General features: G+C 39.4%; 15 protein-coding genes and 1 pseudogene across 30 annotated transcripts in view; 7 read left to right on the top strand and 9 right to left on the bottom strand.

Annotated features, from left to right (window-relative positions):
• The window catches only part of RPE (D-ribulose-5-phosphate-3-epimerase), an 8,390-nt gene extending 5,690 nt beyond the window's left edge, over nucleotides 1–2,700 (top strand). The window contains exons 6-10 of one of the 2 annotated variants that reach the window (XM_077356661.1): nucleotides 442–551; nucleotides 646–702; nucleotides 1,634–1,703; nucleotides 1,861–1,983; nucleotides 2,358–2,700. In XM_077356661.1, coding sequence (XP_077212776.1) covers nucleotides 442–551; nucleotides 646–702; nucleotides 1,634–1,703; nucleotides 1,861–1,910 — 287 coding nt within the window. In that variant the 3' untranslated portion in view covers nucleotides 1,911–1,983; nucleotides 2,358–2,700. The remainder of the gene's footprint in view (nucleotides 1–441; nucleotides 552–645; nucleotides 703–1,633; nucleotides 1,704–1,860; nucleotides 1,984–2,357) is intronic. The other variant, XM_077356660.1, reaches the window with a different exon arrangement.
• A 1,189-nt stretch (nucleotides 2,701–3,889) lies between these two features.
• On the bottom strand, nucleotides 3,890–23,829 carry LOC143847798 (tRNA(His) guanylyltransferase 2-like). Of its 3 annotated transcripts, none has more exons than XM_077356571.1 (10): nucleotides 23,596–23,829; nucleotides 19,655–19,889; nucleotides 16,699–16,830; nucleotides 16,478–16,522; nucleotides 16,100–16,269; nucleotides 15,830–15,915; nucleotides 8,765–8,872; nucleotides 5,890–5,941; nucleotides 4,865–5,010; nucleotides 3,890–4,312 (listed from the first exon to the last, which is right to left on the bottom strand). In XM_077356571.1, exons 2-9 carry the CDS (start codon nucleotides 19,756–19,758, stop codon nucleotides 4,976–4,978), a joined length of 732 nt encoding a protein of 243 aa, XP_077212686.1. In that variant the 5' UTR covers nucleotides 19,759–19,889; nucleotides 23,596–23,829; the 3' UTR covers nucleotides 3,890–4,312; nucleotides 4,865–4,975. The 3 variants fall into 3 exon arrangements, with proteins under 3 accessions (XP_077212686.1, XP_077212685.1, XP_077212684.1); XM_077356570.1 differs by having other exon boundaries at nucleotides 5,890–5,944; XM_077356569.1 differs by lacking the exon at nucleotides 5,890–5,941 and having other exon boundaries at nucleotides 23,596–23,779.
• A 2,140-nt stretch (nucleotides 23,830–25,969) lies between these two features.
• On the bottom strand, nucleotides 25,970–39,670 carry LOC143848591 (phosphate transporter PHO1 homolog 3-like). 2 transcript variants are annotated; one of them, XM_077357556.1, is made up of 13 exons: nucleotides 38,976–39,670; nucleotides 36,368–36,692; nucleotides 36,180–36,228; nucleotides 34,181–34,252; nucleotides 33,421–33,550; nucleotides 32,248–32,368; nucleotides 31,503–31,761; nucleotides 30,097–30,201; nucleotides 29,961–30,005; nucleotides 29,289–29,438; nucleotides 26,884–27,162; nucleotides 26,669–26,805; nucleotides 25,970–26,389 (listed from the first exon to the last, which is right to left on the bottom strand). In XM_077357556.1, the coding sequence occupies exons 1-13, from the start codon at nucleotides 39,556–39,558 to the stop codon at nucleotides 26,290–26,292; spliced, it is 2,355 nt and encodes a 784-aa protein (XP_077213671.1). In that variant the 5' UTR covers nucleotides 39,559–39,670; the 3' UTR covers nucleotides 25,970–26,289. The 2 variants fall into 2 exon arrangements, with proteins under 2 accessions (XP_077213671.1, XP_077213672.1); XM_077357557.1 differs by lacking the exon at nucleotides 38,976–39,670 and adding an exon at nucleotides 37,367–37,448.
• A 1,828-nt stretch (nucleotides 39,671–41,498) lies between these two features.
• Nucleotides 41,499–65,777, bottom strand: LOC143848508 (NEP1-interacting protein-like 2). Of its 2 annotated transcripts, none has more exons than XM_077357463.1 (5): nucleotides 65,294–65,777; nucleotides 52,988–53,166; nucleotides 47,916–47,999; nucleotides 45,118–45,282; nucleotides 41,499–42,116 (listed from the first exon to the last, which is right to left on the bottom strand). In XM_077357463.1, exons 1-5 carry the CDS (start codon nucleotides 65,493–65,495, stop codon nucleotides 42,069–42,071), a joined length of 678 nt encoding a protein of 225 aa, XP_077213578.1. In that variant the 5' UTR covers nucleotides 65,496–65,777; the 3' UTR covers nucleotides 41,499–42,068. The 2 variants fall into 2 exon arrangements, with proteins under 2 accessions (XP_077213578.1, XP_077213577.1); XM_077357462.1 differs by having other exon boundaries at nucleotides 41,499–42,076; nucleotides 65,294–65,774.
• A 950-nt stretch (nucleotides 65,778–66,727) lies between these two features.
• LOC143848554 (Tetratricopeptide repeat (TPR)-like superfamily protein) lies at nucleotides 66,728–69,364 on the bottom strand. The gene has a single exon (XM_077357511.1). The coding sequence runs from the start codon at nucleotides 69,294–69,296 to the stop codon at nucleotides 67,662–67,664; it is 1,635 nt and encodes a 544-aa protein (XP_077213626.1). The 5' UTR covers nucleotides 69,297–69,364; the 3' UTR covers nucleotides 66,728–67,661.
• Nucleotides 69,365–71,355: 1,991 nt separating this feature from the next.
• LOC143847800 (Pentatricopeptide repeat (PPR) superfamily protein) lies at nucleotides 71,356–77,933 on the bottom strand. Its single transcript, XM_077356573.1, has 2 exons — nucleotides 77,804–77,933; nucleotides 71,356–77,707 (listed from the first exon to the last, which is right to left on the bottom strand). Exon 2 carries the CDS (start codon nucleotides 74,209–74,211, stop codon nucleotides 72,142–72,144), a length of 2,070 nt encoding a protein of 689 aa, XP_077212688.1. The 5' UTR covers nucleotides 74,212–77,707; nucleotides 77,804–77,933; the 3' UTR covers nucleotides 71,356–72,141.
• Nucleotides 71,486–72,124, bottom strand: LOC143847908 (uncharacterized). The gene has a single exon (XM_077356694.1). It carries the CDS (start codon nucleotides 72,122–72,124, stop codon nucleotides 71,486–71,488), a length of 639 nt encoding a protein of 212 aa, XP_077212809.1.
• LOC143847801 (pentatricopeptide repeat-containing protein At5g66520 pseudogene) lies at nucleotides 74,012–77,318 on the top strand (annotated as a pseudogene).
• Nucleotides 77,918–84,017, bottom strand: LOC143847802 (uncharacterized). Of its 2 annotated transcripts, XM_077356576.1 has the most exons (3): nucleotides 83,017–84,017; nucleotides 82,899–82,986; nucleotides 77,918–78,218 (listed from the first exon to the last, which is right to left on the bottom strand). In XM_077356576.1, the coding sequence occupies exons 1-3, from the start codon at nucleotides 84,006–84,008 to the stop codon at nucleotides 78,132–78,134; spliced, it is 1,167 nt and encodes a 388-aa protein (XP_077212691.1). In that variant the 5' UTR covers nucleotides 84,009–84,017; the 3' UTR covers nucleotides 77,918–78,131. The 2 variants fall into 2 exon arrangements, with proteins under 2 accessions (XP_077212691.1, XP_077212689.1); XM_077356574.1 differs by having other exon boundaries at nucleotides 82,899–84,017.
• Nucleotides 84,018–84,782: 765 nt separating this feature from the next.
• PME31 (pectin methylesterase 31) lies at nucleotides 84,783–95,505 on the top strand. 2 transcript variants are annotated; one of them, XM_077356577.1, is made up of 6 exons: nucleotides 84,783–85,241; nucleotides 86,918–87,022; nucleotides 89,855–89,932; nucleotides 91,506–91,693; nucleotides 93,936–94,109; nucleotides 95,140–95,505. In XM_077356577.1, exons 1-6 carry the CDS (start codon nucleotides 84,996–84,998, stop codon nucleotides 95,300–95,302), a joined length of 954 nt encoding a protein of 317 aa, XP_077212692.1. In that variant the 5' UTR covers nucleotides 84,783–84,995; the 3' UTR covers nucleotides 95,303–95,505. The 2 variants fall into 2 exon arrangements, with proteins under 2 accessions (XP_077212692.1, XP_077212693.1); XM_077356578.1 differs by having other exon boundaries at nucleotides 93,936–94,129; nucleotides 95,140–95,263.
• A 1,588-nt stretch (nucleotides 95,506–97,093) lies between these two features.
• On the top strand, nucleotides 97,094–102,962 carry LOC143849022 (uncharacterized). Of its 2 annotated transcripts, XM_077358073.1 has the most exons (6): nucleotides 97,094–97,228; nucleotides 97,413–97,567; nucleotides 100,561–100,647; nucleotides 101,820–101,969; nucleotides 102,151–102,348; nucleotides 102,518–102,962. In XM_077358073.1, the coding sequence occupies exons 1-6, from the start codon at nucleotides 97,165–97,167 to the stop codon at nucleotides 102,641–102,643; spliced, it is 780 nt and encodes a 259-aa protein (XP_077214188.1). In that variant the 5' UTR covers nucleotides 97,094–97,164; the 3' UTR covers nucleotides 102,644–102,962. The 2 variants fall into 2 exon arrangements, with proteins under 2 accessions (XP_077214188.1, XP_077214189.1); XM_077358074.1 differs by lacking the exon at nucleotides 100,561–100,647.
• A 2,054-nt stretch (nucleotides 102,963–105,016) lies between these two features.
• LOC143848025 (methionine aminopeptidase 2B-like) lies at nucleotides 105,017–155,093 on the bottom strand. 4 transcript variants are annotated; one of them, XM_077356795.1, is made up of 15 exons: nucleotides 154,988–155,080; nucleotides 154,622–154,672; nucleotides 152,734–152,774; nucleotides 148,389–148,530; nucleotides 142,453–142,585; nucleotides 135,271–135,310; nucleotides 135,047–135,154; nucleotides 121,898–121,997; nucleotides 120,945–121,090; nucleotides 120,767–120,858; nucleotides 120,416–120,510; nucleotides 115,378–115,474; nucleotides 114,484–114,627; nucleotides 114,146–114,363; nucleotides 105,017–105,371 (listed from the first exon to the last, which is right to left on the bottom strand). In XM_077356795.1, exons 4-15 carry the CDS (start codon nucleotides 148,482–148,484, stop codon nucleotides 105,261–105,263), a joined length of 1,380 nt encoding a protein of 459 aa, XP_077212910.1. In that variant the 5' UTR covers nucleotides 148,485–148,530; nucleotides 152,734–152,774; nucleotides 154,622–154,672; nucleotides 154,988–155,080; the 3' UTR covers nucleotides 105,017–105,260. The 4 variants fall into 4 exon arrangements, with proteins under 4 accessions (XP_077212910.1, XP_077212909.1, XP_077212911.1 ...); XM_077356794.1 differs by lacking the exon at nucleotides 152,734–152,774 and having other exon boundaries at nucleotides 154,988–155,093; XM_077356796.1 differs by lacking the exons at nucleotides 152,734–152,774; nucleotides 154,988–155,080 and adding an exon at nucleotides 150,106–150,152 and having other exon boundaries at nucleotides 154,621–154,672.
• Nucleotides 155,094–155,792: 699 nt separating this feature from the next.
• On the top strand, nucleotides 155,793–172,009 carry LOC143849116 (ARF guanine-nucleotide exchange factor GNOM-like). Of its 3 annotated transcripts, none has more exons than XM_077358161.1 (4): nucleotides 155,793–155,871; nucleotides 155,976–156,143; nucleotides 166,928–167,790; nucleotides 167,876–172,009. In XM_077358161.1, the coding sequence occupies exons 3-4, from the start codon at nucleotides 167,059–167,061 to the stop codon at nucleotides 171,563–171,565; spliced, it is 4,422 nt and encodes a 1,473-aa protein (XP_077214276.1). In that variant the 5' UTR covers nucleotides 155,793–155,871; nucleotides 155,976–156,143; nucleotides 166,928–167,058; the 3' UTR covers nucleotides 171,566–172,009. The 3 variants fall into 3 exon arrangements, with proteins under 3 accessions (XP_077214276.1, XP_077214277.1, XP_077214275.1); XM_077358162.1 differs by adding an exon at nucleotides 159,550–159,844 and having other exon boundaries at nucleotides 155,798–156,143; XM_077358160.1 differs by having other exon boundaries at nucleotides 155,798–156,143.
• Nucleotides 172,010–174,571: 2,562 nt separating this feature from the next.
• LOC143848055 (PHD finger transcription factor) lies at nucleotides 174,572–214,387 on the bottom strand. Of its 3 annotated transcripts, none has more exons than XM_077356842.1 (11): nucleotides 214,256–214,387; nucleotides 210,881–213,838; nucleotides 197,469–197,598; nucleotides 197,292–197,380; nucleotides 182,207–182,451; nucleotides 180,105–180,191; nucleotides 179,898–179,997; nucleotides 175,550–175,754; nucleotides 175,144–175,429; nucleotides 174,976–175,039; nucleotides 174,572–174,870 (listed from the first exon to the last, which is right to left on the bottom strand). In XM_077356842.1, exons 1-11 carry the CDS (start codon nucleotides 214,331–214,333, stop codon nucleotides 174,664–174,666), a joined length of 4,449 nt encoding a protein of 1,482 aa, XP_077212957.1. In that variant the 5' UTR covers nucleotides 214,334–214,387; the 3' UTR covers nucleotides 174,572–174,663. The 3 variants fall into 3 exon arrangements, 2 of the variants coding, with proteins under 2 accessions (XP_077212957.1, XP_077212955.1); XM_077356840.1 differs by having other exon boundaries at nucleotides 174,572–174,873; XR_013235296.1 differs by lacking the exons at nucleotides 174,572–174,870; nucleotides 174,976–175,039; nucleotides 175,144–175,429 and having other exon boundaries at nucleotides 175,549–175,754; nucleotides 180,110–180,191.
• A 17,854-nt stretch (nucleotides 214,388–232,241) lies between these two features.
• LOC143847909 (uncharacterized) lies at nucleotides 232,242–235,392 on the top strand. The gene is made up of 4 exons (XM_077356695.1): nucleotides 232,242–232,874; nucleotides 233,013–234,413; nucleotides 234,501–235,259; nucleotides 235,384–235,392. Exons 1-4 carry the CDS (start codon nucleotides 232,242–232,244, stop codon nucleotides 235,390–235,392), a joined length of 2,802 nt encoding a protein of 933 aa, XP_077212810.1.
• A 16,240-nt stretch (nucleotides 235,393–251,632) lies between these two features.
• On the top strand, nucleotides 251,633–254,783 carry LOC143847910 (uncharacterized). Its single transcript, XM_077356696.1, has 4 exons — nucleotides 251,633–252,265; nucleotides 252,404–253,804; nucleotides 253,892–254,650; nucleotides 254,775–254,783. Exons 1-4 carry the CDS (start codon nucleotides 251,633–251,635, stop codon nucleotides 254,781–254,783), a joined length of 2,802 nt encoding a protein of 933 aa, XP_077212811.1.
• The last annotated feature ends 17,652 nt before the right edge of the window (nucleotides 254,784–272,435 follow it).

Raw genomic sequence — 272,435 nt, forward strand, 5'->3', positions numbered from 1 at the left:
TTGCTATTGTTTATGTCATGGTTCGAAATATAGTATGTGGCTGGATATCTATTTCTTGTTTGTCCAGATAAAGAAAAGAATTTGTAAGGAAACAATATTTCATGCTCTTGTTTGTAAAGCATAGTTTTCTCATGAGGTTTGTTATGGTGACCATCTAAGCATGTGATGTCATTGTGGATATATTGTACGGAAATTCTTGAGTATTAGTGATTTTAGGAAAAAAATAAATAAATAGAAATTTGGTGCTGTTTTTGTGATCTTTCTCTTGTTACAAGGCCCAGCAATAAATACCATTTATTCATTTTCCTGCCGTTTTAGCTGTGCTATGCACAGTTATTACAGCTGAGTTGATGTTGTCAGAAGTCTAGATCATTTTGCACTAGATGATCATTTTGCACAGTAAAGGATGCTGACCAAATTTTCTGGTTTTATTGGCAACAGTTGTGGACTTGGTCTTAATTATGTCAGTAAATCCTGGTTTTGGTGGGCAGAGCTTTATCGAAAGTCAAGTCAAGAAAATCTCGGACTTGAGAAGATTATGTGCCGAGAAGGTAGTGTAAGATGGAAAGTTATCCACGTACCATTTCAGTTCTTTATGAGAATGAAGGGTTTTCAGATCTCACATTTGAACATTTTGATATGCAGGGGGTGAACCCATGGATCGAAGTGGATGGTGGAGTGGGTCCGGGAAATGCATATAAGGTGCCTTTTTTCAGTTAGTTTTTTTAATCACATTTCAAGAAAGATGCCTCAGCTCACCTTTTGGGAGAAATCTCAGTTTATCTTTGTAGCTTATTATTTGATATTGCTTAGAGTTTATTTACATAGATATAGCTCCGTTTGGATGCCAGAATTTTTTTGGTTCTTGGGACTTTTGTGGAATTTCCGCAGGAAACCCACGTTTGGTTGCTAGTTATATAGTGGGCAAAAAAGAATCCCACAAACCAAAATAACCCCGCACGAAACCCAAAGCTGGAAAAAAAAATCCCAGGAACCAAAATAATCCCGCACGAAATCCGAGGAACCAAAATAACCAAAAGAAGAACTTTTTTCTTCCCAACAGTTCAAGCAACCAAACAAAGCATGGGATTTTTATTTTACTGGGATTTTTTTTTCCCACCATAGTCCGGTCAACCAAACATGGGATTTTATTTTACCGGGATACTTCCAGGGAGTTTTTTTTTCCCATCAATCTCCCAGGAAGTTTTTTGTTCCACAAAAGTCTCAAGAACCAAAATAATTTTGGCATCCAAACGGAGCATCTTTTATGGAACACAAGAAAAATCCTTGCTATCATTATTTTTTATTTTTTGAGAAAAAAAATTACACAAGGACAGAGACAGAAGGACAGACATTGTTTTGGGTCAACAACTGAGTATCTGTTCATCCTTTTGTATAAATGCCCACACCATATGATACAGTACTTATATAATAAATGCATCTGTCTGTGTCATCGTATAATTGTATGTATACAGTGGTTTGGACCTTCCATGGTGGTTGTGTTTGACACCTCATGCCGGTCTCCAACAGTTACAGACAGTTACAGCTCCATGGTGGTGTGCATGTCTACGTTACACAGCTTTAAGAGCTTTTTGTAGTTTGAATCTAACGCATCCACAACGCATGCTGACAGGTTATTGAGGCAGGAGCAAATGCTTTGGTTGCGGGTTCTGCAGTCTTTGGATCTAAAGATTATGCTGAAGGCATGGATGTCATTTCTTTTCACTAAATAGATTTTTTTAATATAATTTTGTCTTGTAATGCTTTGATCTGATGCTGTTCATACATTACATGCATATACATAAAGATACCACAGCATACTTTGGACTCAGTGATAATGCTATGAGTTTGCTCCTGCAGCTATAAAAGGCATCAAGACTAGCAAAAGGCCTGTAGCAGTCGCAGTATGAAGTATGAACTACTCCAAGAGAACAGATTCTATCCAGTTGTCATGCTGGAGAGAGCATTCTCCACTCATAGTATGTATGTTTCCTTGTTACTGTATATTCCAATTCACTGAATGGATAAATGATTTGCATTATTCATTTCAAATTGGCTAATTCTCACAGTTATATACATGGAACGATTCCCAGGTAACTAACTCCATCAATTTGTAGCTATGTAATTGCTTGCTAAGAATATAGAAGCATGTATCTCGAGATAACACATGCATATTCAAGATATCGAGTCTTCTGTGGGGCTTATACCCTTTAATTTGGCCAGGTGTTGGACTCCTTTTTTGTTGGAAGAAAGCTCCCTTTTCCCTGTCCAAGTCCCAAGCATAAGCTTACTTTGAATGTTCTTTCAACTAAAATAATAAATTATAATACAAAGATTTTGCTCTTCTGTTTTTGCAGATAACAAATCTCGGAGATTGGAGAAGTATATTGAAGCATTGAGTTTTATGTAGCATGTTTTGTATAGGGAACAATTATTCATAATAATTTGATCGCTGCCGCAGGTGCAGACGGATTTGCGATCTCTTAAACAGTGTGTCATTGGCAGACTTGCAGAAATAACCTTTTTTGGGTTTTGCATTTCCTTGTATTGTAATTTGTTGTGATATGTAAGAATTCTGCATAGATATTTCAAGGTCAGACTGAAACTACCTTTGCTTCATATGTGAAGGTCATGCAAAAACTACCTTGCACAATATTTTTGCTCCATATTTCTGATATATCAAAGTTCTTTTCTGGATTAGTTTGGTACCCAAGGAGGAAAATTTAGTGCTATCCTCACTTGTGCTTGAAGGTTAAGAGTGGCTTAGGATGCAGGGTTTATAGCAAAAGTAGTGTTTCAGAAGCTTCGAGACAGAGAGAGTGAGTGTACATAATCCTTTCTGGCACCCCCATAGATGTATGTGCTTATGATCCATTGACTGATTGTATGATCGATTGTTTTACTATTTTTCTCTCCATTTGTATTATGGAGTGTTTTATTTTTGGGTTACAATACTACCTGTTCCCGTTTTTCATTAGAGGAAAGAGATCCAGAGGCCCCAACCATGATAGAAAAATACAAATAGTTGGGGTTAAAAAGGTAAGAAACAGAGCTAGTGAAAGAAACAGAGCTTTCATTGTAAATGATATGGGTCCCATGTCATTGGCCCGCAAATGGTGCCCCAGTGAAATAATGTGGGACCTCCCTTTGAGGGTACGTTTGTCTAATGTCTACCATGAATTGTGTTTCATGATAAATCGGTGTCTTCAAGTGGAGATGAGGGTGCAGTGGCTTAAAACAAGGAAACAAAAAATAGGAAACTAGTGTCTCTGGACTCCGGTGATGAGGAGTGGCAAAAAAAATCAGAAAACAGTCCATAGGATTTTGAGTAGAGGGTTTTGTTTCGGGATTTTTAGCCACTTCTACCGCCTGCAGACACTAGGGACCATAGTCACATTGGCAATCATGATTTTTTTCATAGAATATTAAAGTGAGAGAAGTCACTGGCCCATTGCAAGAAAAACATTTCTGATGGAGAAATGTTTTCTTTCTTCTATCTAGAGGGAAATAATTTGAATATCATCACAAATTGGAAACCCCTCTAGAAAAAATTGAATAGGGTTGATTCAAATTATCTTTTTTCTTGTGTTAAAAGGTAGGAAATTTATATATTTTTAGACCTACAAATGTATCATTCAAAGATACGGCGCCCCACTGTGAAGAAAAATTTGCAGATTTATGGTCTCATTAAGATTACTGGGTAGGCATGTTCCAGTGAATTTGGTGAATATATATCACTTCTCTAAAACTTTTGGAAAAGCTATTGTGATCCAAAGAACTCTGTCGACCTTCACAGCCATTGTTGTTTCTTTATTCCCTAAAACTTGGGTAGAGTCGCAGACAATGTCATGATTTTTATCATCACTGATAGCAAAAATACGCAATTAAATCGCCACCATATAAGCATAGCCCTGATAATATTAACCATGATAAATGATTTACAGCCTGCATTTTTGGCTTCAGCTTTCTTAGGATAGCATCCCTCTACATATCAATAGAAGGTAAAAGGAATTCCTGCCATTGTTTAACAATTAAAATCAGTATTTACATTGCCCTTTTAGCTAATTAATTCATAATTCTGGTATCAAAAAAGCTTATTCTGAGAGGACATTGTGATAACTCTCACAACTTAAAGCTAGGCATCAGCAAATCTTTTCAGGTTAATGATGACAATGCACAAAGGAAGCTCTTCAAAATTTGATTGTACTTCATTGACTGCTGTTCTGCATCCAATCTTATCTCGCCCTTCATTTTTTCCCAACTTGTACCATGCATTTGTACAGGAGTGGGCTTTGTATACCTTGCACGGCCACTGCGATCATTGGAATTGAATAAATAAGCATCGAGAAGTCTTAACCGTTTTCCTGTTTCTAGATTTCTTGGGTTTTAGACCACTACTGATTGTAATTAAGCTCATGACCTTCAAGAAAAAATGGAATCAGCCCAAAATGGAAGGAGCTATCAAAAAGCTTCAATCAATTATAGCTTTCGATTTCCTAATCTGTGATCCTAACCTAATATAACAAGTTTTAAGACCAAACTAAAAATAATAATTATGATAATAAGTACTTTCACAACCTTGTCCTATCGCACGATTATGTACAAACAGCAACCCAAAAAGTCCCAGAAGGCACTTTCCTATGAATAAATGAATATATATAAATCAAACCCTCCCTAGCTATATATATTCATACATATTCATCTCGGTTCCCTCTTATATATTCATATATTGATTTTTCTTGTCTTTCTTTCGCTGTTTGTAATCTTTAAGGACCATCTCGGTTCTCTCTTTAATATATATTTTATGATTGCCATTTCAAAAAAGAAAGAAAGAATATATATAAATAATTTGTTAGCTTAATACCTCAATTATATGAACTATTCAGCAAGGATGTTTGGGTGTTCAGTCCAAAAGCTTTTGCCGATTATATCACAATGGTCCACAATCACCTTCTTTCGATACCTCCTAACGGGATCACCATCCTCGTTGAACTTCACAATATCTTCTACCTGATGTTAATATGTGTTAGATTGCTGTGTGCAATAAGAAAAGCTGAAAGAACACCATAAGGCAAATGTATCCTCAATCCATGCTGGAAGGAGAGGAATTGAAACCAAGGTTTAGAATCACAACAAACTTGATCTACACTCAATTGAGGGCTTGGGTCTGAGTAACCTTGAAAGCTAATTGTTGGCGCAACTCGACTGCTTGGAATCCTCAGAAAGACAATCAAATTGCCAATGAAAGAACAAAACTACAAGCAAATAACAGGTACGATCCAAAATAGCTAGAAAGGGATCACAAACCACAGAAGTTTTTGATAAAATGGAGAAAACCATCATAAATTCAACAATAAAATGAGAGTCTGTAACTACGCCAAAAGTCTCATAAAATATTCTAACAGAAAGCTAACTACTTAATCGAACTTCTTTATGAAACCCTTTCGCGACAATCAAAACCAGCTAAAAGCAGCAATTGAAATCTCCAAAACCATATACAACTCAAAATACACGGAAATCCAACCCAAGAAGTCAACATGTTTTTGGAAACATGTGAGGTTTCTAAAACATATATAAATAGCCCCTAAAATTTTAAAAATGCAGTCTTGAAATAAAAAAAATATATAAAAAAACAATTCCTCTAGTTTAAGCCAAATTTTAAAATGGGAAGGCCCCAGCATTGACGTCACAGTGATGTCATCAACAGGGGTCAAATTGTCTCTTTCAAGATCTTGAGCAAGTTAGGCGTTGCTTCCTCAAAAGCTGAAGACCCCTCCTTGAGTTGTGGATGACGACAAATTGTTTTAACTTTCCTTGATCGATGTTTGAAAATTTTCTTCTGATACCTAAGTACAATTCATGAATCAAAATATCCATCAATATGTATACCTTTTCCAGTGGTCAGGGGGTCCAATACGAGGGAGACTTCCTGTACCGATGTCTGCTGAAAATTACACCCATATCAGATGTGTACAAGGCCCATATGGAGCCTTATTATAAGGACCAATATAGTGCCTTATCAACCTGCATCGGCCGATATGGTACTGATATGACAGTGACGCCATATTGATGTAAAAAATTGTGAATCTTTAACTTATTCGCCACGAATCAGTTATTTGATCCTTTTCAATTGACCTTTACTCGAATCGAGCATCAAAACACAAAATTGAAGAGTGAATAGACAGACATGGAAGATGAAATAGTGAAATTTACCCATTAGAAAAAGTATTTGAATAAACTTGTCAGCTAGTATTTTGTACCCATACGCCAAACCTTGCTATGGGAGTTGGCACCACTTGCACTAAGATTTTTGCATGTTTAGCTGAAATGATCAATGGTGAAACACTTTTCATATCCTATCAATGCTATGTACCTGTACCTCAAACCCTGGTATGGGAGCTGGAAACCACTTGCACTTAGATTTTTCTAGTTTTATTGAACATTAAATAGTGTGGTGATTGATAATTCGTGGGCAAGCAGTAATTTAACATCTCATTGCAATGAAACTGTTCATGTCAGTGCTGTTGAGAAAGCCTTGTTCGAATGAAATGCCTATTAATAATAAGATCATAACCATAGGAGTAAACAATATCTCTTTTAGATTTCTATTTCGACTGTGGTGATTGATAATTCGTGGGCAAGCAGTAATTTAACATCTCATTGCAATGAAACTGTTCATTTCAGTGCTGTTGAGAAAGCCTTGTTCGAATGAAATGCCTATTAATAATAAGATCATAACCATAGGAGTCAACAATATCTCTTTTAGATTTCTATTTCGACTGTGGTGCAATGATTCAAATCCCTCTCACTTATATCCATGACCATCTACTAGCGAGGCAATCATTCTGAGATCACCATAACAAATCAAGTGCCTTGACCCTATCACATGTTCACGCCCTTATTTAAACAACCACTACCATCACATCATACAGATCATTTGATATGATTCAGCTAAGCAACCTCCTTTCCTATGAAATATTTTACAGGATTTTCCATTCTTTGAACTACCGAAGATGATTTTAAGATTTAGATATGGCTGTGGACCATCAAAGTTGATGAATTTCTTATTTGGATCCACCAAAATATTCCTTCTCAAGTTCTTAAAGGTATGCAAACACTAAAACTTGAACCCCTATCTATTTGTGAATTTCATTTCGTTCACCATTTCATTTTAGCGACCGGAACAAAACGTTTTGGTATTTTGGTCATTTTGTTCGGTCGAAACTTTTCATTCCGCTACAACGACCGAATTTTTATTTTAATAGTTAAAATATGAAAAAGTTAAAAAAAAATATATTTAAAAATATAAAAAACAATTAAATGAACCAAATATGTAAAATATCCAACATTGACTAAAAGGAAAATAACTATCAACTGAAATGCCTGTTTTGACCTGTGTGTTGCATAGTGCCTTGAGTAGTGCCTGACAAGATGAAAAAAAATTTAGAGACCAAATTATGAGCTTTTTTACAGGAGTTTTGGGATTTAATAATGTTTGGACATGATGAAATTTAGGAATTTTTAAAATTGGAAAATTACCCCATTTGCAAGTTAAGATTTTGAGCGGTCTGATTTTTTTGAATTCTGTACTAGAACTGGAAAGTTGAGTTTTTATCCTTTTAGAATTGGGTCTTGAAAATATTTTTAATAAATCCAAATGGGGGGTATTCTCTTATTTACATGTAAATCTTAAGTAAATACTACGAAGAGAAGAGAAGAGAACTAAGAAGAGGCAAGAAGAACAGAAGAAAAACAAACTATTGACAAATTTTGGACGAATTGGGCATTTCAACTATTTCATTCAAAATTCGGAATTTCTTCTGGAATGGATGAAATGGACCGAAATCCAGAACAAATGGAATATATGGCCATTCCGTTCCGGATTTCAGTCCGAAACGAAATTTTTCGTCAATTGCGAACGAAACAAAACAAAAATGACAACTTAGACCCCTATATATGCCCCTCCAATTCATGTCAGATATGAAGCTCTTTAGCTAGTTGGGCCAAAGAAACACAATATGATAAGACCTGCTTTTGTGTTCTGAACAATTCTGGAAATAAAGTCAGTAGCACTTTGCTTGAATAGGAGGCATGCTAACGAGCTTTGTTTTGCCTCAGTCTCATGGATTGAGGATGTTTCCAAGCCCTGGGATATAGAATTACTGCACAGCTTCCTTTTTTTTAAAAAAATGAATTACTGCACAGCTGTGTAGTAGGGTTTGAAATGGGGTGGAGCTAAGAACAGTACCATTGCCATCGAATTGCACTAGGAAGTAAAGGAAGATGTTGTGAGGGAATGATTTGGGAATGTAGATGATAAGAAGCCTTAGGAAACATGACTTTGTCCAACATTTTTGCAGACTTCCATAATTTTTTTCCAAAAAAAAACCTAGAAAGATCTTTAAAAGAATAAAAAATGCATCTCATATATCACAAATATTCCACCAAGGGGGAAAGTAAATTCCATTGGAGTTTTCTAGTACAAACCAAAGACCAATGTGCGCAGGGAGAAATAAATTTGGGAGTACAAATGTTGCAGCAGTACAATGAATCTTCTAAAAAAATGTTATAAGGAAACAAAGACAACATACACCACCATGCATCATTCGCAAACTTCATTACAATGTCTAATGAGGTTTCTCATAAGAATTTCTAATTCAATCTCAAGTTTTCATTAGACGCTCTGAACATGAAACCAGTTTGAATCATTTCCACATGCAGTGTAAAAGATGCGAGCTTTCATTTGGTAAGACTAGAAACTAACCTTGTCCTTAAACACACAAGATCCTTTTCGGAACATGGCTGGAAGTGTATTGTAATTGATACTAAATTGTTGGAAAAGCAGTTCGTTTTTCTCCTGTGTTTGAGTACCCTGCAGATTAAAGGATATGGCAATAGGTTAAAGTCACCATAGAGTAAAAATATTAGACCTTGTTTAAGAATATCTGGAATAAATCAACTGCTAACACAATAGAAAAAACTTTCATTAAAAAAACGCAATCGGAAAACTAAGTACCAATAATCCATTATATGAGAATAATCAACAGAAATAGTTGCACCTTTTAATGCACTCGCCTGATAATCCAATTAATCATCAATTTGATGTTAAGAGAAGAGTTCCACTTTAAGGTATATATCTTGTACCATGAGAATAACTCCACATAAATGGTATTATAAAAGTAAATCCTTTGATTTGTGATGCACTACTCTAGTTTTTCTTTGTAGTAAAGGAATTGAATAAGATTAATATAGCCCAGTTTACGAACATTGTTCAAAATTTCAATCTTCAATTTTTCCTCAACTTATTTCTTTAGTAAATTGAAGATACAACATCTCTGGGGACAAATAAACTTACTAACACTGAAAATAGGGAATTGCATATCAATGGACCAAAGAAGGGTGAGTAAACACGCAAATGTGTAAACTACGAAAAACACCTTTAAGGCAATAAAGTTTCTAAACCATTGTGATGCAGCACCGTGAAGAGAAATTGAGGAAGAGGAGAGAAATAGATGAAAGGGGATAGAATTAGAAGAAGAGAAGAGAGAGAGAAGAATAGGAGAAGAAAAGAAGAGAAGAAGGAGAATAGAAGGAAAGACGAATAGGGGAAGAAGAGAATAGAAGAGAAGATGATAGGAAGAAGAGAATAGAAAAGAAGAGACGAAATTAGAGGGAGGAGAAGCCAATCAATCTTTATTAATCATCAAAGTTTTCAATAAAGCTGTAAATAGGCCTATATATAGGCAAATAAACAACCTAAAAGATAGAAACCTTCTAAAATAAGAAGTCCTAAAAATAACATGGGAAATAAAATCATAGAAACTAGTAACATGGAAATAAAAATACTAGAGACTAAATAATGCGGAAATAAATCCTAATATCTACATCATTCTCCCCCGGTTAAAAAGAACTCGCCCTCGAGTTCTAGTCCGCCTGGGTCAAATATGAAAATAATCCAATGAAGCAGAAGGAGGCGCAATCCGTCTGAAGAAATCCTGATGGCTAATGCTCGAGACAACAATAAAAGTGATCTGAAAGGCTGGCGGCGGAATATGGAAGAAAGCATCCATGCAAAATCATCAAAATACAAGCCTTTGGTGAGAATCAGGGAAGCTGGGAAGATGGCAACGCACTTGTCCTGGATCAGCGTGATCGGCAAAACAGCTATGGGTGGTACCAATTGGGGAACATCCTCCACATAATCAACATCAACTAGTAGCTCAGTAGGCGCAAGAGAATCAACATGAAAGTCATCTGCTGGTATCTCATCAGGCTCAGTAGAATCAATGATAAAATCAGCGTCTAGGAGTGAAGCTGGGGCAGTGATGTCAAGCTGATTGACCTCATGATCAATCTGCGGAACAAGATCATCTGTGTCGGCACAAGTCTTGGCAATCTGATCAATCGGCGCAAATATACGGCAATCCTCTATAATATGCTCGTGATCATCTATCTCAGGTAATGGCTCAATAGTCATATCACTCGGCTCTAACTCAGGATGATGCTCGATCAACTCTGTCAAGGGAAAAGCCTCACGTGGATTTGCCTTAGAAGTGTGAAGCTGGCTCTGCAAATCTAACTCACATATACGACGCACTGAATTTTCAGCTACAATTTTAGCTCCGCATACATAATGACGGTCTTCTTTTAGCTGTTCAAGGAGGGCTTCAACTTTACTTTCAACACTACACAACACTCTATATGCTCACTCACGATTCAATCTCTGTTGATTTAAATAGTCGAGCGCATAAATATTCATAAACGCATCACGAACATCCTCCCAACGACAGATTGGCTGCTCACGTCTTCTACGACGGTTCGTTTCAATGTGGCTCCATGAGCATCGGGCTTGTCGTCGCACAATTTCTTTAGCCCAGTAGATAGTCTGGCAGTAATCATGGCCATTGTACTCATGATATGCGTCTAGAGCATCAATCCAACGTAAACATGCATCCTCATAATAGCGAAAGTGAGTGCAGCCATTCCAATAGCTTTCGTCGTACCCATAAAAAAACGAAATAAATGGTGGAGTCATAGAGATTGATGACGAAAATTGAAATCAACCGTCCGATCTGTGTATGGCATGTCAAAAGAAACACACTGTCAGTCGCGGATCTGAAATCGGACTCCTGGATATCTTGGATCAACGGTCCGATCAAATCGGATGGGTGGCCAAAGTTGCACGAAGTAGTGCTTGCGCTCGCTACTTATTACTGAAAGTGTGCTAGATATGCACTAAAAGTTGTTACGAACAACTTTCATGTTAAGGTTGAGAGCCAATTTTGAGAAGAAATAGCCCAAACAAGGAGAGAGAGAAAAACTAACGGAGAGGGAGAGAGAAAATAGTTGCCGCACCGTGAAGGGAAATAGAGAGAGAAACTCTGATTTTTTTTCTTTTATTCTGAATTTTCTGGTTTTTTTTTTTTTTGGTGTCTAAAGGCAAAAAGGGGGGTCAAATTGGGTTAAAAGTAAAAGAGAGGGCGTGGTTAGGGAGAATGGGGGGCTACTATTCTTTCTTCTTTTTATTGACCAACTATTAAAAAAAGTATGAGGGAACTCCAACTTACCGGGCAAGTGGCAAATTACTTGAGATGGGTGAATGGGCAAGTGGCAAGTCTCTTGAAATGTTGAATTGGAAAGTGGCAGAAGGCATAATTTCTTTAAATATACCACAACAGTATGTTTTCTCTCTTGCAATCTGATAGGAAAGAATTGCCCGGGGAGAAATTTTTCTGTGACTTACGTTATTGCAATCCAAACAGGGTTACTCTATTTGAGTAAATTGTGGACACGTGACTGACTTTCCCTTTTTTTTATATCTCTACAACAGCTGGTGCATTAAAGAGGTGCCCACTTAACCTCCTGTACTAGTAAGTTACACTTGTCACCCTTTTGACGAAAAGTTGCTGTTCAAGGAACCTGTCAGCCTTGGCTTTTCATAAAGTAACTCTATGATTGCTGTAGGCAAAAAGTAACCTTTCTAAAAAATTACTTTATTCCTTTCTCATGTCTCTAAAAATTACCCAAGCAAATAAAGCAAATGACATACGGAACTTTGGCAGCCCAAGTTGGTAAGTTACACGAGAACAGTAGTGGTAATATCAAAACTTGCGAGTGTAGGTTACCAAAAAAAAAAAGGTTACTTGTTATACAAGACACCAAATCTCCTTGTATATCTTGGTTCCTTATCAGAGAAGGAACTTAGTGGCCTTGTCCTCCTTCACACGTACAGCTCACGTTTGGGTTGCCTTTTTAGATAATACCAAGGGAAGAAACTCTCGAAAGAAGAAACTTCCTAAGTTCCTTCTTGCTCACGAAACAGATGTAGATTGGTTGAGAGATGCACCTTTGGTGGGCTGTTAGGTTATAGAAGATGGATTAGGTTGATGGCCTCTCTGTCAAAGCTTTATGTCTGTTCCGGCCTTTCCGATCTGTTCCAGCCGTTCCTCGATCGGAAATTCAAGAAGAATTCAATCCCCTGTAACACACTTTTGGAAGTTCTGTGGAATTAGGGCAAGTTGAGTGATGCCCACGAACTGTTTGACCAAATGATTGATGCGTAGACCCTCCCCAATTTACTCTTGATGATTACCTATTCGTATAATTTGATGGGGAATGAGCACTGCCGGTTGGAGAAGTTGGGTGATTGTGGTGCAAAAATAAAAACTAAAAATCTGGGTGGTAGAAGCTATTGGTTGTATGTGGTCTTGGGCCAAAACAGGGGCTGGTCTGTGGACTGGTTTTGGGCCTAAATAAACTATGGAAGTTGGGGCTGAGGGGCTCAAGGTAGAAGAAGGAAAAGACAGCTAGGGTTAGGGTTTATGTGTTGGGAGATGAGAAGTTGAGAAATTGCATAGAAATTCTTGGATCTTTAGCTCTGATACCAAATTGATGCAGCACCGTGGAGAGAAATTGAGGAAAGAGGAGAGAAATAGACGAAACGGGATAGAATTAGTAGAAGAGAAGAGAGAGAAGAAAATGGGAAGAAAGGAAGAGAAGAAGGAGAATAGAAGAAAAGACGAATAGGAGAAGAAGAGAATAGAAGAGAGGACGAAGGGAAGAAGAGAATAGAAAAGGAGAGACGAAATTAGAGGGAGGAGAAGAAATTTTTAGGAGGAGAAGCCAATCAATCTTTATTAATCATCAAAGTTTTCAATAAAGTTGTAAATAGGCTTATATAGGCAAATAAACAACCCAAAAGATAGAAACCTTCTAAAATAAGAAGTCCTAAAAATAACATGGGAAATAAAATCCTAGAAACTAGTAACATGGAAATAAAAATACTAGAGACTAAATAATGCGGAAATAAATCCTAATATCTGCATCACATTGGCTAAAAGACAAAGATGCTAGTACAATGGTTCTAATTTATAAAAAGGTGTTCGGCACCTTTTCTCTTTCCTTTGGAGAGAGAGAGAGAGAGAGAGAGAGAGAGAGAGAGAGAGAGGAGTGGCATATCAATGATTCTATTTACCCCTTTTTTTATGTTTTCCATGACAAGACTAGCACCATATAGACTCACCTAGTTTCAAACCCTAGTGTATCAGATCCCCCATGCATCCCCCATGCTGTCTGCATCTTTCACCCAAAACTGATCTCTTTCCAAGGTCTTCTAGTGGAATACCACCACTATGGCGAATTCCCCATCGATGAACCTTCTTGAAGAATTTGGCCCAAAAGGGAAAGAATCCAAAAACGAATCCCGGCACAGCTGGATCGAACACGTCTAAGCTCCATGAGGAGAAATCCTCTCCCCAATAGGTGAAAGCTGATTTCAGGCAACAGCTTAAACAAAGGCAATGAAGTTCAATCAATCCACGCCTTCGAGATGCTGCGCCCTCAGTACTAGAAGTAGACAATGAAGAAGAATAGGCTTATGGAAGACGGGTGGTATGCAAAGCAAGTTTGTGATCTGAGGAGAGATTCTAAAGCCACTAAAGAAACCATGGAATGGCTTGCTTGCCCTCATTCATGTGCCATAGAGGATTGGCCATTGAGCTATTAGAAGATTAATGAGAAAGAGCTGGCATTTATCTAGTTTGACAAATATTCTCGACCAAGTTATGTTGTGTTGGACGACATACAAGGTAAAGGGGAAGTAGAGGTCCTTGAGAGCAAAGGCAGTTTGCAATGTTTCATTGACTAGTACCGACTAGGTTAGGGACCATTTTAGTATAAGTTTTTGGAGCCATGAGGTTATCACCTGATCAACAAAAATTCTATCCAGGAGAGACATACAGAAGAGGTGGCCTTGATTTCAAAAGAGTATTCATGGAGTAGCATAACACTGATTATAATTAAAAGAATGGAGCTAGTATTGGCACCGATTTTTTTTGTTTTCCTTGATATGACTACCACCAGTTAGATTCTCCTGGTTTCAAAACCCTATTAGAACAGATCCCCCATGGTGTCTGCATCCTGGTTTCAAAAAATCCAAAGATGAATCCTGCTAGTGCCGGACGAACAAGTCTTAAGCTCCATGAGAAGATATCCTCTCCCCAAAAGGCAAAAACTGATTTTCAGCTTAAAAAAGGCAATGGAGTTCCAATCAATCGACACTTTCAAGATGCCGGAAGACGAGTGGTATGTAAAAGTTTGTGAACCGATGAGAGATTCCAAGCCACTGAAGACAGCATGGGATGACTTGCTCGTCCCCATTCATGTCCCACCGAGGGATTGGCCATTGAGGTATTAGAAGATTGACGAGAAAGAGCTGACATTTATCTAGGTTGATGGATATCTTCAAGCAGTTTATATTGCGGTGGACAATATACAAGGTGATGAAAGTGTGGAAATACTTGAGAACAAAGGCAGCCTGCAATGTTTCATCGACTCGGATTTGCCAGTTTAAGGACCATTTTAGTGTATGCTTTTTTAGCCATGAAGTGATTACCTGATCAGCAAGAGTTCTCTCTGGGAAAAAATCATATAGAGGAGGAGGAAGCCTTGATTTCAAGATAGTATTCATGGACTTTAACAAGCTTTGTATATGGATGGAGGAAAAGACAACATCAATACAGGGAGTTTCTCCCAATCGAAACAGATGGTGTGTTGTCATCATATATATATATGGAGAGAGAGAGAGAGAGAGAGAGAGAGAGAGAGAGAGAGAGAGAGAGACCGTTACTCTCTTCCCCATTGTGTTTTTGGTCGGCAGACTAGAGAAGGTTCTCTAGTCGGCCGACTAGAAAAACTTTCCTCTATATATATATGGAGAGAGAGAGAGAGAGAGAGAGAGAGAGAGAGACCGTTACTCTCTTCCCCTTTCATTTCACTTTTTCTTTTTGTCACTTCTTTGTTTTATCGTCACCGACTAGGAGTCCATCCAGAGGTCGTCACAAGTCACATCACAACACAAGAAAATGGTGGATTGCCTAAGTTTTGGGTGCCAATACCAGGTCACTTCACAAAATTCTTCACAAAAGGTCGATACAAGACTGTATTGGAAACAAAGTGCAAATTGTAAGGGCAGATGATTTCGCTTGAATCAGATAGTTTGCTTAATGAAATATGAAATACTCAAATATGAACTATTAGTACATTTAAAATTTTAAAATTTGAGCAGTCATTACTTAAGAAACAGCTAACACCACGACCTTATTGCAATATGAAAAGGCTTAACTAAGGGCAGAGAGAGAAGTTCCCTGAAACTTTATGATGATATTTCCATGTAGACAATGCAACAAAAAAAACAGAAATGATGGAAAAACAAGTATGAAAACAATGCAAATAATCAAAAGGTTGAGACGTGGATTTGGCATAGAAAACATAGCAATCTACATAGAGGAAACAACTATCTGCAGATAAAAGGTAAATAGCATTGTGACACCTTTAAAAGATTGTGTGCTTCCATTTTGCTCTTCCCAGACTTAACCAACGCCCAGAAACAAGTGTTGTATTGATTGTTGATGTGACCTGCAAATTAGAAGACATAAATGGCAGGGATATTGGCCATATTTTGTAAAAGCTTGTGGATTTGAAAGAAAATACATCAACTTCATGATCCATTCACTAGAAGATGCCAATGCCGATTGGTTCTACTAGTTTTTTTTCTTTTTTTCTTCGAAAATGGTAAGCGATTGCAAATTGGAATACTCACAATCTACTTGCCTCCATGCGAGATAATCTTGAAGAATTTTGGCCGATGGATAGCATACTACTCGACCATCAAAATAAGGTGGATACTTCAATTTTTTATTTGGGAAGAACTCTTTCCACATAAAACCGTACACGGAAGAGAAGAATGATACAGTGAGTGATAGTATTTTGCTGCATGTTTAATACGAATGGGAGAAGGTCAATAATTGAATCAAGTATGTGAAGGATTGATAAACTAATCGCAGAAAATGTGAGTTTCGATGATCGTCACTCTTTTGTATCAAATAAATAACAATGGCCAAAATATAGTTCTGAGGATGGATCTTGCTTTGAAGAAATTGTACTAGGCTAAAAACAAAAAGTTAAGTATGGAGACAACCTGGCACGTCTTTCGTATAATTGAGATGTCTTCTTCAAAATAAAACTGAAATGTAAAAATAACTAGCGTGTAAGATGCTTCAAATTGTAAAAGAAAATTTCAACATTAGTTTAAAACATTTAATCATAAAGCAATTTCACATTTGCTCTACTTAATAAGAGAGATAACACTAGCAACTCCATCTGATAGGATATAACAAACAAATGTAGCAAATACAGTACCTATACTCATCACTAACACCGTATGCGAAAACTATGTCAGGGAACTCCTCTAGCATAGCCATTGCACATGAATTCATTAGATTCAAAGCACGCTCATCATTGGGCTTGTCGAATTCATGGTCTTCAGAAAACCTAGCAACAATCATAAAGAGGGTTTTTAAGCATTTAGTGCAGAAAAAATAAATCATAATTCACGCTGAACCGATTTAACATTTACTAAACGACGTGATCACAGCAAATGATAACAAAAGATCATTAGAACTTCAAACTAAAAAATCGTCACAAGGCTGATCATCATACGATAAATGGTGGCAAAGTACACACATAAAGAGCCTATTTCGTTGCAGGATAAGTCTGTCCTAGACAGATTTATTCCAGATAACCAGCAGTACCGAAATTCGGCTTATTCAAGAAGTTAGTGAACTATTCATGTTTTTTTTCCCTTTCCTTTTCTCCTTTTTTTTTTTTGTTGAAAACTTTTAACAGGGAAAATTCACATAACCATTGAAAATTTCACAAGGTCATCAAATAAGTTGGGATAATCAAAGCAATCACACTTAATCACTATATCATGCAAGATAGTAGCTATTTTAAAGAAATTATATAAGATATGTAAAATGTAAGTTATATTGTATTATTGAAAATGTATCAGATATGTAAATTGTAAGTGTTTCAAATAGAAAACAAATTAAACTCTTCTCTGATTTTTTGCCAAACATTTCCGTTACCGAAATGTATCAGATTATATATATAATATTATTTATACATATGTATGTATGTTCATATATAAATAACATGCGGGTATTTGTATATAGATATGAATTAGGAGAATGAGTCATTTGTGTGCAGACTCAAGGAAAGAAGAAGCAAGAGAATGGGAGACGATACGAAGGCCATTTAATTTTGTTAATATAAGTCATTTACATGATGTCTTCATGTGTTGTAGGCATTTTGGTCAGCGAGGGAGCTATTTAAGTGATAGGATTCTTTTAAGTCAGCTTTTATTTTAATATTCAATTTTATACTAGGAGTGGTTTAGAACTTTAGATATTATAAATGTTTAAGTTGTTACAGTGGGTTAAGTATCTTTAGATGAATGATTAGGACTAAATCAAGTAAGACCAAGGGATATAAATATTTCTCTTCTGATGTATTTTCCAAGATTTTTATATTGAATGAGAATTCTGTGTTTTGGGTGTGACACCCAACGAACTGAACCACTCTAATCACTGCCTCATTGGAGTCCGCAATCCCAATGGGTCCTGAGAAGGCCCGGCTCGTTGTGCCACCATGATCATGAAAGCGGCCACCTACTCCAGTCGGTCCAGGATTCCCCAAACTTCAGCCATCAAAGTTCAACTTAAATTATCCCCGCCTAGGAGGGTCCCATGCCTGTACAACAGTCAGCCTCTGCTCACTTCCGCTGCATACCACAAACCAACCCGAGACGAGTATGAAACTCAGCACAGCCCGAACCCATACAATGGTCGGTGCTAGCACCAAAATGAAGAGGTAATAAGGGTTTTTTTTTTCCACTAAACCTCTTAAACACCATGACGTGTATCTCTTTCCACAAAACCCAGATGGTAGTAAGAAATGTTACATTCCATAAAATTTTACCACTTTTCCGCAAAGGAGCAAATTACCAACTTTTTAAGAGCTCTGAAAGCTTGAACCGGAACAACCATGATATACCAAATCTGCTTAAAATTTTGCTCCACACATACCTGGTTGTTTTGCAACATAGGAAAATGTGATCTACTGTCTCTCCCGCCTCCACACACAGCATACAATGATCAATAATCCACGCGTGCCTGTTACATAGGTGATCCACTATGAGGATTTTATCAAGAACTGTGGGCCAATCAAAGGCACATACCCTAGGAGGGGGTGATATGTTCCACACTCTAGCCACGGGCGAAGCTGAAGGATTGGATGCAATCAGGCTGTAGAATGATTTGATGCTGAAAGACTCAGAAGCGCTTCGAATCCAAACCCTTTTGCCGACACGAAACTTCTTATGCAGCAGGACACTAGCATTTCTAATAGCCTTGCTACCCTCTCCAGCTCCCTGTCAAAGAAGCTCCTCCTAAATACCATCTTTCATGATATATTGTCCTCCCCTCCACTCCTAGCAATCCTTAACCCATGCCCCCTGCTGCAACACCACTGCAAACAAGTCTGGAAAGGCTTCTTTTAGAGGGCCCTCTCCACACCACTTATTCTCCCAAAACTTGATCCTCTTCCCTGAGTAGACTCTGAATCTAATGCCTTCGTTGAATTTGCTCTTTTGATTTAGAATGTCCCTCCATATTGTTACTCCTCCGTGCTTAAACCTGTAATCCGATATCTATTTCCCTGGAACTGGAAGCGTTCTGTACTTCTCTTCTATAATCTTCACCCATAGGTGATTGCCTTCTTCCCCAAACCTCCATAGCCACATCCCTATGAGTGTCTTGTTAATGTCTTTTAATCACTGACGCAATAGTTTCTAGGGTAGGGTAGGATTCTAGGACACCGACCAACCCGATGACCATGCAACAAATATATTGACTAAGTCGGTTGCAACGACTAAGTTCAAGCATTACTTGGACTTGGTCAATATGACCATATGTTGATGATTAGCGCCGGCGAGACGCCCCATGAAGTGGGGTGGGCACTTCATGTGCTGGATGTATAGAACTGGGTTCTTGAGAGTACAAAGGGTATAGCCATATGTAATAACATAGAATATGACTTACCCTTTGTAAAACTTCTATCCCATGGTAATGCAATCATGTAATAAATCATAGTAGTTCTTCTCTAACTATTCAATGCGGTTTAATAATAAAATATTGAAAATCAGTTCGCCACATGTTTAAAGCAATAGCAAACTAGTTATGTCTAGAAAAGTTCCAAAATATAAGACAGGTACTATCTCTTATTGGTGTGATCATACATGTATCTACATAGTTACCTGTGAAAATGGCAGCCATCAATTCTGACAACAATCCATGTGGAAGGCATCAATCTGTCCTCAACTTCGAAGGACTTTACATACTCGTAATTGCTATTCGCCATATCCAATCGAATATAGCAGAGAACCTCTAAAACACTTGTTTCCTTAGTATTTCATAAAACCTACAGGGACCGTTTGTTTGGATATGGCAAACATCAATGATGAGTATGTATGATCACTAACGTTGCCCCGCCTGTTATAAGTCATAATCAAATTGGAAGATCACAGCAGTTAAACATGAGACCAGTGTGAGGGCATTGCTTCTCATAATATAAGTTCCATATATGCATATGCGTAGAATTGTCTAACCAGCAAGATATGTGAGCATCAGATAATCAAAAGTGACCCAACTGTATGGACTGACCTGATGGTGACCCACCTTGCACATCAAATCTAAAAACCATAACAATTAAGCATGAAAAACATCGATTATTTGCGATAAAGTACAAGTTTTGTATATATTTATGCATACGATTGCTTCGATTAGAGAGAAGTTTGAGACATCGGCAATCCAAAGTTGGTTCATTATAGGGGAGAGTAAAGAGAGATATAAACCTATTATTGTGAAAAAATAAATTGCTTTGGAAGATACACCTAATCACTCTAGACACTATGTATCTGCTTCTATGCTATTCCACTAGGAGATCCGATGATCCAGGATAATGGCACTATGATGCCCAAGTCAAAGGCAAGAGACAATGAGTGATGGAATATGAACCAAATAATAGTTAGTAGTTGATGGATACGATGGATCATCACCCTAAGAAATTAAAATAAAAAGGAAAAAAAGAAAGATTTTTACTGATAAATATCCAGTGTGTAGAAGCCTTTCACAAAAAATCAAGTGTGTAGAACATATTCCTATTAGAATAAATATTTATCTAAGAGCTTCGTTTTTTTGAAAAATGTTTCTGATAATTCCCTAAATACTACTTATATTAACATACATTAGACACTAAAGTTCCTTTTATTTTTTGGAAAAAATGCCTTTATGTTTTTTGCCAGAAAAGTATTCTAAAAGCTGCTAGTAAGACACACCCATCGTAGGGAGGGCCCTAACAGCACTCCCATTTATGCCACGATTCCACCACTGCATTAATAAACTTTCTTCATAACAAAAGTACCCTTTTTTTTAATAAAATGACATACATACTCCAACATTGACACACCTGGCAACACTAGAGTGATTGCCAGAGACAATCCTAAAACACGTGTGATATCATTTTCCTTTTGTTTTTATATTCTTATGAAAAGTCCAATCGTTTTTAAAAGTGAACTTGAGAAACACTTCAGATTGGAAAATTTTGAGGCAAAAAAACAAGATTTCCAAATTACTTGAAGAGCATTTTCGTCAACAAAAGTATCAGTCACTTCTTGGGAAAATATAAATTTTTTAACTTTCTAGTTGTTTCATGATTTTCCCTAATTAATTGGGATGCAATATGCAAACTAGGAATTTATAGGCAAAAGGCGAAAAAAAAAAGACAACTGATGAACACATAACATCAAACAAAGAATTGGTGGTCAGTATGCATATCAGTGAAGAAAAGTGTGTTGACCTAACAGCCAAAAAGCACAAAATTGTTCATCTTTGAATGGAGCAGGGTTGGATTTTTGAGATGTACGGCCAATTGAGGCATTAATGTTCACTCGTCACACACAATGAGCAACATCATTCATATATGGGCCCGTGCAAAGCCTCCAATGCTCATCTCTCACATTGTTTTGCCTCATTAAATAACATTTCGCTTTTCTCTAATGATTAATCAAAACTAAAAAAAAAACTCGTGTTCTTTAACCATTCTCTTAATTCTCATTTTGGAAATCAGAATCAATTCTCATTCCTTGGGGTGCTTCTAGAATGAGAATCATGCTCTCCAACTCACATTCAAGACTCATTTTTTCTGTTTATTGGAACATAACTACGTTCTCCTCTATTGGTTTGATGATAGGGGTTATGCATTTTCATTGAGTGAAGTTTACAAATTTGCAATTTTGAACAATTTCTTGCCATTGTTGGAGATGCTCATGCTCTAGCATTTTTTGCTTCTACACTTATACATTATGGTCAACCTATGATTTATGGGCTAGCCCAAATTACCTTTAGCCAGCAACTTGATGGCTTATTTCATGTTGCCGGCGCCTTTCGAAGCATTTTCTAATGTGAACCGAAGTCATGTTGCGTCATGAGTCTACAAGCCCCACTGAGACCTTAGCCATTGTTTTTACTATATTTTGGGGTATAATGTCATTGTGACATATAATTCTAATTGCTTGGGGATGACAGTTATGTGACTCTAAATTTAACTCTATGACCTTTTCAAGCAGCCATATCATAAAATCAATTGCTCTTTCGCATCAATCAATGACTTCAAACTCCCTAATATAACAACCAGCTTTTTCAATTCAATGAGGAAGCATGAAAATACTGAAAATTTGACAAAAATTAAGAACAAGTAAATTCAAGTTACCGACCAACATAAGTAATTTGAATCCAACCATCATAAACGAAATATTAATCAAAATTGCATGCAACCAACATCACAGATATACTAACAAAAAATGAATCCAGGAGTAGTTAAGTGACATAAAGAGCCTTCAAACAACCTACTGGGCTTCAAAATATCCTCTTTCAAGAACAATGACATAGGAGCAAAGGGATTCTGGTATAATTTTTTTATAAGCATCCCCAGAATCTGAATTTGGCTGTGACAAGCAAATATTCAAGAGAAAAACCTCAAACCCGAATAAAAATCTTACCAAAACACGCCCCGAACACCCAGCAACAAGACCACGGTAATGGAATGTGGAAACAAATTGAAGTAAAACACAAAATATGAAGTAAACCCAAATTTTCAAGTAGCACTACTAAGTTCATCACTTCCGCAGTGGAGAAACAGAAAGACAACAGGGGCAGTGAAAGCCCTTTGTGCAAAGAAAACGTTAACCCAACTTAGAATATTTATATGATTGCTAGCGTTAACTCAACTTAGAAAATGTTAACCCTATTTGGGAATTGCTAGCGTCCATCGCAAAAGGGTTTTCGCGGCTGGTCTGTCGCACATCAGACCAGCCACCTCATTAATGAAGACAACATGTTTTGTCCCCATTCTCGTTATCTTCGAATGCATCTTCCTTCTCCTAATTTGTGAATGGAGACAAAAGCTGTTGTCTTCATTAACGAGGTGGCTGGTCCGATGTGCAACCCCACGTATATCAAATCTACTTTTAATCTTATCATAAAAATCAAATATTCACAAATTAGGAGAAGGAAGATGCGTTCAAAGATAAGTGGAAATACGAAAATAAGAAACCGGAACAGTAGAAAAAACCCATGAACTCCGATAATGATTTATGATCTAGAACTTCTTCACGCAAGGAAATACGGGATAAAAAAAATATGTTAAAATCAAACAGATATTTTTCCAGAGCATGAAAAAACAGATAAACCAGATATTTTCCAGAGGAATTCATATAATCTACACAAACTTGTAAGTAAATTACATAGAAATTGCAAGAACAATGAGTTAGAGGCAAAAATCACAAAGAAAACATGGAAATAGAACTACCTTACAAACCAGACACGAGTTCTTTAACAGATTTGCAGGAGAAACGCAAAATCACAGAGATCAGATACCAAAACCTTTTAAATACAAAAATTCAACATTTACTCTATCAAAATCACAAAAAAATCTATTAAAACACCAATCACAGAAGCCATTAGAACAGAAAAGGAAAAAGGAAGGGGAAACAAATAATACAAAGGTGTTTTTATCAGCAGAATAGTAGAAAAATCATTTTTCCCAAAATGCATCACCCTCATAAAAAACAAAAAATCCTAACTCAAACCCTAGAAAAGGAAAAAGAAAGGAGAAAAGATTGAAAACTATATAACTTACCTGGGGAGGAATCGCCGCCGATAGAAGCGTGTAGATCAGTCGGCGAAAAAGGAGAAGAGGGGGCTTCCGTTCGAAGCTTCTGTCTGAGAGTTTTTTTTTTCTTTCGAAGCTTCTGTAATGTGTAAAGTGGGTGAGTGGCCAAGATCACTTGCTATCGACGGTGTTTAACGTAAGGTACCATATCTACAAAATCTCCTTGATTTTCTCCGATTACCGTAATTACCTCTTATATGACTTCAAATCATGATAAAACTCTAACCAAAATCACTCCCTCTCTCCTCCTAAAATCTCTCCCATATCTCCATAAAACATTCTCTCTATATTTTAAGCTTTTCGCTTTTGGCAGGTCTCACGATTTCCATTAAATTCAATAAATACTCAAAACGAAACCATTTCCATTCCATTTCTCACCATTACATTTCCATTGTATGTAAATCCTTTTTTAAGAAATTTAATGAGTTCTATTCATTTCCTCCCCAAACGCATATCTATTCAAATCCCTCTCTCTCTCTATCATACGTATAAATCTCCATCTCAATCAATCATAGCTATGTTGTTATAATGCCTCCCAATGGTGCGCTTACGCGAGATCCAGCGGGACCCAAACATTTGAACGAATGAGAGGCGTTATAACAACTTTAGCGCACCAAAAAAATGGTGAGCTTAAGCGCACCAAACGTTCTCTCTCTCTAATATATATATATATATATATATATATATATATATATATATATATATATATATATATATATATATATAAAAAGAAAATCTCAGAAAATGAAATTGCATATGGGGTTTAATTCATTTTCTTCTCAACTTCATTGCCTAGGATATCTTTAACAAAAAAGAAAAAAAAAACTCTATCAAGTACCAACCACCTGACCATTTAATGTCAAAATTTTACATTGGAGATTGTTAGTGATCAAGAACATCATCAACCGTTATTGAGATTTTTTAAAAAAAATCCATGCTTATATTTGGGCAGTGATAAATCAACCCCCTATGGAGAATGTCTCCATAGGGGGTCGATTTAAGATATAAGGGGGTCGATTTATCACGCCCCTTATTTTTTTCTATCCCAAACTTGTATGGCCTCCTTGATTCCTTTTTTGAGTTGCAACTACAAATCGTTATTTGCTCCTTTTTTGAGTTGTAAGTTTGTAACTACAAATCACTATTTGCTCTTGGCTTACGCTCGTGGAAGGTTAGGTCGCGGTATAGTTACTAATGCTATCACCACAGTCAATACTTTAGGGTATGATTGATGTTCTCTTACTCAATTATGAATTAGCTTTTGGGTTGCTACAAATTTGTTTTGTTTTTGCATTGGATCTTTACTTCCATCCCTTGTTGAATTCTAATCACTACCATATTAAAGTAGCGTTCTATAAGTAGTCTCTTGTGGGTTGATCCCTTACACCACCAGTATGAGCTCTACTGTGTTGCAACTTTTATGTTGTGATTATGATCCCACCGTAAGTATCAACATGCAAGCGGTATAATTTCAATTCCTCTTGAAGAGCCATCATGATTTGTATGGAAACAGTGTGTAGTTGTGAGTCCTCGAAATGGATCACCATTCACTCCTTGACAAGGACCAAGTGAAAAGAGAACTGTTGAGAGTGACACATATTGGAGGTCTGTGTCACATGATCAGGGGCAAATGGAGACAATAATATTGCTAGAAGGCCTTTCTGAAATTTAATAGTTACTAAAAAAATCCCTTTAAATGACAATTAAGTGGCATGTCACGTTTGGGATATTTTTGTTTAATATTGAACTCCAAAAGTTGGTGTATTTAACGTGGTACCATTCACACACACACACACACACACTCTTGTCATTTGTAAATTTCCAGAGTAGCTTATCTTCAAGTTATCCTTGTTGATTCAACAAGTGTGTTAACTTTTATATCACTCCTACTAATCTTCATGTTTATATCACTACAAGTGATATCTCCATGTTCTTTCAAGCATCGACCTTAGTCCGTAGGAGAGAGCAAAGTTCGGTATAAAGTATAACATGGTACTGTTTAGCTTTGGAGTTGAAGATTTTGAAGACATGAAAGTGGACATTCTTCAGGCTGCTCTGGAGACTATCTTGTGTGTGCAGGCGTGTGTTACCTTTTTCTTGGTTGTTTTCCTTTGCACTCCGTTTTGGCAGTGACTGGATAAGTGAAATTTCTCGTTCCATTGATTGATATAAAAGGCTGCAACTATAAAGATTCTGAAATTATCCTAAATATCGAACTGGGATCCTCTATGGAAAGCTCCCAGCCAACCCGAAATCATCAAAATCTTGATTTGGCTTGCATCTCTGGGACCAGGGTATCAACAACAATTTCTTGGCCTCGAAGCTTTGCAGAGAAAATTGTAAGATTTCATGTTTATTTATTTTTTGAATGGCAATCATAATAATATTAATGGTAAGATTCATGTTTCGTTAACAATGTGGAAACTGAATACACTGGCTGGATACACTGTTTTTTTTTTTTTTGAATGGTTACACTGGATATGCTGTTGTATATATAAAAATAAATGAATACAGATCAAACCCAAATCAAATACTTGATTGGCAATGGATTTTAGCTACTGGAGTCACTCTCACCTTGTTAAAGTGTCAATGAATTAATGTACAAGGAAACTGCTTCCTTGTTCACCACTTCTCACCGCTTTGCAGACCCTTGTGTACTTACTATTCATCCTTGTCTTCATCCTCATCATAGTTGAAAGGGAGTGGTACTGACTTGAATGCTCTATACTTGCCCACATTGTTCAAGTGCTCATTCTCCAACCTGATTGATGAAATACTCCCACCATGTTATCATTAAGAATGAAATGGAAAAAAAAAAAAACAGTTAAACCATCAAAATTGAGCAGCAGGCCACACCAAACACAGTTTAAGAGCGAGATGAAATTGAAATCTATTTCCATAGACTTCACCCTGACAGTATTCCATGCCTAACAAGTCATCTATTCTCATATTCCCATGTCAACTGAGTGGCTAGGCTATGCAAAGTCCATCATTGAGTTTCTGAACATCTAAATGATCTGAAATTAAGAATATAACTGACCTGAAGAAATTCCAAATCCCACGCCGAAGAATCTCCAGACATGAGACAATTGCAATCGTGACATTTTTATGTAGGAAAGACAACTCAAAACCCAATACCGACTGCACCCAAGCAAATCTCAGCAGGACATCCAACACCTGCAATTTGAGTGAAAATGTCAAGACATCAACTTCTCAAAGGTCAATTAAGACAACATTATCGTATTTACTTCGTACCATGGCTGCAAAGTAGACACTTTTGTGTGGAACGAGGAGTTTATCTCTCAGCCATCGGTTTTTGGAACGTCGTTGTAGAAGTCCCCAGTCCAAAACAACGTCCCAATACGTACTGAAAATTGTGGCAATGGCTGAAGTGATTCCAGCCATAACCTTCCAAAACATTCCCTTATACTGACCAAAAGCTGTCCTCATCACAACAGCGACGATTGTCGAAAAGTATTTTAGCCCATTATATCCCTGCATTGCATCTTTCTCTTCCAACATTCGTCGGATGCACTACAACACCAACAGAACTATCACGACAGGGAAAGTCATGTAAACTTAATCCCAAGCAAATGGAAATGGAAGCACAAAACTATCACGATAGAGCATCCATATGCGTTATGCACACATTATGAAAAAAAAGAAGACAGGATATCTAACTGGAAAATGTACTTAGTGTATGTAAAGTTGCAAAATAATTTGAAATTTTGTCTGTTAACTTACCAACTTCTCTAAAAGCTTAAGCTGTTAGAGAAAGGCAGTATTTATCTTTTATACTTTAACACTCCCCCGCACGTGTGGCCCACTTGGCAAACACGTGGCACATGTGGTCCCACTTTGGGCCGACCATTGCATGTGGATTTTTGCTATCCGGGAGGTTTGAACTTGAGACCTTTGGCTCTGATACCATGTTAACTTACCAACTTCTCTAAAAGCTTAAGCTGTTAGAGAAAGGCAGTATTTATCTTTTATACTTTAACATTGTCTACATTTAAGGAAAACTTAAATAAAGACACTTGAAATTTTGAAGGATTTCTGGGTCAGGAAATGTTAAGGCCCTGTTTTTTTTTTTTTTTTTGGATTTTGAGAATTGATTTTGAGTCCATAACTAATTATTGGAATCCAAATTACATTGAATTTCAAGTGCAATTAACAGTTTTGGACTCCAGATCAATTCTCAAAATCCAAAATGAACAGGGCCTAAGTAGAATTTTGAAAAGATTAAAACAAGCTTTCCAAAGGCTATGAGACTCTTTTGCAGACAAATTAATAAACTCATAAGCCCAAAAGAAGTAGAGCTGATGATTGATAACTAATAAAAAGAGTTACAAACAGCCTACTGTAACAGAAAGAAACTTGTCAGCAGACAAATTAATAGGCTTCATACAAATCATATTAATGTGAAGACTTTAATGGAATTCCATATCCGATATGTAAGATTAAGATTGTGGGTCTCATATGGTTTTTTCTTTCAAATCTCAATCTTTTGTTTTCCAAACTCTACTTCTCCCTCGATTCCAAGAAGTTGTTGGGTGTTCGGTGTCAGCTTACTATTTAAGAAGGGTAAGGTGGGTAGAATGTTTATATATGGATCTTCTTGTTCAAATTCACAAACTTGGAAGACTGCTCTCACACTTTGGAAACAACAACCCACAACTATGGAGGTAGAGCATTGATACTACAAAGAAGGTCCCTAGAGATTTCCCTTGAGCGTCTAAGCCTTACAGCTATATCCATCTGGATTCGACTCCCGGCCGTCATCTCCAATTCTGGACTCCCCATAACCTCAGAAAATAGCCAGAAAATCAGGAAGCCCTTCTATATGGATACCCCTACAACAGAATCGTCAAGGCCGAGCTATGCAAGATATTGCATAAAAATTGGTGCCCAGAAAAACCTCCCATACACCATCAATCTCACAATTTCTATGGGGGTTCACGTGCAAAAAGTTGAGTATGATTGGTGCCCAGAAAAACCTCCCATACACCATCCCAGCCACAATGGAAAGGATACAAAAGGAGAAAGAAATTGCAACCGGAACAAAAAATCTTGAGAGAACGAGAAAAGATGAGCTCCATGCTTGCCAAAATACCCAACTAATCAAATTTCTAGCCCTCGAGACTCTAGAAGAAGCCCCGTCAGAGACGCCACAATCAAAGGTGCTGGAAGTATCGTCCCTTAAGATATTAAACTGAAAACTTGCTATTCGATATTAGAGGACAATGAAAGAGAGGGACTAGAACTGGAGGAATCCAATGTATCGCACATAGAATTATAGGAAAATGGCAAGGAAAGGAAAGGAGGAGCGGAGTCACCCTCCCAAACAAGTGAACCATGGTAGAAAGTCCCAAAGAAGAATTGACTAAGATGCTCCCAAAGAGCCCAACATGCTCCCATCAAGCTAGCCGATTATGTAACTCAAGAGTATTGCGTAGTTCGAACTCTTAGGTTTAGTGTTCTTTTTTGTCTATCCTGAGTTTTTGGATCTCCCTCTCACATGTGTTCAAAGTTAGGGAAGGTGTCTTGTACCCATGAATGTAACATCGTTCTCTTTATCTTGTAAACATGTAGGGGTCCCCTCCTAACCTTACCTATCAAAAAAAGTTATTATATGGAGTTTTTTTGTTGGGTAAAGTTACCTGCATGAAGCGGACCCAATATGGAATCACTGCAATGATGAAATAGAAGGTGTTATAAACATTGCTTTTATTGCAACGCTGCATTCTATGGTCGATATCTCCCCAACCATAGTAGCAGATGTAGAATTCGAGACACCGAATGGCTTGCACCTGAAACAATTCTCTTAAGAAATTAAAAGTATGTTTTCTATATGTGTTCATAATCATGGTTAGCATATAGACAAGACCAAATAAACAATTATTTTTTTAGTGAGGGCTTCCCACTAAGGCCATGCTCGTTTCAGATTGCGATAACCGACGGTGAGGGCCCCAACCGATTATTGGCAAAAAATTATGCATAATTCTGGCCCAATAATAAGTTGGCCCCCCCGCCATCGGTTGTCACAATCTGAAATGAACAGGGCCTAATACTATCAATGTACGGTGAAAATGCCTGTCTATTACAATTGTTTTAAAGATTGATGGAAGGGGGGTGTCATTAATCTACTTAAGTTCTCCCCAAAGTGGATGCTATTTGTTATGATTGTATTGCAACCGAAACACGTTTTCGTGATCCTCGATGATCTAATGATCAGTCTAGCCTCTCCATTTCTGTTTGTGCTTTGTAACCTATTTAATCTGAAGTAAATTTCAGGATGCACACACACACATACATTAAACATGCCACCATACCTGGCTAGTTAGCTGATCTGCCAAGAAAAAATCTGGGAGTGTAACCTGCAGAGAGAAAAAAAGAAGAAACATTTAATCATGGTTTTGTTTTTCTTTATTGAATGTGTTTTATGTAGCCGTTAATTTCAAACTGTACCTTGTAGAGAGGAGCGCAAATGCCGTGATATGCACATCGAAGTAGAAAGCGGCGACTAGAGCGATACATGATGTTGAAAGGGCAAAATGTTATGAGGAGTATAATCTGCATCGAAAGATCATAGAAATCAGTTTCCGAACCTAGGGGTGTTATCTTGTAAGTGCTGTGCACATCAAAAGAGAAAAGTTGCATGGTTATATGCTTTAGAAATAAACCAAGCATGTTAGCATAATGTTCCAGAATAATTATTCTCCGTGTAATTTAGATTTTAGACACCAATTTGTGTGTTGGCATCTGATGCAGTGACTGTTGAAATGGATGTTTAAAAAACTCCTACACAGTCAAGTACTCACCCAAGGCAAAACGGAATTGACTCTAGAGTCTCAATATGGACCCAGGAAGTTTTTGATGGACTTAGATGAGTGAATTGAGTTTTTTGTTGACTCAGTAGGGAGTTGAAACTGAGTCGACTCAGTCAAGTCAAAGGTAGGTCCATTGAGTTTTTTGTTGACTCAGTAGGCCGCCTTTTCTATAAGCACCCCTTTTCTGATTCTTTTTTCTTGAATAGTACCCCTTTTCTGATTTTACACTACTAACACTGACTCAAATATTGACTCACCTGTGTATCTAATTGGTATTGCCCTACACAGTCAATAAAAAACTCCTTTGACTTGCCCAAGTCAATAACCACACCCATCATTGAATTGCCCGAGTCAACTTGGTTTTACCTTGGTCAAGTTCTCAACCTAGTATGAGTTTCTAAGGACTGCTTTTAGCAGTGCTTCTATCCCTATTTATGCAAATAAGAAAATGAATGTGCCAATAACAGCTCCTTGTAAATATTAGCTCATAAAAGCATAAGGTGTGGAAAAGTTTTTTACTTGTAGATAAATAGAAACCTATGTTGCATCAGTACGGATATGAGTGTCGGAATCTGACACAAGTATCAAGTGTCGGATTCGGCAAACCTCAAAAAGAACGATTCGTGAATTCTCCAAAATATTTTAATCAATTCTCAAATTTTATTTTTACGTAATAATACGGTTATAACAAGTAATATATTGAATATTTTAATAGGTTAAGTAATATAATATTTTATTTCCATTTAAGAAACTTAATATTAGGATGGGTAAAACTCAAACAATAATGTGGGGCACTAGAATTCTGAAACAACGGATAAAAGAGATCTATAAAAGCGATTTAGAAGTGTCTCAGAGAATCTTGAAGTATTGGAATCCGAGACATGTCCGACAAAGATTCTTCGTCCATTTAGAAGAATCCATGTAACAGTTATAGAAACAAACCAAGTTGGACCATTGATATGGCAAAAAAGCTTTTAGAAAATGCAATTTCATTTGTTACATACACATCGTCACTTGGAGAAATTTTTGTTGAGAGATCCTTACTGTAAGTAAGAACAAAGGCAGCAATTGGGTGAATGTCTTGTATTTTTTCGTTTTTGGATCTATCTGCATGTCCATGTTGGAGAGGACAGCAGCCAGTGCCAGTATTGCAAGAGTTGAGCTGAAAACGCAGACCTCTCTGTAGCCCAATTCAGTCCCTTGCTTGAAGCCGAATATAAATGGATAATTAACCCGATAGCGCCTCCAGAAGTAGATATTTCCAGCATACATAAGCATATGTAGGATGATGAATAAAAATATGCTGCAACAAAAGCCACCCCACTTGTTAAATAAATAAACTAACTGAAGACGCAAGTGGAATGTGTTTGAGTAATAACACTCGTATAAAGTGACACTAGTGACTTGCCAAAGAGAGTAGTAATTGAGGAAGCAATTATCGACTAGTGACATGGAAAATTGTGCCATAAAATTGACAATGCAGGTGGTATTCCACCAAAAGCTTATGATCAATGCTCAGAAATTTGATACAGATTGTAAGCTTTTAATAGATCGTACAATCAAATCGAGTTGTTGGAGTACGAAATTTAATGTTTTGACCTTATTTTGGTTCTTCCTTTTGAGTTCACTTGTAATAATGTTAGAAGCCATAAATTATTGGTTCTATCGATTCACTTAACTAATTGTCACTTTCTCTAAAAAGAACAAGCTTTTATATGCTTTCATCTAAATTTGATGCTTTTGATCGTTCTACATATGGATGGAGTTTTATGCTAAGTTTCTTCGTTACCTGTAAAGTGGGAACATGTTGTCCATGTACTGAGTTACCCCTGCTTGTGAAAGGATTTTCTGGGTACGAATTATCAAAACAAGGGCCACCAGAAGTGCTATTGTGCAGCCGACATTAAAACCTGCAAATGAAGATAAAAGATTTCCTTCAACACCTACATGAATTTAGAGAGGAATGTCCACTTTAAGAAAAAAATGATTGAAATGGACAACTAAATTGTCCTTTACCTCCAGATAAGATTTATGGCACTTGTTGATGCAGTTCAAAACCATGTTTTGTAAAAATGAATGATAGAATCTTCTATTTTGAACAGCCGATGACTATTTTAATTTTAATTTTCTTTTTGGTAATTTGTTTTCATATTTAAACTATCAGATCTCGTTGTTAAGTACATGAGTAATAGTCTTTATGCTTACACAAATTCTTCATCTTATCACCACCCCACTATTTGTGCAGCATAATGCGCTGAATTTTTTAATCTAGAATACAAAATTCTTTCCTAGAAGATCAACTTGTTACCATAACATCTTTGAGAAGTTCACTGAATTGTGGTTTGCTACCGCTGGAGTTCAAAGCATTTATTTCAATTCCAAATCTCTGTGTCTAAGAACAATCATCAGGAGAGGGGCTATAGTTTATGAACTAATTTTTTTATTAAAAAAAGTCTGAATCTAGAACCTTCATTAAAAGAAAATTAGAAAAAGAAAATAAAAAGATATAACTATAAGCAGAGACATGCACATGAACAGGCCTGCACTCTTTGAATGCCTATGCATGAGTTGAATATATATGGGACTTTTATACATAATTATGATAACTTAACGTCCATAAAGAATTTAAATCAGTTCAAAATCTCATAATTCTTTTTTGGTAGGTAAGTTGGGATTGAACCTGAGGGCGAGCCTTGGTGCAACGGTAAGGTTGCTCCATTGTGACTTGGTGGTCACGGGTTCGAGCCACGGAAACAGCCTCTCTGCAAAGCAGGGGTAAGGCTGCGTACATCTAGCCCTCCCCAGACCCCGCAATGGCGGGAGCCTCGTGCACTGGGCCACTCTTTTAAGCTGGGATTGAACCTCTGACCTCAAGGTTGCAGAACAAAGCCTCAACCAATTGAGCTAGAGGCTCAACCCCAGTCTCATAAAATATGTATGATGCATACTACACCTATCTTACCTAAGTAAAATGTTACTCTATGCCTTTGTCTTCTTGCTGTTGGCCTTAAGAGTTTTATGCCTTGCCTGCGGTTTGAGTTTGAGAAATGCTTGATGAAGGTAGCTTCTACTCTCTCCAACAGCCTGCTAACCTGTGAAGGAAATGTGGACCAGATAGCCAAGTTATTGAATAACTGTGAGACAACTGTTGCATGGTAAAGTATAATCAATGAGCAGTATAACTAATTTTAACATTATAACATTATTATTATAAATATTACACCATAAAAGCATAAGAAATAGATAATTTATATAGACTTTATGATAGTAGTATATCAGATATATTTACATTATAGGCATCCATGAAAAATTATTCCATGGAATATTCATTGGCCCAATTATGAAAGATGGGGGACGGATGAGGGAGAGGCAGAGAGACCTGAGAGGACAGGATTGGAGAGAGCATGAAAAATCCTTAAAAATGGTGAAAAAAAATATGCTACTTTAAATTGGGACTTATTTTTTTTTCTGTTTTTAGGGGATTTTCATGCGCCCTTACACCCAACCTCTCAAGTATATCCGTCTCCAGCCCATCTCTCACAACTGGCCCCATAAATATTCCATGGAATATTTTTTTCATGGTTGCCAAACATGGCCTTAAATGAATAACGACTGTCTGAAACCCATGTTGCATGCTAATTTTCTTAAAAATGGAGTGCCTTGGTACATAGTGTTGATAGGATCATGTTGTTCATAAACAGTTGATAAATACGAAATCCAACCTCATCAGAGCTTCCAAGGTAAGAGTTGTCGACCATTTTTAAGTAAGATCTAGATGCATTCCTTGAAGTGATCTGCAGTTAGGGGAAAAAGAATTTTCAGAAATAAATATAAAGATCATCAGAAACCAAGGTCCTCTTTGCATTCCCCTAAACATTACTTGCATATAATCTTAAATACAATAAAGGTAAAACAACAATAAACATGATCAGAAACCAAGGTCCTCTTAGATTCCCCTAAACATTATTTGCTGATCATCTTAAATACAATAATGGTTATAGTAGTTTTATATCTATATAATGATTATAGTAGTTTTATATCTATCTTAGTTAATGCCTTCCACAGTGGCCTCCATATCTCATTTTCAAATAAGTTTAACTTATACCAATCTTATTTTTAAATAATTGCTGATGTTGGTGGTATCCAAAGAGGGCTAAGTTAACAGAGAAAGTTAAAAAAAAAAAAAACAAGTACCCAATTAGAGAGGATGATGTTTATATGCTTACTCATTCTAAAACAACATCTTGAATTTGGTATTGGCTTCATTTTAAGTTGAGTTGCTGGAAGTAAGTTAGCATCGACAAGAAGTGAGGGGTACTCCATATGTATGCAGGAAAAAGATTGTGATTCATGATACCCATGAAGTGCATTCTGCTAAAAACATGGTTTTTTTCTGACTCTGTCATGGGAAACCTTAGAACCATAGAAGCAGGAAACGCCTAGGGTAGGTGGGAAACGCGTTTCCGAAATGGGTACGAAACACTTTTTGGAAAATGGTGAAATACCTATGAAACGTTTGTGAAACGCGTTTCCCATTTCACTTCCATGGAAACACGTTTCTTGGAATTTTAATACTTTTAAAGGGTATATTTAAACCCCCTTTAGTTTCTGTGAACAACCCTATCTAGTTTAAAGATAAATACACTAAAGAGGGCTGTCCTTATCAATATGTGTGTTACCATCACATTTATGTGTTTCACTAGCGTTTCTTTTAGGTTTCCCAAACATTTCCCTTGCGTTTCCCAATGCGTTTCACATGTGTTTCTCTATCGTTTCCCGTTTCTCGTTTTCCCTTTGATTTTTTTCTAACGCGTTTCCCGTACCATTTCCCGTTTCCGTTTCCCGAAATGACAACTATGCTCAGAACTACACAATGTTTGAAGCATACCTCTCTAGTCTCCAGGGGCCAGCATGTAATTTTCTTCTTATTTCTTGCCCCTTTTTTTCTTATTTTGCTAAGGAAATTTAGGCACATTCACTTTTATTCTTTGGGAAATGAATATTCTATTGGAAAGAAACCCCCATTGCAAGTCAATGAAAGCTAAAGTTTCCACCTTCAGCTCTCAACAAACAAAACTACTACTACATGGTATAAATGTTCCAAAACTAGGATTCAACTCAAAAATTAGAATTTCAATTAAAACATGAGTCACTGATTGACTTGGCCGTAACACCAGATTTTAGACTCAGTTCTTGGAGCTCAACCGGATAGAGTGGACTCCTCAGATTTCCTTATTGACCAGTGAGTTTTTGAACATTGCTTGATATGGCTTCTCCATTCAGGTGTAGGAAAGAGGATTCAAAACATCCCCCATTTCGTAGTCCAAAAGCCCCTCCCTCTATAAGTTCCCTACTTATAATTGTATGTTTACATTCTATTATTTGGGTAAATAATGGTTATAATAAATTTATATCTTAGGTCGTTAATGGATTCCAAGTGGCCTTGTTTCATTTGGAAAAAAAAAAAAAACTTAAAATGAACCTATATTTGCAAATAAGGTCCGACTTTTCGTGGCATGCCGTGAAGTCTCATAATGTTAACACTATCACTTGGTACTTGTGAATGCATGAAAAAGAATTCGAACACATGAAATAAAGTAGAGTGAAAGAGAATTGAATACCAAAAGCATGTAATCTTTTTTCATTTACTCAAATCAAAACTTTGAAGCTTATGAAGCTCAACAGAATAAAAAACAAGTTGTTTAAGTAGAGAGGACTGACCTTGTCATATTTCTTCATGATCTTGGAGAAGCCCAAGAGATTTAGAAAGCTGTTGCACCCATCAGCAAAAAGTCTCAGGTATTTGAGTAAATAAAATCATCTGAAATCAAAGATACAGGCAGTGCAACTATCCAAAACTAGCGCTCAAGATCCATTTCTTCTCCTAATTATATGTTTTACAAACATACCTGTAGCTCTTTAGAAGACGAAGCTTTTGGTAGAATTCAATAAATGCGCGTTTCAACTGTTTTTCGACTTTCTTGAGCTCGGGGTTGCTGAAACTTAGACCTCTACTGTTAGAATCCGAAAGCATACCTTTCAATGTTGAGCGTGGAGTTTCGAGCTGGACATTGATCTTTACATGCTTAAGAATTTGTAGTGGAGATGGTTTAGATGCCATGCCGTTCAAATTCAGTCCAGTGCCAACTCTGACTCCATTAGCTTCATTTGAACAATCTTCATTGCTCATCTCAACTTCTTGTATTGCATCCAAATGAGTAGCTGCTATTCCCACTGCACAATCACAATTTTTTTTTATAATTCTTCAGTAGAAGATTGAAAAGGTTCTAAGATGTGATATCATACCACAAGATACAATCATGGTTTAAAATTTCGGTTTCGGTAACCGTTTCGGACAGTCCGAAATTTCATACTCCCGTTCGGAATTCCGGACCGAAATTTTGTAACGTTTTTTTTTTTTTTAAATAAAAAATGCATTTTCTCGAAATTTCGGACCGAAATTTGGTAAATGGCGAAATATTTAATTTTGCCAAATACCGGTTTCGGTCCCCACCGAAAACCGAAATTTCGGTCGAAATTTTAAACCATGGATACAATTACATTAAACTATTTTTAACTGTTTGTGTCACCTTCTAATCTTATGTTTGCAAGCCAAGGATCTGGAGTCTAAGACAGTTGAAAAAACCATGATTTTTAGATCACAACACTTCAATGTGGTTGGGCACCAGATCAACAATTACAAAATGAGCTGTTATGTGATACAGTGAGCAAGAAAAATATTTTCTACATTGGAAAATTGCTAGCATGCAGCTATGCAAGAGTGATTAGAGGTGAGGCCACCACATATTGGATGATCAAAACCATTCATCTGAGTGTTGCATTTTTATTTTTTAATTATGATTTATAAGCCACAAACCAAGAGGTAAGGATCTTCAAATATGACATACCTAGTGGTTCTTCCAAATAGAAAAGAAAATAGCAAAGGTTATCTAGCACTGGGGTGATTTTTTTGTGAGTTGGAATAGTCACTTGAATTTCTAAAGTTTGATGTGGGTTACTGGGACTTTGATTTTATGTACTTTGAGGATAAAGATAAAAAGAGATGATAAGAACTATAGGGCGTAATCTAGTTGTATAATCTAGCTTAGTTAAGCTACCTAATCTAGTAGCTAGATGATCCAACGGTTAGGTGAGGTGAGTTCTGATATATTCCAACAACCACCATAGATTAAGACAAGTCAACTTTATTGAAAGATATGAGAGTAAGTCGATCTCATATCCTTCTATTTTCCTTTTCTTTTTTTTATGGCTATTGGCTGAGATTTTATACGGTGTAAGCCCTTATAGTCACTTATTTTCCAAAGAGTACTGTACGGACCACATCACAGGATGATCCAAACCGTACATGTGATGGAGAACAACTTAAATAGGTTGTGCACCCAAAAAAACTTCCTTAGGATAATCCTATCCCTCCAATCTAATGAGGTTTGCATATTATGCAGTCCCTCTATAGATCGGAGGGTTGGGATCATCCTGTAGAAGTATTTTTGGGCACAATCTATTTATGTTGTGGGACATCATACGGACAGTTTGGATCATCCTACAGTGTGATCCGTACAGTACTTTTTGAAAAATATGGGACTATAAGGGCTTACGCCGTATAAAAACACGCTATTGGCTAAAGTAATTTATTTATGGCCCGACTCAGATGATACCTTCCCAAATGAATAAGACAAAATCTGATATAAAGTGAGCCCATGTGGCAGTTCTCCCCCTGCAAAAGTGATCCGCAAATTGCCTAGCAAAACCCTTTGAGGGCACGTTTGGATGGGCAGCATGGACAAGAGAGAATATTGGGAATAAGCAGTCAACAGGGATGAGTGATGTGGATTAAATAAGGTTGGTGGAGCAACCTATATCTCTGTCGCCTTCATTAATAGTAATAATAATAAAGAGTGATTTGATACGTTCACTGGGTCACATTTGCGTAAGAAAACAACCACCTCCCATGAATTAAATGAATAAGACAAAATCAGCTAAAATTGAGCCTACCTAGTGAAGTTCTGTCCATACAAAAGTGAGCCGAAAAAGATATGACTTTTTGCAAAATTGCCTACCTAGCAAATTCCTAATAATACTCAGCAGCTAAGCCTTTCTCCCAAACAGGATGGCCCCACATTTTTTAGGATCCAAAGCCTTCATTTGATGGGCTCTTATCATAGATAAGGTGTGTACCAAAAATCAGCTCTAGTGGATCATCTTAGGGTGTCAATTTCTGCTTGGAAAAATTGGACAGATACTGTTTGTGCACAAATTTGCTCATTTTTTCTCTAAACAAATGGAAGGGTTAGGATGATCCAATGTGGCTGATTTTTTTGTGGACACCCTATCTATGATATAGCCCACCAAATGAATGCTTTGGATTCCAAAAAATGGGCCAATCCTATTTCTGCACTAGTGCATATAACCATATCTTCGCTCGAGTGCAGGAATAGCAAGCCCAGAAATAATAAGAATAATGATAATGTAGTGTGGGGCCCGGCCCATTATACGTACCTGAGGGAGGTGACATTTGGGTGGCTTGGATAGTTGCCGGTGAAGAGTTGCAGTCAGAATAATTAATAAGTAGTGTTGGGGAGAAGTTGGGATCATCGACCTTGATTCTTAAGGCGATGAGAGCGTCCATCTGCTTATTGAGAGCATCAGCATCATTCATCATCTCTTTCATTTTGGCCATGTAAAACTTATTGGCCTTGTTGAATTCCTCATCCAGTCTCTTGAAGAAGACCATCTCCATTTCCCCACCCTCATCTGAAGAAAACAGGAACATGGTCCGATACTCTTCCCCTCCCACAGATGATGATGATGATCCCTCCTGTTTTTGAATCAGTATAACTTGTTCATCCTCAGAATCTGGTGATGATTTGGTCGGGCTCTTCAGATTGCTATAACGCCTGTTCAGCCCGCTAAATGCCCGATACAAAGTCATTTTCCTCTTCAAAGTGCGGGTTTGATTTGGATTCGTTCGTTGCTTGAAACGGAGTATGTCTTTCAATATGGTTTTGAGCTTGTTGTAGTCCATGTAAGCGTTTTGCCATTCAGGCACCATTTGGGAAGTGAATTCCTTCCCAAACTTCATGATGGAATATGGAAAGAAGGTGAAAATTAACACAAGGGGTGTGTGTCTTGTGTGAAGGATGAAAACTCATTCACAAGCTTCTTCTATTTATTCGGAATTATTATATATTAAAATAAGAGAGTGTCTATGTTGTTGTGGGCCCTTTTGATTTTTCATCATCTTGACTAGTGTCAGCACCAACAACTATTAAAAAAAGAGAAACAGAGAGAGGTTTTGGAGAAGAAAAAACACCATGAATTACTTTTCAACACGTCTTGGGCGCGAAGGAATAAACGACAGAAATCTTATTCTCACACACGCTATTTTGAAAATGACCGGACCAGGCTTGAGAATCCATCTTTGCGGGGTTTTATGATGCACACATTCCTTGGGTGATCTAAATCGTTTATTTCCATATTTTTTCTCCATAAGATGTTCCTAATCCTCCAATCCATGCAGGTTTATATCATAGGGTTAGGATCATCCTTTATATAGAGAGATCTTAAGAATAACCTAAGGGGAAAATTTTATATAGTGGAAAAGTCATGGAGATTTTATGTAGATATGTATTGTATGATAGGTAGGATGAAAAGTAGGAGTGGGTGATGGAGAATTTTTTGGAACTAAAGTCGTGAATGAAAATGATGAGAGGGAGAGAAAATTGCCAGAAAAAAGCCGTCAATGAAAATAGTGAGAGGGAGAGAATTTAGTGAGAAGGAGAAAATACTGCGGACAAAAGAGGAGAGGGCGCCACGTCAGATTGAAGGGGATGGGGAGGCTGTCCACGTCAGCATGAACAGTGAAACCCCATCCTGCTATATTATAATAGATAGATATTTTATTTGGATTGTAGAAAAAATCTCCACTATGTCTCATGATTTTAGCAAGCAAAATTTTGGCAAATTTTTTTTTTTTTTTTGCCCCCTGCATAACACGGGTTGTTCAGCTAATATGCTTTTCTTAGGGACTAATAAGCAATTATTTTGCCATGTAGGGACTAATCTATGCATGGAGCAGTTTAGGCTCTTCCTATCATCCACCATTCATTCAATCCGTCAAACGCCCCAGTTATTCAATCAATGGACCTTATCACATCCAAGTGGCAAACATGGGCCCACAAAAAAAATGAGATATTGTACATTAGCCATGCATGATATAACAATATTGCATTGTAAGAAGGCCGACCACATAGGGGGAGCGAACCAGGTAGAAGCCCAATCCTTGTCAACAATCAAAATGTTTTGCGCATATATTCAAAATGGCTAGTTGGGATAAGGGGAGTACGAGACGGAGAGTTGGGTTCGAGCCCCGTCAATCCCGAACTAGGATCCGATAAATCCATCAACTAATCTCTCCATTTTCTGTGAAGAGGGGGGACAAGGAGCAGGATCTATCCATTTGATAAAAGCAATGTTCAGATTTTATAGATCTAAACCATTCATTTTACCCCAAATATTTTTTTCCAAACATGTGGGTCATATTGTACTTATAGAGTAATTGGTCAATAGTCTATACTAGACCTACAAAATTGATGGAAATCAGATGGTTGCTACTTTTATACCATGGCCCTTCCACAATGGAAATATGGATGGTTTTGAGTAGATATGGTTAAGAAAAGAGAAAAATAAAGAAACACTGGTCCACATTTACTTAGCAAAACACCACTTTTGATGGTTCAGATCATTTGCTCAATGCCCTCCATTTGCATTGAGGCCCAATTGATTCCTATGTCATCCAACCTTTGGGATACTTATATGTGATAGGACCCATTCATTCAATGGGAGACCACATATCTTGCCAAGTTCCATTTAGAACATCTTGATCCAATGACTCTAAGCCATTGATCCATCACAAATTTATTTATGGTTCCGCCAAGAAAAACTAATTAAACAATAAGTATTATTATTTGCCCAGTACGCCTAAGAAACTTGATCTAACAACTAAAAACTCAAGCCCAAAAAAAATCTGAACATCAAACTAAAATCCAATTAGAAGACAGTCCCATTCAGAGTTGAAGTTCTCCAATCACGACACCATAACATAATTTCATATTTTCATGTACCGATAGTAGGCAAGAATTGCCTGAATTCAACAATGCATCAAAGGCAACCCTATCCAGTCAGCATCAACAATGCGCTCGCAACATGCCAGAACAGGAATAGGCTACTCTTGATAGATTTTATATACACAGACGAGATGAAAATAGATACTACTCATATTACATATTTTACAGAAACAGTGATCCCTCCACAGATTGGCCGAAGACAAACTTGGGGAAGGCTTATAAATAGTGAAGTGCTTACTGAAATGGTACCCTTCTTCAAGCAACAGCTGACTTCATATCCCCTAAACATCGCAGGAGAAAGAAATTCTTGGATCCTACTCATGGGTCCTTTTCTCGTACATAAAGAGCCTACTATACATCTCGTCTGCAAACAGGGCACGACCCATGTCCACCTAGCCATTTATCCACACAAGACAAGTGAAATGTGTGCCAGCATAGTGGCAATCTCCTCGCCGTTTCTCCAACTTCAATATCCTGCCAGTAAAATGGTGATCAGCAGCATGTACAGGGCCACCTGCAGATGTATTACCATAAGACTTTTACAGGCAACAAGTAGCCTAATGTTGAGACATTCAGATTCTAATTTTAAAAATGTAACACCAATAGCAGAAGAAGACAGATATTGTTTTGGAAGGTTTGAGAAGAGACCCAAAATAAAAAGGGTGTGGGAATAAGAGGAACACACAACTGAAAGTCACCTACAAATAATGGATTGCATTAAAGAACACAAGCAAGTGACCCAAATACACCAAAATCTCCTAGAATCAAGAAACGAACAGAGAAATAGCATCTCCGATTTTTTTTTGAAAGGTGTGATAGATATTATTAAAAATCAATTGCACCAGATTACAACAACAGGGACGAGTTATCCCACAAATGTAAACAGTTGCTAGAACAGACTGCAAAAGGGGAGCTGCTACTATGCATTGCAGCAGCCGCCTCCATCCTATTGCTGCCCAAACTCACTAGTCTCTAAGACCACTAGCTGAAAGAGGGCCAGCAGTCTCCACAGCTTTGTTCTCCACCCCTCCTTTAGCCATTAGGTGATCCACATCCCCATGTGCTGATAGCAACATATGAATGAAATCGGTTGGTTTAAATTGAATTTTGATGGCAGTTCGTTTGGGAACCCGGGAAGAGCAGGTATTGGAGGAATCATCAGAAACGCCTCTGGCAACAATGTCATGTCATATTCTGGTCCGTGTGGCATTTGCGATGCAAACGAAGCGGAGGCTAGGGCTCTGTTGTTTGGCCTTAAATGGCTTGTCCAAAATTTTGTGAGGCCTATTATCATTGAAGGTGACTCGAGCAATGCGATTGCGTGGGCTACTGGGCGCAAATCAGGACCTTAGCATCTGCTGAGTGTGCTCGATAAGAGTCGCGACCTCATCAAGGAGATCAAACCCCGTTTCAATCATAGGCGGAGATCGGCTAATGACTTGGCAGATTCTTTAGCCAAGGAGGGTGTTAATCTCCCTGAAGCTAGGATCCTTTCTTCTTTTCTGGAGATGTAATTTTTTTTTTTTTGGGGTGGGGGGTGGGGGGTGGGGGGGGGGGGACCCCTTGTCCCCTGTTTTTGTACATATCTTCTTATTAATAAAGTTTGGTTACCTTTCAAAAAAAAAAAACATATGAATGAAATCGGGGCGCATTATCAAACATATATCCAGAATTTCCGCTAATATGACAGCCAATTTCCATTGACCAAAGCACTGTTTCCAGCCCACGCCAATATATTAGCAAAATTTCCTTCAATGATTAATGGATCAGAAAATGGTCTCACATACCATTTCAAGTCCCAAATTTATAGAAGTGTTCTTCCCTCATTGTCGTGGAAAAGTCCCCCAATGCCTGCTCATTCTGTATTGCCTTTAGAGCTGCCATCAAACTTGAACTTCAACGACAATGGAGGGAAACACCTCAGATTTTAGCCGTTGCACCTTTTTCCAAATGACCACCCTCCACTTTCTTAGAATATCTCCCATGGTATATGAAGATAGTATTTTTTTCGTATCTTCCCCATGAAAAAAGGTCGGCTTTGACATTGGTAAGTAATCTTCCCACCCTCTGCCCTTTTTCTTCAAAGATGCAAGAATGCCTTTCTATAAATGCGATATAATTGAGAACGGTACCGACCTCCAAAGAATTCATCCCACCTTACCAAAGGGCCCACTGCCAATGTACAATTATCTGCTTGATCGAATGGTGGAACACCCATGATAGAACAAAGATTTTAAAATGACACTCCAACATGTGATAAGCGAACAGGCAATGCAATAGAACATGATCCAAGGACGACTCTTTCGTCTCGCAAAAGATGCACCAGCTAACGAGGTGGAACCTCATTTTAAGTCTCTCACATGTATTGATTTTCTTTTAGCCACCGTCCAAGCCAAAGCCGCCATCCTTTTGGGGGAGGCCGGGGTCGACCGCCAAACTTTATTGAAAGCGACATTTACTAACACTAAAACATGCACTAGCTTAGAGAGGAATGAGAGATGAGAAAAGGGGGAGGGATAAAGAGAAACAGTTTGTCTATCTAGGATCCACCACCATTCTTCACCTTTTACTCTTTGCATGCAACTGGACCCATCACACTCAAATCATGGCTGTAGCTCGACTCCCTTGCCTTCACACGTTCAAAAGCAAAAAGAGGATGGGTTTTGCCGAAAATCACTACTCCACAGATCAGGCCTCACTATATCTGCCACAGCCGCAATGATGCTTTCAATGCAGCTAATCAACAGTATCGCCACCATTGGCAGTCTCACCTCAATCCTCATCTCTCAGCAAACTCCCTCTATCATTCCCTCCATATCAACCCAATCATGTCCCCAAACAAACCCAAATTAGAGAGAGCGAGGGAGGAAGATCTAAATAAAAGTAGGGTTCATCCACTATGCGAGATGAGAGGAGAAAGAAGAGTGGAGACAAGAAAGTGAAATGTACGTAACCTTAGAAGGGTATTTCAACAAAAAAGGGTGGAACTGTGAGAGAGTAGAGGAAAAGGGAGAGGGGAGAGAGGAAAGTAATAAGAGTATTTTGTCATTTCAATAGAAAGGGTGGAAATCAACTAATTTTAGAGATGCAAAGACCAAGACCGAGCAGCCCCTCAACACCAACATAAAGGAGATAGATTTTCAAACAGGGAAAGAAGAAAAAGAAACATACCACAAGGATAAATAAAACTCAAAACATGTGACATCTGCAAATTTGTGGTCGTGTTTAGAAAAAAAATGGATTAAATAGATCCAGAAGAGTCATAGTGAATCCTAAAGTATTGGAATCCAACATGTGCCCAACAAGGGTGCTTTGGCGACTTAAAAGAATCCATGTAACAGAGTTAGAAAGTTAAAATGGATAGAGGAGTGCCATTATTAAACAACTAACCTAAAAACCATCACTTGTTGAATGAAACCTTACACAAAAACTCATATATTTGACTGTAGAAAAGAACACCAAGCAAGATGGGCAATCCAGATGCAGAGTAATGTATAATGAAGATAGAACAAAACCTGCAAACAAATTGCACAGCAGATATTTTCGCCATAACCATCCTTATTTTCTTTCGTGATCACATGCCAAGGAAGCTTCTTCAATGACTCCCTCGATAGACCTTTTGATGCAACTTCTCCAAAGATATCATAAATCTCATCATGACTTGTGTCCGCAATACTCACCTGTTCATTAATGCATTCAAATACTGTAAAAAGTTTGGGCTTGATAGTGATAGGGAGGTAGCATTCAGCAAAGTAATTGAAATCAATCCAAAGCTAGATCAAATGAACTTTAAATAACTTCAATTTTCTGGAGACTTTTTGTTTTCCATCTAGCTTCAAGTCTTGCAAATTGGGACAGCGTCGACCACAGATCCAGTCCCACAAATACAGGATTAACTTATGGAGGAAAATGATCCAAAAATGGGGAGCAACAGAAGAATTACACTGAGTTTGAACATGAAGGCAGTAGATAAGTCAACTCAGCAAGAAAAAAAAATTAGAAACAGTGTCTTGATATGATGCCCAGTATTTTAAAAATTGATGCAAACACAAGTCACTATGTTGAAAAAGTTGACAAAGCGACAAATAAAAAGGGAAAAGACTGGTCCTTCACCTGAACCATTGTTGAGACTGATGGAACTGGCCTGACATGATGTGAGACACCCTCCATGTATTGTCATAGGGCCTATCAATCCCACTAAGTAGTGGAACTAAATTTGAAAATGTAGATCTATGTTGTGGAACTCCAAGAAAAACATTCAACAAAGAAAGCTCTAAATATTGTTTCCAAACCTACCATTCAAAAAAAGTAAAAGATTAAAAAAAAAAAAAAATTTGTTTCCAAACCTGTGGAGCATAGGAATCTAATACATGTCTAACGCAAGTACTTCTGGAACAATCCATGCAACATATCTTTAAATGTATTACTCCTTTGTTTAACTTTAAGATCCCCCAATTTGAAGCAAAAAGATTGAAAAACATAAAAGAGACATCCTTTGGGAAATAAAAGAAAGTGGAAAGAAGATTAAGCAATGGATGGTAGATAAAATGTCAAATTCAAATAATAATAATGGGATTGGTCTTGCCAACATTATTCTAAGAAACTAAGTGCTTTTGCAGAGAGGTTTTTTTTTTTTTTGGCAATTGGGATTAAAAACAGATGTTTATTGATCAAAATTAATTTTCGAGAAATATGGGGCAAGGTGGGGTGGTGGGCATGTATGAAGGTCCCTAGACATGTGGGTTCAGTGGCATGGTGGTTTGTGTATTAATTTGTTGAAAAATTCAGTGTTAGACTTAGATTTATTGTGGGTGCCGGTATTTGGTTTAGGCCTCTAGGGAGTATCTTTGGGGAGGGGAGATTTCTCTCTCATGCCTACCCCAAACTATATAGGATAATAGTCCTAAAAGCAAAGAGTATTGCAGAGTGTTATTCTAGCATGAGGGCAAGAGTGGTGTGAGATTCTGGCTTTAATAGAAATATTCAGGGTGATGATTTCGAGTGTTATCAAACTTTGCTAAGAGATTTAAGATGTATCAATATTTCCTCCAACGTCATAGAAGTGTTGAGATTTGAGAGGCAAAAGAATCCCTCAAGTACTTTTCTTCTCATCCTATTAGCAAGTTGGGTTTGGTCCCGTCCTTTCTTAGTTTGGGCTTAGAATAAAAGCTTCTGTTGGATAGCATTTGAGAAATGATTAATAAGGACTGGCCAAACTAGAAAAAGAAATTTAGACTTGCTAAAGTCGTATTTTCGTGTTCGAGTCATGGAAACAGCCTCTGTAAAGCAGGGGTAAGGCTGCGTACATCTAGCCCTCCCCAGACCCCGCAATGGCGGGAGCCACGTGCACTGGGCTTCCTCTTTTTAATGTCTTATTTTCGGAGGAAAGCAGATGAATTGGGCTGGCCACCTATTCTTACATTGTAAGGTGATGACATGCTTAAATCTTTTGGAGTGTGATGGATCTTTCTAGCAATTATGGCCATGTTCTCAAAATGGAGAGGTGGTTTATTTGGTCTCAAAAGAAATACCTGGAAAATCACCTCCTTCTATAGTGAGGTAATGGAATAAGAGAAATTTGTTTTTAAGAGCTCCTCCCAATGGTGGGTAACACATAAAATCGTGCTTTCTATCATTATCCATTGGGTCATACCTAGAAAAGAATTTTAAACAACTTTGGTTGGTGATCTCTTGGGTAGATGAAAGCTGCTTGGCGCACTCCTAGCGTGGCTAAAATAAAGGCTAGATGATCCCCCTACCTTTCTAAATTGCCTGAAGTCAAGTTTTGATGGAAGCTCGAGAGGTTATGTTGACATCCCAATATTGGTGGAATTACTAAGAACAACATGGAAGTAGTCATTGAAGCTTACTTCAATCCCATTGGAGAATTACACTCCAATGAAGCCGAAGTTCATGCAATTATTGGAGTTCTTCATACTTTCAAGGAGGAGTTCTCCGAACAATAACGGTGCAAAGACGAATCTGCCTTACCACTAACTGTAGAGATTGGGGAATTTTACGCTGCAAACCCAACCCTATAAAAAAGTTTTATTCCCTACATAAATGCATATTCCGCAAAATACCAATAAAACATTGAACTTATTAGCTAGAGAAGGAGTTGATCAAGAAGCTTTGTGTATAAGGAATGAACTTCCCATGTGTAGAGGATTGTGGCTCTTTCATGTTTCATCGTTTTGGTTTTTTCTTGTTTTTTGGTGGGGCTATCTCAATGCCCCCTTTCTGTATGTATCATTCCCCTTCGTAAAATGAACTATTATCTTCCAAAAATAAACCAAAGAGTTAACAAAGCAACCTGCCAAGGATATGATGTGAACATCGCTGGTGCAAACTGTTCCTGTGCAAAGCGCCCATGAAGGAGTTCCTCAATGAAATCTGACTGGAAAACAACATAAGGCATATAAAGAGTTAGGAGCTTTAATGTAGATAGAGCCACTTTTCTCATGATCATTACACAGAACAATAAACCGATTTCAAATTACAAGCATAGGATCAATACCAAGATGCACAATTTTTATCTAACATTTGAAACCGCGAGAACTGAGAAAAAGCCAAACCAGATGCCAAAAATATATTTGATAATAAAGCATAATGAACATTAACATACATGATGTTTTGTTATGTGTGAGTCCATAAGAACTGAAAGAAGCCAAACCAGGTGCCAACAAGCCATCAGATTATAGATAATAAGCATTCTATAGAAACCAATGCAGGTGACACTTTTAGTAGCAAAATGTTTCTTCTTATAAATACATAAAGTATTAAAAGTGAAAGGGAAATACAAAAAACTGAAATGGATATCACAGAAGGTGTAAAGCTTCAAAAGAACCAAACCATCTAGCTAACCAACCATCCCATCGACTTCTCTGTGAATGTGGAAAATCAAAGCATTCAACAAACTAAGAATATCCAACGTCTCATCAATAATATTCACCAACCTCCAATCAGCAAGGCTTGTCTTGATGCCCACCTAACAGCATTGGAAGAATCACCTTTCAGCAAAAGGCAACTTGAAAGCTCTCTCATGAAAATGTTCCTAACCCCTTGTTTACATCTTTAGTGCGTCAAATCAAAGAAAACCTTTAATCTCTTACATTCCTAAAAGTCCGCCCAATGTTGGGACATAGAGAGCAAAGGGAGCACCTACTGAAGTAAAGTTCAATGGCATTTGGTGGTGGGGAATCCACCTAGCAACCAACCTCTCTACCCGACAGCCTCACTCCTTCCGGCTGAAAAAAAAAATTAAAACAGAAATGAAAGAAGAAAAAAAAATTGAAAATCACTGAATCCATAATAGAAATCTTAATATTAACTGGAAGCTTTCACCATTAAGCTTTCTTATCAAAGATCCTCCTACTGCCTTCCAACCAAATTCTTCACATGATTGCCAAAGGAGTAACAAGACATTTATTTCCAAACGAACCAATGGTCCACCCAGCAAATGTTCAACCTTCTTTGAAACACCAAAAACATGTACAGCTTTGCGAGAGACTACTCCAAACCCACTTCATCAAAAGGTGTTTGACTTTTATGCATCTCTAGACATACATTTTTGGCTAATCTTAAATTCTTCCTCCTACTGTGTTGCACAAATAGTTGTCATGTCGGGAAACAAATCCGGGAAGCAAAATGTGATACAAAAATGAGAAAGACATGAAAAACCAAAGGGAAACGAGAAAGGTAAAGCGACAGAAAATGCATGCGAAATGCACTGAGAAATGCCATGGAAAATTGCATTAAATGTTTGGGAAACACAAGAGAAACATGAGGAGACGAATATGAAAAGAGGAAGAAGAAAGATGGAGAAGAACATAATCACTGAATGCAGCCCCCCTAATGTTCGACAAGCAAACCTTCATTACACACTCTAAGTCTTTCCTCACCCTAGTTTTAACTCTACACGTTGCTTCCCCTCCAGGGGCAAATTCTGCTTGCAAACGAATCCAACCTTTTGAGTTCTATCAGGGTTTACTTCTATCCACCTCTCCAGCATGGAATCCCACCCCTCGAGCTTCCCTCATTTGAAACAAGTTTATTCCACCACCAACCTCCAGCCATTCTCATAATTCAAAGACAAACTGCAAGTGGATGATGACTCCGCATTAATAGGTACAGTTTGCACGTTCTGTCTTTCCGCTCGAAGACATTCCTCCCACTACAATTTCCAATGACTTTGTTAAGAGAATCAGCCTACTATCGTGCACAACCACTCCCATTGACGAATTTATCCACAAATTCACTCTTAAAACAGAAACTGCTACATAATAAGACCTTCCATGCTTTCATTTTACTCCACAATATCTCCAACATTCTTTTTTTTTTTTTTTGAATTATACACTATCTCCAAGTTGAATGTGTGAGATATAATATAGATGGAAACAAATTCCCCATCCCTAGTCCCATCATCAACCCCTTCTCTTGAGCTTTTACCAAGATCCTTGTAAATAGTTACCCACCAAATAAACAAAAAGGAGAGTAAAAATACCATGTCTTAAACCCCTTAGGCTTACAAAGAAGAAGCCAACCCCAGTCTCATTCAACAAAATGGAGAAATTCGTCAAAGAAATACAATCGCTTATCCATCTCCTACATTTCTCTCTAAAGCCTATCCTCATCAAATATTCCACAAAACCCTCAACCACAAGGTCATAGGCTTTTACATGTCTACTTTTTACAAAATGGCCAATCTCCCTTCCCTTCTCGAACTTAAACATCACTACCAATAAGTACATAGTCAAGAATTTGTAAATCTTTCAGACTCTTTTATTCTTTTTCTTCTTTTTTTGAACTATGTCCAAAAAGGTACCTTGAAATGAAACAATCACCTAATTTATGACCTTTCTCAATCTCAACTCTTAGAAAGGAAAAATCCGTAATATCTTTCTTGCGAATCAATGTAATGAAAGTGGAATTCAAATCTTTGATAAGATATTGAATGAAATCCATATTAACTCTCATAAGTACATCTTCCATAATCCAATTTCTCATGTAAAAAGGCAGGAAAACCATCCCTCCAACTTCACCTCCCTCAAGACCCTTTCTCTTGGCAGCAAATCAAACGATTAATACGAAATAGGAGCATTGGAACTTCCAATACTTTCATACTTCAGAACTGTTGGATGCTTATTCATTACAGCATAAACACATGCGACTCCTAATTCATGGACGTGGAATGCCATGCTGCAGGTGGCGGACTTATCTAGACTCACCTTCTCAGATTATTGTTGCATGGATTTGGATTCGCATGTCGGGATCCGACACGGATTCGAGGTCTTGGATTCGGCAAGCCCCCAAAAGTAGGATTCGGATTTGGTAATTTTTAAATAAAATAAAATTTTTAAAATTGAAAATTTAAACATGTATATATATGTGTGTGTATGCATATGTATATATATTCATGAAAATTTTGAGGGCAGAGGGTTGTTGCGACTTTTGTATTAAGAGAGTCAAAGGAAGAAGATGTTGTGCATTGGGGTTTTTATTAAAAGAGTACGAGTTGTGCTTTCATATAAAAAAAGTTAAGAAAACACATTTAAAGGGTAAATATACAAGATTCACATTTTAAAAGAGACAACGATGAATCGGATTCGTGCGGGACACGGCTACGACAAGAATCTGGGTGTGTCCCACGTGAATCCATGTCCGATTCGCAAGTGGAGACGTGTCAACACAGATTCGGCATAGGGGGGCAAAGAATCCATGCAACATACTGTGAACAACATTGATTGGTTGTAATGACCCGGTCCACCAAGGGCCGATAAAGATACAAAACCTAGTTAAATCTAGGTCGTAGATCTTTCGATCAAAGATTAACAACTAGATCTTCAATTTTGAGTTTTCGGACCGTAGGATATGTAAATTAGATATTGGATTGATCCCCGATCTTTAAAATTCTTGTGTATTTTCTATCCCGCATTAGATTAAACGATTTTAAAAATCAACGGTCATAGTATATTTTCGTCACTTTTACTATGACCTATTTTTGGGGCATCAAATCTTGTCCATTCGACATGATTTTGGTCCGGTAGATGGGTACTTCGAATACCTATCCAACGGACCCAAGATTTAGCGATTCATACGTGATTTGAATAAGTTATGATCTTTTTTCTGTTAGGGTTAAGCAAAGTTACAAGATTTGTCCTATTAGGCAACTTTTAGGTTGTTTTATTTAAAAAAGATAAAATCTAAAAGTAACCTAATATAACCTAAATACTAATAATATATTAGAGTAGGCTAGGAAATCCAATATTGTAAAGACTCGGCCCTAAACGGGCCTAGAAAGTTAATAGCCTTAATTAAATCTGGACTGTAGATTCCCAAACCAAAAATCATAGTGTATTTTCGTTTTTTTAGTATAACAAATTTTCGGGGCATCAAATCTAATCTGTTCGACATGATTTTGGTCCCGGTAGATGGGTATTGCGAATACCTATCCAACAGACCCAATATTTGGCGATTCGTATGTAAAGAGAGTCCTTTCAAGTGAAAGATCTTATTTTCTAACTTAAATCCTTTGAAAAATTAGCACTTAAGTTTATAAAAATTAAGTTTTGATAGATTTTTATAAGGATAAAATATAAATACTATATAGTTATGAAAAGGGGGACTTTTAGGGTGAAGGGTATTACGTATGTTTATACATAGGAATAATTTAGGATAAATCATAAAAAGGGAGAATGCATAGGATTGAGAAAAAATAAATTAAGTTGGCAAAGAAATTGTAACACTTGGAGTAATTAAATGACACCCTTTGACTTGCAATATTTACAAGTCACCTTCTTATTGATTCATAGCGCATCTCATCTCTTCCAGATTCCACACTCAAATCCAAGGCAAGTGATAGTGACTTGGAGGGGCCAGACTAATTCACACTGCATTTGGGGGGGGGGGGGGGGGGGGGGGGGGGGGCGCTCCACGCTATACGTGGCTCCGCCCCTGGGAAGAAGAATGAAAAGAATCTCCAACCTGAAATTTTCTGAAATCCAATTCCTGAGTAGTAAAATGCACTATATGGCTGTTTAGTTTTATACTGTTGTTTCCGCCCATTTCATTATATCAATTGTTCATCTACTCATTTCCTGATAAAAGAGTTTCATTACATGAAATAAATATAACATAGGAGCAATCAGCATAACAAGGCAGTACATGATGGAACAACAATATTTCCTACCTTTTTTTTTAATGGAACAATATTTCCTACCTTGTTCTGATAATTCCTAATCTTTACTTCATATAATTAAGGCCTCATAGTGCAGACTGATAGGGAAACAGACGTTGCTAAGCACAGAATTTCTTAACTCAGATAAAAACCACCCAAGTTCCAGTGAATGAAAAGGTCAACAGGTTTCTGTAAGTTACTCTACTCACCATGGAAGAAGAATTCTGAGAGCCAAATCTCTCCGAACACCAATAAGCCCGGGAAGCCTCTAAAACTTCAACGGAGAGAACAGCTCCAGCAACAGCTCCAAGACCAGCTCCACGAAGGACACCAGTATCGGAGGCCCGGCCTGCTAATGCACCTGTTAGAGCTCCAGTGAATGCTCCGGCTGTATGCAAGGCAAATAAGATGTTGTAAGATCATGATCACGGCACTACAGTAACAGAATTTATACAGAACAATCCCATAAAACATCTATATTTCCATATTCTCATGAATATATCAATGTTCGATGACCAAGTTAACACAATTTGGTACAGGCTCATATTCAAAGTTTTACAAATGGTGGTGGTAATCCTTTAAGTTGAGATCAGATATTGGTCCAAGAAGTAGCAACTGTCTAAATGGTAATCAGAAAGCTCCTTCAAGTCTGGTAAACTAAATGACGATGACATTGACCGCAAGTAAACTGATTACAAAGAACAAGCGAAAGCAAAACCTACTATGAGTGTACTACTGATTGGATGGGTGCCTTACCCCACTTACTAAGCAAATGAGCATAAGTACATAATTCTTTGTTATTTACCATATTCTGTACAGTCCAACTCAGGTAACATGGTGGCCTTTCTCACAAGATACATAAATTGTCAGATTGATTGAGGCCATTAAAGTGCATTGTTAAGTTGAAATGTCATAGAAAATAATGACAACTGGTAGTACAAGGATCAAGCAATCAGTGTAGAAACAATCACCACATCCATGATTGCATACAAAGATCATCATAGTACCATCCATATTCTAAAGCAAGCCATTATGTGGGTCCCAGTTATCTTTTTTCTTTTTTGAATGGCATGACTACCAAAAGTGGGTCCCAGTTATCTGGAACAAAAGATGTAGTCCCCACTCCATCTATGCATCCTACAGAAATAAATTTTGCTCCAAAAGGGGGAAGTCAAGACAGTGATGTCACAAGAAAAGGTGAAGAGAACAAAAGAGAATAATAGAGGCCGAGAGAACAAAAGCAATGAGAAGAATGTTGTCGGCGAAAGCACGAGTGGATAAAATTTATGTTCTCCTTTTCCATGCAAGGGAAAAAATTAGGGTTATCTGACAAAGGAAGATGGTTCTACGATATGGGCCATTTCAGACCTGTTAGAAGAGAGAATGGGAGAAGAAGAGAGTGAGTTAGAGCATGCTCCCCGTCACTTACGTATTTATATAAAAGAGAAGAGTACAAAGACTAAAGTGCCCTTAGGCACATATACACCTTCTAACACTCCCCTTCTGGATTCTTTGAAAAATGAAGTGGCAACCTACCTCAATGTGCTTAGTCCTCTCATGGAAGACTGAATTTATAGCAATATGAATCCCAACCTTATTATCAGAATACAACTGAGAAGGAGAGGAAGGGGGGAAGCCGATCTCTGACAAAAGGGAGCGCAACCATATGAGTTCTCCACTCGTGTGGGTCATGGCTCTGTATTCAACTTTTGCACTGCATTTAGCTATAACATCTTGTTTCTTGCTTCGCGCATGACACCAGATTACCTCCCATGAAGGTACAATATCCAGTGGTTGATTCCAGATTTCGATTGGAGGTAGGGAGGGGATTAATCGCAGGTTGCGATTGGGGGGTTGCGTGGGGTAATCGTAGGGGTGGGGTTGGGGTATGGCTAGGGTTTCTGGAGAATGAGGCTCGAAGGCATGGACGATGACGATGAGGTGAGGAGGCGTGGGAAGCAAGAAGAGCTCCCTTTGTATGCTTCAAGCTTGCAATCCGACGAAAGTTGGAGAAACAGAGCTAGTGAGAGCTGCTCTCTGGATTTTATTATTTTTTTTTTTGAAAAATAACCGCTCTTTGGATTTTGGCCAAAACAGAGAGAGGGAGAGAGTGGGAGACGACTCTGGTTTTTGCCCCAAAACACACACAAACACACACAGAGAACCGACTGTGGTTTTTGCCCCAGAAACAGAAAGAGATGGAGAGAGAGACAAGGTTTTGCAAGAAGAAGGGGAAAGCAGACGAGAAAGGTAAATTTGGGAGGAGAGATGGTCTTCAACTAGAATCGTTGTTTTTTTCTAGCGATTCCTTGAATCAGAATACCACCCCCTTGGGCGGGTAACAAAAAGCGCTAAATATTCCCACTTGGCAAATGAAACCAAACGTGGGAATTGCCAAAATCAATATCATATATAGATACTGATTCCCCATTCCCTGAATCCAAACGCACCTAAAAGGAAAATAACAGCAATGGGATAGCTTAACAGCGGGTATTAGCGAGAGGGTAGGGAAAGGAACTTTGTGTCGATGGATAGAGATGCGGGTATTAGCTAGAGGGTAGGGAAAGGAACTTCGTGTCGATGGATGGAGATGATCTTTCATTTTATAGGTTAGATACATGATTATAAAAGTTTCTACAACTAGCAGGAAATTAGCATGCTCTTGTTTAGGGGTGCAACTTGGGTCGGGCTCAACCCGAACCCGATAGGTTCGACCCGATTTTTTTCTCGGGTTGGGTTGACAACCCCTCGGGTCGGGTTGGGTTCAGGTTGAAAATTTGGAACCTGAGTAACTTTCGGGTCGGGTTAGGGTTGAGCTTACGGCATCCTGACCCGACCCAAAAACCCGAATTTCTTTTGCCTTCTATTATAAAAGTGAAGAGGAAAGCTTAATTTTTAATATTTAATCCGCATGCCTGCATTGTCAGGTAGTAATTCATTGCCCTGCATTGACTGCTCTTGGAAAGTTATATAATCGTCAGATTTTTTACTTGGGACAGCCACTTTACTGTTTTTATGACTAAACTTGTACACAAAAAAGGGTTGTCCACTTGCCCCAAGAAAAATAGGGTGAATGTATAATTTACGTTATTCTTTTCTTATCGTAAGATGAAATGAGCTGTCTTTTCCTTAGTCTTTTCTTCTTTACATTAATTAGTCCTCCCATCTTTTGGTTTGAGAGAGCCCCTCTACTTTATTTATCACTATTCCTTTATACAAGAAAGGGTGGTCCCAAGTAAAATAAGAAAGGGTGAATGTGTTATTTTCTTTGGTCTTTTCTTCTCGTAAGATGAACCTAGCAGTTCCATTAATTACTCTTCCCTTATTTTGTCAGAGATGCAATTATACATTTTTTTGTCTTTCACCATTGCCTTCTTTGTATAATGAAACCCTAGTTTCACTTATCACTTGTTCATTTTATCTTCTCCTATCTTCTCCTGGTTAGAAAATACAAGGTCATGACCTTAAAGAGTTCTAGCAATGGTTTCATGAAAGATTATAAAGGGTTTCATTTTATCACTTGCTCACTTGTGATTGCCTCATAGAATCATGCATGAACAGCTCTTTTTTTCCTATTCCTATTTGGTTTTTCTTTTCTCTGCAACTCGGGTTGGGTTCGGGTTGAGAAAACAATTATGCGGGTTGGGTCGGGTTGACCACCTCCGGGTTGAGAAAACAATTATGCGGGTTGGGTCGGGTTGACCACCTCCGGGTTGAGACTTGGGTTGGGTCGGGTTAGGGTTGGCCAAAAGGTCTCTCGGGTTGGGTTCGGGTTGGCCTCAACCCGACCCAAGTTGCACCCCTACTCTTGTTACGTGTGACTCCCTCTCCATATTTTAGCCGGGAATTTTACCACTTAAAACTTTCATGACCAAACGGATTGCAGGCTTGCAGCATACAAAGGGTGCAAATCAGGTCTTCTTGCTCTTCTTCTCTTGTTCTTCTCTTTCTCCGACGAAAATTGAAGCGCTCCCTGATCCACTAACGCTAGCATGTACCCGTCTCCTTAAAAACTCCCTCAAACTCTTTACGATTCAAAATATGGAGACCTTATTGTTTGGTCGACTTCGAGGACGAACTAGGCTTGGACCACTTGTCTTTGTGGTGGTCTATTTTGACGATATCTTGATTTTTAGTCGATCTAGAGGAGGACACTTGGATCACCTTAGGCAGGTTCTCGACTCCGCACTGCGAAATTTTATTCCAATCTCAAGAAGTGTTCATTTATACATATCTAGGTAATATTCCTAGGGTGTATTGTAGCGGAAAAAGGTCTTTTAGCATACCCTGAAAAAGTGAGAGCAATTACTGAGTGGCCTATCCCTAAGACACTTTCGGAGGTTCGCAGTCTTCATGAGTTGGTCACTTTCTATAGACGATTTTTTAAGGGTTCTAGTACAGTAATACCCTTATGGCTCTCATCACGGAGTGCATGAAGAAAGGAGAGGTCCGTTGGACCACTACTACCACCTGAGCTTTTCAGAGAGTAGGGTTAGGAGGCGTGTTGAGTAAGGAGAGTTACCTGATAGCTTATTTTAGTAAAAAACTTAACGAAGCTAAGCAATGATATTCTACTTATGACAAGGAATTATACGTTGTCATACATATGCTATTTCATTAGAGGTATTCCTTGTTACCATGGTTTTAAATTTCGACCGAAATCCGAAATTTCGGGTTTCGGTGGAGACCGAAACTGAAATGGCACATACCTGAAACGTGTCATTATTTCGTATGAAATTTCAAAATTTCGGTCGAAATTTCGTTATTTCCGAAATTTCATGCGAAATTTTAGGGATTTCGATCATTTTTTTTCGAATTTTTAATTATTTTATAATTATCCCGAAATTTGAACAGAAATTACTGAAATTTCAACCAAAATTTCAGGGATTTCGATAACGAATAAAATATTCTTTTATTAGTCCGTCGGATTTCGAGCGAAATTTTGAAGTTTTGGTTGAAATTTCGATTTCGCTAGGGTCCGAAACCGGTACCGAAACCGAAATTTAAAACCTTGCTTGTTACCTCAAGAGTTTGTGTTGTACTCTGACCGCGAGGCGTTTAAATACCTTCATTCACAAAAGAAGTTAAGTCAAAGGCACGCCAAGTGGATAGAATTTCTCCAGGAATACACGTTTGTCCTCAATCACCGTGCGGGGGTGGAGAATAATGTGGCTGATGCCTTAACTCGTGTGATGATGGTCTTACAATCTATGAGTATCTAAGTAATAAGATTTGACAGGATGAATGTGTCACTTGTCCCAACTTTGGCATCATCTTTCAAGGGGCTTATGATGGTGATGGTAACCGCCAGGATCACGTTGATTTCTCACTTTAAGAAATTTATCTATTTTGCAGATCTAGGCATTATATAAATTGGCTAATACAAATTGGCTAGAAAAGAAGCTAAGAAGGCAGTATGGGAAGCTAGAGGCAAGGCATATGAGGATTTGTACCACAGGTTAGAGACGAAAGAGGGTGAAAAAGATGTCTACAAGTTTGCTAAGAAGATAGAAAGGAAGAGCAGGAACTTGAATCATATAAAAATGCATCAAAGACGAGAATCAAAGATTGTTAGTGAAAGAAAATGAGGTTAAAGAGAGGTGGAGAAGTTACTTCGATAAATTGTTTAATGGAGAACCTGTAGCGAATTTGGGAGAACTTGATAATGCTTTTGATGATACAAACCGGAGGTTTGTTCGTAGAATCCGAACATCAGAGGTAAGAGTAGCTATGAAAAATATGAAATTAGGTAAGACGATATTCCTATTGAGACTTGGAGATGCTAGGGTGATGTGGGTTTGGTTTGGTTAACTAGATTATTTAATAATATTTTAAAGGCTAAGAAGACGCCTGATGAGTGGAGCAAGAGTACATTATCACCTATTTATAAGAATAAAGGGGATATTCAGAGCTGCACCAATTACCGGGGAATTAAGCTAATGAGTCATACCATGAAGCTTTGGGAGAGGGTAATTGAGCATAGACTAAGAAAAGAGACTAAGGTGTCAGAGAATCAGTTCGGCTTCATGCCCGGATGATAGACCATGGAAGCTATCTTCTTGATTAGGCGGTTGATGAAGAGATTTAGAGAATAAAAAGGACCTTCATAAGGTTTTCATTGATTTGGAGAAAGCATATGATAGGGTTCCCATGAGTGTTATGTGGTGGATCCTTGAAAAGAAAAAAGTGACTGCTAAATATGTTGATGTGATTAAGGATATGTACGATGGAGCAGTAACTAGTGTCAAAACCACGGATGGCGCGTCTAGTGAGTTTCCAATTATAATAGGACTGCACTAAGGATTAGCTCTAAGCCCTTATCTTTTTACGCTAGTTATGGATGAGCTTACGGAGGGTATCCAGGATGAGGTGCCGTCGTGTATGTTATTTGCAGATGACATAGTATTAATCGACGGAACCAAAGCAAGGAAGGAGGATTCGTGGACTGGGGAATCGCGATTCCCCGGAACGCGGATCCAATTCGGGAATCGGTTTGAATCCCCGAAAATTGGGAATCGGGGTTTGGATTCGTCGGAACCCCGATTCCCAATTTATGGGAACCGTGATTCCCAGGCAATTCCCCGGCGAATCCCAACCCCCAACGAATCCCCGGCGACTCTCCGGCAAACTCACGATTCTCACTCCCAACCATCCCCGGAGCCTTCGATTCCCGCTTTCGAATCTCGAATCGAATCCCGCTTTCGATTCTCGCACTGGCAACCTTGAACCAAAGCAGGAGTAAATGCTAAGTTAGAGTTATGGACAACTACTTTGGAATTCAAAGGTTTTAGACTGGGTAGGACTAAGACAGAGTATATGGAGTGCAACTTTAATAATGTAAGGAGGCTAGACGAGGATGCAGTAAATATGACTGGACAGGAGGTACCTAAGAGGGATATCTTTCGCTATCTAGGTTCAATTCTACATAAGGAGAGATTGAAGAGGATGTTAACCATAGAATAAGAGCAGGTTGGTTGAAGTGGAAGCTTGCCTCAGGAGTTCTGTGCGACCGTAAAATCCCTACCAAGTTGAAGGGAAAGTTTTATAAGATAGCTGTGAGGCCAGCCATTCTTAGAAATGTTGGGCCACCAAGAAGCAGCATGTGCATAAGATGAGTGTAGCGGAGATGTGAATGCTTAGATGGATGTGTGACCACACAAGGTTAGATAGAGTTAAAAATGAAAGACATTTGTAAAAAGGTGAGGGTGGCACCAATTGAGGAGAAGATGAGAGAGTGTCGCTTAAGATGGTTCGGACATATCCAACGTAGGCCTTTGGATGCTCTAGTGAGAAGAGGCGACTCGTGCCAAGTTGATGGAGTAAAAAGAGGTAGGGGCAGACCGAAAACAACTTGGGTAGAAACAGTGAGGAAAGACTTGATAGCTAGGAACATAACAGAGAACATGACCTTGGATAGGATAGAATGGAAGAAAATGATCCATGTAAAGGAACCCAACTAGAGCCAGGATTAAAGCCGGGTAGATTCCTTTCACCTTCTTCATGAATTTTTTCTAAAGGATTCATTTAGCCGAACCCAACTAGTTTGGACAAAGGCTTTGTTGAGTTGTTGAGTTGCAGATCTAGGCATTGCATTCCCCGTACATCACTTAGATTGCGGGTCACTTTGGAAGGGATAAGATAGTTGCGCTAGTGGAGGATCGATTTTACTGGCCATTATTAAAGAGGGATGTTGCAAGAATTGTGCCCTAGCGTCGCGCGTGCCAATTAGGTAAAGCTAAGAAGCGGAATATTGTGTTGTACATGCCATTGCCCATTCTGCACACCCCGTGGAGGATGTCAGCATGGATTTTGTCCTTGGGTTGCCTAGGACGACTAGAGGACATGACTATTCTGGTGGTAGCAGATCGATTCTCACGGATAGCTCATTTCATTCCTTGTAGCGTGATAGCTGACGCCTCACAAGTGGCTAAGCTATTCTTCGGGAGTTTGTTAGACTTCACGGGCTACCCACCTCCATTGTGTCAAACAGAGATGTCAAATTTGTTAGTGATTTTTGGAAGACATTGTGGAAACTCTTTGGGACCCAATTGGAGTTTTCCTCGGCATTTCATCCACAGACCGATAGAGGTTGTAAATCATAATCTAGGTGATTTGTTGAGATGTTTGGTAGGTGCTTGTCCAAGTACATGGGATTTGTTACCAAAACCGGAGTTCACGTACAATAATTTGGTTAATTGGAGTACTGGTAAGAGTCCCTTCGACAGTATTCATGGAGTCACACCAAGCCAACCCATTGACCTCATACTGCTACGCCATGATGCACATCCATCTGATTCTTTTGCCCAACACATCCGTGATTTACATATTGATATACGTCGTAAAATTGTCACGAGTAATGCAAACTATAATCTTGACGTTAATGTACATCATAGGAACTTTGAATTTTATGAAAGAGACTATGTCATAGTTCGTGTGTGTTCTGAATGCTCTCTCCATCATTCATTTAAAAAGTAGCACGATTGAGCCATTGGACCTTTCCGTATAATTTGTAAGTATGACCCTAATGCTTATTTAATTGACTTACCTGCTAATATGAAGAATAGTCACATCTTCAATGTGGAAGAACTTATTCCATATCGAGGTGCCTTTGAGCCTCGTACTATACCAACGGTTGGACTGCCAGCTCTTATATTCCAGCCCCAGTGCTTGTGGTTCCGCCAGTTCTACCGCATCATGCTGACCATATCGAGGCTATACTCGCTGATGAGATCGTTGCTTCACACCAGGGTGGATTTCAGCGGTATCTTGTCAAGTACTGTCAGCAACCAAATTCATACGTTACTTAGCTTATTGAGGAGGAGCTTCGTTGCATGGACCCGACCTTTTAGAGCAGTAACACACTCTTCACTCTCCAAAGGAGAGTTCTCTTTGTTAAAGTATAAAAGATTAAATAATGCCTTCTCCAACAGCTTAAACTTTTGGGATCAAGTTGGTGAGGCTCCACCAGCAGGGGGAGATGACGTGGATCATAAACGCCTACTTCAGACCTATTCTAGGCGGGTTCGCACCTGCGGGGCCTAGTAAGGGCATAATGGTATTTAGGGAGTTTATTTTTATTTATTTTATTTTATGTTTTTTGTTGCCTATATATAGGCCTGATGTATTAAACCTTGGCTAGTTTTTGGGAATAATATTGACACAATTTCTGCTCTTATTTCTCCTATAATTGTCTCTTTTTCTCATACTTCTCTTCTTCTCTTTCCCATTTTCTCTTTCCCCGTCTTGCTCCAGTTGCCTAAGAGAACATAAGGCTATTTGAAAACTTCCTAATCTGAACTGTGTCAAGCTTAACTTTAATGGTTGCTCGCTTAGCAAGGCCAACTGGGCCTTCATTGGCAGTCATTAGGGATGTGGAGACAATATCCGATTATCCTGTTGTGGTCCAATTGTCCAAGTGGCTTCATCAAGATTCGAGACAATGATAGGGACCTTCATTTTGGTTTATTCTCGTTCTTTAGTCATATGAGAGGGAGATTGGAGGTGGAAGGCGATTCGTCGAGTGTGATTTCGTCAGCCAAATGAGCCAACCTCAAGCCATGGAGATTGGCTAGATGTATTGAAGAGGCATGAGATCATGTTCACTCATATTCCAAGGATTGCCAATGACCTTGCCAGTAAGATAACAAAGTCAGGGGTTTGTAAGTAGCAAATGTACAGTTGGCCTCTTATGCCCAACGATATCGTGTTATAATTTCTTTTGTTGAAATTTCTTTTTTTAATAAAGCCTTATCTTTCTTCAAAAAATAGGTGACAGCCAGCCATCAATAATGCATTTAAGTAGCCCCACAAGAATGCTCTGACCTCCACAGAACCATACCAACCTATAAATAGTTGAATTATCCCGTAAAATCCTCTATCAAATTCACGGCACCGCGCATTTGATTGAAAAAAATAAGAGATAATAACAAAGAAAAAGGTGAGCATGCATACTTCTAAATGAACACTCCAATTGATAGTTTAAGAAGACCTCCCACTGTCTACTGCTCAAAGAATCTTCTTTCACGTTCTTTCTATTGTGTGTGGCCTCCCATTGTCTACTGCTCAAAGAATCTTCTTTCACGTTCTTTCTATTGTGAGTGGATGGGTCTCTTCTAATCATTTATTTGAGAAGCTCAATATCATATATGGATCTCGATATGGATCTCCTGGCTTCCATTGTGTGCAGACACCGAGCACGTCCCTTCCAGAGATGGCTTAAGCCCATTGACAGTGGGTTGAATTCACACACTAGTTTAGAGAGAAGATAAAAAGAGACTACCCTTATGCCCTAATACCTTTACTTGCCCCGATAATAGCAAAAAATCCTTAGAATTATTCCCCTCCCTCTCGATGAAAAACACATTCCTTCTCACCAGTTCTTGTGATTCTAAGCCTAAATTCTCAAAAAAATAAAAAAAATAAAAATCCTAAATCTCTCCCACTATATGCCATTTAACAACTAGACCGTGCATGATGATAACCCTTGTGATAGGCATTGTTAACTCCACATTCATCACCCCAAGAAGACGTGATAGGCAATACAGCCCCCCACCCCACCCCACCTCACCCACCCAAAAATAATAATAATAATAATAATAATAAATAAATAAATAAATAACTAGACACACACGGTTTTAAATTTCTTTAACATTTCTCCGAAATGTTTCTATTTCCATCCCCACCGAAATGAAATCTATATGAATTCCTTCCATGTCATTATTTCTGTTGAAATTTCCAAAATTTTGGCCAAAAAATCCGAAATTTGACCAAAATGGACGGGATGACAAAAAAAATGGAAAGATGTTTGATTTGCATTTCATTTCATTTCATTAATGTAGACAATGATATTTCGTATGCAACATCATTGAATTACACAGCAAAGTAGCTGTATGTTATGCCTGGCATGTCAGATCGGCATGGGACCAATGCATGTCATTAGGTGTTCGATGTGATTAAGCCATTATAGATGGCTTTCTTTCGTATGCGTTAATTTCTAAGTATGTATTCGTGCTTATTCTAGCCTTTCCCAAAGTTTCATCTTAAAATTTCACCATTTGCATACGTTTCCATACTTTTATGTGAGTTTACAAGATTTCCACCGAAATTTCTACTGAAACCGAAATGTTTCCGTTACCTTGCCGGCCGAAACCAAAATTTAAAATCACACACATAAAAGGAAAAAAAACTGAGCTTTCATTGCAAACCCAACCCTCTTCATGACATTAGGACTTAAAATTATAGCAAACTCTCTTTAAGTGGCCTCAAAGATGCTTTTTAAACAGTGCACTTGAATATGATCCAGCTTACCTCAAATGCATCATATGCCCAATAGTTTATTTCTAAACAGCAACCTAAGCCCACTATTCTTTTATATATTTCATGCAGCAAAGTTGCAATTTCATTTTTCCCGTAGAGGCAACAAATGGAACATCCTGTTTTCCTATTTTACATGGTGTATTTGTGAAGCTTCTCACTACATTGCATTAACTTAGAACGGCACTTAGTTAATCGTGCAGCTGAATTCCCTCGGACAGGGCTCTACAAATTACATACATTTCATGTAGGTCAACCAATGAAGATTGAAAGAGTCAATCTAAATAACATATGGTTCATCGGTACCTCTCCCGAGACCAGCCTTCCTTCAACATTGTGTAATCCATCTTGGGTAAAGTCTTGACAACAACAATTTCATCCTTTACAGCTTATGTCAACAAGCCTAGGACATGGCCTCCTATTAGGAGTAAGGTTCTTTAATCTTTATAATAGGACAAGAATGGATAAGAAGTATCAACCTAAGCATGAAAACCTATGATACTCAGATATTTCTGTCAGCCCAAGGTACCATGTCAGACATGACACGACATGATACATATTGATAGTCTTTTCGGTACTAAAGATATTTTCTTTGATCAAAATAACTAATGCTTGAAACAAACATCAGTCTCTTCAAATTAACCACAATGCCTTTTGCTTGTTAGAGTCACATATAATTTTGAACATGTAAGTTTATAGATGTTTTTTAAGTTAACTATTAGTTCCATCTTCTAAATTAAATATAGTTTTTATAAATTTTGTGTATTATATGTCTTGTGACACCTGTATCGTTGTCCACGTCCCAGTATTTGGGAAATGACTATTTGTATCTCAGTTACCGTGTCTATGGCTGTATTTGGGAATCATAGATCTATAATGGTTCAATGCATATGAAATTCAAAACCAAAATTTAATAGCAAATATAAAGATCGGTACTGGTTCAATGTATATGGAATTAAACCCAATTCCATTAAAAATGATCCAAAGCAACCCTTGAAGTGGAATAAAAACAAGAACATGTTACAGTCAAGCTAAGAACTTTAATGACAAAATAGAATTATAGAAGGCTCAACTCAATCCCTATAGAAAGCAATCCAAAGCTCTGGACAAATCCTAAGTCAAAAAAAGGACAATCAGTCCAGAAATCAGCCCAATTCTCTAGGTGACAATTGAATGGAAATTTTCAATGAAATGAAATTTACCTAGAGCGAAAAGCCCAGTGAGGGCTCCAGAAAGTGTTCCAACAATCAATCTAGGAATAAAGAAATAGGGTACCCCACCACCACCACCACCACCCCTTTGGAAACCTCCATCAACTGTACCAATGGAGGCACCACAAGAGCCACAGATGCCCACACCATTTTCATGGCTCCTCCTGCAGATGCAGTGACCAACCACCTCCATCTAGAAGCCAAAAACCCTAGTCCTCCTTCTAATCGAAATTCCTAAATCCTCACAACTATATGGAAATCGCACTCTGAGCACCAAAAGCAATTATTTGGTAATCGCACTCTTTGGCATGAATAAAATCGACCCAAAAGAGATGGTAGTTTTATACAAGTACAAGATCACAACCCACTCGCAACGAGGAAGTTCTTGCTCTCCCTTCGCGATGAAGATGAGAGAGCTAATGACCTCCGACTGGGTATTCGAAGAAAGGCATTAAGAATTAGAAACCCAACCCTATCATTTTACACGGCCACCCCATATTACTGGTTGGTGTGGTAGCACGTGATTCCCGATGTACTAAAAATGAAGGAAAAAAATTAAAAGGAGATTCCCCGGCTCTGTTCACTTGCCTTGAGAAAATAAAGGAGAAGAAAGTAAGCCAAATTTTTCCGTGATCGGACATGATTTGACATTTTCCGTTGTTCACTTGTTTTCTCGGGAAAGCATAATTACACAGGTGGAAAATATAAATAATGATGTGGAAAACGAACTTTCTTGCACTTTCCTTCTAAATTTTCTCACCAAAAGGGTGAGAAAGTCACTTTCCTGAGAAAACTACTTTGCCTGCATACTTTCTCTTTCTTTCTCGGCCAAGTGAACAACGGAATTTTCTCACAGTTTCTTTTCCTTTCTTTTCCAGTTTTCCATGTCAGATTCTTTTCCTTTCTTTTCTTTTAGAAAACAAGTGAACAGAGCCTTGAATGTACTCCGAGAGGCTCTGTTCACTTGTTTTCCAAGGAAAGGAAAAGAAAATGTTTCTCGGAAATCTGACGTGGCATTAGGAAAAGAAATCCAGGGAATCTGCGTAGGAAAAGGTTTCCCTGGACTGTTCACTTGAACAGGAAAAGGTTTCCAGGGAAACTGCTTGCCCTTCTTTTTGCACTAGTTTCCCAAGGAAAATAAATCCGAGCGTTTTTGGTCGGAAATGAAATCCATAAAGAGAGGGAAATGGACTTTTCCATGTCATTTTTTGACTTATTGCAGAAATTCCACATGTGTAGTTCTATTTTCCCTGGAAAGCAAGTGAATACCAGAATTTTGTCTTGTCAAGGAAAAAAGAGGTTGTTTTCCAGGGATTTGCTTTCCAGGGAACGCAAGTGAACAGAGCCAGAAGGATTGCTCATTTGACTCCAGTCAGTCAGTCACCCAAGGACGAATCTGGCATAAGCCGTCCCCAATTTGCTCCATAAAGAATGGCTAGCAAGAATTTTGATATTTAAGCAAAATTAATACATATCTCGTGTTTCTATGATAGGGTTGGTGTTTAGCATACTTGAATGCAATATCTTTCTTTTTATTTAATAAACTGGTAGGGGTCCCTGCGAAACCCAGCTAACGCATTAAACTTGGTCCCAGTCCGGGTCCTGGTAAATAAAAAATATCTTAGGATTTCTTACCGTTTGTGAACCATTTCATCTTCTCCAACAGTCACAACGGGAGAGAAATATTCTCTCTTTAATGGGTGTTTATCCTCCCAGCGGTCATATTTTCTCTCTATAAAAGAGAGAAGACAACATTATTCCTTGTACAAAAATTACAGATTTATAGAGATTCTGCACAACAGAAACATACATAAAATTACAGTTTCCTCTCCTTGCATTTTGTTCCTTCATTCTCCGTTCTATGTCTTTGTACAGTTTCAAAGTGATTCGAAGTGGATTGGTCAGCGAGTGCATGTGGACCGGAGCCTATTTGAGTATTTGGGATGTTTTACCTTGGATTGTTGAGTCGAAGATCCCGGCTGCACTGTAGGGGCGGATAGGATTCTTAAGGAGAGTGACCATGTGGTATGATTCAGCCTTCTTCCATCATCATCAAACTGATTTTTGCAAAGGGTTTTCATCTAAACGATAAATGCAATATGTTTTTACAAGTTTCATTTCAATTATGGAATTTGCAACAGCACACAAATTTTGGGTTCGAGTTGCACATATTTGGGGTCAAGTAATCAACTTGGGTTCAACTAACCAGCTTTGGCTTCGAGTAACTAATATGGGTTTGATTCAGGGAAGAATAAATGCGGGACCTAAACAAAATGACCAATTCTAGAATGGCTTGGTTGGGCTTACTTATCGCTCCATATGTTTATCGGTGGCAGGCTTGCAGCTACTACGTATACCACTAAATGGTATAATCTCTTTGCCTCACTCCATCCTCTATAACTTCATTATCAACCAAATCTGAAGCTTCTACAGCATACTCATCAGAAGTACTTGTCAAAATGTTAACCATGCCTTGAAGAAGGCTGTATATCTCCCTCCTCTGAGGGTGATGTTTGTCTGCAACTACAAACTCATGGATGGTGCTTTCCACCTCAATCAAACTGCAACCTGGAGCTCTGCGTTGCTGCTTTATCTGTTTCCTTACCGTTGATTTATCATTCCACATGCCAGCAGCTGCATACATGTTGGAGATGGAAACAGCATCACCAACATAGTTGGGCTCTAACTCAAGCACTCTGTGTCGAACGTGTAGGCCGAGTTCAAGGTTACCGTGAAGCATACATGCTGCGAGCAAAGTGCGCCACACCAGTGCATTCGGCTGGATTGGCATCTTTCTGATGAAGTCATATGCTTCCTTGAGAAGCCCAGCTCGGCAGAATAGATCCACAATGCACCCAAAATGTGAAATCTGAGGCTTGAGACCGTAATCCTCACTCATGCTCTCCAAATGATGCAGCCCTTGTTGTAGCAAACCTGCATGGCTACAGGCCATTAAAACTCCAATGAAGGTGACTTGGTTAGGGATGACAGAACCAAAACCAGCACCATCGTCGCCGTTATTATTATTATCTTTCAATTTGGCAAAGAGTGTTAAAGCTTCTTCTGCTTGGCCATGAAGAGCATGACCCACAATCATGGATGTCCAAGTGGTTATGTCCCTTCGGCTAAACTTATCAAACAATCGCCGGGAAGTGTCAATGTCTCCGCATTTAGAATACATGTTTATGAGGGCGTTGTGGAGAGACAGATCTGTTTCAAATCCTTTTTTGCGAGAGATGTAAGCATGGATCCATTCTCCCACGTCAAGTGCCCCAAGGTGAGCACAGGCAGAGAGTGCGACCGTTATTGTGACGCGGTCGGGTTCTACATTTTCCGTCTGCATCAATCTAAAGAGGTTGAGAGCTTTGGTAGACTTTCCGTTGTCAACGTAGGCAGAAATGAGAGCAGTCCAACAGACAACACTTCTCTTTCTGTGAGAGATTCCGTTGAACACGCGGTGTGCGTCTTCTAGATCCCCCATTACAGAATACATCTTTATGAGACTTGTTTGTAGAAAGACTAGAGATTCAAAGCCGAGTCTTATCACGACGCAATGAATCTGTTTCCCTTGAGCTAGGGACGATGTTTTGGCGCAGCAGGAAAGGAGTGTGAAGCTGTCAATAGAAGAAGCACCTCTCCTCTGCAGATGTAGGAGAGGTAAGAGAATCTCCTTGTTATTGAAAATGGTGGTGTTAGGTCTTTGTCTTTTTCTTCCTCTTGATCTGATGGTATGTGAATGGAGGTGGGTTTTGCTTGGAACCACCATTGCAAGTAGTTTGCCCACGACCATGACAAGAGAAGGGACAATGGGGTTTAATCCTAGTCTTTTCATAGTCTCCACTGGTGGGAAAAAATATTGGGTCTTCAAAAATTTGAAGTCGTAGCCGTTATTATGCTTAAATAAATGCAAAGAATCTACCCACAATAGCAAACAGGCATCCAAAAGCGTCCCCTCTCCCAGAAATATTATATTTACCTTCCAGTTCCCATTCATTTATACCTCCTCCTCAGTCATAATTACTCACTCTCAGGGGCTTGGTTGCCGGAATTTTGTTGGTTCTTGGGATTTTTTGTGGAACAAAAAACTTCCGGGGAGATTGGTGGGAAAAAAAACTCCCTGGAAGTATCCCAGTAAAATAAAAATCCCATGTTTGGTTGACCGTATTGGCTTTGTTTGGTTGCTTGAACCGTTGGGAAAAAAAATGCTTCTACAAGCTTATTTTTTGTTCCTGTTTTTTTCCTTCCTGGGGTTTCGTGCGGGGTTATTTTGGTTCCTGGATTATTTTTGGCCCACCAACCAAACGTGGGTTTCCTGCGGAAATTCCACAAAAGTCCCAAGAATCAAAAAAATTCCGGCAACCAAAAAAATTCCTTGAGTTGGTCTTTTCCAAAAAAAAAGAAGAAAGATTGCCCCATCTTTTATTGCCAAAAAACCAAAGTCAAATTTCAGAATTTAGGAAGAGAAGAAAAGTTAGGCTTGGAGGAGATGGGTTTGTGAGGCAAAGTTACTTTAAAAATGCCATTATTTTCTAACAATAACTACAAAATTACCCTCCAAAGTCCACTTTATAATTTTGTGATCAGCAGGAGAAAAAAAGAATTTTGGGGTTTATAGAGGGAAAACATGTATATGAAATCAAGACCATTGATCTTGTAAAAACATCATCAGGAGGCCCACATGGTCGTGGTACTATCCTAAATGGACACCCAACAAATTTTGAAATTTGATTTGAGTCTTAACGGATTATTGGCCTCAGTTTTGGAATTTTTCCTATTGTGGAATATTTTCCCACCTTATTGGATGGGGCCCATCATTTCATACTATGTTTTCATGGTGTGTGGCCCACCATCTCCAACCAAACCCATGTATATAGTGGGGCCCACTATTTAGTTACAATTTATTAATAAAAATAAGTACATTGTACTGAGAATATATACGTGTTAAATGGAAAAATACGCGCAATTTTCTCAATACTCTTCAAACAACTTCATAAATATGTTCTAGAAGCATTCATCTCACCTAATAATTCGCAAATCCAATCTTCATAACTATAATACATCAAAACATGAAAAATCCCCGAATAAAATTGAGCAAATTTTCCGTAGGCAAAAAAATATAAATGTTTTTTAAATTGGAAGTAATTTGAATTGAAATTTGTATGAATTTAATTTTTTACTTTATAATAATATTTTGATTATTTTATAATAACTATTTTTTGCCCCCTTGGAGAAAATTCCTGGCTCCGCCCCTGCTCACTCTTATCTCTCAGTGAGGATAGCAGGTCTTTCAATTAACCAAATTTTTTGAATGATTAGTATAGCTTCAAAATACAATGCCTAGCTTGGAATTTACTAAGAAGGGTACGTTTTTCTGAACTTACAATGGATTTAAACTAACACTTTTTCTTTTTTTTTGAAAATTCTTCTTAAACTAACATTCAGAAACTAATTATTTTAGATTTAGACTCTTTGGAGATTAAATGTGAATTTGGGACTGTTTCAGCAGTTCTAATTGAGTCTTCACGGGGATGCTCAAAATGGTTCAGGGTGTAATCTTTGGGTCGTTTAGACTGCACCCTTTGTGCATTGGGGGACGCCTTGTCCCCATAGTTGTATTCCAATTATAGTTTAACTAATGAAATCGTTAAACTTAAAAAAAAAAAATTACAATCTGGGAAGAGATTGTCCCTTCAATGAAAAACTCAACTCACAACTTTGGCCAAAGAATCGGCAGTTACATTGGTCTCTCTGACCCTGCCTAAAAGTTGTGTTTGCGTTCCCTTGTTATGTTAACTAGCTCGTTAATTACGAGCCTCAGCCACTGCGGCCTATTAATCTTTTCGGCTTACCACCAAACTGCATTTTCATGGGCGCCATCAACCAGGAGCGCCCTCAAACCTTTACCTGAATTTATGATATCTGACTCGATCTCATTTTCTCTGACATTCGAGTCGATATTGAATCTGAATCATAAAATGTAGGATTCCAATTTTTCAGTGATATTTAAGTCGATTGTTGAATTTGAATCATAAATTGTAGGATCCTTTTTTTTTTTTCCAAAAAGGTAATGAAATATATTGCATAAAATCAGAGCCATCCCCAAAAAACAACAATGACCATGCATAAGGCCCGAAAAGCTAAAAACAAAAAACACATGATGAATGCCCCTAAGAATTGGCATGATCAACAATAAGGATAGTCCCGGTCCACGCCCTCCTTAGCCAACTCATCAGCCATGCGGTTCGCAGATAGCCGCATGTGAGTAAGTGAAAAGTGAATGATAGCAATCAGATCCCAAATCTGATCAATCTTATATGATATACGCCACGGTCCACATTTCTTGTTCCGCCCATGCAATTGTATTTGCAGAATCTCCTTAGTGGACCGAGATTGTGTAAGTGCATACCATTTCAAGGCGACTAGGAGGACAGAAACCTCTGCCTCATTCGCATCGCATACACCTGCCGGGCTGGACATAATGATGGACCCATTATGATCCCGAATAACCCCACCTACACCGGCCATACCAGGACTTCCGCGAGAGCTCCCGTAAAAGTTGAGTTTGAACCATCCCTCAGGAGGTGGGGTCCACTTTGGTAAAAGTTTGCTGTGATATTTCTTCTCAGAGGCAACCTTGAAGCAGTTACGCAGGATTTCCCCAACAGAATAAGGGTTGCCGCCCTTAGCATGAGCCCATTTAATAATAGACAGTTTAGTGTCAAGAGTAATGTATGGTTGACCCCTCTCCTTACCACAAAATATCCGGTTATTGTGTTCATTCCATATGTGCCACACAACTGCATATGGAATCGATGTCAACATGGATTCCCCGTGGCATCCTAAATTAAATTGTATGATTCTAGCAACATGTAATTATACACTTGGCGTGATTCTAGATTGTCTGAGTCTTTATAACACATGTGAGTTGATTGGAGGTCTCCATACTCCCGGTAGCCGGTAGCTAACACACGATATGTAACCGCATTGGGCTCGATACCCATTTTCACCATGTCAGCTTGCAGCATCATAGCATTGAACATGTGCCCCCGTTTGCATTGCCCCATCATAAGAATAGTGTAAGTAAGAACATCAGGAACCAGACCCAAATCTCTCATATCCCCAAAAAACTTGCTGGCTTTCAGAATACGCCCATCTCTGCACAGACCTTGAATTAGAGCAGTAAACGTAATGCAGTTTGGAGAACACAGGCCTTTTTCAGTTGAAGTATCAGCCACGCATTCTTTTGTATTCCCACTTGCATAGAAATCAACCCCTGTTTTCTCTAAGAAAAATTTGACTGCAGCACCACTTCTCCCATCCTTGCACAATCCATCTATTAGGCAATTGAGGGTGAAAACATTCAACTTAAGACCAATCTCTTCCATTTCCTTCAGAAGACGAAATGCCTCTTTAAGGTTTCCATCTTTGGAATGCCCATCAATCAAAGCTGTATAAGCAACAACATCAGGCTTGAGAACTTTAACTATCATTTCTGAATATAATCCCATGGCAAATTCCATCTTCCCCTCCTTGCAATATCCATCTATCAATGAAGAAAAGGTGATGACATTGGGCTCTATTCCCCTTTCCATCATCAGAGAACAGACTTTCAAAGCTTCCTCTATATTTTTGTGTTTACAGTACCCATCAATCAGAGTATTGTATGTGACCAAATTGGCAAGAATTCCCTCTCGCTCCATTTTGTGGAATAAATCAGCTCCATCTACAACTCTACCCACACCGCAGAGACCCTTTATCAGAATGCTATATGTAAAAACATCAGGTGAGATATCCGCCTTGTTCATCTCCGAATAGAGACTAAGAGCCTCCGGCAAATTACCTGCCTTACATTGACCATCAATCAAACAGTTAAAAATAAACACATTCGGAACAACACCATGCTTGACCATCATATTGAGAAAAAGATCTTTGGCGGCTCCCAAATCACCTTCCTTACAAAGACCATTGATCAATGAACTAAATGTAACAACATTTGGCTGCAAACCATTTCCAAGCATCTCTCTATAAAACACAAACGCTTGGCGCACATCCGCCATTTTACAGTAACCGTCCATCATCACATTGTAAGTGTAGAGATTGGGAGTCACCTCCAATTGCTGCATCTTGTTGAACATGTCAACAGCTTCCAAATTCATATCTTGGTTCCAAAAACCATAGAGAAGAGTGGTATATGTCACGACTGTCGGATTGATTCCCTTATCGGTCATCTCGTTGGTGAATGCAAGAGCTTTCTGTATGTCCCCTTGGTGGCAACAAACATTGATCAGAACATTATAAGTGACAACATTGGGGGCAAGCCCGCGAAAGAGCATACCATGGTACAGTTTCCATACGTAATCGAATGAACCCATTTTAAGGAATCCATTCAGGAGTGCATTGCAAGCTTGAACAGCGGGCAAAGACGTTATCTTATAAAACACCCAGGAGGCTTCGTCGAAGAGACCCATTTGGGAAAAGGTGATGATTAGAACATCAAACACGGCAGGAGTGAATTTGGAGCTTTGTAAACGATTAAGGAGATTGAAAACGGAGGAAGCGAGGTGATGAGGGTCACTTTTAGTTTGAAGAGTTTGGATGAGTTCTTTCATCAAACAGTTGGCATTGGTGTAACATCTGGCCCTGGTTAAGACATGGATGATGGCTGAATAGAGTTGGGTATGTTTAGTCATGTCTAAATTTTTGAAAGATCGTATGAACAACTTAAATGCCTGAGAAGCATCTGGGAAATTGAGTATAGACGTTATGAGATGTGCATCAATATGAGATGATGATGATGGTGGTGGTGGTGATGATGTGTGGTTTGTTCTTGAGATATCGTTGATGGTGATGGGTTTGAGGACTCTTTTAGTCCATGCAAGCGTATTCTTTGGCACCAAGAATTTCAACATTGCCTAAGAAGGGGCTCTTATTCATCTAACATCTCTCGTCCCTCACTCCCTCTTTTGTATTTTACAGAGTATGTAAAAGTTAATGGGAGATGATTTTTTCGCTCCCCCTTTAGGATAATACACCCCACTGTTAACGGGATTTGGCATAAAAAAGGTTAAAGTCTGCCCACAATTCAGGTTGAAAGGGGGTGTATTATCCTACAGGGGATGTGGGTGCGAATTAACCATAGCATGTATTTTGAACAGTACTAATATTTACGTATCTATCTTTTGATCAATATTGTGCTCTCTCATATCTTATATCACTAGTTTTTTTTTTTTTTTTTTTTTTTTTTTTGTATTAAGTATTAGAAATAAAAGTACAAATTATCGGCACTAGGAGGTGTTTGGTTGGAATTGCCAATTGTCATTCCATCCAACATTTGTTCTAAGAAGAATTTTGTTAGTCTCTTTTTTCTGTAGAATAGCAGCCTCATTCCACTTCAGTATAGAATGGCACCCATTTTTGGTGGTTCTTTAGTAGTGAAGTGAGAAGCAGGACGTGGTGGTCTGTCCAGTCATACTAAAGGTAGATAGAGTACCCATTTCAAAATAACCCTTTTTGGAAAATCCTCCAACGAGTGGTCGCACACTCAGTGCTCGAAGAAATGCCCCAAAGAGATTTCTTTCGCTTGTTCTGACTTAGAAAACTAGTAAGACTACTACTTAGTCGTAACAACAGTGGACAGTTGCATAGAGGTTCAGAAGCTTCTGATATCAGCATTGAAGGATTGAAGTGGGCTTGGTCTTTTCCCAAGGCGGGCTCATACAGAGTAGAGAAGCAGAGACGAGATATCGATGCAAAAACCTCCAACATCAACATGCCTCATCACGACCCTTGTTTCTCTCTCTCAGAGCTGCACCACCATGCGACAACTGAAGTGCATCCATGCTCAACTACTCAGGAACATTACCAACCAACACAATCTCATCCTGGCAAAGATGTTGAGGTTCGCAGCCGTCTCGCCCGCGGGTGATTTGCGCTATGCCCACGTCCTATTCTCTCAAATGCACAAACCAAACACCTTCTTCTACAACACCATCATCCGAGGCTTTGCCAACACCCAACATCCTTCCTATTCCATTTCCTTGTTCAAACAAATGAGACACAATTCCGTCCCACCCGATGAATTCACCTTTACCTTTGCCCTTAAGGCGCTATCCCGGATGATAACTCCATCTAGTAAAAATTTGTCATCGTCATCAGAGATGCACGCACAAGTCTTGAAATTTGGCTTCTCTTCACATCTCTTCGTGCAGAATGCATTGATCCATTTCTATGCTACCAATGGAATTCCATCCTCAGCCCATCGGGTTTTTGATGAGATGATCACCCCAGATGTCGTGTCATGGTCAGGCTTGGTCGTAGCACATGTAAAGACACGTGAATTGGACGATGCAAGGCACATCTTTGAGGGGATGCCGGAGAAGGATGTGGTCTCTTGGACTGCAATGATTTCAGGTTACGCCCAGGCAGGGCGCTCAAAAGAAGCACTAGAATTGTTTCATGAGATGCGGAGGATAAGTGGGGTGAGACCGGACGAGGTTACAATGGTGGGTGTCATCTCGGCCTGCACAAGGTTAGGAGACTTGGAGGCAGGGTCGAGCGTGCACCGTTACATTGATGAGAATGGCTTCTCGTGGATGGTTTCTCTTGGCAATGCATTGATAGACATGTATTCCAAGTGCGGGTGCATGGAGATGGCATGGCAGGTGTTTGAGAGGATGGAGAGGAAGAGCTTAATCTCTTGGAATTCAATGATTTCGGCCTGTGCCATGCATGGGATGGCAGAAGAAGCTGTTGGGCTGTTTGAGAATATGAGGGAGAGGCCAGACAGTGTGACATTTCTAGCAGTATTGAGTGCTTGCGTGCACAAGGGGGGATGGGTCGACCAAGGGCGTAGATTGTTCGAGAGAATGCAGAGGGAATATAAAATAAAGCCCGGAATTGAGCATTACGGGTGCATGGTGGACATGCTGGGGAGAGCAGGACTATTGGAGGAGGCATACAGACTGATCATGGACATGCCAATACCCAGCAATGATGTTGTTTGGGGAGCATTGCTTGGTGCCTGTAGGATTTATGGCGATGTCAGAATGGGGGAACGGATTGTGAAGAAGCTGCTGGAACTGAAACCTGATGAAGGAGGTTACTATGTCCTACTCTGCAATATCTATGCAGCCGCTGGTCGAAGAGTAGATGCGATTGAGACGAGGCAAACCATGAAAGACAGAGGAGCAAACAAGACTCCCGGCTACAGTTGGGTGGGGGGAGCCTAATACATTAATTCTGCATTTCGTTTTTGGTCTTTTTCTTGCTATGACCAAAAACATCCAACTTAAAATCCATGGATGATATTCTGCTCAGTTACTAGAAAACGTAGCAAGAAATGGGAGTGAAGAGAAAACAAAGAAAGGGTCAATACACATCACAACTAGGTAGAAGGAAGTGCCGGTGCAGGGATGGCCAAGTAGAGAATTATCCATCTGAAATCCATGGCTTGGAAGGAAACACCTTAGATGCTTAACAAACATGCCATGATGGTCCACCAGATCAGTGTTAATCATATTAGGATTCAAACCCAAAGGCATGCAGTGATATAAAGTGACTATCGAGCACTCCTATGGGCTACTTCCAAAGTGGTGGGACCTTGGACTAGAGGATATTATCACAGAAATCCGAAATCTAGTGGCGTCGGCACAATCAGCATACGGGGATGCGGATAAGCTATTGAAAGGAGGTGCAAGCAGGGAAGGAATGACAACCGTCTCAGGTGACGCTTTATCCTTCGAGTAAGGGCCCCTGTTAAGGATTTTCTTGGCATGTAAGAAGGGCAACACTTATCTAATGCTTGGGTGATCAGATGTAGGGTAGTGGCTCGCTGTTTCAGTGCATTCATTTCTGCAAGGATTGCAGTTTTTGAGCCCCATTGATGTAGTTCTGTAGTTTTGTAGGGTGAGATTCTCTTGTAAATTATGGGACATCGTGTCACCATCTTTGTATTTGGGTTCTTTTCATCAATAAAAGTTTTAGGTCTTCAAAAAAAATAAAATCAAGTGACTGTCTTATGGCTTCAGAGCTCAACAGTTAATGTGGCAATAAAACTTGCTTACATATTCAACTACCTTGGGCGAGAAATTTAAGCAGTTGAATCATGAATAAGCTTGTTTCAAAGCATATGTTCTCTCTGCTGTAGAGTTGCAAATCCATGAAAAAAAGTGACCCAGATTCATTCACAGCTGCTAATAAATGCCTTGTCCCCAGAAGAATTTCCTCCTCCATAAGCTCATATCATTCAGCATCTGCCACGTTGATGAGATGGGATTTCTCCATCTTCACAGTGAAAAAACTGGCTATTGCTTTGGGATTGATTATAATTCAGGTGCGAGGATGCTAATCCGGATTGTGAAGAACCTTGGCATTTGTTCTGGCTGCCAAGGCTTTCAACAGGGAAATCTTCATCAAAATCAGCATCAGGGATCAGATTTGTTTTCACCATTTCAGAGGAACATTTTCCTGTAAGGATTATTAGTAAAGAGTAAACATAGCTACCTCTCCAATTCATGAATGTTTAGGCCCACTCTTTTTTGGGCTCTCTCTCAAGCATCTAAACGTTCCAAATTTCAGCATCCCCTGCTTTCAATTCCAAGAGTCTACAAACGGAAAGAAAAGAAAGTTTCCCATGTATATAATATGAGAAATTATATAGTGCAATCCAAACCATGCAAGAGTTTTTTCACACATTTAAGTAAAACAAGTCACTGGAAATGCAAACCAAAATATGTCTTAAACACAGAAATAACCATTAAGGAACACTTGTCCCCCTTTATTTAATCTAGTCTAGTTCTAAGGGGACATCATGCCACACCCAACTTCACATTCATTCATCATCAGAATACTTGCGATGGTGGCGGTGCTTCTGATGGCGTTGCTGCTTCTTTTCCTCATCATCATCACCATCATTTCCCTGCCAATACATTTAAATATAAAAGAATCAAGCAAGGCAACAAAATTCTGTTTACATCCCGTTCTTTCTATGTAAAATAGGCGTAAAACAAAATTTGCACCCATTTTTCCACTAAAAAATGGGTGTAATTTTGCTTTACTTTGAAAGAAGCAGAGCCAATCTCATTCTTACGTCTAAGTTATATGAATATATAACTAATTGAATTTGGCATTCATTGTTCATATGAAAAAAGTGATATTCTATTTTTTTTATACTATCATCAATGCAATCTTGACCGAAGGTTTAAAATTTGGAAACTCAATTTGGGCTAAAAATGTTGATTACAACCTTTTGGGCAAGACTACAAGATTTTATTGCCTGAAAAAACATAAAGATAAAAAACACACTACAAGCGGGGTAGAGATTGCCCCTTAAGAAGCAATGCCCACAACTCACTCACATTGGCTAAAAAATCTGCTAATTCATTACGTTGATTGCTATTTGCAACTTAAACCGGGCGAAGTATACCATCAAGCTTCCCGACTTTCATCAAGATAGACATGTCAACTTAGGCGAGTTTTTCAAGTACAAAGAAGAGCTTTTACACTTGAAACCAAACATAAAGACAATTAAGGATCAGCGCAAGATTGAGAGATAAAGAAGATTTTTTGTTTTCTGAATGGTAGAGATAAAGAAGAAATTTTTAAACAGAAAAAAATAAAATAAAGTAAAGACAGCCAAGGAAGCATTACAAGAAGCCTACAATGAAGAGGCACAAAACTTCCATTATATAATGATTCCCAACGCACTCCTTAAAGTGTTCTTTATTTTTTTATTTATCTTTATTTTTATTTTTTGAAACAGTACATAAAATTCTATTAAAGAGAAAAGAAGTAGAAATTGTGTGAGTGTGTGTATTTAAACAGTGGGTAAGATTTTATTGCTGATTTCAGCAGAATAATAGATATCAATTGTAATCACAACAGAGATAACAAAGAAGAAACATGAAAAAAAAAAGAGCCTCACAAGAGCCTACAATGAAGAGTAAAACTACGAAATCAAGAGGCATTAAACTCCCAATATATAATGATACCCTACCGACCCCTTAATGAGTTCACTTTTCTTTGAAACTTATCAGAAACTTTCTAGTCGAATTGGAAGCTCGCTTCCCCAGAAACTCGCTTCGGAAGCTAAGTTTTTTTTGCTTCCCAAATTTAAGGGAAGCATGCTTCCCAAACTCTTCCTGCGCATTTACTCTTAATTAATAGTACGAGCCCTATTTAGGAGACTTTCTTCTTAAAAGAATATCTTCTTAAAAATAAAAGAGTGCATTTAAAACTTGAAAACTCATCTAAACTTCCAAATGAAAACTATATGGATATTTTTCAAAAAACTGAAAATTAAATGTACATGAAACATGTGAAATTGTAAATTCCTAAAACTTTTAATTCGAATAAGTTGCAAATTTTATTCTTTTATTATTTTAATCCTTACCTATATTGATTGTTCTTCTCTAACCTACTATAATCTCACACATTTTCTCTTTACTTTCTTAGAGCTTTTCGCTTCTCGCATTTTCCCTTTTCTAAACCCCATGCTTCCTGCTTTCGTTTCTCGCTTCCCACTCTGGCAACTATTGCTAGAGTGAGTGAGTGAGTGTGTGTGCATGCACGTGCTCTCTAAGATTTTATTGTTGATTTCAGCAGAATTACAAATATCAATCGTAATCACAGCAGAGATAACGAGCAGGAAACAGGGGGGAAAGAAGCAAAAACAGAGGGGGACTGGGTGTCTAAAAAAGAGATTGTACATCTGAAATTCCCTTATGAAGCCGGGAACCATCCAGCACATCAGCAGTTCGGCACAACCCACCTCAAACTGAGATGGAGACGATTCTATGAACTAAATGAATGGCCAATTATCAACTCTTCCCTGTCTACATCAGGGTTGGGGGGAGCTAGGCATTAGAAATCTCAAGGCCATGAACAGATAATAGCTGGGAAAGTGGTTGGGGAGATTCTGGGAGGAAAGATCTCATCTCTGGACAAAGGAGATTGGGGAGAAGCACGAGGCAAGCTTTGTTTGCTGGAATTCGTCATACAGTTATAGGATCATGGGAGTCACAGTATGGAGAGACATGCAAAGGAGATCCCAGTCAAAGAATCTTTTAACCAAGTAAACGACAAGCCAGATTGGAAGGTAAAATGTCGTAGGAAATGTTTTGATAAGAAGATTGACGTTGGATTCAATTATGGAAACCTTGCACTAGACTTTAATATGACGAGAGGGCAAGAATAAGAGAAGCTAGATTTGGGCTCGAGATGAGGTCTTCTCAGCTATTCTTTCGACCAACTTCTTGCATCAGTACTACCTTCCTCGCCAACAAACAGGATATATGGGACTCCTATTTCACCTAGGGTGCGTTTGGCTTGTAGGAATCAAGAATTGGTATTGGTATCAAATTCCTTTCCAATACCAATTCCTTTGTGAAAGGGAATGACAATTCCAAATATCCAGTTTGGTAAGCACCGGAATTCACCCTGGAATTTAGAAAGAGATTTCATCTTCTCCATTTTTCAAATCTCTAGGGTTTCCATGGTGTCTAAACGGCCCCTTCTTTTGATTTCTCTGGAGTGTTTCGCATGGGAAGATCTCAATCTAGTTTTTCCCCGCCATTGTTTCGCATTATCTGAGGATTTTTGCTACCAAGCGAGGGTTTTTGCGGTGGAAACAACGTTTATTTAATCTATGAGCTCCTTCGATTCTATTTCAGCATTTTCCTGTCGATTGCAATGGTGTTGAGATCTATAAATATTTTTGCGATTTTACAAGCAATGCCGGGCTATGATAGCTCTAATTTCCATCAGAGGGATATTGATCAGGAAAAGTGTGAAGAGAATAAAAAGCCCTTTTCTGTACTAAGAGGGAGCCCTAGTTTTCTCTGTATTTTTCCCACTACCTGGAGAGAGAACGAAAATCCTTTGCTGATGTTGAACGGAAATCGTTTGCTGTGATAGAGAGTCCTAGTTTTTCTCTCTGTACTAAAACAGCACTTGGCCCTCAAATCAGGCAGAGAACTTTTCCACACAATTTCCAAATTGAGTTTTTTTTTTTTGTTGTGGAATCAGAATACCACCTATCTTGGGCGGTAACATAATCCGCCCAAGATTCCACCCGGCATTCCGCTTGGTCATTCCCTTTACACCGAGTAATACACTAATACCAACCAAACGCCGGATTTGTGGAGATAGAGTCAAATGCTGATTCTTGATTTCTGATTTCGGCAATCCAAACGCACACCTAGTGTCTGCATTTTGCTTAGATTACGTTTCTTAACTAGATCACTTGCATTGTCGCAATGCTATTATTGTTGATCATTGCACTTTATGCCTCGTGGCGGGAAAACCATAGACCATATCTTTATTCATTGCATGGTGGCATTAGATATCTGTACGACTGTACCTATATTCTAAATCTACTTGGTATTGCCTGTGTGTTCCTAAATCATATTGTTTATCATTTTGGGGTGTGGAACTTTGCACCTTGGCCAACGAGGGACTGGATATTATGGAGTCTCATCCTTTTTTATGTGACTTGGACGATTTGGAAAGAAATGAATAGGCGCATCTTCAAAGGTTCGGCAAGAAACATCTATTCTATTAACCAGTAAGTTTTATCGTTGATTGCTCATTGGGTGGAAATTCTTCTAGGTCAAGAGGCTTGATGAAGTCATCACTTGGTCAAACCCTCTTTGACCAGATTACCCGGCAAGTGACTAATCTTGTGACTCAAGCGTCAAGAATTCTTCAATTCAAGACCATCATAAAGCTTGACAACACCACTTTGGCATACAATGTCAAGGCAATGGATGATCAACTGGGTCACATGCATTGACAGAAAAGTGGATAGAATGATGGCAAATAATGTTTGCATGCAAAATGCCATATAAGCGATGAGGTATGAGAAAAAATAGCACCCTTTTCAAAACAAGCCATTCAAGAAATAACCTTATAAGGTAAGATTTTTAGTTGACCTTGTTATAACATAAACATAAAAGAGAAGCAATGGGTACGCATCAATTTAATGGGAGTGTCAGTCATGTAGACCAAGCGGAAATTAGACTAATACAAATCCTGATCAAAGTTTTCCACAGATCAAGAATGGATATGTAACCAAAATTGATTCCATTGTGTACAGGCAAGATTTTTCAAATCAAATGCACGAATTCTCAAATGATTACCACCAGTCTGATTTCACATAACCTTCACATCAATCATCCAACAATACATTCTAAATAAGCAACAAAAATGAGGAAACTATCATTGATGGCAAAAGAACAACAAGTACAAAAGCTTGGTCATGTAGATGACAAAATTAAGGGTTTCATTAAATCTTAGATTACCATTACAATGAGTCTAATGAGTTTTTATGCACAACATTCCGAAGATAAACATAACAACAAGTCTTTTTTTTTTTTTTTTTTGATCGGTAAACAACAAGTCTTTATATAGAACACTAAAGGATAAAAATAGAAAGACAGCACAATTCCCTAATCTATCACACACACAATCCAGTGGTCATATCTAAATCTAACATATTCTAACAGTAGAAAGGAACCAAAAAATTCATACATACAATTAAAACGCAAACTGATATATACTATCAGCTCGAGAAAATAGAGAGGGAGAAAGAGATGCTCACGTATTTAGGGCGAGTATATCCTTCATGACCACTGGGCTCCTCATACCCTGGCATTCCATACGTGGGCTTGGGCTGCTCATAACTGGGCCTCTCATATTGGGGCTGCTCATAACTGGGCCTCTCATATTGGGGCTGCTCATAAGTGGGCCTCTCGTATTCGGGCTGCTCATAAGTGGGCCTCGCGTACTCAGGCTGCTCATAAGCGGGCTTCTCGTACTCGGGCTGTTCATAAGTGGGCCTCTCGTAACTGGGCCTCCCGTACTGGGGCTTGGGCTTCTCGTACTCGGGCTCTTCATAACTGGGCTTCTCGTAAGTGGGCCTCCCGTACTGCGGCTTGGGCCTCTCATACTCGGGCTGCTCATAAGTGGGCCTCTCGTACTCGGGCTGTTCATAAGTGGGCCTCTCGTACTCGGGCTGTTCATAAGTGGGCTTCTCGTAACTGGGCCTCTCATAATCAGGTCTCTCAGTCCTCCTCCCACCATACCCATGAGAAGAAGAATCCTCATCCCGTTTAGGCCTTGACCCATAACCCGAACCAGGTTCATTCTCCTCCGTATTCATACCCGGCTTGAATCCATAATTGGGCTTAGGGCGCGCATAGACCTCCTCCTCCTCGTGCTGGGGCTGATTAGGGTTTGGACGAGAATAGCCATAATTCTCAGTGGATTCTCCGATCCGTCCGTAAGGAGAAGAGGACTGAGAGTTAGAAGATGAGTATTGAGGCCTTTCGTAGTTGGTGGCCGAGGAAGAGGAGGAAGTTGAGGAAGATTGATAGCAGATCTCGTCGGATGGGGCGAGAGGACGACCGAAAGTGAGGGCGATATCGTATCCGCCTCCATAAGGGGTGGGATCGTACTCGTCGAATTCGTCTCCATCGCCTTCAGATCTCTGACTCCCCTTCGCGTAGTAAGACATTTTGATGCTGCTGAGAACAGATGCCTCTTTTTTTTTCTCTCTTTCTTGTTCTTGTGTTGTGTGAGGATGTAGGAGGAGATCTGATGCCTTCTTTATAGGATATGAGTTTCCAAAGAGGGCCCAGATCTCATTCTGTTTTAGAAAACTAACGCTTAGAGAGAGGGGTTGCGTGGCTTCCTTCTCGACCATTAACATTCTAGGGGGCTGGCCCAGGGAAGAAAAGGGGGTGGATTTATTATTTCAGGCTAATAATAATGGATTATAAGTTTCATGTATCTAAACGGCCCCTAGAATCCGGGTTTTAGCTTCTGAAACAATCCTGGATTATAAATTCCATGCATCCACATGGCTCCCCTAAGCTATTTGGGATGATATAATTTAAGTCTATCGAGGGTGTAATGTATCTAGAGGATCATATTTGTGATGATATAATTTAATTTTCCGGTTTTTAGCCCTAACTCATTGGATTTGGTTTCCTGATTTGTACGGATTTCAGCCACTTCTACACTTGGGAGACGCTGATTCATCATGAAAACTAATTCCCGGCAACCAAACATGCCTGAGTCTTTCCGTCAGATTAAACTGAGGGACCCGTCAACGGAGGGGGTCTACCTTATCTACGTTATTCACATTAAAACTAGTCGATGACTTTGAAACTATAGCGTTGTCGTTGAATGTGTGAGGGGTAATTGTATTTTTCCTAAGGGTGCAAATCGGGTCGGGTTGGGTCGAGAGTTGAGGCCGACCTAATCTAATCCGACCCGAGGAACCCTTTTTTCTGACCCGAGTTCCAACCCAACCTTATGAACTCTTTTTCAAACCTAAACTCGACCCGACCCAAACCGAATTTTTAAGCTTAGAAAAAAGTAATTTCATAAAAAATGTCGGGTTGATCTCAGGTAGGGTTACCCAAACCATCAACCCGAACCCAACCTGACTTTTTTTTTCCCAACCTGACTCTTTTCCTTAATTATATGGAGGAGGATCATATATTTTTCATTAAAATTTCTAATAAGGGACGAGGTTTGAAGCATAAATAAATTGGGGGTGCCAACCAGCTAAGCGGAATAGTCGATATTCCCCAAGGCGTGTGATAGTGAGAGGGGGCATCTAATCGATAATCAGTCATATCTGCCTTAATAATCAGAGTCCAGTTAGTGTTGGGGGCTTTGAATCACTATCATGGCCGGGGTTCGGGTGTTGAGCGTAGTGAAAGACGGGAGTGGTGATTTCGTGACGGTCCAGGAGGCTATCGATGCCATTCCTCTCTGCAACACCCGTCGGACCATCATCCGCGTGGCCCCCGGCGTCTACAAGCAACCCATCTATGTCCCAAAAACAAAGAATTTCATCACCCTCGCCTCCTCTTGCCCTGAGGACACTCTCCTCACTTGGGACAACACTGCCACACGAATCCAACACCATCAGGTAAACTTACTTCCTCTCTCTCTCTCTCTCTCTCTCTCTCTTCTTCACAACAATTCTTCAATCTCCACATAAAAAAATAGACACAGGGATGCCGTTATTATATACAAAATAACGAAACCAAACTCAGAAATTGTCAGAACCTAGACACACCTTACGATTTTAGCCTATTACTTACATTGTAAATGGCATGACATAAATCATAAATTCTGTAGTTTTAGTCTCACATCAGGATGCCAGCCAATCTTCCTTCTTTTCCGTGCTTATAAAAGGGTTGGTTGCCTAGGCATTTGCCCAAAACCTCTTGGTTAGGGGAAACTCTCCCCATTTGGTATCATATCCTCCATTTTGATGGAGGATATGATAATTTCCAGAGGAGAATACCATATCCTCCATCAAAATTCCGGCGAGTTTGCCTGAACAATCCCCTTGAGGAGTCGGAGCGGCGCCATCCTTCTTTTTCCTAGAGTGTTGGGTGTGTTTTCACCACTCCTAGGGTAACTTCTCTGTGTCTTTACTCATTCCTTTTGCTATAGAATTGCTTAGGAAGGGAATCCACGGAACTTGGAGTTCCAAAGACTCCTAGCCCCATGGCCTCCCTTCATTTCAAGTAGGTTAGATAGTTTCTTTTCCTTGTTTTACTTTACTTGCTACCCCTTTTCTTCCTTAAATCTCTCTTCTCTTTCATAGACCAAGAGGGTTAAGAATGAGACTCCATGGTTCCCATGACTCTTCTTAAAGGGAATTAATACCAAGCTCTTCCCCTTGGGGTGAAGCTTGCCATTAGGGCTGGAGTAGCCCTGCCCTTTTACTTTTCTGGTCATTTACTTCCTTCCTCCTTATGCTTCTGGTCCTTTTCAATGGACCAAGGGGATTAAGGATAGAGTTTCATGATCATCATAAGGCCTTTTGAAAGGGGGAATTAATATCCAAGCACTCCCCTTGAGAGATTTTGCTTGACGAGGCACTCTCGAATCCCCAATATTCATGGAATTTACCAGGCCTACCATAGCATCGATAGCATGTGGAAATTTCCTTTGAAATCTTGTTAGTTTTAATCCTCGACAGAATTTGCAATTGTACGCTTACTGGCCAATCGTAAGTGTTAAAACTTATGATTAACCTAAAAGGTTACAATCGTAAGTCCGTCTCAGAAACAAAAATGAAGGTTTCCAATTCCAGTAGTTAAAGTCTCCGGTTCCAGCAGGTAAGACACATAAAAATGGCGGAGAAGGACTAGGAGACTGGGTTTCCCCGGGCATGGGTGGTGCCTAACACCTTTCATCCAAGGAAATAAGCCCCAACCTAGAGTTTTGGTGGCGAGACCGCCCCAGACAGAGTCATCAAGAGTCCTAGGCACACTCCTAGGTAGCGACTCTAACCACTCTCATCAGGCCTTGGTCTTTGTGGGGGAAAAGTGTAGTTTACCCACTGATTCCTCTGGAATTGGGGGTAAAATGCACTAAAAAGACCAAAATATCAAAACCCAGCCATAGAAGAGCCCACAGAGCCCTGTGGAGGTCCACCCTTCACATTTATTTGGTTTACTAGTTTTTTTGTAAAATTCCTTGTGCTAAAGTCAATATTTTTCTCACCAAGTCTCTTCTGTTACAAATAGATTAGTTTTCTGTTCCAATTCTTGTGTAATTACGCTTGATTACTATTTGGAAGCTTTTCAGGTCTCCCGTGTAATTGGGACTGGGACCTTTGGATGCGGCAGCACCATAGTCGAAGGGGAGGATTTTATAGCTGAGAATATAACATTTGAGAACTCTGCTCCTGAGGTGTGTAGCTCCCACTTTAATGTTGTTTTGCAAGCTCTGTACACACATATAGGGAACTGATAACCGCACTACCATAATTTGATAATGGCACTAATCACTTTCTTTTACACCTTTTAGATTGGATGCTCAAGGTTTGTACACACACAGACACACACATAGGGAACTGATATCTGCACTACCATAATTTGATAATGGCATTATCACTTTGTTTTACACTTTTTTGATTGGATGCTGAAGGATTTTCAGGAATTGTAGTAGCCTTTGACAGCTAGTTTAAAGAGTGTAAAATAAAGAGAGTGGTGCCATTATCAAAATATGATAGTGCGGTTATCTGTCTCCGACATATATTTGTCTGTGCTTTATAAGACAGATTATTTTGAGGTTTGACTTTAATTTAGCAGTCATAGGTTGTAGCATTATACATTGGTGCATCGGGCATCCAATACTTTCTAACTTTGCTATCCAAAATGTGCCATTTGAATATTTATGCAATTCAAAATCTGAAGCGCTGATTTATTATTATTTATTGAATTGCATAGGAAGCACTGATTTCTAATCCATTATTATGGAGCTTGCAATTTTTTCTCAGGCAGTGTTTTCATTGCTAAATCTTTTTCTTTGGTTTTCACCTCAAATTCTGTGTTTATATTGTGTTTGACTGACACACTGCTTTGTTCGTCTTTAAAGGTTGGACTGTTCTCCCTTGAATGATGTCCATTCTATAGTTTCCTGGTTACGGCTGTTTTTTTGCCTAACTGGTTTGATCACTGGTTCCCCTCACACGTCCTTGTTCCCAAATTGTACACAAGATTTGGAAGAGTGTCGATTCCGGTTAACTGAAGAAGAAGAGCATACATCAACACATAGGGTAAACCCATGCAGCGAAAAAAATTCCATTCAGGTACAACAAAGGAAAAGTCATTAAAATGCATCCCACATGTCCCAAAGTTCAAACTGGCAACCTATGAACCATAATAAAAAAATAAGTGATTCTACGCTTTTTTTTGACTTCCTCACTCCCATATGTTAAGGAGTTTGAATGATTTTCTTAAGTATAAGAAAGGGCAATTCCAAAACAAACTATACCAGAATACTAGAATAGCCTAATCCTGACAAACTAGGTTCGTATGAAAGTTACAAAGCATTCACCATAAACTGAACCTTGAACCAAGCAAACTTAACCAAGTAACATAAGTCTATGTATTAATGTTTGGAGTTTGAAATCCCTTGACATGTCATAATACGAGCCAATTCAGTGACTATTGTCGATTTCTAATCATGTCGCAGAGTATCAAAGAATCTTATGGGTTAGTTTTTAAAGAATCCTTATTTCCAACCATTATTTATTTGAACAGCCATGATCCATGTCTAGCTTACTTGGTTCGCATCATGCCATTTTGCAGACCCGTGCTCTGTGAACTCGTTCACAATACAGTTTGCGATAATTTGCTAAAACTGGTGAACAATGAACCATGGTATGATGCCCAGTTTCAACTTTCGACTTCCCATAGGTATAGGAATTTGAGGAGGATTTAAATGAATTTTCTAAGTATAACGAAGGACAAGTTCAAAGTGAAGCACACTAGCTAACCTAAGAACCTACTCCTACGAACTGAGTTCACATGAAAGTTATGAATCACGAACTGCGAATCCTAACTCGAGCCAAGTGGACCACATGAACGAAGTAAAATAGGTCCACATGGTGTTTGGAGTTTGAATTCTCTGGACCTATCATGGTATGTGTCAATTTAGTGAGAACTGTAGAGCTCTAATCATGTTGTTTTGTAAGGTATGTTTCCAATAATACTGTCAATACCTGGGTATTCATTTGCTTCCCTTAGATAATTGAGAAACTTATCCAATAGGATACAGAAACAATTATGTAAACACCAGAGATTTCCCTAAATGCTAGCTTTCTCCTAGAACTCAGAAACCAATTTTGGTGTGACCTTACATCATAGTGTTGGGAGTTGAAGGACAGGAAAATTTAATGCCCCTACATCATAAATTTGGACAAAAGGGTGGTGGTATCACAAATAAGTGAGAAAACTTCCAAAGCAAATATGGAAGGATGACTGGTAAGCTTGATGTAGTTCCCTCTCCAAAAGAACCTTTTAGGGTATTTAAAGATTCCAATTGTTGCCTTTCTTATCAAAATGTTTGCCAACGTCTTAGAATCATCTGGTCATGGTTGAATTGAAGGCAGTGGATCAAACTATTTGTGGGCCACCAAATCAATGGAGCTGATCACTGTAAAGTGCCACATGTATGGTAGGCCACCCCCTGTTACAATAGAAATCGTGAAGTTTAATGTCTTCCAAGCATGGCTCTTTTTTTTATTGTTATTTTAAGGGCACAAGTAGTTTTTGTAATTGCTATATAAATTAGTAGGTTTTGGTCATTTTCCCTTTGAAAAATTTCTCTGTAATGTTTGCGGATGTCCATAATCTGGAGTTTCTTGTACAACCAAGAGGCAACACTTAAGTGAGGTGCTTTTCACCGTAAGAATCCCTTACAATTTACGACTCCAGTTTTCATGATAACTATGCTGTCTATGCTAGTGAATGTTAAGAAGAATCCTCCTTTAGCCCACAGGATTAATGTTTTCCTAAATTCTTGGGATGTATAGCATTTTCTAAATATTCCAATGTACATTTTTTTATCAGTTAGATTTCTAAATTTTCTATACGTTCTTTTGTCATTTGAGTATACTTGTGTGTATGTTGTGTTTTTTCATATGTTGTGTTTTTTCAAGAGATAATAGTAAAGTTGCATAGAAACGATTCACTAAATTAGTTTATTTTTTTTCTTTTTTACTCACTAATCGTACAGGGTTCGGGACAAGCTGTGGCAATTAGAGTAACAGCTGATCGCTGCGCATTCTATAATTGCAGGTTCCTTGGGTGGCAGGTATTCTGATCTTTCTGGTTACTTAGAATTGTGCTTGAGAGTACGTTGCTTCAGTTGCACAGAATTTTTAGTTTGCTAGTTGTGTCATCTTGTCTCAGATGTTTATGAACATTATGGATATCATGAAGAGCTTCAACATGTAGGAAATATTTAAAGAACTAAAGAAATAAAAGTCAATATAATGTAGGAATATTCGAGAAAGTTCAATCCAATAAATTGATTTATCAATCAGGTCCTCATAGTCCGGTGAGAATGTTTTTATTTTCTTACTAGTAACAACTGTTTTAATCTGACCAGAATATCCTCATCTCTTTTATAACAATGAAAGAGGGGGAAAAGTAAAGGAAAACAGAAAAGGAAGGAGCAGGCACAAGAGCTGATGCTTGATAGAAGGATTGATGAGAAAAGAAATGAAGAAGATGACAAGGAGAAGAGACAAAGGATTTGAGGGATGATAATGTTTCTGCAAGGGAAGTGAAGTTAGAATAGGTGTTTCAATTTGTTTTTTTCTTTTTTATTGGAACTGCTTATACTTTATAGAAAATGAATCGCATCTGTCAATAGGGCTAGAAACGGAGGAGGCAGAGATCATTGCTTCATTCCAAGATGAAGACCGATAGGAGAAGGAAAAACGAGTGGGTGGATGCCTTTGCTGTTTGCTGTCCAAAAATTGTAAGTGGTGGCAAAATGCTTAAAGCAGTGCTGATAGGGGCAGACCTGAAACACATGCCGTTCAGTCTGTTAGGAAACAGAGAGATTTCTTAAATACTACCGGCAATTGGAGGTAGCATGGTTGGTATTTCGAGTGTGATGGAAAAAAAGAAGATATTACTGCAGGGTTTGGTTGTAGTGGGGTGGTTTTTGGGATGGGGAGAGTCCCTTTTTGGGCACAGGCAGCCAGGCAGGGTGACAATGTAATCTGGTTTGCCACCAATTGAATTTGTTAAAGCGGCAAACATCATCGTAACTCTTTGAAGGCTAGATCATGGAGAGCAAGTCATCCACTTTAGCTAGTGCATGCCGACATGTGGTCTAATGCAAACGTTGTATCGGGTCGAATACTTTATGAAATGTGCCGAGTCTTAGACACTATAGCCAGAGCAGCCATTTCAATTGCTGTGTGCAAAATGCCTATACGGATTCAATTCGTTATTGCGGGATAGGGATGTCAAACCCTTTGATTTGCATTTGGGGGACACCTTGTCCCCACTGATGTAATCTTGTTATACCATTTAATTAAGTTATATTTCAAGAAAAAAAAAAACAGAAAAAATCGAAGTTGCCAGACATTTACAATAGGCTAACCAGGTCCCTTCCAAATATATGGGAACTTGAGTATGTAAATAAAGGCCTTCTTTGCCAGTTGTTCGGGGGAAATTCCCTGAAGTTGCTTTCTGGAGCCAGCTTCCACGGTGACATTAATATCTTGCTTGTGGGTTATCCTGGAACCAGCAAATCTCAGTTGCTTCTATACAACAAGCTGTTGCCTTTTGATTATTTTTGTTCTCTTTTTTTTAAACCTTTCTTACTGTTTCTAATTTAGCTAAAAGAGTATATTGTTATCTTTATGCAGGATACCTTGTATCTACATTATGGAAAACAGTATTTGAAGGATTGTTACATTGAGGGCAGCGTGGACTTCATCTTTGGAAACAGTACTGCTCTTCTCGAGCATTGCCATATCCACTGCAAGTCACAGGGATTCATAACTGCCCAAAGCAGGAAATCTTCTCAGGAGTTGACAGGATATGTGTTCCTGAGGTATGTTTGCTGATCTTTATTTCATGTTTTGAGTTTATTGGAGCTTTACTTACATTTTTGTTTTGAATCTGAAAATAATTGATCTGAAAATAATTGGACCACTTCCTTAAAGCTACTTGTGTAATAAATGAAGGGTGTGCTTAAGCTGAAGTTTGGTCCAAGCTAGCATTAATTTCATAAAAATGCAATTATCTTCTTTGTCAAGAATTGCAGGTTTTCGTTATTGCTTGCTTCTCTCTATTCTCGCCTTAAGTAGAATTGAAGTAACATGGGAAGAAGAAGCCATAATTTGGGCTATGTTTAAAGCCATCGAAGGCCGAGAAAACAGGTTTGCGATGAGTAAATTAGAAATGACAAACTTAAAAAGAAGTAAAGAGAATTTCTTGGGTTATTGCTCCGCAAGGAAGAGACGTTTTCTTTGCAGTTGGGAATTCAAAAGAGAAAGAAAGGAAAGATTGGTTGTGGATGGAGAACCCAAAAAATAGGTTAATGGTCCTTTTTTTTGTTTTGGGGTATACGGCAGCTGAGAGAGATGTGTGAGAGAGGTGGAGTTACAGAAACCTTGGTGTTCTATATCGAAACTCCAAAAAAATGGGTTTTAGGGACATATGGCATAGCCGTATGGAAAAAGGGGTGAATGCGCAATAGCGCAATGCACGAGAGAGAGAGAGAGAGAGAGAGAGAGAGAGAGAGAGAGAGAGAGAGAGAATGAGAGAGATTTGAGGGGATTTGAGAGAGGGTTTTAGGGATTTACATGCGCACGATGCGCCAAACAGAGATGCGGTGTTTTATTTATGGTAATGGGGTGCGAGAGAGAACACGATGAAGAGGAAAATGAGGGATAGGGATTGCACGTGAGAGAAATAGATGGGGAGATTTTTGAGATTTGGGGAAGAGATTTTCAAGATTTTTTTTTTTTTTTTTGTCTTTTGATTTGGTGATTTGCGGCAACATAGAAATGAGATACGAGTTACGAGGGTTACGATCAGTTTAAGAGGAACACACAACACATACAGAGAGATACGCGTGGTAGAGAGAGAAGTGAGGAAATAGAGGTCGCCGGAGAAGGAGGAGGTTGTTGGAGATGGCGCAAGAGAGATGGATGAATGAGAGAACTCTTCTTTCCCTTAGGAGCTTTGCTCTGATACCATGTTAGAAATGGAGTTAGGGTTAGAGAGGAATGAGAAGAAGAGTGAAGAAGAGATGGAGAGTCTCCACTAAGGAGCTCCTCATGTGTACGATGCATAAATAGGCCCCAAATAGGGCAACAATATATAAAGACTGCAATACCCTCTAATATAGAGGTATTGCGTAAACTACCATTACATGTTATTCAACAATTCGAACTTCTCCTCTGTCTTCTTTTTTCTCACGACAGGGTTTCAAAGGCTTCTTATCTATGTTTCGTGGACACGCCAAAAAATGGACAGACAATGTGTGTCCATGTTTCTGCCCATTTTTTCCCTCCACAAATGGCAGGGTAAGGATGATCAGATAGGGCTGATTTTTGGTACACACCCTATCTGTGGAAGGGCCTTCCAAATGAATGCTTTGGATCCCCCAAAAAATGTGGGGCCACATGTGTTTTTGAGCTATAGCTCAGGAACACTTTCCTCTATAGAGCTTGAGCTCAGAAACCTCGCCCTCTAAACAGATTTTACAACTTAGGTGGCAACTTAAAAATATGAATATAAATACAGATTAGTGCACCTTATATATATATATATATATATATATATATATATATATATATATATATATATATATATATATATATATATATATATATATATAGAGAGAGAGAGAGAGAGAGAGAGAGAGAGAGAGAGAGAGAGAGAGGAAAGTGTTGGTGAGCTTAAGCTCACCAATGTGGGACCCATGTGATTGGGGCGCTTAAGCTCACCAACACTTTCCTCATATATATATATATATATATATATATATATATATATATCCAATTTTATGGTGCTGTTTTTCTGCCAGTTTTCTGTTTTTTTGTTTTTCCTGTTATTTTTTGGGTGAGCACCTCGTCCTGCTGTTTTTTTCGTACTCTTGTCCTTTCCTTGCAATGGATTTACCTTATTTAAAAAAAAAAAAACACTTAATTGGCATACGAGTCCATGTCTAATTCACATTGTTCTCTCCATTTAGTTCTCTTCTTTCCCTTTTCAAAAGCATCTTGGATACAAGAACATATATTTCTTTTTACGGTAACAATTTTGAAATATTTTGATCAATGCAGATGCGTGATCACTGGAAATGGGGGGACTGCATATTCATATCTTGGGCGGCCATGGGGACCCTTCGGAAGGGTGGTCTTTGCATTCACATGGATGGATGCATGCATCAAACCCTTCGGGTGGAATAACTGGGGCAAATCCGAAAATGAAAGAAGTGCTTGCTTTTATGAGTACAGGTCTTAACATTCAACTTTTGGTACTTTGCATTCTCTACCTGAGTCATTTTGTATACAACCACATTAATAGACATGTTTCATAAATTTCACTCAAGGCCAGTTAAGTCAATATACAGTTCAAGAGCCTGTATTTTTTATACATGCTCTTGCACGGCCTGTACTTTTTCTTTTGGGGATAGCTTGTCCCCCATGGGACCGTTAATCTGATCTTTTGCTTCTTGGAATGAAAACTGTTGTCTTTCAAAACAAAAAAAAGTTAAGTCAATATACTAAACTTGCTGACTCAAAATTAAAGTGCCACCTTTAATTTGGCTGGGCTCCCAGTGTCAATTCCAAACTCATTTCTTCAGAAAACTTCCAGATATGAGCCGGTGGGTCCATCCAAGACAAGAACATTTTATGAATTTTTTCGTCAGAGAAAATTTTTGCTTTGAAGATTCAGAGAACGGTTAGGTGCTTACAGACTACAAAAGACAGATTTGAGTTGAGCCAAGTTTTTGAACATTGAGTTATGTCTCCTTAAACCAATTGAAGCTAGGTGGATTTTGTTATTATTATTTTTTTTCACTTTTGCACTTTTGCAATTTTTGCCACCTTTTCCATGTAGATTGATATCCTTGCAGGGTCTTCAGTGTGAAGATCCTATAACGATGTCAGTTCATCCCCAGCATGAATGGTTCATGCGTAATGAACTTATGTTTTTTGTGGCCTGGAAATGGGTAGTTAAATCTACACTGGAATGGTCCACTTTCATCTGGCTGGAATCAATTGATTGTAATGTTAGATTGCTGCGATCCATGCCATTTTTGTGCTTTGGCCAATCCAAAATGGGGGCCTGTAAGCTGAACTCTCCAAATCACTGCGCATTGTGAGATATGTTGGCTGGTTATGAGCCAAGGCATCATTATACAACTTTCAGCCTGAATGTTCTACACTTGCTTTTTCATATAATCTTCTTTAGATGCATGACTGGCCTATACAGCTTAGGAATTGCTTAATTATTATTATTATTATTTTTTTTAAAATGCAGGTGTTCTGGACCAGGCAGTTGCCTCGCAAAAAGGGTTTCCTGGTCCAGAGAGCTGGTAAACGAAGAAGCAGAGCAGTTCCTTACGCATTATTTTGTTGACCCAGATCCTGAGAGGGCTTGGTTGGCCCAGAAAATGGCATTGAAAATACCATTATCGGCTTAAATTATTGAAGCCAAAGTGGATAACCTGAGACTTTTGAGTTTCTGCACCAGGGAGTTATTGAATATATGTTTGGCTTGTTTTATTTTATTTGACTGGATCATTGTGAGATGGCAGAGGACACATGAGAGGTAATTTCTATAGAGAGGCTTTTTGTATGCTTCCTCTGCATAATTGTCATAGTAATGTAGTTTTTATGTTACGCATATGATTTAATGTTGCTAGTTTCTTATTAGAAGAAATACGGACATATTGGATATGGGTTGTGAAAAAAAAAAAACTCAAGAAATCTGTGGGAACTCCCGTGGACTATAGTAGGGGTGTCAATGGATCTCCCTTGGACTATAGTCACGATCTATTCAAATCTTTTATCGATTCTGAGTGTGTTCTTCGGATCCTACTTCCGTCAGGATCCATTTCAAATTGAACTGTCTATTGGAGTGTCCTATTAGATCCTACTTGTGTTTTACATTTAAAATTCTTAGAAGTGGGGAGCTCGAGTGACCAGTAAATGTAAGGGTGAGACATAACAGCAGTGACGTAGTGAGCTAGGAACTTAGGGTCAATGGTTGGAGATAGACCTGTGCCCGGGCTAATTTGTGGGTACAGGTTGACATTTGAGTGACCCGTCAAAATTGAACCGTGGGTCACCCAACCCGCCAAAACAAGGGTTGGGTCGGGTGAACCTGCGGGTACCCACAATTCGTTTTTTCTATTTTTTTTATTGGTTTTAATGGACAGTACAGCCCACACCATAGGATGATCCAAACCGTCTATTTGATGGGCCACAATGTAAATAGGTTGTGTCCCAAAAATCATTTCCATAGGATGATCCCAACCGTCCGATCTTTAGAAGTTTCCACAACATGAGTCCCTCTTTAGATCGCAGGGTTAGAATCATCCTATGAAAATTATTTTTGGGGCACAACCTATTTACGTTGTGGCCCATCAAATGGACGGTTTGGATCATCCTATGGTGTGAGCTGTGCTGTCCATTTTGAAAATTAGGGGGGTGAATTCATACATAGAATGCGGTGAATTTATCACTGCCCAAAAAAAAACAAAAGAACTCTTTGGCAAAATATTGCGGGTTGACCCAACCCACCCACAGTGGGTGCAGGTCACCTAAGTGCTGCACCCATTTGACCTGCACCCGCATGACCCGCAGGTAACCCAACCCAACCCGCCGGTTTGCCAGCTCTAGGTAGAGAAGAGAAGAAGGGGACTCCAAAAGGTTACTCGAGACTTGAGAGAGATGAATGACAAAACACCACAAAGAATAACGGAAATGATAAATGCACCCCTTTTCATCACATGGGACACCCAGCAGTGTATCAATGACTGCAGTTGGGTGTCCCATGTGATGAAAAGCGGCGCACTATCATTTCCCAAGAATAATCGTTGGGAAAAAAACATCATATGATTTATTTCTCTTACTAAAATGCCCATGAAATAATATTTAAAGTTATAAAAAATTAGAAAGTATTTTTGTAAAATAATATAATAAAATCGGATTTAGGATTGTCCCTGGTCATTATTTGGATCCAATCGGTAACAATTTCGGATCCTATGATAGGATCTTTAAATGTGTCTAGTCCATAGGCCCCCTAATTGTTTCTTCTTTTTACAGAATTGTAGAATGAAAAAATGGAAACATTGTCGGGTTCTATGGATCTTGGTAATGTGTCTAGATCGTATCAGTTTAAGTTGGGATTGGTATGGTTCATTAGACCATCTGGGTCCATTGGAACCTAGCCTGTAGTGGGCCCACACTCTTTTATCCACACACTTTTATCAATTGCTCCCTCTCCCTCTCCCTCTCTCTCTCTCTCTCTCTCTCTCTCTCTCTCTCTCTGAAAAACAAAATGGTTGTCGGTGGTACGGTTGCGGTCGCATTAGCTCCATGCCCGCAGTGTTTCTTGCTTTCCGGTAAACAATCTCTCTCTCTCTCTCTCTCTCTCTCTCTCTCTCTCTCTCTCTCTCTCTCATGGAAAAAAAAAAAAAAACCAATCAGTGATGAATATTGAAATTCTTTTCTTCCTCGTTAGATGCAACCCATTGAGTAGTCTGAGTCTATTTGATCTATGGCTATTGTTGATATGAACGTACATAGGTGGTCAGGAGCATGGCAGAAATAAAAATGGGAGTCAACAATGGAGGCCGATGATGATGATGATGATGATGAACAACAGTAGGAGTGAGAATGGGAAGCTCTCCACTTTCAAATCTTCCATTGCCACCGATCTTCCCCTCTACGAATCCCCTGTGGTAACTCACTTTTTCTATTATCATCACTCTCTTTCACTCCCCAAATTGCCTAACCCATTTTGCTTACCTTTCTCATAAGCCCATGAAATTTTTATTTCATTTACCATTCTCATGATTCATTCTGGAAGTCATACTCAATTCTTACCCATTGGAGTGCTTGCAGGATCAGAATTACATTCTTTAACTCATTTCTAAGAATCCTTTTTTTTTACAACATAATCCTGTTCTAAAAAAATTTGATTCTAGAGTACTAATCTTTTGATATACATGCCAAACATAATTTAATAGGAATGGATGACTCACTCAATTTCTGAGATATCTCTAGCTTGTTTTAAGCATGGTTCTAAATTTCCACCAAAACCAGCACTAACGATGGGAATGGATTTTGGGGCACAACCTATTTAGGCTGTGGCCCCATCTAATAATGGACAGTTTGGATCATCCTATGGTGCGGGCCATACTGTACTTTTAATAAAGTGAGGAGTGCGATCATCAAAATACAGTAGTGCTGATAACATTTCATGTTCCATATGTTTCCTTGATTTTACAGGATTTCCACTGAAATTTCCAACTGAAACTAAAACGTCTCTGTTTCCGTGACGACTGAAACCGAAATTTAAAACCTTGGTTTTAAAGTTGTCATAACTTGTTGACTGTTTCAAAACATAATATTTTGTCTATTTCAAAACATGTCTTGTTGACCGTTTAAAACTGATTTAAAGTTCTCATAAAACGGGTTACCTTTTTAGCATTTTAGCTTGTTTAGGATTGTTTTAGAAGAATCTGTTCCATATTAAAAAGAAATGTAGAGGTGGAATTTAAAGTAATCTATTCTGCTATTTTTTCCTTGGGGTGGAAGTTACTGGATTGCATTGGCACATATAGATCATGGCTAGAAGGTATCTGGTCTATGCAGAAGGGATTTTCTTTATTTGTGCTATACCAGTGCCATGTTGGAATCTTTTTTAAGAAAATTTTGAGCATCAATGCAGATTCTGGCATTCTAATGTACAAAGTGAATCTTGTTCACTGTAATAATATGGGCAATATTTTTGTGGATGTCACGGTAAATGACGCAAAGTTTAAAGTAATGAATGACAAATAGGAAGGGTTTCAGAGAGAACACTCAAGACATGGACAATCTGCTTCAATACACATTCATGTTGAATGTGTCCCAAACAGTTGAACACATTCATGTTGAATTTTTTATTGAGTAAGAAGCATTGCAACATAACAATCATCCAAAATTTTAAACAGGGATAGAATCACATAAAAAGCTCAGTCCTTTCAGTCGCAAAAGTTTTGTTAATATACACTTCTACCAGCCGACTTGCCACTTATTACAGCATAAAATTACACATTTTTCGTTACTGCTTTCCTTTTCCTTTTTTGCATGAAAGCCCAAGTTACATAAATCAAGAAAACAGAGCTTCCTTAGAATTTCAATCCCAATACATGGTACTGATGACCGAACAAAGAATTCAGCACAATTAGGAAAAGCCTTAGCACCAAAACTATAAGAAATAAATTGCATTACTAAGAACTAACAAAAATAATGTGTAGAACTAATTTCAGTACTTCAAGATAGCTATAAAGGTTGTACTCTTCCAAAGGGATTGAGAGAAGAAGATTCAATGTTCCTTCATTAGAACAGGGAGATTTCTAATAAGGGATGCAAGTTTGTCGAGTTGTAATGTAAAAATACTAGCCTGTGCAATGGGAAACTGTGGAAACTAGTTGTGGCAAAGAGATTTTGTTAAAGGAGGATGAAGTTGCGAGAGAGGACGGAAGGAGAGAGGAGAGATTAGTTCCAGATATCATGTTTTCTCACCTTGAAAACGTCGCCATGGGTGGCTATGATTGAATGGAATGCCAACATTGCCTAACCGATTTTGAGAAAAATACATCAAACACAAGAGAGAACAAGAGGGAACAAGAGGGAACAAGAGGGAAGAACAATAGATAAGGTAGAGATCCTCGAGAGGAAAATGAAAAAAATGGGGAAATAAATAAAAGTTTAAAAGTAAGTTGTTCGTAATCTGAAAATAGAGAGGTTGCGGCTGGTGAAATTGGTATTGGAACCCTAGAAAAGACGAATTTGAGAAGGCGATGACAGGCAGATGCTGAACGAAGAATGAGAAGGAGAAGAGAAGACCTACGGGACCTTCCTGGTCTGCATTTTTCTCTTACCTTCCCTCACCGTCGACGGCAATGTGATTGAGAGACTTTCCTTGTCGTGGGCAGTCCATCATTTTGAGGAGCGAGAGGGAACAAGCGATGGGAAGGGAGTAACAGGGAGAAGGAGATGAATAGCTTTGTTGAGAGAGGAGGGTAGCCGAGAGAGACCCTGCTGAATCATTTTTAATTTTTTGAAGATACAAAAAGTCGCTCCAAAAATAACTAGCTATGAATGAGTTCGAATTCCATAATGGGTTCACGTGATGGTTACAAGAACATACTTTTTTTGTTTTCTCCATCCCTGGAGCGAAAAATCGAAAAAATTACTCTAAAAAATGTTAAAGAACGCAACCTTAGCATACCCAAGTGTTGAGAGACGGAGAGGGAGAGTGGGAGAGGGAGAGAATTGAGAGGGCATGAGTGAGCACATGGTGCCAAGTCTCCCTCCCACCTTCCTTGCCGCTCTCCCTCACTTGATAACAAATATTCAATGGAAAAAACTTTTATGGCTGCCAAACATGGCCTAAACAACAAAATAGTTCCATATCTATCAAATTCGCCTTCAATAACATCCCTTTGTGAATACAGGTCTTTATAATTTCTTTCTTTCCATTTTGTTTTCAAAGAACACTAGAGAAAAAAGAAAAAGGAAAAAGTAAAAGAATAATTCATTCATTCATGCCACCCCTTCTTCTACTGATTAGACTAGGTTATCAGTAATAAATTAGCAAACGAAACAATGCACTCCTCTACAAAAAAGTCATATTGAATAATGCCTCAACTCATTTGACGACTGTAATCTATTTTTTCGATAGGCATCCTTCAATGAATACCTCAACGACCGGCCCCGAGTTTTTCGAGCTATGTTTCCGGACAAAGATAGAAGCCAAAGGTTGAATGACGTACGTAAGTTCAATATCTACTTCCTTGTTTTTACTCTCTTTCTTTCTTGAATATTGTAGGAAATTCAACTTTCTGTTTTCTTGCTAGACGTTTTAGTTCTCTTTCTCTCTCTGTCTAATTTGTATTGCTACTGGTAAGAATCAGAGTGCAAGATTGAGATTAGCATTGAGAAGCTGCTAAAAATCAGGAAAATATCGATCCTATTTTGAGTAGAAATTTTCTTTTCCTGATTTTTGCCACTTCTCATCACTTGGAGACATTAGTTTCCTGATTTTTAGCCACTTCACCCTCACATCCACTTGGAGACACCGATTTATCATGACAAAAAAAAATCATGGTAGCCAAACGTGCCCTAAGCAACACAATTTTTCTTTTTACTTGATCCGAACATTGCTCATCCTTCTAATAGAAATATATATGCAAATCGAGATATCTATCATCAAGGTTTCTTGCTATTTCAACATAGGAATATCCTCTAACTTACATACCATCTCCTTTTTTTTTTTGAATGGCAATAATTTATTAAAAATAGGGCAAAGCCCGGGGAACTGAGATGGTCAAAATACTAGTTACGTTTAACGGTAACTGTGTGTGCGATCAATATTAGTTACTTTTAACATGTTGGGAAACACTTAACTGGATGTAGACTTCCGCCCTACGTCCTAGTGTAAGTATGACAAATTGGGTTGGTGTGAGGCTAATCAAATCGAACCGCCACAATGGTTGGTGTGGCCACATTTGATTATTTGATGTCGGGAGATTCCTATTGAGTGGTCCTCAAAGGGAAGTAGTTAAATCATTTGATTGGTTGTATGACTGTGCCATGGATTTTGTTCAACTCCTTTTTAATTTTATTGCTGAAAGTTCTGGTGTCATGTTTCATTGCCAAAACTATGAAATGATGCATTGTAGATTTCTTAAAATTTAAATTCCTTTCAGCAAACCTTGACATTTCAATTTCATATTTCAGTTTAAAATTGCATTCCCAGCTCCATGCATCGCCCAGCAATATGCTTGTAAGATAATTAATCCTAACTGAAACAAAATTCTCAATGACATTAACCATTCGCTAAATCCTCACAGGTTGAAAAGTTATTATGGTCCTATACCATTGCATAATCTCTCTCTCTCTCTCTCAAAGGCTTTAATAGAAGAGGATGCTTGTTTGCAGGAAGTGTGGAGAATAAAAATGTTGCCCTTGGAGTTCTTCTTACTGTCCGTGAGGCCAGTGATCGACATGCAGTTGAGATGCAAATCAAAGGGGACTGATTACCCACCCGGAGTACCGCTCCATGTCACAAAAGTCTTGGAGCTCCAAGCTGTAACTCCTCAAACTTCTAATTAATTCACACCTTACGGAAAAGTACTTATTATCATTGATTCCATCTACATCCTTACTAATTTTTATTATATCATTCAGAAATTGTACGACTTTTACTTTTATTTTTGGCTTCATCTTTGGTAGTATCCTCAATAATGCATTGAAGCTGGTATTTCTGTAGACCAGATGGGAGCTTCAAGGTCTGGAAAGTGTCATTAAGCCTACTCGTTTCGCTCTGAGTGTGCGAGGAGCCTTGTATTCAGAGAGGCAAGGTATCCGTAGCCGTCTCAAGGGCCAATTAGAGTTGTGCATTAGCTGTGTTGTGCCTCCGGCACTTGCTTTGGTCCCAGAAGATGTTCTCCGAAGCATTTCAGAATCGGTTAATATTGAAATCTTTTTCCTTGCAAGCACAGCTGTATCTATTCTATTATATTCTTTCTTGTGTTTGATTCTTGACACACCAACAAATTATGGAAAAGAAACAAACATATACACAAGTATCTTCAATTTATTTGCCTTTTTAGTAACATACATGTGGGTTGGTGTAGGTGCTGAAGAGGTTAGTGGAGAACATGAAGCAAAAGGTGAATGAAAGCTTGCTTTCAGATTTCAGGGACTTCAGTAGGGAGAGACTCCAAAGACAAAGGAGGGAAGATGGTCATCCAGCCTCCTGACACTCTTATAAACAGGAGGTACAAACTTAGTGAGCCTTAATTTAAGCTAAGCTAGAAGAGAGCTTCTCATCCATTTCTTCCTCCAATTTTTGTCTTCAGAGGCATAGATTATGAAAAATAAGGGAACAAACTCGCCGTTCTCTGTTGTTGTTGAAGAATGCTAATGTAGGTGTCACCTCACTTGAACTATTGCTAGCAATGTATTTCTTTTGGCAGCTAAGACTGAAAAATTCCTTAAAGAGAACACTTGGAAGCTAGTCAATGCGTCCGCTAAATTGACAAGTTCATTCTTCTTAATTTAGTATTCCTCTTCATGCTATGGGATCTCTCAATCGTTAGCTGTATATTTATGTTTGTGGATTTATGATATTGAGTTTGGCTATCCCAACTTGCTTTAGAATTTTTATCTTCAAATCTTGACACTTTATTTCTATACTGCCCAACAAACAATCTCAAGGCAAATCCCAAAAACAGACGAGTTTCACTATTTCCATCATATTCATATCTTGGGAGGCCATGGGGACCCTTCGGAAGGGTGGTCTTCGCAAGTGATACACGTGCAATGGGTCATGACCACTTTCATTTATGAAGATAACAGTGCAGGGTCATTCATCATTCAAGAAGGTGAACTTCACGCAAAGAACTTTAAGAAACTTTCTTTACGCCTTGTAGTGCCCCAATACGTCAAATCTTTGGACTTAGGGAGAGCCTTTAAGAAAGTTTTTCCATTAAGGGCACGTTTGAGTTTTGATTACCATGAAACAAAAAACAGGAAACTAGTGTGCTCGGAGGATGAGAAGCGGCAAAAAATAGGGCATGTTTGTGTTTCCTGACTTTTAGCTACTTCCCACCACTGGAGACACAAGAAAAAAATTTCATGCTAGCCAAACGTGCACTAAGTGTGTCACTACTATTGTTAATGTGTTTGTGAGCCACGACAGGTGTTGGGAGGAAGAACCCCATAAGAACTACTTCAGCCCAAAATACCTTCCTGCGAAGTACTTCAATGCATGGTTAGATTTGTTTAGGGCCCTCTTCATAGGCAAGACGCAAGGAAAAGACTCCTCGAAATAAAATATGGCCGTTAGCACTTTCGTAGACGCGTTATTTCTCAGCCATTTTAATGAAAGATTGCATTAGCATCTATCCATTTCTTTGATGGGATTTGCTAGGGACCATCGCAGAAGGCATTTCACGGACCAGCTGTTGCATGAGAGAGCAGTCACATAGGCTCACTTTTCAACAGATTTTGTCCTATTCGTAAGGTGGCTGCTCTATCATGCAACGGCTGGTCTGCAAAATGCCTTCTGCGATGGTCCCTAGCAAATCCCTTGATACATCAACAACAATCTTTTTGACAAATAACATAAGGGAAAAGAAATATTTGCCCTTCTTTTTTTTACTTGGGACATCTCCCTCTAATGTAAAAGAGTAGTCATAACTCCTAAATACACTGGAGGGAGGCTATCCCAAGCAAAAGTTCCCATAGCCAAAAATCACATCAAATGTCACCTCTATCTCTCTCTCTGTCTCTCATGCAAACAGCATGACAACCTATAGACCTCTTTCACAATTGGGGTCTTTTCATTTACATTTTCTATGGGATTTTAGCTAATCCCAACAAATAAATCAAGAAAACACTATCCACCAATTTGGAATACATTCTCACAAGTCGAAAGGCCACAAAGTTGCGATGAAATCCATAACACCACGACCACCGTGACAACAACAACAACAACCATTCCTAGCTACACGGGGCTCCATTATTGTTATCAACCTTCCCCAACCGGAGGTTCACTTAAAGAAAGGAACACCCATAAATGAGTGGAAAAAGCTCCTGATGAATGCTAATGGACTACCAGGGAAGGTAATAGTAAATTATCACTTGAATTTACTATACTTTCGAACTTTGAATTTTTTTTCATAAACGTGGATTTAGGGATAAGTAGGAAAGGATACTAGTACCTTCTCATCTCTTAATAGGAAATAAGGGGGGAAGATGAGTTTAAAGGCTCTTCTAATGTTACGACATCGTCTGTGTTCGAATATGTCCACCAGCAAATTCCACTATCCTGCATATTAGAGAGGGATACAAGATGCAAGATATAACGTCTACAAAGAGGGACCAAAGTGAAAACTCAGCCTTACTAGTGAGCTCCTTATACCCACAAGAGCCCCTATTAGAATTAGGTGAATAGCACACTTACCTTCTTAATAAAAGAATAATGACGTGCAGACTATCTCTAGTGGGAAATAAGGAGGTAGCGGTCGGTAGAGACAGTTAAGTTTGTGGGTCAATAGGGAAGGGTAAGTCTTAGTGCTCTCTCTCTCTCTCTCTCTCTCTCTCTCTCTCTCTCTCTCTCAAGATCAGAATTCTTCTAGCATAACATTCACGTCAGTGGATTAAATATAAGATACAGGGACCTACATAATAAAATCCCAAGTTGAGCCTCTTTCGTGCCCTCCTCAAGCGTGAAGCGAAAGCGTTGAGGTCAGGACCAGGTATAAAAACTTTTCCATCAAATTCAAACAACAGAGCAATCTTAAGAAAAAAGTACAAACATCCCAGGAAATATTAATTACTCTCGACCAGTGCATCATGGAAAGACTTGAAACTTTAAAAGTCATCACCTCTGGATATGACCTCTTTACAGGTAGGTCGTAGTAAGATTGTATGCTCAAACTGGGAGACGTAACTGCCCTTCACGTCACATAGAGGAGGGTATTGCTGTCAACAAAATAAAAAAAAGACATCACCATCAATTTCTTCTACACATTGCCATACAAAACGTTTGAAGTCTCACTCACTCACTTTATCAGCAATAGCAAATGATAACAAGGGAAAAAAAGAAAAAAGAAAAAAGCATGTATGTCATCAGTCAGCATTTAAAGAAGCATAAAAAACATTAATATACATTCTTCAGCAAGAATGGGCCAAACATTGTATGCCCTTAACCCTTACATTGGGCCATGCCAGAGGGATAATTATAAACGACTCAGATGCAGGGTTGGGGGGCCCTAAAGGTTCTGAAATGCACTTACATCAAAGAGGCCAACTGTTGTGATGTAGGGTATTCTATGGAAGGATGAGAGTTGGAAGGTCTAGGTAGGGTTCTTCACTTCTTCTACATGAAATCTATGTCAAAGGTTTAAGTGGGAAAACAATTGAATTCTCAGATTTAGAAAACAAGCTAAAAGCCTAAAATTAACAACTGTCACAAGAGGTCGAGGAAGAACCAAATATCATAATTTAGTATCAATCGAATCATGGGAGGGAAGATCAAACCTGGTATTTCTTAAATTCTGCAGGTGTTTATTTGATTCAGGAACTGATCCAACTGTAAGATCTAACAAGAATTATAGTGGGTTCCTCTTTTCTACTTGTTTTTGGGTTTTCTATCGTGCTCTTCAAGTACAGATATGATATAAACCATTTTGTTTTGTGGGTTTTATGGTTTGTTGGGGTCTGAATTTTCCATATCTATTGAGCTGTTTATCAAGTAGAATTGCACCATTTGAGTGTCTATAAGATTTTGATGGTTGCCTAAGTTTTATTATTTCTTGCACATAGGTAACCTAATGTACTTGAGGCCCTGTTAAGATTGATCACATTGGTACTGGTAAGGATTTATTTAATAGAATCCATTCGTTGTCACAGCCAAATGTCATTCTGCTATAAAAACAGAAAAATCAATTCTTACACATGAGTTTGCCGAATGCGATGATGTTGCCGGGAGCACTCAAAAAAATTCATTCTGATTCTTGATTTCAGAATGAGAATCAAGAGAATGATTGCTGACACAACCTTAATCTTTGCCAACAAAAAAGTCAATCAAGCAATGTGTACCAATAATAACTTGTTATCTACATTATATGATTCTTGCATGTGTCTGAAATATGTTCTTAAGAACCAATCTTTGTCCAGCCCTTGTCTCTTTGAATTGCAAGTGATGCCCCACTTTCCTGAAAAGATCGTGTTCATCTTCATATCATGTTCACGAGCCCCTACTTTGTTTTCACATTCTTCTCACTCATTGAAACTTTCTCATCATGTAGGCTCAAAGGATGGATGACCATCTCCTTTTTTTCCTGAATGGTAGCATTTCCATTAAAATCAAGGTAAGCCCGAGATGGTCAAACCAAGAAGAATACAACGAGAAACAAAAGTCAAAAGCATATAAGAAAAGAAAAACAAGGAGGAAAAACAATTCAAAGGGGAGGACATCAAACATCTCCAACTCCCACTTTGATACACCTTCCCTCGCTGCTCTATCTGCTACACTATTAGCGGACCTTCTAATATGCTTGAAGACGATTGGTGAAACTTTCACTACGTCCTGGATCTCCTCAAAGATGTGAGTGAATCTCCATGGGGGAACGTGACTACCACGAAGCCACCGGATGACATTAAGGAAGCCACCAAAACTTTCACTAGGCGAAGGGCCTAGCTGGCATTATGGGATGTCACTTGGACCATCTCCCAACCACCTACGTTGGCCTACCTCTTGGGAAGGGTAGACCACGGAAGATTTCTTGGGATCCTATCGTGGAAAGAATAGAAAAAAGGTTAGATCCATGGAAGAGGAAGTTAGTTTCAAAAGGTGGCAGACTAACACTAATCAAGGCAGTCTTGGCAAACATTCCTATATATCAGTTGTCTATTTTCAAATGCTCTATGAGCATTATCAACATGATAGAGCAGATTCAACGAAGATTTGTGGGTGTGTGGGTGAGGAGGGTCCGATGAGGAGAAAGGCATTCCGCTAGTAAAGTGGGAGAATGTCTGCACACCTTTCAAAAATGGCACGTTGGGAATTAGAAGAACCAAGGAAACTAACAAAGCTCTCTTGGGAAAGTGGTTATGGAGATTTGGCGAAGATTGATCACAATTGTGAACTAAAGTCATAGAGGCAAATATGGTGCAAAACTAGGTCTTTGGGAATCCAATGATATCTTTGGCAAAAAAGGAGTTGCAGTTTGATGTGACATTCTTAATATCAGGTTTCGTTTTAATTTGGGTACGAGATTCAGAGTTTATTCTGGAGATCGTATTAGGTTCTGGGATGATGCTTGGCGCTCTCATGCCCCTTTGAAAGTTTTGTTCCCATCACCTTTTGAAGTGGCTAGTCAAAGGATGCTCTTGTGAAGGACTTTTTTGAAAGAGACGGGGAAGGCGTTAGGTCGTCTCCAAGGTTTAGGAGGAATTTTTTTGATAGAGAATTGGACTCTGTTGCTAGTATTTTGGAAATTTTGAAGGTTGCTATTAGGGCTGCAACAGGGTCGGCAACCCTACGCAACCCTGGATCCCTTTATCTCGGCCTTGACCCGCCTTGACCCTGAGATAGGGCCGAAAAACCTCAACCCATTGCCCGCCCTACAGGGCTCAGCGCGGCCGCCGGCCCTGATTGACCCTAGTGAAAATAAATGTTGAGAGGGCCAAAAATAAAGCAACCACATATCATATACAACAAAATGATCAATAAATAGAGAAGGGGAACAAAATAAGACAATATGAATTCAACAACATGACGGGCAGCAGAGACAATTAACAATAATAATCTAAAGAAACATCAATCCAAGATAATAGAAAACATTAGCAAAAGAAACATGCACAGATGGTTCCACTCTATAATAGAAAACTTAGGGTCGGGCCGGGTCAGGGTGACCCGAGGCATTAACCCAGAACCCGACCCGACCTTGAGTCAAGGCCTAAAAAATGAACCCTAACCCGCCCTCAGGGTTGGAAAATCCAGCCTAGACCCTGTTCGGGCTGAAGGCGGGTCAGGGCTGACAAGGCCAAACTTGCACCCCTAGTTGCTATATTAAGTGATAGGTTGTGGACAAAAGGATATGGATCTGGGACTCGACTTGGACCTTTTTTGTAAAATCTTTCTATTGTCACCTATTGCCTCTCTTTGTATACTCCACTGAAGCAAAAGTGTGGAAAATCCAGGCTCCACCAAGAGTATGCTTTTTTGGATGGGCGGTTGTCAAAGGGCGGATCCAGACTATACTCTCTGCGTAAAATGGGAATGTGGTTGATGGACCACTGCCCTTTATGCATTGAGGCCGACGAATCGATCGATCATATTTTCATTCATTGCAAGGTCACGAGGAAGGTTTGGAGCATGATCCTTTCGAGGTTTGGCATATCATGGGTATTTCCATCCTCTTTATCTGAGCTCCTTCAAGGGTGGGAGGCGACTCCTTGGAGGAATAAAGGAAAAGTGCTATGGAAAACTTGCTTTCTAGTAGTTATATGGGTCCTTTGGAAAGAGAGGAATGCTAGGATTTTTTATGGAGTTACAAAGTCTCCTTACTTCCTATACATTAAAGCAATATCAATGGTCATCTCTTGGGTGAGAACTATCCCTTTGTTTCTTTTTGTATCAGCTCATTACTTATGGGAGGGATGGAGGATGATATGCGAGAGCAACGAGGGTCGGAACATCATAGCTCAAAATTGGGAGGCTCTCCGGTGGGTATCTTCAAGCTAAACTTTGATGGCTCTAGGTTTGGCAATTTAGGACCGTTGGGGATCGGTGGAATATTGAGGAATTCATTGGGTGAGGTCTTATGGGCTTTTTCCGGTCTCAATGGGACAGCGGATTCTAGTGAGGCGGAAGTAAAAGCCGCTCATCAAGGTATAAAGTGCATCCCAAGAGAATCCTTGAACTCCACAATTGTCGAAGGTGACTCAATGAATGTCATTAGGTGGCCGAGGAGAGATAGTGCCGCCTTGGAGGTCTACATTCATACGAAATCGAAGATCGGATAGGAGATTCTTCAATAGTTTTCAATCATATTAGGAGCTCGGCTAACCAGGAGGCAGATAGACTAGCTCGTGGTGGAGTGGGCAGGCTCGGTTTGGAAATGTTTGATTTCCTCCCACCGTAATTGCATATTGTTTTGTTTTCCTTCTCTTTTTCTTTCCTTCTTGTATATTGCGCTTGACTGTTTCGGTCTGCCCTATTCTTTAATGAAATTGCAACCATAAAAAAAAAAAAAACTAGAGAATCTTTAACTTTTTTCTTCCATAGAATTGGAGACCGACCCTCCAACAAAACCAAAAGTATGCAGTGAATGGAAATATGGTCTACCGATTCCCCCGCCGCTATGCACAGAGCAAAATGGTCTACTATCAACATCTCCCGCTTTTGCACGAAATCTACCGTCTGGATCCGTCCAAGGATAGCAGCCCAGCCGAAGGTACATACTCTTGGAGGACCTTGTATCGATCACACTTTAGCTACTTCGGAGAGCACATGGCAAGGCACAAGTTAATGGTAGAAGCAATGTTCTGAAAATCGGAATCGTATCGTAAATCGTAAGAGGGGTCGAATCGTATCGAATCGTAAATCGTAAGATTTTTACAGATTTATATATAAAAATCAGAAAAAATTAATAAAAAATAGGAAAAATTACAAATAAGAATAAAAAGAGCAATTATAAATTTTCCATTCAAAACGATTAAAATAAATAACATGAAATGCTTGATAACCACTTAACCGATTGTCATAACTCATAAGTAAAATTAATTAACCATTCATAACTCAGTTCAAACAAACATAATAGGGCACACAACACACCCTTGTTTGTTTTAGATTAAAATCGGGACTTCTATTATTGATTAAAGGCTCTGTTTGTTTTGGATTGTGAGTACATAACATTAACAGATTATTTGACCCACAATTAAACGTAAATTTGGGTCTAATAATCAGTTTTGCACTCGAAATCAGTTCTCAAAATCCAAAAAAAAAAGGAGCCTTTTAATCAGTTTTGGACTCTAAATCAGTTCTCAAAATCGAGAACAAACAGAGCCTAAAAGGGGTCAGTACTATTTGTTTTGGATTTTAAGAACTGATTTGAGTCCAATCGGTTCTCAAAAGCCAAAACAAACAGAGCCTAATCAGTTTAAGACTCAATCGGTTCTCAAAAGCCAACACAAACAGAGCCTAATCAGTTTCAGACTCAATCGGTTCTCAAAAGCCAACACAAACAGAGCCTAATCAGTTTTGTACTCTAAATCAGTTCTCAAAATCTAAAACAAACAGAGAAAAGGGTCGGCCCTATCTGTTTTCGATTTTAAGAACTGATTTGAGTCGAATCAGTTTTCAGAATCCAAAACAAACAGAGCTAATAAGTTTTGGACTCCAAATCAGTTCTCAAAATCGAAAACAAACAGAGCCGGAGTGATGGAGAAGGTAGGAGGAGAAAAAAAACAGAAAACAAAAACCTACCTAAAACCGAAGTGGGTTTGAGAGCTTTCTTCTTTTCCCTTTCTTCCTCGTCTCGTATTCCACTCTTTCTTCTTCTTCTTGCCTTGAACGAATGGAGGAGGAGATTGGAACCCTAAGATCGAAGTGGGTTTGGGCTTTTTGGGTGCTTTTGTAACCCTAAAGGCGTCGTAAACATGAGAAGTCGAGAGAATGGGAAGATAAAGTCGTAAAAACCCTTTTACATAAGTTGTGGGGCCCACTTTATTTAAAAAAACAGATTCTGGATTGAATCGGACGATTCACTTGCATCGTACGATTCACGATCGAATCGTACGATTCAAACTTGAATCGTACGATTCAATCCAAAAACGATTCAAGCTAACGATTTAAATCGTGAGGTGTACGATTCGATTTGAATCGTACGATTCGAATCGAGAATCGTACGATTCTGACAACTTTGGGTAGAAGGATTTCACTGTTAACACCCTTCTAACAGCTGATTGCTTGATATAGCACCCTTCTAACATCTCAAGAAGCCTACCCATCGATTGTAGTTCTCTACCAAAGAAGTTCCTTCTAAATATCAGCCTCCAAAAGACCCTTTCACCACTCCTCTCAAACCCGTCCTTAACCATGGATTCCTTGTGCATGGCTACTGCAAATAAGTCAGGGAAGAGATCCTTTAATGGAATCAGCGCGAACTATTTGTCTATCAAGAATAAGAGATTCATTGCATCGCAGATCATACTCAATTCGAAATCGTAGTCACTTTGCCCATGAAAATCGCTATCAGGAGGAAATACTTGAGGAGTATCTCGCGTTAAAGTGGCGAAGGATCATGGGCCCAAAGTCGACACAGGGAGCCATCCGCCCGGCGAAAAGATTGCTTCTCAATCGGCTGAAAACCCTGTCTTAGTATGCCCTAGTGCTGAAATTCACCCCTCACAGATTGCCCTTGATTGTCTAGATCCTTCGAAACTGATTAATTCCCGTGATTCATTGGCCGGCTTCACTGAGGGTATCTCCGGAGACGCGTCCTCACATGCGAGCTCAACTGATCGCCTTCCTTCCAGGCCGGTGTCCTCTGACCGGCAGGCATCTCCACCTGGCCTAGCCCCTCAGACCGATCTCGCTGATGTCGCGAATGACGATCACCCTATTGGCACTCCTGCCCATAATTCTAGCTTTGATTCGCTGGAAATTGAGCTTAAGGACAAAATTCAGGAATGTTTGCTTCAAGTTAATGTCTCACCTTCTGATAGTGGTGATCCGGTCGAGTTTGAAAGGATGGCATCAATGGGATCTGATCTGGGCATTCAATTCGATGAAAATGTTATGGCTACGAAAGAAATGTTGTCTGAGATTGTTGTGAGGGACAAAATAGACCCCTCACCATCATCTTCAAAAGCTAAGACGAAAGCTTTGAGGGAACTCAAGCGTCTGTCTTGAGTGATTTTCGGGCTGGTTTCTTTAATATTAGTAATGATGAAGATTATTTTCTGGAACATCAGGGGTATGGGGACGAAGAGAAAACGACTAGCGGCTAAGGATTTGTGTATGAGTCAGAAACCCGACATCTTTGTTATCACAGAATCCAAATTATCTGGGATATCTGATACAATCATTAACTGTGTGTGGGGAAGAACTGATGGTCAATGGGTAGCCAAAGATGCCAGGGGAGCCTCAGGTGGGATTATAATTATTTGGAAAGAAGGCGTACTTAATATGGTGGATTGCTGGGTTCGGGAGCATTCTATTTTGATCATTTTCACTACCAAAGCTTCCTCACTTCAATGGACGCTCACATCGGTGTATGGACCTGCTCGGGCTCGGGAAAGAAAGACATTATGGCCAGAGCTACTTAACATCCATAGTCAATGGGCTGGCCCCTGGATAGTTGGTGGTGACTTTAATACCATACGACTTCCAGAAGAGAAGAATCCCCTGGGGAGAATCACGACCAGCATGAGGCAATTTTCTAAATTCATTCAGGATTGTGAATTGTTTGATTTACCTCTAAGTGGCGCCAAATTTATGTGGTCTAACAATCAAGATCACCTGGTGATGAGCAGACTCGATCGTGCCCTCCTCTCAAGCGAATGGATTGACATGTTCTCTTTGGTTTCCCTCCGAGCACTACCTAAGCCAATCTCCGACCATAATCCTGTCATGCTAACACTTGGGGAGGCTCCTATTGTCTCATGCCCGTTCAGGATGGATATTGCCTGGTGCAAAACACCAGCATTTAATGAATTGATTAAGGGTTGGTGGTCATCTTCTTCGCATATTGGGTGGAAGGGATTCGTTCTCTGTAAAAAAATAAGGGAGTTGAAAGGAAGAATTAAGCTATGGGCCAGGGCTGAAAAGGAGAACTCACTAAAAAGGAAAGTTGAAATTCTGAATCACCTTGAGGTTTTGGAAAAAAAGGAAGAAGCAGACCCTCTGTCGGAGACTGAAACCCAGCTCAGATCGACACTTAAATTCGATTACGATGAGCTCTTCAGACGGGAGGAGATCAGTTGGAAGTGCATGTTCAACTGTTTTCAAAATGCATCTAAGAGATCTACTCATCTACCACACTCTCCATCTGCTCTATTCACAGAAACATAAATAAGCTGTTGGCAGTTAAGATTGGAACATGAGATTTGATCTCAAGTCAATGCGCAAGCAATGTCTCCCAGGCATGTGTCTCGAAAATGTGCCGCACATGAACATGCACACGCATGCTGGCATGGGTAGAGCAAATATTTTGTGAAGAAAAATAGAGGTTAAATAAGTATAATATTGACTAGAAAAAAAAGCAGCATATAAACTGCTGCAACATTTGTTTTATCACTCCACACCATTAAGTTAATCAAAACAATGCCAATGTTAGCTAACTTAAAACACTTTTATTTGCTTCCTCAACAAAGTGAACGTAACAAATTTTACTATTCATCAAACAACAAGAGATTATATATAGTAATTGGGGTAAGATACAACAAAATACCTCTAAAATAAGGCAAGAACACCAAAAGATGCAGTGTTCACAAATTCCAATGTCAAAACAAGTAACTAACAGTAAAACACATAGCCATGGAAAGAAGTGCAGATAACATAAAATAATAAATGTTGAATTTAAAAACATATGTAACCACAATTATATTTGGTCCAAGAAAATTCTATTAGGACCTATTTTAACAAATGAATTGATTATAAACAAAAACGCAAGAAAACTGAAAAGGACACTTGCTCTATGGATTCATAATAATAACAAACTGTACGGCTACTCAATGGGAATTACCTGAACAATACCAGTGTCACACAGGTTCTTTAGTGCCATTAGGTATTTTGACTCCCCAAGACGATCTAGATACCGCCGGCAGAAGGCCAAGGTTGAAAAGTTCTTGTTGATTGTAGCAAGCAGCTGTTTTGCTCTGGGCAGTCTTAGTGGTATGTGTCCTACATCAAAATTTTTCATGTAATGGCTGCACTCTAAATCTTCTCGGACATATCCTTTCCCTGCGCATAAAAAGGGGAAGGAAATTGACATTAATCAGGGTTGTGGCATCCAGTGCCACCCCTTGTAATAATTATCCATAAACAATGAATAATTAAACCAACAGAGTCACCCATCTTTACCTGTTGATGCAAAAGTTTCAATTGCGAAAAATTCACCCTCCTCCATCTTTGTCTGTTCTCCACCTTTTACAATTGGGACAGACTTTCCAGCATGGATTTGATAGCTCCCTATGCTATGTCCATTCAAGTTCCGGATACTTTTAACTGCCAAGAGAAATCAATGACACTTGGCTAGCATAGAGATATAGTGATGATAGAGAACATGTTACATTTGAAAAGGAGCACTACACAAGCACCAGATCTCATAAAGCCAAGTAAAAGACTAAAAGATGGAACCATCAACCAAAGGAAAGAGGAGGGAAAATTAATTTAAAACAATGTGAAGTTGAGATGGTTGTAGTTGTAATGATATAGTTAAAACTAAAAGACAACAAGATTGAACACTCAAACAAAGGAAAGAGGACGGAAACTTCATTTAAATAATGTGAAGTTGAAAGATGGTTGTACTTGTAACGATATAGTTAATACTCAAAGACTAAAAGATTGAACTGTTAAACAAAGAAAAAAGAAAGAAGGAAAAATTCATTCAAAACAACACGAAGTTGAGATGGTCGTACTTGTAAGTTGTAACTAATAGTTACCGCAACTTCATGCAATCATATGGTATACATGTGAATCATTACTTTTATTTTAAGAGTAGAAAGTAGAAAGAAGAATCTAAATCTATATTACAAGCTAACAACTATGATCCAAGTCACTGCATTCATATTGTTGAAACGCAAGGAACTGGTTGCTAATTTAGGGTGCCCAGATGATTCAGAAATTGTATGAAATATAAAATATGGCAATAAGGTTACAGTTTGTACTGAAGATTAAAGAAAATTACACATAAAAGAAATCTTAACTTTCACCTACCAACAAGGGGAAAATGCCAATTTACAATAACAAGCGTACCTTGGAACACCTTTCCATTAATTTCAACCTCATAAGATTCCATGACCTCTTGGATTGCAGCACCAACATCACATAGGCGAACATCTATTCCGGATTCCTAAACATAGGAAGTAAGAAATTGCACACACACAAAAATAAATTCAAAATTCAAAATCTGATCCATGCATGATAATAATAGCTCTTCCTGGAACTTACTAATTTATACTTATTGGGTAAGAAGTCTTTGATGTAAAAAAAAAAAAAAATTCAAAACAAAGAACCAACAACTGGTACAAGATAAATAAAACAAAAACTACTACTCGATGATAATATTTGTATATCATTCCCTTTTGAAATTGTCCATTTGATATTTGTGATCCTGCGTTGTTTCCTCATTGTCTGGTCCTGTTTCTATGTCATCATTGTGAATGATTTCACTCGATGTACTTGGATTTATTTCATGTAAAACCAAATGTTCTTTCTTTTTTCTCTTCTTTTTGCAAGTATGTCACCGAGCATCATGCAACTGCATTTTTCACTAATTTTTATAATTATTTTTAATTTTTATGTTTTTCACTAATTTTTCACTTTCTACGCTTCTTGTTCCCTTCTCCCTGGCACTTCCCTTTACACTTCCTCAACCCTTCATGCTTTCTGCTTCCTCCCCGAGAGCCCTCACTTTTCGTTTTCACTTCCTACATTGATCCCCACTTTCACTTCCGGCACTGACATGTATGAGCTAGAGGATCCGCCCAACTGGCTCCCTCCTTTATATATACTTTAGGCAATTCAAGTGGAGGGGTAGCCAAAATTGTCAAGAGAAGACCAAGGATAGAAGTGCTGCTATAGAAATTAGAGTTGTTATGAATTGTTTTGGTAATGAAGACCAGGCTTCTGTCTTTCTGGTTTTCAAGTTGTATTTGAAGAGGACATTCTTACAGGAAGATATTTTCATGAAGCTATTTCTAGTAACACGAGTGATGCTCAATATCACCGATCATAATGTAGTAATGAGAGAGAAAAGGCTGTCAAAGTTGTGTTCTGATCCACAGAAGATATCCATACATTTAAACATGGTGATGTAAACGTAGAAGTAAATGCGAACCAGATATTTTATCGGAACAATTTGTAGTGCTATAAGTAAGCTTCACTCTGTTGGATTAGATGAGTGAGTGAGTGACTCGGCATTTTCAGAAAACAATGATAATTTGATTGGAAATGAAAGTCATGATCAATATAGTGCAAGTCAAAATGGTGCTTCAAATGGAGGTCTGCATCGAAAAAGAAAGAGCATGGAAAGTGTGCTTGTTAACTGACACTATAAAAAGTGAGACATTGACTGTGTCTGGAAAAGCTCAAATATTTCATGGAGATACAGAAACTGGTCATCTTGATGGGGAAATCATCCAATGTAAAGAATCACCAGATGTATTCATAGGAACAGGTCTAGATTCTTGTCTAAGTAGTTTAACGGGCCACAAAAATAACAGAAAGGCCTAATGGATAAACAAGCAAACTAAAGTGTGTGGAGTTCTATGATTTGTGGACACGGACACGACTGTCGTGTGCCGACACAGACACCGAGTGTCGGACAAGGCAATCCCCTAAAATCTAGAAACGGGGACACGACTAGAAGCGGATATGCGACTGCAATGAAAATCGGAGGCTAAGGATATTGGCACTACCATGTTTCTATAATTGCACTAACTCATCTTCTTTTTTAGGATTTAAACAGCTGCTAAAAGCTATTACAATTCCAAAAGCTGTTAGAAGTCAATTAAAATTTAAAAATGAAAAGACAAGCTGAGTTTGAGCAATTATTAAAACATTGTAGTGCCAATATCAATAGCCATTTAAAAATGTTAGAATATCATTAAGAAATAAGAATATGTAAAACCCATTGACTGATGACGATAGAATGTCTTTCAATTAAAAGGTACTCCTTTATTGTTGCATCGTTACACATTTAAAAAGATAGGGTTCAATGACAAAAGAATTAATAAAACCATTGGCAAAAAGTAAAAAGCCTGTAAAACATTCAACTGAAAATCTGAGCATTGTCAGCATTGTTACTTAACTTTTGATAAATCAAGACTGTGCAACAGTCCTATCAAACGGTCAAAAAGTGACAATCCTATGAAACAGTCAAAAAGCCATTGCAACAGTCCTATGAAACTGTCAAAAAGTCTGCAAAATTCCTATGAAATAGTAAAAAAAGTGATACATTTTTTTAAAAGAATCTGGATAATACATGTAACTATTAGAAACTGTTGGACAACACAACAATCGCATAAAGTGGGGTTTTTTTTTTCATTTCTACTATGAAACTTGCTAGACGTGTCTAAAGGAGTTCCGACACGAGTCCATCAACACGGGTCAATGCTAAGAAATTGAAGTGTTGGCAGTTGGCACCTAAGTTTGCAAAAGGATGTGCCTAGAAAAGATAAACTTCTTCAGAAAGAACCCTTACCTTCAACTCCACATGCCTTAGGTTGCATGTTTATCCATTAGGCACCTTCAACTCCGGTGGACACTTGAGAGGATTGATCGAATTAATCAAGGATAATGGGTTCGTTTTAGATCGACCTCCGGAGAGGTTTAATCGACCAAATATGTTCTCCAAGAGAAAGGTTCCCTTCGCTCATGTTGCAGTGAATACCATGCTCCAAATAGCAAGGAGGATGAGGTATGTGCATCCTCACAAGATCTATCATAGAGATTTGAGCATTTCCAACATTCTATCAAAGCAAAACAGTCGGGGATTCCCTGTAATTCCAAGTACATAGAGAAAGTGGATGCCTATAGCTTTGAAATGATTTGTTTTGAATTGCTGACAGGTAAAGTTTCCTTTGAAGAGGTCATCTCCAAGGAGATGAAATGAGAAAGAATATTAGGGCAGCCATGAGGCCGTTGTTTCCATTTCCAATACCAAAGTCCCTCGCTAACTTAACCAAAATATTCTGACAAATTGACCCGGTTCAGCGCTCTAGTTTCTTGTCCTTATGCAGGATCCTCCATTACATCAAGCACGTTCACGGTCAACATGATCCACCACCGCTGAATGACTAATGTGATTTTAAAACAAGCCTTTCCAAGAAGTTCCCTGCATGGAGAGAAACTATGTCGGCGGTGTCACAAATACCATTTCAAAAGTTTGCTTATGGAGCTATTGAGAAAAATAAAACTACTGTAAATCATAAAGAGAAAAGTTTTGAATCCAGCAGCGAGGAAGCATCAGTCTGTGGGTTGAGAATTAGTTAGTTATACCAGAGGATCCATTCCCTATACCTCCTCCACAATCCCTGCCTTAGATTATTTCCGAATATAACAATATGTCAAAGAAGTCCGCAGATGGAAAGGCTCACAAAATTCAAGACACCACCACAAGGGGTGAACAATTAGAGATGCAGTTTCTGGATGAATTTCAAAAACCAGCTGCCGCCTGCAGTGATTAATCCAGACCCAAGAAGGAGGGCATCTGACCACACATAAAAAACTAGTGTGTTCCACACATACAAACCCTCTCAGAGGGTGCTGTTTTTGTTGTTTTGAAATATGAATAAAATAGGTGCATTCTCAGCTGAGTACTGTTTTTGTTATTTATTTCAGGAAATCACTGTTCTATATCTCAAATTCAGATGAGGTACGGGGACATTGGAACTCAGAAATTTGGCTACTTAAAAATGCATGTATTGTAATTGGAGCTTCTATAATGGATAGAATTGGTGAGCCTAAAAGAAGTTTTTTTTTCCAAAAAAAGAAGAAAAAAATCGTCATCCAAAGACAAGAAATCAAAAGAGGCTAGAAACAGAAAACCTTACTACCAAGAGAAGGAGAGGTATGAGATGGGAAACAAAGAAATCACCTCCCCCAATGATATGGAGTTCTGGAAGTTGCAGATCGAATGATCGAGAATCCTCTCTCAAGAACCGAAAGGCCAAGCAAAGGAAACAAATATTTGCAAGGGATAAATCCTTAACAGAGAACAAAAGGCGGGGGAGCATTCACCGATAACAACATTGAGGACCGAGATTTGATGAAACAGAAGATCTGTAAAACATACAGAAAGGAAGTAGAGACCAAAGAAGCAGATGCACGCGGCATGACCCATGCATGTATAGAAGCCTAAAAGAGAAGAAGATAAAAAGATGCACAAGTTGCAGCTCTCCCCTTCTAGGGACAACATGTCTCCTCTACCGATATCTTGCCATTACCCCCTCCCTCCCTCCCTCTCTCGCTCCCTCTAACAAAAGAAAGACACCCTTGCTTCCCAAAAAACATGTAAGAAATGTATATAATGAATATCATTCACGAAAAAAAAGTGTGCCCATTCAATGGTTTGGATCTCATTTTCAGCCTTCCTCTAGGAATCTAGATAGTTCATTGCATGCTAAGACTAAGAATGCATCTGATAAACATCGGATTGGAGCCTCAACTGTTATCTTAGCATACCTCGCCCTGTAACAAAAGGAAAGCACCCGTTGCTTCTTTAAAATGAATACCATTCTCACGAAAAATCATGGAATGCCTCTTCAAATTATGGGCTCTCATTCTCAGTGTTCCTCTTTGAATCTTGATTGTACATTGCATAATGAGACCAAGAAGTAATCTGGTATGCTTTTAAAAGAAACTTAAAACAACATCAGCAACTAGTACTGCATGGTGAGTTCTAGAGGAAATCTTCTGGCATTCATTTGCTTACACATGATTCTACCTGTTTTAGTTCCTATTTGCATACATTTTTCTCGGGAAATACCAGAAGCTCATCAAATTCTGCGAGTCTATACTTATTTACCACAAAAGACACTTTCCATGACCATGCTTCTAACCGATTAAGGCCTTAAAACAAAATGAACAGATAGTACTTTAGCTATTAACCACAAGAATATAATGAAAATGTCAGCAAAATTTCCAAAGCAAGGCTCGTGAAAATAAGATATTACTTCCATCAAACCTTAATCAACCCAATATTAGCCAATAATAATTACTAAAACATGTTTCAACCATGTAATCATCATTAGATTATTTCTAAAGGTTGCAAGAAGGGGCAAATCACTACCTTAACTCCAGTGTTTGTAGCCTCCCTTGAAGCCTCAAGCAATGGATCAAACATCGGATTGAATGCCACTGTAAATGCGCAATCAACTATGTGTCCTACAGCAATTACAACAATTACAATAAGACATCAACATTCAGTAGTCAATAATTAAACTAAGACATCCCTATCAGTTTCATATTGTAGAGGGAGTCAAACTACATTACACACATTTTTTCTAGTAATGATCATTCCATTGCAAAGCTCAAAAGCACAAAAGGAGACCGAGAAGGTCCCCAAGATCTACAAACATTAGATGAACATAATGTATCCTAAGTAATAACATCAATAATGGGATAATGTGGTAGAGGATACCATCAACTTGGGTTCCAAAATCCAACTTCATGACATCATCGTATTGAAGTACAGTTTTATCACCAGAATTTGGGGTCCAATGTGCTGCAACCCTGTCAAGTAAAAGATCATCCTGAGTACAATTACTGTTTAAGAACAAAGATTGTGATCAATGTGGGTTCTCAAGAAAACACATTACCAATTTAACGAGCATCCAGTTGGGAAGGCAATGCCAGCTTGGAGGCCATTCTCTGAAATTAGTTTTCGGACAGTATTTTCCAAGGTTTCACAAAGGTCGACCATTAGAATCCCAGGCTTTAAAAGACCCCTGATATATTTCCGAACCTAATCACAATTAAAAAAAATTTTATGTGCAAGTTAGAAGTTGAGGCAAAACTGTTCTTCATCAACAAACTATTCTATGTTATAAAACAATGAATATATTAGATTTTTGTTTAAAGATATTTGATTATTGGAGAACAACCTATGATACCCGGATATTTCTCTAGGGCCAATGTTAGTGACACATATTTGCAGTTAGAAGTTTGAGCATGTCGGTCTAATATATACTATTTTCAATTTCCTATTTGCAGTTAGAAGTTTGACACATTTGCAGTTAGAAGTTTGAGCGTGTCAGTCTTATATATGCAGACCGAAAACAACTTGGGTAGAAACGGTGAGGAAAGACTTAAGGGCTAGGAACATAACAGAGAACATGACCTTGGATATGATAGAATGGAAGAAAATGATCCATGTAGACGAACCCAACTAGTGCCAAGATTAGACTCGGTCAATTTGAGCCGGATAGATCCTTTCACTTTCTTCATGAAAATTTTCTAAAGGATTCATTAGCCGACCCCAACTAGTTTGGGACAAAGGCTTAGTTGAGTTGAGTTAACTATCTTCTAGGTTATCCAGTTAAGTTGTATGGTATTTTATTCATAAATATCTTGTGTCTAATCTCACGGTATGAGACACATGTATTTGTATACATGTCCTAGAATTTGGAAAATGCCGATTCACATCTCAGTTCCCATGTGTGTGTGTGTGTGTGTGTGTGTGTGTGTGTGTGTGTGTGTGTGTGTTCATGACCATATCCATATCCGGGTATCATACAGCACAGCATGTCCTTATACACGATCAAAGAATAACCTGTCGATGAACTTCTGCCGCCCGACGAACTGCATCGTAAATCGGCTTCTCAAGGCGCTCCAATTCCCTCTTTTCCTCGGAGGAAGTCCTCCAAATGTTACTAGTAGGCAGTGACAACTTTAAAAATCAATCTCCATGAAGAGTAATAGATTAAATTTGGCAAACGAAAAACACTCACAAGAATTGAAACAAAGTTGTGATAAATTACTGCAAAAACCCAGCATCAACAGAAAAAGGACGGTGTAAATGCACTCAAATAACCTTGCTTAATCGGAATTACAAGTGAATTTATGTCAGCAATTTATCAGCAGTAAACAGAAACAAATTCTTACATTTATCAGATTTTCAGTTGGATGATATGTATCAATAAAAAATTGTATCTTCATGTGTGTACATTATGTGTCCAACTCCAAAGAAATAGACAGTATCACACAATGCAATGTTTGTAATGTTGTTTCAACAAAATTGGTATTATACACATTGGAGCTTTCTACACAAAAAAACTCATAGTTGTCAATTCGAACATGCAATTGTCCCTGTGCACCTGGGAAGTGATCAGCAACCAGGGCATTTAAGAAATTATTATTTAAATAAATAATATATATTACAAACAAAACAAAAAATATAGATATCGTGGAAAATAGAAACAATGTACACGTCCATGAAAAACATACTCATTTCCCAATGTTTAGAGGGAAAATAATGTTTTTACCCTTCTAGGACAATACTTACTGTACATAGTGGAAGGCAACTGCTTTGAGGTCGGCTGCCTAGGTTAAGGTTGCTCGGGAAGCGGATGATTAGGCGGTACAACCCCTCTCCCTTTTCTCTCTTTCCAATTCCTCTTCTCTGCTCTGCTAGGGTTTTTCGAAATTCTTTCAGTCACCTTATAGTCCACCATAGTCCAAATGTTCCTGGAAATTATTTATCCCACTAGACCATTTATACCTATATGCATCGGGAACTCCACCCATGGATCTCTTGATTCAAGAAATAAATGGTATTTATAACAAGTAGAATTGTTTGATCGTCAATTGATCACATTTTATTCATGAAATGGGTATTTCTAGTTCGCTATGATTTGTGGACACGGACACGAGCGTCGCATGTCGACACGGATCAGACACGACAAACCCCCAAAATTCAGAAATGGGGACACGGCTAAAATAGAAAGTATGTATAATTATAATTTGTGGACAGTGTTTGTCTACAAAAACACCCCTTTTATCTTTCAAAAAAAAAAAAATTTGTCGATACTGATTCATGTGTCGAGTTTCGAGTCTTTCGACACCGAGTTTTTTAGTCTTGTTTCAACGGAAGGGAGCCAAAAATGAAAAGAAATCAAAAGGACAATTCCACCTAACGGGCCGAACACAAGATAATCAAATAACAATGCATTCATCAATTTAATCTAGTTATCTTCCGTCTCCAATATACAATGAGAAGAAAGGGAGACCATTATAAGGGTGTTAGTTTGGGCTCGGGCTCGGAAGCTCGCTCGAGCTCGAGTCGGTAAGGGCTCGGCTCAAGCTCGGCTCGTTAAGCTTAACGAGCCGAGCCCGAGCTAGGCCGGACTCGGCTCGGCTCGTTAAGGCTCATTAAGAACTTAATATATTTAAAGAGTAGACATAAATTCATCAAAAGGGCTGTCCATTGAGTAGAAGGGGAAGTAAATATATATATATATATATATATATATATATTTTAAGCCCCTTTTCACTTCAGACCACCCCCCATGGTGTAAAAAGGGTAGTCAAATACAATACAAGGGGGCTGTCCATGAGAAGAACAAGGGGCGAAATATATCACTTCCCTTTTAAAGCAGAAATCCAATTAGGGTTTCAAAGGGGTCTCTCATTTTTCGTTGAGAAAACAGAGGGAGAAGGAGAGAACGAGAGATAGAGAGGAAGAGAGAGGGAGCTTGAGCTCCACCCACCATCCGCCGGTTACCCTCTTCACCACCATCATCAGCCACCTCTCCACCCCCTTCCCTTTTCCCCATCATCATCTCCACCACAATTCCTCCATTATTATCACCTCAAGCCCTAACTCCGGTCATCCCCCATTAACTCCTGCGAGTTCCTTTATCATTTCCGGCCACAATCTCGAACCACCACCATCTCTCTCTCTCTCCTTCCATCTCTCAGGTTCTCAAAGAGGGATTTTTGTGGAGAAAATAGAGGGGGGCAGAACTCTCAGATTTAGGGTTTTCTTCCCCATTTTAACAAAGATCGAGAGAGCAGGAGAAAATTAGAGAGATACAGAGAGAAAGCAGAGAGATCAGGAGGGTAAAACAGAGGGAGATCAAGACCAGAGAGCTGAGAAATCAGAGGAGAAAGAGGTCCAAAAAAGCCCAAAATATGTAGGATTTTGGGGCGCCCATTATGAGCTCAGTAAGGCTCGCGAGCTGCTCACGAGCCTGATTCGAGCCCGAGCTCAGGTATAGAGCTTAACGAGTCGAGCCGAGCTGGGCCAAACTCGGCTCGTCTCGGCTCATTTGCAACCCTAGACCATTATGATACAAAGAATATAGTATTGGAATAAGAGTTTGTTTAGGGTTTTAGGTTTTGGGTGTGTGTGTGTGTGTGTTTTTTTTTTTTTTTGAGGGGGTGGGGGTGGGGGGGGGGTATGGTTATAACAACAAATATTAGCTAAGGATTGAGCCTCTAGTTCAATGGTCAAAGGCTTTGCTCTCCAACTTGGACGTCGGAGGTTCAATCCCAACTTACCTACCGAAAATAAATATTAGCTAAAAGAAGAGCTCAAAGAAGAGTTTATAATAGAAGAAGAGTTAATAATAAAAGAGGCTAACACATTATTCTATAATAAAATAGAATGTCACACTTGACACGGTACAAAAACGTGCGCCACGCCAACATTAAGCCCAAAACTACCAGCTGTACATTTAAAAGTGTCCAAAGGAATGTCAACACGTGTGGACACGCGTGTCGCATCGTACATGGCACGACTCGTGTGTCAACAATAAATTCAAAGTGTCGGTTAAATCATAGCTAGTTCGGTTAAACAAATCTTCGACCAAAAGGTCATGAATAATGGTATTCGCGAGACTTGGTTTTGAACCTAGCTCTGGTCAAAATCCACACAAGAACCAAACAAGGGTGACCCATCCAATGTGACAATGGGTATCAAGATGAGCTTCATGCCTTAACATTTAGCAAACATCATTTTAGAAGTTTTGGATTGTACATAAAGATTTTGCATTCTCTCAAGCATATTCCTAGAAGTACAAATTATGTGGCAGATTCATCTGTTAGGACTGAGGTTGATAGAGATGAACTACCAATTGCACAAGATCTATGATGCAGGCCAGGCCAGGAGAAGAAGAAGAGAAGAGAAGAGAAGAAGGAAAAGAGGGGAGAAAGGAAAAGAGGGGAGAAAAGGCTGTAATTCAGTAGTATTCCAAAAGCTATTGTCCAATACATGAGGCCCTCATATGCAATGGAAATAAAATAACATGGAAAGTAAAATCCCAAAAACTAGATAACATGAAAATAAAATCTCTAAAAGTCATATTGAATAAAATCTCTAAAAGTTCCTATGATCCTCATCAATTTAACTATTTTGTAGCTATGTTTTGGGTTGATGTGGTTCGTTTGTTTTATAGATGTTTGTTTAGTCGACGAGTCATCCCATCCCCTCTATTCTTGTATTCTTTGCCTCCTTAAATAAGTTCACGTTATCATTCACCAAAAAAGGAAGAAAAAAAATGAAAAGGCAAACATTAAAATAAAGAAAAAAAAATCAAAGCTAAACTAAATGGGTTCGATAGTAAATGAATCACCAAATCAAATACCATCTCTCGCATATAAAAAAGAGACGCCATGACGAGGTTCCTAACTTCCCAATTGGGAGAGAGCAAGGTTACCTGGAACGCGGTTCGTTCCAGTACGCGGTATGGGAACGGGTACGGGGTACGATGGTAGCCCGGTACGAAGAGGGTAGGCTAAGTCGGTTTGCGATTTCGGCTCGTTGGTCGATTTGGAACCCAAATTTGGGTGGCTCTAGTACTATATATATATATATATATATATATATATATATATATATATATATATATATATATATATATATAAAATTTCATTTTATAGCCCATGCTACATACATTTAATAAACAAAACCAAAAACCTCGTGTATGCTATTCACATATATTCAAAATGAAAATTCTAGTTCCAATCCAATGCATCTATACTTATATATAAAGCTGAATGTGGTACGTTGTGGTTGTGCCACGTGTCAGCCCCTCTTTCCACCAAATTTCAAAAAATTTTATACTTCCGTTTCTATCTTTGCACGTGGTTGTCCAGACATCCAAAACCCCCCAAAAGTTGTGACTCTTCATTATCTAAGCTGTGGTGGTGCCACATGGCAACCCCTCCTCTATCCCCAAAGAATACTCTACTCTATATTGGAAATATTCCTTAAAATCAGTAATTAAAATCCTTTCCAATACGTCACCCCTTTGCATTCCGATTTTATTAATTATATATAATCACATCTCTTCCCTAAATGAGGAAATAAATAATCTCCATAATCACGTCTCTTTGTATGGCCATTTAGATCCAGAAATAAACGGAAATCTCTTTCCCAAACGTTTAACTTCCCTAAAACGTTAACTTCGCTTTACTTAAAATAGACGTATGTATTTTCTCTTTCGCATTAAATCCATTCTCTTCCCCTTTCCACAACGCTTAAAAATACGCTATTACAGTTTTTGCTATTAATGCATTCCCATTAAAGTCTGCTACATCGATACAATTTCCTTTCATGTTTTTGTCTTCTAGATTGCTCAATTTCTCACTTCATAGATATTTTTTCGTCAAAAAATAAAAAATAAATTAAAGAGCATTTTAAATTTAGCATGTTTGATGATGTGTGATTGTTAATTGTTTGATGATGTGTTTTAGGAATTTTGAGCGGAATGAATTGTAACAAATAGGGCTTCAGTTTTGCCACAGTCTAATTTGTAAGTTTGTCGCTTCCACTTTTGAAATTCTATTGCGAAGATTGATAGCATGGATATACAAAAGGAGTTGGTTTTATTTTTTTCTGATGAGTTGTAGAGATGTTATCCTTTTTATTTGGAAGTATTTTGATTCTAAATGTAAATTCAATTTTAGATGGGAGGAGAAAACAAATAATGGAGACTGATGTTCGATCTCTCTCATTAAGGCCTGCATCCCCGAAATAATCAAGGCCAACAAACTAAAGGGATACAAACACATTTTAGAGTTAATCCTCTTTTATTATAGGATTTGGATTTGGAGTCTGGATCTACTCTCATGTGCTTTATTGGCAATGGTGATTTTTGGGTTGTCTACATTTTGGAATTATCAATTTTAATTGGATTATTTTTGTTATGATTTGCAGACCTAACGATACCCCTTGGGATGGAGGTGAGTAGATTCAGACTCTTGATTATCTTTATATTTTTTCCTTCTCTGTTTTCTTTTTGAAATTTTCTAGATGGATTTTATATTGTTTATAACAATGATTTTTTATTTTATTTTTTAGATTCTTGCATTATAAATTCGTGACAGGCTTTGGGTTTTTTTCCCGGCTTCGAATGCTATGTTTTGGAATTTCTTTCTTTTCCATTGTAATATTTGAAATGGGTTGTGGGTATCATGTATATGGCTGTAAATATGAATTGCATCATTATTTTTTATTATATATATGTTGTCCACACCAAAATTATGCTTAGCTATTTTCAATTATTGCCATTGGGCATTTTTTCCCTATAATTAATATATTTGTTTCAAGTCCCATTTAGAATGTTATGTCTATAATATATCAGTTTTGATGGGTTTATTTTGGTTTTGATTTGCAGACCTCATGATAACCCTCGGGATGGAGGTGAGTAGATTCTGCCTCTTGATTTTTTTATTCATTTCCTTTTCTGTGTTTTTTTAAATTTTAGAGATGGGTTTTATGTTGTTTATGATGATGAATTCTGTTAGTTTTTCCTTTTTAGGTTGATGGATTATGAAATTATGAAGGGCTTTGGTTGTTTTTGGTCCTAAAGAAGTGAGTGCATCTCAGTTCGACTTAGCAGGTAGATTCCTGTAATTTCATTCTTGGATCTTTTTTTATCTATAAATTTCAGCCATTGTTATAACTTTGAATTTTTTATAAACCTTAGGATCTTTCTCATTCGGTTTCTATCATGTGAAAATCTATCTGCTCTAAAATAATATATATCTTGTGCTGAAAATCTATATGTATATACACACATATAAGGGTAATGAGATTTTAGCTGATTATGGAGAAGAGAGAATTGACTTTCCTTTTGAGCACTATTTACTGTGTTCAAGTGTGATATCGCGCATTTTCTTTATATATATAATAAGGAGAAAGGGCCGTTCCACTGTTCACGATGATGTGGCAGCCCTCCCCTTCCTCGCTCAAGTATACATGGCATGTTAATTTCTGACGCATTGATATTTCATAATTGAAAAACCTATTCCTTTGGGTTATAATAAGTGCCCAGAAACGTCTCTCAAAAACGCATTTAAATGCTTATAGATCACTTCGGTACCCTTCCTCCGCTGCGAACTTGCATCAATTCTTGCTTGCTCTACATCAAAACTTCATCAATTCTTGATTTTTTTCCTTCTTTTTCATGCATTACATTACGAGTTCAAGATTTGGCATGTGTACTTATTCTGATGTAGTTCTGTGTTGACATGTCACAAATGTAGTAAAAGTGACTTCTCAATTTATCAGATTACTCCATTGACATTTACTCTATTGGTGGGGTTTCAGAGAAGGGGGTTGAAGGAATTTCTTGAAGCCGTCCAATCCTAAGAATTAAGCTGTTAAGGTTCTTCAAGGATGGGATTTGTTTCAGCCTTCTTTGCAGTAGCAAAGGGTGATAGTACGGCATGACATTGTATCTCTTTTATTTTTTTCCTTTCTAATTCGAATTGAACTATTGCTTACTTGACTGACTGTTGCAAATGTGAAATTTATTTGAGTTTGTCATTTATATTATTGAAGTTTATGTTTGCCATTTCTTTTGATATGAGGCTTTGATATCATGAGGTACGAAATATATTTGAGATTTGATTAGGAGTAATGCACCTGATTTACATGAGAAAATTGTTCACATTTCTTTTATAAACATTCACTTTTTGGCCGCCCTGTGCATCGCACGGGTGTGGTAAGCAATTATTAAGAATAGCAATTATCTACAAAGCTGAATGTGGTAAGCTGGGGTGTCGCCATGTGGCACCCCCACTGCATTCCGACATGAAAAAACGCTTGATAATTGAACTTCGAGTTCCCACAACGAATGGAATTCCAAACGCTATTTTGATGCTATTAAGAGCTCAACTTGGAGTTCCCACAATGCATAGAATTCCAAACGTTATTTTGACGCCATATTTTAGGATTTCCTTTAAAAAAGAATTGGTTTCTCACGAATTCGCACTCATCAACAGATATGCCCCGTGCAATTTTTTAGAATACTAATTTTTACTATTCTCTAATCAGGTTTTTCCGAAATATTATGTTATACTATTTTATACCATATAATTTTTTGTAATCAAATTTATGAAATAATTTCTTTTTGAGTTATAAATCTTTCTTTTTTGGGCCGCCCCGTGCATCGCACGGGACTGCAACTAGTAATATATAAAATTTGAAGATCTCCAAATATCACTAAATTAAGTATCAACATATATTGCATTCTCAATCTTAAATGAAAGCAAACAAAAAATAACTACCCATTCTTAAATAAAAATGTAAAAACATAAACAAACTAATAAACTATTGTGCCACTCTCTTTTCCTAGTCCACTGAAGTGTTCCCTCTTTATGCATCTCTCCCTATCTCGCGGGTCGCCCGGGTCGCCATTTTTGGCGATCCGGGTCGCAATCGACCCACGTTTCGGGTCGGCGAACCCGGATCGCGGGTCGGAGGGTGGCAAGGCGATCTCGGTAACATTGGGAGAGAGTCCCTTAGCAGCGATACAAAAGATCAAGCATGTGCATCCAAGGGATAAATACCAAAAGGATATTTCAGACTAATTCACACGAAGCGAAGGTCCAACATCAACACAATATGGCCAAGAAATATCAGCAAAAAAATCTCATATCATACCTCAAAATATGAGATGTCACACCCCTAATAGCTCAAACATCCAGCCAAATCCCCGAAATACCTATAAAATTTGAACTCTTCCATTGCATTTGGACTTTCTCAAAATGAAGGATCATCCATCTATGATACAATAGTATTGAATGAATGGACTTGTTGAGAGAGAGAGAGAGAGAGAGAGAGAGAGAGAGAGAGAGAGAGAGAGAGAGACCGTTTAAACTTTAAAGGCCATGCTCCACAGAGAACACAATTATTTAAGGAAGTTGGAGAATAACTCCATCAGCAAAAGAATATTGTTCACACAAACTAGCGAAAAGGAACAAAACATAAGTAGATCATTGCAACTAGGGGAACTGTGCTAGTGACAGATGAAGGGACCTAAAAGATCACACTAAGAGGACAAAAAAAGGTTTGGTTAAATAACTCATTAAATTCATGAGAAGGAAGATACGCATAACAATCACAGCCAAAGATAAGGAGAAAGGAATAACCATGAGGTTTGCCACAAAAACAATTATGAGGAGAATTGTTGCCTAATATAGAATAAATTTGAGAATTTATAAGATGAACAACAATAAGTTCTACTTCGCGTCACATAAAATGAGCAACACCAGGTTCAATAAGAGAGTAAGAAAATGAGGAACACCAGGTTCAATAAGAGAGTAAGAACAACGGATAGTAGATGACCATTTTTCCTCTTCAAAACCCCATTCTGTTGTGGTATATGGAAACTTCTTTGAGAATGGATTTCCTTTACTCGTAAGGACTGCTGAAATTCAGTGGAAAGATATTCTCCCCTGAATCAAATCGCAAGGCATTGATTTTTTTGAAATGGTAATATATTGAAAAAGGGGGAACCGAGATGGTCCACCAGAGATAAAGAGAAGAAGAACATAAAAGACAAAACAAAATACAATGGAAAATATAGTACAAACTTCTCACGGGGGAAGGAAATCGAACCACTCCAACCCCTCTTTATTAACTCCAGATCTAGCGAGGGAATCCGCCTCACCATTTGCTTCGTGTCTTACATGCTTAAAAACCATAGACGACTCTAAAGTGAGATCAGAACTTTCCTCAAAGAAACTCAAAAATCTCCACGGGGGAGCCACTCTCCCAGTTAGCCAACTAATTACATTTGAAGAATCTCCTTCCACAATTACCCTATAGAGAGAATCATCACTTAGGCGCTTAATCCCCTAATATGCAGCCTGAACTTCCGCTTCAGATGAATCAGTCCTTCCAATTGGACCTGCAAAAGCCCACGATACCACCCCTCGAGAATCTCTACATAGCCCTCCAACCCCCGCTGGACCCGGATGGCCCATGCAGGACCCATCAAAATTTATTTTAAGAAAACCTTCAGGGGGAGCTTCCCATTTCTGACTTCTCTTCTCTCTCCTCATACCTTCAGAGCACACAATGCGCCACCCCTCCCACATATCGAAGGCTGATACGAATGTGAACAAAGGGATGCTCTTCACCCAATAAATAACCATGGCTATGATTTTATTATATAACCAATACGATGTCTTTGCCACACCTTCGAAAACTCTTGAGTTCCCTTCCTTCCAAATGACCCACCACAAAGCTATTAAACATAATCTCCAAAGCACCTTACCTTTCTTTTTCCAGGGCGCAAAATCCCAACTCAAAAATAGTTCTGCTAGAGATTTTGGAAAGACCCAGTAAATACCAAACCTGTCCAGAATGAGACCCCAAATCGCTCTTGTTACCTTGCAATGAATAAAAAGGTGGTCAATTGATTCCCCATCTTCCAAACAAAGCGAGCAATGGTCTACCAGGCACATACCCCTTTTTCTTAGAAACTCAATGGTCTGAATCCTCCCATTACACACTGCCCAACTGAAAAAAGTTACCGACGGGGGGGCATGAAACTTCCAAACATCAGCAGAGTAGGGGGATCCAAACGCAGGCAGCAACTGATAGTAAAAGGATTTCACCGAAAATTAGCCAGATGAATCCCATATCCATATCCACGTACATTGAGAAAAGCCATCAATGAATATAACAATGTAACAGAAACACAATAGAGACTATACGTGACAAAGGCCCCAAACATCACTATGTATGAACTATGAACTGCTAAGTAATACATAGAGTTGAACAAAGAAACGCAATGTATATGATACATGAGAAAGCTCCTAGACATCACTCTGGCCAGATTTTATCTAATGATTCGTATTTGGATATACATACATTTTCACAAATAAATTGTTCGAGGGCATTTATTGTGGATGTCTTTTCCCAGTAATCACGATGGAGAAAGCACCAATACAAACCGAATGGACGAAAGAAAATGCATGGATAGGGATTATGGAAACCTAGAATAGAAGATACATGAGGAAGGCCCCAAAAATCACCATGGCCAGATTTTACTTTATTATTTTTCTTTTGGTAGGTAAGCTGGGATTAAACCCCTGACCTCTAGGTCAAAGAACAAATCCTTGATCATTGAGCTAAAGGCTCAATCACAACAAGAAAAACCAGATCGTGGTGTAGGGATCTGTAATGGGACCCACAAGGTTTTCTCACGGTATTCTTTAGTAAAAGGTGAAAGAATAGTTCACTCTCTGCTCATCATGAGGCTGTGCATGGCCAGATTTTATCTGTGGTCCATATTTGGATATACATACATTTTCACACAAACCGTTCGAGGACAATTAATGTGGATGTCTTCTCACAATAATCGTGATTAAAAAGCACCAATTCAAATCTAAGGGACGAAAGATGATGTTAATGCATGGATAGGGATTATAGAAACATAATAGAGAAGATACATGAGAAAGGCCCCAAACATCACTATGAACTACATCAAATGGAACATGAGAAATATGAGTGCTTAAAAGAAATGAAACTTGAATACGTTTACCAAGAGAACAAGATTCACAAGTACCAGTAGTAGAAGATAAATTAGAAACATCAAATTTATTTCTAATCAAACTAACTATAAACATGGTTTTTTGAACAATCTTTATATGGATGAACAAGTCATCTATGCCACACAGGCCAAATATTATTTCTATGCTAAATATTAGATGAAGAGGCTAACAAACAAGAGGATGTACTTCAACTTGCAGCGGAAAGAACAATTTCAAGGCACCACACCTCTCTCAGACACCTCATCAAACACTTGGCGTGCACCTTTGATATCAACACAAATGCCATAGAACACAACTAGGACGAAGAAAGAGATGACAAGATTTGGATGAAGTGGAGGGAGGTTTCAAAATAAAAGGAAAGAGAGGATTTTAACCTAGAAAGAAGGGGGTTAAGGGAACTAGAAAGATCCCAACAAGGGTCTAAGGTTTAGAAAAAGAAAGATATTTATGGATTTAGAAAAAAAAGGGACAAGAAAGGATTGAGATTGAGAAAAGAAGGAAAAGAATATAAAAAAGAGGATCTTTTGTTGTTGTTTTTTTTGTTTTTTTTTTCCGAATTTGGGTGGATGGATTTACAAATGGTATTTACAAAAGGGAGGGTGGATGGATTTACAGGGAAGGAAGATGGGAATGGATTTTTGTTAGAGATTGAAGATTAGGATTAGGGATTTTGGGTTTTGGATGGAGATTTGATCGAGAATGGGATTTGGAAATGTATTTTTATTAGATATGGAAGAGGAGGTGGTGGAGGAATGGAGGATGAGATGTGGGTTGATGGAAATGGAGGAATGGGGGAAATACCGTAAAGAGGCATTGTGGCAAAGTGGGGTGGGAGAAAGTGGGTTACGGCAAAAAGGAAAGAAAGTGGGTTACGAGAAAAAGAAAGGAGGACCCATGCGAGGAAGGGAAGAGGGTTGTCGCTAGCGGGGGGCTGAGAGAGAGAGAGAGAGAGAGAGAGAGAGAGAGAGAGAGAGAGAGAGAGAGAGAGAGAGAGAGAGATCTGCAGGAAGGTGGGGTCACGTGAGGGTGAGGAAAAGGGGGGGTTAGCGGGACGAGGCCGGCGAGGTGGGCTAGGGGGCTGTGGGAGATGCGAGAGAGAGGGAGGGAGGCGAGAATGAAAGAGAGAGATGCGAAGGAAAGACTTCTATTCCTCTTTCTTCCTTCAAATCTTTGCTTTGATCATGGTTTTCAATTTTGGTTTCAGTCCCAATTTCGGCCTTTGTCGACACCTATCCTTTGCTTTGATCATGGTTTTAAATTTCGGTTTCGGTCCCAATTTCAGGGTTGGTCGACACCGAAATTTTGGCCGAAATCCCATAGTAAAAAAAGTAGTATTTTATTATTTCTGAAAATTAGGCCGAAATTACCGAAATTTTAGAATAATACTATATTTTAAAAAAAAACTCAATTTCCTAAAATGGGGACCGAAATCGGAAATTTCGGATTTCGTGAAATTTCAGTTTCGATCCCCACCGAAATCTGAAATTTAAAACCACGGCTTTGATACCATGTTAGAAAGGAAAGAGAAGGAGAAGAAGAAGAGTGAAGGAGAAGAATGTGAGTATCCACTAAGGAGCTCCCCTTATAATATGATGTATATATAGAGCCCAAAGTAGGGTTACATGGTACAAAGACTATAATACCCTCAACACTACATGTAATGACCATAATACTCTTCCAACAATATCCTTGCCATTATTCTATTTTTTTGAATGGGAAGGAATTTTATTAAAAGGGGCACAGGCCCGATGACCGAGATGGCCAAAGAAAAAATGTCTTACTCTTATTATATTTCAATATGGCAGTTATGTAATTATGACTCATTGAGTCATTGGTATTATAAAGTCAACTCCTTGAATTTGGACTGTGACTCTTCAAAACTCTTCAATATATTTCAATATGGCAGTTATGCAATTATGACTCATTGGTATTATAAAGTCAACTCCTTGAATTTGGACTGTAACTCTTTCTCCAAAACTCTTCATTTTTTCTTGGAAAACAACCTATAATTTCAGGATAGAATTGTATTCTTGAAAGAGCAACCTATTACTCATCTTACTTCATTGCCTTGTTAATTGAGGTACAAATAAATATTCATGTTTATATGTAACAAAAAAATTATACTCACTCATCATTGTATTGTTGGATTTCGCCCTCAGGAAACTGCCCAGAAGCAAAGAGTTCAGTGACAGGAATGGACGGTGGATCAGTCTGCTCAACAGATTCTTTCTTTTTCCTATACATATCAGAATATTGATCATCATTCTGCCTACAAAGTTAAAATCCAATTTCAAACAAAACAAAATTACGCCATTAAAAAATCATAATTACTATATGAAAATAGAAGCACACCTGCTTTTACTTTTCTTCTTCTTCTTCTTCTTCGTAGTTTCTGCATAAAATTTTCCCAATGCATGTTATGTACCAAAACTGGGAAATGATATTTCCACCCCCGTTTTTCAGCATTACCACCATCTCTTCTTTGTCTCTTCCTAAAAATGGCTGTTTTTCCACCATATATTGTTTGTATTTTGCTTCATTTTCAAGAAACAACAAACAGAAGGGGAGGAAATGCTAAGAAAAGAGGTGTGTTCCCACCTCATTTTGTTTGCCTTTCTCTTCATTTCCAAGAACAGATGCCCGCAAGGGTTGGAAATGGTGAGAAATGGGGTGGAAATATCATTTCTCATAAAAGTATGCAGGAAAATTGCAGTGATAAACTTACAGTGAATTTTTACTATCTATATAAGAGCATCTCACAAAACCATAAACTAATATATGAAACAGGTGACATCTCAGTTCATCGAGTTCCACAATATATATATATATATATATATATATATATATATATATATATATATATATATATATATATATATATATATATATATATATAGAGAGAGAGAGAGAGAGAGAGAGAGAGAGAGAGAGAAAACATTTCCTACACACTTGTGTAGGTAAGTTACCTACACACTAGCTTAAAATACAGGGGGCCCACATTGTTTGGGTGATCCAAACCATTCATTTGAATGGTCCTCACATAGATAGGGTGTCCACAAAAAATCAGATCCATAGGATCATCCCAACCATTCAAACTATGGAGGCAAAAAATGGACTAATTTGTGAAGGTTTATACACGTCCATTTTACCGCCACAAATCGTAGGGTTGGGATGATCCTATGGATCTGATTTTTTGTGGACACCCTATCTCTGTGAGGACCATTCAAATGAATGGTTTGGAACACCCAAACAATGTGGCCCCCACTGTATTTTAAGCTAGTGTGTAGGAAATGTTTTCTCATATATATATATATATATATATATATATATATATATATATATATATATATTCACAAGACCATGTGATGGAGATCGACACCCATTGCGCGTTTATTCTAGTCGGGGTCGCACTTGTGGGCCCACATAAGGATCTTTTTATTTATGTTATGGTTATTTTATTGCTTTTAGGGATATTTATGGGATTAGTTGATATTATTAGGGTTATTTTAGTCTTTATTACTTTTAGGGTAGTTTAGTATTTAAGGGATTCTTAATTTAGTTGGTTTCTTTATTTTAGGGCTCTTAATTGCCTATTTATAGGTAAGCTACAGCTTGTTTTCATAACTTTGAATGATTAATTGAATTGAGACTAATTGAGTGCTTCTTTCTTCCCTTCTATTTCTAATTCTCTTCTACTTCTCTTCTTCTTCTTTTCTTCTTCTTCTTCTCCTTATTTTCTTCCTCAGCCTACATCAAATTGGTATCAAAGCAAAGATCCAAGTCGGCCGCGAATCGCCCAAAAATTCCACAAAAGCTGCTGCCCAGAAATTATACCCGAACACAATAAACGCTTCTCATATTTCAACCATTACCTAACCCACAGAACCTGTAGAAGACTCCTTCCAAACCCTAATCTGAAACCCTAACCCCCAAACCCCTTTCTCAGATTTCAGCCACCTTATCTCCCAAACAAGGTTTTAAATTTCGGCTTCGGTGTCGGTTTCGGTCACCACCGAAACGTTTCGGTTTCAGTATGAAATTTCGACCGAAATCATGTAAAAATATGATTATAATTTCGTTTTTTTTTTAATTTCGACCGAAATGTCTAAAATTCCGGTGTAAATTTCGGCGATTTCAGTGAAAATTTTGCCTATTTCGATGAATATTTAATAAATTTTGATGGGAATTATAACATTTCGGTGAAATTTCACCGAAATCTTGTAAAGAAACGACTTCATGTAAATTTCATTTTGGTCGCGGCCGAAACGAAATATTTCAGCCAAAACGAAACGTTTAGGCCGAAATTTAAAACCATGCTCCCAAACTCTTGAAACCCCTAATCCAAACTCAACCAACCTACATCAATAAACCCCAACCTCATCTTTTATATCCAGAATTCTTAGGCCTAAGCCTAAACACATATTCATCTCTTCCAATAACAGCCCCAAACCCTCTTATTTTCAGCCCTAGCCCTGAAGAGTTGTAGGGAAAAAAATTGTTCTCGGAGACGCCATCACCGGAATCCGACAACCCTTCGCCGAAGCTTCACCGCGTCCGCCGCAACCCTCTATCGCCGCCGGTGTTTGAGGAGAGGAGAAACCCAGCGGGTTTCTATTTCTTCAGGACAAAGAAAACCCAATTGGGTTCTGTTGATCGAGCAAAAAAAAAGGTAAAAGAAATCCCCCCCCCCGTCCCTCGCCCCCATTATAAGTATTTAACACCTTATATTTAAGGTATATTAGCCCCCCAATTCCCCCGGACACCCCCCTCCTTATTCCTTTAAGTTCACGTGCAGACTTAAATCTGTCACGTGAACCAAAAGTTCAAAGTGTTATATTCTCACCCCCTGTTCTTCCTTTGGGCACCCCCTCTCCCATTAGTAATCTCAGATTAAACCCCCTCTTGTTTACCTTCAGGCACCACGCCAAAAAAAGAAAAGAAAAAAAAGAAGCAGAAATTCAATTCTCTGTTTTTCGTCTTCTCTCTTCCTTCTCTCTCTAAACTTTCTCTCTCCTCTCTCTATCTAGTTTTTTTTTTTTTAAATTGACAATTTCATTGATGCTATGAAGATTACATTGGGGGACCAGTGGTCCCAACTTGCATTACAGAGAACCAATTAAGAGTGGCCAGGAGTATACTTCTGGGCTCTCTCTATCTAGTTTCTCTCTCTTGTTTTCAAGCTTCTTCCGCTCGAAATTGGCCCGCGACTTCAACACAAAAGTTAAAGCACTTGATTAGTAGATCACACCCGTATCAGTTTCAGCAACAATTAATGACTTTCAGCACAGTTTCAGGAGCAACCTCGGCCGTCGATTACGTTCCATCTTCCGATCAGCAGCTTCCCGACATCCGATCGACGATCCGTGACAATGCAATTGTCAGGAAGACCACCAGGACTTCTTCGGCTATTCGTAGGCTACCGAGGTACGCGTCTTCATTATTGAATTTGTGATTCAAAATTTCTATTGGTAGATAGCTGTTAAATTGCAAAAGGGCCCACATCCATTCTGTTTTCATCAGACCCTTATTTCCTCTACAAAACAAAAAACCATTTTACCCTGATTTTTCGAACCCCATTTTTACACCAACCTTAAGTAGTTTCATTTATTACGTACTTGTTTCCTTGCATTACATTAGCATAGTTTAGTTGCATTACTTTTAGTTATTTGCGTCGTATATCAGCCAAAACCATTCTTTCCTTACCCGTAGTTCATGAGCATACAAACACGTTCACAAACTAAAATGGAAGAACGAGTCACCACCTTGGAAAATGTCGTGAACACTCTTAGGGGAACAATACAACAAATGGAAGGACACATAGAACAACTAGAAGAGCGCCTTACGCAGTTGACCACATCGATGGGAAAACGCCCTGTTGAAAGTCATTTAGGTGACAGGTCTACCACTCACGTGGATGGCCCTGGGCTCCAGGCAGGCCAATCTGGCAATGCTCTTGGACATCCTGTCGGTCAAGGAGGCCTTCTCCCCACCCCTTAGAGACTTCGTCCCATTGCTAGGGAAAGTCATATGCAGGGCAATGATAGGAGGAATAACCATGTTGGCCAACCCTACCATGAGGGATTTGTTGACGATGACCAATTCCAGGAAGACGACCCAGAGAATTATGTCTAGCCACCTACCCAAACTAGGTATCCAGATAGGCATTTTGCTATTCGACCTCAGAGACAGGGTCCAGATCATCACCACACTGAGCATATGGATATTAGTAAAAAGGTCAAACTTGATGTTCCTAGTCTTGATGGTAAGTTGGATCCCAGTGCCTTCCTCGATTAGTTAGCAGACCTGGAAGACTACTTTGAGTGGTTTGAAATGTCTGACTATCATCGTGTGCAGTTTTGCAAAATTAACTTAGTGGGATCTGCCAAGTGGCATTGGCAGACTGTTCAGAGGAGCTTATGCATTTAGGACAGCCATACAATTTCACGTGGGATGATATGAGCACCAAGTTAAAGGATAAGTACGTGCCCACCTTCTATCAACAACAGCTGTTAAGAGATTTATTAGGTTTGACGCAGTCGAACTCTACGGTCACAGAGTACTTATCTAAGTTTGAAGAGCTTATGCTACGATGTGATGTCTCTGAAGACCTTTCCATGACTGTAAACAAGTTCATACATGGGTTGAGACCTGAGATCGAGAGAGAAGTTGACCTCCATTCTCCAGAGACCATGACGGAAGCCTATCATAAAGCTCTTGAATTTGAAAAATATCTCAAGAACCCCAACCCTAGAGGAGGAACGTCCAAAATGAGAGAGACCCAAACGACTAGATCGTGGTCATCACAGCAGACTGGTAGAGTTGTCCAGTCAGGCCCAGTTGCTTTCAGAAACAACACCAATGTCTCTAGAAGAAGTAATAACTTTGGTCCTGCAGCTAGCACTAATCGGGGTAGAGGACCCGTAACTTCTACTTCTCGTCAAAGACCTGTAACCATGGTTTTAAATTTCGGCCGAAACATTTCGTTTCAGCCGAAATATTTCGGTTTCGGCTACGACCGAAACGAAATTTACATGAAGTCGTTTCTTTACAAGATTTCGGTGAAATTTGGAGAAACGAAATTTGGTGAGGTGAAATTTCGGTTGAAATTTCATTTTTAGCCTTTTTTACAAAATTTCCACCAAAATTTTAAATAGAACCACCGAAATTTTTAAAAAGTCTTCCCACCGAAATTTATGAAAGATTAATGGAAATAGCCAAAATTTTCACTCAAATCGCCGAAATTTGAGACATTTTGGTCGAAATAAAAAAAAAAAAACGAAATCGTAGTCATATTTTTACATGATTTCAGCCTAAATTTCCGTCCGAAACCGAAATTTAAAACGTTGTGTAAAATGACACAAAAGTACATGACAAAGTACTAAAATGACTAGCTACCCTAAAGAAAACAAAATAAATCCTACCCTAAATTTTAAGATTGTGACCTTAGGATGGTCCCCATCATTGTGCATGCATGATAATTTCAAACATACCAAATTTCACATGCAATTCATATAAGTAATGATACACAATACATGCACCACATTTCACATGCAATTCATATAAATCTAATCATGTAATACATAGTGATATACTTACACTTGCAGGTTTGGTTTATCCACTTCAGTCGTCTTGGTTTCGATGGGATGGAAACAAAAACATTACAATTGCTTCATGTCGGTTTAGGTGGAAATTTAAAACTACGGGTCTGATGAGCATCTCTGGATCCAGTGACAGAGAAGCAAGGCACCTATACTCTCAAGCCTTCCGAGACATGATGCATTAATAGAGCTTTCCCTCAAGAATTGTGCCCCAAAGAAACCCACCCGCTTCAGCTACCTCGTGCCCTGGCTCTCTCCGATGAGTCAGCGCCCTTCCATCATTCACACCACCCCTCTAGATAAAACAATGGTACCATTACTAAACAATGTTTATGAGTTTGCATATAGTCAAGTGCCTGTTGCACTTCCAATGGGGTGCAGATCGACATATTCAGTTGAATTGTGTCAGGAATGACTCGTATTTTTTTCTTCTTGCATTTATAAGTCTACACCTTAGTTATAAATTCCATTCCGGTCGCCGTTCTGTTTTGGCTACTGGAACCATTGTTTTGAAAATCTTACGATTTACGGTTCAATTTACGATTCGATTTACGATTCTTAGGCAAAACGATTTGAATCCCATGATGAATCTTAATTTGTATGAATCTTACGATTTTTTATTGAATCTTACGATTCGATCGTAAATCGTACGATTCATACGATTTATGCGATTTATCCAAATTAAGTTTTGTACAAAAGAAAATATGTCTTTCTTTCAAAAGACCTCATTTCCTTTCTAAATTACAAGAAGCCTTTGAAATCCCTCTCATTAGAAGGAAGAAGACAGAGGATTAGGACATCGAACAAATCGAACTAATCGAGCACAGAGCATTTGTTGAGGGCATTACTCACATCGTGGTGGGAGTCGACGTGGGAGACTATCATAATAAGGACAACATCGATTCCCGTCTTTTATGATTGATATTTCTCATTTGATGTTTGAGACTTTGAGAATTGATATGATCATGTGTCTTTTTATAAAGATTATTAACCAAGATTCATGGTTTTGGATGAGACTTAGATGATTAGTATGTGTCAAGTTTGTCAGCAAACAATTTGTATTACGATATTGAATGCTTATCATGGTAGTTTCTGTTTGAATTAATGAATTTGGATGAAAAATGAATAATTGGCTATTTTTATTCTTTAATTTATTTATAATTTTTTATTATACATATTTTTTTATATTTTGGAATGAATCTTACGATTTACGATACGATTTACAATCCGATACGATTCGACCCCAATTACGATTTACGATTCGATTCCGATTTTCAAAACATTGACTGGAACGGAACGTTTCAGTGTTGCGGCCGTTTCGTTCGGCGTTTCGTTCAAAACTTTCCGTTCCGCTCCGGCGAGGAGAATTTTTTTAAAAAAAAAGTTAAAAATATGAAAAAAAAAATCCAGTGGGTATGGTGAATTTTTTGGAATTTTTGTTCCAATCCAGCGAGGGGAATTTTTTGAATTTTTTTCTAATTTTTTGCAAAAAGACGAAAATAGCCCTCCAAACAGTACCCCCACGGTCATAAAACGAGGGTAAATATGTAAAATACACTCCCCAACAGCCATAAGGGTATTTCTATAATTTTTTTGAATTTTTTTTTATTTTTTCCAACCCCATTCCAGCCGGAATAGGGGGTTTCGCCCATTCCGGCCGGAATGACCGGAACGGAAAATATGGAATTCCGGTGCGTTCCGGCCGGAACGGAACGGAATTAATAAATAAGGTCTCCAATAAGAAAATGCCATAAAAAAGGGAATGAGCAATACACAGATCTACTTTAACAACTAAAAGGGACATCCTAGAAATATTAAATTATAATAAACAATAATATTGGTCATATAAAAGATAAATAACTTCGAGTAAAATTTAATTAAATCATAAAGTGCAGCAGAGACCCATGTGAAGGAAACAAGAGGTTACAAAAGCAACCTGCTAAACCATTTCCCTGACCATCAACTTGCACCTCCTCCTCTTCGTCATCTTGCAAAGGATCAGAACTGATAGCCTTAACATCACCAACTGATGGGCTCAAAACTTTAGTGTCCATATCAGAAACGAACTCCTGCATGTGGCATATTCCAAAAATATCACGGGCAAGTAAATTGGAGAAGACAGAAGTAATGCTATAAACGTAGATATCAGTAACTAATCTACATTTTAGATGAACTAAAGCATATGTTTACAAAGGGAAATTCAAAACGATGTAAGAGAATAACTATTATGCACTAAAGGAGAGGCAAAGAAGAACAAGAAATAATCATTAAAGGTCAAAGTATATAAAGATAACCGGAAAAATTTGATAAAAGCATTTACTAGTGTTAGAAGTGTGTAATATGCCTAAGGGCAATTTGGTCTTTGTACTTTTCTCTCTTTCTATAAATACATAAATGACGGGGAGTTCTCTCCAACTCACTAATTCCTCTCATTCTCTTCTTCTTTTCTCTTGCAACATGGTACAGAGGCCTAGGGTTGTCGTGCCCTAAGGACCAACATTGGAAGAGACGCACTCTTCTTTCTCTCCTTCATCCCTTGCTTCCTTCTCCTCCTCCACACCTCCACCATTTCTCTTGGCTCCACCTCCACGCTTCCACGCCCCTCAGTTTCACCTCCACACCTCTCGGCTCCACCTCTACGCCTCCACCTTCATTGCACCCCACACCACCATCTCCTCTTTCTCCACCTCTACGCCTCCACACCTCTATTGCCGTAAACCCTAACCCAACTTCCACTCTCCACCATCTTCAAGCTCATTGCCATAAACCCTAACCTAACCTCCACTCTCCGCCATATCCACGCCCCCAACCGACCACCCTCAACTCAACTCAAACCCTAATCTAACAAGGACCCTCAAGCTCCTTTGTTTTCTCACACTCGGGTTATAAACCCCTTCTCTTCAATGGCCTAAATCATCTTAGGTCCTTTTTTATTCCTTCCCGCGGCTCCGATCTCCTTTGATTGTTTCTCTTCTCATCATTGGTCATCATACTATTCTACATCCACTATGTCTCTTCTACGGAGCAGCAGTGCACGCCACATGTCTGTTGAAATGTCCGAGTGAGGTGTTGTGCCTCCGAATTCATCTCCCAGCCTCTATTCTCCTCCTTGCTAGTGATCCTATGTCTTGTTTTACTATGTCTCTTCATTGAAGCCGCAATACTATGGCCAGGCTCGTCGTGTGATTCTTCACCTCTCTATTATTTATCCTCTGCAATAGTTGTGGTTGAGAGTGTCTCTCCATTTCTATCATTATAGATCCTCATGTTAGTTCGACTCATACTATGAGGTCGATTCCTCCACCTTCAACCGCCTTCTCTAGTTACTCCCCTTTTGTGGAGGCTTCTTTCCCACAGATGACTTCCATCCCACTTCGTGGGTCCACTCCATCTCTCACAGGGGTCCTCCCTCGAGCGCAGTGTTGTATGCAACCTCATGGGTCTAGTGACCCTTCTGTTGATACTTTTATTCTTGGCATGTATGTTGGTGGTCACCATTCTGGCCATGGCAGTGGTCGCTTTGCCAGCACTGTCGCAGGAGCAGTAAAGAAAGAGACAGACTGAAAGAAGGTAACATCGGCTGAAACAAAGAGCCGGCGAAGCCGAGGACTGTAACAACTATAACATTTCTAGGTACCAGAGTAGCCCAGAAAGACACAACGTTTCATACGAGGGTCTAATTTATCGAAACCTTGAGTAAGGTTGTGAACAAAACAACCACAACCAAAGGCCCGTGGAGTAAGAGAAAAGGGATCACAATTAGGATGTAAAACCGAAAAATAAGATTTACCATCAAGGACAGAGGAGGGAAGCCGATTAGCCAAGAAACGGGAAGGAGAGTAGCTAGAAAGGAAGTGGACCCAACAGGGTCAGTGAGAACATGAAGAAGAAGAGGAACCTGAGCGGTGGAAAAACGGGGATTGCTCGGAGCAGTAAAGAAAGAGACGGAGTAGGATGTAGAGGCACAAGGAATGTGTTGGGTACGCACCCGACAAGCACCCAGTAGCACATGCTCTGGGCAGAGCAAGGGGGACGGAGTACTGGATATAAGGCATAACACGTAGCCACAGTATGCCCCTCCGCCTAACAATGAGTGCAGTAGGGGGCGCCCACGCCTAGCAATGACATGGTCGCCTGCAGAAATTGGCCACGAACACTGTCTCGGTTGCCTTGACCTGCCGTTTAGTGTTATATTGTTCTATGGTCTGTATTACAACTTTCGTTGCAACATTTCACTTAGTGATTATCCCCTGGTTATATGATTATGCAGGATATGGCTATTGACAAAGCTATTGTACAACAGGCAGTTCTTATTTCTTTGTTGCTTACATCTTCTTCCCTGGCGCGCTTTCTTGTTTGCTACCGTATAAAACGGAGAGAAGATCATCGATGCTGACTTGTAAAATCTTGTTCGTGACTTTATCACTGACTTTGTCGAGGACGTGGATCGATCATGACGAGAATCTGATCGTCCTAAGAAAGCCTTGTTCTATATGACATCCAATGCTAAGCTAGGGATCAATACGGATCCCTAAACCTAAGTATGGGAAGAGGGTTTGGAAGCATTTTGGAGGACCTTTTGGGAGGATCATTAGAACACTATGCTTGGTTGTCCTTAAAAATCCCTATCTCATACTTCCTATAACCCTTTTGAATGAATGGGACACATCTCTCTCTCTCTCACGAAGATCTTGGTTGTCCCACATACCCTAAAATAAGCTAAATAGGATTTTTGACTCTCTCTACACTTTCAGGCTTTATCGGCTTACAGCTGTGCTGGTGAAGGCGGAGTTCATTGATCTTGATAGCATGTGAGTCTATTGTGCACACTTTATTTCTTGAGAACAATCCCCGTTTTTCCACCCCCAGGTTCCTCTTCTTCTTCATGTTCTCCCTGACCCTGTTGGGTCCACTTTCTTTCTAGCTACTCTCTTACCCAGAAAGTTATAGGTGTTACAGTCCTCGGCTTCGCCGGCTCTTTGTTTCAGCCGATGTTACCTTCTTTAAGTCCATATCTTTCTTTACTGCTCTTACTGAGAGCAATCCCCGTGTTTCCGCCCCTCAGGTTCCTCTTCTTACTATTCTCCCTAACCCTGTTTGGTCCACCTCCTCTCCATTGCGGGTGACTTCGGCTCCTCTTCCTATTCTTCCTCCTGTGCTGGTGACTTCGGCTCCTCCTTCTGCTCCTGTGCCGGTCTATCAATGACGCCTGCGGCCAGCTGTTCATCACCCTGCGCCCGAGGCAGTGTCTTCTCAGCCAGAGATACTGGATCCTCCATCTCAAGTACCTCCTCTTCCCTCTTCTGATGTTCCTTTAGACTCTCCTACGGCTTCCCACAGTCGTTCTCGTTCTACCGCCCATCATATTTCCCATTTTGTATCCTATGATAATATCACTCTTGTTTTCGTAGATTTGTCTCTTCTTTGTCTTCTGTTTCCTTGTCGTAGCCTGTGACAGATCCTGGTTGGCACGCTGCTATGGACCTTGAGATGGATGCCCTTACGACCAATCAGACTTGGGATTTAGTTTCTCTTCCTTCAGGTGCTCAGCCCGTGGGGTGTCGATGGATTTTCTCCATTAAATACTTGTCAGATGAGACAGTTGAGCGCCTCAAGGCGTGCTTAGTTGCGAAGGGGTATACGAAGACCTTTGGCATCACTATACTGAGACTTTCTCTCATGTCGCCAAAATTCCATCCGTTCGTGTTGCTTTCCTTGGCCGTTAATCATGGTGACCTCACTGAGGAGGTATACATGGAGCAACCTCCCGGGTATGTTGCTCAGGGGAAGAGGTCCTCCTCAGTTTGTTGCCTGCGAAAATCTCTCTATGGCCTAAAAAAGCGTCCTAGAGCATGGTTTGGGAGATTCAGTGATGTTGTCATGCAGTTTGGCATGAAACAATGTGTTGTTGATCATTCCGTCTTTAGCCATTGATCTGCTATTGGGTTTGTTCTCCTTATAGTATATGTTGATGATATTATCATTAGTGGCAGTGACTCAGTTGGTATACAGAGGTTGAAGTCCTTGCAGAAAGAGTTTGCCACCAAAGATCTGGGTCGCCTGAGATACTTTCTTGGGATTGAGGTAGTCTATTCCAGCAGAGGCCTTTCTCTCTCACAAAGAAAGTATGTGTTGGACTTACTAGATGAGACAGGTTCTCTTGGGGTGAAACTGGTTCCTATGCCCATGGACCCAAATGTGAAACTTCTTCCAGAGAGGGAGAATTGTTAAATGACCCAGGCAGGTACAAGAGGTTGGTTGGCAAGCTCATATATCTCACAGTCACCCTTCGAGACATCTCTTTTACTGTAGGAGTAGTCAGTCAGTATATGAGCTCCCCTCGTACCTCTCACTGGGTGAGAGTGCTTCAAATTGTCATGTATTTGAAAGGTGCTCCAGGGAGAGGCTTACTGTTTGAGAAGCATGGTCATGATAAGATAGAAGGGTTCATCAATGCATACTGGGCAGGATCTCCAGCCGATAGGAGATCTACCAGTGGATATTGTACCTTCGTAGGAGGTAACTTGGTATCATGGCAAAGCAAGAAACAAGATGTCAGCTAAATCCAGAGTCGAAGTCGAATACAGGGTCATGGCTCACACGAGTGGAGAACTCATCTTGCTGCACTCCCTTTTGTCATAGATTGGCCTCAACCCCTCTTCTCCTTCTCGGTTGTATTGTGGCAATAAGGCTGCAAGTCACATTGCTACAAATCCGATCTTTCATGAGCAGACTAAACACATTGAGGTGGATTGTCATTCCATCCGTCATAGAATCCAAAAGGGCGAGATACACACAGTTTTGCCTAGATCAATGGATTTGCTAACTGATATGTTTACCAAGCCATTAAGTAAGGCTAAGTTGAATGACATTTGTAACAAGCTAGAAATGTATGATACATACATTCCAGCTTGAAGGGGAGTGTTAGAACTGTGTAATATGCCTAAGGGCAATTTGGTCTTTATACTTTTCTCTCTTTATATAAATATATAAGTGAGGGGGTGTTCTCTCCAACTCACTAATTCCTCTCATTCTCTCCTCTTCTCTTGCAACAACTAGAATAAGAAGGCAACAAGATCTAAATAGGGCTTTAAATCTTCAAACTACAAGAAATAATCATTAAAGGTCAATGTATATAAAGATAAAAAAAGGGACGCCCACGCACGAGGCTCTTGCCATTGCAATGTAAATAAAGATAACTGGAAAAAATTGATTAAACCATTTACTAGCATAAGAAGGAAACAAGATCCAAAGACGGCTTTAAATCGTCAAATTATAAAGACTACTTAGGTCTTTAGCAATTAGTCAGATCCACCGATAGCATGTAGCTAGTGTGATGTACGCCTCAAAGAACCATCTGCCTAGAGGGAACAATAGCAAACAAATTGATCATGGCATAAGACTGCCCAAGATATATCCAACACCGAATCCCAATGAGCTACAACTGAAAAAGACGATTGGGCATAATAAATCATCCATTTGACCAATCTTAAACATTAATATCATAAATAATTATAAGAACTTTAAAAAAATCTCAAAATCAACAGCGACCAACACTCTTGTAAACAGACACATTTGGGTTTGTTTTTAATCACTATAAATTACAATTTGGCACCTAGAAATGATCCAACAATCGAATAAACTTAATCCAATAGATGCTTTACGTGCTTCACCATTAATTTCCTATGCTTTCAAAAAATAGCGAGTGAATTTGTATACCATCGACTAAATAAAATTTAAGGGCACGCCAAATCTTAAACTGCAGTTCAGGAAAAAAAATCCTTACACTTGATAATCATATCATAGATTAGCAAAGAATTTAGGAAATTAAATGCATACCAAAACATATCATTTCAGAAAAAAAATGCATACCATAACATTATCTCGGGTGCCTTGGTGTTGATCAAGCTGCAACTGTTTCAATTCTAGAGGGTCCACCTCCACTACTGCAGTATCAGTACCCACCATGCTTTCTTCCTTCACGTATAATACAATGATTCTTCGCTAGTCAAACCTGGAAATATAAAAGAAAGAAAATGAAAAATATAAAAAAGCTTGTATTTGTAGACCATGTAAAGGCAACTACACAATAAGATGTAACTGTATATAAACTAGTAACTAAACACAGCACAGGGCTTTAAAATAACAACTTGTTTTCAGCCAAAAATGCACAAAAAAATAGACATTTGAAAGGAGGGGTAGCAGACACACACACATGTTAGCGGAGACTAGAGAGTTGAGTCAAATAGCTAAAATGCACCAAGCAGTGTAGAACAAATACAAGTTGTGTTTATGGTATCTAAATATTGTTGACGAATTGCCATATAATATATGCATGATGTATAAATTCTATTAATTAAATTGATAATCAGAGCTGAATTCTTGAATCATAATAAACATGCTGATCATAGGCCTGTGGCAATAAGATGGTAAATTCACAACTTTTCAAAAAAAAAAAAAAAAGATGGCAAATTCACTAACGCTTCAGAAAAAAAGTAGATATTTCAACAATATGACAGTTTTCTAATGTTAAAGGATTCCTACTATGAACTTAGGGTATAGGTGACCAATTGTAAAAATAGAAATTTAACAAATACATGAAAGATTTCCAAAATCAAGAATCGGGGTTTTCATCTTGTTTTCATGCACGCATGCTTCGTATGGCGAGCAAGAGAGAGAGAGAGGCCACGACCTTGTGGGCTTCACTAACAGTAAAGGGGGCTAAAAGTAGGGTTGCAACTCGGGTCGGGCGGGCCAGGTTTTCTAAAACCCTAACCCTACCCGAGAAACTATCTCGGGTCGGGTCGGGTCGGGCTTTTTTTTGGAAAACCCGGGATTCTTAAACCCGGCCCTACCCGAGGTAGTTTCTCGGGTCGGGTCGGGCCGGGCCTGGTTTTTCCATCATCGCCTTTTTTTCCCATTGCAATGCAAATATCAGTAGCCTATAGAAATACAAACAGGCAATTTAATGAGAAAAAGAAAGACTACTGCATGCTTCAAACAGGCAATAAATACATGGCAATGCAAATAGGTGATAGAGAGGGGTTTTGGCATTTTTTATACATTTATACATGAAATTTCAATGTGTAATCCAAAGTTCAGAACCCCCTCATGCCGACATTAACAGGTGCTAGAGAGGGGTTTTGGCATTTTTTTGACAAAAAAAAAATCTGAACCGTAAGATATGATTTTTGGGGTTTTCCACAAGAAATGTTTTTTTTCTACAATCCAAACAGCGACTATACATAGAATATTGTGGCAAGTGTAATAGGTGAAAGACAATATGTTGCATCACCATGAGACCATGAACTATAGCTGTGTTTGAATTGCCAGAATAAAGAATCAGAATCAGCACCCTAGTACATTTTTACGTGGTAAACGAAGAGGAAAAAATTGAACTTAAGAATTTATTTAAAAAAATTTCAAAGAAAATTTCATTCTGACCGGGGCAGAATCAGAATACTACTTTTTGGGATAGGAATCAGATTCTGACATATTTAGCCCCTTTCATTCTGCCCCCTTGTTAAGCCTTCCCACGCAAGCTCATTGTAATAAAAAGAGTTGATCACTACAGGATAGTGAATCCCACCTTTGATTGATCTGGACCATCCATTTCATAAGCCTTGCTTTGAATCTCCCAGACCCAAAAAAATCCAATCATGCAAACTCAACCAAGAAGCACAAACCAAATCAAAATCTAAAGAAACAGTGCATTGTTGCTTGCTAAGACCAAATTTTAAAACCTCAAATGAAGGATAGTGACAAAATCTAAAGAAACATGTATTCTTAAATCCACAACAAACCTATAAAGGATAGTGACAAAATTGAAGAAACCCTAATCTTAACTTCTTGCCTATGCTATAAAGAAACCTTGATTCTCCTCCAAACTGAAAAAAAAAACCAAAAAACCCCCTTCTCGCGTCTGCTATGAGAGAGAGAGAGAGAGAGAGAGAGAGAGAGAGAGAGAGAGATACCTTGGTCTAAGTTGAGGCCGGAGGCGGTTCTCGTCGTGAGATGAGAGAGGGCAGAAGAAGATGAAAGTCAGAGAGAGGGCTAGCCGGCTAGGGTTACTCTTTCTCCATTTTCGTTCGTGTCTTACACTCTTGTCTTAGTGAGATGAGAAATGAGAATTACTAAATTACCCATATCAATGTTAGTATTTATAACTTATACCATTACAAAATGGAATAAATGCGGGTTTTCGGGTCGGGCCAGGTTTTCCACCTTTAAAACCGGCCCGACCCGAGAATCACTCGGGCTTTCAAAAAGTAAACCCGGCCCAGCAACTTACCCGGCCACTATGAACCCGACCCATGCTTTTTTCGGGCCGAGTAAACCCGACCCAAGTTGCAACCCTAGCTAAAAGGGATTTTTTTTTTTTTTTTGGAGGGGGGGGGGGGGGACACCTAAACAAAGCAGTAGGGAGAGATAGAGAGAAGAAGAGGGAGAAAAAACTAGGGAGAAAGACGAAAAGAAGAGGGAGAAAAAACTAGGGAGAAAGACGAAAAGAAGAGGGGAGCAGGGAGAAAGAACTAGGAAGAGGAGAGAAGAAGAGGAAAGCTTATCGGCATCGGAATCTGCGAGCACGAGCGGATCAAGCGGCAACAACCACGATCGGAACCGGCGATGGAGTTTTTTAGCGGAACCCACAACGGCGACTACGACCGCGAGCAGGTAGGAGACGAGCTTCCGTTTTCGTGTGCCTTTTTTGTGCCCTCGATAAACAAGAAGAGGGATTTTAAATGGCCACGTCATGACCGGGAGAAATCCCGTAGGATTTTTCTTCAACGCTATTTTCATGGAACTTAAGCCATGTTTGAATGTAGGGATTTTAGTTTCTTAGAAAAAACATTTCTTGGAATATGAGAAATCCAAGGTTTGGTGAACTCTTTTAATGTGAATTTTAAAATTCTAGATCAAACTTTTCCTAAAAACTAGACAAAAGAGAAAAACTAAGTACACCACTCATTTCTTTTTCCGTACAAGGTCAATGATCATTTTTCGAGGATCGCTTCTTCTTTTTTTGCTGCAACCATCTCTCTCTTGGCTGAACAAGTCCCTTCCAGTTTCTTCAACGAATCCCGCCACTATGCCCGAGGCCTCTCTACGGGTTGTCTTGAAAAATAGGTCGCCAGGAGCGGCCACAATCTGTAGGGCGGTGAGGGGAGACCAAGCTTCAAGGGCATGGATGTTAGGGCTTTAATTCAGCGGCCACGATCTTGAAGTTTGAAGTTGCATAAAGTTGCATAATTCTAAATCATCAAGTAAGATGACAAGCCAACTTTTTTTATCTTATATATGCAGGTGAAACTTAGGGGTGTCAATGGACCCAGGCAGTCCGATGGACAGGCCGAATCCAAACCTTAATAAACAGGATCTAGGCACATGAGAAGGATCCATGGACATATTATGGATCCTCTTCGTAAGATACGAAAAATTTCGGATCGTGATCAAGACATGGCAAAAAAATCCGATGGATAGTCACAATCCGAAATCCTTTTACTAAAATACCCTCAAAATATTTCTTATATTAATACTTAAAGGAGGGGTATTTTCATAAAAATGAACTAAATATTACTTAGCTTACAACTTTCCACTTTCCCCCTTTTCCAGGCAGCTTTTTCTATTCATATCCTCTGTCGGTGTTTCTTCCTGTAAACTTGCGACTCACCTTCAACAAGGATTAGTTACTCAAAAGTTTTATCATCGCGCACCCTCGAATAGTGGAGTTCTTTTCAACAATAAATCCTATTCTTCACTGAAATCATGGGTTATTATTAGATATAGTGACTAATTCTTTTCTAAATTGAGGAAGTTTTGGAGTTCGTTTCAAATGAAGAAGGCTGAGAAATTTTGTTGTTTTGTAAGTAGGACCTACTAGGACACTCCGATGGACGGTCCAATTTGAAATGGATCATGACCGGGACACAAGAAGTAGGATCCGAAGAACACTCCGAATCCGATCCGACCGATAAGGGATTTGAATGGATCGTGACTAAGACATAGGTGGATCCGATCCAAAGTGGATCCGTTGACACCCCTAGTGAAACTAACCATATAGAAACCAGTATTTATGACTTTCCAAATTCAAGCGTACATTGAAATCATTAATTCCATGTCCAAAAAATGGTAGAAACCAAAAAAATATTGGTGCCACAAAACTCATAATTCACAAGCATGATTTTTTTTTAAAAAGAAGAAGAAGAAATGTACAAACCTGGTGTTTGGGGTGGCGACACTTGATGGCGCGTGTGCTCGCTATTATCCCCACAAATACATAGAAGAAGAATGAATAACATGAAAAAATCACTAACCTTACATCTGTAATGTATAATTTCCAAATATTCAGTGTAACGAGCCCAGACACAAGAAATGAAAAGCTAGAATTGATGTGATTATTAGATATGCAGTTGGACAGGGAGTAGATCACTGAGAAAGAGGATCCGACCTTTCCAATTGTCAAAAGCTAGTTCTCTTGAGCTTTTTTCCACATTTTAAAAGCAATTTCATATCAATTCTAAAAAAAGGTCATGCCATGTACTTAAGAATAATTACTACAGTGATAAAGATATTGCTTGGGAATAACAAGTAAATGGTATTAGTTGAAATGTTCTTGGGCATTTAAGAGACAGCAACAAGCCACTTATTGTTCAATTACGAAGTTTTCTTCTTCTTCTTTTTTCAATGCTCTGCTATCTTTTTCGGAAAAAAAATATCCTTAATCATGTCCTTTCTTTATGAACCTGCAGATGGCCCCCTTTGCAAAAGGATCTCCATTGCCTATCCGTAGAGCAGAGTCCTTTAGACTTGATTGAGCTCTTCAATTATTGGGTTTCCCCCAACTGTAAAGATGGTGGAGATGGGCAAATCAGTTATGATGGTGTTTGGTAAGGGCACTTAACAAAGTCAAGAATCAAGATCGGTATGAGAAAGCCAGCTGTATTGGATTATGAGCTTTTACTTCCAACTTTTCGGCCTTCAGAGGAGGAGAAAAACAGAGAAAGGAAGCTCTGGTATCTTGATTACTTTGAAGACAAACCCAATCCAGAAAATCTAATTCACATGAAGGAGATAATGCAATACTCTAATCCTAACCATTTATGTAGGAAAGGCATGAAAATAGAGGTTTCTGCGGTATCTTTTCTGGAATCAAATCCATTTCAAAGTTTAAGAGAGGAACGATGGTTGCTTAGTTGGTTGCTTCATGATCATATATCGCTTAGCTTCACTTCTAACCAGTTTCACTGTTTTAGGACCCACAATTTCTTATTTAGTATATCCATGGAAAGGCAATGTGGGTGGGTTTGGTAATGTGAGATCTTGGCCAATTTATTGAATTTGATGAAACAGAGCTTGGTGTGTCTCCACTTGTCTAAAGACAACATCTTTTTTCCGAATATCAGGTCTAAAGACAACATAATATATTAAATACTACCTTATATTTACTATAAGACAACATCTTATAGTAAGTCTAATTTTTTGAGTAGCACTATACAGCTATTGAATCACTTTAATTACCCAATGTTCTAAAAAGCGTTGGGCGGCTAACTGGCCTCCCAGCGCCCAGGCGTTTTGAGGCGTTTTTCATTTTTTTTAAGATATTAATATATTTTCATAATATCTTGCAATTTTTTTATATAAAATACAAATACTTAAATACATAACAATCCAAACCATTTTATGCATAAAGCACTAAACATTAAATAATAACAAAAAGTCAAAAACGCCCAGGGCCTGGGCAGCCGCCTAATAACGCCCAGGCGGTGAGACCCCTTTTTTAAAGGCCCAGGCCTGGGCGGGGCATTTTTTCTGCGCCCAACGCCTAGGCAGCCTAGGCGGCCGCCTTTTAGAACAGAGTTTAATATAAGATGTTGTCTAAAGAAATACTATCTTATATTAAATTCTCTCTCTCTCTCTCTCTCTCTCTCTCTCTCTCTCTCTCTCTCTCTCTCTCTCTCCATTGTCTTCCTTTTTTTAACATCTATAGTGCTACTCAAATGCAAGGAAAAATGAGTTAAAAAGGCTACTTTTGAACCCAAACATTTCAAATTCCTATTATACCTAGAGATGTTAAAAAAAAAAAAAAAACCAATATTATTAGTCACCTTCACGGAGCAGTCCCAGAAGCAGATGTTCTGATTCAATATAGTTGTGACCTGAAACATTACATGGTTTTGCATTAGTGCATCCCTTAAGTAACTCAAAAGTATGTTAATTAGTGGGTTCCCCTCAGTGAAATCATACAACCAATCTTAGGGTTTTACATATGGAAAGAAAATGGCCATAAAGGAGATAGGGGCTTTTGATAGGAAAATTAGGTGGTTCTCTTTGTTCGACGATAGCAAATATAAAAGAGAAGAAAAACCCTAATCTCTTCTATTTCCCGAAGTTTTTTCTTTATAAACCTAAAGGGGGCTTTTCGAAGAAAAAAAAACCAGAAGAGATAAAATAAGAAGATATATCGATCGTACCTTGTTGTCTATGCGTTGAGGAAAGGGTTCGGGGAAGAGATGCAAGAAGGAAGAAGAACGGCCAGAGAGAGTGATCAGACTCGGTGCGAATGTAAGTTTTTATTTGAGAGGAAAATTTGGAAACCTCTATAGATCGGAGGGCTATGATCATCCTATGGAAGTGATTTTTGGACCAGATCACATGGACGGTTTGGATCATCCTATGATGTCAGTATTTTTTGAAAAATAAGGGACGATAAGGCTTTGGAGACGATAAATTCTCACCCCCCTTACGATAATTCGCACTCCTCATTTATTACTTTAATTGTAGGGTTGCAACTCGACCCTAACTCAACCCGAGATAGCATTCCCTCAGCTGTAACCGGACCCAACCTAAGCCTCGGGTTGAGGATGGTCAACCCTAATCCAAATCGGGTTGATTTGGGATTGAGTCAGGTTGGATTTGGGTTCATATAGGGCCGAACAAACAAAAAAAATACAAGAAAAATTTATATAATCCTAAGAAAATCATGATAAAATTAGAGGACGGAGGTCGGGTTCGGGTCAGGTCAGGTTGCCACCCTAACCCAACCCGAAATTAAATCGGATTAGCTTTTCCCAACCCAAGCCAAAATTGGGTTAAACCTGCCGTGTTCGGGTTGAGCCCGACCCAAGTTGCAGCCTCTAGTTAATTGTGACAAACCAAGTTAACAACGGTGCGAATTATCCTAGAGGGGGTGCGATTTTATCATCACTCGGTTTGGCTTACACCATATAAAATATCTGGAAGATACATTCACGCACCAGTGTATTTATGACACCCTTGTACACTTGCAACCATATGGCCCAAGGAGGGAAATGGGGGGCGAATATGTCATTTCCCTTTTGGTTTTCTCGAATCTCAGGTGGACTCTCTCTCTCTCTCTCTCTCTCTCTCGACTTTGAGCCCTTTTCTTTCCCGATCGAAACTCTCTCATCATCCTCGCCTCTCTGCCTCTGCTTCTCTCAGATCGTCTCTCAGGAAAAGCAATTCCTAAGGTAGGGTTTGTCAAGCTCCTCTCACGCGATCTCTAGGCCAGGATTTCTCTAACCTCGAAAGAACGATCAAGGCTAGGGTTAGAGTTTTCAAAAGCCGTTTCTTTCATCCGATTTGGAAGGTTTTGATGGATCTGCAGAGGTAGGGTCTTCTTTCCTCTCTCTCATGAGAAAATTCTTACAAGGGTTTCTTGGCAGCCGAAAAACCCCTGTAAAGGATAAATGAATTATTTGACCTGATGAAAAATGAATTAGGTTTTCGAAATTCTCCTCGTCCTTGTCACAAACAAGTTAAAGGATCTAAATGTGTGAAAGTATATGGAAAAAAAAATCAATTTAGTTGCTTGATTGAATCGAAATTAGCTGACTTTTTCTCTTCGCATCTATGCAAATGATGCTTCAGTAGCCAAACTAGTAATATTTGGGGGTCTTCTTGTTTGTTTAAGAGATACAGAGTGATATTTGACTATTTCAGCATGAGAACTCAATGTTTATGCTAATTATAGTTTTTTTCTCATTCTAAAATATGTGTTTCTTTCTTTAATTATATTTGGTTAGACAATTTTCAAATTTTAAAGAACATGCGTAAAAAAAAATCAAACTATGGGACATTGGTTACGTGCTATATAATGGCAACCACATCTATGGAGAAAGAATGTAGTGGTTTTTCTTTTAAAAAAATGGTGACCACGCCTATGGAAAATACAGTTGTTTTTAGCAAATTGAGATGTATACTATGTGTGAGCCCTATATTATATGTCTGGATTATCACATTCGGTTTCAGATGATGACTAGAATCTAGTTACTATAGTTTCTGTTGAGTTTCTATGCAAGGTTTTAAATTTTGGTTTCGGTTTCGGTCAGCATGGAAACGGAAACATTTTGGTTTCAGTGGAAATTTCGGTATAAATCTTGTAAAAGCACAAAAACGTATGGAAACAAATGCAAATAATTGACTTTTTTATTCTTTTAAAAAACATGTCAAATGATGAAATTTTAAGATGAAACTTTAGGATATGCTAAAATAAGCACAAGTACATACTTTGAAACCATCACATAGGCAACAAAACCATCCACAGTGGCTTAATCACATAGAACACTTAGCGACATGCGTTCCATGCATGTCTAGACTCTAGAACAATAAAGTCAATAAAGAAGTACAAAGTAAAGAAGTATAATAAAGTACAATGACCAGTCTCCCCTCTAAGGACCCTAACTCTATGTCAATATCGAATAGAGTTTCGTGTTATTGTTGGTCCCATGCTGATCTGGCATCCCATACATAAGATACAATTACTTTGTTGTGTAGCTCAATGATGTTGCCTACCAAATATTATTCTCTACATTAATGAAATGAAATGCAAATAGTAACATCTTTCTATTTTTATTTTTTGTCGTTCTTACCATTTCAGTTGAATTTCAGAAATTTTAGTCGAATTTTGAGAATTTCAGCTGAATTTCAAAAAATTTGGTCAAAATTTCGCCAAAATAATGACGTGAAAGGAAATCATGTAGATTTCATTTTGGTGTGGATGGAAATGGAAACATTTCGGTCATTTCGGTGAAATTTAAAACCATGCCATATGTTGTGCAAGCCCATGTGACACTTCTTGCTGGAAATCTTTGAACCGATTCACTATTTGTTGAACTCCACGAGCACCATTAGCGAAGGAATTGCCAGACAATCTGTAGTTGTCCATTGCTAAAAAGCACTTGGGTATTGCAAAAATGATAAGGTTTCAATGCAAAGGATTTCATGATGTGGTAAAGATGGGACTTAAAGGGTGTGAGAAATAAAATTATGCGGAAAAAACATGGGAAATTGAATCATGATGGCGTCATTATCAATATTGGGGCATGTATTTTTGCAAGGGAAAAAAGGCAAGGGGTGTTTTAAGAAGAGGGGTAGCTTAATTAGGTAGAGGGAATCGGTTAATGGTAAAGAAGGTGGTGAAAAGAAAGAAGGGGATTGGTTAAAGTAGGAGGTGGTGAATTTTAATCAATAAAAGAAAAGAGGGGCTAAACATAGTGGTTCAAGGGGCTATTTTTTAGGGATTTTTGGAATGTTATCGGGTGGAAATTTAAAGGTGCTTAGGTGGATATTATTTAGGGAAGAGGGCAACTGTGACGTAAAAGGAAAAAGAGGTTAAGGATGACTACATAATAGGAAAAGTTATGCAAGGGTGCCTAAAATTTCGGTGTGTAAATTGCTAAAGTTAAGTAGAAAATGGTGATTCGGTAAGTGCTAAATTTTAGGAATCTTTGTGTGATACTGGAAGGGTGGAGGCACCTAAATTCTAGGGAGTTGGGTGTTGTTTTGTGGGTTGAGAGAGATAGGATTGCAAGAGGTTTTTGCGGAAGGGTTGAAAGGATGTTTTGGGCTAGAGATGGGTGGTCGGTTAACGGGAAAAAAAGTTTATGCGGCTATTTTATTGGGGTGGTTTTGCAGCAAATTCCAACAAGGCTTTGAGGCCTGTGGGTGTTGCATCAACAACCCAGAAATTTCTGGGTGGTCGCGGTTCAATAATAGGTTGAGAAGGATCGGGAGTAGGCTCCGTTGTGAACCAATAGGTATTGGGTTTGGAGAAGAATAGGGTCCGTTGGTGTTGGGTTAATACGGGTTGGTTGATGGGCGAGTAACCAAAAAAAAGGATAGGGGTGATCGGCTGAAGATAGGGAAGAGGACTGCTAAATAATAGGGAAACGTTGCAAATTTTGTTGGGGGGGATCGGGATTGGCTACAAATAAGAAAAAGAGCTAAAACTCAAGGGCTTTTGGTGAGAGTTTTTTCTTTTTCTTTTTTTTTTTTGGGTGAATCTAAAATATACAGAGGGCGGTTGCAAAGGAAAAGTTGAAGAAGCAAGAAGTCTACTTCTAATGGTGATGATGAAGTACCCGGGTAAACCTCAGGGAAATTGAACTTCTCATAGGAAGATGGTTGAAGCAAGCTGTTCGATCCAAAGAGAAACCTCGCTCTAATACCACTTGACGTGGCGGAAGCGTGCGAAAAAGGAGGCGAAGATCATCGTCTATAACTCATTGAAGAAGAGCATTTTCTCCTCTGATAAAAAAAACCCTTGAATCCACAAGGAATGAAGTAAACTAAATAAGTTTATTCCATGAACGATTGATTTTTACATACACTAGTCCATATTTATAGAAAACAAAAACTTCTACTCAAACTGTATCTCTAATCCAACTAGGATTAGGATAAACTCTATCTCTGATCAAACCCTATCTCTAATGTAATTAGGATTAGGATAAACTCTAATCCTAAAATATCTTCTAATTCTACCTGTGGTTCTTGGGTGTGGGGTGGGGGGTGTCAGTGTTATAAGCATTCTTGAGTTTGTGCAGGGATTAAACCAGTTTGGATTGGTTATGTCAAAATCTGATTAGATCTATGCTAGATCTAATTTCCTTTTTCTTTTCTCACTCAATTCGAATTTCCAGCAGATTTGATCATACTACATGGAAAGAAATGTAGATGGATCTGAAAGGAATACTTACTGATGTGTTTTCCTTCTTTTCTTTTGATTATTTTGTAGGAGATGGGGTCTTCAACGTGTCTTCTAGCTAGGAAGCGCAAGAGATCACGTCAAGAACAACAACATAGATGAATGTTGCATTCAATAAGAGATTGGATGGAAGAAAAAGGACAAAAATATTAGGAAACTACTTGAACTGGAGATAAAAGAAATGGGAAGTCAAATAGAGAGAAGAAATGGGCAAAAAACCTTGTGGCTGAGAGCTACTTGAACTTTCTTCAAAACGTCAAAAAATTCCTCTAGGGCTTCCTCCATTAGGTCTTTTATATGGGGGTTGAGAGGTCTTTTTACCAAGGTTCGTACTTTGCAAAAAATAGTAAATTTGTACTTACTAATAATAGTAATCCCAAACAACCCTCTTCCTCGATATAAACATCATCATAAATAGTGAAAAGTGGCAAATCAATGACTGTACCTTTGAACTCTACTAAATCCACCTTTAGATCACTTTTGATATGGATAACAAGCCTGATGATCACATTCCGCCCTTTCATCGGATTCACATGCATTGTAAATGGTTGATGTTGTCATCAAAGACCAAGACATGATTTATCATGACTGATATTCAAAATGCTTTAGGTGTTCCATTAGTTGTTGAATTTGTCTTCTCCAATCCTCAATTTCTACATCTCTAATATCACCCTCTCGAGGCGGAGGATCCACAAGAACGACAAGTCGCCTACATCTATGACCTCCAACCATCGCGTTCTTGTCAATCACAAAAAATAAGTGTCATTCTTTGGTTGGGCCACCATGCTTGTCATGTCCGTTCAACGTTGCCTCTTCATCACTTATTATCTCGTGTGAACACATGAGTACGCCCCTCTAGTACTTTCATGCAGCCCAAACAAGTATGCCCCACATGTGCTTTTATGTGGCCTCTACAAGTTGGGCTCACTTGTACTTTTCGAAGGTCCACTTGGGTTTCTCCTTCTGGTAGCCCGACCTCTACCAACCACTGCCACAGGCAGGTGGGGACCCTGTGGAAAGAGATATGAGGTTGTCTTGTAAAAACCATTGGTAGGGAGTTTGATAAGCACCGGTGAGCATGAAATGTAAGGTATTGTGATATTCAAATTGTCATCATACCAGCCACATGCCACTTTTTAAATAGCCGTCCTACAAAAGGAGTTATTTTATCATTTTCCTAAAACAAAAGTAGACTATATTATGATAGAATCGATGCTTCACATAGGCAATACATTGCTATTCGGTTATTGTTTCCATCTATGATTTGGCCGACACTTCGAATTTATTGCCGACGTACGTGTCCTGCCATGTCCGACACGACACACGTGTCCACACTCCTTTGGACACTTTTACTTGTATTGCTGGAAGTGTTAGACTTATTGTGGGTGTGTGGACATGTTTTTCTACCGTGTCAAGTGTGACATTCTGTTTTTTTACTGAATATTGTGTTTACCTCATTTAGACAACTCGTATTTATGTCGAAACTGGACACACAAATCCATATCCACAAATAATGATTACATATACTTTCTATTTTAGCTGTGTCCCCGTTTCTAAAGTTTGGGGGTTTGCCGTGTCTGCCATTGTATCCGTGTCCACAAATCATAGGTTTCCATTGACCATTGTCATCATCTTATGTGATTTTCATATTTCTTATATTTTAATGTTGTATTTTATTGTGATGAGTTGCAAAGGTTTAGTTGCTGGCAGAGACATCATTACAATTTCTCGTCTTTTCATTTTATTTTATTTTTAGTTATTTCAAAATTTGAGGCTTTTCTCAAGATATTTCTGACAAAATCTTGTAGAATAAAATGAATGAAAATGCAAAATAAAATAAAAATATGCAATAAACATAGAACATGAATTTTAAAGAATTGTCAGATACTAAGTATATTTCTAGCAACAAAAATTTCTTTAAATGATTTCTAGCAAAATTTTGCAGAATAAAATTAATGAAAATGCAAAATCAAACAAAAAATAGACAATAAACAACGAACACACATTTTCAAAAAATAAAAAATAAACACAGAACATGAATTTTAAAGAATCATCAGATGCTTATAAGTTTATGGAAAACACTTATAAAACGGGGTCCCGTGCTGAAAATAAAGAAGGGGTAAAAATAGCCGATCGATTTGGCTACTTTAACGTGTTTTTCTACTTTTGTGGTTCCCGTGCTTTTTTCAGATAAAGGATCCCGTGCTTTTTTTCAGCACGGGATCCCATCTTGCTAGCAACCCTCCAAGTTTATAATTAATATGAAAATCTCATGAAAATGTGTTGATAATGCCAAGATATTATCATGAATATATCAGGTTATCTCGTGAAAATCTTTGTGATTCAAATTATCAGAAAATATTTTTTTTCTAGATATTTGGAAGTATAAGGTGATCTTCAGAATCTTGGAAATATTTGCCACTAAGGTTAGTCTCATATCACTTAACCCCCGGCTCCCAAAGAATGGTTCTTTGTATTTTTTTGTTCTTTGGTTAACTGATGCTTTGATCTCAGGTTTTGATTGTCCATTCTTTGATTTTATTATATCATATTCATTGGAAACGGAATATTTCCGTTTTATTCTCACATAATTATTGATAATATAATTAATATTGAATTAATCTTTTTTATTCTTTTTTTATGAATAATAACCTGGTTTTTATCAAACGGAATACATTAAGAGACGGTTGTCACCTTAGTCTCATTTCACTTATCCTCCAGCTCCCAAATCACTTATCCTCTAGCTCCCAAACTGTGCTCCTTTTTTTTGTTTTTGTTCTTTGGTAGACTGAAGCTTTGATCTTAGTTTTTGATTGACTATATTGTTTGGTAGTATTCCTATAAAGGATCTAGGTGAAGTATTCTATATGGCAGGAGTTTCGGTGAAAAAGAAAATTGATTATTCCATGCTTGAGTTGTGTTTTCACTTCAACCACCCTTCTGAGGCACGCATCTCAGTTTCAACCAATAAATTCTTAGGAAACATGATAAATTCTTGACATTAGAAATTGGTGAAATTTTGGGGGCTGATGATACATGACTTTTATACGGTCCAATGTAAATTCTAGGATGAATGACCATTAAATTTAATCCATGATTAAACAAGGACCGTATAAAATTCGTGTGGATGGTCAACATCACAATTGTATCATATGGTGCATTACTTGCCTGCCCTGTACCTCTAGAAACTCTGCAGGCAGTCTGGTTCTAATGCTGGAATTACAGGGTTAGAACAGTAATTGGTTGAGTTATGCCACCCATATATGAGGCGAGTTGCATGAGTAAAATGGTGACTTCTCAAGCCTGGCTGCTGACGTAAATTCCTTTTTATCAGTTTTTTTTTTTTTTTTTTTGTCCTTAGGCTGCCTTTATCGCCCCAACTAGTTTGGGACAAAGGCTTAGTTGAGTTGAGGTTGCCTTTTTCGCCTCACTGCAAAAGTTCAATATGAAGTCCTGATTCGTGCTTTACCTTTTTGGAGTTGTTGTTATGATGATGCTGCATCCTATGTCTTTAGCCTCCATTTATTTGTCAGTTCTTGTGAGCTAGTACCATTGACATTTTCTTTTGGCTGAAAAATTGAGTCGATGCTTCTTGTTGGGATGTTCATAAGTATGTCATGTGTACTTGTCCTAATTGGTGGTTGAACTCTGAGATTTAACTTGTATTCTTTTGCACAGGCTCCTCTAATAATTGAAGTTGTGTGGTTTCAGTTTTGTACCAATGTACTTCTGTCTTAGTTGATTGTTTTTTTTTGAAAGATGACATATTTCATTGATACTATGAAAATTACATTGGGGACCAGGAGTCCCAGCCTGCATTACATAGAATCAACTAAAAAAGTCCAGGGCGTACCCTGGACCAGGAAGGCTAAGTAAAAACAACAGAAATCGAGACCCTTTCTTCATGCACCGCACCATGGCCGAGACTTACATTACATTCAAAGAAGCCTGCCCCAACCATGCCCAACCGCCTGCCCTGGATATTACAACCAGAATTGTTCATCATCCTCATGTAGTCTCCCCAAACCCCATCATTTTTGTAGCACCAACATCACCATATTTCTAGACTAATCACATCAAAAAGAACTTCCAGACAACATTGCCTCGACAGCGAAAGACCATGGTTTCTCAGGCTATAAAGATTCTAACTCTTTGCTAGGCCCACCTAGGGTCTAATATTACCTAGAGCAGATATTTACTGCTTCGATCTCTCCTATTTACCATTCTAACAAATTACCTTAGCACCAACCAACAAAACTGAAGCCAGCTTCTTTAAGTAACTAAATTCCAAACTTCCTTGAACCATCTCCTTTTCTGTCCTACCTCTACTAATTAGAAACAACCAAAATAACCATGTCTAGGAGGACTCCACTAGAGACAATTACAATGCTCCACAACTAACGAGATCAACTTACCTAGATACTTAGGAAGTCAATAAGCAATGACTCACTAATACAATTCAAATCAGTAACCTCTTAGGATAGGATCTTTTAATCTCATATTCCAGCTTTCAATTCAGCCTCCTTGGCTCTTTCTTTTTTCTCCTCTGCGTTTCTAGCTTCCATTGCGAGGAACATTTCTTTAGTCTTTCCTAAATCCTCTTGGTAACAGATTCCAAATACATCTCCAATTGCTAAGAAAATCATTGAAACCCTTCGACTTAGCGTGCCCAGATTCCTCTAAGTTAGGCAATATCAATACACCCTTTCCTTTAACATTTCCACTGGACTCATTACACTTCACAATTCGCTGATCATCTTCCACCTCTGAATTACCTCGCATCAGACCCGAATCAACAACCAGGTTCTCGCGTCTATCCTCCATGCTTAAAATCGCCAATTGTTTCTCCTCCTCCCACAACCGCCTTCGAGATCGTCTTTCCTTTTCTAAAATCTTATTGAATATGGGTAAATTAAGAAGAGGCGTGTGAAGTTCTTACTCGCTATTCATGATGGATAGAGTAAGAGACATACTCAAGCTTCGACTAGATTCTTTTCTTTCTTTCATCCACTGCTTCTTAAGAGGAGATAGTAACACCTCACCAGGGGGAGGCGATTCCTTCCTCGCCAGCTTTTCGTTATATTTAATATTTTTTAGAAGATCAAGGTCTCCATCCTCCAGGGTAAAGTCACCCTTGGTCCCACTAATTGAAGCCCGAGATCGATCTTTACCAGACATGCTTGACCTAGGCGCGTTAGCCAAAATTCGTAGAAATTGGTGATTTTCAGACTCAAGTTTTTTCTTTCTGAATTTCTTTTTTCCATACACTTAATCCTTCTGTTAAGTACTGATAGGCCACCACGGGTAGCCACGATGCAAGCATCCTGCCTGAGACCTCTACTGAATTTACCTTTACCCGAGTGTGTGCCCTTTTCATCGAAACTCTTGCTTTCCTTGAGGAACCTAGTTTTTAATTTTAACGCATTTAGCTCCTTCGTTGACTTTAACCTAGAAGAATCCACAATATCTTTTCTACCTGCCTTTCGCTTTGCACCGCGTGGGACGGAATTTAATGTCTTTGGTGTAATCCTTGCCTTAAGCTGACCCTTAGCATCCCTCAACGTAGCCTCCCTACTTTCTGATGGGCCGGAGGGATCTCAGAGGGGACAGGCGGGTAGGTGGGCAATTCAAAATTTAAAGCGGGGTCCACCAATGGCTCATTTTTCGTGCCCAGGGACGACTGCCACCTTTTCCGGTGAAAAAACCTTCGCTGGTGGGCCTTTATCGGTGGAAATCTAACCGGGTTTCTCAAAAAGGGCCATATTGTCTTTATTACTGGATTCTTCCACCACCGACATTGCCAGAGAATTTATACTATCCTCGGACACCACCTTAACTCCCACTGAATAAATGATGGAATCTACCCTTAAATTAATGGGTGGAGGGATTGATTTCCACAGGGGGGAAATGACCAGGGCAGAGGCAAAGGCCAAACATTGATTGTGATTCCCAAAGAGTTGGGTCTCAAGGACATGACCTAGATGAAGACCCAGGATTTCCACGGTGGCTGAAGACCATGCATGAAGTGGGATATCATAGAATGGCAACCGAATAGTTCTAGCCCCCATATTATATGCCGGAACCAGGACTGGAGGGAAGAGAGATATCCCCCAAAAGCTTCACCTCTCCGTCGGAGAATAGAGGTGGCCTGGGCCTCAGAGTCAAAGCGAAAAAGGATGTCCACTGTGCTAGAGAAAGGTTCTTGCAATTCCGGGAGGCCCCAAAACTTTTTGGCCCAATCCCAAACCTCTTCTAAGAGCCAGGAGCCAGATTTCAAACTCCCAATGAGACAGCTCTTAAGATTCATTTTTCTTTCCTCCACCACAGAAGCTGGAACGTCCAAACATTGAACCTCGTCGTGGGTGGTGACTTGGACATTTTTGGGTCTCTACACTAAGTTGGGATTCTCTCTGTTTCTAGATTCCGAGCACTTTCTGCAAATGGTGCGTGAGCCAAAGTTTTTATAGTTACATTTTAAGCACAACCAGTCACTACCACTCGGGTGTGGTATGCGATTAGACTCCACTGCTCTGCGACCAGGGGCCTTCTTAGCCCCAAAGTCCAACCTCCTCCCTCTGGTATCCCAGTTTTCCATATTTCCCAAAGAACCCGCATGCTATCAAGGTGGGGGCCATTGGGGCCTCGCTATGTTAGCTTCTTGCCCGAGCGAGAACAAGAATCTTTGGCAGCATGGGTTAAAAACCCCAAGAGATTCAAACACTTCCAGCACAGAGTAGCCGCCACCTAGACATGAAAAGAAAAGGCTCTGATAACCGCTCAAGGTTTAGTCCACACACACAGTAGAATTCCAACGATTGCTTAAACTCAGGAGCTCCGAGAGGGATATTCCAGCGGCTTCTAAAAATGTCCCTGATAATCATGATCTTTTATGGACTTTAAACCAGAAATTCTGTGTTAGTTGATTTGGATTCCACCATTTGCTATTTATTGTGTATGGCATGGGCTGTTTTTAATTTAAAAAATATAACTACTTAGTGTATTTATATGCTTTCACTATGATAACTAATTTTATGTTATTTATAGTTTAGGCACCAAGGTTTAGTGCTGGTGTCAATTTATGAGTTTTTTGGAAATTTTGGTTTGTCTTGCTTGGACAACCCAAATTCTTCTTTATCATTATAGGTAATGATTGAGAGTTTTTACTGATTCCTACAAGAGCATGAATGGCTTCAGCTGCAATGTCTGTCCGTATGCTGTTAAAAAATTTGGCTTCGTTTTTTATATGATGGATGTCTGGTTCTGATGGAAAACTGAAGCTAATGCATGTGAAATCTGACAATCATAATCTTTTGAAAAAAAAAGGAAATCTGACAAACATAGTGAAGAGTATACTTGTGCCACATTTGGTGCCATTTCTATTTAAGATGGCTGTGACTGATTCTTGCAGGAAAGTGGGGCATTTCTATAGTGAAATCAGTCAATCACAGTGAAGAGTGAACATCAAACATCTCCATCCTTTCGTTGTAAAGTAGCTGGTGCAATTAAGAGTACTCGAAAATTATTCAAGAGCGTATAAATATGGGGCGTCTAAAACTAAAGTCTGGAATCAAGGTGATTGAGGAGGAGCCTGAAGATTGTGAGTTTATGTGTAACAGAGGTGCTTTTGCGTGTATGGTGAACTCAGAAATAGGTGCAGTGTTGGCTGTCATGAGGAGAAATGTACGATGGGGAGGTCGTTATGTGGGTGATGATCAGCTAGAACATTCACTCATCCAGTCTTTGAAGGCATTACGGAGGAAAATATATTCATGGCAACATCAGTGGCATACAATCAACCCGACAATTTACCTTGAGCCATTTTTGGATGTGATTCGGTCAGACGAAACTGGTGCACCAATCACTGGAGTTGCATTGTCATCTGTTTACAAAATTCTTACTCTTGACATGCTTGATCTGAATACTGTGAATGTGGAAGATGCAATGCATTTGGTAGTTGATGCTGTGACAAGTTGTCGGTTCGAAGTGAGTGATCCCGCATCAGAAGAGGTGGTGTTGATGAAAATACTTCAAGTTCTCTTGGCATGCATGAAAAGTAAGGCATCTGTTGTGTTGAATAATCAGCATGTATGCACCATTGTAAACACGTGTTTCCGCGTAGTTCATCAAGCAGGAACTAAAGGTGAGTTGCTGCAACGTATAGCTCGCCACACAATGCATGAACTTGTTAGGTGTATCTTTTCTCACTTGCCAGATTTTGATCACATGGAACCTCCATTGGCTAATGGAGGTGGCTCTTCTCTCAAACCAGAGGTATTTTATACCTAACTTCTTCTTTTATTCCAAGGGATTTCCCTTTCTGCTGAAATGTATGAAGCCACTGTTGTTTCTTGTGCAGGGAGTTGGGCTAGACAAGGATTATGCTTTTGGAGAAAAGTCATTAGAGAATGGTAATGGAAGTTCTGATTATGATGCCTCACCAGCTATTGTTGGGTTTGCTTCAAATGCTTCAATGTCAACAGGTTCAGTGACTAGTAGTCTGGTGGATCAAAATGCAGCAGGGCTTGCTAGCGGCAAGGAGGCAGGAAATGATATGCATCTTGCGACAGAACCATATGGAGTTCCTTGCATGGTGGAAATATTCCACTACTTGTGTTCCCTGCTTAATATAGTTGAGCATGTTGGAAGTACAGCAGGTCCTAGATCAAACCCTATTGCATTTGATGAAGATGTCCCACTATTTGCTTTGGGTTTGATCAATTCAGCTATCGAATTGGGAGGACCCTCTATGCGTCGCCACCCCAAGTTATTGGCTTTGATTGAGGATGAACTATTCCGTAATCTAATGCAGTTTGGCTTGTCAATGAGCCCACTAATTCTGTCAATGGTATGCAGCATTGTTCTGAATCTGTACCACCATTTGCGTATGGAGCTGAAACTACAGCTTGAGGCTTTCTTTTCTTGCGTGATTTTGAGGCTTGCACAAAACAGGTATGGGGCTTCATACCAACAGCAGGAGGTTGTGATGGAGGCTCTTGTCGACTTTTGCAGGCAGAAATTATTCATGGCAGAGATGTATGCCAACTTGGATTGTGACATAACTTGCGGAAATGTATTTGAAGATCTTGCTAACCTCTTGTCAAAGAGTGCATTTCCAGTGAACTGTCCCTTGTCTTCAATGCATGTTCTTGCTTTGGATGGGTTGATTGCTGTTATTCAGGGAATGGCTGAGAGGATAGGCAATTCGTCGCCTGTTTCAGAACTAGCACCAGTGCACCTTGAAGAACATTCTCCATTCTGGACGGTGAAGTGTGAGAACTATGCCGATCCTGACCATTGGGTTGGATTTGTTCGTAGACGAAAGTACATTAAGAGACGGTTGGCAATTGGTGCAAATCACTTTAACAGGGACCCTAAGAAAGGCTTGGAATTTTTGCAAGGAACACATCTGTTACCTGATAAACTTGACCCCCAGAGTGTCGCATGCTTTTTCAGATACACAGCTGGATTAGATAAGAATCTTGTTGGCGATTTCCTGGGGAATCATGATGAGTTTTGTGTTCAGGTGCTTCATGAATTTGCTGGAACATTTGATTTCCAAGACATGAATTTGGATACCGCATTGCGGCTATTCCTTGAAACTTTCCGACTGCCTGGAGAATCACAGAAAATACAGAGGGTGCTTGAGGCATTCTCAGAGAGATACTACGAGCAATCACCACACATCCTAGCTAACAAAGATGCCGCACTCCTCTTGTCTTATTCACTTATAATGCTCAACACGGATCAACACAATGTTCAGGTGAAGAAGAAGATGACCGAAGAGGATTTCATCCGGAATAATCGGCATATAAATGGAGGGAATGACCTTCCACGGGAATATTTGTCAGAGTTGTATCACTCAATCTGCAAGAATGAGATTCGGACAACTCCCGAACAGGGTGCTGGTTTTCCCGAGATGACACCGAGCCGCTGGATTGATTTAATGCGAAAATCCAAGATGACTGCTCCGTTCATAATGTGTGACTCCAGACCCTATCTGGACCACGATATGTTTGCTATCATGTCAGGCCCCACGATTGCAGCTATTTCAGTGGTATTTGATCATGCAGAGCATGAAGATGTTTTCCAAACATGCGTGGAGGGCTTCATGGCCATGGCTAAAATATCAGCATGCCATCATCTCGAAGATGTATTGGATGATCTAGTTGTGTCTCTTTGTAAGTTCACAACCCTCCTGAACCCTTCTTCTGTTGACGAACCAGTTCTTGCCTTCGGCGATGACACAAAAGCTAGGATGGCAACTGTAGCAGTTTTTACCATAGCAAATAGATTTGGTGACTATATACGCACTGGTTGGAGAAACATCCTCGATTGCATCTTAAGGTTGCACAAGCTTGGTCTTCTTCCTGCTCGTGTTGCCAGTGATGCAGCCGATGATGATCCAGAGGCGGTGTCTGCAGACCACCTGGTTCATGGGAAACCTGTTATGACTTCTCTATCTGCATCTCATATCCCTGTGATGAATAGTACTCCTAGGAGATCTTCTGGGCTAATGGGCAGGTTCAGTCAACTCTTATCTCTTGAGACAGAAGAGCCAAGGTCACAACCAACCGAGCAGCAACTTGCTGCTCATCAACGCACTCTTCAGACGATACAGAAGTGCCACATTGATAGTATATTTACAGAGAGCAAGTTTCTGCAGGCAGATTCTCTCTTGCAGCTTGCAAAGGCCCTCATCTGGGTAGCAGGTCGGCCTCAGAAAGGAAACAATAATTCTCCTGAGGACGAAGACACTGCTGTGTTCTGCTTGGAATTGCTGATTGCAATCACACTGAACAACCGAGACAGGATTGGTCTCCTCTGGCAGGGTGTATACGAACACATAGCCAGTATAGTTCAGTCAACTGTGACGCCCTGTGCTCTTGTGGAGAAGGCTGTTTTTGGGCTGCTACGCATCTGTCAGCGATTGCTGCCCTACAAAGAGAACCTGGCTGATGAGCTACTAAGGTCACTACAACTGGTACTCAAGCTCGATGCTCGGGTAGCAGATGCATATTGTGAGCATATAACACAAGAAGTCACACGCCTTGTGAAAGCAAATGCTGCACACATCAGATCCCAGATGGGATGGCGGACTATAGCTTCCCTGCTTTCCATCACGGCTCGTCACCCAGATGCTTCTGAAGCAGGTTTTGAAGCATTGTTGTTCATCATGTCTGATGGTGCTCATCTTTCTCCTGCTAACTATGTGCTCTGTGTGGATGCATCGAGGCAGTTTGCGGAGTCTCGTGTTGGGCTAGCAGACAGGTCCGTGCGTTCCTTGGATCTGATGGCAGAGTCTGTTTCCTGTTTAGGCCGGTGGTCTTGTGAGGCAAAGGATGCAGGTGAGGAGGATGCTTCTAAAATGTCTCAGGAAATTGGGGAGATGTGGCTGAGGCTAGTGCTGGGACTTAGAAAATTGTGCTTAGATAACAGAGAAGAAGTTAGAAACCATGCGTTGTTGTCGTTGCAGAGAAGCTTGACAACAGGGGTTGAAGGTATTTGTGTTACGCATGCATTGTGGTTGCAGTGTTTCGATCAAGTCATCTTCACAATGCTTGATGACTTGCTGGAGATTGCCCAAAACCACACTCAAAAAGATTGCAAGAACATGGAAGGCACACTTGTGCTTGCCATGAAATTATTATCCAAAGTGTTCTTACAGTTGGTACATGAGCTTGCTCTACTAACTAGCTTCTGCAAGCTGTGGTTAGGCATTCTTAGCCGTATGGAGAAGTATATAAAAGCAAGGGTTAGAGGAAAGAGGAGCGAGAAGCTTCAGGAACTAATACCTGAACTCCTCAAGAACACTTTGCTTGTTATGAAAACAAAAGTTCTTGTGCAGAGGAGCACTCTAGGTGGCGACAGCTTGTGGGAGCTAACGTGGTTACATGTGAACAACATTGCCCCGTCTTTGCAGTCTGAAGTGTTTCCAGATCAAGAGCCAGAGCAGGAAAACAAGCAAGGTGAACCAGGAAGCCCCGGTTCAGTCTCGTCCAGTGATATGTTATCAGCTTCCGAAGAAGGTATTCGAACAGCAGGGTGAAGTAAAGACTGCTATTGTGTTTGTTACCATTTTATGCTTGAAAGATGAGCAAGTCATCCTGTATGTGGATGTTCCACATTACTGGCATTCATTGTAAAATGGGAAGTCATCCTTTCATGTGGGGATTTGCTCTCTTGAGAAGACGACTGATTGGCATCCTACACCTGGTAAATTGTCTATTTCTTTGTCATGATAGCTGCCTTTTTTGCCCATGCCGTGTGTTGTTTTTTCTTTTCTTTTCCTCCATAAGAGCAGTTAATGGATTTTCCACTTGTTAGGAAAGTGGTTCGTGTTCTCACAAGTCTAGTTAGTTCATAATGTTCATTCTCTTTCTTTATCACAATGATTCTAAATCTGTAAAATTAAGGTCAAGAAAAATCACTTAGGTCTGATGTAAATTTGTGGGTACTTTTTCAATTTCATGGAACCAATTTTTTGCAGTGATCTGAAAGTAAGATTGTGATAACTACACATAATTTCCCCAATTTTGTTTTACTTAGAAATGTCATAGATATGAAAACTGAAAAGGGGGATCGACATCATGAGACTCGAGAAATCCTATTGTGAGGGCTGAAGGTCATTAGTGTCTAAGAAAGCAAAACCTTTGAAAGGTGGTAAGAAAAGACAAGAAGAAGCCTGTAATGAACGTTTCAGTGGGCTGGCTGCAAGAAGGTTCGGTGAAGGTCGAGGAGGGTGATTACCATGTGGTAATCATGGGTGGATGGCATCGCACTATTGACGATGGCAAGAATAGGAAGCAGGTTCTCTGTTGAAAAAAGGAGGCATTTGCCAAAACACTTGAAAGGGGATTGTCGGTTGCACCTCTCAAGACTTTTACAATCCAGATTAGATCTAGTAATTTACACTTTTTTTATCCAGCTATTTCGCATTATGCTATCATTTACGTTGAAAAGGTGGGTTATACCGGTTGAACCACATCTATTCAAAGGAAATGTTTCGGCCTGCACGAATGGCATCTGATTTTATGACTGACTTTCCTATTGACTGAATTACTTGAATCAGTTTAAGAAGGTTGTGGAGCTAGCTGAGCGATTTCCTTGTGGATTGATTTAGAGGGGGTGGGGTACACCAATGGTAAAGGCCTAAAGGGTCATGTGCTTAGAGTTCTATGGGCTGGAGTGAGTGTGTAATTAGTACCCAAAAACCTGGGTTTGGCATAGGTATGTTTGCATGAGTGGGACGCCTTGTTCCCGTTGTTCTTGGTATATTAATAAAAATCATTATCTTTAAAAAAAAATTATCCTTAATCTGTAGAAGGAGACATTTTTGGTTGAATGCCTCTGTATTTCTTCTCTTTTTTTTGCGCAAAGTAGAGATGGGTGTCTTGTTTCTACCAAAACTAATTGTTAAATTTATTTACCATCAGAAAATTTGCAATCTCTTTAGCTATTGGCTCTCATTTAACTTTTTTGACTGGTTATTGTACATTTTTTAGAAGATCATTTTTGACTGGTTATTGTAGTTTTTTGAGATGATCAATTTGAAACCGAGTTGGGAACCAGCAATAAGTTTCTACCTCATGGCTTGTTTTTCTTGTTCTTCTTGTTCATGAAACAGTGAAACTATCCTCATTTCCTTTGGAAAGGCGCAGATGTCCTTTTTTTATCTTCACTGTGTCTATTTTGCGTTGAATCAAGGCAAAACCTTGTTGGCTAGTTTTTGAAAAGCGGAGTGAGAGGGTGAGAGGGGATAGTGTAATGCTATTGAAGGAGAAGCACTTGATTGATGGAGTGAGGCTAATCTACTACCAAATGAATGTATGTGGGTTGATAACTAGGACTAATCCTAGACTAATAGGTATATGGAGGTAGGTTTAAAGCTAACCTTAGATTAATGGAGTGAGGGCTTATGGCTAATCATCGACTGAGAAAGGCTATTATTAGTCGTGGGTCCCTCATTTTCTTTTTGTATGAAAAGGCTTTTACACTTTCTTATTTTTTTATTTTTTTATTTTTATTAATAAAAATTTATTATGTTTTATATTTTTATTAGGGAAATGATATCAGCACAATCATGTTTTAATAATTGCACAAACCCAGCTCATCTTTACATTTTTAATTGACTTTTGAGAGCTTTTCAGGAACTGTAATAACCTTTGACAGCTCTTCAAATACTGAAAGATAAGATGAGCTAGTGAAAATATAAAAAACATGGTTGTGCTGATATCATTTCCCCTTTATTATTCTCCTCCCTGTATTAACTAATATTTCTCTCCAGTCGGGGTTTTTAGATTGAATTATTTTTTGACGAAAATGAATTATCAGCTTAAAAAGGTTTATCCACCCAAAACCTTTTTTCTTGTGCAACCAAACAGCATAAAGCCATGTTTGGATTGCAAGAAATTTCTGGAAAATCTTCGAAAAGAATTTTTTCCTTTTTCCAAAATTTCTTTCTTTTGCTCTGTTTGCTTGCATAGGAAAAAAGAGACTTCAACCACGGCGGTTCAATTTTCATTTACAGGGACCTTTTAATTTATAATGATACCATTTACCTCTAAATTGTGGAAACAAAAAGAAATCATGGAAATAAAATTCTTCAAGAATGGTTTTCCTCCAATCCAAACAGGACCAAAGTGGTTGAAACTGGGAAAATGTTTTCCTTTCCACCACTTTCCTACCAACCAAAGAGGCCCAACAGTTGGGAGCTTCTCTGTCACAATTATTTCTTTCCCAAATTAGATAGGAAAACATATAAAAGCCTCACCAACAATCGCAATGTAATTTCTAGAGACTCAAAAGGATGACATTTCTATTTTGGGTTTGCACATTCTTCTGCAAGGGGAGCTATAATCTGCAGAGATATTTAAAAAAAAAAAGGATAAAATGGAAATGGATATAAACAAGAAAGGTATAGCATTTTCCATTTCAAAAAAAGAAAGGTATAGCATTTTGTGTATCGAATCACAAAACCGAGTCTCTCTCAAATGAGCTTGCTCCCTCTTTTCTGTACAACACCCCCCCCCCCCCCCCCCCCCCCCAACCCCCAAAAAAAAAAAAAAAAAAACAAGTGGTTGATGACTTCAATTTTTTGACCAAGAATCTGTACATGTTGCAAAACAAAGAGATGTTAGAATATACTCAGGCCTCAAGTCCTTGGCTTGAGGGTTTCTCATCATCGGCCAATTTCCTCCTTCGCTTGTAGAATTTCAAAGAGTTGCTACCAACGTCGCTCATATCTTTCCTTTCATAAGTAAGCTTAACCAAGCACTCTTTGCGGCTACTCGTCTTGTTGCGGTTGTAGCATAGCCCTCGAAACTTGCATCTGATATCAGTCGTTTGTTTCACCTGCTGATAAATGTGCAAATTAGCAATCTCCCGAGTCCAAACTAACAACAACAGCCCTCATGGTATGGTATAGCTTCCACAGTTAAGAAGAAGAAAAGGTGATACCACAACAGTCGGAGGAGCCATCTCGAGCAAACCACAAACATTGCTGTCCTCGCCTGCACCAACACTGGCAATGCCATGATGTTCAGTAAGTGGACTACCAAGGATAATATTGATCATTAACATTAAGGTCAATCATACAGGTACTTAAAACAAGAAACGAGAGCATACTGTATTGACAGTTGATCCATCATTTCACTTTTGTGCTTGATTTGTTCAGTTTCTTGACTAAGCAAGTCAACGCCCAAACAACAATTACTGGTCAAAGATGAATGGGCAGTAATCTCCTTTCCTGTACCAGCTTCACCATGCAAAGGATATGGCATGACAACCTCAGGGAACAATGCTTTAAGAGGCTCCAATGTTTGGCATACTTCGGGAATGATACTGGAGCTGACACAGTCCATTGCTTCAACATTGCTTTTAATGAATCTATCTCGGACTTTACCTTTATTTCCTGCAAAATCGCATCAATTACTGAACATAGATGAATTTACCAAGTGAAATGAAACGCCAAACATGTAACAGATAATGAAGCGCTTCACTAGTTATAATGTGAAACTTGTATTGCGTGTACCTCTTGATTCAATTGCTTTTCTTGTAGACTGTATCAGGAGTTTCTGACATACTGTGGCATCCGGAAAATCCAGACGGGTGTAGTCCAAAAACTGCAACCTCTCAGAAATGTTCATCTTAGTAAACCCAAAGGATGTAGTCCATGTCTCCAGCAGCTGAGGGACTGCAGGCAACAGCAGCCTCTCCACTCCTAAATCCGAAAGCAACTGGGTAAAAACAACGAACGAAACGATATTGTTAGCGAGCATCCTATCAGCTAATGTTCAGTTTTGCATGTATTGATATACCATAGTACTTCATTGTTTTGGATAAATGTACACTTGACTCTTAACTAATCATAGATATACATCATAGTAAAAGGGCAACTTATTAGAAACAGATGAGTACCCAAAACAGCCTCTCATCTGACTTCAACTCCTATGCCACTAGTCAAAAAATTGAATCAAAGTTTAAAATATAAAAAATACAAATAAAAAAGGATAAGTTAAATTTATTTGATTCATGCATGTATTGCTCACGTAATAACCATGAACTCTTTTTTTTTTTTTTTGAAAGATTACAAATTTTATTATTATTAAATCGCAATCGGGACCAAAAGTCCCATCCTGCTTTACAGAATATTAACAAGTAGCGACCCAAGCATACCCGAGTCAATTCGAAGTACAGAAAATAGCCTAACCTACTACTCCCTTTCTTTCCACCACCTTTTGTCTTTACAACTCCCATAACGATTTTATGCCGTTACATATGTATCCTTACCAGTAAAACAGCTTTTCTGATGTAGGTGGCCGCGGAAGCGCCGTCGGATTCACCGGAAAATGATCGGATCTCCGGTGAAAAATCTCGATTCTTGCTAGGGGATGCAAGAAACCCTAATTTGATTTTAATCTTGCATTAAACAAGATGAAAAATGAGGGAAATGAGAAGAGATTAGAAAATCCTAATCTAAAATTTCACTTCCAAGAAGAAATCACAAAGATAAAAGAGAAGAGAAAAATCTCTCTCTAATTTCTCCCAAGAGAAATCTCTACAATCTCAAATTAAACCAAGAACTAACTACAAATGAGAGTAGAGGGGCTTTATATAGGCAACCCCCTAATACAACTTTAGATTTCCAAAATACCCCTAAATTTAACTAGAATTTCCCAAACTACCCCTACTAGTGTAAAAATGACATCAAAGCACAAGTAAAGCCCCTAAAATCACTAAACTACCACTACACAAAAGAAACACATATACTAATGAGCAAATATGGGCTGATGTAGTGAATGCCAAGGGATGCTCCTGCATCATTTTCTAACATGGATCAAAGTTGCGCCCTAAGCTTCTAAACTTCTAGATCTAGCACAACCCTCCAGGAGGCACTAGTAATTAGGATATCTAGACAAGAAAGTCTAAGCCAAAGACAGAATGTCTCAAGCCATGACCACTGAATATTGTTCTGGGAATAGGTAGATAATTCTCGATGCTATTATACATATTAGCAAACTGGGGTGTTCCTTAAAGGGGTTTGCCATCTACGAATTCTACCAGCGACCTTCCATGCTTAGGATCTTTCGATGGATTCTACCCCCTCCCCTATATTCGTACTTTGAATCGTATCTGATCAAAACAACAGTAATCCTCCCTATAAATTTGAGCCCTCCTCATATGAGAGCTACTACTCATGCTTCTTCCCCACCTTTCTTCCCCGCCTCTTTTTCTCTATTCTCCTTTTCTTCCTTATCTCTTTCCACCATTGCAAGAAACATATCTTTGGTTGCTTCCAAGTTCTCATTATAATTAATCCCAAAAGATCACCCATTGATAAGAAATCAGCAAATTCATTTGGGACTGGTGCTTCACTCAATAATTCTTCTGGATTACCCTCAACCCACGTTTCCTTACCTTTGGAGATCCCACCAAGCCTTTGAGGTTCCTCCGAGATATGATCTTCTTCCTGCCCTATAGAGTCCGGGGTAGGATCCCTCTGAAACCTGTTGATCTACAGGTCCCTGATCACAAAGCTTCTTCCCTACTCCCACAGACATCGACGAGTGCGCCTTTCCCTTTCTAGTACTTTGCTAAACATCGGGAGCTCAAGGAGGGGAAGGTGCAATTCCATATCACTCGTCGATTCAGAGTGATTAAGATCGATCCTAGCAGAGCTAGAAGAAGTTCTCCTTAGCTTAGCCCAACGTTCCTTCCTAGCTAGCTTTTCATTATAACGCAGATCCATCAAAAGCTCAATATCTCCGGCCTCAAAAGAGAATTCCTGGGCACTAGGGGTATCTCCACCCCGACTCGGACCCTTTGCTGACATGGCAGGCGAAGAGATGTTATCAAAATTTCGGAGAAGCTTCTGAGAATCTTCAATAAGTCTCCTCTTTCTGTGATCCTCTTTCCTAAAAATGCCTTTCAATTTTCTTGTGAACGCAGATAGACCACCTCAAGTAACCAGCACCCGAGCTTCCAAAATAGTATTTTTACGCGGTAGGTTACCTTTTCCTTTACGCAAGCGTTGTTCCTTAGGATTTTTACTTCCAAAGTTAAATCTGTTTTTTATTTTTAAGGCTCTTTTCTCCTTAGCTGAATTTAGTATACAGTTGTCAGCGATATCTTTCCAAAGGGCCTTTCCTTTCACGCCTCGAGCTGCGGCATTTAATATTTTCGGAGCTGATTTGCCTACATACTGATCCCTCCTTCCGGACGCAACCGTCACTCTGCTTTCTGACATTTTAGGCGACATGATGGATGCAGGGACAAGCACGGGTTTTTCAAAATTCAAATTTTGGCCCACCAGCGGTACCCTGGCCATATCGCCACCCTCGGGATTAGCGATAGGCACCATTTCCGGTGGGACCGCCCTCGCCGGCGACCGAATAACGAAACTCTGCTCAAGGCCCTCACAAACAACCAAATTATCCTTACTGCTAGACTCCCCCATTGCCGACATCACCTGACTATTAATGTTATCCTCAGTAATCACCTTAACTACCACAGAGTAAATGTTGGATTCAACTCTTAGATTAATGGATGAGGGGATAGACTTCCAAAGTGAAGTTAAGATCAGAGCCGAGGCATAGGTCATACAATGATCATGATTACCCGAAAGTTGAGACTGAATCCTAGCCCAGGTGTTGTCCGAGGGTCAGTTGTCAAAGGCCATACGTGAAGAGGTATGTCATAAAATCAGATCCTAATGGTTCTAGCACCCGTGTTATATGTCGGGAACAAGGGTTGAAGGGCGGAAAGATACCCCCCCTTCCCCCCCAAAGCATCGCCTCCATGCCTAAATATGGCAGTCGCCTGCAACTCTGTCTCAAAGCAAAAGAGGATATCCGCTTGGTTAATGAAGTAAGGCTTTGGCAGAACCTGAATGCCCCAACATTTTTTAGCCCACTCTCACACGTCTTCTAACAACCATGATCCAGTTTTCAAACTCCCAATAAGACATCTCGTAAGACTCTTTTTTTCTCCTCCACCAGAGCAATCGGGACCTCAAGTGCCAAAGGTTCTGCATGAATATCTGCCTGAGAGGGGCCGACTTTAGGCTTCCAGACCATGGTCGAAGCCAGTTTGGTCTTAGGCTCCGAGCATTCTACAAACATCCCGCGAGCCGAAGTTTTTGTATTGACATTTCAAGCACATCCAATCGCTGTCATTGGGGTGCAAGCATCTGTTAGATTCAGTGGGACGACGACCAGGGATTCTTCTGGCCCCGAACTCCAACCGTCTAGCTCTAGTGTCCCTATCCTCGATACTTCCCAGGGACCCCGAGTGGGATCTGGGAGAAGCCCATTGGGGCCGACCCAAGTTACTCCTTGCCCAACCAAACTTAAAGTCCTTCGACAGCAAATGTTGAGTATCCCTAGAGATTCAGAGCCTTCTAAGGCGGGATATCCTGACTCTATAAAGTTAAAAGAGGAAGTATTGTATGATCAAGGTTGGAACCACACGAGCATATAATAGGATCCCCTAGAAATCCAGAGCCAGCATTCGCCGGAGGAAGAATCCGACGGCCTCTAAAAACATCTCTAATAGTCATCCTTCCGTCCTCCCCTCCATATAATAACCATGCACTCTTAACCACTCTTAAACTACACATTGGAAGTAAAGGGAGAGAGAACTAATAGCAAATAGATTTGAAGATTAATAAACGACGAAATAAACAAAAGTTTAACAGGATAAACTGTGGGTGACCATTCTGCTCACTAGTAAATGAAGATAAATAAAAAATGAAATAAACAGCAGGTTAAACTATAGATGATCCACACATACTCTGTAAGGCATAAAAAATGAATAAGAGTCTTCTTTTATTATTGTTAAGCACAGAATATCAAGTTGTAAATACATATTCATGAAATCACCTTCTCTAATTCATCCATAAGAAGGCGGCACATTCCCTGTCGGCGATAATGTACACGAGTACCAACTAGAGGAATTTCAGCCACTTTGTCCCCATATATCCTGGAACAGGAGCATGCCAATACAAAGAGAGCCATGTTTCAGGATACAACAATGATAGGAAAGAACAAAGACACGATATCATGTACAAGGCATCTGGTAAAGCACACCTAACTGTGGCTACAGATATCAGTTCATCCTCCATCTCCAAAAGTATGGTATAGAATCCCCGAAAGTTCAGCCGTTTTAGCTCTGACCTGCATTTAAATGATTCTCAGCACCATGAATAAAGAAACACCACTTAAATGACAGAGAAAACTTAGTTTCAAAGGTAGCCTCTAAAGAGAGAAAAATGGTTTCTTTAGATATTTAACAAAAGAGTTAATCATACAATAGAAAATACTAAGTTGAGATACACGAGCATGGAACAACCACATAAAACCAAAAATAAGGTGGCTTACCAATTTATGTGCCAAGTTGCAAATGAGTTAAGGGAGTCAGGGCACTAGGTATAGGGTGTGTATGGGGAATCCTGGAAGGGTTTGAGAGGACAAGGGATGGCAAGACAAAACTATTGTAGCCTGAGCCTTTTTATAGCATAGTTAGGTTTAAGAGTTTTCAACCTTTCAACCATGATACCCAGATTACTTGTGCAGGCTCGACATAACAAGACCCCGATACTCATACTAGGATACATAATGGACAGTTCTGTTGGTAAGAAAACCATAACATAAATCACTTAAAATTAAATATCATGATTTTTGCTTCTCGGGGCAAATGTATGGATCTAAAACATCATGTGTGATGTTTAATTTTAAGTACTTTTTATATTGCCCAAGAAACCCGACCATCAGGCGATTGATTGATACTGTTAATAGTAACAGGAGGAGGAAGTTAGCGCCTTAACCTAACTGAATATTTTATCACCCATGGATGCATTCTTTTCTGTATTAGATCTTTGAACCACATGTTGACTGTCATATAGTTTCATCATTAGTGAATCAAATTTGTGGTCAAATATTTATTTTCATTACTAGCTATTTAGAGGTAATATGTAATTAAACCTACAACCTTGTGGTTGAGACCATTTCAGCTGCTCCAAATTTGCAGGCTCAACGCTCTACTAACCTTATGTTTGCACCACTCTATATTTTTTACTATTTCTCATGTGCTCTTATAATATAACTCATAGGAAATTGTAACAGCCAATGAAAATGGTTTTAGAAAAAGAAAAGTTGTATCGACCAAAACAAGGCCTGTAAATATCAGCCCCAACTTCATCATCTAATTTAATAAATGAAGGAGGTCCATGCGTCATTTTTTTTGTAAAAAATACCCTAGTTATATGGTCCAATGTGATTTCAATTTTTTGCGACTCAGCTAGTGGTAAAACATCATCATGGTATAACAACCCCCTTGATCCAAGGAAAATTTGTGAATATTTATACTACAATTACCCCAGATTGCAGATAAGACCTACTCACCTACCTTTTCTTCATGATTGGTTCTATTTAAGCCATGATTTACCATTATTGTAGCAGCCACTGGATCGTAATAAATATTTGTTCACTCTTATATTGCTTGTGATTTTTAGGCATCCTAAAATATCTTCTAATCCAACCCGTGCATTGCACAGGTTTTCCCATGTGTGTGTGTATGAGAGCGCACGCGCGCGCGCGTGTGTGTGTGTAAACTAACTTAAATCTTGACAATATAAAAGGCTAAAATTGCTAATAATAAATACAAATAAGCAGAACAGAATGATGCCAAAGATACAAAAAGATAAGACGAGATAAAGGAGGAAATGATATCACAAGGTAAAAGAACAGATTAAGAGAGAGACAAGCTATGTATGAGTGACACACTCAGCATTTTTAGAAGTCACAATAATGTGCAGTGCATGGTTTAGGAGTTATGATTTCTATATCAACTGAAAATTAAGGTCATGATCCTCATTAACCCAACAGAAAGACTCCTTGAAACTAGTCATTATATCGGGTAAAAGCTAAAGAATCAGGTCACGGTGAACTCCTTTTCTCTATTACTATTTGAATGCCACTAATTTTCCTGCATGCATTCTATCATTCAAGCAAATGAAGCCACGTGATAAATCTTATACAATCTAGATATAGAGAAAATGAAAAAGGGACAATGTGACTGAGGTAAATGATTTAAATGCAAAAAACTCTATAACTAAACATAGAAAATTTACCATGTTCGAGAAATGTTATAATGATTAAGATTTCCATTGTGAAAAACAATGGGGACTCACCATTTATTGAAAATAACATCTTTGACAAGATCACTCTTGGTGCGTGGTTCATAAATAGGAGAGAAGCACTCATGTAACACGCTAAGAGCAACCCAGAGCTTGCTATGATGCTCAGATAGGGCCTCAATATCCGGTGCATCAAGATAATGCCTATTTTCTTTATATGATCTTAGAATCGTCCAAGATAAACCCTTTACAAGTGTCGGTTTTGGTTTCCCAAGAAGCTTCTGAAGGCGCACAAATATCTGCAGAAGAAATAGTACATTATCAGAAACCAGCACCGTTTATTATTATTACAATTAATATTACTGTCTATTGAAATTATAGTGGTTGAGTAAATTAAGATAACAAGCTTGTATTATTACATTGACATTACATATGTCTGTAATCCGTGGAAGAAAAACAAATACCAGAGGACACACATAAAAGAAACGTAAAAAACAGGGGCGCAAATGAATAGTTCTCGTGTATAGAGAAAAAGAAAAACTGTTGTTGTTGTTGTTGCGCAGAAAGCAAATATGAAAGACAGGAAGACCTTGAGACTCCAAAAATAGCATCACATGTCTGTACATGTTAACTAGGATAAGCATGTCTGATACTCCACAACCCAACACAAGTAAAATTCCCCTCACAGATAGGGAAAGACAAAGAACTAACGTAGCAGAAAAAATACCTAGGCAACAACCCCACAAGCAGCATAAAACAAGTGTAGATAGAAAACATTTTTAGCATCTATAAGGGAAAATATGCTTCATTTTGTTGACACTCCAATATCCTAAGGATGCATGTGTTTCCCCTCTTTCATTATTTATCTATCCAAAGGTGAGAGCATGATCTGTGCTAGGTAATGGTAATATGAATTATAATGGGTTGATTGTCCCTTACAACCCTGATGTCTAGTCGTTGGCGGCCTTTTGAGTTGATGTCTAAAAGATTGTGAGACATTCTTTCAAAGTTGTTGAGATTCCTATAATCCATACTTCGAATACTAAAATGTCTAGTTTTGCTCTCCATCATTTCTAGGGATTTGCATCTTCTTTGGAACATAAATTGTTTCTGGGGAAGTAACAAACATTTTACAATATATATCTTTAATGCCAAACCAGAGTACCACACTATGCTTGAAAATTGAGTAAGTCAGTGGTATAGTAATGCATCAGTCAAGATCTACTATAATGTCTACATCTTCCTAGGACTATAATGTAGAAATTTAACAATGTCAATATCCAACTCCTATGCTCAAGCAAAGTACCATGCAACTTCTAAAACTTGAAGTGAATCAAATATTGGTTATGTATCATCCAAGTTCAATGCCTGATGCACAGTCTTACACTTGCAGTGAAGATCGAAATGCACCATCTTCTCGTACGAAGCATGGACAGCTTCCTTATATTTAATTGATGAACTTCAAACTATATCTCAAATAGAGAAGTAAGGAATATGATCCCGAGAGAAACGGTGACAAAGTTATACAGCATCAGTTGAGTGATTCATATGACCACCAAACTAGGGTATCCACTTGATATCTTTGACACCTGACATGTATACCATACAAATTGCTTCAATAGGAAGATGATATAGAATGTCAAGGCCTTCAAATTGGGTCAATCAAGTAAAAGGAAATCAATGTTGGGATTGATGAGTCCATGCTAGAAACTCCAGAAATTTTGTCCTGAGAATGAAGGGGTGATAAATGATACGGGTTCATTAGTTAAATGAATCGATCTCAATAGGATCCTATTACATCATCATCTTAGAAGGAAATCCCCATCTCAACCTTTCTCTCTATAACTAGAAAGCAATAGTAGCCCTCATGTTCTCTCAATCTATATTATGATCACGTCCCATAGGTAAGATACCATTATGGATTTGTTGTGCAACAAAAAATAGAATAGGTTATTATTTGCCTCATGTGCACTCAATATTGATGATATTATTGAGGAGGTTGAGGAAGACAAAGTGGTGCAAGTTATCACAAAAAATAATTCTAGTTATGTTAGTGCGAGGAAGATTGATGAAGAGAAAAAATATCTTGGACTAAATGCACCGCTCACTGTATAAATTTGATGTTGAAGAGATCACCAATTGAAAGTGCACGTGGTGATGATGAAGAAGGCTAGGGAAATAACTAAGTTTATTTATGGCATCCATGGGTTCTTAGCTTAATGAGAACCCATACAAAGAATCATACTCTTCACCTAGGTGCAACACGCTTTGCCACTACCTATCTTACATTATAGAGTTTTTACAAGCAGAAGCAGCCTATGATTGCACTATTTCATGAGGCATTCCTTAACAGTGTTTATGTCAAAAAGGTTTGAGGGCATAAATCAATGTGGTATTGTGCTATTGATCGATTATTTTGGCCACATGTCGCTTTTTGTATTAAGAATGCATTGCAATTAGTAAGTGTGCTCAAAGAGAGATTATGAGGGCTTCTATGGGGTTTATTTATGAGCCAGTGGATTCAGCAAAGGAGAAGATCACACATAACTATGGCAATAAGAAAAGAAAATATGGTTCTATATGCAGAAAAATAGAAAATAGATAAAAGATGGATTCGATAGTTACAATGTCCTCTGCATGTAGACGATTATTACTTAACCCCCCAACTCTGATATGAAGATACGTTTTATAGATAGGATGCATGCGGAGGATTCTGCAGATCCTATCAATGTCGATGTCTTCCTCGATCCCTATGAAGAAGGGGAGATTTTGGTTCTCGAATGACAATTGAGACCAGAAAGAAGTGCTCTCTAGGCAGTATTAACATATTTAGTTATTTAATTTGACGTGTTCTTTATTATTTATTATTTATTAATATCTGAACGTTTGGGTTAAAGAAACCAAAAGATGGTGAGTTTGTTGTGAAAGTTTAAGCCTCACATATAGCGCTTCAGGAGGGACTATACTCTGGATGTAGTAAGTTCATTTTTTAGTTGAAGACTAATAATTTATTGTTGTGATTTGTGATTAAGATTTATAAATTTAGAATCATGTCAACAATAACTGCATAAGAAAAGAGGAATCAACTAGAGCACGCAAAATTAAATGATCTAGTTTATGTCATGCATAACATCAAGGGAAAAAAGAAGTATGAGGAGGAACATTGGTCTAATCTTGATCGGTTCTATTGATTCCGACAATGAGTGGTTTGTTGAAAAAGAAGAGCCTCTTCTCCCTGATGATCCTAGTTGGCTAAATGATAGTCAAATGGTGTTCGATGTCACAGCTATCCAGTCTATTCATGTTGCCTCGGCTGATGTACCACTTCCACATTGTCATGGTCAATTGGGAAGTATTTTGGATCTACTTCTTAGTCTAATAGTAAAAAGGGTAGTGCTTCTCAAAGTATTATACTTTCTTTTTTAATGAAAAGTGACAAATATATATTATAACTCAAACGAGAATTACAGAAGTTAGGGACCAGCAGTCCCTTACATATTTACAACATCAGGGATCCTGGGGATCATCACTCGGCCATAAGCAAAGCCAAAAAAATCCTTAACACTTTAGCATCATCCCATTCATCAAGTTACATCCTTCGAAAACTATAACCATTTGAACAAAATACCTCTATACCACTACCCCTGAAAAAACCTTGGAATTGTCAAAACCTGAACTACCTACTATTGGAAAGCTCCCCTTAAGTTGAGCATTTCTGTAAGTCCGACAGAAGCCTAACAATCTCATATGTGAAAACCTCCTCATCGAGACTGATAGCCGAGAGCTCCTCATCAGTTGGTTTCTGTTCTTCAGATGCCCTTTTCCGATTGATCATATAGCCTTCAATCTCTGAATTCCCGACGCTTTATCTCCTTCCCACCGAAGAAGCCTCAAGTTCTTTTCATCCACCGGCACCTTAGTAAAGAAAGGATGCTTATGCATGGGTGAATGAGTTTCTTTAATGTTGCGTGACCCAGTCATGCTAAAAAATACTTCCGGCCTTCTATTAGCCGCCTCGTTGAATAGCTTCCATTGTCTCTTCAAGAAGTCCCTAATGCCTTCTCTCAGTGTGGCAATAGTTTAGAAGCTAATTCTTCATTGTAAACCATAGCTTTTATCCTGCTTAACGATTGCTCCATCTCGATTAAATCCACAGACCATTTCCTCTTCCGACCCATTACCAGAGAACTCGAGAAGGAAGGTCGAGCAATGGATGTATCGTTGAAGTTTTCCATCTGGTATTCTAGTGTGTTTTCTTTTCCTCTACTCTTACTATTTAGAAGGAAAGCGAAGAGGCGAGGAAGGTGGCTTTTCCTATTTTGGTGATACACCGCCTCAGGATGACAACTAACCAAGGACCAGGTGTCCAACCTCACACTCGATATGGCGTGCAAAGATCTCTTTCTACCATAATTAGGCATTAATGGCGCCGTAGTACTCATTGCCATCCATCCCAATACAAATAGACATTTTTGACTTCCCCTGATATATATTAAAACCCCAAAAATTGAATTCTTTAATCAAAACTTTTAAAATACTTTAGGTGCTTGTTTCAAAGCAGATATCCCAATCACTCCTTTCATTAAATAAGAACACTCATTCCTCCATTTAGCAGCATCACTACGGTACCAATGTCAGGATAAAAGTGAATATAACCTTCCTCGATGCTATCCCTCTTCAAGCACCCTTAAAATGCTATAAGCCTTTAGGCTTGGGATACTCCTTCATCCACAAGCGGCACATACCTTGGGTAGCAGAGGAGCTCCAGCCCTTCATCCACAACCATAACTCCCAGTGTTTACCTTTTTAACCTCCAGCCCTTTTGAAGTGAGCTTTGTGGGAACATCCACTTTTTTCATGGATAATTTTCCACAAGGGTACCCCCCATAATGGCCGGACATTTCCGCTTTGAATCTTTGCTTCCCTGGAAAACCAGATTTCACCTTTCGAGATCTGGACTTTGACCCTAGAAATGCCACAGGCAAAGATAGTCCAGAAGTCTCAGGCCTTTCGTAGGCTTCACAAATCTACCCCTCCGGGTCAAGGTACGTGTGAAACTAGCACGCCTAGCACACCTAGGAGCTTGTTTAGGATGACTCCCCTTCATCCCGAAACCTTTCTTAGTAGGCCCCGATAAAGTGGGAAAGGGCATTCTTGTCTAGGATGATTACTTGGTAATCCCAAGGCACTGTTGTCAATCAGAGAAAAAAACAGAGAGGGGGGAGGATCTTTACCCTGAGAACGGTCTGGGATGGCTAGTATAGAAGTGACAATTTCTAGTTCTCTTTTCTTTTTTGGAATGGCTAGTATACTTTCTAGTTCTATAGATTCAATATACTAGTTCAGATTTTGGCTTTGAAGTGACAATTTATAATAATTCAACACATTAATGCAAGTAAAGGTAAGGTCGTATCACATGTGCATGTTACCATAGATGAAGAGAAGTATGATGCTCAAGGTGATGATAAGGAGGGTGGAGATGATGAGGACATTCATTAGACGGATGACGAGAATGTGGACGATTGAGAATGAAAACCTAAACTCTTTAGGAGCATGACACTTTCTCATATGTGCTTTTTATGTGTAATGTGGAATTGCAATGTCAACTTGTTAACATGTTGATGGGGGCCATCATAGGGCATATTTTAATTTTTAAGAGTGTTTTGGGTGTCTTTTAAGTCCTTTATGTTATAGTAGGGGTATTAGAGTATTTTTACATCAAAACAACTAAAATGCTTTGAGTTATGTATGTTTTAAAGAGGTACCACATGTGTATTATGGGATTTTAAGTAGGAAGCAAGCAAGAGGGTATTTTGGTTTAAAAGTTGTTAGGTTTTTTTACGGTTTTAGAACTTTCTAGTTGTCTTCTTCCTCCTTATATATTGTAAGCCTTAGGTCACTTTTAAAGAGTGATGCTATGTTATGCTATGGATGAATGAATGAAATGATGTGAAGTTTCTTCCTCATCTGTGGATGCGATGTCTACTCTTGCAAAGGTACGATGCCTTGACCTTCCCTAAGGTGCGATGCCTAGGAACCCCTTGGTGTGATGCCTTTGATTTTGGTTGGTGAGATTCTGACCTTGCTATTTATCTCTTTCATGTTTCTTTTTTCTAGTTTTTCCCATAAATCACCTTCCCGGGAACCAGAAAACCTCTCTTGCATTATTTTTCGCTCATCTTCTACACAAAACCCCTTAAATATCCATTAAAGAAAATTCAACCAGGGAAACATCAATCAAATCCATCCCTATCCCGTGTCTCTCTCGTTTTGTACCAAACCTCATTTTACACCTTCCTGGCATCCTTCGAAAACCTCCCGGCATATGTTTGCGCCACTCTAAACCCCACTTTAAACCTAGTAGAATTTTTTTTTTCCAATCTCATAATATATTTTAGAAATCAAAACCTAATTTTTACACATCCTTTTCACCCCCGGTGTGTCCCTTCACATCAGATTTGGAATCGGAAAGAAATATTAATTCACTATTTGATCGTCCTGCATCAGTTTGGTATCAGAGCTTAGGGTGGAAACATGTCGTTTAGATGCACTGATAGTTGAATTGTTGGAAGGCTTAAATGCCAAATTTGACGAGTTGTTATCCCCACTCGGATTGCATGGGTCATATTTACCAAGGTTTTCAAGCTCATCCTCTAGCCGTAGAGACTTCGCAGATTGCACAGAGTCTGGAGATCGTGTCGGAACAATGTTCCTTTGTTGATACCTTCTTTGGAGAGCACGAATTAGAACTATAGACAAGAGCCATAATCGTCATACAAAGCTGGCTCCGACAGAAGTTAGTTCAGGAAATTATATGAGAATCAAGAGAGCAACAACTGTCATACAACATGCCTGGAAGAGGAAAGTCGTTCGACGTAGTCTGCAGCAGACTTAGATTACACCAAGAAAGTCATTGATCGTAATGTCTGGACCCTTGCCAAATTTTTACAACTTAGGATACACAAGTAAGAGCCTGCAGACTTAAGGTAGCAAATGAACCAAGCTTCTTTTCGCATAAGTTTCACGAAACACGGAGTACATCGAAGGTGCACCTTATGATTATATTCTGTGAAGCACGGGTGCTTCAAAATGGCTAAAGTACCCGTATCGGGTGCGTATCCGACACGGGTGCACTCGGGTGCGTCCCGGGTGCGTGTCGGGTGCGCACCCGATTAAAAAAAAAAATCTAATTTTACGGTCGGGTGCGGGTCGGGTGCAGTTGGGGTGCGCACCCCGACGCACCCGACACGTTTTTAAGTGTTTTTTAGAAAAAACAAAAACAAAAGCCTGCCAATAGCAATTTTTTTTTTTTTGGGGGGGGGGGGGGTTTAAGTTATATAAAAGGGTTTTATTAAAACTCAAAACCCAAACTCACGAACTCTCTCCCTCACCCTCTCTGTCTGCAACTCTCTCTCTCTCTCTCTCTCTCTCTCTCTCTCTCTCTCTCTCTCTCTGCAACTCTCCGTGAGAGAGATCTCTCGGCCCGGGCTTCTCTCATTTTCTCCTCTCCCTCTCGGTTTCTCCTCTCTCTCCCTGCAACTACTACCGCCGCCACCGTCGGTCGTCGGAGCCCTAACCTAACCCTACAAAGGTACTCTCTCTCTACTTCTCTCCTCTTTGTATTTCTCTCTACTCTCTTTTTTTTATTATTATCTCTACTCTCTTTCTCTCTCTCTTTTATTTTTATTTGTGATTTGCCCTAAAAAATAGCCTAAAGCCCTAACCAATTGTGAGTCACATAAAAATCAATTTGGAGCTCACAATCGGTTGGCATAATCTTAAAATGGATTGTGATTTTGAAGCCTTAAACTGATTTTCAGTTTGGAGGTCACAATTGGGAATTTGGGATTTAGGGCTTCGGGGCCTAAAGCCCTAAATCCCAAATTTCCAATTGTGAGCTTTCAGGCCATGTTAATTTGAGATTTTGACATTCAATTGGGAGCCCTTTAGGGCTCAATTAGAGGGGTTAGGTCATTAGGGCTGTAGCCTTTAGCCGTTTACCCTTTAGGGCTTTAGCCTTTAGCCCTTTACCCTTTAGGGCTTTAGCCTTTAGCCCTTTACCCTTTAGGGCCATGTTAATTTAAGATTGTGAGTTGTGACAATCGATTGGGAGCCCAAAACTGATTTTAGGAGTAAAAAATTATGTTTAATTTTGACCTCCAAAATCCGTTTTGGGCTCAATTAGAGGGGTTAGGTCGTTAGGGCTTTAGCCTTTACCCTTTAGGGCCATGTTAATTTAAGATTGTGACAATCGATTGGGAGCCCAAAACTGATTTTAGGAATCAAAAATTATGTTTAATTTTGACCCCCAAAATCCGTTTTGGGCTCAATTAGAGGCCTTTACCCTTTAGGGCCATGTTAATTTAAGATTGTGACAATCGATTGGGAGCCCAAAACTGATTTTAGGAGTCAAAAATTATGTTTAATTTTGACCCCCAAAATCTGTTTTGGGCTCAATTAGAGGCATTTACCCTTTAGGGCCATGTTAATTTAAGATTGTGACAATCGATTGGGAGCCCAAAACTGATTTTAGGAGTCAAAAATTATGTTTAATTTTGACTCCCAAAACTAAATTTGTGTTTGTTCTTTTAATAGAATGTCTTCATCCGGGGCTAGTAGCGCCGCCCAAGCCACAAATGCACCACCTTCTACTTCTACTGATGAAGACCTCTCGAAGCCCTTATGGAGGTATGCCACTAGATTTGATAAAGATCCTAAGGGTGGAGGGAATGTGAGATGGGAAGGTAATTTTTGTCATAAGAGTTGGAATAGCTCCTACACAAGGGTTAGAGCGCACTTGTTGAAGGTATCAGGACAAGGAATCGGAGCGTGTCCTAAGGTGAAAGCAAATGACCTACTCGGAATGCAAAGGTTGGAGGAAGAATGCAAGGAGGCTATGAAGCAAAATGCTCCCAAGAGAATGCCATTGCCGCCATCATCAAGTAGTGGATCATTGAGTTGCCCAAGTAGTATGTTTGTCCCTCCAAGTTTTGATCTAAAGAGGAGGAAGACAAGTGGTCCAAGTGGAAGTATGAGTGCTATTGAAAAGGCATTTAACATGGCGGCCCGCGATCAAGTACATGGCGAGATTGCTCGGATGTTTTACTCCGGTGGCTTGCCATTTCACCGAGCAAGGAACCCACACTATGCGAGTTCATACTCTTGTGCGGCCAACAATCAAATTTCCGGTTATTTGACTCCGGGGTACAACTTGCTAAGAACGACTCTACTACAAAAAGAGAGGGCAAATGTTGATAGGTTGTTGCAACCCCTTAGAGAGACATGGAAGGATAAAGGGGTGAGCATTGTTAGTGATGGATGGAGTGACTCACAAAGGCGGCCTCTCATTAACTTTATGGCGGTAACCGAGGGTAGGCCTATGTTTCTCAATGCGGTAGATTGTTCGGGGGAGACAAAGGACAAAATTTTCATTGCCAACTTGTTGAAGGAGGTAATTATGGAAGTTGGGCATAAAAATGTTGTCCAAGTAATTACCAACAACGCCGCAAATTGCAAGGCGGCCGGGCAACTTATTGAGGCACAGTTTCCTTCCATCTTTTGGACCCCATGTGTGGTGCACACCCTCGACCTTGCTTTGAAGAACATATGTGCGGCGAAGAATGTGGAAGCAAATCAAGTTACATATGACGAATGCAGTTAGATAACGGGTGTTTCGGGAGATGCTAGCATCATTAAGAATTTCATAATGAATCATTCCATGAGACTAGCCAAATTCAACGAGTTCAACACTTTGAAGTTGCTTGCCGTGGCGGAGACTCGATTTGCGAGTGTTATTGTTATGCTTAAGAGATTGAAACTCTTAAAGCAAGGTCTTCAAGCAATGGTTATTAGCGACAAATGGACTTGTTATAGGGAGGATGACATGGGAAAATCGAGGTTTGTAAAAGAGAAGGTGTTAGATGACGTATGGTGGGATTCTATCGACTACATACTCGCATTTACATCCCCCATCTAAGACATGCTTAGAGACTGTGACACGGATACGCCTTGCCTTCACTTGGTTTATGATTTGTGGGATACCATGATAGAGAAAGTAAGGACGGCAATATATAGGAAGGAAGGAAAGAGGAAAGAAGAGGAGTCCAAATTTTTTGACGTGGTGCACGAGATTCTTGTTGCTCGTTGGAACAAGAGCAACACTCCACTTCATTGCTTGGCTCATTCATTGAATCCAAGGTTAGGTGACTTTAAATTTATTTGGATTATTAGTTATTTATGTTTATTTCTAAGTTCTAACTTTTGACTTGAAATTTGAAGCTAAATTAGTTTTTTCTTTCTTAAAGGTATTATAGTGAGCAATGGCTTAGTGAAGATTCAAGTCGGGTGCCTCCACATAAGGATGCAGAAATTTATACTGAGAGGATGAAGTGCTTCAAGAGGTACTTCACCAATTCCTCGGACCGCACAAGAGCTAATGTGGAGTTCGCGCAATTCTCCATGAAGTCCGGATTATTCAATGATGTTGATTCCATCAATGAACGGTTCACTATCAAGCCTCATGAGTGGTGGGCCATCCATGGTACATGTGCCCCTATGCTTCAAAGCATAGCTTTGAAGATTCTTATGCAACCTTCATCGTCATCTTGTGCAGAGAGGAATTGGAGCACTTACTCTTTTGTGCATTCTCTCAAGAGGAACAAGATGACTCCACAACGAATTGAAAATTTGGTTTTCGTTCATAGCAATCTTCGGCTTCTCTCAAGACAAACTCCACAATATAAGCAAGGAGAGACAAAGATGTGGGACATAGGTGGAGATACATTTGATTCCTTCGAGGATGTAGGAGTACTTGAAGTTGCTAGTCTTTCTTTGGATGAGCCGGAGTTGGAGTCCATTGTTTTTACCGACGATGTAGAGGACGATGTTGTCGATATTGGAGCTGAAACCTGAAGCGACTGACTTCTAGGATTGATGATGCATTGATGCTTTATGTTATTTTGGTGCTTTATGTTATTTTGGTGTTTTAATGATGAACTTAATCACGTATGAAATGAAGAGTAATATTAGAATTTTCCATTTTGGTGAATGGTGATGTTATTGTTATTTGAGTGCTTTCCTATTTTTTTTTAAAAAAATTAATAAAAATTATTATTATATTCAACGCACCCGCACCCAAGTTTTTTGGAAAATCACGTACCCGCATACCCGTGTCGTGTCGCACCCGCACCCGTGCTTCATAGATTATATTACTTCGAATCAACGAAATAATTGCCCAAAGCTATGATTACATTGGAAGTACCTCGTTCGCTGGAAAGGACAGCCATATGCGGCACGTGCGAGGATTTCAGTTGAAGAACTCTTACTCATCATGCCAATCATTTTATTCGATAAGGTCGAATCTTTTCAAGCGGGGGAGAATGATGGGGACCATCGTAGGGCCATATTTTAATTTTTAAGTGTGTTTTAGGTGTCTTTTAAGTCTTTTATGTTATAGAAGGGGTATTAGAGTATTTTTACATCAAAACAACTTAATTTCTTTGAGTTATGTAAGTTTTAAAGAGGTCCCACATGTGTATTATGAGATTTTAAGTAGGAAGCAAGCAAGAGGGTATTTTGGTCTAAAAGATGTTAGGTTTATTTAGGGTTTTAGAACTTTCTAGTTGTCTTCTTCCTCCTTATATATTGTAAGCCTTAGGTCACTTTTAAAGAATGATGCTATGTTATGCTATAGATGAATGAATGAAATGATGTGAAGTTTTTTCCTCTTCTGTGGATGCGATGTCTACTCTTGCAAAGGTACGATGTCTTTACCTTCCCTAAGGTGCAATGCCTAAGAACCCCTTAGTGTGATGCCTTGGATTTTGGTTTGTGAGATTCCGACCTTGCTATTTATCTCTTTTATGTTTCTTTTTTCTAGTTTTTCCCATAAATCCCTTCCCGGGAACCCGAAAACCTCTCTTGCATTATTTTTCGCTCATCTTCTACACAAAACCCCTAAAATATCCATTAAAAAAAATTTCAACCGTAGAAACATCATTCAAATCCATCCCTATCCCGCGTCTCTCGTTTTGTCCCAAAACTCAATTTACACCTTCCCGGCATCCTTCGTAAGCTTCCCGGCATGCTTCGAAAACCTCCCGGCATATGTCCGCGCCACTCTAAACCTACCATAAACCTAGTAGAAATAATTTTGTAATCTCATAACATATTTTAGGAATCAAAACCCAATTTTTAATCATCATTTTCACCCTGGTGGACCCATCCTGCATCATATTTGGAATCGGAGAGAAATATTAGTTCACTATTCTGCATCACATGTATGATTTGGTTGGTAATTATTTGGCATAATCGTGGCTGTTAAGTCATTAACTGATATAATTAATGTGTTGTATCCCATATCTCCTTAGCAGTAGATAAGAAATACATGATCTTTGACACTTGTGCCTCCATGGAATTTGGGAGCCAAGACATTATCAACAAATTATTAGATTCCTAGTCAAAATACTTCAGATCTTCTAGATAAGGATGTGTAATGGAGCCATTGATTTGGGGGCAAACGCCTACGAAAAGATCGCTTGGATTTACGAAAGGGTCGATTGGATTTATCCATATTCGAATTGTTTTGTTCCGAAGCAAAGATACCCACAGGGACACCCCAACTTATGTTTACCTCCAATAAACAACTTGACAGCCCTCGACCACCATCGAAAATTCATACCACTCAACCGAGTAATAGCGATATGTCATCCAAGATTTTCTACGTGGCCGGAACTGAATATCACGCTATCTGATGACCTAGTGGTCACTTGTGATGATAGTTCTTCGACCATGAGATGCTCACCAATACCAAACAGTAAAAGGGCACTAGTAATCAGCAGAGTGAAGCAATTAGAGCACTGTAATTGCTTCAACCGGCGCGCTATTCTTCACAGAACAGTTCACAAACACACGGCAAAACACCACACTACAACACTGCACTAGTAACCTATTAAAGTATAAGAGCTTAAATAACGCCTTCTCCAACAGCTTAAGCTTTTGGAGAAGTTGGTAAGTTAACACGGTATCAGAGCAAATACCAGGTTCAAACCTCCTTGATAGCAAAAATCCACAATCAATGGCAAAACCCAAAAAGAGGAGCCACACGTGAGGGGGAGTTGAGTATAAAAGATTAAATAAAACCTTCTCCAACAGCTTAAGCTTTTGGAGTAACTGTTGTTTCACATGGTATCAAAGCCAAAGGTCTCGAGTTCAAACCTCCCGGATAGCAAAAATCCACATGCGATGGTCGGACCAAAGTGGGACCACATGTGCCACGTGTTTGCCAAGTGGGCCACACGTGCGGGGGGAGTGTTAAAGTATAGAAGATAAATAACACCTTTCTCCAGCAACTTAAGCTTTTGGAGAAGTTGGTAAGTTAAGATAACCAATACACTACAGCGAATACAGCAGTCAATAACACATAATCAGCATGTTATATTCACATGACAATTCAGAGACACTTGGTAGGATACCAACAAGGTTTTAAATTTTGGTTTCGGTGTCGGTTTCGGTCACCACAGAAACCGAAATATTTCAGTTTCAGCCGAAATCATGTAAATATTATGATAATGATTTCATTTTTTTGTTAATTTCGACTGAAATGTCTAAAATTTCAGTGTGAAATTCAGCAATTTCAGTGGAAATTTCGACTATTTCGGTGGACATTTTTAAAATTTCGGTGGGCATAGTTAAAATTTCGGTGGATTTTTTGTAAAACTGGCTAAAAACGAAATTTCGGCGAAATTTCGCCGAAATCTTGTAAAGAAACGACTTCATGTAAATTTTGTTTCCGCCGTGGCCGAAACCAAAATATTTCGGTCATTTCATTTCATTTCGGCCAAAATTTAAAACCATGGATACCACATCACAGCAGTCCCATTACAAGACTTGAATCAGCACACTACTCTTATGAATGACTACACTTTTGGCAAGGGGAAACATCACAGTTCACTCAAACATCATGAGGAACACTTCCAATCACCCCTAGTCTAAAAATGGTTGGGTCCTATTTAATAGAATCTGATTCATAATTCACGGTAGATAGATTTAGATCTGAAGATCTCCTTAACTAAATTATTTAGATCAAATAATTGGTCTAATCTCAAACCCTGATATCTTCTCCCAACAATGAACTTGGAGGCTGTAGCAATGATGATGACAGTCATACATCCGTATGGAAATCCTAGGAGGGATCTTCTCTCAACCAAAAAAACGTGAATTTGAGATGTGTAAGTAATACCCAGAGATGTCCTCTTGGATCTGTGTTTAGTACTTAACCATTCTTGGATACCATATTCCCTTTGATGGTGCAGAAGGAAGTAAAGGAGGAGAATGAGAAGAAGATAATAGGGACAATGTTCGTAGTGTTGCAATCTCCCAACCTACGATACACATTATATTCTCTAGGAGGAAAAACTCTCTCCCGGTGTGGATGGGCCCCGCTCACATAAAACACTACACTTAAGTGAATTACACAGCAAATGTCAACACTAGCCTTCAAAAAATACAAAATGCCATCTGTTCTCTACACACAGAGATATGGGCCCTGGGGTCAAATGCCATAGTCTAATAAACAGTATTGAGTTCTCAAATATAGGTAGGTAGCCACTGAGTGTCTAGAGTTTGAAAAGATCGGCACATTGGACACAGAACGATACATATTGCATTAGCTTCATAGCATAATGGAACGCCCAACTAGGCATCTAGTTAAAATAAAGAAACCTGATACATGTCACACTATTTCAATTTCATCAAGTTATGGCTAAATGTAGCCACAAGTTATGGCTAAATGTTTGCAATACATAAAATGCCCACAATGACCAATCAATTTTACTAAAATATAAATGAGTCAAACAAGAGTCTACATCAAGCAAACTGATTGATGAAGTGAACAATAAACCAAGAAACTGTAACCATTCAGAAAAAAAGAAAAAAAAAGAATAAAACCAAGAAACTGTAATACGCACCAAAAGTCGTGCTTAAAGCTGTAAACTTATAAAAGATAAAACGAATCAATATATAATTTAGCACTGATTAGGTTAAGACATGTGCAAGAAAAAAAGAAGAGAGGCATGCTGTTTCTTTATGGAATAAATCTGGCACCCTGCATAAAATAATCTGCCGAGAAATGGTGAAATACCTCTGAACATTTTTTACTGCAAAACCAATTTCCTTCTGGGCAACCTTTTAGTTGTGGCATTCCTCTTTTTCTCAAGCAACCCACATGATCTAAAGAAAATTAGGAGAAACCAAGCTTTAGGAGTCAAATGATTTAGTTTTCATACATATGGAAAGAATAGGCAAGGGTCAAACCCACATTCACGCTCGCATTGATCACAGTAGAGAACAGATTTTGCTGTGAAATGTTCTCTGTCAGCATTAAATTCGCTCTGGCCACAAATTGCACATCGACAAGATGGACAGAACCACTTTCCTTCAGGTACAGCCTACATGAGCACCACCATCGAATTTCATATCAGAAAGACAGAATTTTAATTGAACTTAATGTTAATATTCGAATTTAACTAGTCCAGATGGACTACTAATAGGCACAAGGCCAGATTAGTAACCAAAGCATATAACCAAAGACATGGGCATGACAGCATGACTATGACCAGACTTTTTTTTCTGAATGGATAACTATGATGAGACTTCCAATCCAATAATCAAAAGTGCAACTGTGAGGTTCATTCTCTTGCAAACATACTAAGGTGGACTTCTGGCAAATGGATGTGAAGAATGCCTTCTTTGGCCATTCAAAAAGAATATTTTTCTTCAGGTTTCACTTAATTTAGGTCTACATGGAATAGTCAAAAGGCTTTGAAGCTACAGATAGGAACAACTATGTGTGCAGGCTCAAGAAGAAACTTATGGGTTAAAGCAAGCACCCAAAGCATAGTTTCACAAGCTTCATCTAGCTTTTAAAAGATAGTGGGCACAAGAGAAGCAAATCAGATAACTCATTATTCATCAAGAACACTCAATTAGGAATGGTCTTGATCTTGGCATATGCAAATGATATCATCAGTATAGGGAGTGATTGTGCCAATATTTAGAGACTCGAAAGCAGCCTCAACGAAACTTTTGATATGAAGGACTTGGGGAACTTGACTTACTTCCATGGACTTGAAGTTGAAAGACAGAGGATGGAATGCAAGTATCTAAAAAAAGTAAGCCTTAGATCTGCTTCACAAGCTCAACATGATGAAGTGAGAACCTATTGATAGTTGTTTATAGTATGAAATTAGGTAGAAGAAAGGGAAACAAAATCAAGAATCCCCACAGCCACAGAAGTAGGGTAGGAGCTACGCAGTATATTACCCTTACTAGGCCTGATATAATATATACATTGAAACAAGTCTACCAATGTCTACAAGATCTTATAGAAGAACACCTACCGGCTGCAAAACGAACCTCGGATATCTAGGAAGAACCATGGGCAATGGTCTATTTTACAAAGTTTGTCGTAACAAGTCAAAACAATCAATTTCTCTCCATTTTAACCTTCCCAAACGAATGGGTGAGTTAAAATACATTAAAACCCTCTTAATTTAAAAAAAAATAAAAATAAAAAAAATCACAGCTCCTAGCATCTTTGGAACACTGAAACATTCCAATCCATGAGAAAAAAGGAGCAACCATCGAAACGAAATTGATAACTAAGATTGTTACTAAGTGACATTGATGAAATATTATCATACGTTTTTTTGTAACAATCATAGTTCCCTCAAAATATCACAAAACCCAATGATTTGTTTCATAAAGTGAAGATTGCCTTTGGTAATGACACTCTTGTTTTGGTAATGGCATTCTATTCTTTTTCTTCAAAATATCACGAAACCCAATTATTTGTTTCATAAAGTGAAGACTGCTTTGTGCTTTGGTAATGACACTCTTGTTTTGGTAATGGCATTCTATTCTTTTTTTACACTTTGCCAAATAACTACATGGTGTAGAGAGAGAGAGAGAGAGAGAGAGAGAGTTAATGAGAGAAAGAGATAAAGAGAGACAGAGAGGAAGAGAATGGTGTGAGAGAGTTATCTCCCACTAAACACGAATATATTTATATATGTGTCTGTGTATACAATGACAAGAATGCCCTCTTTAAAGTGGTGAGTCTAACACTCGCCCTCAAGCTGGAAGGTATATATCATACATTCCAAGCTTGTTACAAGCATTGTTTAACCTAGCTGGCCTTAACGGTTTAGTGAACACCTCTGCGAGCTGATCAGCTGATCGAGTGAACATAATGCATATCTCGCGTCTTTGAATTCTCTGACGAATGAAGTGGCAGTCTACCCCAATGTGTTTGGTTCTCTCATGAAAGACTGGGTTAGTGGCAATATAAATCGCGGACTTGTTATCAAAATATAATCGTGCTGGACCTGAAGATGAAAGACCAATCTCGGACAGACAAGAGCATAACCAAATCAATTCTCCACCGGTATATGACATAGCCCCGTATTCTGCTTCTGCACTAGATTTGGATACAATGTCTAGCTTCTTGCTTCTCCAAGACACCATATTACCTCCAACGAAGGTGCAATAGCCAATTGTAGACCTTCTATGTGCTAGAGATCCAACCCAATCTACATCAATAAACCCTTCTATTCTTTCATGACCATTTCTCTAGAAGCACAGTCCTTTCCCTAGCGTACCATTCAAATCTGAACTACTGCTACCCAATGAGATGTGCGAGGAAAATTCATAAATTTACTAACAACTCCCGTTGCATACGATATATCAGGGCAAGTAAATTAGCTTCCCAACAAGTCTCTTGTATCGTCTTGGATTTTCCATCTGTTGGAATATGTAACTTGCCTAAGGGTATTTAGGACTTTGTACATTCCTTTATGTTTTAGTATAAAGATATGAGTCAGGGGAGATTAGCTCATTCATTCTCTCTCTCTAAACTTTCGGTTAACATGATATCAGAGCCTTAGGGTTTTCTGATCCCTAGGGTTCTCTATCAGCCTCCATCTTCTCCGCCACCCCCCTCTCCTCTCGCCGCGAAACCCTAAACCCAACTGCAGGCCAAGTTTCATCCGAGGCACACTGGCATGCTGTCTTTTTCCTCCTGAGAATGAGTCGTTTCCTCTGAGTCAAAGGTACCAGGCCCTCCCTCCCACCATCTTCTCCTTCCTTGCGCATAACCCCTGGTCCTCTATCCCGTTGCAGCAACCCGTACCTCTTGGCCGGGAACGAGGATTTGCACCCCCCCCCCCCAAAAAAAAAAAAATCCAGGAAAATATTTTCTTCCCAGGTTGGAAAACTTTTTCCAGGATCGAGGATTTGCACACACACCCCCCCCCCCCCCTCCCTCCCAAATTTTCGAGGAAAATATTTTCTTCCCAGCTTGGAAAACTTTTTCCAGGGTCGAGGATTTATAACCCCCCCCAAAATCACTTTCCTGGAAATAAGTTTCCAGGGCTGCGATTCGCCTCGCCTCCGAAATTTTTTTTTCCAGCCCCCAATTCCTAGGTTTGTTGGTAAGCCCCCCACCCCAAGTTTTTCAACTCACATCATTTTTCCTCCTCTTCCTTTCATCCTCATTTTTCCTCCTCTTCCTTTCATCCCTTGGTAAACCCTACCACTCTTTTCTCCCTGTTATTATGTGTTAGATCTTCATCTCCTATCCTACTTTGATTCTTGTTTGTCTTTACGGCTCCCCTCTGTGCCCCATGGCTTCCCTCTTGTCAAGCTTCGTCGATGCCCGTCATTCTTGGAGTCGCGTCTAGCTTTCTTGGCGTATCCTAGTTTGCCCATCTATTCTGTTATCTCCTGTTATTCGTCTTGGTTTGGATTGTCTGTTTCTTTCTTGCTTGTTGTTATGGAGGAGGTGCTTGACAATCCTTCCACAGGAGTGGCTCCTGGTGTTCGTCCGACACCCTCTTTGGCGTCTTCTTCGTCATCATCTCTCTCTGTGGATGGATCATTCCCACAGATCACTACTGTTAAGTTGGATGGGGCAAACTACGTTACTTGGAAAGCCGCTGTCGAGAAGTATCTTATTGCCCGTGGGAAAGCCAACGTCATTCGTCGTGATCCTCCTCCTACGACGGATCCCACCTTTGATCGATGGGAACAGGAGGATGCTCTTGTTTGTACCCTTCTGTGGCAGAGTATGGCCCATCACGTCTCTGGGCCCTTGATGCTTCTGCCTACTACGAAACGGATCTAGGATCATGTTACTCTTCTTTACTCTGGCGTGGCAAACATTAGTTGAATCTGCTCTACCTATTCTGAGTGGGTGCGTTTCCGCCGTGGTGATCTTCCTCTTGCCACCCACTACAGCCAATTCGTTGGCCTCTGTCAGCAGCTTGATGTTTACATGCCGCTTACCACGGATCTCACAGAGGCTGCCCGTCAGAGGGATCAGATCCGTGTTGTGCAGTACCTTGAGAGTTTGGGTCCAGAGTACATGCATCTTCGTCAGCAGATTATCGGTTCTGATGCTATTCATTCCCTTACTGAGGTTTACTCCCGCGTCCAGCAGTGCTCTCCTGGTGATCCAGTGATATCTGTTCCTATTGATGGTTCTCCTTTGGTCGTGGTCGTGGCCGTGCCGGCCGTCGTGGTCGTCATTCTTGTGGTGGCTGTGGCCGTTCTTTTTGCACTCACTGTCAACGTGAGGGACATTATATTGACCATTGCTATACCCTACATCCCGAGCTTCGTCAGGCACGCTTGGCTCATATGGGTGCTACCACTGCTTCTGCTTCAGATTGCGCTCCCTCTGCTTTTGTTCCTGCACCAGCTGATTCCACCTATACATTATCCCGTGCCGATTATGAGGAGTTCCAGCGTCTGCGGCTCAGTTCTCGTCCTCCCTATGCAGGTTTCGCCCAGCCAGGTAGTTCGCCCACTACCCTTCTATCTAGCTCAGGGTCATGGATCATTGACTCTGGCGCATCCAATCACCTGACTGGTAACTCTTCTCAGCTTCATTCTTTTCGCTCTTTCTCGTCTCCCTCTCAGTCTATCACCCTTGCTGATGGGTCCACTACACCTATCACTGGTGTTGGTCATATCTCCCCCCATCTTGCTCTTACCTTATCTTTTGTTTTATGTGTACCAAAATCACCATTTAGTTTACTTTCAATTAGCCAAATTACTAAATCTCTTCACTCATTTTTCCCATCTTACTGTTTGTTTCAGGATCTCTCGACTAGGAAGACGATTGGAACGGGTCGTGAGGTAGATGGACTCTATCGTCTTGACTATCGGCCACCTACTGTCTTACATAGCTCTGTGGATACATTTCAGTGGCATTGTCGCCTAGGGCATCCTTCACTTCAGTGGCTGCAGTAGACTTCTCTGGTTCCCGGACCTTTTTCTAGTTTTCAGTGCGAGTCCTGTGAACTCGGGAAACACCATCGTGTGTCGTTTTCGTCCCGGATCATTAGTCGAGTGTTAATCCATTTGAATTAGTCCATTCTAATGTATGGGGACCCTCTAGGGTCGCGTCTAGTACTGGCTTTCGGTATTTTATTGTGTTTATTGATGACTTCTCACGCATGACCTGGTTATATTTACTGAAGAGTCGATCTGACGTGTTCTTTGTTTTTTGCACATTTCATTCTGAAATTAAGAATCAATATAATTGCAATATTAAATGTCTTCGTACTGACAATGTTAGAGAATACTTTTCTGATACTGATGGCTTTCAATCCTATCTCTCCCAACATGGGATTCTACATCAGTTTTCATGTGCATACAACTCTCAACCAAATGGTGTTGCTGAGAGGAAACTTCGTTATTTGCTTGAAGTAGGTCGCACTCTTCTTTTTCAGATGAGTGTTCCTAAGGCATACTGGAGTGATGCCCTTCTCACGGCGTGTTTCTTAGCAAATCGCCTTCCTTTCTCCGTCTTAGAGGATGCCTCTTCTTTCGAGATTTTATCTCCTGGTAAGGAACAGTTTCCTCTGACACCTCTTGTATTTGGATGTGTTTGTTTTGTTCATCACCTTGGACCTGGCCGTGACAAACTCAATCCCCGGTCTGAGCGTTATCTTTCTGAGGTATTCCCATACGCAGAAAGGCTATCGTTGCTATAGCCCTCGTCTGTGTAGCTGGTTTGTCTCAGCCGATGTTACATTCTTTGAGTCTGAGGCATTCTTCCCACATGGCGCAGCATCTTTCACCCCTTCTCTCGAGTCCGAGGTCTCGCTTCCCTTACCAGATCTACCTGCTTCTCTTCCGTCATCTCCTATTTCCGTGCAGCCAGCTTCTTCAGCTTCTACTTCTTCTGCCACGTTAGAGAAGCCAGCTCCACCTAAAATTACACAGCAGTATCAGCGGCGCCAAGTTACAGATAGGTCTCTTCTACCTCCTCTCGCACAATCATCTTCTGAGCCGATGATCCCTCTCTCCCGCTCTCAGGTATCTTCTCTTCCGCCTTCCTCTGTTGTTTCTGATTCTCCAATTGCATCTCGTACAAGATCCCGTTCCACTGCACATCCTATTTCGGATTTTGTTTCTTATGATAAGCTCACAAGTACCTTCCAGAGCTTTGTTTCCTCCTTGTCTTCTATGTCTTTACCACAGTCAATGGCTGAGGCTCTTGACCATCCTGGCTGGCGTGATGCTATGAACCTAGAAATGGGCGCTCTTCATAGTAATGATACATGGGATCTGGTTTCCCTACCCGTTGGTGCCCGTCCTGTTGGTTGTCGGTGGGTTTTCTCCATCAAATACCTCTCTGATGGTACTGTCGAGCGCTTAAAAGCACGGTTAGTCGCGAAAGGATACACTCAGACTTTTGGTGTTGACTACACTGAGACCTTCGGCCCAGTTGCGAAAATTCCCTCTGTCCGTGTGCTCCTGTCTCTTGCTGTTAATCATAGCTGGCCCCTTCATCAGCTGGATGTGAAGAATGCCTTCCTCCATGGCGACCTGACTGAGGAGGTGTATATGGAGCAACCACCAGGGTTTGTTGCTCAGGGGGAGACTTACTCCTACGTGTGTCGCCTACGCAAGTCACTCTATGGCCTCAAACAATCTCCGCGTGTGTGGTTTGGGAGATTCAGTGAGGCAGTCATGCGCTTTGGCATGAAACAATGCGCAGTGGATCACTCAGTCTTCAGTTATCAATCTTCAGCTGGGTGTATTTTATTGATAGTTTATGTGGATGACATAACCATCACATGGAGCAATTCACAAGGTATACAGCGTTTGAAAACCTTCTTGCAAAAGGAATTCTCTACTAAGGATTTGGGTCAGCTCAAGTATTTCTTGGGGATAGAGGTTGCTCGTTCTTCTAGAGGCTTGTTCCTATCACAGAGAAAGTATGTCTTGGACTTGCTAAAAGAAACAGGCAATCTTGGAGTTAAACCAGCTTCTGCACCCATGGATCCTAATGTGAAACTCGTTCCAGAAGAAGGCGAGTTGTTGGAGGATCCTGGCAGGTATCGCAGGCTTGTCAGTAAACTTATATATCTCACGGTTACTCGGCCAGATATTTCATATGCTGTTGGAGTTGTCAGTTAGTATATGAGCTCTCCACGTACTTCTCACTGGGCTGCGGTGACACAAATTCTCAAGTATTTGAAAGGGGCTCCAGGGAAGGGATTGATGTTCAAAAGACATGGCCATATGAAAGTTGAAGGCTTCTCTGATGCAGTTGGGCTGGATCCCCAGCAGATAGACGGTCCACCACTGGGTATTGACATTTGTAGGTGGCAATCTTGTTTCATGGAAGAGTAAGAAGCAGGATGTTATAGCTAAGTCTAGTGCAGAGGCTGAATACAAGGCAATGGCACAGACAAGCACGGAACTTATTTGGCTACGTTCACTTCTTTCTGAAATTGGCTTCATTTCATCTTCTCCTTCGCAGCTTTATTGTGACAACAAAGCTGCAATATACATTGCCAACAATCCAGTCTTCCATGAGCGTACCAAACATATTGAAGTGGATTGTCATTTTATCCGTCAAAGAATCCAGAAAAGAGAGATTTGCACTGTGTTTCCTCAGTCAGGGGACCAATTAGCTGATATGTTTACAAAGTCCTTAAATAAGTCAAAATTGAGTGATATATGTAACAAGCTAGGAATGTATGATATCTACATTCCAGCTTGAGGGGGAGTGTTGGAATATGTAACTTGCCTAAGGGCATTTAGGACTTTGTACATTCATTTATGTTTTAGTATAAAGATATGAGTCAGGGGGAGATTACCCTAACTCATTCATTCTCTCTCTCTAAACTTTCGGTTAACACCATCAAATCTCCTTGATCTGGAAGGAGTTTGACATTAGGAGCCATAGGTGTTGATGTGAAATTTCACCCCAATAGAGCATGTCTCCTCCAATATGTCTAACATATACTTTCTCTGTGACAAAGAAAGCCCATAACAAGAACGCGCTACCAGACGCCAAGAAAGTATCTGAGGAAACCCAAATCTTTGGTGGAAAACCCTCAGTGGAGGAAAGTCTTTAATTTTCGTATACCAACTTGGTCATTTCCCATGATCACAATGTCATCCGCCCATGATCACAAGAAGATATGCCCTGCAGTGGACTGATAGTTGAAAACGGAGTCATCAACAGCTCACTGTTTCATGCCAAACCGTAGGACTGCATCACAGAACCTCCCAAACCATGCCCTCGGAGATTGTTTCAGCCCATAAATTGTGTTCTGAAGGCGACAAAGAGAGGAACCCATCTCCCCCTGAGCAACATACCCAGGAGGTTGCTCCATATATACCTCCTCAATCAAATCGCCATGAAGGAAAGCATTCTTCACATCTAACTGATAAAATGGCCATCTACAATTAACAGCAATCGAGATGAGAACACGAACGAAAGGTATCTTGGCCCCAGGGGAGAATGTTTCCTGGTAATCAACCCCACATGTCTGAGTGTATCCTTTGGCCACGAGACGTGCTTTGAGGCGCTCTATGGTCCCATCTGGAAGGTACTTAATAGCAAAGACACATCTACACCCAACAGGCTGTGCTCCATAAGGTAGAGGAACAAGTTCCCACGTTTTATTAGAACTAAGTGCAGCCATCTCTGCATCCATGACAGGCCGCCAACCAGGATGAGCAAGAGCATCTGAAACTGTCTTAGGCAAAGAAACAGAAGAAACACTCGAAACAAATGAACGAAATGAAAGCAAGAGATGCTCATAAGAAACAAATTATGATATCAGATGTGCAGTAGTGTGAGATAGTGTGAGAAGCAATAGGTGATTATATGCAGGAGGATTACTTGATGTAGATGTATCCAACTGAGGCAGAGTATCAGCGGGTTGAGACGATGGCTGGCCTGTAGGAAGAACAACATGTCATGGTCTTCGAGTGTACACTTTCGGTGCAGGTTTTGAAATGTCCCCTGTAGACTCTGTATTAGGTGTCACCGAAGGCGACATTATAGCTGGCTCCACAGGACTTGACGACGGCGGAAAAAGAAGAGTGGGTACCTCAACAGGACTCGGAGGCAGATCCTGAAAAATAAGAAGTATCCTAAAAAAATGACACATCTATAGAACCAAATGTTTTCCGCAACCAAGGACTATAACACTTGTATCCTTTTTTAGTACGCAAGTAACCCAAAAAGATACATTTTTCGTTCGAGGATCCAGTTTGTCACAACCAAGACCTAGGTTGTAGACAAAATAGGTGCACCCAAAGACACAAGGGATCAAGGGGAAAGGATCACCAAAAGGTTACAGGACAAAAAACGGTAAACCGCTAGATAGAACAGAAGAAGGGAGACGATTCGCCAGAAAGCAAGTCGTAAGAGCTGCATCTCCCCAGTAAATCTTAGGAACTCGCATCTGAAACATGAGTGTACGAATCATATCTAACAAGTACCTTAACTTTCTCTCAGCAACACCATTATGTTGCGACGTGTAAGCACATGGAGATTGATGTATAATACCTCGTGAAGCAAGAAATTGAGTAAAACCATTAAAGTTAGAAAAGTATTCTTTTGCATTATCAGTACGCAAACAAGAAATGGAAGACTTAAATTGATTCGCAATTTCAAAGTAAAATGCTTCAGATCTATCTTTCAACGAAAATAGCCATGTAGCACGAGAATAATCATCAACGAAGATAACAAAGTAGCGAAAGCCATACAAATAAATAGTGTTTGCAGGTCCCCAAACATCTGAATGAACAAGCTCAAATGGGCGCGACGATCTACGACTACCACGCGAAGGGAAGGACACCCGATGGTGTTTTCCCAACTCACAAGACTCACACAACAACGATTTAACAGAACTACTAAGAAAAGGAGATTTGTGAAGCTTCTCTACATGAGGGTGACCCAACTGACAGTGCCACTGATAGGCATCAACAGATGTTCGAAGAGCAACACCGGTGTGGGTCGAATCAAGGTAATACAAGCCATCAATCTCACGGCACAATCCAATCCTCGTCCCAGTCTTCAGATCCTGAGATATACAATAAGATGGAAAGAAGGAAACAGAACAATTTGGAGATTTGGTTAATTGCAGTACAGATAACAAATTGACAGGAAATGAAGGAACATGCAGGACCGAAGATAAGTGAATATCATTACAGATGGACACCATACCAACCCCAGAGACAGGGGATTTGGTTCCATCTGCTAATGTAACAGTAGGAGGGAGCCTAGAGGTATCTGACTGTAAGGCCAAAAGAATATGAGAATTACCAACCATGTGGTGAGATACCCCTGAATCAATGAGCCATGATCCAGAGGTAGAACCAGAAAGAAAACAGGACGAGCTACCTGGTTGAGCGAATGTGGCCATAGGTTGCTTGCCTTTATCACAGATGCGCAGGAGTTCCTCATAGTCAGCAGGACTAATCACCATGGAGTCACTGGAAGATGATGCAGCAGGAGTAAGGTGAGGAGGGTGGGTATTATCAGAAGCGACTATCAAAGCAGTAGAATTACGGCAGCGATGGAGCTCTAGATGTAGATCATAACAATAGTCAATATTGTGGCCATCCATACGACAATGGGAACAATAACGAGACCCACGACCTCCCCCTGAATCACGACCACGACCACGGCCAGCACCATCATAGCCACGGCCACGGCACCACCATCACGACCACAACCAGACCTACGAAAACTACGGCCTCCATCACCACCAGCATAGACAGCAAGTGCAGACCCATCAATATGCGGAGCACTGATCGGAGTAGCCCTCATACGCTGTATAGGATAGAAAGTGTCAGCAAGAGGCGGAAGAGAGCCAGAGCCGAAGATCTGCTGGCGTAGCTAAAGATAGTCGGGGCCCTGAGAGTCTACAGTGAACAACACGTAAATCCTCCTAACGCTTGGCAAGAACAATAGGATTTACTGTAAACGGTATAAGCAGGTCAAGTTGCTGACAAAGAGCCACATAAGAACTATAATGATCTGCTGTGGTTATCTCCTCACGACTGAAAGCAAGCCAGTCAGAGAAAAGATCACACATCCGTGTGACGTTATCAGCGCCAGAGTACAAAGTTGACGCATGGCCCCAAACCTCCTTAGAGGAATCAAGATATGTCATATTAGCAGCCACCTGGGGTTCCATAACACTCCACAGAAAGGAACGAATCACTGCATCCTCCTCTTACCATCTTGCATGGGAGGGATCTGTGGTAGCTGCGGAGGCACTCTCAATAAAGCGAATTTTACCTCTACCAAGGAGATATGTACGAACTGCCCTCCGCCAAGGAGGATAATTTTGCCCATCAAGCTTTACGGAGGTCATCTGAAGAGGAGCCTCCACAGGATTATAAGGAGCACTAGATGAATGGGAAGAAGGGGGAGGATTGGCATCATAAACCGTCGGCTGTGATGAGAAATCTTCTGAAGCCATAATAACGATCAATTACAACAATCTGCAATCGTAATGATAAGGGCAAGAACAATTAACAACGAATACCCAACAATCACCAACAACCAGTCACCAAATCACGACCAACAAAGCAGCAGAAGCACATTTAGAGTAGCACCAAATGTCAAGGGCCATATCCAAACAACCAAGAGTCAACAAGAACCAAGCAAATGGACAACCAACAAGTTGTCTGAATATAGTAACAACTCCACCACCAGGAACTACCACAATAACACCACCAACCAACAGCCAACAAACAACCAACACCACCAACAATCAACAATAAATCCACAATCACCGGCAATCACGAACAATAATCATAACCACCCAACATTCACAAAGAACCAAAACCACTATCAACAATCATCAACCAATCTGCCACCGACAACAACCACTGAGCATAACCACCGAGCATCACTAACAACCAAGTGACGAGGCACAACCGATCACTACCAAAGCCAACAAAAAAATTCTCTCAAACATTTCATCAAACAGTTGGTATGCACTTATATCCAATAAATCCACCACGAAGAGCAATCAACAATAATAATCACCTCTAACCAGCAACCAACAAGCAATAATAAATCTACCACGGGTAATCACCAATAAAGTCTCCACCAATAAAGTCTCCGACAGTAAACATCCACAACCAACACCAACATACAACTAAATATGTTAACAAATCACGATCGCAGGCACAAAGACAATGTTTCAGGACAAATAAAGAGACAAAAAAAATACCCCAAAACATAGAAGAAAGAGAGTAGAATCACCAACAAACTTCCCAGAACCAACAATAGAATGATATGGAGAAGAAACAAGTTTCAACCATGAAGAGAGTAGGATTTATGGACTGATCTGAGAAGAAAAGAAGAGTTAGGGACTGATTTGAAAAGATAGGGTTAGGTTTGAATGATGCGAAGGGAAGAAACAAGGTAGAGTTAGAGTTTAGAGTGGAGGGAAGGGGACGTGAGTGGATTAGGGTTAGGTCTACGGTGTGAATAGGGGGTGCAAGTGGGTTAGGAATAGGTTTTAGGGTTGTGGAGTTACGGTTAGAGTTGAAAGAGAAGGGATTGTGTTCATCGCGTCGCGTCGCGTCTTGTCTTCAGGGTTAGGGTTTTAGAAGTTCCAGGTTTAGGGCTTCTTCAAGGATGGGTGGTCCAATCTTCAACCTTGATGCTCTGATCCCATGTTAGATAACTACATGGTGCAGAGAGAGAGAGAGAGAGAGAGAGAGAGAGAGAGAGAGAGAGAGAGAGAGAGAGAGAGAGAGAGAGAGAGAGAGAGAGAGAGAGAGAGTTAATGAGAGAGAGAGATAAAGAGAGACAGAGAGACAGAGAGGTGTGAGAGGAAGAGAATGGCGTGAGAGAGAGTTATCTCCCACTACACACGAAATATATTTATATATGTGTCTGTGTATACAATGACAAGAATGCCCTCTTTAAAGTGGTGCGTTTAACAGTGGTGCATCTAACACACATTTTAAGTGGCTATTATAGGCAGTTTCAATTCCAAAAAAAGATACTAATATCTAATCAGTATCTCTACCAATATGAAGCTAGTTTCCAGGATAGATCGGATGAGGGATGTCATTATCAATACAAGGGAGTGTGGATATCATTTTCCTACAAAATTCTCTAGTACTCACCAGTACTAGGAAACAAGCATATAATATCGAAGTAACAAATTGGTGACTAATAGAAAACTAGCCTTTATAGACACATGCATGTGTGTGTGTGTGCATGCGTGCGTGTGTCCATGTGTGCATAAAGTCACTGAGTTCACCAGAACTGCATTGAACAGAATGGAAACAGAGAACTACAAGCAGAAAAGAATTCCCAGAAAATTTCAATGGACGAAGCTCTGTATTTAAAGATGATGTGAAAAAGGGAAACACACAACACACCTGTAAACCAATGCAGCTCAAGTGAAACGCGGATGGGCAGTAATCACATAACACCAACATACCACCATAGTGACAGATAGAGCATATGTTGTCACCTTTGAAATGAGAGTAATCACTCTTCATTCGCTGATATGGATCTTGTTTGAAGCCATTAAGCACATCAGTTACTATCTTCATCTGGCACTGCAGCAGTGACCTTCCATCTTGTAAAAAAATATTGGCAGCAGGTCGTCGATTAGTGGTACAGCCAGCATGAACCTCAAAGCTGTTAAGACTGTACACATTTTTGCAGCACATGCACTTGATTCCTTCACGAGTTATCCATCCTTTTGCCATAACATGGCTGTCATTTCTACGAATGTAAGATACCTTCTGCCTCGGAAACACCACATCGTTATCTATCAGCCAAGACAAAACAGTCCGTGCTATGTACTGGCTGGAACATGGTACAACCTGTGGTGCACTTTTGCTTGATCGCAGCACCCGCGGCCGGTAACAGCTGTCTAAGTTATGTGTAATTAGAGCTCGAGTAGCTTTTACTTTCTTTTGTTTCCTATGCTGAATACGCCAATCTCGTGGGTGACTTAGCCCTCTATCACATACAGTGGCAACAGCCATTCCATCTCCTCTAGCTTTTTCAGCTACCACGGACCCTGACAGCAAACAAGCACTTGATTCATGATGGCATAACTGAGAAGGAACATAAAATGAAAAATGTTCTCTCCTCTTTCGTTGTTTTCTAACTCCTCGGACCTTTACTTTGCCAAATCCAAGCTCTCTTAACTCTGATGAAACAGAAGGCTGCGTAGAGCCCTTGTCATGCCACCTGCATAGCAGGTGTTCCCTTTTCGCAAACTTTGTACATATTATTGTAGATGAATGATTACGAAATCTGTGCCGTGAGTTTTTCTTTACGCAATTATTGAATTTCTTGCTGTCTGACAGACTCTCAAATTTCTTGGTGGTTGACAAAACCTTGAGATATTTGCTTGCTAGTGGGTCTCCAATTGACCCAATAGTAGTATTTTGTGCGATTCCTTCTTCAGTCCATCCTTTGCATGCTTGAAGAAGAGAATAAAAGCATCTACCTTTCGGTGAACCATAACGCAACTCACGCCTATGTTGCTTTTCTATATACCAGAACCTCCATCCCTCGTATGAAAGGTGCATCTTAGCTTTTGCCCTCATTTTTTTAATATCCGCATTCGCGCCATCCTGTTCACATTCCCCCTTCCTAAATCCCCAGCTGCTGTAATCCAATACTGCTTGTGGGCAGTATTCTTTTTTGACAAGCACATACCTCAAAAAACAATCTGCAGTTTCCCATTCAGAGAGGTCTAACACCCGATTTTCTGTACATGGAGGAGAACAGCAATGTACATCAGAACCTAGCATTTCAGGCGAGGGTTGACATGCTTCCACGCACATCCCATCATCCCTTGAGTCTTGACTAGCACCCAAAAATATACAAGGACAACCAGATTGCTCCTGTTGAAGCTTAAGATTTTCCTTTGGCATAGAATGTGCAAGAGGTTCTTGGACAGAAGAGGTTGTTTCAGGATGAATTAGTGTCGGTGGTGATTCACCAAATTTACAACCCAAGTTGCTGCCTATAGTTCCATGGTTATTTCTGGGACGCTGAACCTTCCCTTGTTGATCCTTCAATTCTGAACAGACCTCAAGAAGAGAATAATAGCGTTTTCCCGAAGGTGAATTATAACGATATATCAGAGAAGATGTTTTTTTTCTGGACTCGATATTCCAGCCCAAAAATAAAAGATGCATCCAAGCTTTAATTTTTGTAATGTCTTTACGACACTTAATACCTTTCCTTTGGCCGGGCTTACTATTCACTAAATAAAGTGCACGATAATCTAATATTGCTCGATGAGAACATTCAGCTCTAAAGTACACAGGTATCCAAGGTCCCTCTCTTCTCGAGGCCTCACCGGCCTCATTCTTGCCACATGTAGACGACATAGGCAGAGCATCTTCGTTATCAGACATAGGACTGTTTTCGCCACTATGAACACTTGTTGTATCTTGGTGAAAACATTCATCTGATTGCTGCAGAGAACACTCCTCAATTTGGCTACTTAAAAAAGCCCCACTCTTTGATTTACTGCCTTTCCTTCTTTTACTTGACCGGGCAATTGAATCTTCACCATTATCAGATAAATTCTTAGTAGCATTTGGTTCATAAGGAAAAATGGAAATATGTTGGCTTGCCTTGCTGTCTTGTGATTTACTCGTTTTAGATCCTTTATTAGACCAGCTAGCTATATCGTCCTCAGCCAAATTGTCCTCAACTGTATCAGGATCTTGAAAACCAGGGTTTGCTGCAGAAAGATTCTCCTCAACGGCCTCGAGCACCAACCTCTCCCACAAAGACCTCTCTCCATAAATCCACTCCAAAATCCTGTTCCTAAAACCAACACTAACCCTCACATCATACCAAATTTGCCTGACTGAAACAGGCAAACCCGGCTCGAAATTTTTTAGCAGCTCAAGAAACGACCACTCACCGCGAGGTTTCCAATCTCCTGAAATCTCATCCCAATCTTGAGTGATGCGCAACAAATCAATACCAACCCTCTGCTGATCACCTTGATCAGGGAAAAAGACTAACCTCTCATTCAAACCAATTTCGCGGTCAAAAATAACACCTTCCCACCACGCATCATCGATAAAAGCATCAACACACAACCCGTAACTGAGTCCATGTTCGCGTATATTTGAAGAACAAGGAGGCAATGGCCTTATGTGGCCCCTGTAAATTTTTGGGTTCCGACGAGTAATGCCTTCGAAAATTGCTGAAACAGAAATAGATTCTACGAGCTTCGAAGAGCCACTATCGTCTAGAAGATCAGTGTATTCAACAACACGGATTGATTTTTCGCATTCAATAACAATTGCAGGATGCCATGAGCCTTTAAGTCCGTCCTCGAAATGTCGCACCTAAAACACACTCAAAATCTGAGAATTTTACATAATAAATGCAGGGAATAAAAGGAAATATTAACTAGGATCCGAAAATCCAAATGTGGAAAGAAGAACAATGAAGAGATCCTAAAAAGAAACCTAATCAAAACAAATTAAAGAATACCACTGCAAGATTCTTCTCCTGGGGAAAGAAGAAAAAAAATCAGAAACAATGGCAGAAAATGCAGCGGTGACTAAACTAAACCCTAAAATTTCACAAAAAAAGAGACGAATAAAATCCAGAAACAGGAAAATAAACAAAGAAGAAGAAAAAAAGGGACGAAGAGCTTCAATTTGAAAACAAGGGTTTGTGGAAAAAGATGAAATTAACAATAAAACCCTATGAAAGAAAAACAGATCAAGGAATTAAGAAAGAGAGTTGAAGAAACGTACCTCGACTTTGTCTCCAAGAACAAGCTTTAGCTTCCTCTTCTTCTCGATCTCCTCATGGTGGTCTGTAACAGCAGCCATGAGGGAGAGAGAGAGAGAGAGAGAGAGAGAGATGAGGTTAGTTTTAGAGAGAGAGGGAGATGAGAGAGATCGTGTGCAATAGAAATATAGTTTAGGGAAATGTTAGTGTCCATCGTAAAAGGCATTTCGCGGATGGCCTGTTGCATGTGAGAGGGCATTTCGCAACATATAGTTATTAATTAGGGATTTGCTAGGCACAATACCATCCTAGAAGGTGCTGCGTAAGAGTGCAGCCACATAGGGCACTTTTTAACGGATTTTGTCCTTATTCATTTAATTCATCTGCTTTATGCTATGGTCCCAGCTAATCGCTAGTTATTAATAGGAAAAATTATTTAAAAAATGCAAAGTTTATACTAAATTGTGGACAAAGGGTGGACATTTCAAGTCTAAAAAAAAGGCTGTCATGTACGAAAATAGACCATTTAGGACAAAAATACCCCCCCTTTGCTTTTTCCCAACAACTATGTAGGATCTAATCCCTAAGCAATTTCACCTACCACCTTTTCTTTTCTTTCTTCTTCCCCAAGCAAGTTCCAACGTGAGAAACAGTCATTGCCAATACCTGGGTTGACGAAAACAGCCATTGTTCTTTGGAAAAAAAATGGGAAATGTTATCCGCACTACCGTATTTTGATGAGGACACTCCTCACTTTATTAAAAGTACTGTATGGCCCGCACCATAGGATGATCCAAACCGTCCATTAGATGGGCCACTACGGGACCACATTTTATACCTTGGAACCACTAGGGAACCACATTTTATACCCCAGAACCACTACGGAACCACATTTTATACCTCGGAACCACTAGGGAACCACATTTAATACCTCGGAACCACTCTTCGAACCACTTAACACCTCAGAACAACTATAATATGGTTCACAAGTGGTTCCGAAGCCTATGTAATGGTTCCAAAAGGTTTAAAACACTCATGATCAATTTCAAAATACCATTTGAATGTTCCAATCACAAGTAGCACTCTTGAAACCATCATTTAGACTCTTGGAACCACTTAACACCTCGGATCAACTAAAATATGGTTCCCAACTGGTTCCAGAACCTATGTAATGATTCCAAAAGGTTTAAAACACCCATGATCAGTTTCAAAACCAATTTCATACTATTAGAATGTCCCCATCACAAGTAGCACTCTTGGAACCATAATTTAGACTCTTGGAACCACTTAACACCTCGGAACACCTATAATATGGTTCCCAAGTGGTTCCGAAGCCTATGTAATGGTTCCAAAAGGTTTAAAACACTCATGATCAGTTTTAAAATATTATTAGAATGTCCCAATCACAAGTAGCAGTCTTGGAACCATCATTTAGACTCTTGGAACCACTTAACACCTTGGAACAACTATAATATGGTTCCCAAGTGGTTCCGGAGCCTATGTAATAGTTTCGAAAGGTTTAAAACACTCATGATCAGTTTCAAAATACTATTAGAATGTCCCAATCACAAGTAGCACTCTTGGAACCATCATTTAGACTCTTTGAACCAATTAACACCTCGGAACAACTATAATATGGTTTCCAAGTAGTTCCGGAGCCTATGTAATAATTCTAAAAGGTTTAAAACATTCATGATCAATTTTAAAATACTATTAGAATGTCCCAATCACAAGTAGCACTCTTGGAACCATCATTTAGACTCTTGGAACCACTTAACACCTTGGAACAACTATAATATGGTTCCCAACCGGTTCCGGAGCCTATGTAATGGTTCCAAAAGGTTAAAAACACTCATGATCAGTTTGAAAATACTGTTAGAATGTCCCAATCACAAGTGGCGCTCTTGGAACCATCATTTAGACTCTTAGAACCACTTAACACCTCGGAACAACTATAATATGGTTCACAAGTAGTTTCGGAGCCAATGTAATGGTTCCAAAAGGTTTAAAACACTCATGATCAGTTTTAAAATACTATTAGAATGTCACAATCACAAGTAGCACTCTTGGTACCATCATTTAGACTCTTAGAACCACTTAACATCTCGGATCAACTATAATATGGTTCCCAACTGGTTCCGGGGCCTATGTAATGGTTCCAAAAGGATTAAAACACTCATGATCAGTTTCAAAATACTATTAGAATGTCCCAATCACAAGTAGTACTCTTGGAACCATCATTTAGACTCTTAGAGCCACTTAACACCTCAGAACAACCATAATATGCTTCCCAAGTGGTTCCAGAACCTATGTAATGGTTCCAAAAGGTTTAAAACACTCATGATCAGTTTCAAAACCAATTTCATACTATTAGAATGTCCCCATCACAAGTACCACTCTTGGAACCATAATTTAGACTCTTGGAACCACTTAACACCTCGGAACAACTATAATATGGTTCCCAAGTGGTTCCGGAGACTATGTAATTTTTCCAAAATGTTTAAAACACTCATGATCAGTTTCAAAACCAATTTCATACTATTATAATGTCCCAATCACAAGTGGCACTCTTGGAACCATAATTTAGACTCTTCGAACCACTTAACACCTCAGAACAACTATAATATGGTTCCCTAGTGGTTCAGGGGCTTATGTAATGGTTCCAAAGGTTTAAAACACTCATGATCAGTTTCAAAACCAATTTCATACTATTAGAATGTCCCCATCACAAGTATCACTCTTGGAACCATAATTTAGACATACTTGAAGCTATGTTTATCACCCAAGTAGTTTAGTAAGTAATGGTATTTTTTTGGGAAATGTTGTCTACACTACTGTATTTTGATGAGGGCACTCCTCACTTAATTAAAAGTACGGTATGGCCCCCACATAGGATGATCCAAACCGTCCATTAGATGGGCCACAGCCTAAATGGGTTGTGTCCCAAAAATCATTTCCATGGGTTGATCCTAACCCTCCGATCTATAGAGGGTTAGGATCAACCCTCTAACATTCTGATCGGAGGGTTAGGATCAACCTATGGAAATGCTTTTTGGGGCACAACCTATTTAGGCTGTGGCCCATCTAATGGACAGTTTGGATCATCTTATGGTGCGGGCCATACAGTACTTTTAATAAAGTGAGGAGTGTTCTCATCAAAATACGGTAGTGTGGATAACATCTCCCATTATTTTTCCAAAGAACAATGGCTATTTTTTACATTGGCAATGGCTTTTTTTCATCAACCCAGGTATTGGCAATGGTTGTTTCTCACGTTGGAACTTGCTTGGGGAAGAAGAAAGAAAAGAAAAGGTGGTAGGTGAAATTTCTTAGGGATTAGATCCTACATAGTTGGTGGGAAAAGGCAAAGGGGGGGTATTTTTGTCCTAAATGGTCTATTTTCGTACATGACAGCCCTTTTTTTATAGATTTGAAATGTCCACCCTTTGTTCACAATTTAGCATAAACTTTGCATTTTTTAAATAATTTTCCCTTATTAATACATTGCTAACTCGTAGTAGCACTAAAATAAGGTATTTCACCTCATGTGAATTAAATGAATAAGAAACATACAACTGGTGTGAATTAAAATGTTTAACACAAAATCTGTTGAAAAGTGAGCCTATGACAATGTGCTGCTCTCTCATGCAATGGCCCACCAGCAAAATGCCTTTTGCGACAGATATGGTTATGGGCTTTAATAATTAATAATGCTTCTTAAATTTATAATCTCTTATTTGAGGAATGATAAACTCAAGGGCACCCCCATTGGTCCATGTCATCAAATTTCATTTATAAGGGCACAGAAAAACATGAAGATACTAGTACAACTAGTACTCACCCAACATGAACAATTGGTGGGACCCAACAATTGATTGTTTAGATCTTTGAACAAGGTAGGCTCCACCATACTTATTCCAAAACCCAATACTCTCTCTCTCTCTCTCTCTGAACACGAACCCTTGGTGGGGCCGACAATGAATGGTTTAGATCTTTGAAGGTAAACACCATAGAAACTGTATCTTTTAAAAAATAAAATATAAAAAAATCACTCGGGTTCACTTTTTCGAAGATCCAAAATCATCCGTTTGTTGTAACCCAATGTAAATAGGCCTTGCCCCGAAACTCTCTGAAAGCCGCGGCGATTGTTCCGGTATAAGGGTTCCATATCTCGGCCGGAGTAAGCGGGAATCTCTTATTAGTTTGATGATTGGTCGTGGCAACTCGGATGGCCTCTAACAAGTCAATCATTTTCATCCTCTTTCCCATGACTACAACTAGATAGAAGTAAGAGCATTCCCCTTAGATACCACGCAAACACAGACCCCCCATGACTACAACTAGATAGAAGTAATATGATTTTACCCTCGGATCTAATATGACGACACCATATATGAATGTTCATGGATCAAAGAGTTTTGATCATCCAAGGGAGATGGTTTTCTGGGCAAGCCTATTTATGTTGGGTCACAGGAAATGAATGATTTTGGATCTTCGAACAAAGTGGCCCGGTGAATTTTCTCAAAAAAAATAAAAAATAGAAACGGTTCCTACACATATGTGTAGAGAGTTCTCTACGCACTAGCATAAAATACAGTGGAGGCCCACATTGTTTGGGTGATCTAAGCCATCCATTTTAAAGGCCCTCACATAGATAGGGTGTCTACAAAAAATCAGATCCATTGGATCATCCCAACCCTACGATTTGTGGAGGTAAAATGGATGTCTTTAAACCTTCACAAATTAGTCCATTTTTTGCCTCCACAGTTCGAATGGTTAGGATGATCCTATGGATCTGATTTTTTGTGGACACCCTATCTATGTGAGGGCCTTAAAAATGAATGGTTTGGATCACCCAAATAATGTGGCCCCCACTGTATTTTAAGCTAGTGTGTAGAGAACTTATCTACACATATGTGTAGGAACCGTTCTCTCATATATATATATATACATATATATATATATATATATATATATACATATATATATATATATATGTATATATATATATATATACATATATATATACATACATATATATATATATACATATATATATATATATATATGTGTGTGTGTGTGTGTGTAGATAAGTTCTCTACACTAGCTTAAAATACAGTGGGGGCCCACATTGTTTGGGTGATCCAAGCCATCCATTTTAAAGGCCCTCACATAGATAGAGTGTCTACAAAAAATCAGATCCATAGGATCATCCCAACCTTACGATTTGTGGAGGTAAAATGGATGTCTTTAAACCTTCACAAATTAGTCCATTTTTTGCCTCCACAGTTCGAATGGTTAGGATGATCCTATGGATCTGATTTTTTGTGGACACCCTATCTATGTGAGGGCCTTAAAAATGAATGGTTTGGATCACCCAAATAATGTGGGCCCCATTGTATTTTAAGCTAGTGTGTAGATAACTTATCTACACATATGTGTAGGAACCGTTTTCTCTCTCTCTCTCTCTCTCTCTCTCTCTATATATATATATATATATATATATATATGAGGAAAAGGATTGTACGCTCGACCGTACCTAAAGTTAGGTACGGTAGAGTGCCAAATCACATGGGTCCCCCATTTTTGGTGGGCATCTAAACCATTCATTTGCAAGGCCCCATCATAGATAGGGTGCATACAAAAAATCAGCAACATTGAATCATCCTAACCTCTCGAAAACTGGAGGCCAAAATGGGCAGATTTGTGGACAAACACTTTCTGTCCATTTTGGCCTCCACAAATGGATGGGTTAGGATGATCCTATGGAGTTGATTTTTGGTATGCACCCTATCTATGATGGGGCCTTGCAAATAAATGGTTTAGATGCTCACCAAAAATGTGGGACCCATGTGATTTGGCACTCTACCGTACCTAACTTTAGGTACTGTCGAGCGTACAATCTTATTCCTCTCTCTCTCTCTCTCTCTATATATATATATATATATATATATATATATATATATATATATATATATATATATATAAGTATGTGGTTGGGTGAGCATATATTTTGAATAATACAATGAAGCCCACCTTACTCGAAGATCCAATTCATTCAGTTGTTGGGCCCTAATGTTACTAGATTGTGCCCCAAAAATAAGCTCCATTGGATGATCGTAACCCTCTAATCTATAGATGATATTCGTGATGTGATGTATTTGCATACCAACTGAATGGTTTAAATCTTTGAACAAGTTGGGCCCCACTGTATTTTAAAAAAAAATATGTCCACCTCCGTACATACACCATATAACGCATAATCATTTGGAAATGCATCGCTGCCCTTATTCCAATATCCAAACTGTTCATTTGATGGGCCTAATGTCAATAGGCCTTGCCCCAAAAATCATCTCCATTTGATGATCCTAACTCACTGATTTGTAGAGGTAGATCGGAGGCTTTGGATCATCCTGCGTAGATGACTGTATGGACAAGGCCTATTTACATTAGTGCCCAACAAAAGAACAATTTGGATCTTTAAATCAGGTGGGCCCTATATTGTTCAAAGATATAAACAATTCACTTCTTAGGCCCTGATCGCTACGGAAGCTCTGATTTTTAAAATTTTCTTTGTTGGATCGTTGAAACCAAACACGTAATCATGCTGAAACATCAAATTGAAACCACAATCTGATAGCATGGAAGATGACCGAAAACCCTTATGCTCTGTTTGGTTGCCGGATTTTTTTTGTTCCTGGGAGTTTTGTGGGAGAGTAAGTTAAATTTTGGTCCCATCCCATGTTTGGTTGCCTTTTAGCACTAGGTTTATTTTAATCCCACTCTTGTAATGACTTGTGGGGTGAATTTTTTAATCCCACTTTTGTAATGATTGCCTTTTCATCCCATCCCAAGATAACCCCAGGAACAAAATTAAACTCAGGAACCAAAAATAAGCTTGAGAAGAATTTTTTTCTACCCAACAGTTCAAGCAACCAAACAAAGGTTTTTTTTTTCTCCCACCATATCTCCCAGGGTATTTTTTTCTCCCACATAACCAAACATGGGATTTTATTTTACCAAGATACTTCTAGGACTTTTTTTTCCCCACCTATCTCCTAGGGTATTTTTTTCTCCCACATAACTCCCAGGAACAAAAAAAACCCGGCAACAACACAGAGCGGGGGTTTGTACGTACACCCTGAGGGAGTTTGTAACTGTACATCCGTTAGACCTTAGTCCGAAGAAGATCGACGAGTGAGATCGAGCGTAGATGGAAAGATGCTAGAGGGAGAAGAAGAAGAGGGAGGAGAGAAGATTGTTTCCGATCTCTCTTTTAGATGTACGTAGATAATGAGCCATAAGCTCACTTATATTGGGAGAGGAAACTTGGTAATTCCCAAATTACCCCTAAATCTCTACGCTCTCAAGGGCAAACAAATAGCCCTCCCTCTCTGACTTTATTATAGCCGTGCTATTAGTGGTCTAAATTACCAGAATACTCTCAAGGCATAATAATAATTACCAACCTCTCTAACCCAAAATGCAGTCAAAGCAATGGTATAAAACTAAGCCTTTAGCAATCCTAACCATCCACGCCTGATCTCAAATACTGAAACGTAACAAATGAGACCTCAGAGACCAATCATATCCTCAATGAGAGCATCATACCAAATCTCCATCTGACTAGAAAGGTAACATCACAATCCCATCTGACCTGCTCTAGACCCACACGATATACACCAAGATGAACTGCTCTAATCCCAAAGAGCCCCCATCCACCTCAACATGCACTTGTTCATTTGTCGAGCAAACTGGTGTTTTGCAAAACCATTTTCCAAAATAAACATATTTAATTACATAAATAGATTTAGAAAATAATTTGCAAAACGATGATAAAATTCAATAAAAATGCCGCGGCTGATAAAGAGATACAAGTGCACGCCATAGCCCAGCCATAGCGTAAATATCACGAGATTTTCCCCAACCACATATGTTATTCAATATGATCAAACTGTTTTCCCACCAATGCTCTAATAGTCGAATCGATCACAACCGCGGGTTAGCATGCCAAAGTAGCGAGCATCGGGCCTCAACTTCCTAGCAAAGCAAAGGGTACATAAGGGCACAAGGGTTACCTACGGAACCAGCTCCTCACACACGGTGATAGGTAAAAAGGGATTAATCCTGGACCTATAGGTAGTGGTCTCTAGCACGTGTCGCACCCAGTGCACAGGCCATGGTGTAAATCCAGAAAGCACACAACAATCCGAAACTGTAGACACCCCATTTTGACTAAGCCCTAAACCGTCCCGGCTCGTGCCAAATCCATCAGAATCTCAGCATTAGGGTCTCAAACTTCGCCCTAGGCTGGATTAGGGTCTCTTCTAACCCCTTGCAGAATTTCATCGAGATCAGGACTTGTTTGCCCAGCAATCGGGTTGAGAAGGTATATGTAGTGTAAATAGGGGTGGCTCACTAGGTTTTTCATTTTACCCTAAAAACCTTGTATTTTAGGAAAAATTCAAGTTATCCAAAGACCCCAAAATACCCATGAATACATTTTCAGAAGCCTTAGGATCTCAGAATTGTCTCGGCAAAATTTCAGAAAAATCCACCAAGAAAATTCAAAAAAGACAAGCGGAGTTAGTGCAGTTATCAAGCTGTAGGGGGGTGAATCATCCGGTCAGGGTCGCACATTTGTGCGCTTATCAGTGGTAGTGCCAATATCATTTCCCAAATTTTTTATAAAAATAAAAAATCACCAGCTTAAAAAAGGGAGAAGAGAGAAAAAATTCAGAATTTCCATTTTTCCTTTTTCTAGAGAGAGAAGCTCTGCGAAGTTAGAGAGAGAGAATAGATCTCGTGCGATCCAAACCCTAAATCCGTTTCTATTTCTTCTCCGATTATCTTTCGGCCAATTTTCCGACTGGATCATCTTCTCCGGCGAACTCAAACTCTGGCCGGCCCTTAAGATCATCCATCACTTTGATTATCTTCTTTCAAAACCTTCAGCTAACTCCAACTTTCGGTAAGATTCTATTAGATCTTGATATTACTTCATCAGATCTGTTGAATCATTATCATTTCTGGTAAGATTTGTCAAATTCCGGTTATCTTCTCCGGCTAACTTCACTAGATTCCGGCCTTCTCCGATCAAAGTCCTTCTTTACTTTTTCTCTATATAGATTTTCACTTTCTTTTTGTTTTCTTCATCTATAGATAGATTTTCATCTGCTTATTTCTCGAAACCCTAACTAAGAGCCCTAAATACTTTAGATCCGAGCTAGGAAACCCTAATTCGAGCTCTAAATCTCAGATCTATCTTCTAGTAGTGGCCTAAGCTTCAGCTTTGTAAAGAGCAGAGAGATTTGGATAAATTGATGAGTATTCAGCACGATATTTCTTGAGAAGCTGAAGGAAAATATTTCTTTCGAGATATATAAGTGATTCTTCGTGAAAAGAGGAGATCCAGGTTTGATTCATAAGAAGCAAAGGGAAGAAGGTTCGGATCAAGGTGGAGGTAAGGTGATAATTCATTTTTGATTTAAAAATCAAATTATAATTTCTAAAGTATTTTATTTAAACTTGTTCATGATTCTACTAGTTATATCTGTGATTCATGATAGTGTGAGTGTTATTTCCAATTGAATAACAAATTCCTTAAATTCATCTGTGATAATTAATAGGATTTTTCATTTAATTGTGTTAGAAATTTTAGGGAGAAATTTCCTTGTTAATCTGAAATTTTGAATTTCACATCACTTAGAAATGGATTGCTCTGTTTCTGAATTTTTTTTTTAGTCACTGGTAATGTTGAAATATTGTCGCTATGATATACGTTTTAGGCTTTCTTAATTTATGCTTCAGTGGAATTACATATATAAAATTATAGGACTCTAGAATTTTGTCATCGTTGCAGAAGTTTCGTGGCTTGAGAAATCAACCTGTTAAATAGTTGTATCATTAGCTGAGAAATTTTTATGTTTATCAGGTTATATTTTGAAGCCTAAATCTTTAATAAGTATGACTGATTTATATATATAACTATTACATTGATCTTATGTCTTGAACGTGTTAATTTTCATCATAATACTACATTTATTTTTTAGTGTCTATCATTTAGTTTCGTTTTTCTTACTCTACAATGGAATGCAAATATTAACGTTTGAAGGTTTTGATACTCTGTTTTCCTTGTGTTTAAATTTTTTTTTATTAAAAAAGTTGTTATATATACTCTAGAACAATGTATTTTCTACCTAAATTCTAATGAATATTATCTCTGAGATGTTTGGGTAATGAGGTTAATATCGGCTAGATATGATGGGAGTGTAGCCATTGTTATTTCCTATACCTTTGAGAATAGCAGCCCCTCACACACTTATGGTTGTATCAGCTCTTATCCTCTTGATTTGTAGCAGCCATCCCCTTGATCATAACAGCCCTTATGATTTTGTGTTGTCAGCTGTCTCTCTGATAATAACATCTCTTATAACATTGTTTTGGCAGCCACATTGAAACCTCGTTTATATTTCTCTCTGTTACCTCATAGCTCAAGGCTTCCAATATCATTTCTTTTTGCTTATGTCTATTTCTCTTCTTAATTCTTAGATTGTATAAGACTGAAATTATGTGGGCTCGAGATGCTTGGTTGTTTATGTCCATAGTTTAAATCCTATAATTACATTTTTAGAATTTTTTCTGAAAATGGCATTAGCATGATCATTTTTTAGTTCAAAATTTTAAGTCTTATATCAGTGACATATTGTGCTACTTGTACAGTTCAGAGTAGTTTTTATGTGAACAATATTTTAATTCAAACACATTTCCTTATAATCCTTATCACTGATTATTTATATCATTTAGCCAAGGTGTTATACTAGTTCAGTTTTGCTCTAATAATGGCATAAACTCATCTATCCATTTTGTAGTTGCTATGTAAGGATTTCTTTCTAGAAATCGTAATAATGTTTCAGGGGTAAAAATTCTAGATTCAATTATGAAATTGAAGTTAAGATGTAGAAGTATCATTATTATCTAAGCCCATTTTTGACGTGTATATCAGCCCCATGTCAATCCTATGTGTATCAGCCCCATGTCAATCCTACGTGTATCAGCCCCATGTCAGTCCTGTGTGTGTCAATCCCATGACAGCCCTGTGTGTGTCAATCCCATGTCAGCCCTACGTGTATCAATCCCATGTCAGCCCTGTGTGTGTCAATCCCATGTCAGCCCTGTGTGTATCAATCCCATGTCATGCCTGTGTGTATCAGTCCCATGTCATACCTGTGTGTATCAACCTCATAAGTCAGCCCTTGTTTGAGATACCCCCATTTCAGCCCTGGATTATGCACAAAACAGCCCCTGTTTTGGCACAATTCGACCCCGTTTTATGTATAAAATTTGTCCATCTTGTGGTCATAGCTTTAGACACAAAATCTGTTCATTTTCGCCACAGTTTTGGCACATAATCTGTCTCACCCATGGCACATATTACTATTACTTTTGGCACATAACCTGTTACCTATGGCATGTTTTTACTATCACTTTTGGCACATAATCTGTCTCATCCATGGCACACAAGTTTGTTACTGGTTTAGCACATTTTTCTGCATGTAGCTGCTGTCATTTATTGTTCGCTGCTTACCATTGCACATAGCTGCTGTCCTTTATTATTCACTGTTTGCCATTGCACATAATTACTGTCTGTCACTATATAACCGCGGTCCCTGTAGGTTTTCATAATTTTTTGTGTTCATCCCTATTCGAACATGGCAGTTTTCATTTTGTAGTAGAGATATAATAACCTTTGTAGCAATGGAATTATGAAATAAGACATTTAAAATTGAATGTTTATGTATAAGATATTGTTTATATTCTTTCTATGTTCAGATTGGACAAATTCATATAATGATACTCTAATGCCATGAAAAATTTTAGAGTCACCTCAATGTTCTATACTTTATTAAACCCCCTTTCTCATTGTGAAAGGGCGATGAAGGCGATAGCCCAAGCCCACCCTTAGAGGGATTTATTGGATCATGATAGTACCCTCTCCTCTCTTCTTTCCTCTTATTTAGTTTTGAGTTAGATTCTGAAGATAAATGGATTGTTCAGGTGAGATTATATCCAAGCTTATTATACTCATTCCTTTTTATTTAAATAAATTGTTTAATAGGAAGAAGGAGATCAGATGACTACTCTATTCGATATCATCGACATGAGTACTGTCTGATCTCAAGGCGGGATTAGAAATATTATCATGTGTATTTGATATCAGATGATTACTTTGGCATCATCTGATTTCATTGGAGTCCCCGTATTGGGGTTTGTGGTTGGTTTTGAAGTGTTTGATATTGTTTTTACTTTATTAGGCTATCCAGCGGCTGGTCTGGACTAATTAATGTTGTTTATCATTTTATAATTGCTATAGATCGTGTATTGTTTTATTGAAAAGTTTTCTTTGTTTAGTACTTGATTTATTTTTATAAGAATAGAATGGAATTTGTGATTATCTGGTAGATTTTTCTTCTCTCTTTGATAGACTAACACAGTCTTATAGATTGCGGTTAATTTTCTTTAGATACTAGAATCTCCTTTTCTTGTAGGGCGATGAAGGCGTTAGCCCAAGCCCATCAATAGGGGACTCGCTCAGTCCAAGTAGCACTCCCTTCTTTGCTTAAAAGACTTGTCTAAGTCTTTATGGTGTGTATCCCCTAGAAATTAGAGATCCATTCATTGCAAGGGCAATGAAGAGTTCTCTAGAGCCCTCTCAGGGAGACAGGCTATGTCTCAGACAGAGAAAGTTGTATCCTTTAGAGACAAGCTTTGTCTCATTAGTGAGTCTATCCTTAGGAGACATGCCATGTCTCGTCAGCACCTTTCTTGGAGCTCATCTTTTTGTTTAGGAGTCTCACCCAATCTCATTTTTCTTCCTAAACCTCCTCTTTGTGCGTCTTTTGGTTTTGGGAGAACACCTTGCTCGGCTTGGCATCATACCCCGACCCTTATGGGTATTGGGTTGCACATTTGTTGCACCCTAGGGCTAGGTAGCTGTCCGGCCCGGCTGGGTGTTTTACCTTTGCCAAATATGCACAAGATCTCTTTTTCCTTGTTAACATTTTTCTCTATCCTACCTATGTGTCTAAGAGACTTACCCAGTCTCATTCTCTTACTAAACCTCCTCTTTGTGCGTCTTTTGGTTTTGGGAGAACACCCTACTCGGCTTGGCATCATACCCTTACCCTTATGGGTATTGGGTTGCACATTTGTTGCACCCTAGGGCTAGGTAGCTGTCCGGCCCGGCTGGGTGTTTTACCTTTGCTAAATATGCGCAAGGTCTCTTTTTCCTTATTACTTGTGAGCTTTATCTTAGTTTGATAGTCTACTAGCATAGGAATCCGTCCTTAGTCTAGAGAGTCAGTCCTCTTGTTCAAGAATCAAATTCTATCATCATAGGGGTTAAGATTCTATCCTACCTTTCGTCAAATCATGTGTTTTTCTATCCATTCTTGCAAGGTATAGGATGCTGTCCAACCCTTGCAGAGTTGTGTTTCTATTCTTTTCCCCCGCAAAGCATAGGATGCTATCCAACCTTTGTGGGATGTCAGGAGTCTATCTTCCCTTTATGATGATAGGATTCAGTCCCCTTGCGTCAAAAACTCAAAAAAAACACTATAAAACAACCAAAATATCAAAAACATCTGGAAAACTAAAAATCTCAAAAATCTTGAGTCTTTTAGAGTAGTTAGGGAATTCTGTTTCCGAACTACGTTGGCTTGATCCTCTTCCACGAGGTACGTAGTGCAGCTTGGGATCCACATCCCAAGTCCAGCCAAACCTTTCAAAATAAACATTTCAAACCTTTCAAAATTACAAAAATATTCAAACCCTTTTTCAAAAAGATCTTTCCTTAGAGTTAGGAGTCTGTCCTAGCTATTTAGGTTGTTTTAGAGTTAGATGTCTGTCCTGATTTGTTGATATGGTGTGTCCCGTTGCGTGAGTGTCCCTAGAGTTAGGAGGCCTCAAGTTGATCGGTTAGACACGTAGTCGAACCGATGGCTAGACTAGGAAGCATATAGTCAGCCCATGGTTTTCTTTAGGATGCACAGCCTAGTTACACATAGGATGTATGGTCCACCTGCATTAGTTTAAGGCTAACCAACTTGCATTAGTTAGGGCACATAGAGAGTCCTAAAAATTACAATTCACATGAACTTAAGTGATCGTACAAAAAAGCTTTAAAAATCAGTCGAGTCTAGTGGATCGAGTCTAGGATAGTGGTTCTAGATGGTTAGGCATAGTAGTTTGGAATAGGGCATCGAACTACGTTGACTCCGATTCTTCCCGAGGCCGGGATACGTAGAGCAGCTGGGATGGACGGCCATCTTGGTCCGAGTCAGGTCGCATTAGAGTTAGGACTCATTTTTGTCCAGTCATGTATAGAATTGAATTGTGTTGTGTGCTTTGCTGTGTTTTCTTACTTTCATGTACAGATCCTATACCTTTAGCTGTAGCATGCATGTGTTTGCACACCAGAACTCAGACACCAATTAGGTATGACACTCATAACCTAGTTATTCTTAGGCGACACTTCTTTCATTTCTTTTATGTGTGCTTATTATTCATCTCCGAGACATGCATGATTAGATAGACGTCTTCTCGGAGATATTGATTCCCATTTCATATGACTTTTGCCCAAAACTCTTCAAAATCATTAAGTAAATGGCATAAGAGACCAGGTGCTTGCACTTGGGCGGACGAGGTGCTCTTTGGACCTTCCTAATTCGTAACCAGGCACGAACCTTCTTTTATATCTCTGGTTATCCGTTGCAACAGAGCATAGTATGGGATCCTTGGCCCACTTCCTTGGATGGCGACTCTTCTTTGTTTAAGGTACGCCTCGAATCTGGGCTAGTCCCCGAATCGAGAGGTATCTCACCCTTTGTATCGCCACTCATGCTGTGAGGGGCACTTCTTTCGAGAGTTCCTTGGTAGAGCTCTCCATTCACGTGGATGATCCTGAGACTGTTCGCGCGTGGGGGCTCGTCTCCCGCCGTCCCCTCTCTCGGATCGGGGTCCATAGGCTGGCGACTCTGCTGGGGAATTCTTTCGAGATATTGCCTAACTCTGTTAAAATGCCATTTGTTATTAATTTTGAAGAATTTTGAGCTAAAATCATTATAAATGGGAATTTAATCGCTTAGAATCCAGGGGCACCAGATAGGTGTTTAAAACAAGGGATTCACACACTGCACAGCATACATCATTTTGTTCTTTATTTTCTTTTATTGATTTTCTTATTATTGGCTCCACGGGATAGATATAATGCGTGCCTCATGGGATATCACTATCCAGATGGCGCTGTTATATCTATTTCCAAGCTATGCGCCAGTGCTGCAGTCGTAAACACTCGGTGTACTTGTGTTTACAGCAGCCGGTGAGCAATGAAGCATACTGTATATAACACTCGGTGTACTTGTGTTATATACTTAAAGTATGGATCATATGCATAGTACCCGATATTGAGTCCGGAGCTCTACTTTCATTTTTACATATATTATGTACATGGATATATTTCTTGATTTAGTAAAACCCAATTAGGATCTGCATGTGCTTATATACATATATTGCATTCATATAAGGACGAACATGTGTTGCTTACACATGTTGAAGCCTATATTTAGGAGTTATGTCCTATCCTTCGATTATTGTAACTCACCTTATGTGACTACATCGCAGTCCTAGTACACTCACATGTCTGTCTTGAGTCAAGTGTCTTGACTCTGCGGGATTATATTTAGGGCTGGTGCCCCTGGTTAGGATATATATGTATATATCTATATTTTGATTATTAGATTAGAGCCTACTCATTAGTGAGGCTTCCTTATCTAATCAAATTAGTCATATCAGTCCGTTCTTCGGATCTAGACCCGACCAGTGGCTTTTACTTGCCCTCTCATGGTCGTGGCCTATCTTTTGCTCTATTCATTGAGATTTTTGTCCATATATCTTTTGATTATAAAATTAGGACCTACTTTCTAGTAGAGATTCCTAGCTTGAATCAATCAGTCGTGTATATTCATCTCTCAGATCTAAACCTAGCTAGTGGCTTCTACTTGTCACACTCATAGCTATGGTTTATTCCTTGACCCAATGATGATAAGTATTACCTGTTTTCATCCTTTAAATTCAAACCTCATTTATCCTTTCTTTTGTTGTATTATTCAAATTATTGTTCGTCCTGTCTTAGATATGGTCGATAGCTTGTCTGCTGTCTCTATGACCATAGTCTATCATTATTGATCTTCTTGATCGTACATTTTTGTCGTCCACCTTTTAGATTTAGATCCGGTCTATGATCTACTTTTGTCATTTTATGACCGTGGTCTCTTCCCTGAGTTTCTGATCATCTTTGATCATCAATGGAACATTTGATGTCGCCAATTATATCCTTCTTGTGATTAATGGTTAAGTTCATCCTTATTCTTTGTTTATTCCAAGTTATTCTCCATTCCTTAATTATCCCATTCTATTCTTTGTGTTTAGGTTAAAATTATGGCGAATAATGTGTTGAAAGGCTGGATAAACGAGACAATTAAGGCTCTTCCACGAGAATCTTTGGAAAGGAGTATGGCTGATCGGTTCATCTGTGCCTTCAATCATTTGAGTGTATCCGATATAAATTGGAAGTTTCTCCAAGCAGCCACTAGATTCTGGGATCCTAATCTTCATGTTTTTCGATTTGGATCCTTCGAGCTTTGTCCTATATTCGAAGATTGGTGTGCTTTATTAGAGCTCCCAACAGACGGACTGTGGATACAATCTTCGAACATAGATTCCTCTCATTCCATTTTTTGCAAGCTATTCAAAAATCAAACCGTTGATGCACTTTCATGCTTAACGGATACGTGTGTGCAAGTTCAAAATCTCATCACCCTTTTTTCTGAAAACGTCGATCCTACTAACTCTCGTTTTCAGAGTTGTCGGCGCAATGCTTTGATTTTTAGTGTCTTTGCACGATATGTCATTCGGAAAAACCCTCGTGTTGCTCCGTTAACCTTGTTAACCGTGGTAGACCAAATTAACAAAGGGAGGAATCCCATTCCTACCATGTTAGCAGAGACCTTCTTGGGATTAGATCTTATTGCTTCCCGAGAAATCAAAGACAATTTCGGTGGGTGTGTGAAGCTGTTGTATGTCTGGCTTGGTGAAAATTTTCAAATTCTTCAGCGACAAAGTCAAAATCCGTATATCTTGAAGAATTTCTGTACATGGAAACCAATAGCCAATCAACCTCAGTCTATTGATGAATGGCACAATTGGTTACAATATGTAAAGGAGAGCCAGTTTCGTTGGGTAAGTCATTCATGTTTCCATGTTTTTACTAGCACTTACCCACATTCATTTGTTTACCTCATGGGTATCGAGAAATCTTCTTTTTATGCACCCATGCGAATTCTCCATCAGATTACGGGAATTCCATGTCCTCCCGGAATCATAGTCCCTCCTCTTTGTGAAGATCTCACTCCTGACCTCATCCGCTCCATTGTGGCTGCTTGGGGAAACAAAAATATAGAAAGGAGGTTAGGTTTATCTCGCAAATTCCGACATGGAGAAATATCGGAAGAGCCTGTAAGCCGGAGAGCTCGGATTGAGGAGCCTTGAAGATCCATATCGTGTTTTGTTATTCTGATTTCTGCATTTCCCATTATTGTCAGTCTGTTTATCCAGTTGTGATTAGAGATTAATATTTTTCATTCGTTGTAATCACAATTTGAATCTTATTAATGAAAGTGTATTTTTGTTTCTTTTGTCATTGTTTGATCAAAATAGTTTATCTCGATTACCAAAATTTTAATCTAGTGTTTATATTTCCATATCAGGATTCTTGATTGAGCAACCATTGCTCCTAAGAAAATCCTCGTTTCAAAACCAACCTGGTCCCGTCAGACATCTGATTCCAGGCTGAGCCGACAATCCTTGTCACCTTTTTCTTTTACTTCTCCTCTATCACCTTCCTTGAATTTTCAAGAAATACTTTCACCAGTCCAACCAACCCCTAAAACAATGGCAGAGAATGGACAAAATGGTATGGACACCAATGAAATGATGAAAGTTATCCTGGCGCAATTGGGCACCATCAATGAAGAGATTGCTCGCATGAAAGCTGATAGAAGTTCTACTTCCAGAGAGCATGTAGCCCAGCACCCTTCTGTTATACCTCCTCCTCCTCCAATGGCCAGGCCCGCGGTTTTGAATGTCGAGGACGATATCGAAGATGAGCAGTATGCAGAGCATAATTGTCTCCCTCATCTGGAGAGAGACAATGAGGGTAGAGCGATGGCAGACAGAATAGACAAGCTGGCCCAGGAGATGGAAAACATAAAATTCCAAGGCCCGAAAAAGCTGAATATGGCCGATTTTATGATCTATCCAGGAGTCACACTGCCTCCTAGATTCAAAGTTCCGGACATGGATAGATATGACGGGACAGGGTGCCCTAGAAGTCATTTGATGTCAGTGCTTCCGCTTCTGCAGCAGCATGGTCTATCTCCAGAGCAGGTTGCTCTCTTGTTTCCTCGATCTTTAGTCGGAGTGGCTAAGAAGTGGTTTCTGAGCCTGAAATCTGAAGAGATCCGAACCCTAGAAGACATCGCCAATAGGTTCGTCGAGCAGTTCTCCATGGAGGAGGGGATCGACGTAACTAAAAGAGATTTGAAAGCTTTAAAGCAGGGCCACAATGAAACCTTCACTTCCTTCATCCGCAGATGGAGAAGGAAAGCCGCGCAGATGACTCATCGTCTGCCAGATGAGGAGCAAATCAAAATTGTTGTGAAGAATTTGTCTCCACAATACTACCACCACATGGCCATCCAGTACTTTCTTGATTTCAATCATCTCATCAAGACGGGAACCCAAATAGAAGATGCATTGTCTAAGGGTTTGAGATCAAGAGTTCCTTCTGATTCAAGAGAAGGAAAAAGACCTATGGTTGCACCTAAGGAGGTTCATAGTATGAATACTGCTCCGCCAGCGCGAAGAGTAAATTTTGGTGAAGGTCGCCCGGAGAGAAAAGAGCCAAGACGATTTGACCCTTTGCCATATTCCTTGTCAGTGGCATTGAAGAAGCTGTTGAGGGATAAGAAAATTGAGTTGCTAGAACCTAGGGAGGCTCTGAATCCTCTCCCGAGGTATTGGAGGAAAGATTACTATTGCGAGTACCATCAGGGTGTCGGACATCTGACTGATCGATGTATGGCCTTGAAACATAAGATCCAAGACATGATTGAGGCAAAGAAAATTTCTGTTGAAGCTCCTAACGTCACTCGCAATCCTTTGCCGACACATGCAACCCCTCCGCCAAATGTTTATGCAATCCTTACCAAGGAAGTTGTTTTGGATTATTCTCGTATTTGTGCTGTCATCTCTGAAGAGCCGTATGTTTTGAGGTGGGAAGAGGGAGACAGTGATGCAGAAGATAAGAAGCCTTATGTACTGTCTGCTCGAGATGGGGGATCTGCAGAATCCGCCGAATGTTCATATGTCCTCAAATTTGAAGAGGGAGAGAGCAGCGAAGAAGTCCCTTATGTTCTAAGATTAGAGGACGAGGATTTGTCGCTCTTGAATGACCAGTGTGATGAACTCCGTCACGTCACACGTGGTGGACGAGTCTTCAAGCCAGCTGAGCTCAGAGTCGAGAATCCCGCTGAGGTTGCAAGAGGGGTTGACCATCAGAATCAAAAGCAGAAACAGAGTTTAGATGATGAGGAGGACAATTTGCTGAAACAGCTGAAAAAGACACAAGCCAATGTGTCAATTTGGGGTTTACTGATGGCGTCGCCAAAGCACAGACAGGTTGTGCTTCGTGAGCTGAATTCGTCCCAAGTATCAGTTGAGATTACTCCTGATGAACTGGTCAGTTTAGTGGCCGCGACAAGAGCTTCCCGAGATCTGTCTTTTACAGATGAGGACCTGCCTCCAGAAGGAAGAGACCATGTTCGCCCTCTCCGAATAACCATAATCTGCAATAAAAAGAGAGTACCGGAAGTCTTGATTGATAATGGGTCAGCTTTGAACGTTTGCCCATTAAGTACTGCCACTACCCTAGGGTTTGAACCAACTGATTTCATACCATCTGAGCAAGGTATATTGGCGTACGACGGCACTAGAAGGGATGTGATCGGGATACTGGCCACTGAGATCGAAATTGGAGGAGAGACTTTTGAAGTCGAATTCCAAGTGCTCGATATCAAGACCTCTTTCTTTCTTCTCCTGGGCCGACCTTGGCTGCATAAGGTCGGAGTTATTCCTTCGACGTTGCATCAGAAACTGAAGTTCATCCGGAATAGTAGAGTGATTACAGTACGGGGAGATCCAGAGCCTAAAATTGCGCAGATAACTGCCGAATCAGTTGATGAAAATGCCAAGGATGTCAGCTTGACAGGATTCTCCTTAGAGGTCTCTACTATTACTATGGGAGAGGCCATGAATGAGGAGATCATGTTCTTAACAAGTACCAATGTTAGTGTCGCAAGGATGATGCGACGGTTCAGTTATATCCCGGGAGCTGGCCTGGGAAGAAATCTGCAAGGCCTGACTGAATGGCCATTAATGAAGGCAATAAATGGATTATTCGGGTTAGGATATCAGCCTACTCGAAAGGAAGTCCAAGAAATGAAGGCTTACATGTTGAGATGGGCTACATGCCGCCGCCGGGGTGTGGAGTTTCCAATGGGACCGTTCAGCATGGTCATGAATGGTAGATTCAGAAGGGAAGGGGCTGATTGTCCGTTTTACGGTTTTTCTGAGCCTTGGTATGATGAGACTGGGAAGAAGCTGCCAGGTCTAGAGATTTTCTTTACCGATGAACTGCCGAAGAACTTTTTCTTTGAGCAGATTGCAGAGACAGCTGAATTAGAAAAGCAAGACTCGGATTGGGTTGAAATTTTTGAATCAGAATCCCTAGACTCTTTGTTTCAGGTTGAGGCATCGGTTGTGGCAATGATTGGAAGAGACACACCCTTCATAAACCCAAGAAGCTCCATTACCCCAGCTGAGGGACCTTTGGATAACTGGACCTCACAGGTTATACCCCAAGTATTCTTTCAGTATAGTCCAGTCCCTTCAAAAGAGTCAATCGTTTCAAAATTTGTGTCAGTTTCTGAGTCCATCCCAGAGTCTGTCATTTCTAACTTTTCTTTTGATGCAGGTACTATAGAGGTCGGGTCTACTTCTGAAGTGGGTGACGAGTCTATTCTTGGTGGCGTCGAGTCCGAATTTGAGGACGTCCTTGTTGATTCTTTGTCTGTACATGTTTCCCATTGTGTCGATACTGATGTCGACTTATTTTTTCATTCTGTTTCAGAGTCTGTAAAGCCTGCTGTGGGTTATTTTACTGATGTAATCATTGATTCTAATGAAATAAAAGACTCCTTTGCTTACATTCCTGTACTTGTCTCTTCTACTGATTCTGCTTCTAAACCTGATCAAATAACTAATAATAAGAATCAAGACTCCCCATCCAATGAGGTAGCCGACGAAACTCCCCTTGAAATCAAATATATGATTCAACAAGAGGAGAATCGCCGAGCTAAACCACTTGAAGAGGAAATTGAAACTGTAAATATAGGTGATGAAACCTTAATTCGGGAGATACGGATTGGCAAAATTTTATCTCCTGAAGAGCGCGAAGAATTAATCACCTTGCTAAAAGAGTTTAAGGAGGTTTTTGCTTGGTCTTACGACGACATGCCGGGATTGAGCGAGGACATTGTCCAACACAAATTACCTCTAATCCCGGGCATCAAACCTAAGAAGCAAAAACTCCGAAAACTTAAAACAGAATGGGAGTTGAAAGTTCATGACGAGGTTAAGAAACTACTCGAAGTGAAATTCATCGAAGTAGTTGAGTACCCTGAATGGCTTGCAAATATTGTACCTGTGCCCAAGAAAGATGGAAAAGTCAGGATGTGTGTCGATTTCAGAGATTTGAACAAGGCAAGTCCGAAAGATGATTTTCCGCTTCCGAACATTGATCTCTTGGTTGACAATACCGCTGGACATGCACTCTTATCCTTTATGGATGGATTCTCAGGGTATAACCAAATCAAAATGGCGCCTGAGGACATGATGAAGACGGCATTTATTACTCAGTGGGGGACATATTGCTACAGAGTTATGCCGTTTGGTCTCAAGAATGCTGGTGCCACCTATCAGAGGGCTGCGACAACTCTTCTTCATGACATGATTCATAAGGAAGTCGAGGTCTATGTAGATGACATGATTGTCAAAGGCAAGACTCGGCCAGAGCATACAATCGCTTTGAGAAAGTTCTTCGAGCGAATCCGAAAGTTTCAACTTCGCTTGAACCCAAATAAATGTGTATTTGGGGTCACATCAGGAAAGTTGCTTGGATTTATGGTCAGTGAGAGAGGAATTGAAGTGGATCCTCAGAAGATCAAGGCTATCCAAGAAATGCAACCACCAAAAACAGAAAAGCAGATTCGTGGATTCCTTGGCAAAGTGCAATATTTGAGGAGATTCATATCTCATTTAACTATGACGTGTGAACCCATCTTCAAGTTATTAAAGAAGAATTCTTCCAGGAAATAGAATGAAGAATGTCAGGAAGCATTTGAAAAGGTCAAGCAATGCTTGTCTTTGCCGCCTGTCCTGTCCCCAGTCATTCCTGGTCAACCATTATTGATGTATTTGTCCATCACGGATACAGCAATGGGTTGTATGCTTGCTCAGCAGGGGGCAGGGTCTAAGAAAGAAAAACCCATTTACTACATCAGCAAGAAAATGCTAGAGTATGAAATCAAGTACACTGTTTTGGAAAAAACGTGTTTAGCATTAGTTTGGGCAACTCAAAGGCTTAGACATTACCTGTTGTCGAATAAAATATTTCTGCTCTCACGGATGGATCCGCTGAAATATTTGTTCGAGAAACCCGCTCTTACAGGAAGAACAGCTAGATGGTTGCTCTTATTGTCCGAGTTTGACATCACTTATGTCACTCAAAAATCAATTAAGGGACGGGTAATTGCTGAGCAGCTAGCTGATGCTCCTGTTGAGGAGAATGCTTTTCTGAAGGCTGATTTTCCTGATGAGGAGATCATGGACATTGAAGAAGAGACTCTGAGTTCCAAATGGCTTATGTACTTTGACGGAGCTGTCAATAATCATGGTCAAGGAATAGGGGCAGTTTTGGTATCTCCAAAGAAGGAGTACATTCCGATATCCATTAAGTTGCAGTTTGAATGCACCAACAACATGGCTGAATATGAAGCATGTATCGCAGGACTTGAGGCAGCATTAGCTTTGCGAATTCAAGACATCGATGTATTTGGAGATTCAATCCTGATCATTTGTCAAATAAATGGGGATTGGAAGACAAAAGAGGCGAGGTTGATCTCATATCACACTTATCTCGAATCTCTGGTCAAGAAGTTCAGGAATGTCACTTTCACTCATCTGTCGAGGACAAGAAATCATTTTGCTGATGCTCTGGCTACTCTGGCATCAATGTTGGACATTTCTGCGACAATGGAGGTTCAACCTTTAGCTGTAAGATTGCAATGGGCTCCAGCACATGTGAATGCCATTGAAATATCTGCCAGGTGTCCAGATGGTAAACCATGGTATACAGATATCAGAAATTTCATTTCAGTCAAGGGGCATCCGCCTGAAGCTTCCAACAAAGAGAGGAAAACTCTTCAGAAGTTCGCTGCCAACTTCATCATTTGTGGTGAAGAGTTGTACAGAAGGTCATTTGACGGTATTCAGCTTCTGTGTGTTGATGAAGATCGGGCTGCAGAGTTCATAGAGCAAACACATGAAGGTGTTTGTGGTCCTCACATGAACGGTAAAATGTTGTCAAGAAAAATCCTTAGACTTGGTTTCTATTGGCCCTCAATGGAAACAGATTGTTTCGCATTCGTGAAGAAATGTCATAAATGCCAAGTTTATGCGAATCTTATTCATGTGCCTCCGTTAGAGCTGCATTCTATGACCTCGCCGTGGCCATTCTCAGTATGGGGGATTGACATCATTGGCAAAGTCTATCCTAAATCATCAAGTGGACACGAGTATATCTTGGTGGCCATTGATTATTTCACTAAATGGATAGAAGCTGCTTCATTTGCTTCCATAACTTCCAATACAGTTGCGAAGTTCATCCGTGCGAATATCATTTGCAGATATGGAGTACCTCATGAACTGATTTCTGACAATGGATCTCATTTCAAGAAAGAGGTAGTGCACCTGTGCGAAGAGTTTAAAATCAAGCATCATAAGTCATCTCCTTACAGACCGCAAACCAACGGGGCTGTAGAAGCAGCGAATAAGAATATCAAGGTCATAATCAGTAAGATGACCGAGACTTATAAGGACTGGTCGAACAAGCTTCCTTTTGCTTTGTGGGCTTACAGGACATCGATCAGATCTTCTACAGGTGTAACTCCGTACTCTCTGGTGTATGGAATGGAAGCAGTCCTCCCTGTTGAAGTGAGACTCCCGTCTCTAAGAGTTATGATGGAAGCGAATCTGCCAGAGTCTGAGTGGGCCAAAGCCAGACATCAGGAATTGCAGATGATTGATGAAAAGAGGTTGAGAGCCTTGTATCACATCCAAGGGTATCAGAGAAGAATCGAAAGAGCCTTCAACAAGAAAGTCAAGGTCCGAGACCTGAAACCAGGAGATCTTGTTCTGAAATCCTACCGGGCACCGGTGTTTGATCCCAGAGGGAAGTTTAGACCAAACTGGTCTGGTCCTTACATTGTTGATGAAGTCCTGCCTGGAAAAGCCATAAGACTCCTCAATGAAAATGGAGTAAAATTAACAGAACCTACAAACCTGGACCAACTAAAGAAATACTATGCTTAGATGCACCAGGAGGCCGTCTTTGATCGATCAGAGCTCAAAAGCCAACAACCTCAAAGTCAAAAACCATTTGCAAACACTTTGGGCCTAAATAAAAAAAAAACTTTCATTCTTTGATAAACTCAAACTAGGGGCATCTTTTATGACTTGCGTCATAAAAGATAATAACCTGAACTACGTCATGACCTGATCCCTCTCTACAGGGTACGTAGGTAGCCTGATCAATTCAGGTTCGGTCAAATCCTTCAAATATTCAAAAAAAAAAAGAAAAAGAAAGAAACAAATAAACAATCTTTACAACCCTAAACGGGCGAACTACGCGGACCTGATTCCCATTTTCTTTGGGGATACGTAGGCAGTCTGGAGGGCCAGATTCGGTGGTCAAATGCATGAAAACTTACCAAATGTGTAACCTGTTTGAACCCAAGCTTACCTAAAAGTCCTTCTGGTGTACTTAAGCCCGGGTTGTAGAGAAACAGAAAGAAAAGAAAAAAAAATGGAGTCTTAGACCCGCTAGACTGAAAACCCGCAAGGGCGGTCTAGGCAAAAGTTATGGTCATTCACCTGCTAAGCTGAAAACCTGAAAGGGCGGCTTAGGCAAAAATTAGGGTGCTGAGCCTGCTGGATAGAAAATCTGCAAGGGCAGACAGTCCAGGCAAAAAAATAAGGCGTTCGGTCCGCCAAATCGAAAATCTGAAAAGGCGATTTGGTCATGGCAGTGACTTCAAAAGGGACAAAACCTCTGTAAGCTAGCAAGACTTTCATTTCTTCTGAGGCACTACTCCAAAGTCTGAGTAAGCGCCAGCAGAAATTCTTCTGATACTTTCTAAGCTAGGAGGTTAAGACTAAGCAATCCAAAGGGATAATAACCATGATGGAAATACCGAAAAGAGGAATAAAACACCTTTAAATACGGTTTTCAAAAGATTCTAAGAGTGGTAGACTATACCATCTTAAAATACTTATCAGATTAAGAAGCAGATTCAGTCTCTCTTCGAGTCCAAGTCATTGTGTCCATTGAAGTCTTCATTTCTGGATAGTCCAAGTCTTTTCTCTGCCTAATTAAGGTTAAGCTTCAGAGTCATGTGTGGGGGAAGCCTATGTAGTTTAATATCCCTCCCAAAGCTGGGGTAGCATGAAGTAAAGGGGTAAAAGTGAAAATGTGATGAATTTGTGACTACTCAAAGGTGATGCGCAGCAGATTGGAGTTCAGAGGATGGTAGATTTTGTAATCCATCTAGCAAGTTTTGAGCAATTCGAAATGGCAGAGATCATCAGAAATGCAAAGCGGTTGTTAAGCAGATGCAGTCTGCTGTAAACCTGAAAGCTTTGTAACCTCAAATATTCAAGAAATGAAAATATTTTTAACTTTTTCCCTATGTTTTACTCTCTCATGAATTTGTCATGGAAGTATAATAATACTAGGGGCATCTTTTATGCCTTGAGTAATCAGGTCATAAAAGATATCAAATGAGTAATGATTGAGATGATTATTCTCAGCAAATGAAGATAAGAGGAGTTTGAACACAGCCTTTGGATTCAACTCCTTAATCAAATTTCTTTGAAAGTCTATCTTGGCAATTCTCTGAGAATCTTTTTCATCATTTCATGAAGAATTTGCCTCATTATCCCCAGCGGAGTTTCTACTCGCAAATGAAGCTTATAATCAAATCAAAGCTTTCGCTCCAAGCGTAAAATCAATTTGTCTCTTTGTAAAGCATTCGCTCCAAGCGTAAAATTCAAATTTTCTTTGAAAATCATTCACTCCAAGCGTAGAACCCAAATTTTCTTTGAAAGTTTTCGCTCCAAGCGTAAAATTCAAATTTTCTTTGAAAATCATTCGCTCCAAGCGTAGAACCCAAATTTTCTTTGGAAATCATTCGCTCCAAGCGTAGAACCCAAATTTTCTTTGAAAATCATTCGCTCCAAGCGTAGAACCCAAATTTTCTTTGAAAGTTTTCGCTCTAAGCGTAGAACCAAATTTTTCTTTGAAATGCTTTCGCTCCAAGCGTAAAATCAATTTCTCTTTGTAAAGCTTTCGCTCCAAGCGTAAAATCAAAATCAATTTGTTTCTTTGAAAAGTTTTCGCTCCAAGCGTAAAATCAATTCATCTCTTTAAAAAGCAGTTCGCTCCAAGCGTAGAACCCAATTTTTTCCTGAAAGCATTCGCTCCAAGCGTAAAATCAAAATCAATTTGTTTCTTTGAAAAGTTTTCGCTCCAAGCGTAAAATCAATTCATCTCTTTGAAAAGTTTTCGCTCCAAGCGTAAAATCAATTCATCTCTTTGAAAAGCAGTTCGCTTCAAGCGTAGAACCCAAATTTTTCTTGAAAGCATTTGCTCCAAGCGTAGAATCAATTTGTCTCTTTGAAAAGCATTCGCTCCAAATGTAAAATCAATTTTGTCTTTTTGAAAAGCAGTTCGCTCCAAGCGTAGAACCCAGTTTCTCTTGAGAGTTTTCGTCCTGAACGTAAAATCTAACTTCTCCTTGATAGTGTTCGCCCCGAACGTAGAAAAAGCCAAAGTCTCTTTGAAAACATCAAGCAAGCAATTGAAAACCCATTCCATTGAAGACCCCTGAGGCATCTCTTCCATCTAAAACCCCTGAAAAATCCATTCCATATCACAACCCCTGAGGTATCTGATCCTTCCAAAAGTCCAATATTCGCAAAATCACCTCCTTCATTCTTCTTTCTCTCCAATCAATTTTGGGCCAGTCAAAATGTGTTGTCTGTTCAGCTTTGACATTCGCGCGACAAGCACGCTCTGCCAAAGAGGGGCATCTGTAGACACCCCATTTTGACTAAGCCCTAAACCGTCCCGGCTCGTGCCAAATCCATCAGAATCTCAGCATTAGGGTCTCAAACTTCGCCCTAGGCTGGATTAGGGTCTCTTCTAACCCCTTGCAGAATTTCATCGAGATCAGGACTTGTTTGCCCAGCAATCGGGTTGAGAAGGTATATGTAGTGTAAATAGGGGTGGCTCACTAGGTTTTTCATTTTACCCTAAAAACCTTGTATTTTAGGAAAAATTCAAGTTATCCAAAGACCCCAAAATACCCATGAATACATTTTCAGAAGCCTTAGGATCTCAGAATTGTCTCGGCAAAATTTCAGAAAAATCCACCAAGAAAATTCAAAAAAGACAAGCGGAGTTAGTGCAGTTATCAAGCTGTAGGGGGGTGAATCATCCGGTCAGGGTCGCACATTTGTGCGCTTATCAGTGGTAGTGCCAATATCATTTCCCAAATTTTTTATAAAAATAAAAAATCACCAGCTTAAAAAAGGGAGAAGAGAGAAAAAATTCAGAATTTCCATTTTTCCTTTTTCTAGAGAGAGAAGCTCTGCGAAGTTAGAGAGAGAGAATAGATCTCGTGCGATCCAAACCCTAAATCCGTTTCTATTTCTTCTCCGATTATCTTTCGGCCAATTTTCCGACTGGATCATCTTCTCCGGCGAACTCAAACTCTGGCCGGCCCTTAAGATCATCCATCACTTTGATTATCTTCTTTCAAAACCTTCAGCTAACTCCAACTTTCGGTAAGATTCTATTAGATCTTGATATTACTTCATCAGATCTGTTGAATCATTATCATTTCTGGTAAGATTTGTCAAATTCCGGTTATCTTCTCCGGCTAACTTCACTAGATTCCGGCCTTCTCCGATCAAAGTCCTTCTTTACTTTTTCTCTATATAGATTTTCACTTTCTTTTTGTTTTCTTCATCTATAGATAGATTTTCATCTGCTTATTTCTCGAAACCCTAACTAAGAGCCCTAAATACTTTAGATCCGAGCTAGGAAACCCTAATTCGAGCTCTAAATCTCAGATCTATCTTCTAGTAGTGGCCTAAGCTTCAGCTTTGTAAAGAGCAGAGAGATTTGGATAAATTGATGAGTATTCAGCACGATATTTCTTGAGAAGCTGAAGGAAAATATTTCTTTCGAGATATATAAGTGATTCTTCGTGAAAAGAGGAGATCCAGGTTTGATTCATAAGAAGCAAAGGGAAGAAGGTTCGGATCAAGGTGGAGGTAAGGTGATAATTCATTTTTGATTTAAAAATCAAATTATAATTTCTAAAGTATTTTATTTAAACTTGTTCATGATTCTACTAGTTATATCTGTGATTCATGATTGTGTGAGTGTTATTTCCAATTGAATAACAAATTCCTTAAATTCATCTGTGATAATTAATAGGATTTTTCATTTAATTGTGTTAGAAATTTTAGGGAGAAATTTCCTTGTTAATCTGAAATTTTGAATTTCACATCACTTAGAAATGGATTGCTCTGTTTCTGAATTTTTTTTTTAGTCACTGGTAATGTTGAAATATTGTCGCTATGATATACGTTTTAGGCTTTCTTAATTTATGCTTCAGTGGAATTACATATATAAAATTATAGGACTCTAGAATTTTGTCATCGTTGCAGAAGTTTCGTGGCTTGAGAAATCAACCTGTTAAATAGTTGTATCATTAGCTGAGAAATTTTTATGTTTATCAGGTTATATTTTGAAGCCTAAATCTTTAATAAGTATGACTGATTTATATATATAACTATTACATTGATCTTATGTCTTGAACGTGTTAATTTTCATCATAATACTACATTTATTTTTTAGTGTCTATCATTTAGTTTCGTTTTTCTTACTCTACAATGGAATGCAAATATTAACGTTTGAAGGTTTTGATACTCTGTTTTCCTTGTGTTTAAATTTTTTTTTATTAAAAAAGTTGTTATATATACTCTAGAACAATGTATTTTCTACCTAAATTCTAATGAATATTATCTCTGAGATGTTTGGGTAATGAGGTTAATATCGGCTAGATATGATGGGAGTGTAGCCATTGTTATTTCCTATACCTTTGAGAATAGCAGCCCCTCACACACTTATGGTTGTATCAGCTCTTATCCTCTTGATTTGTAGCAGCCATCCCCTTGATCATAACAGCCCTTATGATTTTGTGTTGTCAGCTGTCTCTCTGATAATAACATCTCTTATAACATTGTTTTGGCAGCCACATTGAAACCTCGTTTATATTTCTCTCTGTTACCTCATAGCTCAAGGCTTCCAATATCATTTCTTTTTGCTTATGTCTATTTCTCTTCTTAATTCTTAGATTGTATAAGACTGAAATTATGTGGGCTCGAGATGCTTGGTTGTTTATGTCCATAGTTTAAATCCTATAATTACATTTTTAGAATTTTTTCTGAAAATGGCATTAGCATGATCATTTTTTAGTTCAAAATTTTAAGTCTTATATCAGTGACATATTGTGCTACTTGTACAGTTCAGAGTAGTTTTTATGTGAACAATATTTTAATTCAAACACATTTCCTTATAATCCTTATCACTGATTATTTATATCATTTAGCCAAGGTGTTATACTAGTTCAGTTTTGCTCTAATAATGGCATAAACTCATCTATCCATTTTGTAGTTGCTATGTAAGGATTTCTTTCTAGAAATCGTAATAATGTTTCAGGGGTAAAAATTCTAGATTCAATTATGAAATTGAAGTTAAGATGTAGAAGTATCATTATTATCTAAGCCCATTTTTGACGTGTATATCAGCCCCATGTCAATCCTATGTGTATCAGCCCCATGTCAATCCTACGTGTATCAGCCCCATGTCAGTCCTGTGTGTGTCAATCCCATGACAGCCCTGTGTGTGTCAATCCCATGTCAGCCCTACGTGTATCAATCCCATGTCAGCCCTGTGTGTGTCAATCCCATGTCAGCCCTGTGTGTATCAATCCCATGTCATGCCTGTGTGTATCAGTCCCATGTCATACCTGTGTGTATCAACCTCATAAGTCAGCCCTTGTTTGAGATACCCCCATTTCAGCCCTGGATTATGCACAAAACAGCCCCTGTTTTGGCACAATTCGACCCCGTTTTATGTATAAAATTTGTCCATCTTGTGGTCATAGCTTTAGACACAAAATCTGTTCATTTTCGCCACAGTTTTGGCACATAATCTGTCTCACCCATGGCACATATTACTATTACTTTTGGCACATAACCTGTTACCTATGGCATGTTTTTACTATCACTTTTGGCACATAATCTGTCTCATCCATGGCACACAAGTTTGTTACTGGTTTAGCACATTTTTCTGCATGTAGCTGCTGTCATTTATTGTTCGCTGCTTACCATTGCACATAGCTGCTGTCCTTTATTATTCACTGTTTGCCATTGCACATAATTACTGTCTGTCACTATATAACCGCGGTCCCTGTAGGTTTTCATAATTTTTTGTGTTCATCCCTATTCGAACATGGCAGTTTTCATTTTGTAGTAGAGATATAATAACCTTTGTAGCAATGGAATTATGAAATAAGACATTTAAAATTGAATGTTTATGTATAAGATATTGTTTATATTCTTTCTATGTTCAGATTGGACAAATTCATATAATGATACTCTAATGCCATGAAAAATTTTAGAGTCACCTCAATGTTCTATACTTTATTAAACCCCCTTTCTCATTGTGAAAGGGCGATGAAGGCGATAGCCCAAGCCCACCCTTAGAGGGATTTATTGGATCATGATAGTACCCTCTCCTCTCTTCTTTCCTCTTATTTAGTTTTGAGTTAGATTCTGAAGATAAATGGATTGTTCAGGTGAGATTATATCCAAGCTTATTATACTCATTCCTTTTTATTTAAATAAATTGTTTAATAGGAAGAAGGAGATCAGATGACTACTCTATTCGATATCATCGACATGAGTACTGTCTGATCTCAAGGCGGGATTAGAAATATTATCATGTGTATTTGATATCAGATGATTACTTTGGCATCATCTGATTTCATTGGAGTCCCCGTATTGGGGTTTGTGGTTGGTTTTGAAGTGTTTGATATTGTTTTTACTTTATTAGGCTATCCAGCGGCTGGTCTGGACTAATTAATGTTGTTTATCATTTTATAATTGCTATAGATCGTGTATTGTTTTATTGAAAAGTTTTCTTTGTTTAGTACTTGATTTATTTTTATAAGAATAGAATGGAATTTGTGATTATCTGGTAGATTTTTCTTCTCTCTTTGATAGACTAACACAGTCTTATAGATTGCGGTTAATTTTCTTTAGATACTAGAATCTCCTTTTCTTGTAGGGCGATGAAGGCGTTAGCCCAAGCCCATCAATAGGGGACTCGCTCAGTCCAAGTAGCACTCCCTTCTTTGCTTAAAAGACTTGTCTAAGTCTTTATGGTGTGTATCCCCTAGAAATTAGAGATCCATTCATTGCAAGGGCAATGAAGAGTTCTCTAGAGCCCTCTCAGGGAGACAGGCTATGTCTCAGACAGAGAAAGTTGTATCCTTTAGAGACAAGCTTTGTCTCATTAGTGAGTCTATCCTTAGGAGACATGCCATGTCTCGTCAGCACCTTTCTTGGAGCTCATCTTTTTGTTTAGGAGTCTCACCCAATCTCATTTTTCTTCCTAAACCTCCTCTTTGTGCGTCTTTTGGTTTTGGGAGAACACCTTGCTCGGCTTGGCATCATACCCCGACCCTTATGGGTATTGGGTTGCACATTTGTTGCACCCTAGGGCTAGGTAGCTGTCCGGCCCGGCTGGGTGTTTTACCTTTGCCAAATATGCACAAGATCTCTTTTTCCTTGTTAACATTTTTCTCTATCCTACCTATGTGTCTAAGAGACTTACCCAGTCTCATTCTCTTACTAAACCTCCTCTTTGTGCGTCTTTTGGTTTTGGGAGAACACCCTACTCGGCTTGGCATCATACCCTTACCCTTATGGGTATTGGGTTGCACATTTGTTGCACCCTAGGGCTAGGTAGCTGTCCGGCCCGGCTGGGTGTTTTACCTTTGCTAAATATGCGCAAGGTCTCTTTTTCCTTATTACTTGTGAGCTTTATCTTAGTTTGATAGTCTACTAGCATAGGAATCCGTCCTTAGTCTAGAGAGTCAGTCCTCTTGTTCAAGAATCAAATTCTATCATCATAGGGGTTAAGATTCTATCCTACCTTTCGTCAAATCATGTGTTTTTCTATCCATTCTTGCAAGGTATAGGATGCTGTCCAACCCTTGCAGAGTTGTGTTTCTATTCTTTTCCCCCGCAAAGCATAGGATGCTATCCAACCTTTGTGGGATGTCAGGAGTCTATCTTCCCTTTATGATGATAGGATTCAGTCCCCTTGCGTCAAAAACTCAAAAAAAACACTATAAAACAACCAAAATATCAAAAACATCTGGAAAACTAAAAATCTCAAAAATCTTGAGTCTTTTAGAGTAGTTAGGGAATTCTGTTTCCGAACTACGTTGGCTTGATCCTCTTCCACGAGGTACGTAGTGCAGCTTGGGATCCACATCCCAAGTCCAGCCAAACCTTTCAAAATAAACATTTCAAACCTTTCAAAATTACAAAAATATTCAAACCCTTTTTCAAAAAGATCTTCCCTTAGAGTTAGGAGTCTGTCCTAGCTATTTAGGTTGTTTTAGAGTTAGATGTCTGTCCTGATTTGTTGATATGGTGTGTCCCGTTGCGTGAGTGTCCCTAGAGTTAGGAGGCCTCAAGTTGATCGGTTAGACACGTAGTCGAACCGATGGCTAGACTAGGAAGCATATAGTCAGCCCATGGTTTTCTTTAGGATGCACAGCCTAGTTACACATAGGATGTATGGTCCACCTGCATTAGTTTAAGGCTAACCAACTTGCATTAGTTAGGGCACATAGAGAGTCCTAAAAATTACAATTCACATGAACTTAAGTGATCGTACAAAAAAGCTTTAAAAATCAGTCGAGTCTAGTGGATCGAGTCTAGGATAGTGGTTCTAGATGGTTAGGCATAGTAGTTTGGAATAGGGCATCGAACTACGTTGACTCCGATTCTTCCCGAGGCCGGGATACGTAGAGCAGCTGGGATGGACGGCCATCTTGGTCCGAGTCAGGTCGCATTAGAGTTAGGACTCATTTTTGTCCAGTCATGTATAGAATTGAATTGTGTTGTGTGCTTTGCTGTGTTTTCTTACTTTCATGTACAGATCCTATACCTTTAGCTGTAGCATGCATGTGTTTGCACACCAGAACTCAGACACCAATTAGGTATGACACTCATAACCTAGTTATTCTTAGGCGACACTTCTTTCATTTCTTTTATGTGTGCTTATTATTCATCTCCGAGACATGCATGATTAGATAGACGTCTTCTCGGAGATATTGATTCCCATTTCATATGACTTTTGCCCAAAACTCTTCAAAATCATTAAGTAAATGGCATAAGAGACCAGGTGCTTGCACTTGGGCGGACGAGGTGCTCTTTGGACCTTCCTAATTCGTAACCAGGCACGAACCTTCTTTTATATCTCTGGTTATCCGTTGCAACAGAGCATAGTATGGGATCCTTGGCCCACTTCCTTGGATGGCGACTCTTCTTTGTTTAAGGTACGCCTCGAATCTGGGCTAGTCCCCGAATCGAGAGGTATCTCACCCTTTGTATCGCCACTCATGCTGTGAGGGGCACTTCTTTCGAGAGTTCCTTGGTAGAGCTCTCCATTCACGTGGATGATCCTGAGACTGTTCGCGCGTGGGGGCTCGTCTCCCGCCGTCCCCTCTCTCGGATCGGGGTCCATAGGCTGGCGACTCTGCTGGGGAATTCTTTCGAGATATTGCCTAACTCTGTTAAAATGCCATTTGTTATTAATTTTGAAGAATTTTGAGCTAAAATCATTATAAATGGGAATTTAATCGCTTAGAATCCAGGGGCACCAGATAGGTGTTTAAAACAAGGGATTCACACACTGCACAGCATACATCATTTTGTTCTTTATTTTCTTTTATTGATTTTCTTATTATTGGCTCCACGGGATAGATATAATGCGTGCCTCATGGGATATCACTATCCAGATGGCGCTGTTATATCTATTTCCAAGCTATGCGCCAGTGCTGCAGTCGTAAACACTCGGTGTACTTGTGTTTACAGCAGCCGGTGAGCAATGAAGCATACTGTATATAACACTCGGTGTACTTGTGTTATATACTTAAAGTATGGATCATATGCATAGTACCCGATATTGAGTCCGGAGCTCTACTTTCATTTTTACATATATTATGTACATGGATATATTTCTTGATTTAGTAAAACCCAATTAGGATCTGCATGTGCTTATATACATATATTGCATTCATATAAGGACGAACATGTGTTGCTTACACATGTTGGAGCCTATATTTAGGAGTTATGTCCTATCCTTCGATTATTGTAACTCACCTTATGTGACTACATCGCAGTCCTAGTACACTCACATGTCTGTCTTGAGTCAAGTGTCTTGACTCTGCGGGATTATATTTAGGGCTGGTGCCCCTGGTTAGGATATATATGTATATATCTATATTTTGATTATTAGATTAGAGCCTACTCATTAGTGAGGCTTCCTTATCTAATCAAATTAGTCATATCAGTCCGTTCTTCGGATCTAGACCCGACCAGTGGCTTTTACTTGCCCTCTCATGGTCGTGGCCTATCTTTTGCTCTATTCATTGAGATTTTTGTCCATATATCTTTTGATTATAAAATTAGGACCTACTTTCTAGTAGAGATTCCTAGCTTGAATCAATCAGTCGTGTATATTCATCTCTCAGATCTAAACCTAGCTAGTGGCTTCTACTTGTCACACTCATAGCTATGGTTTATTCCTTGACCCAATGATGATAAGTATTACCTGTTTTCATCCTTTAAATTCAAACCTCATTTATCCTTTCTTTTGTTGTATTATTCAAATTATTGTTCGTCCTGTCTTAGATATGGTCGATAGCTTGTCTGCTGTCTCTATGACCATAGTCTATCATTATTGATCTTCTTGATCGTACATTTTTGTCGTCCACCTTTCAGATTTAGATCCGGTCTATGATCTACTTTTGTCATTTTATGACCGTGGTCTCTTCCCTGAGTTTCTGATCATCTTTGATCATCAATGGAACATTTGATGTCGCCAATTATATCCTTCTTGTGATTAATGGTTAAGTTCATCCTTATTCTTTGTTTATTCCAAGTTATTCTCCATTCCTTAATTATCCCATTCTATTCTTTGTGTTTAGGTTAAAATTATGGCGAATAATGTGTTGAAAGGCTGGATAAACGAGACAATTAAGGCTCTTCCACGAGAATCTTTGGAAAGGAGTATGGCTGATCGGTTCATCTGTGCCTTCAATCATTTGAGTGTATCCGATATAAATTGGAAGTTTCTCCAAGCAGCCACTAGATTCTGGGATCCTAATCTTCATGTTTTTCGATTTGGATCCTTCGAGCTTTGTCCTATATTCGAAGATTGGTGTGCTTTATTAGAGCTCCCAACAGACGGACTGTGGATACAATCTTCGAACATAGATTCCTCTCATTCCATTTTTTGCAAGCTATTCAAAAATCAAACCGTTGATGCACTTTCATGCTTAACGGATACGTGTGTGCAAGTTCAAAATCTCATCACCCTTTTTTCTGAAAACGTCGATCCTACTAACTCTCGTTTTCAGAGTTGTCGGCGCAATGCTTTGATTTTTAGTGTCTTTGCACGATATGTCATTCGGAAAAACCCTCGTGTTGCTCCGTTAACCTTGTTAACCGTGGTAGACCAAATTAACAAAGGGAGGAATCCCATTCCTACCATGTTAGCAGAGACCTTCTTGGGATTAGATCTTATTGCTTCCCGAGAAATCAAAGACAATTTCGGTGGGTGTGTGAAGCTGTTGTATGTCTGGCTTGGTGAAAATTTTCAAATTCTTCAGCGACAAAGTCAAAATCCGTATATCTTGAAGAATTTCTGTACATGGAAACCAATAGCCAATCAACCTCAGTCTATTGATGAATGGCACAATTGGTTACAATATGTAAAGGAGAGCCAGTTTCGTTGGGTAAGTCATTCATGTTTCCATGTTTTTACTAGCACTTACCCACATTCATTTGTTTACCTCATGGGTATCGAGAAATCTTCTTTTTATGCACCCATGCGAATTCTCCATCAGATTACGGGAATTCCATGTCCTCCCGGAATCATAGTCCCTCCTCTTTGTGAAGATCTCACTCCTGACCTCATCCGCTCCATTGTGGCTGCTTGGGGAAACAAAAATATAGAAAGGAGGTTAGGTTTATCTCGCAAATTCCGACATGGAGAAATATCGGAAGAGCCTGTAAGCCGGAGAGCTCGGATTGAGGAGCCTTGAAGATCCATATCGTGTTTTGTTATTCTGATTTCTGCATTTCCCATTATTGTCAGTCTGTTTATCCAGTTGTGATTAGAGATTAATATTTTTCATTCGTTGTAATCACAATTTGAATCTTATTAATGAAAGTGTATTTTTGTTTCTTTTGTCATTGTTTGATCAAAATAGTTTATCTCGATTACCAAAATTTTAATCTAGTGTTTATATTTCCATATCAGGATTCTTGATTGAGCAACCATTGCTCCTAAGAAAATCCTCGTTTCAAAACCAACCTGGTCCCGTCAGACATCTGATTCCAGGCTGAGCCGACAATCCTTGTCACCTTTTTCTTTTACTTCTCCTCTATCACCTTCCTTGAATTTTCAAGAAATACTTTCACCAGTCCAACCAACCCCTAAAACAATGGCAGAGAATGGACAAAATGGTATGGACACCAATGAAATGATGAAAGTTATCCTGGCGCAATTGGGCACCATCAATGAAGAGATTGCTCGCATGAAAGCTGATAGAAGTTCTACTTCCAGAGAGCATGTAGCCCAGCACCCTTCTGTTATACCTCCTCCTCCTCCAATGGCCAGGCCCGCGGTTTTGAATGTCGAGGACGATATCGAAGATGAGCAGTATGCAGAGCATAATTGTCTCCCTCATCTGGAGAGAGACAATGAGGGTAGAGCGATGGCAGACAGAATAGACAAGCTGGCCCAGGAGATGGAAAACATAAAATTCCAAGGCCCGAAAAAGCTGAATATGGCCGATTTTATGATCTATCCAGGAGTCACACTGCCTCCTAGATTCAAAGTTCCGGACATGGATAGATATGACGGGACAGGGTGCCCTAGAAGTCATTTGATGTCAGTGCTTCCGCTTCTGCAGCAGCATGGTCTATCTCCAGAGCAGGTTGCTCTCTTGTTTCCTCGATCTTTAGTCGGAGTGGCTAAGAAGTGGTTTCTGAGCCTGAAATCTGAAGAGATCCGAACCCTAGAAGACATCGCCAATAGGTTCGTCGAGCAGTTCTCCATGGAGGAGGGGATCGACGTAACTAAAAGAGATTTGAAAGCTTTAAAGCAGGGCCACAATGAAACCTTCACTTCCTTCATCCGCAGATGGAGAAGGAAAGCCGCGCAGATGACTCATCGTCTGCCAGATGAGGAGCAAATCAAAATTGTTGTGAAGAATTTGTCTCCACAATACTACCACCACATGGCCATCCAGTACTTTCTTGATTTCAATCATCTCATCAAGACGGGAACCCAAATAGAAGATGCATTGTCTAAGGGTTTGAGATCAAGAGTTCCTTCTGATTCAAGAGAAGGAAAAAGACCTATGGTTGCACCTAAGGAGGTTCATAGTATGAATACTGCTCCGCCAGCGCGAAGAGTAAATTTTGGTGAAGGTCGCCCGGAGAGAAAAGAGCCAAGACGATTTGACCCTTTGCCATATTCCTTGTCAGTGGCATTGAAGAAGCTGTTGAGGGATAAGAAAATTGAGTTGCTAGAACCTAGGGAGGCTCTGAATCCTCTCCCGAGGTATTGGAGGAAAGATTACTATTGCGAGTACCATCAGGGTGTCGGACATCTGACTGATCGATGTATGGCCTTGAAACATAAGATCCAAGACATGATTGAGGCAAAGAAAATTTCTGTTGAAGCTCCTAACGTCACTCGCAATCCTTTGCCGACACATGCAACCCCTCCGCCAAATGTTTATGCAATCCTTACCAAGGAAGTTGTTTTGGATTATTCTCGTATTTGTGCTGTCATCTCTGAAGAGCCGTATGTTTTGAGGTGGGAAGAGGGAGACAGTGATGCAGAAGATAAGAAGCCTTATGTACTGTCTGCTCGAGATGGGGGATCTGCAGAATCCGCCGAATGTTCATATGTCCTCAAATTTGAAGAGGGAGAGAGCAGCGAAGAAGTCCCTTATGTTCTAAGATTAGAGGACGAGGATTTGTCGCTCTTGAATGACCAGTGTGATGAACTCCGTCACGTCACACGTGGTGGACGAGTCTTCAAGCCAGCTGAGCTCAGAGTCGAGAATCCCGCTGAGGTTGCAAGAGGGGTTGACCATCAGAATCAAAAGCAGAAACAGAGTTTAGATGATGAGGAGGACAATTTGCTGAAACAGCTGAAAAAGACACAAGCCAATGTGTCAATTTGGGGTTTACTGATGGCGTCGCCAAAGCACAGACAGGTTGTGCTTCGTGAGCTGAATTCGTCCCAAGTATCAGTTGAGATTACTCCTGATGAACTGGTCAGTTTAGTGGCCGCGACAAGAGCTTCCCGAGATCTGTCTTTTACAGATGAGGACCTGCCTCCAGAAGGAAGAGACCATGTTCGCCCTCTCCGAATAACCATAATCTGCAATAAAAAGAGAGTACCGGAAGTCTTGATTGATAATGGGTCAGCTTTGAACGTTTGCCCATTAAGTACTGCCACTACCCTAGGGTTTGAACCAACTGATTTCATACCATCTGAGCAAGGTATATTGGCGTACGACGGCACTAGAAGGGATGTGATCGGGATACTGGCCACTGAGATCGAAATTGGAGGAGAGACTTTTGAAGTCGAATTCCAAGTGCTCGATATCAAGACCTCTTTCTTTCTTCTCCTGGGCCGACCTTGGCTGCATAAGGTCGGAGTTATTCCTTCGACGTTGCATCAGAAACTGAAGTTCATCCGGAATAGTAGAGTGATTACAGTACGGGGAGATCCAGAGCCTAAAATTGCGCAGATAACTGCCGAATCAGTTGATGAAAATGCCAAGGATGTCAGCTTGACAGGATTCTCCTTAGAGGTCTCTACTATTACTATGGGAGAGGCCATGAATGAGGAGATCATGTTCTTAACAAGTACCAATGTTAGTGTCGCAAGGATGATGCGACGGTTCAGTTATATCCCGGGAGCTGGCCTGGGAAGAAATCTGCAAGGCCTGACTGAATGGCCATTAATGAAGGCAATAAATGGATTATTCGGGTTAGGATATCAGCCTACTCGAAAGGAAGTCCAAGAAATGAAGGCTTACATGTTGAGATGGGCTACATGCCGCCGCCGGGGTGTGGAGTTTCCAATGGGACCGTTCAGCATGGTCATGAATGGTAGATTCAGAAGGGAAGGGGCTGATTGTCCGTTTTACGGTTTTTCTGAGCCTTGGTATGATGAGACTGGGAAGAAGCTGCCAGGTCTAGAGATTTTCTTTACCGATGAACTGCCGAAGAACTTTTTCTTTGAGCAGATTGCAGAGACAGCTGAATTAGAAAAGCAAGACTCGGATTGGGTTGAAATTTTTGAATCAGAATCCCTAGACTCTTTGTTTCAGGTTGAGGCATCGGTTGTGGCAATGATTGGAAGAGACACACCCTTCATAAACCCAAGAAGCTCCATTACCCCAGCTGAGGGACCTTTGGATAACTGGACCTCACAGGTTATACCCCAAGTATTCTTTCAGTATAGTCCAGTCCCTTCAAAAGAGTCAATCGTTTCAAAATTTGTGTCAGTTTCTGAGTCCATCCCAGAGTCTGTCATTTCTAACTTTTCTTTTGATGCAGGTACTATAGAGGTCGGGTCTACTTCTGAAGTGGGTGACGAGTCTATTCTTGGTGGCGTCGAGTCCGAATTTGAGGACGTCCTCGTTGATTCTTTGTCTGTACATGTTTCCCATTGTGTCGATACTGATGTCGACTTATTTTTTCATTCTGTTTCAGAGTCTGTAAAGCCTGCTGTGGGTTATTTTACTGATGTAATCATTGATTCTAATGAAATAAAAGACTCCTTTGCTTACATTCCTGTACTTGTCTCTTCTACTGATTCTGCTTCTAAACCTGATCAAATAACTAATAATAAGAATCAAGACTCCCCATCCAATGAGGTAGCCGACGAAACTCCCCTTGAAATCAAATATATGATTCAACAAGAGGAGAATCGCCGAGCTAAACCACTTGAAGAGGAAATTGAAACTGTAAATATAGGTGATGAAACCTTAATTCGGGAGATACGGATTGGCAAAATTTTATCTCCTGAAGAGCACGAAGAATTAATCACCTTGCTAAAAGAGTTTAAGGAGGTTTTTGCTTGGTCTTACGACGACATGCCGGGATTGAGCGAGGACATTGTCCAACACAAATTACCTCTAATCCCGGGCATCAAACCTAAGAAGCAAAAACTCCGAAAACTTAAAACAGAATGGGAGTTGAAAGTTCATGACGAGGTTAAGAAACTACTCGAAGTGAAATTCATCGAAGTAGTTGAGTACCCTGAATGGCTTGCAAATATTGTACCTGTGCCCAAGAAAGATGGAAAAGTCAGGATGTGTGTCGATTTCAGAGATTTGAACAAGGCAAGTCCGAAAGATGATTTTCCGCTTCCGAACATTGATCTCTTGGTTGACAATACCGCTGGACATGCACTCTTATCCTTTATGGATGGATTCTCAGGGTATAACCAAATCAAAATGGCGCCTGAGGACATGATGAAGACGGCATTTATTACTCAGTGGGGGACATATTGCTACAGAGTTATGCCGTTTGGTCTCAAGAATGCTGGTGCCACCTATCAGAGGGCTGCGACAACTCTTCTTCATGACATGATTCATAAGGAAGTCGAGGTCTATGTAGATGACATGATTGTCAAAGGCAAGACTCGGCCAGAGCATACAATCGCTTTGAGAAAGTTCTTCGAGCGAATCCGAAAGTTTCAACTTCGCTTGAACCCAAATAAATGTGTATTTGGGGTCACATCAGGAAAGTTGCTTGGATTTATGGTCAGTGAGAGAGGAATTGAAGTGGATCCTCAGAAGATCAAGGCTATCCAAGAAATGCAACCACCAAAAACAGAAAAGCAGATTCGTGGATTCCTTGGCAAAGTGCAATATTTGAGGAGATTCATATCTCATTTAACTATGACGTGTGAACCCATCTTCAAGTTATTAAAAAAGAATTCTTCCAGGAAATAGAATGAAGAATGTCAGGAAGCATTTGAAAAGGTCAAGCAATGCTTGTCTTTGCCGCCTGTCCTGTCCCCAGTCATTCCTGGTCAACCATTATTGATGTATTTGTCCATCACGGATACAGCAATGGGTTGTATGCTTGCTCAGCAGGGGGCAGGGTCTAAGAAAGAAAAACCCATTTACTACATCAGCAAGAAAATGCTAGAGTATGAAATCAAGTACACTGTTTTGGAAAAAACGTGTTTAGCATTAGTTTGGGCAACTCAAAGGCTTAGACATTACCTGTTGTCGAATAAAATATTTCTGCTCTCACGGATGGATCCGCTGAAATATTTGTTCGAGAAACCCGCTCTTACAGGAAGAACAGCTAGATGGTTGCTCTTATTGTCCGAGTTTGACATCACTTATGTCACTCAAAAATCAATTAAGGGACGGGTAATTGCTGAGCAGCTAGCTGATGCTCCTGTTGAGGAGAATGCTTTTCTGAAGGCTGATTTTCCTGATGAGGAGATCATGGACATTGAAGAAGAGACTCTGAGTTCCAAATGGCTTATGTACTTTGACGGAGCTGTCAATAATCATGGTCAAGGAATAGGGGCAGTTTTGGTATCTCCAAAGAAGGAGTACATTCCGATATCCATTAAGTTGCAGTTTGAATGCACCAACAACATGGCTGAATATGAAGCATGTATCGCAGGACTTGAGGCAGCATTAGCTTTGCGAATTCAAGACATCGATGTATTTGGAGATTCAATCCTGATCATTTGTCAAATAAATGGGGATTGGAAGACAAAAGAGGCGAGGTTGATCTCATATCACACTTATCTCGAATCTCTGGTCAAGAAGTTCAGGAATGTCACTTTCACTCATCTGTCGAGGACAAGAAATCATTTTGCTGATGCTCTGGCTACTCTGGCATCAATGTTGGACATTTCTGCGACAATGGAGGTTCAACCTTTAGCTGTAAGATTGCAATGGGCTCCAGCACATGTGAATGCCATTGAAATATCTGCCAGGTGTCCAGATGGTAAACCATGGTATACAGATATCAGAAATTTCATTTCAGTCAAGGGGCATCCGCCTGAAGCTTCCAACAAAGAGAGGAAAACTCTTCAGAAGTTCGCTGCCAACTTCATCATTTGTGGTGAAGAGTTGTACAGAAGGTCATTTGACGGTATTCAGCTTCTGTGTGTTGATGAAGATCGGGCTGCAGAGTTCATAGAGCAAACACATGAAGGTGTTTGTGGTCCTCACATGAACGGTAAAATGTTGTCAAGAAAAATCCTTAGACTTGGTTTCTATTGGCCCTCAATGGAAACAGATTGTTTCGCATTCGTGAAGAAATGTCATAAATGCCAAGTTTATGCGAATCTTATTCATGTGCCTCCGTTAGAGCTGCATTCTATGACCTCGCCGTGGCCATTCTCAGTATGGGGGATTGACATCATTGGCAAAGTCTATCCTAAATCATCAAGTGGACACGAGTATATCTTGGTGGCCATTGATTATTTCACTAAATGGATAGAAGCTGCTTCATTTGCTTCCATAACTTCCAATACAGTTGCGAAGTTCATCCGTGCGAATATCATTTGCAGATATGGAGTACCTCATGAACTGATTTCTGACAATGGATCTCATTTCAAGAAAGAGGTAGTGCACCTGTGCGAAGAGTTTAAAATCAAGCATCATAAGTCATCTCCTTACAGACCGCAAACCAACGGGGCTGTAGAAGCAGCGAATAAGAATATCAAGGTCATAATCAGTAAGATGACCGAGACTTATAAGGACTGGTCGAACAAGCTTCCTTTTGCTTTGTGGGCTTACAGGACATCGATCAGATCTTCTACAGGTGTAACTCCGTACTCTCTGGTGTATGGAATGGAAGCAGTCCTCCCTGTTGAAGTGAGACTCCCGTCTCTAAGAGTTATGATGGAAGCGAATCTGCCAGAGTCTGAGTGGGCCAAAGCCAGACATCAGGAATTGCAGATGATTGATGAAAAGAGGTTGAGAGCCTTGTATCACATCCAAGGGTATCAGAGAAGAATCGAAAGAGCCTTCAACAAGAAAGTCAAGGTCCGAGACCTGAAACCAGGAGATCTTGTTCTGAAATCCTACCGGGCACCGGTGTTTGATCCCAGAGGGAAGTTTAGACCAAACTGGTCTGGTCCTTACATTGTTGATGAAGTCCTGCCTGGAAAAGCCATAAGACTCCTCAATGAAAATGGAGTAAAATTAACAGAACCTACAAACCTGGACCAACTAAAGAAATACTATGCTTAGATGCACCAGGAGGCCGTCTTTGATCGATCAGAGCTCAAAAGCCAACAACCTCAAAGTCAAAAACCATTTGCAAACACTTTGGGCCTAAATAAAAAAAAAACTTTCATTCTTTGATAAACTCAAACTAGGGGCATCTTTTATGACTTGCGTCATAAAAGATAATAACCTGAACTACGTCATGACCTGATCCCTCTCTACAGGGTACGTAGGTAGCCTGATCAATTCAGGTTCGGTCAAATCCTTCAAATATTCAAAAAAAAAAAGAAAAAGAAAGAAACAAATAAACAATCTTTACAACCCTAAACGGGCGAACTACGCGGACCTGATTCCCATTTTCTTTGGGGATACGTAGGCAGTCTGGAGGGCCAGATTCGGTCAAATGCATGAAAACTTACCAAATGTGTAACCTGTTTGAACCCAAGCTTACCTAAAAGTCCTTCTGGTGTACTTAAGCCCGGGTTGTAGAGAAACAGAAAGAAAAGAAAAAAAAATGGAGTCTTAGACCCGCTAGACTGAAAACCCGCAAGGGCGGTCTAGGCAAAAGTTATGGTCATTCACCTGCTAAGCTGAAAACCTGAAAGGGCGGCTTAGGCAAAAATTAGGGTGCTGAGCCTGCTGGATAGAAAATCTGCAAGGGCAGACAGTCCAGGCAAAAAAATAAGGCGTTCGGTCCGCCAAATCGAAAATCTGAAAAGGCGATTTGGTCATGGCAGTGACTTCAAAAGGGACAAAACCTCTGTAAGCTAGCAAGACTTTCATTTCTTCTGAGGCACTACTCCAAAGTCTGAGTAAGCGCCAGCAGAAATTCTTCTGATACTTTCTAAGCTAGGAGGTTAAGACTAAGCAATCCAAAGGGATAATAACCATGATGGAAATACCGAAAAGAGGAATAAAACACCTTTAAATACGGTTTTCAAAAGATTCTAAGAGTGGTAGACTATACCATCTTAAAATACTTATCAGATTAAGAAGCAGATTCAGTCTCTCTTCGAGTCCAAGTCATTGTGTCCATTGAAGTCTTCATTTCTGGATAGTCCAAGTCTTTTCTCTGCCTAATTAAGGTTAAGCTTCAGAGTCATGTGTGGGGGAAGCCTATGTAGTTTAATATCCCTCCCAAAGCTGGGGTAGCATGAAGTAAAGGGGTAAAAGTGAAAATGTGATGAATTTGTGACTACTCAAAGGTGATGCGCAGCAGATTGGAGTTCAGAGGATGGTAGATTTTGTAATCCATCTAGCAAGTTTTGAGCAATTCGGAATGGCAGAGATCATCAGAAATGCAAAGCGGTTGTTAAGCAGATGCAGTCTGCTGTAAACCTGAAAGCTTTGTAACCTCAAATATTCAAGAAATGAAAATATTTTTAACTTTTTCCCTATGTTTTACTCTCTCATGAATTTGTCATGGAAGTATAATAATACTAGGGGCATCTTTTATGCCTTGAGTAATCAGGTCATAAAAGATATCAAATGAGTAATGATTGAGATGATTATTCTCAGCAAATGAAGATAAGAGGAGTTTGAACACAGCCTTTGGATTCAACTCCTTAATCAAATTTCTTTGAAAGTCTATCTTGGCAATTCTCTGAGAATCTTTTTCATCATTTCATGAAGAATTTGCCTCATTATCCCCAGCGGAGTTTCTACTCGCAAATGAAGCTTATAATCAAATCAAAGCTTTCGCTCCAAGCGTAAAATCAATTTGTCTCTTTGTAAAGCATTCGCTCCAAGCGTAAAATTCAAATTTTCTTTGAAAATCATTCACTCCAAGCGTAGAACCCAAATTTTCTTTGAAAGTTTTCGCTCCAAGCGTAAAATTCAAATTTTCTTTGAAAATCATTCGCTCCAAGCGTAGAACCCAAATTTTCTTTGGAAATCATTCGCTCCAAGCGTAGAACCCAAATTTTCTTTGAAAATCATTCGCTCCAAGCGTAGAACCCAAATTTTCTTTGAAAGTTTTCGCTCTAAGCGTAGAACCAAATTTTTCTTTGAAATGCTTTCGCTCCAAGCGTAAAATCAATTTCTCTTTGTAAAGCTTTCGCTCCAAGCGTAAAATCAAAATCAATTTGTTTCTTTGAAAAGTTTTCGCTCCAAGCGTAAAATCAATTCATCTCTTTAAAAAGCAGTTCGCTCCAAGCGTAGAACCCAATTTTTTCCTGAAAGCATTCGCTCCAAGCGTAAAATCAAAATCAATTTGTTTCTTTGAAAAGTTTTCGCTCCAAGCGTAAAATCAATTCATCTCTTTGAAAAGTTTTCGCTCCAAGCGTAAAATCAATTCATCTCTTTGAAAAGCAGTTCGCTTCAAGCGTAGAACCCAAATTTTTCTTGAAAGCATTTGCTCCAAGCGTAGAATCAATTTGTCTCTTTGAAAAGCATTCGCTCCAAATGTAAAATCAATTTTGTCTTTTTGAAAAGCAGTTCGCTCCAAGCGTAGAACCCAGTTTCTCTTGAGAGTTTTCGTCCTGAACGTAAAATCTAACTTCTCCTTGATAGTGTTCGCCCCGAACGTAGAAAAAGCCAAAGTCTCTTTGAAAACATCAAGCAAGCAATTGAAAACCCATTCCATTGAAGACCCCTGAGGCATCTCTTCCATCTAAAACCCCTGAAAAATCCATTCCATATCACAACCCCTGAGGTATCTGATCCTTCCAAAAGTCCAATATTCGCAAAATCACCTCCTTCATTCTTCTTTCTCTCCAATCAATTTTGGGCCAGTCAAAATGTGTTGTCTGTTCAGCTTTGACATTCGCGCGACAAGCACGCTCTGCCAAAGAGGGGCATCTGTAGACACCCCATTTTGACTAAGCCCTAAACCCTCCCGGCTCGTGCCAAATCCATCAGAATCTCAGCATTAGGGTCTCAAACTTCGCCCTAGGCTGGATTAGGGTCTCTTCTAACCCCTTGCAGAATTTCATCGAGATCAAGACTTGTTTGCCCAGCAATCGGGTTGAGAAGGTATATGTAGTGTAAATAGGGGTGGCTCACTAGGTTTTTCATTTTACCCTAAAAACCTTGTATTTTAGGAAAAATTCAAGTTATCCAAAGACCCCAAAATACCCATGAATACATTTTCAGAAGCCTTAGGATCTCAGAATTGTCTCGGCAAAATTTCAGAAAAATCCACCAAGAAAATTCAAAAAAGACAAGCGGAGTTAGTGCAGTTATCAAGCTGTAGGGGGGTGAATCATCCGGTCAGGGTCGCACATTTGTGCGCTTATCAGTGGTAGTGCCAATATCATTTCCCAAATTTTTTATAAAAATAAAAAATCACCAGCTTAAAAAAGGGAGAAGAGAGAAAAAATTCAGAATTTCCATTTTTCCTTTTTCTAGAGAGAGAAGCTCTGCGAAGTTAGAGAGAGAGAATAGATCTCGTGCGATCCAAACCCTAAATCCGTTTCTATTTCTTCTCCGATTATCTTTCGGCCAATTTTCCGACTGGATCATCTTCTCCGGCGAACTCAAACTCTGGCCGGCCCTTAAGATCATCCATCACTTTGATTATCTTCTTTCAAAACCTTCAGCTAACTCCAACTTTCGGTAAGATTCTATTAGATCTTGATATTACTTCATCAGATCTGTTGAATCATTATCATTTCTGGTAAGATTTGTCAAATTCCGGTTATCTTCTCCGGCTAACTTCACTAGATTCCGGCCTTCTCCGATCAAAGTCCTTCTTTACTTTTTCTCTATATAGATTTTCACTTTCTTTTTGTTTTCTTCATCTATAGATAGATTTTCATCTGCTTATTTCTCGAAACCCTAACTAAGAGCCCTAAATACTTTAGATCCGAGCTAGGAAACCCTAATTCGAGCTCTAAATCTCAGATCTATCTTCTAGTAGTGGCCTAAGCTTCAGCTTTGTAAAGAGCAGAGAGATTTGGATAAATTGATGAGTATTCAGCACGATATTTCTTGAGAAGCTGAAGGAAAATATTTCTTTCGAGATATATAAGTGATTCTTCGTGAAAAGAGGAGATCCAGGTTTGATTCATAAGAAGCAAAGGGAAGAAGGTTCGGATCAAGGTGGAGGTAAGGTGATAATTCATTTTTGATTTAAAAATCAAATTATAATTTCTAAAGTATTTTATTTAAACTTGTTCATGATTCTACTAGTTATATCTGTGATTCATGATTGTGTGAGTGTTATTTCCAATTGAATAACAAATTCCTTAAATTCATCTGTGATAATTAATAGGATTTTTCATTTAATTGTGTTAGAAATTTTAGGGAGAAATTTCCTTGTTAATCTGAAATTTTGAATTTCACATCACTTAGAAATGGATTGCTCTGTTTCTGAATTTTTTTTTTAGTCACTGGTAATGTTGAAATATTGTCGCTATGATATACGTTTTAGGCTTTCTTAATTTATGCTTCAGTGGAATTACATATATAAAATTATAGGACTCTAGAATTTTGTCATCGTTGCAGAAGTTTCGTGGCTTGAGAAATCAACCTGTTAAATAGTTGTATCATTAGCTGAGAAATTTTTATGTTTATCAGGTTATATTTTGAAGCCTAAATCTTTAATAAGTATGACTGATTTATATATATAACTATTACATTGATCTTATGTCTTGAACGTGTTAATTTTCATCATAATACTACATTTATTTTTTAGTGTCTATCATTTAGTTTCGTTTTTCTTACTCTACAATGGAATGCAAATATTAACGTTTGAAGGTTTTGATACTCTGTTTTCCTTGTGTTTAAATTTTTTTTTATTAAAAAAGTTGTTATATATACTCTAGAACAATGTATTTTCTACCTAAATTCTAATGAATATTATCTCTGAGATGTTTGGGTAATGAGGTTAATATCGGCTAGATATGATGGGAGTGTAGCCATTGTTATTTCCTATACCTTTGAGAATAGCAGCCCCTCACACACTTATGGTTGTATCAGCTCTTATCCTCTTGATTTGTAGCAGCCATCCCCTTGATCATAACAGCCCTTATGATTTTGTGTTGTCAGCTGTCTCTCTGATAATAACATCTCTTATAACATTGTTTTGGCAGCCACATTGAAACCTCGTTTATATTTCTCTCTGTTACCTCATAGCTCAAGGCTTCCAATATCATTTCTTTTTGCTTATGTCTATTTCTCTTCTTAATTCTTAGATTGTATAAGACTGAAATTATGTGGGCTCGAGATGCTTGGTTGTTTATGTCCATAGTTTAAATCCTATAATTACATTTTTAGAATTTTTTCTGAAAATGGCATTAGCATGATCATTTTTTAGTTCAAAATTTTAAGTCTTATATCAGTGACATATTGTGCTACTTGTACAGTTCAGAGTAGTTTTTATGTGAACAATATTTTAATTCAAACACATTTCCTTATAATCCTTATCACTGATTATTTATATCATTTAGCCAAGGTGTTATACTAGTTCAGTTTTGCTCTAATAATGGCATAAACTCATCTATCCATTTTGTAGTTGCTATGTAAGGATTTCTTTCTAGAAATCGTAATAATGTTTCAGGGGTAAAAATTCTAGATTCAATTATGAAATTGAAGTTAAGATGTAGAAGTATCATTATTATCTAAGCCCATTTTTGACGTGTATATCAGCCCCATGTCAATCCTATGTGTATCAGCCCCATGTCAATCCTACGTGTATCAGCCCCATGTCAGTCCTGTGTGTGTCAATCCCATGACAGCCCTGTGTGTGTCAATCCCATGTCAGCCCTACGTGTATCAATCCCATGTCAGCCCTGTGTGTGTCAATCCCATGTCAGCCCTGTGTGTATCAATCCCATGTCATGCCTGTGTGTATCAGTCCCATGTCATACCTGTGTGTATCAACCTCATAAGTCAGCCCTTGTTTGAGATACCCCCATTTCAGCCCTGGATTATGCACAAAACAGCCCCTGTTTTGGCACAATTCGACCCCGTTTTATGTATAAAATTTGTCCATCTTGTGGTCATAGCTTTAGACACAAAATCTGTTCATTTTCGCCACAGTTTTGGCACATAATCTGTCTCTGTAACGACCCGATTTCCGTCGTGTCGCTACGAGCAAAAGAAAGTAAAAATCATGGAAATATTTTTTTTTTTTTTTTTTTTTTTATACAAGCATCAACGACGATCCCGATAGAATCTTATTACAACTTAAAAATGATACATGACGTAAGACGTCAAAATGCAAGGACTCCAGGAACGAACTCTCTGATCACACAGTCCCTTATCCCATGGTTCCTTCATTTGCAAATGCTCCGCCATCTAATGCCTCAACCCCTGTGGTGGAGGAATCAACGTCAAAGCAGGGTCATCCAAAGACCGAGCAAAGTAAAAGAGACAATAATAACAGTGCATACAATATAATCCACATCCTCAATAATGTCTAGAAACAATATAATAAAGATTACAATGCCCATGGCAATATAAATAAAAGGAATGACAATAATTTCAATGTATGCTATGCATGCAATAATTATGAGACAGCACATTCCCCAGGTACATCCGGCTTTTCCCCCAATTATTTTTCTGTCAGTTCTTTTCTGACTTTTTCATTTTATTTTATTTTTTTCTGCCGGTGTCCTTGCCGCACGGCTACCCACTACCCCTGTCTGAAGGTAGTGACGTTATGGACTTGGATTACGGTCTCGCATTTGCCGAGCCGGGGATACTATCCCTCGGGGATACTTTCCCTTTTTGGTTGGTTTGCCAACGAAAGGCAGTACACGCTTCTCGCGTTGGCCTTTGGACCTTAGGTCCCAGGATGATTCCACCACACCCTTAAGTTCCCCTTCACTTTCCCCCATGTATGCAACATGTATGCAATTACTTACCTTTGCCTTTCTTCCTGCATTCATTTCAATTCATTTGATTCCAGCATTCATTTCAATTCATTTGATTCCAGGCAAGCGAGTATAAATTCACTAAGCAGGTATTTATCAGGCAATTTATAAGCAGAGCTACATTGCATAGACAATTATATTGAACACCATTACAAGACAAGGTCTAGCTGTCACCTGCCTTTTCTTATAGTCGCAGTAGGACGAGATGGCTCCTGTAGGCAAATAAGTGAAATAGGTCAACTTATTTTAGTCTAGGTCCTTTTAATATCACACAGACAACACTAGTCCTTTCTGTGTCCATTTATGTCCTAAAATAAGGTTCCCTGTGTTCACTATTCATGTGGGCCCCACATGCTACTATTCATGTGGGCCCCATCATGTCACTATTTATGTGGGCCCTGCATGTCACTATTTATGTGGGCCCCATCATGTCACTATTTATGTGGGCCCCATCATGTCACTATTCATTTCACCATAAGTTGATAAAGTTTACTTTACGGTTACTATGCTAGTATTTCACCGTTAAGTATATAGGTGGTAGAACCAACCATTACTTTATCCATATAGGTGGTAAAACCAACCATTACTTCAAATAAAATATAGGTAGGTGGTAGAACCAACCATGAAAGAGATCATTAAATAATTTAGGTGGTAGAACCAACCATTGAAAGAGATCATTGCTTTCAAATAATTTTAGGTGGTAGAACCAACCATGAAAGAGAGACTATTATAAAAGACTTACTTGGTAGTGGATTTTCTTTTTCCTTCTTCTCTCTCTCTTCCTCTTTCTCTTTCTTCTCTTCTCTTCCTCTCTCTCTCTCTCTCTCTTCTCTTCTCTTCTCTTCTCTTCTCCTTTTCTTCTCCTCCTCCTCCTCTATTTATAGACATTTTTTTGCATAGTACTTTTTGCATAGTAAAGACTATTTACTATTTTAAATTATTATTTCTGTCGGTCAATAGTATTTTTGCATAGTACTTTTGCATAGTAAAAACTATTTACTATTTTAAATTATTATTTTCGTCGGTTAACAGTATTTTGCATAGTTAATAATATTTTTTTATTATTAATTTTGTCGGTCAATAGTATTTTTGCATTTTTTTATTATTATTTTCGTCGGTGCGATGATATTTTCGTTTCCACTAGGGATGGGTCCCGCTGGTGGTAGGACCCGCTGGTCGTGGGGCCCGCTTGTGTGGGACCTACTTGTGTGAGACCTACTTGTGTGGGGCCCGCTGATGTGGGGCCCGCTGATGTGGGACCTGCGGGTGTGGGGCCCGCTGATGTGGGACCTACTGATGGTGGGACTCGTTTGTAAATAGTACTCGGTGGGTCCTACTGTGAATAATACTTTTAAATAGTGTATCTCAATAGTGAACTTGCATAGTATTTCTGCATAGTAATCTCGCATAGTGACTATTGTGAATAGTGACTATTGGAAATTTTTAACATATATATATCTATTCCGTTTTTGTTGACATCTGGGGCGGTGGCTTAGTGGTAGGAAGCCGTTCAATCTTAGCTTAGACTTGGGTTCGAATCGTGTACGCCCCATTATGCCAGATGTCCTCATGCCCGATTAACTTGGGGAAAATGAGTAATGGCCGATGATTACCCACCTATGAGGCCATTTTTATATTATATATATATATATATATATATATATATATATATCTATTTTACCGGTTCTTACATTCTACCCCCCTTAAAAAAATTTCGTCCCCGAAATTCCTCTCTATCACTAAGTAACTAAAGGCGTACCTCCAAATAATTCTGGAAAATTTTTCTGTATATCGGATTCTCGCTCCCAAGTAGTCTCATCGACGCCATGGTGACGCCAAAGTACTCTGACAAGGGGAATCGACTTGTTCCGCAAAACTCTGTCCTTGCGCTCCAGAATGCGCACAGGTCCTTCCGAAAAGGACCAATCACCCTGAAGCTCCACCTCGTCCTCTTCTAGCACGTGAGAAGGGTCGGGATGATATAGACGAAGCATGGATACATGAAATACATTATGCATCTGATCAAGGTTTGGAGGTAATTCCAACTCATAAGCTCGAGATCCAATTTGCTTAGAGATGCGATAAGGCCCGATGTAACGAGGGCTCAACTTACCTTTCCTGCCGAACCGCATAACTGCTTTGAAAGGCGAGATTTTAACAAAAACCATATCTCCTTCAACGAACTCGAGCTCTCTACGCCGCTGATCGGCATAGCTCTTCTGCCTACTCTGAGCTGCCTTTAACCTTTCCCTGATCAAGGTTACTTTCTCAGAAGTTTCTTCCACCAATTTCGGCCCAAGCAACTGCCTTTCACCAACTTCAACCCAACACAATGGTGATCTACAAGCACGACCATAAAGAGCCTCGAAGGGAGCCATCTGAATACTTTGCTGATAACTGTTATTATAAGCAAATTCGACTAGGGGCAAATGACGCTCCCAGTCTCCCCCAAAATCGAGAATACAGGCTCTCAATAGGTCCTCCACAATCTGGTTAACCCTCTCGGTCTGACCATCCGTCTGAGGATGATAGGCAGTACTAAAATTTAGCTTCGACCCCAAAGCTTCTTGCAACCCACACCAAAACCTAGAAGTGAATCTGGTGTCCCTGTCAGATATTATAGAAGCAGGTACCCCATGCAATCTGATAATTTGCGCCACATACACCTCCGCCAACTTGTTCATAGTCCAAGTCTTTTTCATGGCGATAAAATGTGCAGATTTGGTGAGACGATCAACAATCACCCAGATGCTATCACAACCGCTCTTGGTTTTGGGCAAACCCATGATGAAGTCCATAGAAATACTATCCCACTTCCACATGGGTATCTCCAAAGGCTTTAGAGTGCCTCCAGGTTTCTGATGCTCAATCTTTATTTTCTGACAAGTCAAGCATTTCGAAACATAGCTAGCCACTTCTCTTTTCATTCCGCTCCACCAGAAGTTTCTTTTCAAATCATGATACATCTTGGTGCTACCCGGGTGAATGGTGTAGCGAGACTTATGAGCCTCATCCAAGATACTTCTTCTGAGATCTTCTTTAGCTGGCACACATATCCTGCTTTTAAAGTACAAGAAACCGTCTGCCCCAATTGAAAAGTCTGGTCTGGAATCTACTTCTTTCTTCAACTTGATCAACTCTGCATCATCTGCTTGAGCCGCCTTTATCGACTCCAAAAAGTCTGACTGAACTCGAAAATTTGCTAAGACTGATTTTTCACCCACTTTGCAAATATCCAGAGTCAAATCTCTAAACTGCTCAAGAAGTTTCCACTCTTCCATCAGCAAGCATGCAAGTTTAGTACATCCTTGCCTACTGAGAGCATCGGCAACCACATTGGCTTTACCTGGATGGTAGCTCAATGTAAAATCGTAGTCTTTTAAGAACTCAAGCCACCTCCTCTGGCGCATATTTAATTCTTTCTGATCAAACAGGTATTTGAGGCTTTTGTGGTCCGTAAAAACCTCAAACTTCACACCATACAAATAATGACGCCAGATCCTGAGCGCAAAAACCACAGCTGCCAATTCTAAGTCATGGATAGGGTAATTTACCTCATGCCGCTTCAACTGCCGTGAGCCATATGCAATCACCTTCCCATCCTGCATAAGTACACAACCTAACCCCTTTATGGAAGCATCGCTATAAATAACAAAATCCACTCCTTCAGAAGGGAGGACAAGAACAGGCGACGAAGTCAACCTCTTCTTTAATTCCTGGAAACTGAGCTCACACTCTTCCGCCCAAATAAACTTGACATTCTTTCTAGTCAACTTGGTCAGAGGACCAGCCAATGCCGAAAATCCCTCAACAAATTTTCGGTAATAACCAGCTAGCCCCAAGAAACTCCTGACCTCAGTTGCGTTAGAAGGCTGTTTCCAACGCAACACCGCCTCTACTTTAACTGGGTCAACTGAGATGCCCTCCTTAGAGACCACGTGACCTAGGAATGTCACGCTCTCTAACCAAAACTCGCACTTTGAAAACTTGGCAAATAAATGATTCTGCCTCAAAGTTTCAAGTGCTCTCCTTAGATGCTCTGCATGATCTTCCTTGGACTTAGAATAAATGAGAATATCATCAATAAATACCACAATGAACTGATCTAAGAAGGGTTTGAAGATCCTGTTCATTACATCCATAAAGATAGCTGGAGCATTCGTCAGGCCAAAAGGCATTACCACGAATTCAAAATGACCGTATCGGGTCCTAAAAGCTGTCTTGGATATGTCCTCATCTCTGACACGAAGCTGATGATACCCTGATCTGAGGTCAATCTTAGAAAAGTGACAAGCTCCCTGCAACTGGTCAAAAAGATCGTCGATCCTAGGCAAAGGATAACGATTTTTGACAGTAACCTTATTCAGTTGCCGATAATCGATGCATAAACGGAGGCTGCCATCCTTCTTTTTAACAAGTAGAACAGGAGCACCCCACGGCGAATAACTTGGCCTGATGAATCCTTTCTCAAGCAACTCAGACAACTGTTCCTTCAATTCCTTCAACTCGGCAGGGGCCATCCGATAAGGTGCTTTGGAAATGGGTAAGGTTCCTGGCTCGAGAGCAATGGTGAAGTCGATCTCCCTGTGGGGAGGCAACTCCGTGAGATCCTCTGGAAAAACATCAAGGAATTCACTTACCACGGGAATATCAGCTGCTGATAACCCTACACCATCATCCTCTTTCTTCACATACGCCAAGAAACCTTCACATCCCCTACTTAACATTTTCTGGGCCCTTAATGCAGCAATAATTTTGATTTTGCCAGGGCGCTTCACACCCTTAAATAAGAATTCTTCCTCTCCGGGTATTCTGAACACCACCACCTTATGGAAACAATCCACACTGGCGTGGTAAGACGCCAACCAGTTCATGCCTAAGATGACCTTGAAGTCATTCATATTCAGCAATACAAGGTCTCCCAAAAGCTCCCGGTCCCTAATTTTAATTTTGCAACCCTTACATACCAAGTCAGTAATTACCACATCACCTATTGGTGTGACCACTCTCAACGGATGTAGTAAGGGTACAGGAGATAAAGCTACTTCTCGAACAAAATCAGGCGATATAAATGATAATGTAGAGCCAGAATCAAATAAGACATGAACAGATATACCATTAACGTGAAGCTGTCCTTCGATAACTGCATCGGATGCTTCAGCGTCGCGCTGACTCAAGGCAAAGACCCGATTTATAGGAGCTTGGGGTGCATTTCTTCCTTGAACTGGTATGAGCTTTGGGTTTCCCCTCCACTGATTTTGCTGCTGCGGCTGGAATGGAGGTCTAGGAAGAGCCTGCTGCTGCTGCTGATATGGCTGTCCGGTATACTGCTGACGCTTCTTTTTAGGGCAATCCCTCTGCTTATGGTTGGGATCCCCACAATTGAAACAGACATTTATTGATTTCCAACACTGGCCTGAATGGAATTTTCCGCAAAGAGAGCACAAGGTCTTGGATTGCGATCCACCATCCGTCCTCTGCTTTTTGGGTGGAGGTCCCTGATTCCTGCTAACAATAGATTGAGATCTAGCTGCCTGTACTGACTTCTCACAGTCTTCTGCCACCTCGGCCTTCTCACAGGCTTCTGCCAAGGTCCTAGAACCAAGGTTAACGATACTCGCCTTAATGGAAGGGCGAAGACCGCTAACAAATTTCCGAACCCGATCTGCCTCTGTTGCTGCATATCCAGGTGCAAAACGAGACAGCTCTCTGAACTTGGCTCCATACTGAGCCACAGTCAAAGCCCCCTGCTTTAGTTCTGCGAACTGCCCCGCCAATTGATCTCTTATGCGCTCCGGAAAGAACTGCTCATTGAAGCGAGACTTGAACTGTCCCCAAGTCCCTGACAAGACTGCGGGATAGTTCTGAATCATAGTCCGCCACCAGACACCCGCTTCTCCCTTCAGTAAGAAGGAAGCAAAACGCATCTTCTGAATACTTGAGCACTCCATTACTGCAAAGATCCCCTCTATCTCTGTAATCCAATGATCTGCCGCTAAGGGATCACCTGAACCAGTAAACTCAGATGGATGGTAGTCTCGGAACTGACGATGCATCTGAGAGGCATCCTCACGAGGTCTCGACTCCTGACGATTCCCGAGATTGGCTGCGATGGCCTGAAGGGCGGTCTGATTAGCTATCTGATTCTGTTTAAGAATTTCTGCAAGCATTTGCAGACTATCCTGATTTTGAGGTTGAACTGGGCCATGCGTAACGAGCTGAGATGGTTCATGTCCATCATTAGTAGGGACATTCGCCTGGTTAGCAGCTCCCCTCCTCTGATACATCTGCTAATAGAAGACTTTGTTGTCATTAATTGAGTAGGTATTAAAATTTACTATTGTGTCTTCCCTTTAAGGGTATAAAATCAGAGTGCATATATTTTGGTCGACAAGTCTTAATTGTCTACCCCAATCCTATAATCTACCCACTCTCACGAAGTCCAGGTATTTCACAAAAACCCAGAGCTTTGATACCACAACTGTAACGACCCGATTTCCGTCGTGTCGCTACGAGCAAAAGAAAGTAAAAATCATGGAAATATTTTTTTTTTTTTTTTATACAAGCATCAACGACGATCCCGATAGAATCTTATTACAACTTAAAAATGATACATGACGTAAGACGTCAAAATGCAAGGACTCCAGGAACGAACTCTCTGATCACACAGTCCCTTATCCCATGGTTCCTTCATTTGCAAATGCTCCGCCATCTAATGCCTCAACCCCTGTGGTGGAGGAATCAACGTCAAAGCAGGGTCATCCAAAGACCGAGCAAAGTAAAAGAGACAATAATAACAGTGCATACAATATAATCCACATCCTCAATAATGTCTAGAAACAATATAATAAAGATTACAATGCCCATGGCAATATAAATAAAAGGAATGACAATAATTTCAATGTATGCTATGCATGCAATAATTATGAGACAGCACATTCCCCAGGTACATCCGGCTTTTCCCCCAATTATTTTTCTGTCAGTTCTTTTCTGACTTTTTCATTTTATTTTATTTTTTTCTGCCGGTGTCCTTGCCGCACGGCTACCCACTACCCCTGTCTGAAGGTAGTGACGTTATGGACTTGGATTACGGTCTCGCATTTGCCGAGCCGGGGATACTATCCCTCGGGGATACTTTCCCTTTTTGGTTGGTTTGCCAACGAAAGGCAGTACACGCTTCTCGCGTTGGC

The sequence above is a fragment of the Tasmannia lanceolata genome, unplaced genomic scaffold, assembly GCF_043159265.1.
Source record: "Tasmannia lanceolata isolate RefF3 unplaced genomic scaffold, GAP_Taslan_0.1 ptg000016l, whole genome shotgun sequence".
Taxonomy (NCBI): domain Eukaryota; kingdom Viridiplantae; phylum Streptophyta; class Magnoliopsida; order Canellales; family Winteraceae; genus Tasmannia; species Tasmannia lanceolata.

Excerpts from the sequence above, each read along its gene's own strand:
- LOC143847909 (XM_077356695.1), top strand. The coding sequence starts at position 232,242 with ATGGCAGAGAATGGACAAAATGGTATGGACACCAATGAAATGATGAAA. Across the intron at positions 232,875-233,012 it reads CCATGGAGGAGGGGATCGAC|AATTTGTCTCCACAATACTA; the intron begins GTAACTAAAAGA and ends ATTGTTGTGAAG. Across the intron at positions 234,414-234,500 it reads CTTTTGAAGTCGAATTCCAA|AAACTGAAGTTCATCCGGAA; the intron begins GTGCTCGATATC and ends ACGTTGCATCAG.
- LOC143848591 (XM_077357556.1), bottom strand. The coding sequence starts at position 39,558 with ATGAAGTTTGGGAAGGAATTCACTTCCCAAATGGTGCCTGAATGGCAA. Across the intron at positions 36,229-36,367 it reads CGTCTTCTAAAGAGCTACAG|CTTTCTAAATCTCTTGGGCT; the intron begins GTATGTTTGTAA and ends TGGGTGCAACAG. Across the intron at positions 30,006-30,096 it reads TTTGCGCTCCTCTCTACAAG|GTTACACTCCCAGATTTTTT; the intron begins GTACAGTTTGAA and ends TTCTCTCTGCAG.
- LOC143847908 (XM_077356694.1), bottom strand. The coding sequence starts at position 72,124 with ATGTTGACATCGATTCCATATGCAGTTGTGTGGCACATATGGAATGAA.
- PME31 (XM_077356577.1), top strand. The coding sequence starts at position 84,996 with ATGGCCGGGGTTCGGGTGTTGAGCGTAGTGAAAGACGGGAGTGGTGAT. Across the intron at positions 87,023-89,854 it reads TTGAGAACTCTGCTCCTGAG|GGTTCGGGACAAGCTGTGGC; the intron begins GTGTGTAGCTCC and ends CTAATCGTACAG. Across the intron at positions 91,694-93,935 it reads ACAGGATATGTGTTCCTGAG|ATGCGTGATCACTGGAAATG; the intron begins GTATGTTTGCTG and ends TGATCAATGCAG.
- LOC143847802 (XM_077356574.1), bottom strand. The coding sequence starts at position 84,008 with ATGTTAATGGTCGAGAAGGAAGCCACGCAACCCCTCTCTCTAAGCGTT. Across the intron at positions 78,219-82,898 it reads GATATACTCGCCCTAAATAC|GGAAATGATGGTGATGATGA; the intron begins GTGAGCATCTCT and ends ATGTATTGGCAG.
- LOC143848055 (XM_077356840.1), bottom strand. The coding sequence starts at position 214,333 with ATGGCTGCTGTTACAGACCACCATGAGGAGATCGAGAAGAAGAGGAAG. Across the intron at positions 175,755-179,897 it reads TTATGGATGAATTAGAGAAG|TTGCTTTCGGATTTAGGAGT; the intron begins GTGATTTCATGA and ends GTTTTTACCCAG. Across the intron at positions 174,874-174,975 it reads TGGCTCCTCCGACTGTTGTG|CAGGTGAAACAAACGACTGA; the intron begins GTATCACCTTTT and ends CACATTTATCAG.
- LOC143849116 (XM_077358161.1), top strand. The coding sequence starts at position 167,059 with ATGGGGCGTCTAAAACTAAAGTCTGGAATCAAGGTGATTGAGGAGGAG. Across the intron at positions 167,791-167,875 it reads GCTCTTCTCTCAAACCAGAG|GGAGTTGGGCTAGACAAGGA; the intron begins GTATTTTATACC and ends TTTCTTGTGCAG.
- LOC143847800 (XM_077356573.1), bottom strand. The coding sequence starts at position 74,211 with ATGTTGAAATTCTTGGTGCCAAAGAATACGCTTGCATGGACTAAAAGA.
- LOC143849022 (XM_077358073.1), top strand. The coding sequence starts at position 97,165 with ATGGTTGTCGGTGGTACGGTTGCGGTCGCATTAGCTCCATGCCCGCAG. Across the intron at positions 97,568-100,560 it reads CCCTCTACGAATCCCCTGTG|GCATCCTTCAATGAATACCT; the intron begins GTAACTCACTTT and ends TTTTTTCGATAG. Across the intron at positions 102,349-102,517 it reads TCCGAAGCATTTCAGAATCG|GTGCTGAAGAGGTTAGTGGA; the intron begins GTTAATATTGAA and ends GGGTTGGTGTAG.
- LOC143848554 (XM_077357511.1), bottom strand. The coding sequence starts at position 69,296 with ATGAATGGGAACTGGAAGGTAAATATAATATTTCTGGGAGAGGGGACG.
- LOC143847798 (XM_077356569.1), bottom strand. The coding sequence starts at position 19,758 with ATGGCGAATAGCAATTACGAGTATGTAAAGTCCTTCGAAGTTGAGGAC. Across the intron at positions 16,270-16,477 it reads TTATACGAAAGACGTGCCAG|CAAAATACTATCACTCACTG; the intron begins GTTGTCTCCATA and ends TTAAACATGCAG. Across the intron at positions 8,873-15,829 it reads AAGCACACAATCTTTTAAAG|GGTACTCAAACACAGGAGAA; the intron begins GTGTCACAATGC and ends TTTAATCTGCAG.
- LOC143847910 (XM_077356696.1), top strand. The coding sequence starts at position 251,633 with ATGGCAGAGAATGGACAAAATGGTATGGACACCAATGAAATGATGAAA. Across the intron at positions 252,266-252,403 it reads CCATGGAGGAGGGGATCGAC|AATTTGTCTCCACAATACTA; the intron begins GTAACTAAAAGA and ends ATTGTTGTGAAG. Across the intron at positions 253,805-253,891 it reads CTTTTGAAGTCGAATTCCAA|AAACTGAAGTTCATCCGGAA; the intron begins GTGCTCGATATC and ends ACGTTGCATCAG.
- LOC143848025 (XM_077356794.1), bottom strand. The coding sequence starts at position 148,484 with ATGGTGGGTACTGATACTGCAGTAGTGGAGGTGGACCCTCTAGAATTG. Across the intron at positions 142,586-148,388 it reads GCACCCGAGATAATGTTATG|GAGTTCGTTTCTGATATGGA; the intron begins GTATGCATTTTT and ends TGCCACATGCAG. Across the intron at positions 121,998-135,046 it reads ATCCAACAATACAATGATGA|TAACATTTGGAGGACTTCCT; the intron begins GTGAGTATAATT and ends ACTGCCTACTAG.
- LOC143848508 (XM_077357462.1), bottom strand. The coding sequence starts at position 65,495 with ATGGAGGTGGTTGGTCACTGCATCTGCAGGAGGAGCCATGAAAATGGT. Across the intron at positions 48,000-52,987 it reads CTCAGAATTCTTCTTCCATG|TCAGATTTCATTGAGGAACT; the intron begins GTGAGTAGAGTA and ends GTTGTTTTCCAG. Across the intron at positions 42,077-45,117 it reads GCTGTGCAATTTGTTTGCAG|GATATTGAAGTTGGAGAAAC; the intron begins GTTTTGTTCTAT and ends TTTTACTGGCAG.